Raw genomic sequence first — 271,288 nt, forward strand, 5'->3', positions numbered from 1 at the left:
TTCTGGGAAACCATCCGAAACATTATACAAAAGTTTACCGAACGCACAATATCAAATGATCCTGCCCTCTTTCTGCTCCACGCCACCACCTCAACCAGCAAAGTTTATAAAAAGTCACTGATCCGGCATCTATTGGATGCTGCCAAGGCTTGTATCCCCCTGCTTTGGAAATCTACTCAACCCCCATCAATTGGTGCGTGGATCAGAAAGGTAGAGGACATCAAGAAAATGGAGGATTTGATTCTGACTGCTAGAAACCAAAACGAAGTCTTTACCAAGACTTGGTCCGGATGGAACATATTTATCTTCTCGGCTGAAGGCCAGGCACTTCTAGAAGAGAACTAATCTGTCCAGTGGAAGTCATCCTGACATGCTATTATCTGATATAAAAAACAGGGCGGATCCTTCCTAAACCTATCAGACGACACATGTAGTAGCTGTCTCCTTGTCCCCCCCCCCCTCTCCCCCCCGTGCCCCCATTTCCCCCCTCCTATTCCTCCCACCCCGACCCCTCCTCCCTTATTCTACTTCTTGTTATTTTTCATCTTTTGTTTCTTCTTATCTTTTATTATTTAGACCTCCTCTTTATCCTCCTTTTTAATAAACGGAAAATGGATACGGAGAGGTACGGTTCCACCCACATATTGTTTATTAATCACACATATGAGGTATTATTGGAAACCCACACTGGCTCTCTTACAGGAAAATATCTATGATATTCAGGTATATTTGGAGGCTGCGCCCTCATTGCATTGTTTTATGCATACCTTGTATTACTGTGTGGGACCCTCGTCCTTTCCTGTTCTTCAATAAAGCATAATTTGGAAAAAAAAGGTTAATGAGTTTCTGGACTCCTGACAGACCCTTGCATCTTTCATCCAGTGCTGCACTGACGTTTCTGGATTCTGAGTCATGGGGAAAGCAAAAGAGTTGTTGAAGGATCCGCTGGAAAAGGGAGTTGAACTGTATAAAACAGGAAAGGGATATAAAAAGATATCCAAGGAATTGAGAATGCCAATCAGCAGTGTTCAAACTCTAATCAAGAAGTGGAAAATCAGGGGTTCTGTTGAAACCAAACCATGGTCAGGTAGACTAAAATTTCAGCCACAACTGCCAGGAAAATTGTTTGGGATGCAAAGAAAAACCCACAAATAACTTCAGGTGAAATACAGGACTCTCTGGAAACATGTGGTGTGGCTGTTTCAAGATGCAAAATAAGGAGGCACTTGAAGAAATATGGGCTGCATGGTCGAGTCGCCAGAAGAAAGCCAATACTACGCAAATGTCACAAAGTATCCCGCTTATAATACGCCAAACAGCACAGAGACAAACCTCAAACCTTCTGGCACAAAGTCATTTAGAGTGATGAGACCAAAGTTGAGCTTTTTGGCCACAACCATAAACGCTTCATTTGGAGTCAACAAGGCCTATGATGAAAGGTACACCATTCCTACTGTGAAACACGGAGGTGGATCGCTGATGTTTTGGAGATGTGTGAGCTACAAAGATCCAGGAAATTTGTTCAAAATTGATAGCAAGATGAATGCAGTATGTTATCAAAAAATACTGGAGGAACATTTGCATTCATCGGCCAGGAAGCTGAGCATGGGATGTACTTGGACATTCCAACATGACAATAATCCAAAACATAAGGCCAAGTTTTTGTGTTATCATTCATATTGTCTGAAAAATGGCCAAGAAATCATAATTCTGCCAGTGAATGTAAACGTATGAGCACAACTGTATATATGCATCTATATACACTATATTGCCAAAAGTATTGGGACACCTGCCTTTACACGCACATGAACTTTAATGCCATCCCAGTCTTAGTCCGTAACATTCAATATTGAGTTGGCCCACCCTTTGCAGCTATAACAGCTTCAACTCTTCTGGGAAGGCTGTCCACAAGGTTTAGGAGTGTGTCTATGGGAATGTTTGACCGTTCTTCCAGAAGCTCATTTGTGAGGTCAAGCACTGATGTGGACGAGAAGGCCTGTCTCGCAGTCTCCGCAATTCCCCCTCCCCAACTCAATATTGAACCCTATGAACTAAGACTGGGATGCCATTAAAGTTCATGGGAGTTTAAAGGCAGGTATCACAACACTTTTGGTTATATAGTATATATCACGCCGCCGCTGCACTGCCAGACCCGAAAAAAGAAAAGGAAAAAAAAAGCTCCGCTCCCGCGGTCTGCCTGCGCCTGCAATGTGACACTGCCCCCCTGTGACGTTGGCGGCCCAGCATGCACTGGTCCATGACATCACAGGGGACGTCCCTCCCAATACTTTTGGCAATAAAGTGTACATGTATACGTTATACTGGATAGATAGAGAAAAAGATAGATAGATACTTTATACTGGATAGATAGATAGATAGATAGATAGATAGATAGATAGATAGATAGATAGATAGATAGATAGATAGATAGATAGATAGACATAATATATATATATATATACATACATATATATATATACATATATACATACATATATATATATACATATATATACACATATATATATATATATATATATATATATATATATATATATATATATATACATATAACGTATATATATATATATATATATATATATATATATATAGATTGTTATTGTGCATTTATATTCATCGTTAAAGTTTGCAGCAGAGGCTTTCCAATATTACTTCATTACTTTCACTTGTAGGTCAGTTCTCCCCTCGGACTTCCTAAACAAAGGGTCTGCTCACTCTCAGTCAGTCTTTTGGGGTTGGACTATGGTCAGTATAAGTAAAAAAGATAAAAATAAAATGTCCAGGGTTTTGAGGTCAATGGTAGTAATAAATGTTCTTGGTAGTCTGCAAGGGTAAAAAGTGCTCCTATGAACTCTGAGAGAATAGGGGATTGGTGCTGTTCACTGGTAAAATAATAAACTATTAACAAACTCTCACCACAAGGGAAAAAATGCACTACAAATCTGAGTGAATGAATTAAAAACGGTGAAACACAATATACTTCAGTATGTATGGATAAATATCCACACTAAAACTACCAGCACGTGTGCAAACTGCTCAAAGTAAAGGAATATATAAAAAATAAAAATATCTCAAAACAATAAATAAAGTTGATAATCGATCAAGTGTACAAAAATAACACAAAATCCAAGAATAATAATTAATAAACCGTGTAAGTGAATTGTGCCCTGAAAAAAACACAGTGTTAACCACTCCAAAGTGGTGTTCCACCAATTATGTGAAGCTGGATAGTGATCAAATGGAAGTGAAAACAGACAAAAAAAAAAATCAATATACATTTAGTGTGCTTTAAAAATGTTGTGATCAAGAATTAATAAATAAAAATAATAAATGAAAAATTTTTTGAAAATTTTTTTTAAAAATCTAGCATAATAGTCTATAGTTTCAAAAAAAGTGTCCGTGCATACAACAATTCCAAAAGTGCTGAAAAAATGCTGTATATATTAAAAAATGTCCAGTGTGTATAAAAAGTTCTTGTGCAGAAATCTAGTATATCTTCAAATGGTTCCGGGTAAGTCTGTTCAGATAAATATGTACCGTCCTGTGTGGAGCCCCCTCTAGTGTCCCCACTCACCAGAACGCCCAACCCCTGCAGGGGTAATAGGCATGTAGACGTAAGTTCGATGATCCAAGCGGTCGGTGTCCCCTTCACCACCTTCTCTCCACTTGTGTCACCAGAGTGCTCTCAAATGGCATCCACCAGGACAAAGTAAAACGACTCCTACTTACAAACGGAGGGAAACAGCAGGAAGTGAGACGAAATCTACCCCTAGGAAGGAGGGTTCCTAGGGGTAGATTTCGTCTCACTTCCTGCTGTGAGAGCACTACAATGTTGGCAGTGGTGGGATTTTTTTACTTTAGGCTATGAGATCAAGTGCTAAGCACTACAATGGTGGCAGTGGTGGGATTTTTTACTTTAGGCTATGAGATCAAGTGCTAAGCACTACAATGGTGGCAGTGGTGGGATTTTTTACTTTAGGCTATGAGATCAAGTGCTAAGCACTACAATGGTAGCAGTGGTGGGATTCTTTACTTTAAGCTATGAGATCAAGCACCAATCACTACAATGACAGCAGTGGGGAGATTATTTTAGGTCACAAGATCAAGCACTTAGTACTACAATGGTGACAGGGCTGAGATTCCTTATTTTAGGTCAGGGGATCAAGCACCAAACACTACAATGGTGGCCATGGTGATATAATTTATTTTAGGTTGTTAGATTAACTGTCAAACACTACAATGGTGGAAGTGTTGATATTTGTAGTTTTAGATCATGGGAACAAGAGCTAAGCACTACATTGGTGGCACTGCAACTTAGTGAAAATGTACTTTATATTGTTTTAAAATAAACACATGTTTGTTGTGTTGTATAGGTGACAGGAAAGTGAATGGACCTCTATTTCAGGTGCGATGTGCACAGCAATCAGAGTGTGATATGGCAGGAAGCATGACTACAGCTGGATTCTACATATCCTATAATACCACCTGTTGTAATACAGATAATTGTTTCCCAGAAGGTCCTCTCTGTGAGTATACTGTATATTTAGTTCATATGTATTGACAACTGCCATCTGTATAAAGCCCAACTGAAGACACATCAATATACACTATATTACCAAAAGTATTGGGACACCTGCCTTTACACGCACAAGAACTTTAACGGCATCCCAGTCTTCGTCTGTAGGGTTCAATATTGAGTTGGCCCACCCTTTGCAGCTATAACAGCTTCAACTCTTCTGGGAAGGCTGTCCACAAGGTTTAGGAGTGTGTCTATGGGAATGTTTGACCATTCTTCCAGAAGTGCATTTGTGAGGTCAGGCACTAACGTGGACTAGAACGTCCGGCTCGCAGTCTCCGCTCTACTTTAACCCAAAGGTGTTCTATGGAGTTGAGGTCAGGACTCTGTGCAGGCCAGTCAAGTTCCTCCACCCGAAACTCGCTCATCCATGTCCTTATGGGCCTTGCTTTGTGAACTGGTGTGCAGTCACGTTGGAACAGGAAGGGGCCATCCCCAAACTGTTCCTACAAAGTTGGGAGCATGAAATTGTCCAAAATGTCTTGGTATGCTGATGCCTTACGAGTTCCCTTCTCTGGAACTAGGGGGCCAAGCCCAACCCCTGAAAAACCCCACACCATAATCCCGCCTCCACCAAATGATTTGGAGGGGTGGCCCAATACTTTTGGCAATATAGTGTGGATAGTGTGGATTTTGGGGTGGAGGAACTTGACTGGCCTGCACAGAGTCTTGACCTCAACCCGATAGAACACCTTTGGGATGGATTAGAGCAGAGACTGTGAGCGAGGCCTTCTCATCCAACATCAGTAACTGACCCTACAAATGCGCTTCTGGAAGACTGGTCAAACATCCCCATAGACACACTCCTAAATCTTGTGGACAGCCTTCCCAGAACAGTTGAAGCTGTTATAGCTGCAAAGGGTGGGCCAGCTCAAAATTGAACCCTACAGATGAAGACCGGGATGCCATTAAAGTTCATGTGCGTGTAAAGGCAGGTGTCCCAATACCTTTGGTAATATAGTATAAATGCAGTACACTTTGTACTAGCAACCTCATTTTTCATCCACATTTGTGCAGGGGGTCTAAATATATGGAGTGTGACATTTTCTTACGGCAGCCCATTCTGTTATCGCTAGACATTGGCGCAGTCTGTCCCTTCCTTAGCTGATTGGGCTAGTGAGATGGACAGGTTCGAACACCTGGAATGCATGCTAGCCTGGAAGAATAATAAGACTGATTCTCACAAACTTATATGGACCGTCTGGTCACATTTTTGGTTCTCTTCCAATTTTACGGATTTTGTAGCTGTGCCTTCTGAGGCCTCTCAAGTATAGGTATAGCCCTTCTCTGCCCCATCCTCCCTCCTTTTCCCTATTCCTCTTCTTTTTCTCCCTCCGCCTTTTTTTTGTAACTTCTCCTTCTCTTATTATTCTTCTATTTCTTTCTTTTGTACTTCGTCTTCTACTTCTCTATGGACTGGGCAGTAACACTGATGTATGTATGTGCCATTTTCATAACGATCTCTACCATTATATCACTAGATGGTCTATGGTGCTAACTCTGTATATTGATGCTCTGTTAATCTTAAAGTGGAGTTCCACCCATTTTTACAACTCTTCAGCATCCCTCACTATACTGTGCACTGTAAACGAATTGGATATTTAAAAAAAAATTTTCTCAGCACCTACTGTATATCTGCTGTATTTATTTTTCACTTCCTCCTCCCTGGCCGTGGCCCATCGCATCATTTCCTGTTTGCAATGCCTTCTGGGAAGGGGCGGCAACTTCCTCTGACACTGCCGTTGCTATGGAAACCTGACCTGAAACCTATTACACTGCTTGTGCTGCACTGAGCATGTGCAAGATCTGCAAGGATGAGATCCAGGAAGAAATACAGTCTGGCTTCAGATGCCCACACTGAAAGAGGAGTTCCACCCAGGGAGTCCAGTAAAAAAAAAAAAAAAATTAAAAGTCAGCAGCTACAAATACTGCAGCTGCTGACTTTTAATTAGACACTTGCCTGTCCCTGGGTCCAGCGATGTGGGGGATCGAAGCCCCGCTCGTCTCCCCCTCCGTTCAGCGGCGCCGGCATTGCAACTGTGGGCGCTGGGCTGTGGCTTCACAGCCTGGCAACCCACTGCACATGCGCGAGCGGCGCCGCGCGCCGTGATTGGCCTCTCAGTCACCTGGGACCTGTAATGGGTCCCAGATGATTGAAAGGAGGGAGGGAGCAGAGCTGAGCCCTTCCTGTGCCGAGGGCGAAGTGTTGTCACCAGCCCAGGCACTGGAAGGGGCAGACTACAAGGGACCCCCTAGCAACAGGCATTTAGAGGTAAGTTAAAAAAAAAATATCCAAATGTTTTTTTTTTTTTTTTTTTTTTTTCATGTATTTTTGTTTTTTTGGGTGGAACCCCACTTTAAGAAGGCCACGGCCTGCTGCAAGTTTATAAAATAATAAACTACTGCTATAAACTAACAAAACAGACCTTAGTTTACAGAATAACTCTACTAGAATACATTAAGCTTGTGTATTATAGGGGTATTTTTATTTAAAAAGTATAATTTCGGCAGGAACACCACTTTAATGTGTCTTAATGACCTTTACTTTTATTATATTCATTGTGAGGTCTTGTATTTGACATGTACTTTTATGTTTATGTTCTGTATTGTTTCAATACTGAATTAAAAACAGATTCAACATAAATATATGGAGTGTAAAAGGCACCAGAGTTAGCTTAGGTTCACCACCCAACCCTTTTTCCAAAACGCACTTACAGGGCAACCACATGGAACTGCATGGTGCTGTGGCACCATGTGGTTTCCTGCAAGTTAAAAGGCACTGCGTTTTCCAATGCACGGGGATGCCATAAAGAATGAAGCCTCCTACACCCGATCAGATTGTTGGCCAGCAATACCGTAGACTTTTGTCCGAAGGGCAGTGGCCCAAACTTGTCTTGCATACACACGGCCACACATTTGTTGGCCAACAAATACGAACGTAGTGACGTACTACGTTGTTTTTCAGCTCTTTAGCGCCACCCTTTGGGCTCCTTCTGCTAATTTCGTGTTAGTAGAAGTTTGGTAAGTGTTGATTCGCGCTTTTCTTTTCGCGCTTTTCATTTAGCGCTTTTCAGTTCACGTTTTTCATTTCGTACTTTTCAGTTAGTTTCTGAATGGCCGTTCGTCAACCAGACATGTTGCAGAATTGGAGGAGATAACGTGTTATTTATTATTGGCCTTGGAGTTATTGCTTTGACATTATTTTTTGGTTGTATAATGATTTGATTTTGGATATTTTCTATATTTTTGGAAGCACTTTTTGGTTAAGTTCTATTGGCAGATAGCATGTCTGATTTTATTTGTTTTCTTTTTTAATGTACAATAAAAAAATTGTGGAGAATAATACTTGGCTATGTGTTTTACTTCAAATGACAGTTTGGGAGTAGGCAGTTACATTTTAAAAAATACAATGTAAAATTAACAAGGGACACCAACATAGTTGTATCTTTGATTTTAAAAACGTCGGGATAATGGTGTTGTGGTAACTTGCCCAAATAAAAATTAAAAAAAAGCATAATAATATTATTCTTGATATCACTAGAAAAAAAAGCCTTTGAAGATTTGTTTGCAATAACTCCATCAGTATCACCAGCAAAGCAGCTCCATTATTATCCCATTAAAGAAGAAGAGAATTTTGCGCTGCATTTCGAGATTTCATAATTTGCCACGTCACGAATGTTAATTCTCAATTACGAAGGCTAGTTTACAAGACCGACCGCTTCCGGCTCGTCCTTGCTTCCGAGGATGCGTGTTTGTACTTTGAACTTTTGTCCGACGAACACACTTGGAAAATCCGACAACAGACATTTGCCCATGGAAAATTTATAAACCTGCCTTCCAACATTTGTCCATGGAAAGTTGGCCAACAATTGTCTGATGGAGCATATACACGGTCGGATTTTCCGCCAACTGCCTGTCATCACACAATTCCCGTCGGAAAATCTGATCGTGTGTACGAGGCTTTACACTGTATTTAGCTACAGCAAAGCCAACTCCAGACTTTTTTTTTAAAATAAAATATACAAGACTTTATTTAGGTATATCCAAAATATTTTATTTAGCTTTGGAAAGTGTAAGGAAAGGTTTCAATCAATGCTTTTTTTCTGTGTCCCATTAGGGCAATTTTCCCTTACAGGTACTTCTTTGTCAGACACAACAAGAAGGGAGGGAAAATCTTTAAAATAAGGGTAAATCTATGCTTAGACAGTTGTTATCAGAACAGGTGATCTCTATTTTGATGATAATTGTGTAATCCCCATCACAAGACAATACTTACTAGGACAAATAGAGTAAATCTCCCCAGTAGTAATACAGAGTGCAATACACATCTGGCAGGGGTTGCTTTCCCTTCGTTATTCAAAACTAAGCTTGGCTGAAAAAAAAAAAAATCCAACCTTGGCTAAAAAAAAAAATAAAAATAAAAAAAAATCTAACCTTGGCTGAAACCCAACTAGCCTTTGTTTTATATACCTCACCTGGTGAACCCCTTATTGTGGCAGACCCCTCTGGACAAGGTACATATATCAGATACTTACTATTCTCATAGGTGTTCACGCCTGTAACTTTGCATGATCTGTACACATTAATGACTTTGTCTCATGGACTATTGTAGTACAGGAGAGGTCACTGATAAAAAATGGGGTCACTTGTCCCGCCTGCCATGTGGAAAAGCAAGATCCCTGTGTCCCGGAGAGAGCCATGGCCTGTACAGGTGAAGAAACTCATTGCGTCTTCCAAAATTCAACGATGTATAAAGGTAAATAAACCCAGCTAGCAACATTCCATGTTAGTAAACCTGTCACAAACCAAGACATTTCAAATTAAGAATATGATGAAAAATGCGTTGCTAATCAGCCATAAAGAGAAACATGTTCCTCAAGCCTGGTCTTTTAGAACGTAGAACTTTTGTTCCAAAGTCTTTTTTTTCTTGTATTCAAAGTTTGTTTGTTTTTTGTGTTTTGTTTATTTCAAATTCATTTTTATAGCTAAAGTCTTACTCCAGCCAAACCTTGTTTTCTAGGTAGAGTGGAGAAGGTTTAAAGGCTATGTAAACCCCAAAACCTTGTGGCCTGCTAAATATACCACTGAAAGTGTTTTGTTATATCTGTTCCACAAGTGCAAAAAAACTGTAGATTTGCCCAAAAAAAGTGTGAGCTGATAACATCCTGTACTTTCGGCTTGTTTGATGAGGAGGGGAAGGAGATGAGGGGGTTATGGAAATGGGAAAAGGAGAGAAGATGAGAATGAGTTATGGATGTTTCCCTTGTGTCATGGATTGTAGACTACCTGTGTCAGAGAGGGTGATCAGCAATATTGGGGTTCCACAGGTGACAGTTCCCTCTCCCTTTCTTTTTACTGTCTACACCACTGATTTCAGCTGCCAGACAAAGTCTTGCCATCTTCAGATGTTTCCTGATGACTCTGCAGTAGTGGGATGTATCAGTGATGGGGAAGAAATTGAGTATAGGACTGTGGTGGAGAACTTTGTCACATGGTGTGAGGTTAATTATCTGTATCTCAATGTGACACAGACAAAGGAGCTGGTTGTGGATTTAAGAAAGAGGAAGCAACCAGTGACCCCAATCTTTATCTGAGGAGTGGATGTGGAGGTAGTAGAGAGTTACACGTATCTGGGGGTACACATAGATAATAAGCTGACTGGAGCAAGAACACTGAGGTGCTCTATAGGAAGGTCCAGAGCCACCTCTACTTGTTGAGGAGACTGAGGTCCTTTAACATCTGCCGGACGATGCTGAAGATGTTTTATGAGTCTGTGGTGGCCAGCGCTCTCCTGTATGCAGTGGCATGCTGGGGAAGCAGGCTTAGGGTGTTCAATATCAACAGACTCAACAAACTGATTCGTAAGGCCAGTGATATTGTTGGATTGAGTCTTTTACAACAGTGTTGGAGAGGAGAATGTTGTTCAAGTTATGTTCAACTCCTCCCACCCACTCCAATATAGGCTGGTCTGTGGAGTACCATCAGTGGCAGATTGTTACACCCATGATGCACCATAGAACGACACTGGAAATCATTTTTGCCTGTGGCGATCAAGATATATAACTCTTTTCTGTGATGGCTGGAGGTGAAGATTTAATTCTGGTTTATGATCATGATTTTGTGTTGTTTTTATAATATGTTGGTATTGTGTTGGTTATTATTTGGGATGTTGTTAGAGAAATTGGTGTATTATTTGTTTTTGGCAGTTTGCTTGTTATTTTAATCTGTGTCATTTATTCTATGTTGTATTTTAATTGTATGGATGTTTTATTTGTAGTGTATTTATAATTTTGTTTAGTGCTAATGGCTGTTATTGGTAATTTTGTTGTGTTTTTGCATCTTGTTCAGTTTATTATTGTGATCTTGTGTTGTCTGTGTTAAGTGTGTCTGTGTCGTAATAATTTCTCAATTTCCCTTTGGGATTAATAAAGTATTTTGTATCTGTATTCTGTAAAGTTTTATGGTGATGAGGACAGGGGAGGAGATGAGGAAGAGTGGTTATGGAGATGTCAGGATGGACATGCCAATAGAGAGGATAGCTCCTCTGGGCAGACTTCTGTGCACAGGCTAATACATGTTCCCTCTCATGCTCACAGGAATTGGGCACTGGCTAGTGCATATGCACATACTCACACACACACGTGCCATCTCATGCGCGCCTGCAAGCATCTGTGACAGATGATGGTGCCAAATGGGCTATTTTCAACTCGGCCAGTGCTCAGGATCAGTGCTGCATTGTCTTCAGCCTTCTGTATCCTGAGAACCTGTGATCCTGTATTCTGTTTTCAGTTACTGACCTGGCTTATCTGACTACTCCCTGAACTCTGCCTGTATGGACCTTGCCTTGCCTACTGACCACTGCTTCTGCCTGCTTCATTTCCTACTGTTCCACTGATCGGTTCCTGACCTGGTTTGTACCTTGACCACGCTCCTGCCTTTGACCCTGTACCTGATCTGTCTTACCTGGCTTTGCTATTCCTCCTGCTGTCACCAGGTCCTACCTGTCTACCGGCTGTGCCTGCTTACACACTGTCTGCTACCAGTATACGCCTCGCCTGCCAGCTTTTGCCAGTACCAGCCTGCTTTGATCTGCTGCTCACCAGCTGCCACCATGCCTGCCTGGTTCATTGAAGACCTCTGGCGACTACCCTGACTGGAATGGACACCTGCTCTACTAGCAGGACTTATGGGCACTCATGCTACTCTGCACTCCTGCGCCTTCTGTTCACACTATCAGGGGCCCGAGTCAGAGGTGTAAGAGAGGCTTTTGTCATCATATCAGGCTCTACTACCAGGCATGTGCCAGGTGATTAGGAGGGGTTATGGAGATGGGCAGGGGGGAAGTAGATGAGAAGGTATGGAGATGAGGAGATGTCCACAGTAATGTCTTATAGTGTGGCATTGCAAACCAGGGTTAAGTCTACTCCTCAACAGTGTACTTTCAAGAGTATATGTCCAAACGTGCTCACATAGTTACATAGTAGGTAAGGTTGAATGAAGACATCGGTCCATCCAGTTCAACCTGTGTTGGTGTGTGTGCGCGTGTAGAAAATCATTCCCATATCCCCGTATATTGTTTTTGTTAAGATTATTTTAAAACTATCCATACTTCCTGCCAACACCACCAATTGTGTAAGAGAATTCCACATCCTTACCGCCCTGACAGTGAAAAGCCCCCTACGAAGCTTCTCTTTCAGTCTCATCATGTGGCCCTGTGTCCTCTTACACTCCCTGGGACTGAATAGTTTCATACCTACTCTGGAATCATCATCAAGATATTTGTATATTGCTAACATGTAAGGGGGGGATTTCTGCTATGTTGTAGTCACATTCCCCTGGCCTGAGGCCCGCCTTTATGAATAAGGGAATGTCCAGGGGATTGGTAGACTCTTGAGGTGTTGCCACAAGTTAACCCTTTCCTATAGCAAGCTATTGACGCAGTTGGCCAGCTTGAACACGTACATTTCTCAATTTCTACTGCATGGTACAGGTTGGTAACTATAAAGGGTGGGGATGCCTAACATTGCTATATTACTAGCTACAAGTGCATACTTACTTGGTGATATATATATATATATATATATATATATATATATATATATATATATATATATATATATATATATATATATATATATATATACAGTATATGTATATATCACATACACACACTCAGATTTTTTGCTATTTTTCAGCATATAATATATATTCATATGGTTGTGCAACAAAGAACATTTTCAAGAACAATGGAGAATTTGTGAATTCATTCAGCGTACTTACTAGATTTGTAATAAAAGAAATCAGCAGGGAACATCAGCTGCCAGTGGGTGAGTGTAAACTATTTTATTGTGTTGTCTTACATAATAGGTAAAGCTGCAAATGCTGGCTAAGACAAATTATATATATTGCATATACAGTACTGTGCAAATGTTTTAAGCATTTTTCATTGACTCACCCCATGAGTAAATATAATCTGAGTAAACTTTAACATTTTTGGAAAAGAGAAAAGAAAAATCCAAAAGGTAATACCGTTTATTGACTTTCACTCCAAATTATATTGAGTTAGCCATCAAAAGACAAAATATGACTATAGCTGATGTTTTGTGGGCACCTGGACATTACACTTGCCTATATGTCCCAAAAGTATCTGGATGCACCTCCAAATTATTGAATTCAGGTGTTTCTAGTCTAAGGTACTGGAAATGCTCCAGTGCACAAATACATTTTAGATAATTGTGCTCTTCTATCCTGGTAGCAACAGTTTTGGAAGGTCCTTTTCTGTTCTACCATCACTATGCCCCTGTGCAGTGCCGGAACAAGGTCATCTAGAGCTTAGGGCAAACATGCCAAATTGTACCCCCCCAAGATGTATGAGAATTATGTGTTTAAGCGAAAACCCCCTCGCCCCTAATCTGCATGCTCATCCCCTAAGCACCTAGCTCAAATCCTCTCTCGCCATATGCCCGAGCACAATCCCCCCCCCCCCCCCCCTAATAAAATCTTTCACCTCCAAGCATAAATCCCCCTTTCCAGCACAAATTCCCCTCCACAGATCCCCCATCCTAGCACAAACTCCCCACAAGTTACCCCTCTAGCACAAATACCGCCAATCATCCCTACTAGCATGAATACCCCCCCCCCCAAAGAAAAAAATTTCCCCTCTACCATATTACTTTTATAGCACAAAACCCCAAATCACCCTTCCTAACACAAATCCTCTTCTCCCATCCCCTATCCAACATAAATCCCCCCAAATCTCCACTCCTAGCACATCTCCCCAAATTTTTCCTCCTAGAACAATTCTTATAGTGTGCTGCCCCCCAAATTCCCCTTCTCAACACAAATCCCCTCCCCACCAAACTTTTTGTGGTCCCTCCCAACCCCACATGATACCACAGTGCCCAGGGCAGCTGCACTTCTTGTACACCTGTACATCCCTTGTCCCGGCCCTGCCACTGTGCCAGGGCCAGCTCCATAAAGACATGGTTTGATGAATTTGGTGCAACACCTCCAATAGCCTGCACAGAGGCCTAATCTCAACCCTTTAGGACATCTCTGGGATTATTTGGAATGCCAATTGTGAGCCAGGTCTTCTCAAATAATAACAACACCTGATCTCACAAATGTTCTTTTGGCTGAATGGGCATACATTCTCCTGGACACTCTCCAAGACCTTGTAGAAAGCCCTATGAGAATAGTGGATGATGTTATAGCTTGAAATGGAGGCAGCTCCATATTAATTCCCAAGGTTTTGGAATTGGGGGACTAACAAGCTCTTTGGCCATATAGTGTACCATCAACAAAATTATATTCTTGCTGCTATCTCTGGGTAACACAGTACAACACTTCATTTCTAATCTTTGCACATCTGCACTTCCTTCTGGACAGCATAAATATGGTAAATTACTATTTACTGTCACCTGTTGCCTTGAATTGTTCTTTTTTATTTAAAAAAAAAGTTTATTGGTTTTCAAAAAGACATATAACAGGAGTTATAATCGTGGTCGCAGCCACCTTGGTCATAAAGTACAACAAGGTATAACAGAGCCAGGAGCAATGATAAGTTATGGTACAAAGACAAATTGTTACTTGTGACACATCAAAGAAATAGGCCAATTACAAAACATAAATCAACTTAAGGAGAGAACACAATATCTGTGAGACATATACTGAATTCAACCATAGATTCTTGAGAGTTGATAAACAAAGGGCATCAGAGCGTCATCTGTGGATGTTCGGTACTGCTCCATGTGTAAAGATGGAATATACAGTAACAGAACTATATGTTGAACTCGAACCTAGTAAGTGAGTACTGATCAATCGATGGGTTAGCTATCACTGGCAGTATTGAGACCTAGGCAACAGCAAGGAAGCTTTTTAATTGTTGGGTTTATTATTAATGAGTACCTGGGAGGAGTCCACAAAGTTTATCCAACAAGCTCAAATTTTGTAAAATTTAGATGGGGTCTCTGTGGCCTGATGAACAAGGTCCACCATCTCTGCTATTTTCTGAACACAATGAATCCATTCAGCAATGGTTGGAGCGGTTTTCTTTCCAGTGCATAGGAATGCACATTTTTGCCACGTTGATTAGGTGGAGGAGTAGACACCTCCGGTATTGCGTTGAGGTAGAAAGGTGATATGTAGGAGGTATTGGCAGGGCCAGGACAAGGGGTGGGCAGGAGGGGTGGCTGCCCTGGGCACTGTGTTATCATATGAGGTGGGGGGCACCATGAGGAGATTGGGGAGGGGTGGTAAGAATTGTTCCAGAAGAGAACATTTGGGGAGGTATGCTAGGAGCGGTGATTTGGGGGGATGGCTGAAGGGGGATTTGATCTGGGAGGGATGGGGGGCAAAGATTTGTGCGAGGAGGGGGGAATTCAGAAGGGGGGTGGATTTGTACTGGTGAGGAAGGGGAGATTTATGCTTTTGAGGGGGGGGGATTTTTGCTGACACATAATCCTACATCTTGGGGGGAGGGCGCAATTTTGGCATGTTCCCCCCCGGGCTCTACATGTCCTTTTCCCGTCACTGGGTATTGTGCATGGGTGTAATCTGGTGTGTAGGTTGTGATGTTAGAAATAAGGAGATGTACCTCTATCCAGAAAGGTTGTATACTGTATGTGGACATGCCCCACCATAGGTAAAGGAGTGAGCCAGTTTCTTTATTGCATCGCCAGTGTTCTTTAACCACTTACCATCCCGCGTATAGTAATATGGGGCCCTCAAGGTGGCTCTCTCATCTTGGGCGGCCACCAGATGACGTCCTTGGCTTCCCAGCTGTCTAGGGGGCACGCGTCACTCGGGAGCCGATGCGCATGCCCGGCGGCCGCGATTACTTGTCACAGAGCATGGAAGTAAACACACAGATCCACGTCCTGTCAGGAGAGAGGAGACCGATCATGTGTTCCTTGTATATAGGGACACCGATTGGTCACGTCCCCCAGTCAGTCCCCTCCCCTCACAGTTAGAATCACTCCCTAGTTAACACATTTAACCCCTTGATCGCCCCCTAGTGTTAACTCCTTCCCTGCCAGTGACATTTATACAGTAATTGGTGCATTTTTATAGCACTGATCATTGTGTAAATGTGAATGGTCCCAAAATAGTGTCAAGTGTCCAATATGTCCGCCGCAATGTCAAAGTCACAATAAAAATCACAGATCACTGCCATTACTAGTAAAAAAAAATAATAATAAAAACGCCATAAAACTATCCCCTATTTTGTAGACACTATCACTTTTGCGAAAACCAATCAATATGCGCTTATTGCGATTTTTTTTACCAAAAATATGTAGAACAATACATATCGGCCTAAACTGAGGAAGAAATTTGTTTTTGTTTTTTTTTAATTGGGATATGTATTATAGCAAAAAGTAAAAAATATTGTGTTTTATTCAAAATTGTCGCTCTTTTTTTGTTTATAGCGCAAAAAATAAAGACCGCAGAGGTGATAAAATACCTCCAAAAGAAAGCTCTATTTATGGGGAAAGAATTAATCAAAATTTTATATGGGTACAGTGTTGCATGACCGCTCAATTGTCATTCAAAATGTTACAGCGCTGAAAATTGGTCTGGGCAGGAAGGGGGGGTGAAAATGCCCGGTATTGAAATGGTTAAACAAAGTTATAGAAAGAGAAATCATTCTGCACCAAAGTATTTTTTAAGATGTTGCATAGGAAATATTTTCTTTTTGACATTGCAGGAAACTTCTTGTGGTGCCATGAGTGCCAAGATGCTCAATCTTCTTCTTGTGCCAAGTATCAGGTTTTGTGTGGCCCGGATAATGATGTGTGCCTTTCAGAAATGAGAAGGATTACAGAAGGTAAGCTACTCAAGATTGTGCCTGAAGATGAATGGACATTCCACTTTTTTGTAAATTTTGAGAGCAGAATACCTGATCTCATATGGTTTATATTCTGGTAAAGGATATAACATATTGCTAAGTTGAATTAGATGGACTTGTGTCGTTTTTCAACCTAACTATGTAATTACACCTTGCAAATTTGCCAAGTAAGCCAACAATATATGGACTAAAATTTGTGTGAAGCAAGTTTTGGAATTATGGAATACACAGGAGGGCGGTTAGTAAGAAGTCCAATTTCCCATTTACGCTCATATATATGCATGGTATCAAACATAGTGTGATAAATTCTCTTTATCAGCTTAATGGCTTCCATCCATTGTGTTACTTGGGACCAGGAAGCTGAGGGAGAGCACCAATTGAGGGTTAAAGCCCAATGAATGGCAATAAAAAGAGCATGCGTAAGTCTCAGATCAGGGTTTGACACCTCAGGGATTGTAGTAAAAAAGAGACACATGGGCACCATCAAGGTGTTTTAAGCCTGTAATTTGGGGCACCTTGATGGCTGCTTTTTGGCAGATGGGCCAAAGGGCCTTAAAGCTCCAAAATGTTTGGAAAAAGGTACCTCAATCTATGCAGCCCCTAAAGCATGTGTCACCTACCCCAGGGATAATTTACCATCGTGTATGTAATTTCACCACCATTTCTTTAATATCTATTGATTGAGTGCTTTTGTGCATATTCAATAGCATCTCCAACCAGTCCTCGACAGAGTAGTCTACCCTAGCTCCCAATGAACCATCGAGGAGGATTTATCTATGGAATGTATCCCTTTAATATTTCTTTATTGAAACTTTATAGGGTAGAAATAATACCCCTATCTCTGGAGGAATTCAAGGAGAGGTACAGTCAAAGCTGTACTTCTCCTGTGGATCACAGGAGTGCAGTTCGTTCTGCACTCCTGTGACCCATTTTCAGTAGACAGCTGGCTGAAGTCCGCAGTCTGCTGACGTCACAGAGCCGGTCCAGGCTCGGGAAAGATTGCGACCATATGGTCGGGATCTGCCGACGTGCCTGAATCAACATCCGGCTCAGCCTCCCAGTGAACATGAGAGGCGGGGGCAAAGCAGACAGTCGGCAGCTCTCTGCTCAGGAAGCTGCGGTGGTGATTGATCGCTTGGTTCTCAGTGTTAGAGCCGGCGGGGAACAAATGCAGCATCGGACATAGTTTGTACTGTTGAAATATTAGTGAGGGGACACACTGGACACATTGGCTGTCATGGTGCTATGTGCTAGATGTCCAGTGCGCTCCTGTACCTTAAAGAAGGGTGGGCTCCCTCCAGGCTCACCTACTCTCTGCCTATCCGGTAAAATGCATGTGCTTCCATTGTGGAGGCTCTTAAAATTTTGAGTTAGGACTACAGAATACAGGGGTGCCTTGAAGGGGCTCTGCAGCTTATGCATGTATTTGCAAATGTGTGCAAACTAAACCCCTGTTTTTAACGCATGCTATCAGACAGGATAATTCGGTTGGTTGCAGACTGGTCGGTAACTTGAGCTTTGAATTTCTTAGGCTTTGTTTTGCATGCAATGCCCTTCCATGTGCTCCTTGCTGCAAAGGCCAGTTATAGGTGGGGGCAGTGGTCCTTTGTTTGTATTGTATGGAGGGTCACAAGAAGGGTAATTGTTAGGGCTACAGGGAGGGTTTTTAGCATGAGGGTGACCCTTGGGCAGGGTATTGCTCTCCACGCTCAGAGTTTTGCACCAACCCACCAGAACCAATTTCCCATTGCTGAAAGATAAAGTATCAATTATAGGGGTTTATGTGTGTCTTTGGAGGCTTTTTAAACATGAACCTTCATTTATAGATTCTGGTAAATTGCAGGACCCATGCATGAGGATGGAGGCCATCCTGTCACTGGATTGCTTATCAAAGGTTAGTCTTAAATCTAGGAATTCCATGGTCTTGTTTTTCATTCTTCAGATCCAAGCCGGAAACTAACAATGCAAACGCTCAGAAGATGTGGAAATTCCGATGAATGTAATATAGATGGCACCCTAACTGGTCGAGGCAAAACATTAACCATCAAAACATCTTGCTGCGAAACAGACATGTGTAACCCCCCAGATGCTTTATGTAAGAGATAATTTCTTTACATCATTTTATCATCTATGATTAAAACAGTAGCTTAGTTCCAAAATGTCCTCATTACATAGTCCCTCTTCTGGAGCTAACTCCCTCTGCCCATCTTTCTTCCCCAGATGGCCCTCTTTTAATGTTTTAACAAATACAATCTTTCTCTTTTCTCTTAATGTTTAAAGTCTAATCAAAAAGGTAAATAAATCTATTTCTGACTATAAATAATAAGTGATTATTCCAGCAAGATATTGTAAATCTGGTCTATTACATAAAAAGAATAGAGTCACCCATCAGAATAAACAGAAATACTATGTAGCAAAAGTTTTACTATATAAATAAATAATTGCAACATTGTATAAAGTCTATCCCAGGGGTCGGCAACCCCTTGCATGCGTGCCAGACATAGTACGTGGCTGCATTTATGCTGGCACGCAAAGGCTTGAGACACATCAACACAGCCAGTCGCCCGATGATTGCGGCTGGCTACATAGAAAGGAGCCCCGCTGCCTCTTTCCAGCCTCTGGTCCAGCCTACTTCTGTTCCTGGAGACACATCAACACAGCCAGCTGCCCAATGCTTGCAGCTGGCTACACAGAAAGGCACCCTGCTGCCTCTTTCCGGTCCCACCCACCTCCATTCCCAGAAACACAGCCAGCCCCGCTGCCTCTTTCCCCGCCCACCTCCGGTCCCAGAGACAGCTGACATATCAAAGTCAGCCGCCTGATTCTTGCTGATGGCTACACAAGAAGGAGCCCAGCTGCCTCTCTCCCACCTCCATTCCCAGCCACCTCTGTTCCCCCCCCCCCTCAATGGCTTGTCTTCCTTCTAGTATACTGTAGATGCTGTGTTCAGCCATATAAAAGGCATTCTGCGTGTATCCCGCCCCCCCAATCCTCTTCTCCACTGACCCCATTTTCTGCCCTGCTGACCATAGATGTCTGCCGGCTGACCCCTGTTCACTACCCCACTGACCCCTGTACACTGCCCTGCTGGCTTCAGACCTCTGTCTGGCTGCCCCCTGTACAATGCCCCACTGACCCCATCCTCTGCCTTGCTGACCCCTGTACACTGTCCTGCTGACCTCAGACATCTGCCTGGCTGACCTCTATACACTGTCCCACTAACCCCACCATCTGCCCTGATGACCTCAGATCCCTTCCCTGCTGACCCCTGTACACTGCCCCACTGACCCCTGTACACTGCCCTGCTGACCTCAGACGTCTGCCTGGCTGACCGCTGTACACTGCCCTGCTGATCTCAGATCTCTGCCTGGATGACCCATATACACTGCTACACTAACCCCACACTCTGCCCTGCTGACCTCAAATCTCTGCCCTGCTGACCCCTGTACACTGCCCCACTGACCCCTGTACACTGCCCTGCTGACCTTAGACTTCTGCCTGGCTGAACCTCGTACACTGACCCATTGACCCTATACACTGCCCTGCTGACCCTTGTACACTGTCCTGCTGACCCCAGACCTCTGCCTGGCTGACCCTTTTACACTGACCCATTGACCCCTATACACTGCCCTGCTGACCCCTGTACACTTCCCTGCTGACCCCAGACTTCTGCCTGGCTGAACCTCGTACACTGACCCATTAACCCTATACACTGCCCTGCTGACCCTTGTACACTGTCCCGCTGACCCCAGACCTCTGCCTGGGTGACCCTTGTACACTGACCCATTGACCCCTGTACACTGCCCTTCTGACCCTTGTACACTGCCCCGCTGCCCCCAGACCTCTGCCTGGCTGACCCGCAGTTCTCTGTCTTGCTGACCCCTGCACACTACCCTACTTAGCCCATTCCTCTGCCCTGCTGACTCCATCCTCCGCCCAGCTGAGCACTGTCCTATGTCCTGCTGACCCCTTTCCCCTGCACTGCTGAACCATGTTAGCTAGTAAGAACTACTAATTTACAGGTACAGGAATTGGGGTTCATATGAGGTGTGAAGGTGAGAAATTGGGTTGATCTAGAGTCTGAAGGTGCAGAAATCGGAGTTGATCTGAGGTTTGAAGGTGCAGGAATTGGGGTTGATCTTAGGTGTGAAGGTGTAAAAATTGGGGTGATCAGAGGTGTGAAGGTGCAGGAACTGGAGTGATAGGAGGTGTGAAGGTGCAGGAATTGGGGTACACTGAGGTATGAGATTTACTGTAGGAATTGATTTTAAACGTTAATACCAGATGATTTTGAATGTTAATGCCAGATTTAATATTTTCCATTGTCCAGATAAAGTCACAGAATAAGAAGTGAAGTTGGATAGTTGTTGTACCAACAACTTCCGTTTTCTTAGTCTTACTTACACCTTTCCTGTTATAGCAATTGCATTGTGCGTCTATGTATGAATACATAACAGGCACCAGAGTTTGACCACATTGCTCAGTGCACCCATAATCCAACAGACCTGGTCAGACATACCCCCTGACCTAATGCACTGATTGGATCTGTAAATATGGAAATTGAAGTGCCACACAACTACCAAGAGGTCCAGATACACATTTTGGGGGTCCAAAACTGTCCCCTTCATCAGGACGTGATTGACAACAATCGGAATGAACTAGAAGTGAACTGGACCTTTAACGCTATTGTTTTCCAGGGTGACTGTAAGGACAGCCACAAAAACCAAACAGGTGACCACACTTATACCTCACGCCACTTGTGTAGTGGTGGTTGCTCGCTCACTGCCACTCCTCTAAATAAGAGGCTCTAGCCATAGCCAAAAAAACAGCATACAAAAAAATGAATATTCTGAGGAGAATCACAAGAGGGCATCTCCCTGGAACATAGACAGCTACTATTGGCTAAAGGGGGCAATAAAGGAGAATGAGCAAAAATCAATACAAAATTTATTGAAATATCAAAACTACATAGAAGTAAAATATTTTGCTTCAACAGGGAAGCTGGATATAGCTGGTCCTAATGAACAACCATGGAATAGTACACCAGGTGTAGCTATACACGTGGTGTACCAATGGAACAGATAGACAGACAGTAGACACACAATAACACACAAAAGACACAAGCGGTGCAGACGCCTGTATTAACACATATGCAAAGAAACCCCACAGGCTAATCGCCAATAGGGAGGTAATAAAATAAAAAGTAATAAGGATGGGTACAAGGGAAACTATGCAAGTGTGGCCCCCACGGAGAAATAAACTAGTGAAGGTGATGCCGCCAAGGATATGCTGCCAAACAGAAGGTTAACCATCTGTATAGTCTCCAAATAATGCTGATATATAGTTCTAATTGGATGTGCTGGAGTTGATTCAAATTGTACAATTGCATGCGCATGTAGGAGGCATTTCTTAATGATGTGTCAGTTCCAAGGAAAAGATTGTAACTTGAACAAAGTTCAGATATCTTTGACACAGTACAAGACTGATTGATAGCCAGGTGGTACTCAGGTGACAGTTTTCAAAGGAAAAATGGCCTTAATCAGAGTAGGTTTGAATGATACTACTACAGGTATCCTCTTGACCATCACCAGGGCACAATTAACACTGACAAAATGTCCATCACAGCAGACTATCCCGGGATCGACGTCTATCCCCAGGCCACACAGTTCGTTAATAGCAGACTGTCTAAACTTGAATGCAATCATATATAAGTGAATGTTATAGTTGTAACATTACCGCCTTCCTTCCCAATGCAGGTATGCTGGCCGTGAGCTCAGATGCTTCAAAAGCGGCATAGCAGTCTCGTCGTGTTCCCATCGATCAGGGGAGGATAGACCAGTGGGTGCTGTTGGATGTGCCGTGCTGTGTGTTTGCCAGTTCTCCGCTCGTTTTTCAGCCGCGCTGCGGCGGTAGCTTAAAGCAGATTGCAACTTCACTGATGACAGCTTCAACTGTGTGGGCTAGGTACTTCGCTTAAAATTTCTCTGTTTCCCATTATGTTTGGGGGATCGCTGTAGCGGCATCTGAACACCGCAATTACATTGACGCGTTTCACAACGTCATGTCACGTAGCTTCAACTGGACGTGGAGAGGCTTGTGTCTTTTGTGTGTTATTGTGTGTCTACTGTCTGTCTATCTGTTCCATTGGTACACCAGGTGTATCCCTACACCTGGTGTACTAATCCATGGTTGTTCATTAGGACCAGCTATATCCAGCTTCCCTGTTGAAGCAAAATATTTTACTTCTATGTAGTTTTGATATTTCAATAAATTTTGTATTGATTTTTGCTCATTCTCCTTTATTGCCCCCTTTAGGCAATAGTAGCTGTCTATGCTCCAGGGAGATCCCCTCTTGTGATTCTCCTCGGAAGGCCTTGTCTGCAGTTTTTGTGGAAGTAACCTGGATGAAGGTGGAGTTTTTAGACCCCCAAATCATGTTGGATACTTTTTGGGTTATACTCCAGACTTTTATTGGAATAAAGTTGTATCTGGACCACTTAGCATTGTGTGGGGAGGTGCAGCATGGTGCGGCGGCAGTGATTACAGTGAGTCTTGTTGTATTAATGCAGAATTCAGTAATTCACAACAGACCTGGTACCTGACCGGGAACACTTACGGCGTGTAACAGTAATGTGCAGCAGAGTAGCAGAGCAGGTCTCAGATGTGCCATCAGCGTCTGTCTTGAGGGGCAGAATGCAGCCTGGCCAGTCCAAAAATCTGGAGGTCTTCAGGCAGAATGGCATGTCCCCTATCCTTTCCCTACTCATCAGAAACCTTTCCCTGCCACTAATCACTGCCAGACAGGTGACCTATCCCTACACTACCCATGCATGAAATGGGCACCAAGCCTAGAAGACAGGGCCTTGAATAGGCTCTGTGACCCATGATCTCTGCGTGTGCCACTCAGACTCGGTTAGTGTGGGGTGTAAGTATGAGTTCCTCCGCATCTGCTGCTGTGAGTGCTGGCTGCGGATGGAGCCCATCCTGGTTCCTACAATGGCTTAAGAAAGAAAAGGGGTGATCCCTAATGCCGCACATCCACAAAATCCTGTACAGGTGGACAGAGTGGCAGCCTCAGCCTGGACTCTTACCAGGCCATGCCCCAGTATAGGCTCTACCTGACCCAAGGTGGCTACTAGAGTCACATGGGGTGGCAGCATGCAATCAGATTCCCCAATGGCCCTGGAAACCATAGAGGAAACATGTTCCTCTCAACTTCCTCTCCCCTGCAATACCGCTGCGGTCAAGTTCCACCTGCAGTGGAGAACGTAGACTGTACCTGCGTACAAGTGGTGTGGTGCTTCAATTTCCATTTTTGTTACAGTACAAGCCAAGGAGACTATGGAGATCCTCTGGTGTTTAGATACTGCCTGCCCGGGAACCAAATTATTTACATTCTCATCAACACTATAAGATAGCAATACCACTGGGATAACCTAATGCCGTGTACACGCGACCGGACTTTTCAACAACAAAGGTCCGACGAAACGAATCCACCGGACAATCCAATCGTGTGTGGGCTTCATCAGACCTTTGCTGTAGAAAAATCAGACGGACTTTAGATTTGGAACAATTTCAAATCTTTCGAACGGATTCGAGTCTGGTCAAAAAATCCATTCGTCTGTATGCTAGTCCGACTGACTAAAACCGACGCTGGGGCAGCTATTGGCTACTGGCTATGAACTTCCTTACTTTAGTCCAGTCGTACGTCCGCTGTGTCGGAACTCCGTCGAAAGTCAGTCGAAAGTCCGTCAAAAAGTCTTTCGGAGTTCAGTCCTTTGAAAGTCTGCTCGTGTGTACACGGCATTAGTGTCCAGCATTATTTTTCTAATTTCCTTAAGTGAATAGATAAGAGTCATGTGGTGTAATAATTCTAATGTCCACCAGGGTCTCTGAAGAGGAAAAAAACGAATGGGAAAATGTGTCCTATTTATACCTCCTTACAAAAGGACTATCCAGAGTTGGATGTTGTTCAGTGCACTGGTGATGAAACTCATTGTGTTAACTTTACATCCTTAATAACTGAAGGTAGGTGAGTCTAATTTTAATAAATCTTTGGACAGAGGACATAAGGAAGCCATGACATTTGGATAAGGGCTTAAAGAGTATATCAAGGCAAAATAAAATAGAAAATGTAGTATATTTCTCAATGTTTTATCACTTTAAAGTCCCTGAATGCACAGAAAAATGTCCTCCTAATTCCTGATCTAGGCTTTCAACACGCAGGTCTTCTGTGGTGTCAGCCCTACCCAGTTGTCTTTTGCTTAACTACATAATCACTCTCTATTGGTCAGACTTCTACAACCTAAAGGTTAATCATTCTGTAATCCAATATAATAACTTAGAGGACTAAATAACCTTCAGTCCATATCGCTCCTAACCTCGCATGCAACAAATTTCAGTCCTGAACAAGTATTTGGAAGAATGGGGTGCTGTTTGTTTCTTTTCTTTGGAGGCTTTTTCTATTCTGAAACAAACTGAACCCAATTTTCTCAAATACACACACACAGGACTGAAGATTATTGCATGCAATTATAGAAGCGAAACATGATTTTCTGTATTTGCACAACAAATGGAATTTATATATTCTGGATCTCCATCCGGCTTGGTTAGGTAGATAATAAATACTTTTTGACCTTCCTATTTTTTAGGGGTCAAAATTGTATGGTGAGCTGGTTTTTAAGATGTGATGGCACAAATGTAGATTTTTTTTCATGGATTTGGATCTCTACAGTTTGATATACAGTATAGGAGACTTGCTGTGCATACTTTGCACATGTAATTTTTTTTAGATGTAGTTTAATATAAATTTAAATCCTTTGTTTACCCATAAGAAAAAAAATAAAAATAAATCAGCACAAGGAACTTACCTTCAGTGAAATACACTATATTACCAAAAGTATTGGGATGCCTGCTTTCAGGCTCGGTTCACACCAGAAATGGCTGCGTATCATACAGGAATGCTGTGTGTCCCTGTTCTCCATTTCAGGGACGAATCAGGGCTGGATCTTTGCCTGAATTCGGCCCTGAAACTGAGCCAAAGATGCTCCGCAGCCACCCCGTAGATATGTGAACCGGCTCCATAGAGAGCCAGTCACAATTCCTGCTATGCAAATTGGATGCGGAGAAGCCTGCATCCAATTTGCATAGGTGTGAACCCAGCCTCACATGCACATGAACTTTAATGGCATCCCAGTCTTAGTCCATAGGGTTTAATACTGAGTTGGCCAAACCTTTGCAGCTATAACAGCTTCAACTCTTCTGGGAAAGATGTCCACAAGGTTTAGGAGTGTGTCTATGGGAGTGTTTGACCATTCTTCCAGAAGCACATTTGTGATGTCAGGCACTGATGTGGGTGAGGAGGCCTGGCTCACAGTCTCCACTCTAATTTATTCCAAAGGTGTTCTATTGGGTTGAGGTCAGGACTCTGTGCAGGTCTGTGCAGGTCAGGTGAATTTTCCAGAATGTCTTGGTATGCTGATGCCTTAAGAGTTCTCTTTACTGGAACTAAGTGGCCCAACCCCTGAAAAACAACCCCACGCCATAATCCCCCCCTCCACCAAATGATTTGGACCACTGTACAATGCAAGGTCCATAAAGACATGGATGAGCGAGTTTGGGGTGGAGGAACTTGACTGGCCTTCACAGAGTCCTGTGCCTGACCTCACAAATGCGCTTCTGGAAGAATGGCCAAACATTCCCATAGACACACTCCTAAACCTTGTGGAGAGCCTTCCCAGAAGAGTTGAAGCTGTTATAGCTGCAAAGGGTGGGCCAACTCAATATTGAACCCTACGGACTAAGACTGGGATGCCGTTAAAGTTCATGTGCATGTAAAGGCAGGCGTCCCAATACTTTTGGTAATATAGTGTATGTCTCTGCTGTGTCCCCTGTTCACCGAAATCTTCCTCCTTCACCCCACCCCTGCTGCTGTAAACTTCCAGTGTGGCATGGGCCAATAGAACTAAGTGGCTGTCACAGGGTCTTATCAAGAGTGCCCAAATCTGCACATCCTTTCTATCCAGTTCCTCCATTCATTGAAGCTGTACTGCAGCTTCTATAATAAATATGACCTATGAATGGAGGGGGTGAACCTAGATTTCAGATAAGGAGGACACAGTAGCACAATGGACATATCACACTGAAGGTAAGTAATTCCTCTTGTGCTGATTTATTATTTGTTTTAGGTAAACTTAGGCTCTATTTATAATTTGTTTACCCATTTAGCACTTAAAGAGGAGCATCAGCCAATTTTGTGTTTATTCAGGGTGGGTTCACAGATATGCGGGGCCGATTTCTGTGCAAAATCCAGAGCGGTTTCCATTCAACGATTCAGGTGCGATTCAAGTGCGAATTAGACATTTAAGTCGCACCTGATCCAGACTCAAAAACACACAGGACCCTTTTTTAATTCGCACCACAACCCTGCCGCTCCGTGAGGACGTCATTTGACGAAACATGCATAGAGTGGGGCAGGAAAGCTGACGATATCGCTTGTAGTGGTCATAGCTCGTGTTGTGTGATGCAACCAGGGTGTAAAGACTCATTCGGGCTGATCGTGTAATCCCTAGTTTCCCGGGTAGGCACTTGGAACATCCTCTCCTCTTCTTTCCTCTTACTTGCTCTACATTAAATGACGGGATGAGACTGATTGACGAATATATTGAAGAAGCGCTTGGAGAGGTTGAGCTTACACGCTGGTTTATAATCTTACCTACTGATCCATTCGTGAGTTTGAACTAGTGAGACTGGTGAAGGACTCATGTTGTGGTGGAAGCACTTGGTGATTTTTGTGTAAATTGGCTGGGAAATTCATCTTAAAGAACTTTCTACTTTTTCTTTTAACATTTAAAAAAAAGTTCTCACTCATACTGTATGATTATTGGTGTGTAAAATATGTTTTGAGAGATAGTCTTGTGGTGGCTATGGACTATTGTAGAAACATTTTAGCATTTTATGCACTAGACAATGTATATATATTTTTGTATTTTTTGTATAGAATCTGTTTGCACTAACCTACTTTGCACCTTAATTTGTATACTTGCACAATTAGGTAATCAATAATTAGTAGGAATATTTGTTTCAATTAATTTATAGTATAGCATGGAACACTTTGTATGTTGTAGAGCAGTGGTCATCAACCCTGTCCTAAGGGCCCATTAACAGGCCAGGTTTTATGTATTACCTTGGAGATGCAGACTAGAATACTGCAATCACTGAGCAGCAAATGATATCACCTGTGATGTATTTCAGTTATCTTGCAAACCTGGCCTGTTAGTGAGCCCTGAGGACAGGGTTGATGACCACTGTTGTAGAGCACTTGCGCTAACCTCTTGTTTACCCATCTAATTACTTATGGATATCGTCAATAATTGAGAAAGCTGCAGTCCATTTAGATCAGAGATGTGCAGGATGAAAAAATTTGTTTAGTTTAGTTTCGTTTCGATTCGTTATTTAACTTAATTCGTTTAGTTAAATTCATTGCATTCATTACATTCGTTTTCGGAATTTGTTTCGTTTCGTATTCGAAAAAATTCGACCGCATTCGAAAAAATTCGACCGTATTAGAAAAAAACTGTCAAATTCGAAAAAATTCTACCACATTCGAAAAAAACTATCAAATTCGAAAAAATTCTACCACATTCGAAAAAAACTATCAAATTCGAAAAAATTCTACCACATTCGAAAAAACTGTCAAATTCGAAAAAATTCTACCACATTCGAAAAAAACTATCAAATTCGAAAAAATTCTACCACATTCGAAAAAAACTGTCAAATTCGAAAAAATTCTACCACATTCGAAAAAACTGTCAAATTCGAAAAGATTCTACCACATTCGAAAAAAACTATCAAATTCAAAAAAATTCTACCACATTCGAAAAAACTGTCAAATTCGAAAAGATTCTACCACATTCGAAAAAAACTGTCAAATTCGAAAAATTTCTACCACATTCGAAAAAAACTATAAAATTCGAAAAAAACAATAACTGAATTTGAAAAAGTAAACTATATATAACCATTTTGCGAAATTTGAAATTCGTATAGAATGAAATCGAATTCCAATAGAAAAGATTAGGATAGAATAGAAAGTATAAAAGAATAGCATAGAAAAACAATAGATCAGAATAGAAAAAAATATAATATATTGTATTCTAAGCTTTTCTATTTGAATTCGAATTCATTCTGTACCAAATTCCAATTTTGGAAGATGGTTAAATATATATATTATATTTTTTTTCTATTCTGTTCCATTGTTTTTCTATGCTATTCTTTTCTATTCTATTCTAAACTTTTCTATTCGAATTTGAATTAATTCTATGCGAAATTCGAATTTCGGAAGATGGCTTCTAAAATTAGAATTTCGTATAGAATGAATTCGAATTTGAATAGAAAAGATTAGAATAGAAATAGAATAGACTAGAAAAACAATAGAACAGAAGAGAATAAAATATAATATATATATATTTTTTTTTCTATTCTGTTTCATTGTTTTTCTATGCTATTCTTTTTTATTCTATTCTAAACTTTTCTATTCGAATTTGAATTCATTCTATACGAAATTCGAATTTCGGAAGATGGCTTCTGAAATTCGAATTTCGTATAGAATGAATTTGAATTTGAATAGAAAAGAATAGACTAGAAAAACAATAGAACAGAATAAAATATAATATATATATTATATCTTATTCTATTCTGTTCTATTGTTTTTCTAGTCTATTCTTTCTACTCTATTTTAATCTTTTCTATTCAAATTAATTTTATACGAAATTCGAATTTTGGAAGATGGTTTTATATATATATATATATATATATATATATATATATATATAAAAAATATTTTTTCTATTCTGTTCTATTGTTTTTCTATTATTTTCTATTATATTCTGATTAGAATTCAAATTTATTCTATACAAAATTCGAATTTCAGAAAATAGTTATATAGAAATAGAATGAAATCAAATTCGAAAAGAATAGAATAGAAAAACAATAGAACAGAATAGAAAGAAATATTTTATATATATATATATATATATATATATATATATATATATATATATATATATATATATATATAAATAAATAAAATCATCTTCCGAAATTGGAATTTGGTACAGAATGAATTCGAATAGAAAAGATTAGAATAGAATATTTTATATTTTTTTCTATTCTGTTCTATTGTTTTTCTATGCTATTCTTTTATATTATTTTCTGTTCTATTCTAATCTTTTCTATTTGAATTCATTCTGTACCAAATTCCAATTTCGGAAGATGTGTGTGTGTATATATATATATATATTATTTTTTTTCTATTCTGTTCTATTGTTTTTCTGTTCTAGTCTTTTCTATTAGAATTCGATTTCATTCTATTTCATTCTGTTTCTGTATAACCATTTTCGGAAATTCAAATTTCGTATAGAATGATTTCGCATTCAAATAGAAAAGATTAGAATAAAATAGAAAAGAATAGAAAAGAATAGAAAAACAATAGACCAGCATAGAAAAAAAATAAAAATAAAAAAAATATATATAAATATATATACCGTATTTATCGGCATATAACACGCACTTTTTTCCCCTTAAAATCAGGGGAAAATCATGGGTGCGTGTTATATGCCGATCCCTTGCGATCCTGAGCTGACAGATCTTCAAAATCGCCGACCGCGATTTGAAAATGGCGCCGAAATACACAGAGCCGGTCCTCGGCTCTTCTCGGCCACTTTCGGCTTCACTCGAGCGCCGCCCGAACCTAGCCGAGTGTACTCGGCTAGGTTCGGATAGCTCCGCTCACAGTCACGCCCATCCCGGGCGGGACTACGAGTGGAGCCGAAAGTGAACGAGAGCCGCCGAGAAGAGCCGAGGACCGGCTCTGTGTATTTTGGCGCCGGCGGCACCATTTTCAAATCGCGGTCTGCGATTTTGAAGCTCAGGATCGCAGGGGATCATAGGATTTTCAAACTGCAAGCTGCAAGGCTGCACTGGGATAAGGCTGCAATGGACACTGGGAAGGCTGCACTGACAAGGCTGCACTGACAAGGCTGCACTGACATGGCTGCACTCGGGCAAGGCTGCACTGAGAAGGCTGCAATGATGGGCATTTAAATGTAAGTTTTTTTCCCTTAAAATTCCCTCCTAAACTTGGGGTGCGTGTTATACGCCTGTGCGTGTTATACGCCGATAAATACGGTAATTTTTTTGTATTATTCTCTTCTATTGTTTTTTTATGCTTTTCTTTTCTATTATTTTATATTCTATAATAGTCTTTTCAATTCAAATTCATTCTATACGAAATTCGAATTTCGGAACATGGCTTCTGAAGTTTGAATTTCTTACAGAATGAATTCGAATTTGAATAGAAAAGATTAGAACAGAAAATAATAGAAAAGAATAGACTAGAAAAACAATAGAACAGAATAGAAGAAAATATAATATATATATATATATTATATATTATATTTTCTTCTATTCTGTTCTATTGTTTTTCTAGTCTATTCTTTTCTATTCTATTCTAATCTTTTATATTCAAATTTGATTTCGGTCTATATGAAATTCGAAAATATATATATAAAACCATCTTCCGAAATTTGAATTTCTTATAAAATGAATTCGAATTTGAATAGAAAAGATTAGAACAGAGTAGAAGAGAAAAGACTAGAAAAACAATAGAACAGAATACAAAAAATTATATATATTATATTTTATTCTGTTCTATTGTTTGTCTAGTCTATTATTTTCTATTCTAATCTTTTCTATTCAAATTCGAATTCATTCTATACGAAATTTCACTTTCAGAAGCCATCTTCCGAAATTCGAATTTCGTATAGAATGAATTCAAATTCGAATAGAAAAGTTTAGAATAGAATAGAAAAGAATAGCATAGAAAAACAATGAAACAGAATAGAAAATTTTATATATATATATATATATATATATATATATATATATATATATATATATATATATATATATATAACATCTTCCAAAATTCGAATTTCATATAGACCGAAATCAAATTTGAATGTAAAAGATTAGAATAGAATAGAAAATAATAGAAAAGAATAGACTAGAAAAACAATAGAACAGAATAGAAGAAAATATAATATATAGAATGAATTTGAACTTGAATTGAAAATACTATTATAGAATATAAAATAATAGAAAAGAAAAGCATAAAAAAACAATAGAAGAGAATAATAAAAAAAAAAATATATATATATATATATATATATATATATATATATATATATACATATTCTATTGCTTTATTATTTTATATTCTACCTTATTGTTTTTTTTAGAAAAACGTTTTCTATTTTTTTTTAATTTGATTATGTTTTCGAATTCGATTCGAATATGTTTTCGAATATGTTTTCGAATTCGATTTGAATATGTTTTCGAATTCGATTCGAATATGTTTTCGAATTCGATTCGAATATGTTTTCGAATTCGATTTGAATTCGTTCGTTTTTTTTCGGATTCGTTTAAATTCTTTACTTTTGTCATTCGGAAATTCGGATGCATCCGAATTTCCGAATAATGAAAAATTCGTCCGAATTTCGATTCGGAACGAAACGGAATGCACATGCCTAATTTAGATTAGTGTACACATACCGACCAGTGGCGCTGTTACCTTCTTATATCAATTAGCACCACAACCAGCCAGCATATATAGTATATGAATCGGCTCCATTGAAAGCCGGGCTGGTTCACATGTTATGCAAATCGCATGCAGTTCAAAATAAAAGTCAGCAGCTACAAAAACTTTAGCTGTTGACTTCTACAGACACTCACCTGTCCAAAGATCCAGCGATGTACTCACCTGAGCTGTCCCTTCCCTTTGTCTTCTCTCCCAGGTGCTAGTATCTCAACTGTGGGCACGCAGCTGAAACAGCTTGAGGCTTCACAACCTGGTGCCCACTGCTCAATGCACGAGCCGCGCTGTGCATTGTGAATGGTCCCACAGTCCTCTGGGACCTGTGACGTGCCCCAGATGACTGCAGGGAGGTTGAAGAAGAGGAGAGCTTCCGGTCGGATTGCTTAGGCGATCAGAGTGGAAATGGGAGCTGTTACCTGTCGAAAACAGGTATACGGATACCCCCAAAAAAGAATTAAGGAAAAGGAGGTGGGGAGGAGGCCTTAAAGCTGAACTTCCCCTTTTGGATGGAGATTCCTAGTAAAAAATTTCCTTTTGCAGTTGTAGAGATTTCCCCTGTTCTGTTTCTGGAACTGAAGTGAATGAAAATCTCCTCAATGGGGCTCGAACAGCAAAAAAATTCTGTAACCAAAAATAAAATATATGTAAATATACAGCATCTCACAAAAGTGAGTACACCCCTCACATTTTTGTAAATATTTTATTATACCTTTTCATATGACAACACTGATGAAATTACACTTTTCTACAATGTACAACACTGCAGAAATGACACTTTGCTACAATGTAAAGTAGTGAGTGTACAGTTTGTATAACAGTGTAAATTTGCTGTCCCCTCAAAATAACTCAACACACAGCAAATAATGTCTAAACCACTGGCAACAAAAGTGAGTACACCCCTAAGTGAAAATGACCAAAATGGGCCCAAAGTTTCAATATTTTGTGTGGCCACCATTATTTTCCAGCACTGCCTTAACCCTCTTGGGCATGGAGTTCACCAGAGCTTCACTGGTTGCCACTGGAGTCCTTTTCCACTCCTCCATGACGACGTCATGGAACTAGTGGATGTTACAGAACTTTCGTTCCTCCACCTTCTGTTTGAGGATGCCCCACAGATGCTCAATAGGGTTTAGGTCTGGAGACATGCTTGGCCAGTCCATCACCTTTACCCTCAGCTTCTTTAGCAAGGCAGTGGTCATCTTGGAGGTGTGTTTGGGGTCATTATCATGTTGGAATACTGCCCTGTGGCCCAGTCTCCGAACAGAGGGGATCATGCTCTGCTTAAGTATGTCACAGTATATGTTGGCATTCATGGTTCCCTCAATGAACTGTAGCTTCCCAGTGCCGGCAGCACTTATGCAGCCCCAGACCATGACACTCCCACCACCATGCTTGACTGTAGGCAAGACACACTTGTCTTTGTACTTCTCACCTGGTTGCCGCCACACACGCTTGACACCATCTGAACCAAATAAGTTTATACGTCTATTTCCCAAAGACAACCTCTGGATATGACGCTGAGCATGTGCACTCAACTTCTTTGGTCGACCATGTCGAGGCCTGTTCTGAGTGGAACCTGTCCTGTTAAACCGCTGTATGGTCTTGGCCACTGTGCTGCAGCTCAGTTTCAGGGTCTTGACAACCTTCTTATAGCCTAGGCCATCTTTATGTAGAGCAACAATTCTTTTTTTCAGATCCTCAGAGAGTTCTTTGCCATGAGGTGCCAAGTTGAACTTCCAGTGACCAGTATGAGTAAGAGAGATAACACCAAATTTAACACACCTGCTCCCCATTCACACCTTTGACCTTGTAACACTAATGAGTCACATGACACCAGGGAGGGAAAATGGTTAATTGGGCCCAATTTGGACATTTTCACTAAGGGGTTTACTCACTTTTGTTGCCAGCAGTTTAGACATTAATGGCTGTGTGTTGAATTATTTTGAGGGAACAGTAAATTTACACTGTTATACAAGCTGTACACTGACTACTTTACATTGTAGCAAAGTGTCATTTCTTCAGTGTTGTCACATAAAAAGATATAATAAAATATTTATAAAAATGTGAGGGGCGTACTCACTTTTGTGAGATACTGTATATATTTCTTTTTTTTTTTTACATAAATGTCTAAAATTATATATTTTTAACACTTACTTCATCATTTTCCACCATTTTCTTTGAACAGGATCTCTTTCTAGAGAGGAATTGTTGCATGGATGTGCCATGGAGAGCATTTGTGAAAATAATCTCATCAAAGAATACAGATCTGTCAGTAATCAGATGTTAGTAAGGAATGATATTGTATGTAGTAATGGCATGGCAATTATGGTTTGTCTTCACCACCTGATAATATTTTACATTGCTGCTCTGGCCATGCTAAGAGACTGATCATCCTTCTAGTTAAATAAAAATAAAAGCAAAGGCGATGGTAGGTTTCCTTCTAGCAACCAATTCCAAAACTATCTATGGATTATGAAGAGGTATTAAAGAAATCCAAGGGAACACTTGATACACATTCAATATTTTAAATAATTGATCTACATAAATATAATTTGAAATATAATTTTAAACTTAATTATGTATGTTAAAATGTTAAACGAAATGCAATAAATTGATCAAATATTATGGCAGAGGGTCTCCTACAGAGTAGATGAGTATAATTTGCACATCTACCACTGATCCACTCTTCAACTACTATTTAAAAAATAAAAATATCCCTAATAAAGCTGAAGTTTAATCTGATTATTCCTTGCCTTCCCTGGTCCCCCCACCCTCTTCATCAACATGCTAATGTTTAATGTTTAAATTAAACCCTTAGTTTTTCTCTCAGTGTACTCGGTGACAGGTGCCAACTGTCAGAATACAATAACCTACAGGGGAGCTTCCTCCATCCATGCTGTTTAGCATGGATGGAAGAAACCATAAATCTAAGAGTATGGCCAGCCTTAGAATGCTTTGTATATTCTGAATGAACTTTTCCTCGGCTGGATTAAAATTAGGTTTATGACAATAAATGAAAATATAACCCAGACTTTAGTCTCACTTGGCTTGTCCTGACACAGATAATAACAATTTAGTCAAAACCTACTTTCATACTGTATTGCAAGATGTACTGTCAATAGGCTTTTTGCTGACTTGCCTTCACAACTTGTAAATGCCGATAGGTATACTATATACAGCAGTAGCATTAACATTTTGATGTATTTAGCAGACAAAATTGTAGACCTATTTCAACAGATAAGGATGTACTGCATATGGTCCTGCTGTATAAAGTCACAAAGGCATCCAAATCATGGGTTTAAACCGCTCTAATGCCACGTACACACGAGCTGACTTTCCGGCAGAAAAGGTCAGACGGAACGAATCCGTCGGACATTCCGATCACGTGTGGGCTTCATCGGACCTTTTCTGTTGAAAAATCTGATGGATAAAATTAAAAAAGCTGTGCTGAAGCTCTCAATGAGTATGTCCACAAAATACCATGGAAAAAGAGAATCCAAAATAAACTGTTTAGGGCCTTGATATCACCACAGTGTGCACACACAACAAAAAGAGTGCCCGACCACGGTAGCTGTAGATTCTGCTTAGCAGACGGCAAGCTTAAAAGACAGATGGCTATAACCCAGCCTAGGCCTTTTAGCTTGCTGATGACCACATAAGGACGGTGAATCGGATGGTGCAGATCACTCCCTCTATCCCGCTAAAGTGTCCGTTAATTCAAATGGATGCTCAAGGAAAGAGAAAACTGGGCATAGTGTGATAACGTCGAAAGATCATTTATTAAAGCCAAAGTATTGCACGGACAGTACTCAATTTTCTCTGTCACAATTGCACTAATACGGCTACAATCAAATCAAGTAACTTACATTTAAAAAGGGATATATTCGCTATAAAAGAATGCCGGCCGGCACAAACACACGGAGCCCGTCCTCCTACTCCGATCGCGTGGTGACATCACTACGTGCCTTCCTCCAGACGCGTTTTGTCATCAGCAGACGTTGTCAATGGGGAATGTTGTCAAAAATCTGATGGACCTTAGAAATAGAACATGTTTCAAATCTTTCCGACGGACTCGATTCCTATAAAAAAAAACGTTCGTCTGTATGCTAGTCTGACGGACCGAAAACGACGCAAGGGCAGCTATTGGCTACCAGCTATTGAACTACCTTTTCTAGTCCGGTCGTACGTCATCACGTTAGAAACGATCTGACTTTGGTGGGATCGTGTGTAGGCATGTCCATTTCATCTGAACTCTGTCGGAACTCCATTGAAAAGTCCTTCGGAGTTCAGTCTGATGAGGAGTCCGCTTGTGTGTACGCGGCATTAGACTGTAAGAATGACTTAGAATAACCACACACAGGTTCAAACTCACCAAGGTCCACCAAAGCCTAATTCTTGTCTATCTCAGTAGCATTACTAGGTCCGAACCCAGATAGGTAGGCAAAAAGTATCAAGGTTCATATGGAATTTTAAAGATGAGTTTAGGAGCATACATTAGTCCCATATTGACTCCCTGTGAATAGGTTTGTAAACATGTATCCACAGTCAATATACAACGACTCTCTTGGCCATTATAGCTGATCTATAAAAGGTCAAACTGTGCAGCTTCAGTGGTTACAAGATCCACCATGGCCATGGTTGGTGACACGCCAGGACTGATGGCAAGGTGTTCCAGTTCCTGAATACAAAATTTGAGTCTGTCTTCCTTTCCAAGGGGAACTCTTGGCAAATCCACTGGACTATTCCGTCCAGAAGAATACACAAGAAAGGGCAGGTGGCAGAATTCCAGAAGTCACAACGCAATGAAATTCCATATTGCTATCAATGGTGCATCTCTGGTAGAAATTATGGTCACGAGAAACCAGAAGCCTGAAATGTGAAAGGCTGAAAGGGAAAAAGCAATTACGGCTGCCAAAGAAAGAAGGCTACCAAAAGGCTATCAAAAAAGCTGTTCCTGGTAAGGCTTCAACAAAAGTTACACCTAAGCAGTTTGCCAAGCCAGAAAAAAATGCAGGCTCCTTGTGTTGGAGAAAAGAGCTAAGCAACAGGTTCCTTTTGGATGTGCTAATAAATTGCTATTTTAAATGTAAAAAAATACAATGACCTATCAATAGATAGCTCCATTATGCAGAGTTGTAATGTGATGCGTAGAACTCTAATTAAAAGCCACAATCATCTGGGTGACCAGTGACTTTTGGAATATGTACTATTTAGTTTCCTTTCTTGTCATTTCTTTATTTAAATGCATTTTAATACATACAAAAAAAGGAAAAATGATCAACATTCTACATTGGATCACAGTCAAGATGACAGTGATATACCGTAATATAATGTATTAAAACTAAGATTGAAGCATTCATGAAATAATGAAATATTACAATTATAAACAGAAATATAAATAATAACGATGGGAATAAAGGAATCCATAAAAGAACTAATCTTTGAAATACAGGGTATATGGTCAATTCCTGCTTCGTTTTTTGGATAAATACAGTAGGAAAGGTAAGAATGGCAGAGGAACATTGGCATTCCTACAAGAAAGCTAGACATAGGGACAAAGTGGATGGGAAGAGATCTATAAATATGGATTGAGAAAATGATAAGGGGGGAGAAAATGGAGAAAGAAGGAAAAAATTAAAAAAGGGGGACATGGGAGCGTGAGGGGAAGGAGTCAGTGTGGTGGTAAGATTCAACATTTCTCATGACTTTCATTTATAGTCCTTAAAATTGGTAAAGTCTATCCGAAAAAACACTGTGTGTGTTCTACAAAATGTTTGAAATGCTGAAAAATGTTCTAATTTTGTCTGCACATGTGCTTGCAACTCATTGCTATTTAAATTACTGAAATTACTTTGTTTCCCACCCAGATGAAGCTCAAGGTATGCTCTTCAGGCATTTTGATGGATATATTCATGCCTGCTCTGCATATTGCTTAAAATTAGTAAATTATTTTTTTGTTGGGGGGGGGGGGTCAATATATGTTGTAAAGTGTCCCTTTCAATGTGTTCAAATAGTTTGGGAAGTTACACAGACGTGCACCTTCTGCATAGCATCTGCTGTGTGTCTGTTTTCCAAGATCTGGTCTCCTGTGTTCATTAAACAGGTCTCATGAGATAAAATGTACAACAAATAATCACATTACTGCAATCAACAAGTCAAGTGTTTCTAGTAAGTGAAAAGATTTTTGAAGGGTTATGTGTCAGTTCACTAAACAGCATGAGTTTTTTTCTTTTATTCTTTATTATTTAAAGATTTATAAGAACAAAAACAGTTCAAATTAACAACAAGTAAATACAAGTTTCAGGTACATTACATACTTATTCATGAGATTAAACATACATTTTTATACAAAGAAATATGATGGTATTTAGAGCAGAATCACTATTTCAAAAATAGTAGACAAAGATTGAGTAAGTTGAAAATAAAATAGTTCAATACGTTTCTAGATCTGTAATTTAGGCTAGTCCCATATAATAAGCAGTAACTAGTAACAGAAAGAAAAGGAATGAGAAACAAAAAAAAAAACAAAAACAAAAATATAAAAAGTGGGGAGTAGGGGAAAAAGTAATCTTCCCTCTGAGGTGAGTTTTTATAACGTTTGAATGATAGTTGCGTGTCGTGCAAAAGGTAGGCGGCTGGCGTATTCGGAAGAGACCAGCCGGTCAAATCTTTAATGAAAGGCTTGACACCAGACCAGAAGTCAGCTAACACTGGGCAGTCCCAGAGAATATGTCAGAGAGATCCCTTTAACCGCTCTCTTTATTTTACCTCAGCATAATTTCATTCCTAAAGTGTCCCATTCACACATAAATTTGGTAACCGTGTGTAAGAGTTATTTTTTTCCCTACAAATTTGTTTTTTAACAATTGCAAGACTTTTTCTTAGGAAAAAGTTTTATCCTGAGACATGCACAAATATACTTTGTTTTTTATCAACCAAAATTGGAATCGCCACCACTTAGGGAAGCCCTGAGGTAGATCTGGCCATAATGAAACAAAAATTTACATGGATAATGACCAACGAAAAAATGGTTAGCATCCTAAAGGATACCTCTTTGTGGTTTGAGAGAGTCTAGAATACCTGAATATCATATATCCAAACTTAGGTGGCGGAGGTGGGTGGTGTTGAGCAGGCTGTGATTTTCGTATGGTCTTCCCTTTTCCTTTCTTTTTCTTCCCTTATTTTCACAGTTTTGTACAAATTGGATGTATCAGCTTGTGATTCCAGTCCTGGCCTTAAGGGGTAGGCAATGGCCTGAACCTGAGGAACCTTATAACAACGGTTTCTGTATTGCACTGTTGATACCATTGGGCCAGCATACTTTTATATCCTGTCCCATTGAGATGTACTAGGATGTAACTGATGGATGTTTGCTTTTTCTCTGATATTTGTATTCTTTTCTTTGCACCTTTTACCTGCTTATGTGGCAGGACTCTTGTTTCTCTTTCATGCTACATCATGTTGTATTGTGTCCTTGAAAAATATTGAAATAGAAATAGAAAACTTTTTTCTCATTAGACTGTTTTCATCTTCACATCACATGGCTATGTTTTCTGCACAACAAACACTCAGGTTCCAAAACTAAACCTTAATCAGACAACCTAATTGAACAGGCATGACACCATAGCACTAAGGTGTTGTTAAAGGCCAGAGTTACATCAATAGGGGAACACCCTCGTGACAATTCCTAGCAAGAACACGTATGCTTCATTAATGCTTCCCTCTTCAGGTGGAGGAATCTAACTAGCATACAACAAAACATAAAACAAGAGGGTGCAAAGGCCTAGTGTGTTACCTGATAACATGTATGTCTCTAACATCCTCCAGCTCCGTGATGTCATAATGAAGGAGTGGAAGAGGACTCCAGTGGCAACTTGTGAAGTTCTGGTGAACTCCATGCCCAAGAGGGTTAAGGCAGTGCTGGCAAATAATGGTGGCCACGCAAAATATTGACACTTTGGGCCCAATTTGGAAATATTCACTTAGGGGTGTACTCACTTTTGTTGCCAGCGGTTTAGACATTAATGGCTGTGTGTTGAGTTATTTTGAGGGGACAGCAAATGTACAGTGTTATACAAGCTGTACACTCACTACTTTATATTGTAGCAAAGTGCAATTTCTTCAGTGTTGTCACATGAAAAGATATAATAAAATATTTACAAAAATGTGAGGGGTGTACTAATTTTTGTGAGATACTGTACATACTCACAGGCAAAGGAGCAGTCTGAACCTTTGACCTCTGCTGCCTTTGGTGATGTCTCTCCTTGCTGAGCCACCTGGAATGCTGGACAGCTCCCTGGACAATCCTTTGAATGATCTTTCCATGAACCTTGTTTCTTTTGAACCTTGAACCCTTTGTTCCTCCGATGAACTTCCTATTTTTGGCCACGCCTTTACACTTCCTGCTTGCCAGATTATTGTGCCGTCTCCAGCCAATATCTCGCTCTTGTCATGCCTGCTGTCATCTGTATCTCCATTACCACTCATTACTGACCTTTGGATTGTTCCTCAACTAGGCTTCTGCTTAATTCCAACCTGTGACCACTTGTTACCTAACATTGGCTTGTTTACTGACTATGTTTTTGCTTGATACCTACCTGCCACTGGACCCCGGCTTGCTACCCACCTGGTGGGGCAGTCCTGAGGACTGTAACCTGGTACTAACACACAGCAAAACCCATGTCCACCATCAGGATCTCTGATAAACACCAGTTAGTGCTTAGACTCTGCACCTCGGATGAGCCTGTGTCATCCGCCAGGGTGACCAGATGCTGCGCTTTTCCAGCTTGGTTAGTGGGAGCTTCTCTACTATTATAGCTGCTGGTCTTCAAGCCTGACCCCTGACAATGACAGATATAAATACAACCCAAGTGACAGAAGGGTCAAGATGTGGATGCGTATCACCAAAACCTTGACATCACTCAGACGTGCACGCTGACATGGCGAACATTATAGGGCGTTCGCGAAAAATTCGAGCGCCGTGGAATGCCCCATAATGCACTGCAAGATCGCAGTGTATTGACGTATGATGATTGACCAAAGCATTCACCTGACTTGCATGCTTTGGCCAATCACAGCATGCTCTGCACTGTAATATATATATATATATATATATATACTCTGCATTCAGTGTAGACTATAGATACAGTGCAGGCAGTCTAGTATACAGTGTGTATATATATATATATATATATATATATACAGTATCTCACAAAAGTGAGTACACCCCTCACATTTTTTCTATCTTGTGACAACACTGCAGAAATGACACTTTGCTACAATGTAAAGTAGTGAGTGTACAGCTTGTATAACAGTGTAAATTTGCTGTCCCCTCAAAATAACTCAACACACAGCCATTAATGTCTAAACCGCTGGCAACAAAAGTTTCCCTCCCCGGTGTCATGTGACTCGTTAGTGTTACAAGGTCCCAGGTGTGAATGGGGAGCAGGTGTGTTAAATTTGGTATTATTGCTCTCACTCTCTCATACTGGTTACTGGAAGTTCAACATGGCACCTCATGGCAAAGAACTCTGAGGATCTGAAAAAAAGAATCGTTGCTCTACATAAAAATGGCCTAGGCTATAAAAAGATGGCCAAGACCATACAGCGGTTTAAACAGGCCAGGTTCCACTCAGAACAGGCATCATCATGGTTGACCAAAGAAGTTGAGTGCACGTGCTCAGCGTCATATCCAAAGGTTGTCTTTGGGAAATAGACGTATGAGTGCTGCCAGCATTGCTGCAGAGGTTGGAGGGGTGGGGGGTCAGCCTATCAGTGCTCAGACCATACACTACACACTGCATCAAATTGGTCTGCATGGCTGTCATCCCAGAAGGAAGCCTCTTCTAAAGATGATGTACAAGAAAGCTTGCAAACAGTTTGCTGAAGACAAGTTGACTAAGGACATGGATTACTGGAACCATGTCCTGTGGTCTGATGTGACCAAGATAAACTTATTTGGTTCAGATGGTGTCAAGCGTGTGTGGCGGCAACCAGGTGAAAAATACAAAGACAAGTGTGTTTTGCCTACAGTTAAGCATGGTGGTGGGAGTGTCATGGCCTGGGGCTGTATGAGTGCTGCCGGCACTGGAGAGCTACAGTTCATTGAGGGAACCATGAATGCCAACATGTACTGTGACATACTGAGCAGAGCATGATCCCCTCTCTTCAGAGACTGGGCCGCTGGGCAATATTCCAACATAACGACCCCAAACACACCTCCAAGACAACCACTGCCTTGCTAAAGAAGCTGAGGGTAAAGGTGATGGACTGGCCAAGCATGTCTCCAGACCTAAACCCTATTGAGCATCTATGGGGCATTCTAAAACAGAAGGTGCAGGAGCGCAAGGTCTCTAACATCCACAAGCCCAGTGATGTCGTCATGGAGGAGGGGAAGAGGACTCCAGTGGCCACCCATGAAGCTCTGGTGAACTCCATGCCCAAGAGGGTTAAGGCAGTGCTGGAAAATAATGGTGGCCACACAAAGTATTAACACTTTGGGCCCAATTTGGACATTTTCACTTAGGGGTGTACTCACTTTTGTTGCCAGTGGTTTAGACATTAATGGCTGTGTGTTGAGTTATTTTGAGGGGACCGCAAATTTACACTGTTATACAAGCTGTACACTCACTACTTTACATTGTAGCAAAGTTTCATTATTTCAGTGTTGTCACATGAAAAGATATAACAAAATATTTACAAAAATGTGAGGGTTGTACTCACTTTTGTGAGATACTGTATATATATATATATATATATATATATATATATATATATATATATATATCCTATATTAGTTTAGCATACACTATCTTCCGCTCTTCTGCTACCTCCTGCGCTGTGAAATCACTTCATTGTGTCCTCAGATCATCTTGGATATTCTATAGCAAGTAATTTTTTCTGCTTGCATAAACCATTTATTATGCAAATGTTCACAGCACAGATAATGTTTATAATGATTATAATATGACTGTTACTATAGATTTTAAAGCCTTTCCTTTTACTGACTTTGGACGCGCGGGATTAGGGCACAATGCTGCCTAAAGCCCACAATTTCACGCTTGTCATTAGAGTCAAAACAGCACAAAAGAAACAGAGAGGCAGCAGGAGTAGAGAGGCAGCAGGAGTCTGAAATTGGAGCGTCAACCTATTAAAGGGTAATCGAATATCTTTTCTAAGAAAACGAAAGACTTTAGAAGCTGTAACTAAGGAGAAATTAAGAAAAAGTGGAAGGACAGACAATATTCAAAATAAACTGCATATGTGGCTGCTAAAGCTGAACTCTAGACAGATATAAAAGAGACAATCAAAGCAGATGATTGTCTCTTTTAAGACTTCTTTTAATACTTCATTAATACTTCATTATTTTTTTTATTTTTTTTTTATACAAGCAGTTTAAGTATCTGAATGCGATCTGGTATCAGCCTCTTGGAGTCCCTGTATAGCAGGGCTGGGGTGTGAGAGGGCGAAGCAACACAAGGAGCCAATCAGTTCATGGGATGACAAGAGGTATGCTCATAGGAGTAGAGAGCAGATTGACAGAGATTAGTTCATCACTGTGAAGTTTATCCTTTCAATGTCCATTCAGTATCGTATGTAATGGTGTATAGATTTTCAGTGTGAAAGCAGAGGAAGACTAAAAAGGATTAGACAAAAAGGGGAGTGAGAAAGATGATAGAGTCCTTATAATGTGGTATAAATCATTTATACCGAAATGAGATTGGGTACATGTAGTGTCAAAATGAATGGTGTGACTTACATCTGGTAGGCTGTGAATAACCATAGATGTATGGTAAACACAACCTCGTCAAGGTACCCGTGGGTCAGTATCTCACAAAAGTGAGTACACCCCTCACATTTTTGTAAATATTTTATTCTATCTTTTCATGTGACAACACTGAAGACATGACACTTTGCTACAATGTAAAGTAGTGAGTGTACAGCTTATATAACAGTGTAAATTTGCTGTCCCCTCAAAATAACTCAACACACAGCCATTAATGTCTAAAGAGCTGAGTAGTGAGTACACCCCTAAGTGAAAATGTCCAAATTAGGCCCAATTAGCCACCCCCCGGTGTCATGTGACTTGTTAGTGTTACAAGGTCTCAGGTGTGAATGGGGAGCAGGTGTGGTAAATTTGGTGTTATCGCTCTCACTCTCTCATACTGGTCATACTGGAAGTTCAACATGGCACCTCATGGCAAAGAACTCTCTGAGGATTGGAAAAAAAAGAATTGTTGCTCTACATAAAGATGGCCTAGGCTATAAGAAGATTGCCAAGACCCTGAAACTGAGCTGCAGCACAGTGGCCGAGACCATACAGAGGTTTACCAGGACAGATGCCACTCAGAAAAGACCTCGCCATGGTCAACCAAAGAAGTTGAGTGCACATGCTCAGCATCATATCCAGAGGTTGTCTTTGGGAAATAGACGTATGAGTGCTGCCAGCATTACTGCAGAGGTTGAAGGGGTGGCGGGTGGGGGGGGGGTCAGCCTGTCAGTGCTCAGACCATACACTGCACACTGCATCAAGTTTTCTGCAAGGCTGTCATCCCAGAAGGAAGCCTCTTCTAAAGATGATGCACAAGAAAGCCTGCAAACAGTTTGCTGAAGACAAGCAGACTAAGAACATGGATTATCGGAACAATATCCTGTGGTCTGATGAGACCAAGATAAACTTATTTGGTTCAGATGGTGTCAAGCGTGTGTGGCGGCAACCAGGTGAGGATTACAAAGACAAGTGTGTCTTGCCTACAGTCAAGCATGGTGGTGGGAGTGTCATGTTCTGGGGCTGCATGAGTGCTGCCGACACTGGGGAGCAACAGTTCATTGAGGGAACCATGAATGCCAACATGTACTGTGATATACTGAAGCCGAGCATGATCCCCTCCCTTCAGAGACTGGGCCGCAGGGCAGTATCCCAACATGATAACGACCCCAAACACACCTCCAAGACGACCACTGCCTTGCTAAAGAAGCTGAGGGTAAAGGTGATGGACTGGCCAAGCATGTCTCCAGACATAAACCCTATTGAGTATCTGTGGGGCATCCTCAAACAGAAGATATAATAAAATATTTTCAAAAATGTGAGGGGTGTACTCACTTTTGTGAGATAAAGTATTCCTTAGTTTTGCGTAATAGAGGCATCAATTCGGGGAGGGCAGTGCCAGGACAAGGTCATCCAGTGACCAGGGCAGAGATGCCAAACATGAAGATGTCATTGTATTGCATGATATCTGAACTGAGGTGTACTGACACAATTGCAGTGCTGTCAGCATACCTCCATCAGGGTGCTTGCTAGCAGTAGACTCCAGAAAATAAGTGTCTTCAAGCGCATAGAAGTTCTACTTCCACAATTCAACAGCACAATGCATGGACTGGTATTGCAGCAGGCAGCCCTCTGTGGGACGAAGGTGAGCCCTGCTCAATGTCCAAGCTGACCAGTGGCACTGAATAAAACTGCTAGAGTGCGTGAAGACTTTCCTGGCATCTTTTGCCAGGAGCAGGGGGTGAGGAGCACACTGGCTCACCTGGTGCTGCTGGAAAAACGAAGGAACATAAGGAGGACACAGCTTGCCATAGTGGTACCCCATCCACCGAAAAGCACTGGCACTCTGATACAAACCTGATGTAAAAGGGGACTTTGCTGAGGGCTCCTGATGTAAAGAGGGTCTTCTGATATAAGGGAGCACAGGTTCTAATCTAATGAAAGCCTACTACATACTAGTGTTTCCCAGGTTGTGACACTGTGTGACAGACTGTCAATGACTCACACACAATGTTGTTGACATTATGCCCCCTGTCTTTTTTTTACTGCACCCCCAGATACCCGGTTTCCCCGAAAATAAGACCTAGCGTGATTGTCGGTAATGGCTGCAATATAAGGCCTACCCCCCAAATAAGCCCCAGTTAAAGTCCTTGTAGGTCTTATTTTCAGGGTAGGGCTTATTTTCGGGGAAACAGGGTAGGGCTTATTTGGGGGGTAGGGCTTATATTGCAGCCATCACCAACAATCACGCTAGGTCTTATTTTCGGGGAAACAGGGTAGGATTGGCTAGATCTGACCCTGCTCCATAGGATGCTATAAAAGGCAGGAGCAACCTTGAAAAAGGAAACTTTGGGCAGTGGTAATAACACCAGCTTAAACTGGAACATAGGCAAAAGTTGCATAATCAGTAAGTATCCAGGGTTTAAAATAATTAAGTAATAAAAAAAAAAAAAAAAATTAAGTAATTATCATTATTATTAATAATAATAATAATAATAATAATAATAAAGGCCAACAAAATAGGTTTTCTTACTTTATTACACAGTTGCAGTTCGGATAGCATTAGTAGCCAAACACCGATTTTACTTTTTCGTGTACAGCCTCAAATCTTATGAAAAGGAATATATTTAGTGGCTATATTTTCAGTAATTAACCATTAAGCGCACCAATATACATCACACTCTATTTAAGTTTATAAGACTTTTAAAAAATTCAAAAATAATCATACTGTACCATTGATTGGCTACAGTCTATTTCTCTTTCCTATGGAGTATCACGAATGGATCATTAGCTTTCAGCCATATACTGTTCCTCACCAGTGGGGGGGCTTATATTGTAAAGTTGCAAAGTTTCATTAAATGGACCATACAAGTGGGTCTAGATTCGTGACACTTTGTGTTGCAGAATTAGTTGTCACACCAACTAAATACACCAACATAACAACAAAAGCAATACAATAAAATGAACACAAAAACATTATCCATGGGCATTGGTGCATCTGTAAACTTGATACATGGCTATTATGTAACTACAATATTCTAATTAGACTGTATTGTAGTGCAGCATACTATGAACTGTTACTGAAAATAAAAATTAAAATAATGAAAACCAATTGCATAATGATGCCTCAATACAAGTAAAAACAAGAAAAAAAAAAATACGTTTTCTCAATCTCCGTTGCTGTTCTTTTTTTTTTCTCTTTCTTTACATGCAAAAAGTAAGAAAAATATAAATTAAACAAAACTATTTTAAATATTGCATATTATCACTACATGTATGAAATCTAGACAGTTAATAAAATACAATATTTTTCCATATAACCTATTACAGTGGAGTTCCACCCCCCAAAAAAAAAAAAAATTAGTAATATTCTTAAAAAAAATAAAAAAAAAACATTTGGAGAATTTTTTTTTTTTACTCACCTCTAAATGCCTGTTGCTAGGGGGTCCCTCGTAGTCTGCCTCCTTCATGGCCTGTGCTCCTGACGTCACTTCCCATGGCGCAGGAAGGGAGATTGCCTCTCCACCCTCCCTCTTGTCAATCATCTGGGACACGTGACCAGTCCCAGATGATTGCGGGGCCAGTGACGGCGCGCGGCTCGCGCATGCGCAGTGGGTGCCTGGCTGTGAAGCCACAGCCGGGCGCCCATAGTTGAAATGCCGGTGCTGACGAGCGGAGGGGGGGGGACGAGCGGGGCTTTGATCCCCCGCATCGCTGGACCCTGGGACAGGTAAGTGTCCAATTAAAAGTCAGCAGCTGCAGTATTTGTAGCTGCTGACTTTTAATTTTTTTTTTTTTTTTAATGGGAACCCCGCTTTAAGAGGAGTTCTGTGTGGTCAATCAGCAACTGATTGCTTTCAAACCTATTAAGAGGAGTTCTGTGTGGTCAATCAGCCACTGATTGCTTTCAAACCTACAAAATATTTGTTTGGCAGTTGTTTAATAAAATTTGGAATCTATATGATATTTGTGGAGAAACGCAGAATAGTTCTGACTGAGGGAAAAACATTTTTTTTTCGTTTAGATATATACTTATTCTTCCAAATGTTGACCCCCCTCTAGTAACCCTCTTTATAGAATACTGTATATGGCCACACAACTGTGGACATCTGATTATTGCACCTCAATGAGCTTTTTTCAAAACCATTGGCAGTAATAGTGAGCCCCAACCCCCCACACCCTTGCCTATTGCTATAACAGCCTCTACTTTTCCAGAAAGGCTTTACATAAGATTTTGGAGTGTGTCTGCACGAATATGTGCCCATTTTGCCAAAAGAGCACTTGTGTGATCGGGTAGTGATGTTGGATGACAAGACCCAAACTCTTAGTTGGTGTTCCAATTCATCCCAATTGTCACGGTCAGGGGTCAGTAGCTAAAGCAGTAGAGAGGCTTCTACCGACTAGCTGGATAAGTACACAAGCAGATCACCCTGGCAGATCATCTGTTGGCCCAGTTAGAGAACTGACCAGTTAGAGCAAACTGATATTCACCAAAGCTACTGATGGTGGAGATGGGTTTTGTTGCATGTTAGTACCAGGTCATGGTCCTCAGGTTTGGCCCACCAGGAAGTGAGCAGGCTGAGGTCCAGTAGCAGATGGAGCAGGTAGAGATAAAGCAAAAGCATAGTCAGTAAACAAGCCAAAGATCGGAAACAAGTCGTTGCAGGTTGAGATCAAGCGAAGCGTAGTTGAGGAAAAAGCCAAAAAGTCGGTAATGTTTAGTAGTGAAGATACAGACTACAGCAGGAGAGGCAAGAGCAAGATATTGGCCGGAGAGAGAACAAAAATCTGGCAAACAGGAAGTGCAAAGGCATGGCTTGAATAGGAAGTTCATGGGAGGAGCAAAGACTTCAAGGTTCACCAGAAACAAGGCAGGATTGTTCAAAGAATCTGACTGGTGCTGTCTGGCATCTCAGGTGGCTCAACAAAAAGAGCTACTGTCGGATGCAGCAGAGATCTTGGGTTCAGATCCCGCTCCTCACACCAATGGTGTTCAGTAGGGTTGAGATCAGGGCTCTGTGTAGACCATTTGAGTTCCTCCTCATCAAATCATGTCTTTATGAAGCTGGTTTTACACATAGAGGCACAGTCATACTGGAACAGAAAGGGTCTTCACCAAACTGTTATCACAAAATTGGAAGTGCACTGTGATGGAACCGCTTTGGCAGCCTGCTTGAGTGCTTCGTTCCACCAAACTGTGCCTCTTGCCCTCCAAACTGTTCCAGCAGATTGAGAGCTAATGCCAGCCTTGTTACTCTGAGCATCATACACAGACAGGATGTTGGGGTAAACTGCAAAGGAATGACTGTTTATTGAACAGAAACACAGGTTTTTATACAATTTAAAAGTAGGTCATTCACCACATGAACAATAAAACCAAATATTTACCCCAAACAACACAAAATGGTTTAGATAATGAGGTGGCGCTGACACAGGGCTAATCCCAGCAAGGCTGGTTTGGGCCTAGAGACCCCAAATAAGTATATGGGTCCTCCAGTTCCCAGTGTCTGTGTGTTTTAGGGAAACCTGGACTTGAAAACAAAGCAAGACCACTCCAAGGGTCCCCAAGGCACACACCTCCCAAAGAGTAGTGTTCCCTTAAAAGCAAGGGCCCATAGTCAGTATGCAAGAGGCTTGCCTACAGTCCTCTGCAAAAGCCTCTGTCCTGGTTGGGTCTGTCACATGCACAATTGTCTAAATGTATTTGTATGCTGTAGCATTATCAGTGCCATTCACTGGAAAAACCTAAACTCAATAATTTAGTGACGTACCCACATACTTTTGGTCATAGAGCAGGTAACACTGTAATCAAACGGGAGGTGTCATGATGTACATACCACTGACTGTAGTAGGTATCATAGTCAGATGTCTCCAAAATCTTAACCTTATAGGGTTGATTTACTGAACGAGTAAAATATGTTCACTTTGCAAAGTGAATTTTTACTTAGTACATACGTTGAAACTAAAATTTACTTTCCAAAGAATATACAATCACGTGCAAGGAAAATGAAAAAATGCTGCTGATGTAAGCTATTTAAAAAGTACGTAAACCCTAACAAAGAACTTTGTTGCTTGGTTTTGGTCTGTTACACATAATATTGAAAGTGTCTTATTATATCAGTGCAAAATAAGATAAAAAAATACCCCTTGATCTTTCCAAAAATGTACGGAGCTGCAATGAAACCTCAAGCTGTTTTTCTCTTCCCAGTTCACCTCTGTGAACTACAAAACACACTATGTATTGAAGAATAGGAGATGGGGAGGTGTTCTTTAGTTCCTGTCCTAAGGCGACAACAATTACTCTAGTATGGTGAGTAAGTATTGTCACAATAAAAAAGAGAAAAAAAGAAGGTTAAACTAAAGGGAAAAAAAGTCCTGACAAAAATGAATGCTAAGGGCTGGTAAGCTGCAATGGTAAATTTTTGTCCCTAGATTTAAGCACACTTTACATTTATAGCTCTTATTATTTTTAACCATTGTTTTTACCCATACATGCACCAAGAGAGAGGAATGGGAGAGGAATGCTATAATGTGAACCAGGAGTCTATACATAAAAGGAACACAAACATTTACATTGTTTAATAAAATTATTTAAATGTAACTTTAAGATTTATTTTTATTAAAACATAATCTATTAATTAGTAAACATTAATTAACTTTAAATGATCAATTATCTTTCATTTTAATTCAATTGTCATAAAATAAATACGCTATCATATTTATTTATCAAATAAATATCATTTATCAGTTATACATGTTTAAGCATGTGTTTTATTCACTCACTGGCCACTTTATTAGGTACACATTGCTAGTACCAGGTTGGACCTCTTTTGCCTTCAGAACTGCCTTCATTCTTCCTGGCACAAGGTGTTGAAAGCATTCCTCAGAGATTTTGGTCCATAGTGACATGATAGCATCACGCAGTTGCTCTAGGTTTTCCGGCTACACATCCATGATGCGAATCCCCAGTTCCACCACATCCCAAAGGTGCTCTATTGGATGAGATCTGGTGACTGTGGAGGCCACTGGAGTACAGTGACCTCATTGTCATGTTCAAGAAACCAGTGGTGAGATGATTTGATCTTTGTGACATGGTGCATTATCCTGCTGGAAGGAGCCATCAGAAGATGGGGGCACTGTAGTCATAAAGAGATGGACATGGTCAGCATCAATATTCAGTAAGACTGTGGTGTCTAAACAATGTTCAATTGGTACTAAGGAGCCCAAAGTGTGCCACGAAAATATCCCCCACACCATTACACCACCACCAGTCTGAACCATTGGTACAAGGCAGGATGGATCCATGCTTTCGTGTTGTTTATGTCAAATTCTGACCCTACCATCTGAATGTCGCAGCTGAAATCGAGACTCATCAGACCAGGCAATGTTTTCCAATCTTCTATTGTCCAATTTTGGTGAACCTGTGCGAATTGTAACCTCAGTTTCTGGTTCTTAGCTGACAGGAGTGGCACCTGGTGTGGTCTTCTGCTGCTGGAGCCCATCTCTTCAAGATTCGATGTGTTGTGTGTTCAAAGATGGTATTCTGCATACCTTGGTTGTAACGAGTGGTTATTTGAGTTACTGTTGTCTTTCTATTATCTTGAACCATTCTGCCCATTTTCCTCTGACCTCTGACATCAACAAAGCATTTTTATCCACACAACTGACACTCACTGGATATTTTCTCTTTTATGGACCATTCTCTGTAAACCCGAGAGATGGTTGTGCGTGAAAATCCTAGAAGATCAGTCGTTTTTTAAATACTCAGACCAGCCTATCTGGCACCAACAACCATCCTTCATTCAAAGTCACTTGAATTGCTGTTCTTCCCCATTCTGATGCTTGATTTTAATTTCAGCAAGTGGTCTTCGCCACGTCTAGATGCCTAAATGCATTGAGTTGCTGCCATGTGATTGGCTGATTAGCAATTTGTGTTACCAAGCAATAGAACAGGCGTACCTAATAAAGTGGCCGATGAGTGTATATTTGCTTCATAATAGTAATATAACATTTTTATTTCATAAAATAAAATAAAAAAATACAAATGGTTGTGTTCCTTTTATATATATATACTTTTGGTTCACATTACAGCACAGAGATTGAGCTGAGCTGACCCATAGAGTGCGCTGACAGAGAAGAATGGTGAAGCTCAAGCACTCTGCCATAATGTAAACCAAAGGCCTATAAAAAAACAGTAAAAAAGTAAAAAAATGTAAAAAATTATTTATACTAAGCTGATCATATTTTCATATGGGTCTAAAAATGGCAAAAAATAAATAAATAATAGCTCATCTTTAAAAAAAAATGATAAATTAGACTCCTTATCTTCATCTTTATTATGTAAGAACTTTGAATTGTTTCTGTATTAAAGTTATCCTGTGGACTTGGACCATACTACACTATGCATTGTTATCTCTGCCCATTAAATGCAACACCTACTCCTATTCATCAGTTGTGTCACCACCTCTCTGTTTCTATGACAAGCTGTACCTATAAATGATGGCCATAACCTAGAGACCAGCAGACAGTAGTGGTGTGTGGACATACCAGCATCATGATAATCCCATTCACGGTTCTTTTCTGCCTTTGTGGCTTGCTGGACACAGGTAAGAGAGGAAAAAACAATTGCAATACTCTATTATGCTAACAAAAGTTCAATATTCTTTCATGAATAATGACTCATGAACAGGTAGGAGCCAACCAGATCAGAACCTATATTACAAGCCTCAGCCAAAAAGAAGTCTCCACAAATTATTCACAGGTCTACAATTATGGCAATCCATGACAGTCACTAACAGCTATATAATCTGCTATATACAATCCATTATAGTAGACAGTGATATTTATTTATTTTTATTTTATCCCATTGTGTTATTTTATTTATGCATTTATTTATTTATTATTTTTAATACATAAAAAAAAAGGTCCTCCCAAGTAGGGAATACTTAGCATCAGGCATCAACAGTTATATCAATGTCACAGATTTTGGTTATATTTTAGATTTACTTTTTAGGGTTTAATGGGAAATGAAGATAGTTTGGGGACACATTTTTATTTGTTTTTTTTACGTATTTAACAATTTTGTTTTTAGTTATATATGTTTAGAAGTGTATTTTTTTTTAATATATATAACATTATTATTTCATAAATTAATCTTGCACAGAGACAATGCAGAGTGTATTTTTTATATGTATAACATTATTATTTCATAAATTAATCCTGCACAGAGACAATGCAGAGTGTATTTTTTTTAATATATATAACATTATTATTTCATACATTAATCTTGTACAGAGACAATACAGAGTTTGCCATTGTTGACCTCTAGTTCTAGTTGTCTGGCTGTCATGGCAGACCAATAGCTTTAATACTTTCTGAGACACTGAGAGACCTGGAACTAGTATGCAAATAAAGAGATTCTGACTTAAATTGTATTTCTACTTTTGCAGCCCGATTGGGATAACACCTACTTTGTATTTGTTGCATGCCCCCATTCATATAGCATAGCTTAAAAAATAAAATATTAAAAATATTAAAAAATTGCAGTTATCTTCTTTAGATGCTCTTTTCTGGAACTTCCAGCAAGGAAAATTCCTACCTACTTCTTTTTGTTTATGAGGGTCTGGGGAGCTGTGTTTGTCATAATTGACCCTGTGTATACTATACAAGCATCAACTGTATTAAATTTGAACACTGTCTGTCCTAACAAAGGCTTAAGACCCCTGTCACACTGAGGCTCTTTACAGGCGCTATAGCGCTAAAAATAACGCCTGCAAAGTGCCTGTAAAGCGTCTCTCCTTTCACTCCAATTTGAAAACCCAAATTCTTTCACACTGGAGCGGTGCGCTGGCAGGACACTCAAAAAAGTCCTGCAAGCAGCATCTTTGAGGTGCTGTAGGAGCGGTGTATATACCTCTCCTAAAGCGCCCCTGCCTGTTGAAATCAATGAGCAGCGCCAGCAAAGCACTGATGCAGCGGGCCCTTTTAACCCTTTTTGGGCCGTTAGCAGAGGTTAAAAGCGCCCCGTTAGTTGGTGAAAAGCACCGCTAAAAATAACGGTGCTTTACCGCTGATGCCCGGGCGCTACCAGTGTGAAAGTGCCCTAATAGCTGGGATTGTCCATTGTATGTCCATTGTTTGTTAATGAGAAATAGACTCAGCCAGTTCCCAGCTTTTCTATTTTGGTATGCTTAGACCCAAGATTTGAGATTTACTTTCATTGATTTTATAGTACGAGATCAAACTAAAGGTATGTAGTATCCTTTGAAGTTTCAGGAGCGTGTGGAGTGGGTTTGTGGTTATCAGAATCACGTCGTCCGCGAACAGTCCGATTTTATTCTGTGTGAGGCCTATTTGTATTCCTGTTATATTCGGGGAAGTGCGGATCGTGTGTGCGCTAGGGGTTCCATGATTAATGCAAAAATAAGTGGAGATAATGGGCATCCTTGCCTTAGTTATAATGAATTCTGAGGAAAGGGTTCCGGAAGTCAAGACTTCGGCTGACAGTTGAGAATAGAGTGCTAATACAACTGACAAGATTGGACCTGAGAATCCAAATTTACTCAGGACAGCTTCTAGCAACCCCCAGTGCACACGATCAAATACTTTCTCAGCATCTAATGCTAAGAAGAGTGAAGGGGTTTTGTGTAGTTCGGCGTGTTTAAGGATATTTAAAACTCTCCCTGTGGCATCTGGAGCTTGACGTCCTTTGATGAACCCTACCTGGTCCGGATGAATTAAAGTGACTATTGAATATATTCAATAGTCTGAGGGCCAAAGCTTTTGAATATATTTTTATGTCCAAATTGAGTAATGAGATGGGTCTATAGTTGCTAGGGAGAAAGATATCTTTGTCTGGTTTAGTGGTGATTTCTGCTTTTCTTTAGGGAAATGACCTTTAGGGAAATGACCTTTGATCATTGCTAAGTTGCATATACCCACTTGATGGGGGACTAGCGTGTCTATAAATTTTTGGTAATATTCATTAGAGAATCCATCAATCCCCGGGGCTTTGGATTTTGGCAAGCTGGATATAACTTTCTTGATCTCCGGTATTGTAAATGGTCGCGATAGAGTGGTCAGTTGGTCGTCAGTCAATCTAGGTAAATGGAGTGGTTGAAGAAAGGATTGTATCTGGTCTGCAGTAGGTTGTGGGGTCTGGGTATCTGCTTTAAGTTCATATAGGCTTGCATAGTAGGCTTTAAAGATTCCTGCAATAACATCTGGGGAAGAAACTTTAGCTCCAGAGGTTTTATTCAGCATCAAGGGGATTTTATGTGAAAGGCGTTTGCCTTTAAAGCGTTTTAGCCAGAAAGGCACCTGCCTGATTGTTGAGGGCATAGAAATCAGCTTTGAGTGTTTTGGTGTGTTTTTCATACTGGTGTAGTAGTAGATCTCTAAGTAATATTCTCAGTTTCATGAGGTCTACTGAGATTTGGTGAGTGGGATTGTGTTTGTTCACTTCTTCCAGTGATTGAATATCCTGCATAATTTGTTTGAGGCGTTTTGAGCGCTGTTTTTTAGCCCGCGAACTGAGCTGAATGAATATGCTACTCATGAATGCCTTGTGAGCATTCCATAATACGAAACGGTCGATGGTGTCTATATACTTAGTGGAGAAGAATGGATTGTGTGCCTCGTATATGGCTTTCTGTTTTTCCAGGAGTGAGAACAGGTAGGTATTCAGTCTCCAAATGGAGGCTGGCCTTAAGTTTGGCTGAATCAAAAAAGGTTATTGTATTAGGGGCATGGTCCGACCAGGATATGGTCTCGATCGTGGAAGAAGTAAAATGTGAAAGGGCCCATTGGTCAGTCAAGAAGAGATCTATGCGTGTATATGTGTGGTGGGCCAAAGAGAAGAAGGTATAATCTCTTTCAGTATTGTGGTGACACCTCCAGCTGTCATACAGATTGTGTTTATGGTGAAATTTATTGAGACAGCAATTGTAGGGTCACCTACTGAGTTAAAGTCTTCACCAACTATTAAAAAGCCTTGTCGGCAAGAGGAAATCCTCTTTAGTATTTTCTTTAAGAAGTCAATCTGTCTGACATTTGGGGCATAGATATTTACCAGGGTATAATGTACATCATTGATTTTACATACTAGAATAAGGAAACGGCCTTTGTCATCTTCCTGTAAAGAGATGAATTGAAAGTTCAGAGAAGCAGCAATGGCAATGAGAACTCCAGCTATTTTCTTTTAAGAGTTCACGGTAAAGATGTGCGTAAAGTTCTTCAAATAGAGCTAAGGCTCTGTGTTTTTTGTAAAATGAGTCTCTTGTACAAATAGGATGTCTCCATGGAGGATCTTACATCATTATTCAAAGCTTTTCATTTAAAGGGACTGTTAAGGCCGCGCACATTAAATGAAATGAGTTTAAGAGCCATGGGAGAGCAGTAGCCAGCTAATTGTGTTGTCACTCCTTAAATGAGGCATGAGTAATGTGGTGGTGTCGTCATAAGGGTACCCTCTGATGTAAGTTGAACAAGAAGTCTCTTTGAAGCTGTACCTGTAGAGTCTGCTTCTGGGATAGAGGCATTAGGTTTATATGTGCTGCATCAAAGCAGACGCTAGGGTCATAAGGAACCGGCAAAAGAACAAACAAAGGGGAAGTTAAAAAAAAGTCTGGAAAAAAGCCCAGAAACCATGTACAACTTGACTGTTGCAATGCCTTGGGGGCAGCGTAGTTAGGAGAAATTAAGCAGGAAACGTTGACAATAATGTCAGTAGGCCTGAGAAGGAGACAAGGGTAGTGCATTTCCTTATTTTAATCCGGGAGTGAGCTAGACATAATTCGGGGAGTATTTAGGACCAGTCCATTGCCACTTTGGGTGGCGGAGATTTGTCTGGGATCGTAGCGTCAGGTGGTAGGATCTTCCAATCTTTTAGCAACTTGAGGCCTTTCTCCAGCGAGTGTACTGCATAGATGTTGTGTTGTTTTGTAATCAGCAGCTTAGTGGGTCGACCCTATTGATATGGTATGCTATGATTGCGGAGTGCTTCCTGGTGCTAATAGTGGCTGGCCAGGACATCTCTTGGGATTGTGTCCACCAAAAAAGGTGGTTTGGGGATACGGTGAGCTCTATCAATTATAAGATCCATGTTCCCAGCTTCAGGCAGTAATTCGGAAATAAGTTTCTGTAGGAAGTCATTCAGCAAGGAGTCAGTGACGTTTTCTGGGAGATTCTTCTAAATTTTATATTGTTACGTCTCGATCTGTCCTCGAGATCAGCAAGTTTGGCATTAATTCTGTAGATTTCTGTGTCATGATCATTATAGGAGTCAATTATTTCATTACGTGCATGGCACACATCTCCAATTTTTTCTTCTGCTTGGGACACCCTTAGGGAGAGGTCTTGGATGGTTGTTGTGACTCCAGCAAGCATTCTGGACATGTCAGCATGGAAAGAATTACGCAGGGATAATAGCATGTCCTTTAGATCAGTCTGGGAGGCAGGCTGGGAGGATACTGGGAAATCCTCTAGTAATGGCTTGGAGGGAGGATAAGCTGAGTCTAGGTAGGAAGCATGAGGTGAGAGGGCTTCCTCTTCTCCTTGCTTACTTTTTTTACTTTTAGTAGGGCTGCGTGTGGTGGGGCTGTCTGGAGGTGTTGACTCTGTAGTTGTTGTGATGAGACAGGTCCTATGCCGCCAGGCTGCAGTATTAGCTGCACTGTATCTATGCGAGTAGGAGCCAGTGCACTATAGTGGGAGTCGCCGCCATCTTGACAGCCGTGAGCTGAGGAGTAGGGCGGATAGAAGTCCATCAGCTTCTGCGGCCCCGATCGGGTATTCAACCACTTTGTCATGCTGGCAGCAGTGTCAGGAGTGGATTGCTGTAGCTCCGGTGTGTGTAGCACATCCTGTGTCGCTGTGACTGTTGCTTTAGTGCACCTTGTCCTCGGAGCTCGGCCACGCTCTCCAAAAGAGAACTCTTTAGGCATCAGCATAACAAGACATTTTAGACAATTTTATGCTCCCAACTTTGTGAGAACAGTTTGGGGATGGCCCCTTCCTGTTCCAACATGACTGCGCACCAGTGCACAAGGCAAGGTCCATAAAGACATGGATGAGCGAGTCTGGGGTGGAGGAACTTGACTGGCCTGCACAGAGTCCTGACCTCAACCCAATAGAACACCTTTTGAGATGAATTAGAGTAGAGACTGCGAGCCAGGCCTTCAGGTCCACATCAGTGCCTGACATCACAAATGCGCTTCTGGAAAAATGATCAAATATTCCCATAGACACACCCCTTAACCTTGTGGACAGCCTTCCCAGAAAAGTTGAAGCTGTTGTAGCTGCAAAGGGTGGGCCAACTCAATATTGAACCCTACGGACTAAGACTGGGATGCCTTTAAATTTCATGTGCGTGTAAAGGCAGGCGTCCCAATACTTTTTGGCAATATAGTGTGTATATATATATATATATATATATATATATATATATATATATATTTTTTTTTTTTTTTTTTTTTTTTTTTCATTTTATTTTTTTTGCTATTCTGTGTGAAAAGTAATCCATAATATAGGGGGAGGGGTCTCGAATTTGACTGTAACAAACACACTATAACTGTGATTTTCCAGTTAGTAACAATCTAGAATCCACAAACAGTTAGGTAACTACTATTTTTACAAGAAGGTCAGTAGTAGTAGCCTATACATTTTTTTTCTCAATGTAGGTTTCCTTTAATAACAGGTAAGGTAATAATGCTACTACTACTAATAATAATACTTATGATTATAATAATACTAATATAGTAGTAGTAGTAGTAGTACTAGTAGTAGTAATATGTAGTAGTGGAAGAAGAAGTTGTAGTAGTCTTTGTATTTATCATGAATATAAACCATATACAATATATCATTACAAACAACCCAGCATGCAAAAAAGACATTAGTCATAGGACTGTCCTACTATCTGTCCTGTCTCATTCTGGTTGCAACTAAATTGGCTGTATCTTCTTTTTTTTAATTATTTTTGAGAATTGCTTTCAGAAGAAATTAAGTAGACAAAATATTTATTATATTGATCCATGAAATTTAGGCCAGGTTCACACTTATGCGAATTAGATGTGGGTTTCCCCGCATCCAAATCACATGACAGGAGAGTGTGACCGGCTCTCAATGGAGCTGGTTCACACATTTCCATGGGGGCCACGGAGCTCACAGCAGAAGGGTCCTGTGCATCTTTGGCTCCATTGCAGGTCCGAACTCAGTCAAAAATTCGGACCTGATTCGCCCCTGAAATGGTGAACAGGGACGCACCGGACCCCCTGCTACGAGCAAATAGTGTTAACCCAGCCTTAAAGTGACTTGGACATGGTTAAAATATTGGGTTGCCAAGGCTGTCTTCTCTTGGAGTATATTATTTCCCTGGCTGTTATTTTAATGCTATGAGATCAAAGCTTTCTGAGTCTCTGGCTCATTTGAGTATGTTGGACATCAAACCGCAGTCTGACATTGCTTCTGCTAATTGCAAAGCAGTAGCTTAGCCTTTTCACCCTGCAACGGGAATTGCTGTTAATGGCAGGATCTCCAGGTATGAAACTTTGCAGCACCTTTACAAAATACAGGGAGGCATAATGCCTAATAATAAATTCAAGATTAATCCCTGCGGTAACAATAATAGTTGACATAAATTGTATGGTGACAATAAAAAGCATAAAGGTTAAGTATATGCAGCGCTAGAAGCATCAAATTATAAAAAAAAAGAGTCCATAGTGTTAAAACAGAGTCTTTGTTCAGGGGAAATACTGGAACCACCCACGGTACAGACAGAGATACAAAAAGGCGAACATGAGATTATCCTCAACCGAACATCAACATATCGGGCCTCTTACCAAAGAAAATGGACCACTGAATTACAGGTGGTCAAACAAGCATGATTTATCCACAGCTCCACAGAACTGCTTCAATTGGATCATAGAAGGCTGGATCTTGTAGTCCCACTCAACGGTAATTCATAGGTACATGCAAAGGATACAAGAAAGCAAAGGTGTAGTATTTAAAACCAAGGTAAATGATTTCTTATAAAAAGTCAGGGTACTCACATTTTGAGAAATAAAAACAGGCATATCAAAAATTGTAATTCATCATGGATAGCAGATGTTTCCAACCACAAAGATGGCTGCAGCGGCACGTTACAGTGTTGTGAAGTCAGAGCTCCACCCTATGTGGCGTTTCGTCCAATAGGAACATCGTCAGGAGCGTGGTCAGAGCTCTTTATATAGGAGGGAGGGCGGGATAAGAACGCCCCTTCCTCCTGCATTCCAAGCCTCTCTCTCATCCATGGGAAGCGGAACCTCGTCATAACCAGATGTTTACACCACAGTTTAGACTTACATGGCTAAAACACACCCACGGCGGACATGTTTTGGGAGACTGGATAAGAAATATATAAAATATACTAATCCGGTTTCTGAAGGGAGGGTAGGAGAAAAAGATCCGGTGCCAAGTTGGAAACAAAAGTAATAGATAAAAATGGAAGTAATCAAAACATCCACAAATTGAAAATGAATTGCTAAAATTAGCAAACAGCTTATCAAAGGCTAGCTATGAGATAAAAGCAATGCTGCTATCTAGTGGTTGGAAACAGATAGTACAGAAAATGCAAATGTATAAAAATTACACTGAGAAAACCTAACCAAAAAAATATTATTAAAAATATAAAAAAGGAAGAATAATCTAGGGATTCAGCTATTGATAAAAGCATCAACATCCCATTCTATGTTTAAGCTAAATGGTCTATAAGATTTTAAACAAAAAATCCGGGTGTAAAGGACCTAGTATTCTGTCATTTTTTAGGACACCCCAGTGTTTTCTAAAGATCTTTTTAATTGAAAAATGTTGGTTCGAATAAGTGGTATAAAACAAAAAACGAGAAGAGAGTTGTCCACCATCATCTCTTATTTTAGGTTTTAACAAATCATCTGTATCCCTCCTACCCTCCCTTCAGAAACCCGATTAGTATATTTATATATTTCTTATCTGGTCTCCCAAAACATGTCCGCCGTGGGTGTGTTTTAGACATGTAAGTCTAAACTATGGTGTAAACACCCGCTTATGACGAGGTTCCGCTTCCTGTGGATGAGAGAGAGGCTTGGAGTGCAGGATGAAGGGGCGTTCCTATCCTGCCCTCCCTCCTATATAAAGAGGATATGAAGAGCTCTGATCACGCCCCTGACGATGTTCCTATTGGATAAAACGCCGCGTAGGGTGGAGCTCTGACGTCACAACACTGTAACGCGCTGACTGCGGCCATCTTTGTGGTTGGAAACATCTGCTATCCATGACAAATTGCAACTTTTGTTATGCCTGTTTTTATTTCTCAAAATGTGAGTACCCTGGCTTTTTATAAGAAATTAATTTCCTTTGTTTTAAGTACTACACCATGAGGAGTTGCTTTCTTGTATCCTATGCATATACCTATGAATTACCATTGAGTGGGACTACAAGAATCCATTTTCTTAGGTAAGAGGCCTGGTGTGTTGATGTTCGGTGGAGAATAATCTCATGTTCACCTTATTGTATCTCTGTCTGCACCATGGGTGCTTCCAGTATTTCCCCTGAACAAAGACTCTATTTTAACACTATGGACTCTTATTTTATAATTTGATGCTTCAAGCGCAGCATATACTTAACCTTTACCATAATGCCTAACAAGCTGAAAAATAGGGTTTACACACAGAATACATTAAGTCAAATACTGAGTTTTACGTTATTATCCTGTTGGTAGAATAATTGTTTGCATTATTTAGGGTGCTGTACATAGCCTATAACTCATATTTTTTTTATTTTTCCAGCATTTAGCATATCCTGTGTCATCTGTACCACTAATACATCAACCTCGTGCACAGGAACTGCATATCAATGCTCTCTATCCACCCATGTGTGTTTATCTCAATTAACCAAACAATATACAGGTGAGACCACATAAAACCATATTTTAAGGGATATAAGACCATTCTATAGCTAGATATACAATTAAATAATTCCATGCCTTTGCTGGGAATATTATATGGACCCTTAAAGTTAGTGGTGGGTATGAGCTCCTCAAAGATTTAAGAGACATCAGGTCTTTATCAGGGACCCCAACAAGAAGGCATACGTTGAACAGAAGTGTTTTCCCATGATGAGCTTCTCAGTGGTTTCACCAAGGGGACTGGAGTAAAATACCATGTAGCAAAGAAGTCCTAACAGTCCATTCATATTTACTTGTAAACCCCCCCTAGGAGTCCTGAGGGCCCCAGATCTCCTATATGCAAATTAACGCTTCAGTTCCTGTTATTATTATTTTTTTGGGTCGTTCTAAGACTTTGAAGAAATACCTTCAAGGATGAGAAGCGCTCAAAGATGAAATACTGTATACTATTCCGTACTTAAATAAAAATACTGTTGTAAAAAAATGTATAGCAACAAATAACAAAAAAAAAACATATGCTAACAAGACAAAAAAATAAAAACAAAATATAAATAATTAAAAAATGATAGCAGAAGAATAAGTTACTTGTGCCTAACGAAAATATATAAAAACGCTGCGCTATCAAAATGTAAATGTGTGTGATTTATTACATAAAAGTGCAATCCATGTAATGTTACAAAGAAAGTGATAATGTGCATACACTTAAGAAATATGTATATATATATATATATATATATATATATATATATATATATAGCATCCAAAGAAAAATATTAACAGTCCTAAAAAATGTATAATTAATATGATATATACATCACAGTGAGTATATGTAGCTGGACACACACTTAAAGATAAAGTGCTACACTGTGAGATATTCAAATAACGATCAATAAGTGTTCAAAAATCATCCATGCGATTAAGTGCTGCAGTGTGTTGTGCGATATTCAAACTAAAAGTCCATAGGTGCTCCAAAGATAATCCATGAGATTCAGTGAATGCTAAAGGTAAAGTGTTATATCCACACACAGGTGCTCCCCCCTAGGTGATATCCGCTCACCTTAGGGCGTGTGACCTTGCTGTTAGGCTTGGTCAAAACACGCTGTGGAACCACTAAAGGGTTCAGAGTATAATCAGGATCCTGAGTTGGTTTCACTTATGCCTCTGTACATCCAAGGGGTGCCTCTTTTACCTTGGTGTATTAACAGAGAAAGGACTTCATGGTGCAGTATGTAAAAACATTTATTAAAACCGCAATAAAAAAACCCCACACTGGGTACTCACAATTTCATGGCGCTTTAGGGCGCCACTCTAAATTAGCATAAATGAACGAGATAAGGCGGCCGATAGCGGGGTGGTGTGCCGAGCATTCCCAGCAGGTCCTCTGTCTAGCGTTCCGTCCTGTCCCCTTCCCCAACGCGTGTCGATACAAGGGGTATTGCGTATCTTCATCAGGGGGTAATATGATTGGATGATGAACCTGTCAATTAATATAGATGGTCCGTGGCCATTTTGTTGTGGCCTGAGGACACTCTAGTAAAAGGCTAATGTAATTCAAAGGAAAAACGTCTGTATTCAAATAGATGGATACAAATGGTGAAAGCTAATAGTTATTGAATCACCATTTTTCCAGTGTCATACGGTGGCTTAAATGAGACACTCGGGGCTGGAAACTTTATATAAACATAACCAAGACGGACGTGGGAAGATCAGATCAGCATCCCATACGTTAATCAGCTGACGTATAAAACAAAACCATATATGTACACTTTATATTGGTGCAAAATAGAAATAAAATCCTATTATATATAATTAATTACTATTACAAACAGGGGAATAGATTACTTCTCTGTATGATTGTGTACGTGTGTACGTGTAATAAACACACACACACACAAACATATCTAAGCACTGTATAAGCTAAATTCATGAGGATACATATTAAAATATCAATACATATAAAATATAATAACACCCATTTATGGTGCTCAGACAAACTGTTGGTGGATGTTTACTACTGAATACGACTAATGATTACTTAAAAAACACTTGTCAAATTCGTGTTTTTTAAGTAATCATTAGTTGTATTCAGTGGTAAACATCCACCAACGCCATAAATTAAAAGAAGTATGATGATATACACAGATAGCTATTTGTGTTAGGTTGTATTATATATCAAGCTTATTTGGGAGCTCTGACCACACCATTACTATGTACTAATAGTCGTATTGGTATTTTGAATTTTCCACATATTTAAAATCATGTTTCATGTATACATATTTATAGGTATAATTTATATATTTTTATTTATTATATTTTATATGTATTGATATTTTAATATGTATCTTCATGAATTTAGCTTATACAGTGCTTAGATATGTTTGTGTGTGTGTGTGTGTTTATTACACGTACACACGAACACAATCATACACAGAAGTAATCTATTCCCCTGTTTGTAATAGTAATCAATTATATATAATAGGATTTTTTTTCTATTTTGCACCAATATAAAGTGTATAGATATGGTCCTGATTCCAACTAAGAGTATAGAGTATGATGTACTTTGAATCTCTTTGTTAACAATTGACCAGTAGAAGAAGGAGATGGAAAAGTCAATTTACTACATCAGCAATTCTCACCCAGGGTTCTACAGAACCCTGGGCTTCTACCACAGGTTGTCAGGGGTTCCATGAGCTGTGGCTAATAGACCTCCCATCTGATGGTGCCTGCAGAGTATCAAGGCCAGCACCAATTGGCAGGGGCATTACACCATTGGTCTTTTTAGCTTTATGTAAGGGTAGTAGACCACCACTGTAAGGGTACCCACTGGCCATCAATAGGGGCATTTGATCCCATTGAATTGATTTTAGCAAGGGTTACCTGAGACCTGGAAATTACTTTAAAGGTTCAATGTTAAGAAATGCTGTTCTACATAGTAAATATAACTTGCAAGTTTTCAGGCAAAATTTTAAATTTTTTGGATAAGTCCAGTAGTGATTCTACTAATAATAAAGTATATTCCCCTAGTCAGTGCTACAGTGCTACTGTATAACAAATAAACCAAAAATTACAGGAAAAATAGAGGGGAAACCTCGTCCCAACTGTAGATATATCCAAAAATAAAAAATACACTGATGGACTTTCTTGGTACCCCATAAAAAAGACCACCCACATGCAGTATAAAAAGACAATTTAATTACAACATTACAAACATATCCAAATAGACTAAAACATACATTGTAACCCCTCAAAACATACTGAAGACTAGGGATGAGCCGAACACCCCCCCCCCCCCCAGTTCGGTTCGCACCAGAACCTGCGAATGGACTGAAAATTTGCACAAACGTTAGAACCCCATTGACGTCTATGGAACTCGAACGTTCGAAATCAAAAGTGCTCATTTTAAAGGCTAATTTGCATGGTATTGTCCTAAACAGGTTTTGGGGACCTGGGTCCTGCCCCAGGGGACATGTATCAATGCAAAAAAAAGTTGTAAAAACGGCAGTTTTTTCGGGAGCAGTGATTTAAATGATGCTTAAAGTAAAAAAAAAAAAGTGAAATATTCCTTTAAATATCGTACCTGGGGGGTGTCTATAGTATGCCTGTAAAGTGGCGCGTGTTTCCCGTGCTTAGAACAGTCCCTGCACAAAATGTCTTTTTTAAAGGAAAAAAAGTAATTTAAAACTGCCTGCGGGTTTAATGTAATGTCGGGTCCTGGCAATATGGATGAAAATCAGTGAGACAAACAGCATGGGTACCCCCCAGTCCATTACCAGGCCCTTTGGGTCTTGTATGGATATTAAGGGGAACCCCACACCCAAATTAAAAAAAAGGAAAGATGTGGGGCCACCAGGCCCTATATACTCTGAACAACAGTATACAGGCGGTGCAAACAAGACAGGGACTGTAGGTTTGTTGTTAAGTAGAATCTGTTTGTAATTTAGAACGGGTACATTTTTAACGTGTTTAGCTCCAGCCAAAAAATCTTTTTTAAGCTTTTTAGAAAACATAGGGAAGGGTTATCACCCCTGTGACATTTGTTTTGCTGTCTGTGCTCCTCTTCAGAAGATTGAACTTCACTTTTTGTCCCAATGACAAATGGTTTTTGAAAATTTGGGTTTTTTTGTGAAACAAGGATTGGTGATAAAGCATCAGTGGAAAGGAGAAATGTTTTTCCCATATTAACTCTTACAGGAGAGAATTTCCCTTCCTAGGGGTAGATTTCATCTCACTTCCTGTTGTCTCCTTCCGTTTGCAAGTAGGAGTCGTTTGTAAGTTGGATGTTTGAAAGTAGGGGCCTGCCCTATATACTCAGCAGAAATTTGGGCCTTAGGTGTTGTTGTGGCCACAACACTGTAAGCCCTCACAGGGCCCTGCTGTGAAATATTAGATCAAGAATTGTAATTACATGCCCCTGTTGAACAAGGGCAGAAAAATTGGACCTTTGGTGGTGGTGGTGCTGGTGCCAGAACACTGTAAGTCCTCACTCGCTCTTGGTGGGCACAGAAAGGGGCCCTGCTGTAAAATATTAGATCAAGAATTGTAATTACATGCCCCTGTTTAACAGGGGCTGAAAAATTGGGCCTTTGGTAGTGGTGGTGGTGCTGGTGCCACAACACTGTAAGTCCTCATTCGCTCTTGGTGGGTGCAGAAACGGGCCCTGCTGTGAAATATTAGATCAAGAATTGTAATTACATGCCCCTGGTAAACAGGGGCTGAAAAATTAGGCCTTAGGCACTGGTGCTGGTGCCACAACACTGCAACCCAGGGGCGGATGCAGGGGGGGGGCGACGGGGCAATTGCCCCCCCCCCTGCACCATGTAAAACAGACGCTGGCGATGATTGCTGGAACCGATCATACCTTGGGGCTGCGGACTAAAAAATTGTCTGAACGCATCGGTTAGACGGCCACCTTCTCCACCGCTCCTTCTTTGACTGACCGAAGCCTCAGCAACACGTTGTCCAGAAACAGGAGTTTGTAACCTCCCAGTCTCTGGGAACGCGTTGCACAGACCTTTCTGCAAGGCCTCCTGAAGATGTTTCATCCTCTGCTCCCTCTGCGACGGCAAGATAAGGTCCGCAACCTTACCCTTGTAACGTGGATCAAGGAGGGTTGCCAGCCAGTATTGGTCCTTCTCCTTGATACCACGAATATGAGGATCCTTACGCAGGCTTTGCAGGATCAGGGAGGCCATGCAGCGTAGGTTTGCTGAGGCATTCGGTTCGGAGTCCTCTGGGTCACTAAGGACGACATGGTCCGCAGCCACCTCCTCCCAGCCACGTACAAGTCCATGGGTTTCTTGGGACTGATCCCTTAAAGACTGCTGCTGATGCTGAGTGCCAGGCCCCACCTCCATACTGACACAATCCTCCTCCTCCTCGTCCTCTTCCTGTGTGATCGGCGGGCATGCAGGAACACTGTCTGGATAAAGGGGGTCTTGAGAGCTAAGGAAGTCCTCCTCTTCCTGCCTTTGTTCTGCCTCAAGTGCCCTGTCCATTATTCCACGCAGCGTGTGCTCCAACAGGTGGACAAGGGGGACAGTGTCACTGATGCATGCACTGTCACTGCTCACCATCCTCGTGGCCTCCTCAAATGGTGACAGGACAGTGCATGCATCCCTGATCATGGCCCACTGGCGTGGGGAAAAAAAAACAAGCTCCCCTGACCCTGTCCTGGTGCCATAGTCGCACAGGTACTCATTGATGGCCCTCTGCTGCATGTGCAGCCGCTGCAGCATGACCAACGTTGAGTTCCACCTGGTGGGCATGTCACAGATTAGGCGGTTCTTGGGCAGGTTAAACTCCTTTTGGAGGTCCGCCAGCCGAGCACTGGCATTATATGACCGGCGGAAATGCACACAGACTTTCCTGGCCTGCCTCAGGACATCCTGTAAGCCCGGGTACCTGCCCAAGAACCGCTGCACCACCAAGTTAAGGACGTGAGCCAAACAGGGCACATGGGTCATTTGTCCCTGTTCGAGGGCAGATAGGAGGTTGGTGCCATTGTCGCAAACCACCATTCCTGCCTTAAGTTGGCGTGGCGTCAACCACCTCTGAACCTGCCCCTGCAGAGCTGACAGAACCTCTGCCCCAGTGTGGCTCCTGTCCCCCAAGCACACCAGCTCAAGCACCGCATGGCATCTTTTGGCCTGCGTACTTGCGTAGCCCCTTGAACGCCTATGGAGCTGGTTCCGAGGACAAAGCACAGGAAGAGGCCATGGAGGAAGAAGAAGAGGAAGGGGTGGAAGAGAGAGGTGTGTCACAATCATTAGTAGTGGCATTTTGGAGGCGTGGTGGCGGAACAACCTCCAACACTACTGCACCTTGTCCTGCATCCTTCCCAGCTGCCAGCAGAGTCACCCAATGCGCGGTGAAACTTAGGTAACGTCCCTGTCCATGCCTACTGGACCATGAGTCAGCGGTAATATGCACCTTACCGCTGACCGCCCTGTCCAGCGAGGCATGGACGTTGCTTTCCACATGCCGGTGGAGAGCCGGAATCGCCTTCCGTGAGAAAAAGTGGCGTTTGGGTACCTGCCACTGAGGAACCGCACATTCCACAAACTCACGGAAGGGGGCAGAGTCTACCAACTGAAAAGGCCGCAGTTGAAGTGCTAACAATTTTGCCAAGCTAGCATTCAACCGCTGGGCATGTGGATGGCTGGGAGCGAACTTCTTTGGGCGGTGCAGCAGCTGGGGCAGTGAAATTTGCCTGGTACAATCTGACATCGGTGTACCGAAAGCAGATTGCCCACAAGTACTTGGCTGTGACACACCTAATTCTACACCTTTATTCCTCTCAGTGCAGGTCTCAGAGAGGACTGATGGTATAGTGGGGTTGGAGATCTCAGCTGATAAGGAGCAAGGAGAGGTCCTCTTTGGTGTGGGTCTTTTAGATACGCTTGCCAACGAACTGCATGGCAGGTCAACATATGTCTGGTCAAGCATGTGGTGCCCAAGCGGGAGATGTTTTGGCCACACAAGATACGCTTGAGACATATGTTGCAAATAGCAGCGGCGCGATCTGATGCACTCGTCTCAAAAAAGGCCCACACCAAAGAACTTTTTGAATAACGAGCAGAGACTGCAGCACCCTGCACATGCGGAGCTTTGGGGTGTGATGCAGTCAGTGTGCTGCCCTTAGGCTGGCCCCTGGAGGGCATCCTGCCTCGTTAGTGATGTGCCTCCTCCTCCTCTCCCCTATCAGGCACCCACGTTGAGTCAGTGACCTCATCATCCCCTCCCTCCTCATCACTGGAGCAAACCTGGCAGTATGCTGCAGCAGGGGGAGCATGACTGCCAGATTGCTGTCCTTCTTGGGCATCCCCTCTGTCTGTGCTCACGATACTGCCTTCATCTAGCTCAGTATCATCATCAGAGCCTTCCAAACGCTGGGCATCCTCCTGGAGCATGTACCCAACACTGTGGTCAAACAGTTCGAGGGACTCCTCAGGAGGACATGGTGGGGCTAGGGAAGGAGTCACTGATGACATTGAGCCGAGGGAAGAGGCTGCGTTGGCAGCTGCTTTGCCAGAAAAAGTACCCTGAGCATGGGTGAGAGAGGATGAGGAGGATGAGGACGGCTTGGTCATCTATTCGACCAAGTCTTCCGCATGTTGCGGCTCAACACGGCCAGCTGCCGAAAAAAAGGCTAAGCGTGTCCCACGGCCACGTGCTGATGAGGATGCACCGTTTCTACGACCAGCACTGTTGCCTCTAGACACAGAGCCTGCTTACCCTCTTTTATTGGCTTGTGACTGTCTGCCTCTCCTTGTTGGCCTTCCAGACATACTAATGGCCTGTAGCTGCACTAAGCTGGAATATATATATATATATATATATATATATATATATATATATACATATATATATATATATATATATATATATATATATATATATATACTGATACTGCAGCTAACAAAATCAACTGCCTGCCTGTAGTATGAGAACACCACCAACCTTCTACAAGTAGCTTTAGCTGAACACTGTGCAGAGCTCGCAAAAAAAATAACTTGTAGCTTATTTAGCTGCCTGCGGTAGTGATAGGATCAGGAAAACACCACCAACCTTCTACAGGTAGCTTTAGGTGAACACTGTGCAGAGCTCGCACTACACTAACTTGTAGCTTATTTAGCTGCCTGCGGTAGTGATAGGATCAGGAAAACACCACCAACCTTCTACAGGTAGCTTTAGGTGAACACTGTGCAGAGCTCGCACTACACTAACTTGTAGCTTATTTAGCTGCCTGCGGTAGTGATAGGATCAGGAAAACACCACCAACCTTCTACAGGTAGCTTTAGGTGAACACTGTGCAGAGCTTGCCAAAAAATAACTTGTAGCTTATTTAGCTGCCTGTGGTAGTGATAGGATCAGGAAAACACCACCAACCTTCTACAGGTAGCTTTAGCTGAACACTGTGCAGAGCTCGCACTACACTAACTTTTAGCTTATTTAGCTGCCTGTGTTAGTGATAGGATCAGGAAAACACCACCAACCTTCTACAGGTAGCTTTAGGTGAACACTGTGCAGAGCTCGCACTACACTAACTTGTAGCTTATTTAGCTGCCTGCGGTAGTGATAGGATCAGGAAAACACCACCAACCTTCTACAGGTAGCTTTAGGTGAACACTGTGCAGAGCTCGCAAAAAATAACTTGTAGGTTTAGCTGAACACTGTGAGGAGGACGCACTACACTAACTTGTAGCTTTAGCTGAACACTGTGCAGAGGTCGCACTACACTAACTTGTAGTTTTAGCTGAACACTGTGAGGAGGACGCACTACACTAACTTGTAGCTTTAGCTGAACACTGTGCAGAGGTCGCACTACACTAACTTGTAGTTTTAGCTGAACACTGTGAGGAGGACGCACTACACTAACATGTAGCTTTAGCTGAACACTGTGCAGAGGTCACCCTACACTAACTTGTAGTTTTCGCTGAACACTGTGAGGAGGACACACTACACCAACTTGTAGCTTTAGCTGAACACTGTGAGGAGGACGCACTACCCTAACTTGTAGCTTTAGCTGAACACTGTGCAGAGGTCACACTAAACTAACTTGTAGCTTTAGCTGAACACTGTGAGGAGGACGCACTACACTAACTTGTAGCTTTAGCTGAACACTGTGCAGAGGTCGCACTACACTAACTTGTAGTTTTAGCTGAACACTGTGAGGAGGACGCACTACCCTAACTTGTAGCTTTAGCTGAACACTGTGCAGAGGTCACACTAAACTAACTTGTAGCTTTAGCTGAACACTGTGAGGAGGACGCACTACACTAACTTGTAGCTTTAGCTGAACACTGTGCAGAGGTCGCACTACACTAACTTGTAGTTTTAGCTGAACACTGTTAGGAGGATGCACTACACTAACTTGTAGCTTTAGCTGAACACTGTGCAGAGGTCACACTACACTAACTTGTAGTTTTCACTGAACACTGTGAGGAGGACACACTACACCAACTTGTAGCTTTAGTTGAACACTGTGAGGAGGACGCACTACCCTAACTTGTAGCTTTAGCTGAACAATGTACAGAGGTCACACTAAACTAACTTGTAGCTTTACCTGAATACTGTGAGGAGGATGCACAACACTAACTTGTAGCTTTAGCTAAACACTGTGCAGAGGTCTCACTACACTAACTTGTAGTTTTAGCTCAACACTGTGAGGAGGACGCACTACACTAACTTGTAGCTTTAGCTGAACACTGTGCAGAGGTCGCACTACACTAACTTGTAGTTTTAGCTGAACACTGTGAGGAGGACGCACTACACTAACTTGTAGCTTTAGCTGAACACTGTGCAGAGGTCGCACTACACTAACTTGTAGTTTTAGCTGAGCACTGTGAGGAGGACGCACTACACTAACTTGTAGCTTTAGCTGAACACTGTGCAGGGGTCGCACTACACTAACTTGTAGTTTTCCCTGAATACTGTGCACAGGTCACTCTAAACTAACTTGTAGCTTTAGCTGAACACTGTGAGGAGGACGCACTACACTAACTTTTACCGTTAGCTGAACACTGTGCAGAGGTCTCACTACACTAACTTGTAGTTTTAGCTGAACACTGTGAGGAGGACGCACTACACTAACTTGTAGCTTTAGCTGAACACTGTGCAGAGGTCGCACTACACTAACTTGTAGTTTTAGCTGAACACTGTGAGGAGGACGCACTACACTAACTGTAATTAGTCTAGCTGCCTGACTGTGGTACTAATAGGATCAGAAGAACACCAGCAATTTTCTTCAGCCTGCCTGTCAGTAGGAAGATAACATAAACGGATCTAGCTAAACTGAATACAGTGTATATATATATATATATACAACACCTGGGATGCATATATATATACACAAAACACTGTAAGTGAAGCTAACTCACTGACTATCCTGCCTAATCTATCTAACTCAAATGAAATGACACTGTCTGTCTCTCTCGCTCTCTATCTCTCAGCACGGCGAAACACACTACACAGGGCCGCCGTGCAGGCGGCCTTATATAGTGTGGGGCGTGTTCTAAACCCCCTGAGCCATAATTGGCCAAAGCCACCCTGGCTTTGGCCAATTACAGCTCTCTCTACCGACGGCGCTGCGATTGGCCGAGCATGCGGGTCATAGTGCATGCTTGGCCAATCATCAGCCAGCAATGCACTGCGATGCCGCAGTGAATTATAGGCCGTGATGCACCACACGAATTTGCCGCGAAAGGCCCATATCGTTCGCAATTCGACGAACGATCGAACAGCCGATGTTCGAGTCGAACATGGGTTCGACTCAAACACGAAGCTCATCCCTACTGAAGACTGTTGTTCTATAATCCAAAAATATACACTATCTCAAAACAATGGATAAAAACATAACAATAGTAGAACATGAACAACAAACTCCAAATATGGTGCTTTTCTCTACATGTTTTGCGGTGCAAAGTGCTTCTTCAGGAGATGGAGATGGAGGCGATACAATTCAAATTCTAAGCAAAAAAAAAAAAGACAGCACAATATAAACATCAGGCATTATACATAGTATTAACAAGTATAGTAAACACTACTCAGAGCACCCATACTCACCCACTGTAAACTGCAGAAGGGGTTACACATGAAGCACATCCAAAGCCAAAGGCACTACCAATTGACCAGTAAAAGAAGGAGATAGAAAAGTTCATCATTCTATATCAGCCATTCTCAACCAGGGTTTCATGGAACCCTAAGGTTCCTCCAGAGGTTGTCAAGGGTCCCATGAGCTGTGGTTGATAGAACTCCCACCTGATGGTGCCTGCATAGTTTTGAGGCCAGCAGCACTTGGCAAGGGCAGCAGCATTACACCATTGGTCTTTTTAGCTTTATGTAAGGGTGGCAGACTACCATTGTAAGAGGGAGGTGGGGGGGGGGGGGGCATTCTATCCATTGGTCATCAATGTAAGAGGCATTCTTCCCAATAAATTGATTTTAGCAAGGGTTCCCTGAGTCCTGAAAATTACTTTAAGGGTTCAAGGTTAAGAAAGGCTGCTTTACATAGTAAATATAACTTGTAAGTTTTATGATTACTTTTTAATTTCTTGGATAAGTCCAGGAGTGATTCTACTTAGATTGCGGGAGAGAATGGTATTTGACTCTATACATTTCTCTGTTTGTAGATAGTGGATACCCCCCAATGTATGTGTTCCAAAGAACGTGCTCCCCCAGCGCTTATTGTAACCTTAAGGGCACAATAACAGACTTACAATTTAAAACGGTGACATCAACTACTTGTTGTTCTACGAGCTCATGCACCCCTACAGTACCAGTCTGTAAGTATATGAAAGAAAATCTTTTTCAGTGTTGTCATCACATTTTATATGATTTAACACTTCTATTCTTTAATTTGATCCTTCCATTCCTTTCTTCTCCCTTTCTTCCTTCCTTTCTTCCTTCTATTCATTCTTCCTTCCTTCTATCCTTCCTTCCTTCTATCCATTCTTCCTTTCTTCTATCCATTCTTCCTTCCTTCTATCCTTCCTTCCTTCTATCCATTCTTCCTTCCTTCCTTCCTTCCTTCCTTCCTTCCTTCCTTCCTTCCTTCCTTCCTTCCTTCCTTCCTTCCACTCTTCCTTCTATCCATCCTTCCTTCTATCCATTCTTCTTTCCTTCTATCCATTCTTCCTTCGTTCTATCCTTCCTTCCTTCCTTCTTCTATCCTTCCTTCTATCCATTCTTCTTTCCTTCGATCCATTCTTCCTTCCTTCCATCCTTCCATTCTTCCTTCCTTCTATCCGTTCTTCCTTCCTTTTATACATTCTTCCTTCCTTCCATGAATTTTTCCATCCTTCCTTCCTTATGCAGTGCCTGCAGTCAACACTGTGCCCAGTGGTTACTCCTGCCCTGCTTGCACCAGAACGGACATCATACCGTGCCCCATGGACTATGTCATACAATGTACAGGCAGCCAGACCTGGTGCATGCAGTATGTGGAAAATGAGGTTGTCACAAGTAAGTGTGTAATATATACATAGCCCAGAAAATTATAATACTCAATGCATGTCTACCTCGACTGCCCTTGAAAGAAAACTGTAATATTTTTGGTTCAATTTTATTTATATTTTTTTATATATATATATTTTTTATATATTTTTTTATTTCTATTTTTTCGCTTTTAATTTAATCACATTTTTTTACGTTTTCAGATTATGAAAAAATTATTTCTGTTCTTGTCCGATATGTACACAATCTTTTTTTTAATAGATACACCTTTGATATATAACAAATGATTCTCAGAGAACTATAGACAGCTAAGTGACTGCACAGCAGAAGTAGCTCCTTTTCTGGCACAGCTGTCTCTCATTGGCTGATTGGTCTGATAAGGGGTTATTAACTGCTGTAAGTCTTTGAGTGTGCAAATTCTAGCATGCGAATAGAGAAGCTGAGAGCTCCTCCTGCTTGCTAAAATTTTTTATAATCCTATAATTGGCTAAGATCACAACAATCAAATAAAGCAGCTTTGACTAAGAGTCATTTATCCCCCATTACTATATAAGGCTTTACGACTCCAGATTTGTATGGAGAGCTGTCCATTTGCTGAACCATATTTTACTTATTTACTAAGTCGCCAACAGTAAGGCCAGCAGTAAATAAGATCCTCTGGGTGCGGGGAATGTTTTGAAATAGACAGTATCAGCAAAAATGAGCATCTGGACATCGGCGCCACCCATGGCAGCACTATTACCCTAGGCATGGTCGCCAATAGGGGGCAGAGCCAACCTTTCTGTACTTGGCCCAGACTAGGGGACTTTTTGTTCTCTATGGGTTACAGGTGGAGGATTAGTGCAGGCAGCAGCTGCTTTCAGGAGCAGGAGAAGTAATATTACATATTACTGACTCATGCACTCTGTACATTACATACTTCTAATCCCTGCATTCTGATGGTTACATACTCTTGATTCCTGCACGCTGTACGTTGCATACTCCTGATCCCTGCACTCTTTATGTTACATACTTCTGACTCCTGCACTCTGTAGGTTACATAATTCTAATCCCTTCACTCTGTACATTACATACTCCTGACTACTGCACTCTGTATGTTGCATACTCCTGATCCCTGCACTCTGTATGTTGCATACTCCTGATCCCTGCACTCTGAACGTTGCATACTCCTGATCCCTGCACTCTTTACATTGCATACTCCTGATCCCTGCACTCTGTATGTTACATACTCCTGCACTCTGTACATTGCATACTCTTGATCCCTGCACTCTGTATGTTACATACTCCTGCACTCTGTATGTTGCATACTCCTGATCCCTGCACTCTGAATGTTACATACTCCTAATCCCTGCATTGTGTACGTTACATACTCTTGACTCCTGCATGCTGTATGTTGCATACTCCTGATCCCTGCACTCTGTATGTTACATACTCCTGATCCCTGCAATCTGTACGTTGCATACTCCTGATCCCTGCACTCTGTATGTTGCATACTCCTGATCCCTGCACTTTCTATTTGTATACTCCTGATCCCTGCACTCTGTATGTTGTATACTCCTGATCCCTGCACTCTGTATGTTACATACTCCTGACTTCTGCACACTGTATGTTGCATACTCCTGATCCCTGCACTATGTATGTTACATACTCCTGACTCATGCACTTTGTACGTTGCATACTCCTGATCCCTGCACTCTGAACATTACATACTCTTAATGCCTGCACTCTGTACATTACATACTCTTGACTCCAGCACACTGTACGTTGCATACTTCTGATCCCTGCACTCTGTATGTTACTTACTTCTGACCCCTGCACTCTGCATGTTACATACTCCTGATCCCTGCACTCTGTATGTTACATACTCCTGATCCCTGCACTCTGTACGTTGCATACTCCTGATCCCTGCACTCTGTACGTTGCATACTCCTGATTCCTGCACTCTGTACGTTGCATACTCCTGATCCCTGCACTCTGTATGTTGCATACTCCTGATCCCTGCACTTTCTATAATCTATACTCCTGATCCCTGCACTCTGTATGTTGTACACTCCTGATCCCTGCACTCTACGTTATATACTACTGGTGACTATCTGATATTCTGACCGATGAATGCTACTTGTTGCACTTTGAATTTTAGATTATGCTAATGCAATATAACATTGATAATCCCAACATGATAACCACATTAACCTTCCTATTTATTATAGAATTTTCTAGGATACCAGTCTAAAACCATGTCATATTTTGCTTCTGTTTTAGCCGGGAACGCCCGATATGAAAATATGACCGGCTGTTGTGATACCAATTTCGCATCGACTCTTCTTCCATTATTTTACAGTAGTTCATCTGGGTACAAATCGTACTTCGCTGCTTACCTAGCAACAACCTTAAAACCAAGTAAGTTGTTCATCATCAAAATTTAGATGTGACCATTAACCTTGGGATTAAAGCCAAACTCCAGGCAGACATAAAAGACACAAAATAAGACAGCTCTGTGGTCATTAATACATCATTAAAGCGGACCTTCCATCATTTTTTTATCTTTCCATCTAAATCTTCTGCTCTTGTTATTGATTTAATTTTGGATAGTAAAACATTTTTTTTTTCTGCCAGTAAATACCTTATACAGCCCAATTCCTGTTTCTTGTCTGGTAAAAATCCTAGGCTTATGACATCAGGCAGAGCTCTCTCTCCCACTCTTGTGAGAGTTTGGCAGGAAGGAAAGGGGGATGAGTCATAAGAGGGCCGATGAGAGCTGCAGAGCTGGAGGTGTGCCTCTCTGTGTGTCTGTGTAAATCCAGGAAGTGAACAGGCAGCAGTTTCAGCTGCCCATAGTTAAAATGGCTGCAGCCAGACTTAGTGGAGGGAGATTTCTGTAGCAAATTTGTCAAGTACAGAATCACAGTATATATAAAATAAAATGCAAAGTGGTTGGAGGGAAGCTTCAGAATGGCAAAGAAGTTTTTATTACAAATTATGTGAGCAGACTGCAATTCCTCTTTAACCACTACCTGCCCACTGGCCATCAAATGACGGCAGGGCGCCGCGGCTCTCTTTCTGGGTGGACGTCATGTGACATCCTTCCAGAATGTGTGGTGTGTCAGTCTGACACACCGCTACACCGATCTCGGTAAAGAGCCTCTGACGGAGGCTCTATACCCCGTGATCAGCCGTGTCCAATCATGGCCGATCACGATGTAAACAGGAAGAGCCGTTGATTGGCTTTTCATCACTCGCGTCTGACAGACGCGAGTAGAGGAGAGCCGATCAACTGCTCGCCTGACAATGGGGGTCTGTGCTGATTGTTTATCAGCACAGCCTCCCCTCGGATGCCCACCCAGGACCACCAGGGATGGCCACCACACTGGACCACCAGGTATGCCTACCTAGACCACCAGGGAAATGCCAATCAGTGCCCAGGCAGCTGCCAATCAGTGCCCATCCCCAATGCCTGCTAGTGCCAGTGCCATCAGTGATGCCTATCAATGCCATCTATCAGTGCCGCATATCAGTGCCCATTAGTGCCACGTATCAGTGCCCATCAGTGGCCAGCAGTGCCACCTATCAGTGCCCAGCAGTGCCACCTATCAGTGCCACCCATAAGTACCCATCAGTGCCCATCAGTTTCGTCTATTAGTTGCTATCAGTGCCCACCAGTGCCACCCATGAGTGCCCCGTCAGTGCCACCTATCAATGCCCATCAGTGCTGCATATCAGTGCCACCCATCAGTGCCTCCTACCAGTGCCCATCAGTGCCGCCTATCAGTGCCCATAGTCTGTGCCCATCACTGTCACCTCATTGGTGCCTCCTTATCAGTGCCCATTAGTGCCGCCTTATCAGTGCCCATCAGTGAAGGAGAAAACTTACTTATTTACAGAATTTTATAACAGAAACAAAAGAAACTTTTTTTTTTTCAAACTTTTAGGACTTTTTTTATTTGTTTAGCAAAAAATAAAAAACTGCAGAGGTGATCAAATACCACCAAAAGAACGTTCTATTTGTGGGAACAAAATGATAAAAATTCTGTTTGGGTACAGTGTAGCATGACTGTGCAATTGTCATTTAAGCAACGACAGCGCTGAAAGCTGAAAATTGGCCTGGGCAGGAAGGGGGTGTAAGTGCCCGGTATGGAAGTAGTTAAAGTTGATGTAAACCTCTGAAATGAAAAATGAACAAGATATATACCTCTACAGTGTGTAGTTGCCTCAATCCAAAGCAGCTACTATAATTTGTCAGCTCTTTCTTCCTTCTGCTATCTGCATGAATTACTTCTAACAGTCGATGCTGACACTACAGGAGCCTGGGGGGGGGGGGTGGCCCTGCCCCCCTCTAGCACACGGCAAGTGATTGACAGCCTCAGCTGAACATGTTTCCCTATGAGACTGTGTAGAGTGGGTGTGTCTATTCCCTCCACTCAGGTCTCAGATTACACTCAGCTCCCTGCTGTGCAGTGTGTGATGTTAGATCCCCGCCCCCTGCCTTCTGGAGCTGAACTTTGAACAGTTCTTGTACCTGTTCAGATAAACAGGTACAACTTATGTAGGAGGATTTGTTTCATCTCTGTGTGCCACCTAAAGCTTGGCACTTCACTGGGTATATGTAAGTGTTTATAACCACTTCAAATGTAAAAACAGCCCCCACGTATGTAATACAGATGCGTATTTAGCTGTTTGCCTGGGGTACAGTTTTAAGTACTTGCCGACCACCTCATAGCAGATATCCCGCTACAGGGTGACCGCGCTGTGCAAAATCATATATATATATATATATATATATATGATTTTACACTTCTGGGTAGAGGGTGGCGCATCACTTCTGCTGTGATACAGTACAATGATAAAATTCTAACCTTGTAGCAAAGGTTTGGGGCCCTTTTATGTTTCCCCATGACTGTGCCAATGTGCATAAACCAGCTCCATCAAGACATGGCTTTATGAGTTTGGTGTGGAGGAACTCAAGTGGTTTGCACAAAGTCCTGACCTCAACCCTACTCAATGTCTTTGGGATAAAAAAGAATGCCCATTGTTAGCCAGATCTTCTCCAACATCATAATCTGACCTTGCAAATAATATCTGGAAAATAATAGTAATCTTATAAAGCCTTCCTAGAAGAGTGGAGGCTGTTATAGTCATAAGGAAGGGGGCAAATCCATAAGATATCCAACATTTAGCGTGTAACCGCCGCTCGCCTTGGTCAATCCTAGTATGGATGTGTACATGTGAAAGCCTCAGTCAATGCTGCTCCTCAGGCCATGCCCCCTGACATGTTTTGCTCCACCTTAATTATAGGCGAACGGCGGTTTCAAGCTAAAATGTTTATTGCTCACTGGATGAGTTTTTCTTACACTGGAATCCCTACTATCCTGAGTGCTAATGGGGCTCTACACCTCCTGGAGCAGCACCACTAAATATTTATGACCTTATTATGAAGATGTCCAAGCTGCTATACTGTAGGTATAATGATCAGGTGGCCAGAAAAATGTGGCCTATCTTAGAACTTAGCAGGTCTGGAGTACTTGAAGTTTTCTTGATGTTAGTCTTCTGTACTTAGACCTAGGAGGGGTGGCCAGCACAGTCGACCAATACGACTCTGATTACCCGGTAGCATTCATCTCCGATTGAAAGCCTTCTGACAGGAAGAGAGTGATGACCCCATCTGTGTTCTGCTGCTCGTTATTTGCTCAATCACAGATTGGGGTGGGTCCTAGACGAGACCTACAGCATAATCTATAGTGAAGTCTACAATCTGGCTTTGATGTACAGTATTTACAAAAACTGGTGCACACCAAATCTGATGCAGCTGTGCATAGTAACCATTCAGCTTCCAGAAATTCCTTTTTTTGCTGTTGTAATCACCATGTCGGATGGTTAGGACAAGGATCCGACTTTGATCCGACTCAATGATATTCACTGGGCTGAAGTAGGACCAAAGTAGTGCAGGAACCTTTTTCAAAGTTGGGCTGACATGTGTCGGAGCAGTTAGGACAGCTCTCATAGAGAAGTCAGATCCACAGTCGTGTCATACCAGTGTGAACGCGGCCTAAGGCTGGGCTCACACTGGTATGACACGACTGTGGATCTGACTTTGCCCTGTGACTTGAAGTCTGACATCCAATCGACTTCAATAAACGGGAATCCGATTTTGATCCCGATAATACCCTGCACTTTGTGTCTGGTATGAATCTTTAGGGGAAACTCAACGCCAAATAAAAAAACAAAAAAAAAAACAAAAGGCATGGGTTTCCCCCTCCAAGACCATACCAGTCTGGTATGGATTTTAAGGGGAACCCCCACATCCAAAAATTGGCGTGGGTCACCCCCAAAATCCAGACCCTTATCCGAGCACGCAACCCGGCAGGTCAGGAAAGAGGGTGGGGACGAGCGATCGCCCCCCTCCTGAACTATACCAGGCCGCATGCCCTCAACATGGGGGGGGGGGTGCTTTGGGGCCCTGACCTGCCGGGCTGTCTGGTATGGTCTTGGAGGGGGACTCTATGCCGTTTTTATTCCTAATTATTGCTGTGGGGTTCCCCTTCAAGATCATCAGAGAACAAGTTGCATGCCAAAGTCAGATAAGTTAAGACGGTGATCCGACTTTGATCCGATTTCAGTGATATTCAGTGGGCTGAAGTAGGATCAAAGTCGGACCAAAATAGTGCAGGAACCTTTTTCAAAGTCGGACCGACTTGTGTCAGACCAGTTAAGACGGCTCTCATGGGGAACCATTGATCTGCACACGTAATTGCGACATGAGCTCCCAATTGTGCGTGCGACATGAGCTCGTAATGTCGGAGTGTTTGTCGTAGAAGTGTAAACCCGGGCCTTATTGTTAAGGTTTGATTGAACAAGCTGAGATTAGAAGCTGACTGAATCTGACCAGATTCTGTGTGCACCAGTTTTAGTGTATCCCTCCCCACTGTGTGTGGCTCAGATCTGGTTGCCCCCCCTGGAAGCCATCCTACAACAATTCCTGACAAGCGTATTTGATATTTACCAACTGTTAATAACTTTATTTTTAATATCTTTCCTAGACAATATCCTGTTCTGTAACAAATACATAAATTCCACCAACCTAAAGCTTCTTTACAATCCTTATCTATGCTTACCAACGGAGAACGTTTGTGTGACGGAGCTCTACCAAACCACAGATGGTAACTTCTGATACTATATTACTTTATCATACAGAAAAAAAGTATAGAAATTGTTTAATGGAAAAATTAACAGTTTTAGATCAATGTAATTTTAATTTTATGTTTCTACATTTTAACTGTTTCATATATACGCTACTGCGCAAAAGGTTTAGGCAGCTGTGAAAAAATGCTATAAATGAAGAATGCTTTCAGAAATAGAAATGTTAATAGTTTTTTTTTATCAATTAATATGATGGAAACAGAAAAGAAATCCAAATTAAATCAAAATATGGTGTGACCTTCCTTTGCTTTCAAACCAGCATCTGTTCTTCTAGGTACACTTGTACAAAGCTTTTGAAGGAACTCGGCAGGTAGGTTGTTCCAAATATCTTCAAAAACGTACCACAGATCTTCTGTGGTTATCGGCTACAGCAAATCCTTCTGCCTCATCATGTAACCTCAGACAGACTTTATGATGTTGAGATGTGGGCTCTGTGGGGGGCCAAACCATCACTTCCAGGACTCCTTGTTCTTCTTTGCGCCCGAAGATATTTCTTAACTGCTTGCAGACCACCCACCCGCAATGTACTGTGGACCAGGGCCCAGACAGGCAAAGCAGCGTACCCGTACATCGCTGCCTGCTTCTGGGCTTAGGGCGCATGCATGCGGGATCCCTCCCCACTGACACATGCTGTGATTGTACACAGTGGGAGTCTATTAGCTAGTCCTCGCCAATGCATCATGGCTGGGACCTGCTGATCGGCTGTGTCCAAAAATAGCCTAAACATCTGTGGTAACAATCAACACAAGCATCTGTACAGAGGGAGCAATCTCTCTGTTTCTTATCTCTGCAATGCAGGGATAAGAGACAAAGAGATCTGTAGTAAAAAGCAGCACATGCTACACATTGTTAGGCACACGTTTAACCCCTTGATCACTTAATATGGTAACCCCTTCCCAGCCAGTGTCATTAGTATAGTGACAGTGTATAATATTAACACTGATCACTGTATTAGTGTCACTGGTTATGTCAGTGGCATTTAGTTATTTCCTTTCCAGGGTTAGTCAGTCCCATTATAATTCGCTGTTCAACACAATTACTAGTATAAAAAATAAATGAATAAAAATCCCAGTATACAGTATCTCAGAAAAGTGAGTACTCCCCTCACATTTTTGTAAATATTTTATTATATCTTTTAATGTGACAACATTGAAGAAATGACACTTTGCTACAATGTAAAGTAGTGAGTGTACAGCTTGTATAACAGTGTACATTTGCTGTCCCCTCAAAATAATTCAACACACAGCCATTAATGTCTAAACCACTGGCAACAAAAGTGAGTACACCCCTAAGTGAAAATGTCCAAATTGGGCCCAAAGTGTCAATATTTTGTGTGGCCACCATTATTTTCCAGCACTGCCTTAACCCACTTGGGCATGGAGTTCACCAGAGCTTCACAGGTTGCCACTGGAGTCCTCTTCCACTCCTCCATGACAACAACACACAGCCATTAAAGTCTAAACCGCTGGCAACAAAAGTGACTACACCCCTAAGTGAAAATGCCCTAATTTGAGCCCAATTAGCCATTTTCTCTCCCCGGTGTCATGTGACTCGTTAATGTTACAAGGTCTCAGGTGTGAATGGGGAGCAGGTGTGTTAAATTTGGTGTTATCGCTCTCACTCTCTCATACTAGTCACTGGAAGTTCAACATGGCACCTCATGGCAAAGAACTCTCTGAGGATATAAAAAAAAAGAATTGTTGCTCTACATAAAGATGGCCTAGGCTATAAGAAGATTGCCAAGACCCTGAAACTGAGCTGCAGCATGGTGGCCAAGACCATACAGCAGTTTAACAAGACAGGTTCCACTCAGAACAGGCCTCGCCATGGTCGACCAAAGAAGTTGAGTGCACATGCTCAGCATCATATCCAGAGGTTGTCTTTGGGAAATAGACATATAAGTGCTGCCAGCATTGCTGCAGAGGTTGAAGGGGTGGGGGGTCAGCCTGTCAGTGCTCAGACCATACGCCGCACACTGCATCAAATTGGTCTGCATGGCTGTCATCCCAGAAGGAAGCCTCTTCTAAAGATGATGAACAAGAAAGCCCGCAAACAGTTTGCTGAAGACAAGCAGACTAAGGACATGGTGTAACGAGCCCCTTGCTAGCTCAGTTCCACTCTCCCGACACTCCTCTGCTGCTATAGAATCAGATTGCAGATCGCACCATCTGATTGTTCGGTCATCCAATGCTCCGGGATTAGAATTACAGCTATGTGCCGTTCTAACTCAGTTGTGATAGCTCAGAACAAACACCAGGCAGGCTGTATGTAAGTTCAACCAGGAATCTCTCTTTATTGACAGGAATACAGTCTTATTTATACAATAAAGGTGCAGACCTCCTGCTCATATTACTCTAACAATACAGCTGTAACCTAATTAACATGAGCTAATTAACTAATCCCTTTAGACAGCCTAGATGACTCAGACATGACCTTTAGGCCAGGCTGGCCATCTTGTAGTTCAGAAAATCCAATCAACATTATCACAATAGCAGAGTTAATTAGCACAAACAACAATGGGGATTTAATGACTCTTAGATCCCATACTAGAGACTTATTTACAATACACATTTTAGCAGACAACAGACAGACAGGTGCTGGAATTTACATCAGCATCTCCTAACAGTGTTTGTCCCAGCATTATGAATCAGCCACTATTCCAAGCTTCATGACAATACTCCCCCCTGGGAAACAGTCCAGCAACCACAGTGGGACCCCGAACGGGTCAACTCGAGGATGTTGGAAAAGTAGTTTTAAGGTTCAAGGTCCCTCTGCCGGGATAACCCATCCGCATTCTCGTTTTGAGGCCCTGGCCGATATTGTATGGTGAAATTGTATGGTTGCAAAGCCAGGCTCCACCTTAGTAATCGGCCGTTCTCTCCCACCACCCGGTTAAGCCATATCAAAGGATTGTGGTCCGTCATGATGGTAAAAGAGCGTCCATACACATAGGGCTGCAATTCCTTTAAAGCCCAGACTAAGGCCAAACACTCTTTTCTCATCACTCATCAAGATATGCGCATGCAAAGTCTTGCAGACCATCGAGGAGTTCATCTATCATCCGCTGGAAGGTAGCTGGAGCATTCTTCATCCCGAATGGCATTACCCGAAACTGGTAAAGGCCGAACGGGGTGATGAAGGCCGACTTTGGAATTGCTTCCGCTTCCAAGGGAATCTGCCAGTAGCCCTTACATAAGTCAATAGTCGTCAGATAATGTCCCTGAGCTATTTTGTCCAGCAATTCGTCCACTCGGGGCATAGGGTAGGCATCTGTCACAGTACAGTCATTCAGTCGCCTATAGTCCACACAAAATCGGGTCGTGCCATCCCGTTTTGGGACTAATACTACAGGGGAAGCCCAGGGGCTCGCCGATGGTTCCATCACCCCTAACTCGAGCATCTCCCTAATCTCCGCTCTCATCCCTTCTTGCACTGCTCCGGGAATCCTATAGGCTGGTTGTCTCAGGGGCTTCTGCCCGGGGTTCTCTACCTTGTGCACAGCTATGTGAGTGTACCCAGGGAGTGCCGAGAACATCTCCTGCCGGTCCCGGAGTAATTCTCTGGCCTGTTCTCGTTCTTGGGATCCTAATCTATCTCCTAGCCGTATATCTTCCACACCCCTGGAACAGTTATTGATTTCGGGAAGCTCCAGCATCGGTAGATATTCAGAGTCCCCGGTGGCAGGAGCGCATATGGCGGCTACGGCCTCAGTCCTCTCATGATAGGCCTTCATCATATTAATGTGGAACGTCCTCTTAATGTTTGTGGCTGCACAGCTGGCAGGTAGGTGGTATGGCACAGCTGTTTTACCACCTGATAGGGGCCCTGCCAGGAGGCCTGTAATTTATTTTGCTTCAGGGGTTTTAGTATCAGGACTTTCTGTCCGATATGAAAGGTGCGATTCCTCGCAGACCGATCATACCAAACCTTCTGCTGACTCTGGGCCGATTGCATGTTCTCATGGACTAGATCGGTAAGTTCCCGCAGGCGCTCCCTGTCTTCCAAGACATACCTAAGGATGGGGAGGAGTTCTGGATCCTCTACCCCCTCCCACTGGGCCCTCACTAAGTCTAAGGGCCCCCTAACCCTTCGCCCATACAACAGCTCAAATGGGGAAAACCCTGTGGACTCTTGGGGTACCTCTCTATAGGCGAACAGTAGATGGGAAAGATATTTCTCCCAAACCTTCCTACTCTCCACGAAGGCCCAAAGCAGCTGCTTCAGGGTCCCAATAAATCTCTCACATAGCCGTTAGTCTGAGGGTGGTAGGGGGCGCTCTGGAGGGGTTTAATCCCACAGAGACGCCAGAGCTGCTGTGTCAACTCGGCTGTGAACTGGGTACCCTGATCGGACAATATCTCCTGGGGAAACCCTACCCTAGTGAATACCCGCAGTAAGGCATCTGCTACTGTATCAGCCTGGATATTGGATAAGGGAATGGCCTCTGGGTAGCGGTGGTGTAATCCACCACCGTAAGAATATACTTCTTCCCAGTGGCACTGGGGCGGGCCAGTGGGCCTATAATATCAACCGCTATGCGGCTAAAGGGTTCTCTAATGATCGGCAGGGGTTGCAGCGAGGCTTTTGGGTGATCCCCTGTCATCCCTACTTTCTGACAAGTCTCACAGGTCCGGCAGTATTCTCGCACCTCAGCATGTAACCTGGGCCAGAAGAATGCATGAGACAACCGACTCTGGGTCTTAACTATCCCTAAATGTCGGGCCAAGGGGATGTCGTGAGCCAGCCGCAATAGCTCCCGTCTGTATTTCTGGGGTACAACTAGCTGTTTGTGGGGACCCTGTCGCTTACCGGTACCCATTCCCTCGGTGTAACGATATAGAAACCCCACCTCCCACTCTATTCTGTCTTCCCCCAACCCCCCTGGATCCTTGCCCGCCCTGTCCCGATAACCAGCTAATGTTGGGTCATTCTGAGTCTCTTGCCTAATGTCGGAGGGAGAATCCCAGGACACAGGGTTGTCAAGTCGGGGTAATGTAGGAGGATTTGGTCTTACCTGGGTCCCCATAGGAGTGGAGTTGCCTTGAAGTTGGCTCTGACGTCAGGTGGTCACGGCCATGGCGGCCTCTGGGGCACATGAGGAAGTCAAATGCCCCAAATCGTTCCCCAAAAGTACTTCCGTGGGTAACTCACGTAGTAATCCCACTCGCACTTGTCGCTCCCCTGAGCCCCAATCCAAGAGGACTTGGGCAGTGGATAAACGTAGCACCTTGCCCCCTGCTACCCTGACTGCAACAGTCTGCCCAGTCCGGGCCGACTGGAGAATCATGTGAGGCTGGATGAGGGTAATCGTAGCCCCGGAATCATGGAGTCCCTGGGCCGGCTGCCCATTAACCCATACTGCCTGACGATGGTGCTGCCGATTATCTCCGGCAGCAGCTTGGACGGGATCAGCCTCAAAAGGTTCGCCAACCTCTTCCTGAACATCTCGATGGTTGGGCCCGTTCTGGAAGCAAAGAGTCACTGGTCTGGATGGATGAGCAGTCTCTCGGTACCTCGTGGATCGGGTAGGACAATATCGCTGCAGATGACCGGTTTGGTTACAGGTATAGCACTTAGGTCCGTTAGGAGGGTTGGGTCGGGTTGGGGGTCTAGAGGCAGACCACTGAGGTACTGAAGTTGGGTTAGAGGCTGGTAAACTGGGCCGAGATAGTGGATAGCGCTCGCTTTCGCTTGCGAGAGTCCAGATATTCATCAGCCAAAGTAGCCGCTTGCTGTACAGTCTGTGGTCGCTTATCTCGCACCCAATCCCGTACTACCGGAGGGGTGTGGTTAAAGAACTGTTCTAAGAGTACTAGCTGGGTGATGTCCTCTATGGTATTAGCGTGGCTTCCCTGGAACCAGCCCTTAAGGTTCCGCTGCAGACGATGTGCCCACTCCACGTATGTTATGTTGGCTTGTTTCCGGGATTCTCTAAACTTACTCCGACTGGCTTCGGGTGTAATGGCAAATCGGGCTAGCAGAGCTTCTTTTAACCGGTCATAATCTTTAGCATCCTTGTCCTCCAGGGCCTGATACGCTTCAGCTGCTCTGCCAGTCAAATTACTCACCAGTAAGGCAACCCAATCTTGGGACAGTACATTATGTATCTGGCATAGTCTCTCAAAGTCCTGCAGGAATGCTTCAATTTTCTCCTCTCCTTCCTTAAATAGTTTGAACGCCCGAAAGGGCAACTTACGGAAAGGCGCTGTATCTTTAGGTGTTGTCTTCGATTGCCGTATTTCCGCCATTCTCCGCTCATGTTGCCGCTCTAGTTCTCTCTCTTGTCGCTCATCCTGCAGCTGGATGTCTCTAATGGCATTCTGTATGGCGGTCTCTGATGGGTTAGCAACATATAATGCCAACCGCTCTCGAACTCGTTGCTGAAACAAGTCTTCAACTGACCGGGGTCCCGCATCACCATCCCTCTGATCCATCTTGGCTAGCCCACTGATCAGGGTGGCCTTGTTCTTTGTCCCACTGGTCCCTCAACGGCTCTCAAGTAAGTCTTTCAGCATGGCTCTCCTGCAGGCTGCATAGCTGGTCATTCACTGTGGTGGTTTGGAGTGTCCCAGTAACTGGAGAGCAAATCCCACCGCTGCCAACCAATGTAACGAGCCCCTTGCTCGCTCAGTTCCACTCTCCCAACACTCCTCTGCTGCTATAGAATCAGATTGCAGATCGCACCATCTGATTGCTCGGTCATCCAATGCTCCGGGATTAGAATTACAGCTATGTGCCGTTCTAACCCAGTTGTGATAGCTCAGAACAAACACCAGGCCGGCTGTATGTAAGTTCAACCAGGAATCTCTATTTATTGACAAGAATACAGTCTTATTTATACAATAAAGGTGCAGACCTCCTGCTCATATTACTCTAACAATACAGCTGTAACCTAATTAACCTAATTAACCTAATTAACATGAGCTAATTAACTAATCCCTTTAGACAGCCTAGATGACTCAGACATGACCTTTAGGCCAGACTGGCCATCTTGTAGTTCAGAAAATCCAATCAACATTATCACAATAGCAGAGTTAATTAACACAAACAACAATGGGGATCTAATGACTCTTAGATCCCATACTAGAGACTTATTTACAATACACATTTTAGCAGACAACAGACAGACAGGTGCTGAAATTTACATCAGCATCTCCTAACAGTATCTGTCCCAGCATTATGAATCAGCCACTATTCCAAGCTTCATGACACATGGATTACTGGAAACAATGTCCTGTGGTCTGATGAGATCAAGATAAACTTATTTGGTTCAGATGGTGTCAAGCGTGTGTGGTGGCAACCAGGTAAGGAGTACAAAGACAAGTGTGTCTTGCCTACAGTCAAGCATGGTGGTGGGAGTGTCATGGTCTGGGGCTGCATGAGTGCTGCTGGCACTGGGGAGCTACGGTTCATTGAGGAAACCATGAATGCCAACATGTACTGTGACATACTGAAGCAGAGCATTATCTCCTCTCTTTGGAGACTTGGCCGCAGGGCAGTATTCAAACATGATAATGACCCCAAACACACCTCCAAGACGACCACTGCCTTGCTAAAGAAACTGAGGGTAATAGTGATGGACTGGCCAAGCATGTCTCCAGACCTAAACCCTATTGAGCATCTGTGGGTCATCCTGAAACGGAAGGTGCAGGAGCGCAAGGTCTCTAACATCCACCAGCTGTGTGATGTCCTCATGGAGGAGTGGAAGAGGACTCCAGTGGCAACCTGTGAAGCTCTGGTGACCTCCATGCCCAAGAGGGTTAAGGCAGTGCTGGAAAATAATGGTGGCTACACAAAATATTGACACTTTGCGCCCAATTTGGACATTTTCACTTAGGGGTGTACTCACTTTTGTTGCCAGCAGTTTTGACATTAATGGCTGTGTGTTGAGTTATTTTGATTTACTTACACTGTTATACAAGCTGTACACTCACTACTTTACATTGTAGCAAAGTGTCATTTCTTCAGTGTTGTCATATTAAAGGTATAATAAAATATTTACAAAAATTGGAGGGGGTGTACTCACTTTTGTGAGATACTGTATATACCATAGTTTGTAGATACTACAACTTTTACACAAACCAATCAATAAACGCTTATTGGGATTTTTTTTTTTTTTTTCATCAAGGACATATAGCAGAATACATTTTGGCCAAAATTTATGAAGAAGTTTTATTTGTTGTTTTTTTTTTTTATTGGATATGTTTTATAGCAGAAAGTAAAAAAGAATCAAAATGTTTCAAAATATTGGGTCTTTTTTCATTTATATCACATCACAAAAAAAAAATAAAATAAAAATAAGCCAGTGGTGATCAAATGCCACCAAAAGAAAGCTCTATTTGTGTGAAAGGAATGATACAAATTTTGTGTGGGTACAGTGTTGCATGACTGCGCAATTACCAGTTAAAGTAGAACAGTGCTAATTAGCAAAAAAAAAGGGCTAGGTCATGAGGGGGTAAAACCTTCCGGGGCTCAAGTTGCTAATGACATTGGCTGTATGTTTGAGGTTGTTGTCCTGCTGCAGAATAAATTGGGGGGGCCAATCACACGCCTCCCTGATGGTATGGCATGATGGGTAAGTATCTACCTGTATTTCTCAGCATTGAGGACACTATTGATCCTGACCAAATCTCCAACTCCATTAGCAGAAATGCAGCCCCCAACTTGCAAGGACCACCATGCTTCACTGTTGCCTGCAGACACTCATAATTGTACCGCACTCCAGCATGTCACCAACAAACTGCCTCCTAATACAGCCAAATATTTCACATTTTGACTCATCAGTCCAGAGCACCTGCTTCCATTTTTCTGCACCCCTGTTCCATAGCTCCCAACTGTCCCTGATTTCAAGGGACTGTCCCTGATTTTGACCAATGCCCTCTGTCCCTCATTCCTCCTCATTTGTTCCTCATTTTGGTCTGATCGATATAGTTGTATATAAAATGCACTTTTCATCTTTCAAAAAGTGTTTCCCAGTGCTAAACCTTTCATCCAATTTCTAAATTGCTGCATTTGTAAATTTCAAAAGCCAGTATAAAGGAATAGTAGTGATAAAAAAAGCACTCATGGGTTTAACAAATCTTTTTTTTAGTTGTATAATTCTCCTTTAAAAGTTGTGACAGGGGGTATGTCCTATGCCTACATATATTTACTGATGGGTGTCCCTCGTTCCCATCTCAAAAGGTTGGGAGGTATGCTGTTCCTATGTTTTCATGCATGGTTGAGGTACTTAACCTTGTTTCCATGTCCGAGGGGTGGCTTTTTGGCTGCAGCTCTTCCATGAAGACCACTTCTGGCCAGACTCTTCCAGACAGTAGATGGATGTACCTGGATCCTACTGGTTTCTGACAGTTCTGGGCTGATGGCACTTCTGGACATCTTCCAATGTCGAAGGGAAGTAAACATGGTGTGTCTTTCATCTGCTGCATTAGGTTTCCTTGTCTGACAACGGCATCTACAGTCAATGAAATTGACAGTTTCTTTGTGCTTCTTAAAAGAGCTTGAACAGCACATCTTGAAACCCTGGCCTGCTTAGAAATCTTTGCATGGGAAGGACCTAACTGATGCAGAGTTTGGCTGCTCCTCACCCAGTTCTAAGCCTCCTACACAGCTGTTTCGGTTTCAGTTAATGACTGTGTTTCAGCCTACATATGGAATTGATGATTGTTAGCACTTGCTTGGTATAATTGGTTAATCATACACTTGACTCTAATCCTACAAAATCCATGTGCAAGTGTACAAAGTGTGCAACTGTAATGCCCCATACACACGATCAGATTTTCCGACAAAAAATGTTGGATGTGAGCTTGTTGGAGGAAAGTCCGACTGTATGTATGCTCCATCGGACATTTGTTGTTGGACTTTCCGTCAACAAATGTTGGCTAGCAGATTCTCAAATTTTCCGCCAACAAATTTTTGTTGTCAGACTTTCCGATTGTGTGTACACAAGTCCGTTGCACAAAAGTCCACGCATGCTCAGAAGCAGAAGCGGCCGGTCTTGTAAACTAGCGTTCGTAATGGAGAATTAACATTCATGACGTAGCAAATTTAGGAAGTCCCCAAATGCAGCGCACACTTCTCTTCTTCTTTAATGGGATAATAATGAAGCTGCTTTGTTGGTGAAACTGATGGAGTTATTGCAAACGCATTTCTAAAGGCTTTTTTTTTCAAGTGATATCAAGAATAATAATAATAATAATAGCGCTAAATGAAAAACGCAAAAAGAAAAGCGCGAATCAACACTCACCAAACTTCTACTAACACGAAATTAGCAGAAGGAGCCCAAAGGATGGCGCTAAAGAGCTGAAAAACCATGTAGTAAGTCTAGTATGTCACTACGTTCGTAATTGTTGGACAACATTTGTGTGACCGTGTGTATGCAAGACAAGATGGAGCCAACAACCTTCAAACAAAATTCCACGGTTTTGTTGATGCTGGTTTGAAGCCAAAGGGTAGTCACACCAAATATTGATTTGATTTCGATTTTGTAAATTTTGCATTTTGTAAATTGATAAAAGTTACATTAAAATTAATATTTATAATAATTTATAAATCATTATGAATGAATTAAATTATATACTAATTAATAATATTATATCAAAATAAATATTGTTGAAAGCATTCTTACTTTACAGTATCTCTCTCTCTCTCTCTTTCTCTATAAATTTATATATATATATATATATATATATATATATATATATATTATATATATATATATATATATATATATATACTGTATATGTATATACACAGTATATTGTAACCATGTATGTGTTTTAGCTTTAGGTAATGTACTTTCCATGGACCAAGTAGGGAGATGTGGGAACTCCAGTGAGTGCGGCCGGACCATTATGATCAGTTATCCAACAAGAAACCTTGTTATCAGCACCACCTGCTGTAATACAAGTGGATGTGTCCCACCTACCACCACCGGTATGCACATATCACATGTTACGGTATTCATACATATAGCTATAGTATATGATGTCAAATTACACTGTTCTTTATCCAATAACACATAATTAAAGTAGGACTAACGGTAAAACTTGTTTGTTCCATGTTGGATAGAGTAGGGATGGGTTATAACCCTTGCCAGGTTTTTTTTCCATCTGTGTCCTATTGGGGAGATTTCCCTTCACTTCCTGTCCCATAGCCAAACAGGAAGTAAGAGGAAATCCTACCAAAGTGAGGGAATCCCTAGTTGTCACCAGAATAAATGCCCCCCATTGGAAGATTTTCCCTCTATTTCTGTTCTGGTCGAAAAAAAAAAAAAACTGCATGTACATTTTTTTGTGTAAATTGGGGTAAGACAATATGCCATTAGGCTATTTTCTCTCCAGGTTGAATGTCTTTCATTCATACAGAAGACAACTAATCAGGAAAATATTGCATTATGGCCACTAGATGGAGCTGATAGCCATAGGAAATAAAGTAGACCATTGGTTATGCAGTTTTCTTTCCTTCTACCACAGGTGGAAGGAAATAAAATTGCTTGATTTTATTGATCAGTTATCTTGCGGTGGGCTATGCTGGAATAGAAACCCAACGCAGTCCTACCGCACCGTATGTGAATGTATGCTTAGGGCCTATTTCACACAAGGAATCGCACTCGTGTTCCTGTGCGATTTCAGTGCAGTGAATGCACTGAAATCGCACTGCACCACACCTAAAGCTAGTTTTGCAAAAATGCACCACATGGGGCTTCCCAACCCACACAGAAACACTGTGCTGTTTAGCAGATTAATTCTTTATGGCACCTCCGCGCATCAACAACTGCCGTAGCACCATGCAGTTTGGTGCGGCTCAATCTTACAAAAGGGTTAGGGACTTTTTTCACCGTGTTTCTCACAGATAGTGCAGCACAGTTAAATGAATAGGCTGCCTTGAAAATGCATGTGTGCACGAGCGCACATAGATGTAGACTTTTTTGCCTCAGTGGCCAATAGAAAAAATCATATAGATTTGCATTCATCATTCCTTTTTTCAAAACTACAACCACTTAAGGACCAAGCCTCTTTCTGAGATTTGTTGTTTACAAGTTAAAAACAGTTTTTTTTGCTAGAAAATTACTTAGAACCCCCAAACATTATACATTTTTTTTCTAACACCCTAGAGAATAAAATGGCGGTTGTTGCAATATTTTCGGTCACACCGTATTTGCGCAGTGGTCTTACAAGCGCACTTTTTTTGGAAAAAATACACTTTTTTGAATTAAAAAATAAGACAACAGTAAAGTTAGCCCACTTTTTCTTTACATTGTGAAAGATAATGTTACGCCGAGTAAATTGATACCCAAAATGTCACGCTTCAAAATTGCGTCCGCTCGTGGAATGGCAACAAACTTTTACCCTCAAACATCTCCATAGGCGACGTTTAAAAAATTCTACAGGTTGCATGTTTTGAGTTACAGAGAAGGTCTAGGGCTATAATTATTGCTCTCACTCTGCCTATCACGGCGCTACCCCACGTGTGTGGTTTGAACAACGTTTTCATATGCGGGCGCTACTTACGTATGCTGTCGCTTCTGCACGCGAGCTCGTTGGGACGGGGTGCATTTTAATTTTTTTTGTTCCTTATTTATTTTACCTTTTAATTTTTTATTTTTACACTGTTTTTTTAAAAAACATCCCTTGTAATAGAAAAAAAACATGACAGGACCTCTTAAATATGAGATATGGGGGCAAAAAGACCTCAGATCTCATATTTACACTAAAATGCAAAAAAAAATAAATAAATTTGTCATTTAAAAAAATGTCCCTTTAAGAGCTATAAGCGGAAGTGACGTTTTGACATCGCTTCCGCCCTGCAATGGTATGGAGACGGGTGGGGGCCATCTTCCCCTTACTCGTCTCAATGCCCAGCAAGGGAAAACATCCGATCACCTCCGCCGCTGCTGACGGCTCCAGTAAGTGGCGGAGGGCACCAGAGCGCGCCAGGAGGGGGGCCCTCTCCCGCCGCCAATAAAAGTGATCTTGCAGCAAATCCGCCGCAGAGACCACTCTTATCGGAAAGCGGACTGCCGGCTGAAGAAGGGGATACCAGGGTTATGGCAGCTAGCTGCTGCCATAACAACGATATTTGTTTTCAAACTTTGTTTGTATATCGGCGTGCGGCAGTCCGTAAGTGGTTAAAGCTGAACTCCAGGCACAGAGCTACTTAAACAGATCATGGGTTCTCCATCCCACCCCCTAGGCTGTGACTGGACAGTGAAAGGAGAAGCAGCATAGTAATGATTTCAACTGCCACAATCATCCTATCAGCATGCCCAATTAGCTCCTGTGCTGTTTCCCCCTCTCCCCAATTTAAGCTGTGCTGTACAGGGACCAATACCAAATGTAGCACCCTCCCAGTTTAGGTGCTAGTATGTAAATAGTTAAACTAGTGTATTTGCTCTTCCGCCTAACGGTGGGGCTAGAGGCAAACCTATCTTCAGCAGGTCTGCTTAACAGAATGCTGCAATTCATTAGTTAGGGCTGCTCCTGTGATGTTGGAGTTTGCTTGGACTCCTCCTGCTCTCTAGAAACTAGTAGAGCTTTCTGGAACATGGGTGAGAGTTAGTCAAATAGGCAGCATGCGTATGTAGCAGTCTCTGCCAACTACAGGGGAGGTGCCCCTGAGCATGCTAGGATTGGCCTATATATTCAGAGAACATGTGAGCTCTGGGTCCTTCCCAGATGGTGGAGTGGACCAGCCGGAGGTGAGGCAGGTTTGTCACCCCTGGCTACTAAAGTAGAGGAGTGACCCTGGTGCTTCAGAAGAGCTGACTGAAAGGGAGCCATGCCTGAGGATCTGTTTGCAACTCCAGTGAGTACAGACCAATGATCTGGGGGTCTGTTCTTTTTTTTTTTTTTTTTGGCTATCCCACTGTTATAATACGGTCATCCAAGGGTCCAGCTAAAGGGATCACTGGCTAGTGATCTGAAGAGCTTGTCCAGCTGTTGCTACTGCATGGGACTTTGCTCAGTTCTACTACCGTACTTCTGGACTGCCGTGCCGAGCAGTCTGCTGTAACTGGCTTGTTTCTTAAGAGCTCTGTGACACAGGGAAGATTTGTATGCCGCCCAGGCTCGTATGGTGACCAGTCTACGACCAGTCTAGGTCCCCCGTCCCACCGGGAGACCCGAGCCACCAGCCAGCATGTCCACCAGCTGGCCGGAGTTCCGAACAAAGCCGGATTCAGCTTTGATTGGGTCTCCGATGTAACTCGAAAGTGACATCACAACGTCACTTCCGGTTTACTCGGAAGCCAACGGCGCCATTTAAAAAAAAATTCACAGTATTGAAAAACGCTGATCTTGGCATTTTGAATACTTTTAAGTGCAGAGGAGGGGTTTGGGCTCTTTAAGACCCCAGATCCCTCCATAAAGACTACCTGTCACTGCCGATTACTGTTTACATTCCTTCTGACAGCAATAAAAGTGATCAGAATTTTTTTTTAAAGGGACAGTATGAAAAGAAAAAATAACTAAAATAAAATTAATGATTAAAAAAAAAGCTTCCCATCCCTCCGTACTCGCGCGTCAAAGCAAACACATACGAAAGTCAATCCCGCAAATGTAAACGATGAGGTATCGCCGCAATCGTTAGAGCGAGAGCAATAATTCTAGTACTAGACCTCCACTGCACCTCTAAACTGGTAACCGTTAAAATGTTTTAAAGTGTCAGCTATGGAGATTTTTAAGTACAGTAGTTTGTCGCCATTCCACAGGTGTGCGCAATTTTAAAGCGTGACATGTTAGCTATCTAGGGAAAAAGGGGTTATACAGATGTGGCTTTAGGAGTGTTAATTCAATTTTTGCATGTTAGGTATTTTTTCCAAAACACCTGTTTTGAAAGACTGCTGTGCAAATACAATGTGACATAAAATATCGCAGCGGCCGCCATTTTACTCTCTAGGGTCTCTGCTAAAAATTTATATATATATATATATATATATATATATATATATATATATATATATATATATATGGCTTTTTTTCAACAGGAAAGCGGGGGAACGCAGTTCCTGCACCTCCAGCACTGAATGTATGTAATAGCATGGGGTGTGGGGTGTGCTGGAGGGTCTATTGATATTGGCAGCTGGGTGATCTATTGTCACTGATGGGGGTTTGATTTTGTGTGAGGGTCTATTGTTGCTGATGGGGAATCTATTGTTGCTGGGGGGGAGGTCTTATGTTGCTGGAAGGGATCTACTGTTGAGGGAGAGGTCTATTTTTACTGGCTGCTGGAGGATCTATTGATGCTGGCTGCTGGGAGATCTGTTGTTGCTGCTGGGGGGGGCATCTAATGTTGCTTGGGTGGATATTTTGTTACTGGGTGTGATATTTTGTTGTGGGTGGTTCACTGTTGCTGCAGGGAATCTATTGTTGTTGGGGTGGAGTCCATTGTTCCTGGAGGAGTCGTTTGTTGTGTGGGGATCTATTGCTGGGATTCTATTGTTGCTGGCTGCAGGGGATCTATTTTACTGCTTTTCTTTTTATCATTAACATGTTCCATACAAATGATTTAGCACCAAAAAATGATACTTGGTTCTCCAAAAGGGGCAGTACTGGTAGGTGGGTAGGGGATGGAATCAAGGGACGGTGGACAGAGGTGGGTAGGGGCAGAGACGAGGGGTGACTCAGACGGGGGGAGTTCCTACACCTATTCTCCGAGAAAAAAAGCTATATATATATATATATATATATATATATATATATATATATATATATATATAATGTTTGGGGGTTCTGAGTAATTTTCTAGCAAAAATACTGATTTTAACTTAACAAAAAAAAAAAAAAAATAGGCTTGGTCTTGAAGTGTTAATATCTGTAAGTCATTTTTGTTATCTAACACGGTATCTCCTTGTGATTTTCCAGTTCCTGCAGTGAGTCAAAATAATGGAAACCTGTTCTGCAGATCGTGCTACTCAAACAGCTCCAGCACGTGTATGGTGGACAGCACCGTGCAGTGTCTGGGCAATCAGAATCGCTGCGCCATGTATAGCGCGATAAAAAATGGTAAGTGCCCGCCGTATGATCAACACGGGGAAAACATTGAGTTGGGTTGATTCTGCATTCAGTATCTGTGTTATAATCATGACTTTGCTCAGATGGGCATTAGGAGGAAGCACCGATGAGGGAAAGCTCGGCATTAAACATAGATAGCACAGTCTGCTTTAAAGCTGAACTCCAGCCTTCTCTTCAGTTATGCACAGTGGTACCGGCTCCTCTCCGCAAATGGCTTACTCTGATTTCACAGCACTCTGTGAGCTTCTCACAATGTGCAGCAAAGCAGATAGAGGCCGTCTCATTTCCTGGCTGGAGGACATCCATCCATCATTGTCTAGCTCATTCCTCCCCAGCCTGACTGTCCCTGGCCCACCCCTTTCATTCATTGGATTTCAGATCTTTCATTTATGGAGGCTCAGCATCACACGTGGGCATGACTTATGCCCCGTACACACGGTCGGATTTTCCGACGGAAAATGTGTGATAGGACCTTGTTGTCGGAAATTCCGACCGTGTGTAGGCTCCATCACACATTTTCCGACACACAAAGTTTGAGAGCAGGCTATAAAATTTTCCAACAACAAAATCCGTTGTCGGAAATTCTGATTGTGTGTACACAAATCCAACGGACAAAGTGCCACGCATGCTCAGAATAAATAAAGAGATGAAAGCTATTGGCCTCTGCCTCGTTTATAGTCCCGACGTACGTGTTTTACATCACCGCGTTCAGAATGATTGGATTTTCCGACAACTTTGTGTGACCGTGTGTATGCAAGACAAGTTTGAGCCAACATCCGTCGGAAAAAATCCTAGGATTTTGTTGTCGGAATGTCCGAACAAAGTCCGACCGTGTGTTCGGGGCATTAGGGTGATCTGCATGCAAATTCAGCTTATCTAGGAACGTCCACTCCTCCAGAATGACATTCACTCATCAGGGCATTTTAATACTTGCATACAGCTAGCCATAAATTATACCATTTTCCTATTCAATTTCCTGTAGATTTACCTTTAACTATGTAGTGCAAGGGCTTGCCTGATTGCATACAAATTGAAAGTGTTTACGTTTAACCCCATATTATATGGTTTTGGTAAATCTAAAGAAAAACTGTATAATGTATGGCCAGCCTAACTTCTTCTAGGAACCAGGCCACTAGGTCCATCAGCCATAGAGACCCAGTGTTGACCAAAATTAGGTATGCAATGAAAATGGAAAGGTTTTATTTAACATTTTATTAACATTTTTGGGGTTTTTTTGGGGTTTTTTTGAGGAGGGAGGAACCAGGTAAGGCAAAAAATAAATAAAAACTGGAGGCCATCTGGCGTTTCACTTGACACAGAACAGAAAAAGGAAGGGAGGAGGTTCCAGAAGAGGTATCAAGAAGCGGATTCAGTGCCGTGTTAAAATCACCCTCCAGAATCAAGAGACCCCGACTAGGGTTGCCACCTCATCCCTTTAAACCCAAACACATATGAATTACACAGGTTCTGAGGCTAATTTAATGCAGATAAGGACCCAAGTGAGTATAATTACCACCTTAATCAGCCACAGAACCTGTGTAATTAATGTGTGTTCGGGTTTAAAGGGATGAGGTGGCAACCCTAGACCCGACTGAAAAGTCCCAAGCTGTAGGAGGACCTCCTGTAAAAAGGATACCTGTTTAGCGTTAGGACAATACACATTTGCCAGCGTCACTGGTCTATTTCCTTTTAGGGAAAAATAAATCTACCTTCCGGGTCCAGCAGTTGGTCAGTAAAGTGGACTTGATCAAAATCGAGACTCCCTCGGTCTTGGAGTCAGCACATTCTGCATGATACACCGTAGGGAAGCGACTATTAGAAAAATTAGGAATTTATACCAATTTAAAATGTGTCTCTTGTAAGAAAACTATTTGGACTCTATGATGGCGTGCTTCTGCAAGAACGCTGCTACATTTTTCAGGAACATTAATGGTCTTTAATGTTTAGGGGAACACCTTGAGAGAGAGAGGAGCTGAGCAATTCAAAGTAGAAGGCATGGTCGGAGGATATGCCTGTGCTTTACTATATGGAGGAGAACAGAGAGAGAAAAAAAAGGGGGGGGTACTCTTTCACTAAACCCTTAAAGACAAGAGAAGGAACATGATCTCTTACTAGACGGGACCCAAAGTATGAGGCTCGTGCCAAAGTATTACCAGAAGTGTATTTAGAACTGCTAGTCAACTTTATATGAGAAATTAGTCGAATAGAGAAAATGGGAGGAAAAGCGATTTTCAATAGAGAGCCAGCCTCTCTGAGGTGGGGAAGGAGTATAACACCAAAGTATTTATATATATTCGACTATCCAGGAGCTTCATAAAGTGAATATACTTAACATGGGAAGAGCTTCGGCTGTAAGAGATAGGGAAATACACAGAGGTGGGGGACTCGAGTCACATGACTTGACTCGAGTCAGACTCGAGTCACCTGTTTGAGGATTTGTGACTTGCTTGACAAAATTAAATAAATGACTCGACTTGACTTTGACTTGTCACTAATGACTTGCGACTTGACTTTGACTTGGGCTATTTGACTTGCAATGACTTGGCACCACCAGTGCTGTGTCTTGGCCTAGGCAAAAGCCGCCCCCCCCCCCACAAAAGAAAGCTCCCCCCGAGTCCCGGCTTTGGGGTAGATCAGTATTTTGACTTAATTTGTGACTTGACCAAAATAAATGACTTGACTTAACTTGCTTGACTTCTAGCAGGGACTCGACTTGACTTGCTTGCTCTTCGCCACAGTAACTTGGGACTTGCTTGTGACTTGAAGGTTAAAACTTGAGACTTGCTTGTGACTTGCACATGTGTGACTTACTCCCATCACTGGAAATACAGATCAGGGTCATCTCTAAGTTTGCAAAGCTCCCATCTTATATCCCCCATCTCGTAGGTCCAAAGATACCAGAGAAGGCACAAATAATCGACATTTGTTCTGCTGAGGAAGAGGGGCAGTAACAACATTCGTCTGATCCCCTGCGGAATGGGGATATCTATCTCCAGGCCCATGTTAATAAGGTGCAGGCCTAACAACCAGATGTCCCATCCCGCAGCTGGACCCCTTACCCTAAACCTCCAGTCAACATGATAAAAAAAATATATGTAGAAGCCTTGTATAGACTAACATATTTATTCACATTTCCTAAAGTCTGCATGAGACTATAAAGGTCAACTTCAAACCTGAATTTGCCCAGATTGTTTGCTATAGCTTGATAGTAACAAACACTAATCAAACATTAAACCAGGGGGCCAACAACATGGATCCAGAGATAGTGTCAGCGACCCCAGGAGCAATCGCCCCCCAAGACCTCAGCTTCCATGAAAACCTCAAGGATAAAAATCTCTGGATTTTTGATATTTGATGGTCGCCTAAGGTATAATTAAAGTCCCATCACACTTAGCCTTTGGACTATGCTACTGTTGGGATGATACCTGGCTAGACCATGGGTTTTTACAATACTCCACCAGAACCTTTAGGCTGGGTTCCCTGCATTCCAATTCGCAATAGAGGATTTTGATTTTGGTTCACGTATCTCCGCAGCAGGTCCGGTGCAGAAAAATGCTGTGCGTCTTTTGATCTGTTTCAGGTCCGAATTCAGCCCAAAATTCGGGCTGAAATCGGAACTGAAACGGTGAACCAGGACGCACCAGACCTGGCGATGGTGTGAACCCAGCCTTATTGTTATAATAGTATACAGTAATTGATTTGTCATTCTCTTTGAGCCTGTTATAATTGAACCTTTAATAACGACATACACTGATCAACCGTACCAATATGACCACTGACAGGTAAAGTGACTACCATTGAATATCTTGTTACAATGACACTTGAAAGTGGGTGTTGATGTGTTATAAGCAAAAAAAATGGGTAAGGATCTGAGCGACTTTGACAAGGGCTACTTTGTAATTGGCTAGATGACTGGGTCAGAGCATCTCCAATACTGCAGCTCTTGTGGGATGTTCCCGGTCTGCCGACCAAAGGTGGTCCAAGGACTGAAAACTGGTGAACCAGCAACAGGGTTATGGGTGGCGAGGCTCATCGATGGAGATGGGGAGTGAAGGCTGGCTGGGTAGTCCAATCCAAGAGAAGAGCTACTGGAGCTCAAATTACTGAAAAAAGTTAATGCTGGATCTGATAGAAAAGTGTCAGAACACACAGAGCATGGCAGTTTGTTGTGTATTGGGTTGTGGAGCCGCAGACTGGTCAGGATGCCCATGCTGGCCAGTGTCCACAGCCAAAAGTGCCTACAATGGACATGTGAGCATCAGAACTGGACCATGGAGCAATGGAAGAAGGTTGCCTGTTCTGATGCACTCAAGGATGGTTTAAGGAACACAACGATGAGTTTGAGGTGTTGACTCGGCTTCCAAATTCTCCATATCCCAATCCAATCGAGCATCTGTGAGATGTGCTGGAAAAACAAGTCTAATCCTTGGAGGCCCCACCTCACAACTTAAGCTGCGTACACAAAAGCAGAATGTCCGACAGAAAAAGTCAGACGGAAGCTTTTCATGGTCTATTCCGATCGTGTGTAGGCCTCATCAGACTTTTTTTTCGAAAATTCTGACGGACCTAGAAATAGAACATGTTCTAAATATTTCCGACGGAACCAATTCCTATTGGGAAAACCGATCGTCTGTATACTGTTCCGACGGACCAAAAACGACGCATGCTCTGAAGCAAGTACAAGACGGAAGCTATTGGCTACTGGCTATTGCACTTCCTTTTTCTAGTCCCGTCGTAAGTGTTGTACGTCACAGTGTTCTGGACGGTCAGACTTTGGGCGGACTTTGGGTTGACCGTGTGTAGGCAAAACCGCTTGAATGGAATTCCGTCGGAGTTATGTCTGAGACACCTTCGGAGTTTATTCCGACGGCAAAACCGGTTGTGTGTGCGCAGCAAAACAGGACTTAAAGGATCTACTAGTGATGGCTTGGTGCCAGATACAACAGCATACCTTCAAAGTTCTAGTGGACTGGAGACCATGCCTTGATGGGTTATGATGGGTGGTCATAATGTTTTGCTTGATCGGTGTATGGTTGGATTGAATAGTAGTCATCCATATTTGCTTGGAGTTCCAATTTATAGGAAAAAATATATATATTTTATGTTCTGATTTGATTGCAGGAAGTACCTTGGTGACAGAGTCCGTGCAAGGCTGCGGAACAGACAGCGCATGCAACTACGGAGTGACTGGAATAAGTCTAAATGGACAGCAGCCTATCCAATTCAAAATATTTTGTAATGATAGTAACATTTTTATTCCCAGCACTACTACATCCATTCCCACTACAACTACAACCAGCCCTCCCAGCACTACTACATCCATTCCCACTACAACCAGCCCTCCCAGCACTACTACATCTATTGCCACTACTACAACCAGCCCTCCCAGCACTACTACATCCATTCCCACTACTACTACAACCAGCCCTCCCAGCACTACTACATCCATTCCCACTACAACTACAACCAGCCCTCCCAGCACTACTACATCCATTCCCACTACTACTACAACCAGCCCTCCCAGCACTACTACATCCATTCCCACTACTACTACAACCAGCCCTCCCAGCACTACTACATCCATTCCCACTACTACTACAACCAGCCCTCCCAGCACTACTACATCCATTCCCACTACTACTACAACCAGCCCTCCCAGCACTACTACATCCATTCCCACTACAACTACAACCAGCCCTCCCAGCACTACTACATCCATTCCCACTACAACCAACCCTCCCAGCACTACTACATCTATTGCCACTACTACAACCAGCCCTCCCAGCACTACTACATCCATTCCCACTACTACTACAACCAGCCCTCCCAGCACTACTACATCTATTCCCACTACTACAACCAGCCCTCCCAGCACTACTACATCCTCCCCCAGTACTACTACAACCAGCCCTCCCAGCACTACTACATCCATTCCCACTACTACTACAACTAGCCCTCCCAGCACTACTACATCTATTCCCACTACTACAACCAGCCCTCCCAGCACTACTACATCCATTCCCACTACTACTACAACCAGTCCTCCCAGCACTACAACATCCATTCCCACTACTACTACAACCAGCCCTCCCAGCACTACTACATCTATTCCCACTACTACAACCAGCCCTCCCAGCACTACTACATCCTCCCCCAGTACTACTACAACCAGCCCTCCCAGCACTACTACATCCATTCCCACTACTACTACAACCAGCCTTCCCAGCACTACTACATCTATTGCCACTACTACAACCAGCCCTCCCAGCACTACCACATCCATTCCCAGTACTACTACAACCATCCCTCCCAGCACTACTACATCCATTCCCACTACTACTACAACCAGCCCTCCCAGCACTACTACATCTATTCCCACTACTACAACCAGCCCTCCCAGTAGTACCACATCCATTCCCAGTACTACTAAAACCAACCCTCCCAGCACTACTACATCCATACCCACTACTACTACAACCAGCCCCCCCAGCACTACTACATCTATTCCCACTACTACAACCAGCCCTCCCAGCACTACTACATCCATACCCACTACTACTACAACCAGCCCCCCCAGCACTACTACATCTATTCCCACTACTACAACCAGCCCCCCCAGCACTACTACATCTATTCCCACTACTACAACCAGCCCTCCCAGCACTACAACATCTGCCCCAAGTACCACTACAACCAGCCCTCCCAGCACTACCACATCCATTCCCACTACTACTACAACCAGCCCGCCCAGCACTACTACATCTATTCCCACTACTACAACCAGCCCTCCCAGCACTACTACATCCTCCCCCAGTACTACTACAACCAGCCCTCCCAGCACTACTACATCCATTCCCACTACTACTACAACCAGCCCTCCCAGCACTACTACATCTATTCCCACTACTACAACCAGCTCTCCCAGCACTACTACATCTGCCCCAAGTACCACTACAACCAGCCCTCCCAGCACTACTACATTCTCCCCCAGTACTACTACAACCAGGCCTCCCAGCACTACCACATCCTCCCCCAGTACTACTACAACCAGTTCTCCCAGCACTACTACATCTATTCCCACTACTACAGCCAGCCTTCTCGGCACTACTACGTCTGCCCCAAGTACTACTATAATCAGCCCTCCCAGCACTACTACATCTATTCCCACTTCTACAACCAGCCCTCCCAGGAGTACTACATCCTCCCCAAATACTACTGCAACCAGCCCTACCAGCACTACTTCATCCATTCTCACTACTACTACTACAACCAGACCTCCCAGCACTACTACATTCAACACTCTTAGCACTACTACATCCAGTCCAAGTACTACAACAGTCAGGTCTACTACATCTGCTCCCAATACTACTACAACCAGACCTCCCAGCACTAATACATCCTCTCCCAGTACTACTACAACCAACACTCCCAGCACTACTACATCCTCCTCCAGCACTATTAAAACTAGTACTACTACATCCTCTGCCAATACAACTAAAACCAGCAGTCCCACCACTATTAGACCTTCTACCAGTACTATTACAACCAGTACCACCAGAACAATTACAACTTCCCCCAGTACTACTAAGCCCAGAACTTCCAGCAGTATTAGTAGCACCAAGGTTCCACAAACAACCACTAAAACTACCACCACTACCCCACATTTCGGAGACCTCCTTAGAAGTAAAAGCAACCGAAAAATCTACAATCTACTCTTTATTATGCTTTGTCCTCTGACTGCGTACATTGCTTGCCTTTATTCAATGACTTCATCATTGCATACTGTATATACCTAGGATATAGCCCAACTTTTGTTGTTAGCTTTGAGTAGAGTAAGCAAGGGTTAGAACTTTGTCAGGTTTTTATATCTGTCTGTGACTTCCTTGGGGAGCTTCCCCTCGCCATTTGTCTCAGTGACACCCCTATTATAGCAGTACAAAAAATAAAGGGAAAGGGGGTCACCAGAACAGGAATGCACAGGCAGAAATAAAAACCTTACTAAGGTTCCGATCTTTTCCCACTGTAGTGACTAAAGTAGTTGTGAATAGACACTTTATATTATAGTTATACCTTTGCTTTGTTTACAAAATGCACTTTCTTACCTTTTTTTTTTACAAGTTTCAAAGGCTCTGTCATGTGACCATGCATATTTTTTTTCCACGTAATGGAGGTGGGGTTACAGGATACTGTGCAGGCACATTGTGTGCCTATATTCCATAGTCTGATCGCCCTAAGCAAGATACAGGTGGTGCTTGAGCAGGGGGCGTGTTCAAGAGGAAGGCTGTGATTTGGAGGAGGTGTGTGCCAGAGGCAGGCTGTGATTGGTCAGGGGACATGGTGACTGAACAGATCACCCAGTACAGGCATGCTGTTTGTCTGCACAGTGTCCTGTATCTCTGAATGGTCAGCCAAAGGATAAAAACTGACCACACAAGCATAGATCAGCTTCTGTGCTTTGTGTGGTCAGTTTGGAACAAGGAAGATAGGTGACTGGCAGGATCAACCAGGTACTTCAGATGGAAGAAGAACAGGAAAATTACAGTAAAATACATGTATGTGAACACACATATACACAAAAATAAGTATTTTGAGTAACATACACTTGAACTTCAGATCCTCTACATAAAGTCTCTTGAAAGCCTGGTCCTCTTCCTCTACATATACTCTCTTAAAAGCCTGGTCCTCTTCCTCTACATAAACTCTCTTGAAAGCATGGTCTCCGTCCTGTACATAAACTCTCTTGAAAGCCTGGTCCTCTTCCTCTACATAAACGCTCTTAAAAACCTGGTCCTCTTCCTCTACATAACACTCTTGAAAGCCTGGTCTTCTTCCTCTACATAAACTCTCTTGAAAGATTGGTCTTCTTCCTCTACATAAACTATTGTAAGCCTGGTCCTCTTCCTGTACATAAACTCTATTGTAAGCCTGGTCCTCTTCCTCTACATAACACTCTTGAAAGCCTGGTCTTCTTCCTCTACATAAACTCTCTTGAAAGATTGGTCTTCTTCCTCTACATAAACTATTGTAAGCCTGGTCCTCTTCCTGTACATAAACTCTATTGTAAGCCTGGTCCTCTTCCTCTACATAACACTCTTGAAAGCCTGGTCCTCTTCCTCTACATAACACTCTTGAAAGCCTGGTCTTCTTCCTCTACATAAACCCTCACACAAAAACAGATCCCCACCAGTGACAATAGATCTCCAGCATACCCCATACCCCTTGCTATTACATACATTGAGCACTGAAGGTGCCGGAACTGAGTTCCACCATGTTCCTGCTGAAAAAAAGCCCTGCCTTTAACCCTTTTACTGCCACCAACGTATCTAGTACGTTGGTGGCTTTGGGAGGGGTTTTACACAAACTCCTATCGGCTGTGGTGTGTATATCTGTCAAGACGAGCGTCGGTTGTCAGATAAAAGTGATCCAGCAGCTACCACACACCTACCAGTAAGCCCCCCCCCCCAGGGAAGCCCCTGCCAGATTCATTTTGCAGGCTACGCTCCCCATTGACCGGGACCAGCATGGCGGGTGCTGAGGGTGGAGGAGAGGGAGATCAGCTAATGTCCATTCACTGATCTTGCCTTCCGGTAATGACCCAGGAGCGACATATGTCTATATATATATATATATATATATATATATATATATATATATATATATATATATATACATACATACATACACAGCTGTATACACGGTAGGTATACTGTATATGGCCTTATGGGTAGATTATCAGATGTCCACAAATTTGGACCATATGATGTTTTTTTTTATACTGTAACATTAAAGAATATGTAAACCTAACATTTCATAAGCCTGATATATGCCTGCTGTATCATGTACTTGTGTGAAAAAGTATTCTGGTATCTTTGTATTGCTTCCTTTGTGTGAAATCCCTGGTGATCCTGCTAGTCCCTCTGCTTTCCTACTAAAAACTGACCACACTAGGCACAGGTCCGCACAGCCATTCACTGGGAAGACCAGTGCCCTGCTGTTTCTCCTCTCCAGATCTCTGAGCTCCTTATGCAGCTGAAAAAAAAGATTATGTGATCACTTATTAAAAAAAAAAAAAAGGAGAAATAAAGGTATTTATAATGTTTATATATCTATACTCAAATGTTTTGGATTTTGTTTCTATTTTAAATTGAATGGATTGTTTTACAAGGTGATGGTTTACATATACCTTACAAAATAAAATATCTGACGCATATTGTTTTTCTTTACTAAGCACTTTGAAGGGATGAAGCAACTGGGTGAGATACTGTAGATTTTCCTCTTTGAATGTTATTGTTTCCCCCAAGATAAGTGTTTTTATGTTCTGTAGGCACCTATTCTTTATATTGTATCAGGGTCAGTACAGGTGAACATTCAAACTATCATCTGTATTTTTATTTTATAATAACACACTGTTTTCTATAATAACTTACTCTGTGATTAACATTTTAATTACATCATTTGTTGACTTGCTGATCAATTAATAAAAGTTTGTTGCTGTTTTAAATGTGTGTGTGTGTCTGTTTCTTCGTCTTCTTCTTACAATGTGTTATGCCCTGTACACACGGTCGGATTTTCCGACGGAAAATGTGTGATAGGACCTAGTTGTCGGAAATTCCGACCGTCTGTAGGCTCCATCACACATTTTCCATCGGATTTTCCGACACACAAAGTTTGAGAGCAGGATATAAAATTTTCCGACAACAAAATCCGTTGTCGGAAATTCCGATCGTGTGTACACAAATCCGACGCACAAAGTGCCACGCATGCTCAGAATAAATAAAGAGATGAAAGCTATTGGCTACTGCCCCGTTTATAGTCCCGACGTACTTGTTTTACGTCCCCGTGTTTAGAACGATCGGATTTTCCGACAACTTTGTGTGACCGTGTGTATGCAAGACAAGTTTGAGCCAACATCCGTCGGAAAAAATCCTAGGATTTTGTTGTCGGAATGTCCAAACAAAGTCCGACCGTGTGTACAGGGCATAATAGTGGTGCAAAACTGGGACCTCATTTAAAGTGGTTGTAAATCTTAGACATGAAATATGAACAAAGCATATCCCTCTGATAGGTTTTCCTGACACCAAGAGAATAAAGGTGACGGGGGAGGAAGCTCCAGCACACAACCTGTAAAAGAAAGCCTCAGCTCTGTTCCTGTGTTCTGTGTGAAGGTGGGGGGGGGGGTCCGTTCTCTCTAATCAGCTCTCAGAGTTCCCCTCATTGGGCTCTGCAGAGTGTAACTTCAGCTCCCCCCCCCTTTTTTTTTCTGACAGCTCATACAAGCTTTATAAATTTTGGCCTGATCCCCCAAGGCAATCAGATATTTCCTGGATCAAAAATACCTATAGATCTTAATATCCAGTTACATTTTGTGCATTTAGGAATACATCCAGCTCTTTTTTAAAACAATCTACTGTGCTGGCCAGAACTAGTGCGTGAGGGAATCTATTCACAGCTCTTACTGTGAAGAAGCCTTTCCGTATGTGAAGGTTATTTTTTTTTTTCCAGATGTAAAGAGTGCCCCCTTTGTCCTCTGTGATGACCTTAAAGTGAATAACTCAACATCAAGTTCACTATATGGACCACTTATGTATTTATTCATGTAGATCGTATCCCCCTTAATTCTTCTCATTAGAGAATAAATTCAGTTCAGCTAAGGTCCTCCATGCCTCTTATTAGTTCGGTTGCCATTTTCTTAACTGTCTTCAGTTCCCAAATACACTGCTCAAAAAAATTAAAGGAACACTGTGACGGACCCCGTACTCAAGAGGAATATATAAGCTTCCCGTGCCCAGTACCCAGTACCGGCATGATCCAAGATCTCTTAGCCCACCCAGTCACTAGCCGTAACTCAGTGTAGGGTGGTAAGAAACATAAGAATGTTTATTGAAAGACAGGTACAAAGAGATATACACTCAGGGGACAATCCCCCAGGTATATTCAGACTTTTCAACAAATAATTCAATCAGTAACTGAGCACCCAGACAGCCTTTAGAAAGGGCTGCTGGAGAAATTCCCCCTCCCCTCTAGCAACTAATAGCTGACAGTGATTTAATTAAGGTAATCCACACCAACATATACAGTGGGGACAGAAAGTATTCAGACCCCCTTAAATTTTTCACTATTTGTTATATTTCAGCCATTTGCTAAAATCATTTAAGTTATTTTTTTTCCTCATTAATGTACACACAGCACCCCATATTGACAGAAAAACACAGGATTGTTGACATTTTTGCAGATTTATTAACAAAGAAAAACTGAAATATCACATCGTCCTAAGTAATCAGACCCTTTGCTGTGACATTCATATATTTAACTCAGGTGCTGTCAATTTCTTCTGATCATCCTTGAGATGGTTCTACACCTTCATTTGAGTCCAGCTGTGTTTGATTATACTGATTGGACTTGATTAGGAAAGCCACACACCTGTCCAATGCTGCATCTGTCCCCCACGGACTGTAAGTGCCGGTTCACACTACCGCGACTTGGGATCCGACTTGTCAGACCTCAAGTCGCCCCAAGTCGCTTGACATCTGAAAGTCCATGTAAGTGAATGAGAGCCGTCTATATGTACGCTACTGAAGTCGCTCCGACTTCAGAAAAGGTCCCTGTACTACTTCAAGGCGACTTGTAGGCGACTTGTACCCATTGATTTCAATGGAAGTCGCCTACAAGTCGGATCGTGGTCTATAGTGAAGCGACTTCACAGGAAGAGAAGATGTTTTTTTCAAGCAAACCCCTCCCTCCCCCAGAGCGGATTGTAGTTTGATTGGCCACTGGAAAGTCGCCTGTCTTGGAGGCGACTTGAAGTCGCCTTGTAAGTCGCCCCAAGTCGCGCTGAAGTCGCGCTGAAGTCGCGCTGAAGTCGCCTTGCTAAGTCGCGCTGTAAGTCGTGTTGCCCCTGTGTGAACCAGCGCTAAAGCTAAGAACTGAGTGATCAGATACAGCCCGTCACTTGGTTCTCACAGTTCTCTGAGCAAAGAGCTGGTGACTGTCAGACACCGGCTCTCTGCACCCCCCCCCCCCGCACTCACTGAAGCACCGGGCTGAGTAGGGGGCAGGAGCGGCTGGCTCAGGCTCTCAGCGGCTTGCTGAAAGGTTGTGGATCCTGCCATGATGGTCCTTGAGCGTGTACTTCCTGTAGGAGGGTGACAACATTCTGTCCCTATCTCCAAGTAGGGCTCCTGTGTTGTTGCCAGGTCACATGGGCTCTCCTTGCTGCACAGTGCATTCTTCGCCCTGATTGGGAAAAGCTTTGCCCAATTAGGGTGCAGTGTAAGCTGGTTGTTAAGGAACAGGGCCAGGCCACGGCGTCCTAAACAACTAATGAGTCGCCAGCTGTCAATGGGTTTCCCCGCTGACAGCTGAACAATAAAAAAAAAAAGTGCTGGTAAAAAAAATAAAGGAAAAAAAGCGGTCTGGGGTCCTCCCCCCAGTCCATACCACACCCTTATCCGGGCATGCAGCCTGGCAGGTCAGGAAAGGGGGGGGCAATGAGCCAAGCCACATGCCCTTAACATTGGGGGGTTGCTTTGGGGCAGAATGCACCAGTCCGTCATGTCAGAAGAGGGCGGTGCCACCGCGTGACGTAGCCAGGTAGCCCCACCCCCTGTCTATATAAGAAATGTGCAGAGAAGGCATACAGCGGGAGTCCTCCCAGGAGGCGGAGCGTTTTTTACATTTTTTTTATTTTTCAGGTCCGGCGGGCAGCGTGATTGACAATGGATTTACATCGAGGGACACAATTTGTTTATTTTTTAATTAAGGATTTGTCAAAAACTGTCTCTTGTAGTTATTACTTTTGACACCATTTTGGTGAATGGATAGGGATACTATTTACCCGACACCCATTCACTTGTTAAAGGGGGCTTTCAGATTTCGATAAACCCCCCACCTGCAGACCCTGACAACCACAGTCCAGGGTTGTTGTGAAGAGACCCTTGTCCCCATCAACATGGGCACAAGGTGATTTATGGAGGGGGGGAGGCCCAAAACACCCGACCCCGCATGTTGAGGGCATGTGGCCTGGTATGGTTCAGGAGGGGGAGGGCTCGCTGGTCCCCCCTTTCCTGACCTGCCGGGCTGCATGCTCGAATAAGGGTCTGGTATGGATTTTTTGGGGGGCAGGCTGTTTTTTTTTTTAAGTTTTGATGTGGGGTTCCCCTCCAAATCCATACCAGTCCCAAAGGGTCTGCTTTAGACTAGGGGGGGCGCCACACGGTTTTCTTTTTTTCATTTGTTTTTTCAATAGCTGGGTGTCAGCAAATGTAACCCGGAGTCATTTTAAATGGGATTTGACTTTTTCTTTGAAAATTTATTTTTGCTGCAGCATGATCCATGCATGCTACAGATGCGCCACTTTACAGGCACATTAAGGGGACCCCCAGGCACTATATTTAAAGTCATTTTTCATTTTTATTGCTGCACTTTAAGCATAATTAAAATCATTGCTCCTGAAAACCCAATCATTTTTATTCTATTTATTTTTTTTTATTTCTGAAACATGTCCGAAACATGTGGCAGTACCCAGACCCCCATACCCCTTTTATGGCCAATTACTTGCATATAAGCCTTCAAAATGGGCACTTTTAATTTTACCTGTTCGGCTTCCATAGGTTTCATTGGGGTTCGCCATTCAGGTTAAAAATGTCCCCTGTTGGGAAGTTCTGCTGTGAACCAAACAGGAGGGTGTTCGGCCCATCCCTAGTCACCATCAGGAAACCCATCCTAAGAATTTCCATGCAGTCATCACAGAAGTGCATGTAGACAGTAGGCTGCATATTATGATACAGACTTATTTAGCAAACTAAATATCATTCAGTTAGGGGCACCATCTACTTTAATGACAAGAACTCTTTATTAAAGAAGCCAAAAGTTCAAATTTATTATACAATATTGTTAATAATTAGAGGATCAGAAATATTTTACCTTTACCAATCCAAAAAAGCAAGGTGAGAGAACATCATACTAAAGGTCACTTGAATTTATCAGTTTCGGTGTTGCGTCATGAGCCTTCTATGAGTAATAATGTAATTACCTCTGCTTGTCTAAAGCACCCTGCGATTAGGAGATCACACGTATTTCTCAGCTGGAGTTGCCTAATGTTTTGGAAGAAGTATTGTTTGTTCCGGTTTCCTGTCAATTACATCACCTGATATTTACTAATCTCTACCATACTCTTATGACTGAAGACTATCTGGCCGGGAGAGGATTACTTCTGTGTCCATTTATTTGTTGTGGTTCTTCACTTATTCATGGCTTTGCTACAAAATGCCTAAACTGTCTTTCAGCCACCGCCAAACTGGACATGCAACCCCAAACCAATAAATTTCAATAGTTCACCCAGGATCAATTATTGCTGATAATCTCAATGCAACGCCAAACCAATGGATTTCAAAAGAACAGTTGGTCACCCTGAACTGATTATTGCTAATCAGTATCAGGATCAATTATTGCTGATAATATCTATGCAATGCCAAACCAATGGATTTTATAAGAACAGTTGGTCACCACCCTAGACTGATTATTGCTGTGGATCTCTATGCAATGCCAAAGTAATGGATTTCATAGGAACAGTACACCATCCAGGACCAATTATTGATGCTAATCTCTATGCAACCCGAAACCAATGGATTTCATAAGAACAATTGATCACCAAGAACCAAGCATTGTCGATAATCTCTATGCACTCCCAAAACAATAGATTTCATATGAACAATTGATCACCCTGGATCAATTATTGCTAATAATCTCTATGCAACCCCAAACCAATGGATTTGATAGAAACAATTGATTACCCAGGATCGGTTATTGCTGCTTTTGCCTATGCAACCCCAAACCATTGGCTTTTTTATAAGAACAATCGATCCCCCCCAGATCAATTATTGCTGCTAATCTTTATGCAACCCCAAACCAATGATTTCATAGGAGTAATAGATCACCCACGAGCAATTTTTGCAGCTAATCTTTATGTAATCCCAAACCAATTAATTGCATGGGAACAACTGATCATCTGCCACCGGTTATTGCTGATAATCTCTATGCAACCCCAAACCAATAATTTTTATAGGAACAGTTGGTCACCCTGGATGATTATTACTGCTGCTAATCTTTATGCAAGTCTAAACCTCCGGATTTCATAGGAACAGTTGATCACTTTCCATCACAGCAGTTAGATGTTGACTACCCGTTGTTGTAGGTTTAGAACTTTGCCTAATTGTTTGTTGAAGCGACAGAATTGGATTTTTATTTGGAAGAGTGTATTCCCTTTCAGACCCTGGTCCTATGGATAGTTTTAGACCCATGTCAATAGCTAATACATTTGTAAATTCTCTGCACCCTTTGCATCCAGGAAGAGGCACCTTCAAAGGGCACATATTACAGAGTATATGATACTTCTTTTAAGGGTTAATAGATGAAACCATGTAAGGGTTGATAAATGGAACCATGCAAGGGTTGATGAATGGAACCAAGTAAAGGTTGATGGATGGAACCATGTAAGGTGGATAAAGGGAGCCATATAAGGATTGATGGATGGAACCATGTAAGGGTTGATGAATGGAACCATGTAAGGTTGATAAAGGGAGGCATGTAAGGGTTTAAGAATGGAACTATGAAAGGGTTGATGAATGGAACCATGAAAAGGTTGATGAATGAAACCATGAAAGGGTTGGTGGATGAAACCATAAAACGGTTGGTGGATGGAACCATAAAAGGGTTGTTGAATGGAACCATGTAAGGGTTGATGGATGTAACCATGAAAGGGTTGATTGATAAAACCATGTAAGCGTTGGTGGATGGAACCATGGAAGGCCAAAGGACAGGGAAGGAAATGCCACTTGTAACATTATTTAATGGACCCCTTGCCACCTGGCCCAGGTTTCACCTTAAGTGGATCTATAGACCTGGGGGTGGGACAAACTTTCTGATCACAGGACCACCGGGATAGGCTGTCACAGTGGTTACATGTGTGGGAACTATTAAATGGTTGTTGAATGGACCTGTGTAAGGATTGATGGATGTAACCATGAAAGGGTTGATTGATAGAACCATGTAAGCATTGATGGATGGAACCATAGAATGGCAAAGGGCAGGGAAGGAAATTCTATGTTATTTCCACGTTATTTAATGAACCCCTTGCCACCTAGCCTATGTGTCACCTTAAGTGGGTTTATACACCTGGGGGTGGAACGGACTTCCTTATCACAGGACCACCAGGATTGGCTGTCACAGTGGTTACATGAGTGGGAACCATGCAGTGCCAAAGGGCAGGGAAGGAAATTCCACTTGTAACGTTATTCAATGGACCCCTTCCCACCTAACCCAGGTGTCACCTTAAGTGGGTCTATACACCTGGGGGTAGGACAGACTTCCCGATCACAGGACCACCCGGATTGGCTGTCACAGTGGTCATATGAGTGGGAACCCATCCTGCCTTAAAGACCAAGAGCTGTCTTTGAAAGTTCAGCCACTGTGATGGGAGTGCGCAGTGAGCGCGCTCTCAGCACAGAAACCTTGGCAATTCTTGAATGCAGAGGTGCTGTGTGTGGGGGTTAAAGCCCACCCTCTTTGTTGCTGCACATATGTGTCACTTAGGTGGTAAGAGGTTAATAACTTCTGCCTTATGCTTGGTGATTTAACAAAGCATAAGCTATCTTACCTGGCATACAGCATAGCCAGGTCACTGACCACACTTTTTTCCACTGCTGTTAAACCAGTGTTTCTCAACCATGGTGCCTAGGCACCCTGCAGTGATGTCTCAGCTCAATAGAGGTGCCAGACTGCTTCTAGTATTTTAGCACAGCATTTCCATGGTGTAGGTCAGCTGGCATTTAGAAGGGGACTGAGGACTCTAATGTGAAGTGGTAAGGGATGAGGACTGTGATGGGAAAGGGGAGGAACAATGAACTGGGGACTAGAATGTGAAAGGGAGGGGGGTGAACTGAGGACCCTGATGTGAAGTGGGGGGACTAAATGTTCTGACTTGACATTTAGAGGTGGTAAACTGAGGACTCTGATGTGAAAGGGGGTGGGGGGCCTGAGGACATGAAAAGAGGAAACCTGGGTACACTGATGTGAAGTGGGGGGAAGGAACAAAGGACATTGATTGATTGACATTGATTGGTCTGAGGACATGAAAAGAGGACAACTGAGGACTCTGATATTAAAAGGGGGGTCCTGAAGGGGGTGGTGGACTGAGGACCCTGACGTGAAAGGGGGGATGAAAACTCTGACATGAAAAGGAGGGAAACTGGGGACAATGATGTGAAAAGGGAGGAACAGAGGGTTCTAATGCGAATGTGAAAGAAGGGATGATGGCTGAGGACTAGCAGAAGGCTAAAACCCCCATCCCTCTGTTACTCTGCTCTTTCCTCCTATCAACATGTTTCATGTTAGAGCAGGGGCACTACAGGTCAACCGACTGGCTTCTTCTGCTGCTTTTCCCTTAAACTCCGACCTCTACTGTAAGAGACTACTAAGAGGCGTATACCAGATCAAATTCCAGTACTTACACTCCTTGCATTTAATAAAATACATTTAATGATTCAATAATTATAACAGAGCTGCACTGATTTGTTTCTTTTATAGCTGCCTGGACTTGGTATTTAAATGCATATATAACAAGCTTATATGGAGATATTTGATATCTTATGGAATTTAATGACTACATGTCAACTTTGAAGACAATTAGGGCTGTTACAACAAGCATTAGGGAAGTGTAACTCTCACTGCGAGGTGTGATCACACTATTACAGAAGATTTCAGTCTTGACAGTCTTGTAATAATTTCCATTTGGAAGCACCAGGTTGGATCCGGCCTCGCAGATCTCATCCGTGGTACAGCCATGCAAGCTTTCCGTCACAGTGTACATATCTGTAAGAGAGAACAAAGCAGGTAAAGGGATAAATACGTCAGGTCTTGCACTCTCAATTACCCCTTTCGTTGCCAGAGGCTATTTTGTTGTTGTTGTTGTTCTTTGCACCCATGTTTAAAAAAAAAATTTAGGCCTGAAGATTAGTTAAAACTCACAAAATATTCATTATTTTCTGAAGGCAGACACCATGGAACATAAAATAGTTGTATTTCCTGTTTTTCTAGGACACCATATTAATGCAATGGTTTATCAAGAGCAAATTTTCAGTAAAAATGCACTAAAGTTTATTTTCAGGTACACCAGCTCAATATATTACCCAATTTTTGGGTAAAAAATAAAAGATGAGGTTGCACCAAGTAATTAGATATCAAACATGCCATGATTTAAAATTGGGTGCGCCCGTAAAATGATGGCGAACTTTGGTACCCTAAATTTGCAATAGGTGATGCTTTAAAAGCCCCTACAGCTCATTAGTTTAGAGTTACCTGTGAATATTGGCCCTACAATTATGGCTCTTACTCTGGAATGGAAGGCGGTATGTAACATGTGTAGCGCAAGCAATGTTTTTTGTACGTAGGCGCCCAAACAGGTGTGGTAACATTTGTATGTGTGTGTTTGTGAGGACGGGGTAAGCTCAAATGTTTTTTTGGGACGAGGTGTAACTTTTTTTGACACATTGATTTTTTTTCACTACATTTTTATATTACATAGGGGACAAAAAGTCCCCTATATGATTCAATCCCTATACAACAGGTCCTCGTTTATGAGAAATCATGGCTCTAATTAGACCCCTGATGTCTCACCTGGCCTCCATTGAAGCTAATGGAGCACAGATCACATGCCATTAGCTTCTTCCTTAGCCACAGGGGCCAGGGAATGTGACACTAGAAACTGGAAGGGACATTATACACATAGCTCCTAGGTTCTTGGCAGCTAGGACCGGTCAGCAAACAAAGAGTTACAGGTCTCTCTCCCCTCCACGTGGCAACATCCACCATGCGAGTCCCAGGCCTGCAGGTGGGACAGTGGAGCCCGGGAAGCATGGTGTTAGTTGTTGCACAGGGAAGGGGGGGTCACACTTCTAAGGGTCAGAGCTGCCAGATTGCTTACATCAGAAAGCCAACAGTCGCCCTGTGTGCACCTGTGGAAATTCTCCCTTCCTTCTTGTCCCCATAACATTTTAGAGTACAGCCTACAGCCAGCACCAGGCCATGATTATCCTGCATTGTATAAAGAAACACAGTGACCAAATGCTGACCTCACTGAGTATAAAATAAACTATGTAATGAAAATGGAAAGGTTGTAATTAAAAAAAAAATGAGAAGGCAAAATCCAAGCAAATAATACTTCAACTTCAAGCAAGGAAGTCATTCCCATCTTATACAGATGATCAGTAGAGGTAACAGTTATATATCAGTAAAAGGACTTCAATAATCAAAACATGTAACAGCCAGCATGTACGAAATTGATAATCGCCTACTTGATTTAGCACTCTTCTAGGTAGGTTGCTGAATAGGCTAGGTAGATTTCGTTTTTTTTTTTTGGCTACCCTATAATCAGTGGAGCAGTTTGCGATTGCTTCGAGCTGTTGAGGGTTTTATAAGCTGCAGGTTTGATTGCTTCCCCCTGTCTTCTGGAGGGTACTAGAATATAGTGGGTTGGGAGGAGATAAATCAGCAGCTGGAATGTTGTCCCAGCCGATTCCTGGGGGAGGATGTCCAGTAGATGGCTGGAGAGTGCATAGATAGGCTGGAGTCTGGGGCAGGAGGAGAAGTTTCCAGCCTGAAGGGCTTCTGAAAGCCTTCTAGGCAGCCCAGCTGGAATTCTACCTATGCTCATTAAGGTCAAATGCTAAAGCTGGGGGGTCTGTTTGCTGAAAGTCTCTGGAAGTATTCAAGGGATTTCACTGAGGATCTGGTCTGGAGAGTTCACTGACGAAAATGTCTGACTGATATTGGAAGGAGGTGTCCAAGTATCCAGGGTCATTATCAGTACAGACCTGAGTGTAGGATTCCGGAGACTGTTGCTATCCCTTGTGCATCAGTACTACCGCTTGCCTGGCCTTGGATATTTTTGATGGTGTCTAAAGGGGCTTTTCTAAAGAGTAATGATAAAGTGAAGAGTATCCTCTCATTACTGTGCAGTGTTAATGGAGTATCCCACAGCTCCCTGAGCCCTATCTATGTTTATTCAGCAATACATTTAAAGAAGGCAATCCCTAGACTATTCATTGAGCCAGAAAGAGTGACTGTTGCTGTGTGCCTGGCTGCAGTTGCACTAATCTTGGAAAGGAACCTGTGGCAAATCAGTGAGCCCTTTTGAGGGTAAGCAGTACATTAAAAATGTTACACTAATCTCACATAAAATATGCAGTTACTGAAAAAATACTGTATATAGATTTATAGATTATACACAACGATCATCATCATTTCTTCACATACCTTTCTTTTCGGTCCTCATGTAGTGCAAGCAGCGTTTCTCATTCCCAGTGCATTTTAAATCAGTGCGGCCAAGACATCGATCAGAGTTGGGGACAAAGCAGGCTGGACAGATCACCCCATTGGTATCATCGTCAATGGAAGGCACTAAAGACAAGAGAAGGGACAGTCAATATGATGAAAAAATGCATGGAAACAAGGACCATCTCCAACCTGAATTAATGCCTGACTCCAGGAAATCTGCACTTGCACTGCAAGTGTTAACTGCTTGTTTAGTTTAGTAGAGAGGAGGAGAGGACCTTACGTGGTCCTCTACTACTTCAGCAGATGGCTCTCCCCCAGATTCTGGTGGTGGAACCTTCTTTGACGTCATCACGTCCAGTGGAACCTGCATTGATGACATCACTCATCTTGATCATATTGATGACATCACTCCTCTACTACCTCAGCACATGGCTCTCCCCCACATTCCGACAGTGGAACCTCCCTTAACCACATCAAGTGCAGTGGACCCTGCTTTGATGACATCAGGACCTTAGAAAACAGGGAACATGGGGAAGAAGAAGCTGTCACATACCTTGCGGCTGAGCCTGACGTGCAGAGGGAAGGCCTCTCATACCGCCCAAGCTCAGAGACCACTGATGTTGTGACAGTGGCCGTGAGAGCGTGGCGAGGTATGAGTGCTTGTGTAGTCACCAGAGTGGACCGGATAGCTGGAACAGCAGATGTCAACATGAACAGCAGACCCTGGGTTGGTGGACAGCAGGCAGCAGTAGACAATGGCTGATAGCAGGTGCAGGAAGACCAGTGGACCACAGCAGAAGAAGCTCCAGCAGGAGCTAGGTAGATGCATGAAGGGCAGATGAACAACTGGATGCATAGTTAAACAAGTCAGGTCAGCAACAGATGGTCAGATACAGACATAGACTGCAGGCAAGGAATAGCCAGGATACAGGAAGAGGTTGGCAACATGAGATCAGGTAGATGAGCAGAAGGCAGAGCAAATTCCAGAGACAAGCAAAGGTCGGGGCAGGTAGCATTCAAGCAAAGTCAGGAGCAAGCTGGGTCAAACATAGAGGTCAACAGAATCAGATACAGGAACACAGGTAAAGCTGCAGATCTGACCACAATGGACTAGTGCAGCTGCTGCACTTATATAGGCCACTTGGCGCCAGTGTCACTTTCTAATGCGCATGTAAATAGGTAAGCGTTTGCCTGCATGCGCCTGTGCCCAGCAAGAAGGACCGCGCCTGTGCATTAGCATTCACTAGGAAACTCTAGCTGCGCTATGGCCAGCATGTCCCTGACGGAAGCTTTGGCGAGTGGTCTAGCAGTGTAGAGAAGTAGGTAAGTAGATATCTAACAAATCCTTTGGATCTAAATGAGCAATTAATCCTTGCACTGCACGTGCAGTCGGACAATAAACCCAACGCAAACAACTAAAAACACAGATGAAATACATATGTCAGCTGTTCCAACATGATGCCATTCTGTGCAGGACCCAGCCACTGCCAGAGAAAGAAAAGGTGATGAGGGCCTCTGATGTCAAATGACCAGAATGGAGACCCATGAAAAAAAGGTATGTACTGTATACGTAAATTTGTTTTAAAAAATTGGTGGAGGGTACTTCAAGAGGGGTTGGAGCAGGAAACAGTGGGGACAACGTGGAATTGGGCATAAGGTCACTCGTATTTGAGGCAGGACTATTAATATTGTTTATATGTTTTTCGATGCAGTAATTATCTTGTATATGGATATCATGCCTACATATCAGGAATTCTTATCACTCATCAAGATGAGAAGTGCCCCGTTTCTACTTTATCATTACTAATCATGGAAAATTGACACCTGTGGCAAAAGTGGTGAAGAATAGTCAACATAGAGGTTTGCTACACTTAACAAGTTACTTACAAGTTTAATATTTTATCACCTAGGTGTTGTAGGGAAGACCTAAAATGTAAATTGTACCTAAGCAGTATCCTGAAAAAGGTACCTTTTATCTGGAATTCCTCCTGAAAAATATCAGTGCACTTCCTGGTGTGTGAGTGTGCCAAGGCACTTCTTTTTGTGTCCTTATAGATGTAAATCTGAAGTGTGAGATCTTAGACACTGCTGCCTTTCACAGTTAGTCTCAGGAAATTTGGAGTGAGATTTGGTGATATCAATACTGTACTGCTCACTGATCTTCTTGTTGGAGGCCATTACATGAGAAAGCAATGTCCTGCCTTTACCAATATGGCGGCCTCCACACAGAGACACAGTGCAGGACAAGTCATGGAAAGTCAATAATGTTGAAAGATCAGCTGTGTCAGAAACCATAAACCAGACCGAGACAGAAGTACAGTAAAATTACACTTGTTTATTAATAAAAATAAAAAGGTAAATAGAGTAAGCGTAGTCAAAGCATAGCCAGTAACCGGATCGGGTAGTCAGCCAAGCCAGAATTCAGTAACCAGATCGGGTAATCAGCCAAGCCAGAAGTCAGGGATCCAAGTAGAGGAACAGCAAGCAGGATAAGGAGCCAGAAGGGGTGTCAGCAAAGCCAGTCTTTAAACAGGAACACAGGAGATGGTTTCTTGTGATGTGACCAAGGCGAAGGCAGGAATGAAGTGAGCTGGACGTCTTTAAGTAGGCGGGACTGACGAGCAGATCCACAACAGCTGGTTAACTGTGGAGAGAGAAGAGAGCTGGCAATTAGCCGACAGCTGAGCAGCCAGCTCAGAGAAGGAAGGGCTGAGCCAGCCCTGACAAGCTGCTAGAAGACCACAAGCAATACAGGTCACTAGTCCTTTGTCCTCTGCCTTCTTTCTTTTGGAGCACAGTTTCCAGAATTTTGTCCTCCTTTTAAGTTAGGTCACAGAATGTTTTACCATACTTACTTTGTGATTACAGTGGTGGAAAATCTAATCTTTTGTACATCCAGAAAGGTCTTCGGTAGTCTTGGGGGGGGGGGGGGGGGGGGGTTAGGGCAGGATGCATTTTTGTATCTGAGATGTCTGCAGGCCAAATGAACCTTGGAGCCTCTTTTTGGTGGATCTTCATGATCCACCATTAATTTTATGAATTACAGAGCAAACAAAAGCATACAAATATAAAGTCCATTGTGTTTATGCGTCAACCATGAACTAAACAGAGGTAGGTCAGGATGTATAATGGATACATACAGATTGGCTCAGGTGGCATGCATACACTCTCGTCACAGCAGGTGGTGTTTATCAGGATGATCTTGGTTGAACTGCGGATGCTTCCGGCACGGTTGCATTCATGGGATTTGCCACATCGCTTGGTTATCTCAAATTCCTCCATCCCATCTGAAATAGAAGACCTCTCTTGAATAATATCTGTACTTCCTTCCTGGATAGCCCTCATAGCTGTTTATTTGTCCCAAGAAAAGCCAGTGAATTGTAAGCTTTCAATTTGTTATGGGCTATGGCACCTTAGACACATTTATAAAATAAAATATTTACAGAGCTATTTGTCCTGTCAAACTGCATGTACATTTGTTTTATGTGAATGGGGGCAAAATAAATGTTATAAAGCTATTTTCTATCCAGTTCATGTTTTTTTTTCATTTATACAGAATAGAGTGAATCAGGAAAATGCTGCATTACGACCACTAGATGGAGCTGATGATAATAGAAAACAAATACTCCATATAGTGGTCATAAAGCATGTTTCCCTAATGTCTTGAATATGAAAAACATTCAACCTGGAGAGAATATAGCCAAAGAAAAATTGTTATTGCCCCCATTTACACAGAACGAATGTACATGCAGTTTTGGAGGATAACTAAGATAGGATGCGATTTTTTTTTATAAATATACCCTTGAATCATACTTCAAGGGAAATAAAAGGTTTAGGGCTAAGCTCATCTTAATTGCTTATACATTTTTATATTGATGTTTAACAATTACTCATTTATATCTGTTTTTATAGAGGGGGAAGTTTTCTGTAGTCTATTAAATGGGTGGAAGGACTGGACAGGGCTGACTACACTGCTTGGGGCTTCAGTGCAGCAGAAAAACTGCATTGTCAGCAGCAAATAATTTCGCTCAAAAATTTCCACTCCACTTTAATCTCCCAGTCTGTATTAGGTGCTTGCATTGGAGTGTGTCCCTGCTCAACAACAATGCATCCAAATGGAAGGAAAGAGGTGCACATTGATGCCACTACAGTACTTACAAACTTTATTCAGGTAACGCAGATCCACAACATGATATTCTGCCTCTCATCCACCTGTTCCAACGCGTTTCGCCAAAATGGACTTATTCATGGAGAGCCTTTTGTGTGAAATGTGTAGGGACAGATTGATGACAGACAGGATGCCAACAGAGAAGAAGGAGCAACATTAATTCCTCCCCTAACTCTAATAAAGTCAGAAGCAACAATAATTTTGTCCTTTACAGTTATGGTTGTTTGTTTACAGGTCATACCAGCCAAGCAAGCATCTGATCAATCTGATGCCAGTTTGATCAGACGCTTTGGAGGGCAGAGGAGGAATCAGAGGTCTTTAAGACTCCTGATCTCTCAATAAAAAGTACTTGTCACTACCCCAGCTATCACAAGGGATGATGTTCATCCCTTGTGATAGCAATAAAGTTGAATTCTTAAAAAAAAAAAGAAAGAAAAAAACAGTGAATTTTTTTTTAATTAAATAAATAATAGAATTTAAAAAATAAATAAAGCGGCCCTGTCCCTCCATGCTTAAATGCAAATGCGAACATGCATGTAAGTCCCACACACATATATAAACAACGATTGCACCACACTTGTGAGGTATTGCCTCGAACGTCGGGGTAGGAGAAATAATTCTAGCACCACACTTAACTGGTAACCTGTAAAGGTTTTTAAAAGGGTCACCTATTTTTTTTTTTTTCATGGGTGTGTAAAATTTTAAATCTTGACATATTTGGTGTCTATGTATTTAGCGAAGCGTTATCATTTATATGTTACCAAAATATTGAGTGTCTTTGTGCAGTAAAATGTATTTAGTATATTTTTTCCTGAAAATTTGCATTTGCTCAACGGCTGCACAAATATTGTGTGACAAACAAAAATTGCAACAGCCACTATTTTACTCTCCAGGGTCTCTGCTTTAAAAAAATATATAACGTTCAAAAGTTTTAAGTAGTTTTCAAGTAAGTAATAGCAAAAGAAATGCTGATTTTAACATGCGTATCAAAAATGTCAGAACTGGCTTTGGCAGCAAGCGGTTAAAGAAGAGTGGAAGCTTTGTAGCAAAAGGGCAAAAAAAACAATTAAGTCACATTACTTAAAAACTTTATTTAGGTAGTGCAGACCCACTACATCGCATCCTGTTATCCACCTGGGCCAACGCGTTACGTCCAAATGGGCTTACTCATGGTGAGTCTGGATGAGTAAGCCCTTTGGAGGGAAATGCATCTGAGAGGCTGGATGACAGATGGGATGTCACGTTGTTGATCTGTGTTACCTGAATAAAATGTTTAAATAAGAGTTCCGCCCGCCCCTTTAAAAATTAAAAGTCAGCAGCTACACATACATTAGGACACTTACCTGTACTGGAGTCCAGCGATGTCGGCACCAGAGCCGATGTTTCCATCAGCTGTCGGGTGCTGGCACTGCCATTGCTGGTAAGGGAACCTGGCAGTGTAGCTTTTCGGCTTCTCGGCTGGGTCCCTACTGCGCATGCGCGAAGTGCGCTGCGCTCTCTCACTAGCCCGGCAGAAGGGGAGGGAGGAGGAGGGGGGCCGAGCTGCTGACATATTTCGCCGCAACCCAGTCTCCCGGAGGTAGGGACAGGGTACCTGTAAAAAACAGGTACCTGCTCCCCCCCTCCTCCCCCAAAAGGTGCCAAATGTGAGGTCATCAGTGTGGCTGTTTCCTTCACTATGTTTTCAGCCAAAACACAAAGTTACAAGCTCACTGGATTTCTGGTGGATCAATGGGTATCTTTCTGTGTTTAATTATTAATTACAAGCACTTGTCCCTGCAACTCTTTCAACATATTACGTGCATACATAATACAAATTTACCATATATACTCCTTGTTCTTTCGAACACACAGACATCCTCATGGGGGGAACATAAGTGTTGAGAGCCCCTGCAGTCATTGACATTGTAGTCGTGACATACTTCACACCACGTGAAATGACCTGGAAGAGAAACAGTTACAAGTCAATTTCTACAAATTGTAGGTAAAAGGAAGTTCCAAATTAAAAATCCTTAGGAGTCCAAAGTCTTTATTGTTCAACTGGTTACAACAAGTAGGGCAAAAGACACGCAACACTTTTCGGGGGCCACATAATCCCTCTTCTTCAGGGCTGGGTGAAATGGCAGAATGTTACAGGGACTTATGCCGTGTACACACGAGCGGAATGTCCAACAAAAAAAGTCAGACGGGAGCTTTTCATCGTATATTCCGATCGTGTGTATGCCCCATCGGACTTTTTACGTCGAAAATACTGATAGACCTAGAAGGAGAACATGTTCTAAATTTTTCCGATAGAACCAATTCCTATCGGAAAAAACGCTCGTCTCTATGCTGTTCCGATGTACCAAAAACGACGCATGCTCTGAAGCAAGTACGAGACAGAAGCTATTGGCTACTGGCTATTAAACTTCCGTTTCCTAGTCCCGTCGTACGTGTTGTACGTCACCGCGTTCTGGACGGTCGAAATTTGGTGTGACCGTGTGCATGCAAGACAGCTTGAGCGGAATTCCGTCGGAAAAATCTTCAGAGTTCATTCCGATGGGAATACCGGTCATGTACAAGGCATTAGAAGTACTCCTAAGCAGACTGCTGGTGGAGGATGTTATAAATAATAGTCAATGCCGGTGCTCATAGTAGAAGTGTCAAAGGCACTTGCCAGCAGATCAGTCTGCTTAAAGTGTTACTAAACCAAGGACCCCGCAGGCATTATATCTGGTCTCCCACAATACACAGAACATGGAAATGCAATAATTTTAGTAAATATAAACTGCTAAATACCGTTTCGCATCAGCAGTATACAGCAGTCTTGTGACTTCTATCAGTGTTTGGTTAAAGCTTGTAGGAGGAGTTTTCATTCTCCCATTTGTCCTATGAGGCTGCAGGACCCCTGACCCTCTGTCTGGCCCTGTACTGATCACATGCCCTTTTGAAGAAAAAAATACTCTTTAGCAATACACACCAAACTGAGCATGTGCAGCTTGCCCCCAAGGCTCTGTTCTATCAGCAGGTAGATTGGGGAAGGGGAAGGGGGAAGATCTGTGCGTACAGGATCAAACAGCCTTTTTACACAATGCAGAGGATTAACCCCTTGGGTTCCACAGTGAGTATAACAAGCACGCTTTACTGCATATACAGACTGATTTTACTGGTGTGGGTTTAGTAACACTTTATGAGTACGTTTGAGTCCATTGGATAGGTATAGAGGCATGTGCAGTATTAAAGTTTGTCATACTTGGGGTTATATTTAAAGTGGTATTAACGCTTCAACTTTTAAAAAAAGAGTAACAAACATGTTAGACTTACCTGCTCTGTGTAATGGTTTTGCGCAGAGCAGCCCTGATGCTTCTTTTCTCTGGTCCCCTGCAGGCGCTCCTGGCTCCTCCTCCATGACCTGTGCCCCCCCCGTAGCTAGCCGATTGCTATAGAGGGCACCGGTATGTGCTTGCTCTTGAGCCCTGCTCTATGCATCCATAAGAGAAATAAAGCAGTGGCTTGGCCCCTCCCCCTAAGCCCGCCCCGCCTCCTCCTCGTCCTTGATAGGTGGAACACTGATACAGTTTCCCAGCATCGTGCTGAGGTTTATATGTGTCTGTAAGACTCTTGTTTGTGGCCCAGCAACCAAAGCAAATTTCATAGGTACAAAGAAGCCTAGGTTTTGTTTAACCACTTCAGCTCCGGATGGTTTTACCCCCTTAATGACTAGGCCATTTTTTGCGATACGGCACTGCGTTACTTTATCTGACAATTGCGTTGTCATATGACGCTGTACCCAAATAAAATTTCCCTTTTCCCCACAAATAGAGCTTTCTTTTGGAGGTATTTGATCACCTCTGTGGTTTTTATTTTTCGTGCTATAAGCAAGCAAAGAGCGACAATTTTGAAAAAAAAAAAAAAACTATATTTTTTACTTTCTGCTATAAACCATATCCAATAAAAAATGTAAAAAAAATCACATCTCTTCATCAATTTAGGCCAATATTATTATATTATTATTATACAGTATTTATATAGCGCCAACAGTTTACGTAGCGCTTAAATATGTATTCTGCTACATATTTTTGGTAAAAAAAAAAATCCCAGTAAGCGTAAATTGATTGGTTTTCGCAAAAGTGATATTTTTATGGTATTTTTTATTTATTATATTTTTTTACTAGTAATGTCGGCGATCAGCAATTTTTAGTGGGACTGCGACATTGCAGCAGACAAATCGGACACCTAACTGACACTTTTGACACTTTTTTGAGAACCAGTGACACCTAACATCAGGAGCGATCAAAGGGTTATATGTGTTCATAGGGAGTACTTGCTATGTGTGGGATGCTCTGACTGGGCGAAGACAGAGATCGGTGCTCCTGATTAGCAGGAACACAAGATCTCTATCTTCACCCCTGTCAGAACGGCGATCTGCTATTTTGGCAGATCGCCGTTCTGCCTCTATGGGGAATGATCACGGGTGGCCGATGGACATTGGGCCTGCTGATTGGCCCCCCCCCCATCCAATCAGCAGCGGGCGCCTGCCCCCAGTGTCTACTGCACGGAATGACATACAGGTATGTTGTCTTGCACAATAGAGCCGGCCTGCCACAGTACATCTGCGGTAGAGGGTCGGGGAGTAGTTAACCATGCCCCTTAAGCCCCTCCCTCTGTTAACAGTTTGGCCACACCCACAATTTACCCACACACACTCTTTACCATAGCACGCTATGGACGGCACAGGTCACTATCCCTGAAATATTCTCAAGTTCTAAAGTTTGGATGTATACATGTGTGTATTTAGGGTGTCTACAGAATATATATATATATATACTCTATATAAAAAATAAAAAAAAAAGTGGTTAATACCACCAAGCTCTCTCTCGGTGTAAAAAAAAATTATACAAAATGTATTTGGGTACAGCGTGACATAATGGAGTAATTGTTGGTCAAATTATCACAGCACTGAAAACTGAAAAAAATGGCCCGGTAATGAAGGGATTTCACAGGCTGGTACTAAAAGTTATTACGTTAAAACAAACTAAAAGTCAATAGGTTCTCCTTTAATGCAAATTCCACTTCCTTTTTAAAAATAGATTGTGGACTTTACTCACCTGTTGTTTGATCGGGGTTGCTGTCTGTTGTTTTACAGTAATGGCTTTCTAAATTCTTTGGTCTGTTTAAAAATTCCATATCGTTATCTTTTTTGCAGAAATTCTTTGTGGAGCAACCACTGACATAAATTTGATTCAATTCTGTGATAAGAAATTGAAATAGACAAATAGTTAGTCTACTGATTTTTCCAGAACATTGGCTACTGTCTAAATTGGCACTGTTATATATACTGTACATATGCATGCGAGGAAGGGAGCTTAGATAATTGGTTCTCAATTGCCGAAATGCAGCCTCCCCTTTTCCAGGGCTCCATCCAGTTGCAGGGCCCTTAACCTCCCACAGTGCCTTCCAGCTCTCATAGTGCACCCCCAACATCATAAAGTGACCCATAGTGCCAGCCAGGACACCTGACATCCTGCAGCCTCAGTGCCCCCAAACCTCCTACAGTACTGCCCAGTATCCCACAATGCCTCTTAGCCTGCTGCAGAGCCTTTAGCCCCCCATAGTATACCCCCAACCTCCAACAGTGCCCCACAACCTCCCACAGTGCTCCCCAACCCTTTCCAGATTTCTCATCCTCTACAGCAGTCGTCTCCAAACTGCGTCTGGGGGACCAGATGATGCCTTTTGCTTGCATTTATCTGAACTTTGGGGCACTGTTTTATCCACTGATACCAATAATGGGGCATAATTCCCCCAACTGACACCAATGAAGGGAAACAATTCCTCCCAATGACACCAACAACGGGGCACAATGACCCCAATGGTAGGGCACAATTCCCCTCACTGACACCAGAGAAGGCACACGATTCCTCCCAATGACACAAACAATGGGGCAATATTCCTTCACAGTGACACCAATGATAGTCCTCCCAATGACACCAACAATGGGGCCCAATAATCCAAATGATAGGGCACAATTCCTCACACTGACACCAATGATGGGGTATAATTACTCCTACTAAAACAGACGATGAGGCATTATTTTTTCCTTACTGACGTTGGGACCTTTTCTACTCAAAATGGCCACAGTCCGGCCCCCTAAAGTCTGAAGGACAGTAAACTGGCCCTTTGTTTAGAAAGTTTGGGGACACCTGCTCTACAGGGTCACCAAGTCATCAAGTCAGCTGCAGAGTCCCCTAACCCACTTCACCACTCCATCCCCACTACAGTGACACCCTGCCCCATTCAGAACCTTCCAGCATTTCAATACATGTTTTGCATTGCCATACTTTTACTGTGTGAGTATAAACTTTACACTTTACAGTTGGAGGATTAAAAGTTTTGGAAGAATTTACAGGGTTCTGGTCTCAAAAAGAGAAACCATGCCTATATTTATGACACTGTGCATTATTTAATCTGACTAACCATAACCCTTTTTTATTTCCTGTACAACATTCACTGTTAAAGATATCTGTATATATATTTGTACCATCATTGTAATTGTTTTATACCTTGACCTTTTACATAATAAAAATCATTTGTAAACAAAAACAAAAAAAAAAAAAAAGTTCCTTGGGGGTGGGGACTGATGTGAATATTTAGTATTAAAAAGCACTACGCAAATTGTTCAATGGGAGAAGCCTTACAGAGTTGGGGCATGGGAGCCAACACCCCACAGCCATGCAGATGTAGTCAGTTACTGCCAAGGGCCATTCACAGGGCTGAAGCCAGGCCCCTAATCTACATGCAGGGAGCCGAGTGCATGGATTCCAATGGGGATTTTTTTTTTTTAGAAGCACATGATTAGAGCCAGAGCCTCTAATAGGCTTAAAAAAGGGTGGGCTCAGGGCGAAGAGCACTGCACCCGAGCCCACCCAATTGTGTGACAATAGAGAATTAATATTTGCTATTGTCTTCCTGATTCTCCTCCTAGCCAATCAGGAAGCGGGTCCTGAGATCTGTCACCTGATTGGCCTAGAGGAGAAGCAATCTTATTGGCAGCCGAGTTGGAGGAGGGAGGAGACGCAGGGGAAGCCGCCATGAAGCGCCCAGGAGGAGGAGACGCAGGGTGAAGCCGCTGCCCAAAGGAAGTGCTGCCCATGACCTAGATTGGGTAAGTGCTGGGCTGGCGACCGACCAACCAGGGTAGCGAGCCTGGCTGGGCAGAGTTATAGTATGGGAATGAGAAACAGACTGGTATACTACAGAAAAACACCATGTTAGTCACGTTTGAGAGAAGCAAAATGCTGTGGATTCTAGTATACAGGGTGATGAGTCCCAGCACTGAGACCCGTGGTATTATTCTGTGTGCCACTCAGGCTCGCCGATCTGGGTTGTGGATGTGGATTCCTCCGCTGCTGGGAGTGCTGGCAAGGGACAGAGCACATCCTGGCTCTTAGCTGTAGCTCAAGGGAGAAGAAAGTGGTAATCCCTGATCCCGCATATCCATGTAGTCCTATGGTGGTGTTGAGTGTGACAACCTCAGCCTGGACTCCAACCAGGTCATGCCCCAACTCGTTTCGCTCCACCCCCAGAGCCTCATCAAGGGGATCCCAACGCTGTGGTGATCCCAAGGAGAGAGGAGTAGAGTGGAGGGAAGATGGCTTCATATTTATATGCTGCCAAACAGACTTATATTGCTGAGGTGACCGGACAGTGCGGTACGATTGGTTAAAGTCCCGGAGCAGCGTCTGATTTCGCAGCATCACTGCTGTGCGGGGCCCTGTTTGAATGAACCTGGGAGAGAGAGAGCACCCTGAGAGCCGATCCTACACCCCAAATACCCATCATGCCCCTGTATACAGGCCCTGCATCCAACTAACCATCATACATACCTGATGTGCAACCACCCCTTTATGGAGATCAACTTTTTGTAAAGTTCCGGGACGCCCTGAGTTCCAACTGCAGAGGATCCCCAAGATTCCATCCTGGTTGCCGGTCTATGATATAAGTCTGTTTGACTCATAGAACATACGTTCTTTCGAGTTCAAACTATCTGATAAGCCTACATCTGCCTTGGGGGGGGCTTCACTGCACTGGTGTTTTCAGTTTTTATTCATTCTATTTTTACGCCAATGTGGTGAATAGGAGCTTCACTTTCTTCACTACACACTGTGGACTTTACAGAATTTTTCAGGGACTTTTTCTATATATGACTTCTTCGCATTTTTCAATTCACAAGGCACATGATATATGTGGTATTTTTGTGATTTTTTGTTTTTTTCAATAGTTATTATGGGTTGTAGACTTTATTTGACTCACTGTTATTTTGCAATTCACTTTCCATAGTTATTAGTTGGTATTAACCAACCCAAATATCTAAGCGCTACACTTATACACTTCTGGCACCAACATATAGCTAATATATATACATATATAGCTAATCATAGCCCCCCTTACATTTACATCATTTGATAGCGTGGGAGAGGATTGGTCGCCCCTACAGACCTCTGTAAAGGTACAGTGAATTATGAGAATAGGGATTATAAAATAAGAGAGCGCCAAAAAATATATACCATTTTTTAAAATTTAATATTGTTGCATAACCATCCTTGGCCAGCCCTGGATGTCCAGGCTGCTCTCTCTTGGGAATATTTTGACATTGTTGTGCTGTGATTGCGCTCACAGTCATGTGTTTGGAAAGCCAGCTGAGGGTTAGCAAGTCTTCTCAGACTCCTAGTTGTTCCCCTTCAGCTGAGGGTTAATGAGTCTTCGCAGACTCCTATCTACTCCCTTCCACTGAGTAGAGAAGAGTCTGGCCCCATGCCCCCTTAGCTGGATTGATCCTCAGTGTGAGAGGCACTTTAATTAAATCTCATCAGACTGTGCCTCTGTGCTTGTGATAGCTTTTGCTTCCTGGCTTCATATTTGGTTCCTTGCCTGACCACTGCTGTTAGCTTGGATACTGTTGTTGTCAACCTTTGCATTGTACCTTGATTGCTCTTTGGATTTCTACCAGAACTTGAGCTCAAATTGTTAACTGGACTATTCTTGCTAATTACCAACTCTGACCACGGAACTGTTTTTGGATTACACTTGCTCACTTCTTGCCTTGACCTTAGACTGTCCCAGGATACCACTACCAACCACAGTCTACTGCCTGACTACAGATACCCTTCTTTGTCTTAGCCTCTCAGTTCTGGTGCCATCTGGACAGAAACTATAGCATCATGTTCTATGTTCCAAGTAAGCCTGCTTGCCTTAAGAGATCTTCTATAGGTAGAAGAAACAACAGCCAGCTATAGTTCCTGACCTAGGCATCGGGGTGTGTGTTACATCAACCAGGTGATTCGGTGTTTATGCATATTGTAATTATACTGTATATGTGTCATTGATATAACTCTATAATCATGTTAGAGACAGCTTCAGTTGTGTTTCTGAAGAAGCGGAATGTATCCATGAAATGCATTGAGAAAGCTCCCCACATTAGGAAGACAAACGTTAAAAATGTATAGTATGCATGATCGTTTGACTGAGGAATTCAATGTATGAACCTATCAATAGCTAATGAGTACTGGAGGGAGATACCTTTAAAACAGAGATAAAAATTGATGTATCTGATAGCAACATTTTTTTAAATGTTTTAATGCAATAACAATACAATGATACTGTCTTATACATTATGTCAATCGGTCTCTCCTTCAGTACTTGAAAAGTCCTTCAACTTTCAATATTTTTTTATTTTTTTGGCAATGCCACACACTGGATATCTACGAGTCATCTTTCACCTAACTTACAGTAATAGAGTATGCAGTTAAATTCTGACCGAATTGACTGTACTTACTAAATGTGGTTGTTCTTCTAAAATCCAGGCAATATTTTTCTTCCCCAGTACAATGCATTGCATACTGGGCTTTACACTCTTGATCCTCAGAGTAGCAGGCTGGGCATGAGACTCCATTCTTGGTTTTGTTAGCTGCTTTTACTTGAAGTAGTTACAGAAGAGAACAGAATGGTTTTTGAGAGGGTTAGAAATATACCATGTATAAAGTAGGCAAGATTGTCATTACTGCATTATCGCTCAAGGTGGTCAGCAATCATTTAAGCAAATGTGGGCATGACTAAAGGATTTGTCAACCATTAAATTAAATAACAGGGACTGCATGATGTGGGTTTAAATGCCCACATCACTGACATCAGCCATTTTATTCACATAATAAAATATCATAACATTAACATAAACAACAATTAATAGATTATTTTGACAATGCAACCAGGAAGGGATTTTAGGTGTCCTTGAAGGCACAATATATAACTAATCACCCATGTCCTTAGCTGCGCCTCAATGGGCTTGAAGACATTAGAAACTCACATGCTCTTACGTTTTCCCCAGGGGACCTAGCTCCTGGGAGAACCACCATTAAGTAAACAAGTGGAAGCACTTCCTCTTTAACTGAACTTTGCATACCCAGAAGCCCTCACAGGAAGATCCCTTGCATCTCCACCTTTCCCAACCGACCTTCAGCAGAACCTACACCCCTTCCACATTGTCCTCACATTTCTTAACCTTTTCTGACCTGTTCTTCCTCTTAGTCATGCAGACCCTCCATCCATTTGTTCTTTTCCAGGTCTCACTAGAATTGTCAACTACGTCTTCATTCAGGCCTCTCCTTAGGTACTTTGGTACTAATCACTGCACCAGATTAAAAAGTATACACCAAGCTGCTATTAGAAGGGGTGTGGAAATGCACTTTAACACCAGAACTAAAATGCCAACCGTTGCAATGCTGGACTTTGGTAGGATTTCAAATCAGACCTTTCAGTAACCTTAGACCTGTAGACCCCTTACTGTTCTTTGTTTTTTTTCCTTTCTTGTGTGTTTATTTTTATATTGTTGCCCTATTTTTTCCATATTTTCCTTTTTGTCTATCCATTTTCTTTCTCTGTGAAAAAAAAAGTTTAAAAATTAGGCTACTGAGGGATTTTTTTTTTGACACAAGAATCGGTCCAACATAGTTGAAACTATGACTTTTATGGAAACCTCAAGAGCAAGGTTGAGCTTGGGTTCAGCTTGGGTTTGGAAGGAAGAAAGCTGTCAGTGCTGGGCCAGTCAGGTGCAGCCAAAGCATTCGCCACCCAGCAGCTGCACATGTACAAAGAAGCAGGGATGCTCATGAGGTCATTGACCTAATATGGCCATGTGGTCATATTAGGCCACTAATGGCACAGCTGTGGGGTGGGTAAAGTCTCATCTGATCCTAATTCGACAAGCACTGACAGATTCCTTCTGGGTTTAGCCAACCATAGGTTTTGGACCGCACCTAAGGTCATCCTCAGGGCTTTTTTTCAGCGGGAACGCGGGGGAACGCAGTTCCGGCACCTCCAGCACTGAATGTATTCTATGGCAAGGTGTGCTGGAGGGTCTATTGATGCTGACTGCCGAGGGATCTATTGTGACTGGGGATCTATTTTTTTGTGGTGATCTATTGTTGCTGGGGTGGTATTTTGTTGGCGGGGGGGTCCATTGTTGCTGGGGGGTAGGTCTTTCGTTGTGTGTGGGGGGATGTATTGTTGCTGTGGTGAGGTCTGTTGCTGCTTGGGTGGGGTCTATCAAATTCTATACAATTTAGTAGCACAAAATGATACTTGGTTCTGTACTCTCTAAAAGGAGCGGTATTTGGAGGTGGGTGAGGGGTGGAGCCAAGAGACAGTGCTCGGAGGTGGGTACGGGGGCAGAGACGAAGGGTGACTCATGAGGGGGGAGTTCCTGCACCTATTCTCTGAGAAAAAAAAAACCTGGTCATCCTTACTTAACACTCATTTAAAGTCTGTTGCACCACAGAAAAAACAACCTACACATTGCCTTTCCTGTTGACTCTAATGCATTTATCAAACTTCTCCCAATTTTCCCTGAAATCTTAGGAAAAAGAAAACTAATCAAGTCCAGTCAGTATAATCAAACACAGCTGGACTCAAATGAAAGTGTAGAGCCATCTCAAGGATGATCAGAAGAAATGGACAGCACCTGAGTTAATTATATGAGTGTCACAGCAAAGGGTCTGAATACTTAGGACCATGTGATATTTTAGTTTTTCTTTTTTTAATAAATCTGCAAATATGTCAACAATTCTGTGTTTTTTTGTCAATATGGGGTGCTGTGTGTACATTAATGAGGAAAAAAATGAACTTAAATGATTTTAGCAAATGGTTGCAATATAACAAAGAGTGAAAAATTTAAGGGGGTCTGAATACTTTCCGTCCCCACTGTAATACCTAAAAAAGTTTAAAGTTTCAAACTAAACCCTTACACACTGGCTGAACAGGTGTACAGCCGTCCGTATTACAGCAGCTTGTACTGTATGTACTCTTTCCCCAAGGCGATGAAATACTCTCGCTCACATTGCAGTCCTGAATCTTCAAACAATCTCTTCTAAAATAGGATTCGTTGGCATTATTATCTGAAAAAAAAAATAGAAATCTTTTTCAGAAAAAAACAGTATATATATTCCAATGGGCAGGGTGTTTTGGGAGCGCTAAATATAGCCCAAAAATGCTGCTTGCAGGACTTCTCGGAACGTCCCGCAAGCGCACCGCCTCAGTGTGAAAAATTACACTTGAATGAATGGGAGGCAGTTTTCAGGCGCTTGGCAGAGGCCATTTCCAGAGCTAAAGCGTCTGAAAACCACCCCAGTGTGAAAGGGGTCTTAAAGGTAAGCCAAAAGTTGTTTAGTAATCTAGATGCCTGAAGCTTTAGAAATTATTTTTTCTCTCCTGGGATATGATACTGGTGTGCAGCCTGCAGATGCTTCTCATGTGTTTGTTGGCTGCATACTGAATCAAATTGTAATCAACAATGCAAGCTGGAGCTTGTTTTTTGGAGTCAGGATTCTGTGTTGGCAAACAAGTTAGTTTGATTAGCCATATGTAGATGGTAGAAACATTGTAGGGGCAATTCCAAGCAACAGATATACAACCATAGGCGTGTGCAGGGGGTGTTCTGGGTGTGCCTGGGCACACCCTAATCACCCCGTGTGGCACAGATTCCCCCTGCTGATATTTCACCAAAGCCCCCCAATGGGGCTCCTAAAAAAAAAAAAATATTGTAAAAAATACAAAAATAGAATAATAAAAATAACATACTACTGACATTGTCCACTCCCCTACTGACACCAACCTCTGCCCTACTGACACCATCCAGTGCCCTACTGTTTTTTACATTTATTTATCTATCAGAGTGTGTGTATATACTGTATATATATTTATGTATTTGTTGCATATACATACATACAGTGGGGACGGAAAGTATTCAGACCTCCTTAAATTTTTCACTCTTTGTTATATTGCAGCCATTTGCTAAAATCATTTAAGTTCATTTTTTTCCTCAATAATGTACACACAGCACCCCATATTGACAGAAAAACACAGAATTATTGACAATTTTGCAGATTTATTAAAAAAGAAAAACTGAAATATCACACGGTCCTAAGTATTCAGACCCTTTGCTCAGTATTTAGTAGAAGCTCCCTTTTGATCTAATACAGCCATGAGTCTTTTTGGGAAAGATGCAACAAGTTTTTCACACCTGGATTTGGGGATCCTCTGCCATTCCTCCTTGCAGATCCTCTCCAGTTCTGTCAGGTTGGATGGTAAATGTTGGTGGACGGCCATTTATAGGTCTCTCCAGAGATGCTCAATTGGGTTTAAGTCAACGCTCTGGCTGGGCCATTCAAGAACAGTCACGGAGTTGTTGTGAAGCCACTCCTTCATTATTTTAGCTGTGTGCTTTGGGTCATTGTCTTGTTGGAAGGTAAACCTTCGGCCCAGTCTGAGGTCCTGAGCTCTCTGGAGAAGGTTTTCGTCCAGGATATCCCTGTACTTGGCCGCATTCATCTTTCCCTCCATTGCAACCAGTCGTCCTGTCCCTGCAGCTGAAACCCCCCCCCCCCCCCCACAGCATGATGCTGCCACCATCATGCTTCACTGTTGGGACTGTATTGGACAGGTGATGAGTAGTGCCTGGTTTTCTCCACACATACCACTTAGAATTAAGGCCAAAAAGTTCTATATTGGTCTCATCAAACCAGAGAATCTTATTTCTCACCATCTTGGAGTCCTTCAGGTGTTTTTTAGCAAACTCCATGTGGGCTTTCATGTGTCTTGCACTGAGGAGTTGGGCCACTCTGCAATAAAGCCCAGAATGGTGGAGGGCTGCAGTGATGGTTGACTTTCTACAACTTTCTCCCATCTCCCGACTGCATCTCTGGAGCTCAGCCACAGTGATCTTTGGGTTCTTCTTTACCTCTCTCACCAAGGCTCTTCTCCTCCGATAGCTCAGTTTGGCCGGACGACCAGCTCTAGGAAGGGTTCTGGTCGTCCCAAACGTCTTCCATTTAAGGATTATGGAGGCCACTCTGCTCTTAGGAACCTTAAGTGCAGCAAACATTTTTTTGTAACCTTGGCCAGATCTGTGCCTTGCCACAATTCTGTGTCTGAGCTCTTCAGGCAGTTCCTTTGACCTCATGATTCTCATTTGCTCTGACATGCACTGTGAGCTGTAAGGTCTTATATAGACAGGTGTGTGGCTTTCCTAATCAAGTCCAATCAGTATAATCAAACACAGCTGGACTCAAATGAAGGTGTAGAACCATCTCAAGGATGATCAGAAGAAATGGACAGCACCTGAGTTAAATATATGAGTGTCACAGCAAAGGGCCTGAATACTTAGGACCATGTGATATTTCAGTTTTTCTTTTTTAATAAATCTGCAAAAATGTCAACAATTCTGTGTTTTTCTGTCAATATGGGGTGCTGTGTGTACATTAATGAGGAAAAAAATGAACTTAAATGATTTTAGCAAATGGCTGCAATATAACAAAGAGTGAAAAATTTAAGGGGGTCTGAATACTTTCCGTCCCCACTGTATATATACACACACACACACATGCATGCGTGTTTGAGATTTGAGATGCACACCCTGATGCAATAGGCTGCGCACACTTATGTTTATAACGTAGACAGCCGTTAAGTTAGGCAAGCAAGTTATACATATAAGGAAGGCCTTATATGAGGGTTTAGAGAGATACGAAAGAGGGATAGAGAAAGAGAAGACAGGGAAAAGAAAGAGTGAGTAGAGAGAGAAAGAAAATGAGAGAGTGAGTGAAAAGAGAGAGAGAAGAGAGTAAGACAAGAGCGAGAAGAGAAAGGGAGAGAAAGAAGAATGAGAGAGAGAAGGGAGAAAGAGAGAAAATACATTTAATTATTTGAGGTATATGTTGAAAGGTTCAGTGTAGTATAGCTTATATCATGTTTTAGAGTGATACAAGAGAGAGAGAGAAAGAGAGAGAGAAGAACGAGAGAGAGAGAGAGAAGACAAACTTAAAGCGGAATTCCACCCATTTGGAAATTCAGCTTATCTGTCTACCAGGGCTTTTTTTTCTCAGAAAATAGGTGCAGGAACTCAACCATGAACCCCAAAACCCCCACACTCATAGCTTCCAACTATCCCTGATTTCAAGGGACTGTCCCTGATTTGGAGCAATGTCCCTCTGTCCCTCATTCCTCCTCATTTGTCCCTCATTTTGGTCTGATCTATATAGTTGTATATAAAATGCACTTTTTATCTATCAAAAAGTGTTTTCCAGCGCTAAACCTTTCATCTGATTTCTAAATTGCTGCATTTGTAAATTCCAGAAGCCAATATAAAGGAATAGTAGTGGTTAAAAAAAAGCCCTTGTGGGTTAAACCAATCTTGTTTTTTTGTACAAATCTCCATTAAGGGGGTGTGGCAAGGGGTGTGTCCTATGCCTGCATACTTTTGCTGATAGGTGTCCCTCATTTTCATCTCAAAAAGTTGGGAGGTGTGCACACACACCCTCCAAACAGTATCAAATACTGGGTGTGGTCATATTTCACTAACAGTGGGAGGGTCTTAAAGGGGCATTAAATACCAGGAGTGCATTATGTGCAGAGTTCAGGGATGCGCTACACACAGAGTGCAGAGTTACTCTTCTTCCATAGCTGTTTACTTCTGCATCTCCATCCACATCTCACTTTCACCCCTCTGCCCAGCTGGCTTTTTGACCTCCCTGCACACTGTTAATGGCTCCGCCTCTCTCACTTGCAGAGAGATCATCCAGTGGGGGTGTCGGCATCTACACTGCACTCCAGGCACCCATACCCCCCTTGTCCCCATCCTGCACTCAGTGGGAGCCATTCAGGAGACGAGATTTGTGGGGAATGCTGAGAGAGAAGCTGTCAGTTGTAAACACAGAAATCGGACTTCTGTGTTTACAAGTGATAGTGCTGAGCAGGGAGCACAGGGCCTGAGCCAGAGGTGGTGCAACTGAGTTCCACCAAGTTCCAGCTGAAAAAAAGCCCTGTTGTCTCCTCCCATCTGGTGCCACATTTAGCACCTTTCAGGGGGAAATGGTACCTGTTTTTGACAGATACCATGTCCCTACTTCCGTCGGACCCCGCCGCGGTGATATACGTCAGAAATCTGGCCCCTTCCTCCTCCCTTCTGCTGTAGGACCAGTAGGGCATGTGAAGTAGGGATCCGGCCGCGAAGCAGTAAGGCTTCACTGCCGGGATCCCTTACTGGCAATGGCGGTGGCAGCACCCGACAGCCGACTTCGCTGGACTCCAGGACAGGTAAGTGTCCTTTTATTAAAAGTCAGAAGCTACAGTATGTGTATGAAAGGTTTAGTGTAGTATGGTTTATATGAGGGTTTAGAGAGATCTGAAAGAGAGACAGAGAGGGAGAGAGAGAGAAGAGAAGAGAAGAGAAGAGAAGAGAAGAGAAGAGAAGAGAAGAGAAGAGAAGAGAAGAGAAGAGAAGAGAAGAGAAGAGAAGAGAAGAGAGAAAGAAGAATGAGAAATTGAGAGAGAAGAGAGATAAGAGAGACAAGAAAGGGATAGGGAAGAGTGAGATAGAAGAATGAGAGAGTGAAGAGAAGAGAGAGGAGGATAAAGAGAGAGAAATATGAATGAAAGTGTAATAAAGAGAGAAGAGAAGGGAGAGAGAGAAAAAGAGAGAGAGAGAAAGAAAGAGAAAGAGAGAGAGAGAAAGGAGAAAGAGATGGAGAATGAGAGCGAGAGAAGGGATACCAAGAGAAATGTAGTAATTTAAGATATGTGTTGAAAGGTTTAGTGTAGTATGGCTTATATGATGTTTTAGAGAGATAAAAGAGTGAGATAGAAGAATGAGAGAGTGAAAGAGAAGTGAGAGAAGAGAAATAGAGAGAAAAAAGAACGAGAGCAGAGAGAGAAAGAGAGAGAAGGGTGAAAGAGAGAGAAGGGTAAAAGAGAGAATATGGAGAGAGAGAGGGAGAGTGGAGAGAGATTAAACTGAATAATCTGGAGTATGTGTTGAAAGGCTTAGGGGTTGTTTTACTAAAGGCAAATCCACTTTGCACTACAAGTGCACTGAAAGAGAAGACAGGGAGAAGAAGTGTGTAGAGAGAGAAAGAAGGATGAGAGTGAGGGAGAAGAGAGAGAGAAGAAGTGAGTAAAGAGAGAAAGAAGGATGAGAGTGAGGGAGAAGAGAGAGAGAAGAAGTGGGTGAAGAGAGAAAGAAGGATGAGAGTGAGGGAGAAGAGAGAGAGAGAGTAGAGAGACAACAGCTAGAGAGAGAGAGAGAGAGAGAGAGAGGGAGAAGAAGTGAGTAGAGAGAGAAAGGATGAGAGTGAGGGAGAAGAGAGAATAGAGAGAAGAAATGGAGAGAGAGAGAGATAGGGGGGGGGGACGAGATATAGAGAAGGGCGAAAGAGAGAAAATACATTCAATAATTTGAGATATGTGTTTGGTTTGGTGTAGTATGGCTTATATGATGTTTTAGAGAGAAGGTAGGAAGAAAGAGAGAAAAAAAAAATGGAATAATTTGGATTATGTGTTGAAAGGTTTAGAGAAATTTGAAAGAGAGAGCGAGAGGGAAGACAGGGAGAAGAAAGAGAGAGTAGAGAGGGAAAGAGGAATGAGAGAGTGAGAGGGAAGAAACAGGGAGAGAAAGAGAATGAGGAGAGTGAAAACGAGAGCAAGAGAAGGGAAAAAGAGAGAAAATTCCTTTAATAATTAGAAATATGTGTTGAATGGGAGAGAAAAGATAGAATGAGGGAGAAGGGAGAGGAGAAAGGGAGAGCAAAAGGAAAGAGAGAAAGTGAGAATATAGAGAGAGTGACAGAGAAGAAAAGGGAGAGAGAGAGGAAAAAGAAGAAAAAGAATGAGAGAGAAGATAGAGAGAAAAAAGAGAGATAGCAATAGTAGGAAGAGATTGAAGAAAGAGAGAGAGAGAGAGAAAATAAATTCAAGTTGAAAGGTTTAGTGTCTTATGGTCTATATGAGAGGTTAGAGACGGGTTTAGAACAACCCTACGTAGTTAATGATCACATGGCGCAGTTAATAAAAAAAGAGAATGGCATATGAATGATACAAATATCTTTGTAGGTAGAACTCACATTTTGTGAAGGAAATATATATAGATGCACAGGCGGCGTCTTCTGAAGAACAGTTGTATGCATTACCATCACAATACGGCTCTGTACTCATCAAAGCGTTTGGATTGTAAACGTGGTCTTTGTCGAGGTTAATTAACACCCCGCAGTATATACACTTGAGGGCGGAGACTGAAATAAGAGGAATAAATAATACAGAGAAGTCTGGTAATGAATGCTAGATGGCTGCTCAGATCCATCAGCAAAAATAAACTAGAAGGAAACAGAAGATACGTGATACACCAGGAGCTGCAATCACTTGACATTGTGCAGGATACATGACCATGGACTGACTTTTAGAAATTAGGGGATATTTCTTGGTAACCAGCATTAGAAACATTTTTTTAAATGAATTATATTAAAGCTGAATTCTAAGCAGATATAACAGACCCTAAAGCCTCGTACACACGGTGCGAAAATCAGAAGGGGATTGTCTGTGGACAGGCAGTTGTCCGAAATTCTTACCATTAGTACGCTCCTTTAGACAATTGTTTTCCAATTTTCGGGACAACAAATGTTGGATGACAGGCTAGTAAATTTTTGGCGAACGACGGCTCCACGTCTGATTTTCGGATGGTCAGTACACAAATCCGTCACACAAAAGTGGAAAGTACAAACACGCATGCGTGGAATCAAGGAACGCAGTGGCGGTGCGTCCATAAAGGGCGCAGGAGCGCCGCCCCCTCTCTACTGCGACCCCCTCTATCACCATAGATAGATTCATGCATTGCATGAATCTATCTATGGTGACGCCCCCTATTCAGATGTCCGGCCTCTTTTCAGGTGCCAGGCACCTGAATTACAGCGGCGGGGGTGTTTTTTGGAAGCACCTGATTAGAGCCGTAGGCTCTAATAGGCACCTAGAAAGGTGAACAGCGGGCGCAATGCTGTGCATTAGTAGTTCACTCAGTTGTGTGTTAGCAAAACTCTCAGCTGTGATCAGAGCTCCACCCCTCCAGTCGACTGCACTCCAGCTCCTCCTAGTCTCCGCCCCTCCAGCCCTCTGCACTGCAGCTCCTCACGCTCTTGCTCAGAAATGTAGACGCTCTTCTGCCGCCCCTGCCCCTTCCCCATGGGGAAACTGTCTGTTATCATATGACCTCCCCATGCCTGTTCCAGGCTGCTAATTGCAGCTCCTGAATATATATCCTCAGGTCTTGGTAGTTACAATGATCATTTCACAGGGGGAGGGGGTGCCGAACAGCAGGTTCACCGGTCAGCACTTTGTGAGGTCTGTTTACAGCATGTCTTCCTGCAAGCTTCGGGGGGGGGGGGGTCACTGAGGGCAGTACCAAGTAAGGGGGGCTGGTTGGTGGGTTAGCTCCACTGCCGTGGTCAGTTCATATGATTCCTTGCCCGTGTTCCTGTCATAGCGTGTTCCTGTCATAGCGTGTTTCTACCATAGCGTGTTCGGTCATAGCATGTTCTGTCATCGCAGTTCTGTCAGCAGGTCTGCCATAGCAGGTTGTCATAGCGGTTAGCAGTTTTGTCACAACGGTTCTGCCTTAGCAGGTTCTGTCACAGTGTTTTCAGTCATAGCGGTTCTGTCATAGCGTTTTCAGTCATAGTGGTTCTGTCATAGCATTTTCAGTCATAGCGGTTCAGTCATAGTGTTTTCAGTCATAGCGGTTCTCATAGCGTTTTTAGTCATAGCGGTTCTGTCATAGCATTTTCAGTCATAGCATTTTAGTCACAGTGTTTTCAATCATAGCGGTTCTGTCATAGCGTTTTTAGTCTTAGCGTTTTCAGTCATAGCGGTTCTGTCACAGTGTTTTCAGTCACAGCGTTTTCAGTCACAGCGGTTTAGTCATAGTGGTTTAGTCATAGCGGTTTAGTCATAGCGTTTTAGTCATAGTGTTTTAGTCATAGCGTTTCAGTCATAGCGTTTTTCAGTCATAGCATCTTTCAGTAATAGCGGTTCAGTCGTAGCGTTTTCAGTCATAGCATTTTCAGTCGTAGAGTTTTCAGTCGTAGCGGGTGCTGTCAATGCTTTCAGTCATAGCTTCCTGTCAATGCGTGTTCTGTCATAGCGTGTTCTGTCGTAGCGGGGCTGTCATAGCGTGTTCCAGTCATAGTGGGTGCTGTCACAATGTGTTCAGTCATAGTGTTCCAGTCATAGCTTGTTCAGTCATAGCGGGTGCTGTCCTAGCGTGGTCATTCTCAGTGTGTTCAGCCTCAGCGTGTTGATCACAACGTGTTCAGTCATAGTGTTCCTGTCATAGGATGTTCCTGTCATAGCGTGTTTCTACCATAGCGTTTTCGGTCATAGCATGTTCTGTCATCGCGGTTCTGTCAGCAGGTCTGCCATAGCAGGTTGTCATAGCGGTTAGCAGTTCTGTCACAGCGGTTCTGCCTTAGCAGGTTCTGTCACAGCGTTTTCAGTCATAGCGGTTCTGTCATAGCGTTTCAGTCATAGCGGTTCAGTCATAGTGTTTTCAGTCATAGCGGTTCTCATAGCGTTTTTAGTCATAGCGGTTCTGTCATAGCATTTTCAGTCATAGCATTTTAGTCACAACGTTTTCAGTCATAGCAGTTCTGTCACAGCGTTTTCAATCACAGCGTTTCCAGTCACAGCGGTTTAGTCATAGTGGTTTAGTCATAGCGTTTTAGTCATAGTGTTTTAGTCATAGCGTTTCAGTCATAGCGTTTCAGTCATAGCGTTTTTCAGTCATAGCATTTTTCAGTCATAGCGGTTCAGTCGTAGCGTTTTCAGTCGTAGCATTTTCAGTCGTAGCGGGTGCTGTCAATGCATTCAGTCATAGCTTCCTGTCAAAGCGTGTTCTGTCATAGTGGGGCTGTCATAACGTGTTCCAGTCATAGTGGGTGCTGTCACAACGTGTTTAGTCATAGCGTTCCAGTCATAGCGTGTTCAGTCATAGTGGGTGCTGTCCTAGCGTGGTCGGTCTTACGTGTTCAGCCTCAGCGTGTTGGTCACAACGTGTTCAGTCATAGTGTTCCTGTCCAGCGTGTTCTGTCAGAGGGGGGCTGTCATAGCGTGTCACAGTCATAGCGGGTTCTGTCATAGCAGGTGCTGTTATAAGGTGTTCAGTCATAGTATTCTAGTCAAAGTGTGTTCAGTCTTAGCTGGTGCTGTCACAGCGGGGTCCAGTTGCAGCGGGGTCCAGTCACAGTGGTTCTGTCATAGCATGTTTCTGTCATAGCAGATCGGTCACAGCGGTTCTTGTCAGCGTGGTCTGCGGACCTGTCACAGCGGTCCTGTCATAGCGTTTCTGTCATAGCAGTTATGTTCAGCATGTTCTGTTGTAGCTTGTCGGTGCCATACAGCTATGGCATACACCAATAGCCATTTCATCTTCGTTGGTTTCCATGTCTTATCGTACCTTTTCGTTCAGTGCTCTTTGTACACCTGGGTTTAGTTAGCAGTGCTCACATCTCAGGATCTGTCACGTCTACAGATCCATATGGGCTGAGCTTTGGTTTTTTAAATGAGTGTTGACCACAATCTTCTCGCCCATATACCACAGGTCATACGATGCATGTTTCATTTCATTACACCTGTACGACTACCCACCACAATCTGTGGGTACACTAGCCCTGAGTGTTTCAGTTTTACTACCCGTCTCTGCGCTGCAGGTTACTCGGGCTCACTTACTACATACACTAGGGAGGGCCGTCATCAGGTTCATTCACGTGCTGTGGTCTTGTCCTTTCTGGTCACGTCCTCATACTCAGGTAGGCACAGAGGGGCGGTGTTATCATGTCTGGTTGTCTGTTGTCACTTCCATAGTTTCTGTCTCCTTGGGTTGGGCATGCCGCACGTTTTGGAAGTAACTATTCATGTTCATCCCTTCAACCTCACATGGGGGTTCGGAGCATGGCAGCACTCCTTAATTAAGGAGTTGGTCCATACTTAAGCACACAGTGGAGCTTTGTCACAGGGGTTTATTCTTTCCCGGCCACAGCCGGGAAGGCGGTATGCTTCAGATTGTTTCCAGTTCCGTCCCAGCTACTCCCATCCACCGGCATGGAACAGGTTCTTGGCATTATTCTTTAACGCAGATTCGTGTGGGCTAATATGCTCTCCACGGTCTGTTACGGTTCCAACACAGGATGGAGATGATCAAAGCTCGCTCGGTCAGAGACGGGGCATCAGCACACCCCCAGCCCCTGCTCTTCCCTCATCCCCTCAGTTCACCGGTCTTCTGGTTTAAGATGCCTGAGCCAATTATGTTCCTTGTCAGGGGCGATGTTGGAATCTCCCATTCCGGGTCTTCAGACAGCCCTGCTGGAAGCATTTTTCAGGCCTGCACGCGGGCCTCATTACTATCTCATCAGATTCTTTTGCTTATAGTATCTTGGCGTCAGCAGACAGTCATTGCCAATCAAGTTATGGAGGTGGTAATTTCCTAGGGGTACTTGGTCTGCTTTTTTACCTTCGTTCTGAAGGTAGGGGGCCGGGCCACTAGGGTACCCAGTGGCAAGTTTCCAATATTGTTTGTTACATTTTGGCTGCTCTCTTTCCTGCGGAAACATTTTTTATCATGGTGCTCGTCCGTGGATTTGACAATTCAGCACTTGCTACAGTTGGGGAGGGGGGGTGTAGTGGCATCCAAACTGATATCATCATGCTTGAACTTACTTCTAGCAGACCTGCCCGTTGGTAGGGCAAGACAATGGTGCAGATGTCGGTTCACCACTGGGCTTACTCTTGGGTCGAAAGCAGTCCTTGCTTCGAAACCTTGCCAAGCACTCCTTTGGGTCTTGGGTACCTGCACGGGGGGTTAGGGGTTAATTCATTCAGTTCATGTCCTGTTACATGGAGACCCTGGTTAGCGCCCAGGGATCTATACTCTCTCTCAGGGTGTGTGCTGGGCCAATGTCCCCTTGACGGCCCACAAAGTGGTAGGTTCGGGCCAAACGTTATCGTTATACTGGGTTCCATTCTCAGCGCAATCTCTAGATTACAATGTTGCCTGGAGAACTGCTCAGGTTCATCAGACCAGTCATCTTTTGTCCGATCCCCAGCCTGTTTCAAAAAGGGGAGCTCACAGTCACAGTCACTTTGGGTATGCTGAATCATGCTATGAGACTTATTCCCCAGGATAGAGTCCGGCCCTCCTTCCTCTATTCAGGACTCAACTTGGTGGTTAGGTCACAAGCAGAAGCTTGACCCGATTTATATAGTGTGGGACCAAGTTCTGGGTGGTGTCTGGTAGGGTTTCTCCATGTTTAAAAAGTGCTTATTGCCACAGCGTATTGGCCTTATCAACACTATCAAACACATCCATCCGGTATCCAGCACTTCAGACCACTGCAAACTCATGTCAGGTCATCCATTTTTGTGGCTTTTCTTCTCAAACTTCCCCATACCAAGCATAGACAGGCCCTACTTCGTGTACTATTGCACTCCAATGGCTCTGAAGTAGGATCTTTTTTGAGGATTTTTCTTTTCCTGCTTTTCATTTTTTGTTGGATGTGATATGTCCCTACCTGGTTGCACGTCCCCAACCTGAGGTTTTAGTCCTAAGACTATGGGTGTTATGGGTCTTAAATGCACCTCATTGTTCCAAGGAGCATGGTGTGGGGGGAGGGGAGGGTTGGCAGTTGCCCACCATGGTGGTTATCACCTACTGTTTTTTATGTTTTTAAGGTTATGTTGGTCTTTTAATGATTATACGTGCCATATGTGGCCATTGTCTTGGTATGGTATTATACCTCAGGGTGTCAGCCCATTGGATCCCATTGACCCTGGGGGACCGAGATGGCCTTCCCCCTGGCTCGCTGGATCCGCATGGGGCCAATGTTCCACCTCCTTCACTATATTGACATGCTTACCCCATGGCTAAGTGCTTGATAGTGTCCTGGAACGTGCAGGGGCTTAATTCGGCCATTAAGCGCTCTTTAGTACTGAATTATCTGAGGAAACTTCACCCGCAAGTGTGTATCCTGCAGGAGATGCATCTAGTGGGCTCCCGAGTCATGAGCCTGAAGAGGGCTTGGGTCAGTGCTCACTATCACGCACCCTACTCTAATTATGCTAGAGGAGTCAGTGTCCTAGTCCATAGATCCTTGCCCTTTCAGCTCATCGATGTTAAGCTTGACCCCGGTGGTAGATATATCATTTTACATGCATTGATCTCAGAAATCCCTTATGTACTAGTGGGCATATATCTGCCCCCACCTGAAATTGCCCTGAGTGGATATCCCCATCCTTCTTTAGGGACTTAGATGGCTGCATTGGCTCTTTTTTGTGGCGAGGGGCCTCCCCCCGGTTGGCCAGACCGACCCTTCAGCTTCCTGTGAGTTGTGGGGGCCTTGCCCTGCCTAATCTGCTGGTGGGGTATTGGGCAGCTATGATTGTCATGGTGAGATGGTGGTTTGTACATTCAAGGGCCAATGCGGCAGTCTGCCTGAAGGTGGCCATAGTGGGATCTCTTGCTGAACTGGATAATCTGGTGTACAGGGGCCCCTCGGCATACCCTTCCCTCCTGACCCCGACTAGAGTGACCCTGCGAGTGTGGTTAACTGCCAGGCGACGATTCTTGCGTCCTAATAGGTGGTCACCCTATTGTCCCCTGTGGGCTAATCCCTCTCTCCCCCACTTCAGGACAATTCCAGACCCACAACGTTGGGCCCGCTATGGCATCAAGGTGTTGCGTGATGTAATACAAACAGGCTCCCTTATTTCGTTCTGGGCCCTGGTGGACAGGTGTGGTCTCCCTGCATGGATGGCGTTCAGATATCACCAACTGCGCCATGCATTCAAGGCACAGTTTCCATCGCCCCCCACTCTTAAGGCAGACCCTATTGAGGAGTTGCTTGCACAGGAGTCCCTCAGTAAACCCCTCTCTGCTCTATACTTGGCTATCCTTCAGACAGACTCGCCTAAAATGGATGCTCTGTGAGATAAATGGAAGGCGGATTTGCCTGACTTGGATAGAGAGACCTGGGAGGAATGTTTTGAGAATAGCTCTAAACTAGTGATATCCTCTAGGGACAAATTAATACAAACTAAATTCTTACATAGGGTGTACTATACGCCTCAGAGACTGCACAGAATCTACCCGTTACGTTCTCCGAATTGCCTGCGCTGTCACTCACCTAGAGCACTTATTTCCACATGTTTTGGACCTGCCCCAGGCTGGCACAGTTCTGGGCCACGGTGGGAGAATATATTAATGTTCGCCTACAGATAGATTCTCCCTTAACGGCTGAACTAGCTCTGCTAGATGTACATGATGACGAATAAAGGCCTAGATATACTAAAACGCTGATCTCGCTTCTACTCTTCTATGCCAAAAAAGAGATCCTGTTGAAATGGACATCCCGGTTGCCCCCAACTATAAGGGCGTGGGAAAACTCGGTTAATGCGGAACTTCCATTATATAAGCTGACATACATGAGTAGAGGATGTCCCATGAAGTATGAGAGGATTTGGCGGCCATGGACCGATCCCACTTAGTCAATCTGTCGATAGACACTTACTCCCTACAGACATGTCAAATTTTTTGTTGTATTTATTCTTTTCTCAGGAGCCTTCCTCCCCTCCCCCTCCCCTTCCCAAGGCACTCATGTTTAATGTAAGTTTATTCTGAAGGAGTAAGACACCTGTTAACGCAGGAAGTTATGTCTATTTTCTAGGTTTCTCACATGTATGTTATTGCACTTTTTTTGGTGTAACTGCTATATCTCTTGTCAAGAAGTATCTGTATCATACCATGTTCTCCTTTTTCAATAAAGACCAACCTTGTTGTTAAAAATAAAAAGCATAGACAGGCCAGGGGTTCGTGGGAATTTCACGGAGTTACTTAACTTGTGTCCATTTGAAGCGTTCGATCTTCTCTGCCATTATTTCGCAAGGAATCCTCGGGTCAGCCCTTGCTCCTTTTCCCCTCACATATCCTCACGCTACAAGCAGTTTGTTCCCATGTCTGGGCTTTCTCAGAAATCGGGCTTAATCCAAATCATTTACAGGATATTTATTTGGGTTCTGAGCAGTTTCAGGTTCCAAGCAGGGGGTCCCTCCTTATTATCAATTCATGGGATGTTGGTGTTTTTCCTGTTATAGCCTGTACACCGGATCCGTATACTGAAGCCATCCGGGCGCGCGCTACCCTGTTAGACGGTTTGTTACCTACCTTTCATCTAGCTTTTCATCACACCTACGTTCGTGTCTTTTTGCCCTCTTTTTCAGGCGTACTGACCAGCTAGGCCAAGGCACACCTCGGGCCTTGGTAGTTAGGGTATCACATTTCCAAGTGAAGACTCTGACTAAAAGTAAGAAGGCTGGCCAAAGGCTAGCCTGCATTTGTGGGAGGAGTCTGAGGGGTACATATCCCTCCTCCGCCTGATCCTGCGTCGGCTCATATTCAGGGTTCCCACCCACCCGTTTCCGCCAATTTTCACATATACTCATACAACTCATACAAAAAAATGTCTTCATATTCACACAGTCAGGGTATGCCCTCTTTTTCTGGCGTACTGACCGGCTAGACCAAGGCACACCTCGGGCCTTGGTAGTTAGGGTATCGCATTTCCAAGTGAAGACTCTGACTACAAATTATATATATATATATATATATATATATATACATACATACACACAGACGTTTCCAGTATGCAGTGGTCAGGACCTACAAAAAGTGGCCCAAGGAAGATAGAACAGTGAAACAGCTTCAGGGTCATGGACAGCCAAGGCTCATTGATTCACGTGGGGAGTGAAGGTTTTCCCATGTAGTTTGATCCAATAAAAGAGCTACTGTAGCTCAAATTGGTGAAAAGGTTAATTCTCATAGATAGAAAAGTGTCAGAACACACAGATCATTGCAGTTTGTTGTGTATGGGGCTGCGTAGCCGCAGACCGGTCAGGGTGCCCATGTCCATAGCCAAAAGCACCTACAATGGGCATGTGAGCATCAGAACTGGACCATGGGGCAATGGAAGAAGGTGGCCTGGTCTGATGAACTCAAGAATGGTTTGAGGAAAACAACAAGTTTGAGGTGGCCTCCAAATTTTCCATATGTCAATCCAATCAAGCATCTGTGGGATGTGCTGCAAAAAAAAGGCCGATCCATGGAGGCCTCACCTTGCAAATTTACAGGATCTGCTAGTGATAGCTTGGTGCCAGATACCATAGCATACCTTCAGAGGTCTAGTGGAGTCCATGCCTTGACGGGTTATGGTAGGTGTTAATGTTATGACTGATCGGTGTATTTACTATATACACTATATTTATAAAAGTATTGGGACGCCTGCCTTTGCATGTACATGAACTTTAATGGCATCCCAGTCTTAGTCCGTAGGGTTCAATATTGAGTTGGCCCACCCTTTGCAGCTATAACAGCTTCAACTCTTCTGGGAAGGCTGTCCACAAGGTTTGGGAGTGTGTCTATGGGAATGTTTGACCATTCTTCCAGAAGTGCATTTGTGAGGTCAGGCACTGATGTTGGACAAGAAGGCTTGGCTCGCAGTCTCTGCTCTAATTCATTCCAAAAGTGTTCTATCGGGATGAGGTCAGGACTCCGTGCAGGCCAGTCAAGTTCCTCCACCTCAGACTCGCTCATCCATGTCTTTATGGACCTTGCTTTGTGCACTGGTGCGCAGTCATGTTGGAACAGGAAGGAGCCATCCCCAAACTGTTCCCACAAAGTTTGGAGCATGAAATTGTCCAAAATGTCTTGGTATGCTGACGCCTTAAGAGTTCACTGGAACTAAGGGAACTTTGTTTTCGTTTCATTTGTATTTTTGCTTTTTTCGGAAATTCTGAAAATCGAAAATTCGGAAATCCGAAAATTTGAAAATCTGAAAATCTGAAAAAAAGAAAGAAAATCAGTAAAATTCTAAATAATAACTAACTAATAATAATAACTATTAGATTATAGGTATTGGAAATTCCTTTCAAATTTGGCTGTTTGTGAACGTAATGAATACAAATTTATCTGAAGTTAAGAGTTATCCGAAATAACGAATGCCTCATCTAAACAAATGGAATGGAACAAATTAATAATAAATAATAATAATAAAAAGGTTTTATTATTATTATTTTTAGTTATTATTATTAGATCGTTACATTCCATTCTGTTAGATACGGCATACGTTATTTCAGATAATTCGTAACTTCAGATAAATTTGTATTTGTTACATTCACTAACAGCCAAATTTGAAAGGAAATTCCAATACCTATAATCTAATAGTTATTATTAGTTAGTTATTATTTCAGGTTTTCTGTTTTTCAGATTTTCATTCTTTTGAATTTTCATATTTCATTCTTATTTTCGGATTCAAATTTCCAAATTTTAGAATTTTCACATTTCCGAAATTCCGAATTTCTGAACTTCCGAATTTTCCAATTTCCGAATTTCCGAAATTTTGAATTTTCCAATTTCCAAAATTTCGAATTTCCGAAATTCCGAATGTCTGGAAATTCGAAAAAATTAGGAAATTGAAAATTTCGGGAAATTGAAAATTCGGAAATTTCGGAACTAAATGAATTGCACGTTTCTACCACACACTCTATTCCCAAATGCTTACTTTTTATCTAGTGTATTTTTTTAAATCTTTTTGTATCTATAGATTGCGTAAAAGAAAAAAAAATATCACCAAAAGAAATCCTTGTTTGGCGAACCAACGACAGGGTCATGGGTGGCCAAGGTTCATTGATGCACATGGGGAGCGAAGGCTGGTCCATGTCAATTCCACAGATCCCCACCCGCACACTCTTTAGTCCCAAAGCAAGTACTCATTCAAAACCTTAGAAATGTCATCAGGAATGTAGCAAATAACTCTATCAATATGATACACTTATCAGTCTGTTATAAGCAGGTATAAGTCTTCTGCACTTACCTGTAGATAAAAATGCAGGGATGGTGCACAGAGCAAAGAAGGTCGCTTTCATTGTGCTGATATACCCGTGAGAAGGAGATCAGCTTTCCACACCCTACAGAGCACTGACAGTGACTGAGAGCATGTGGCTCAGACATTCTTGGATAAGAAAATATGACAGCTCCTAAGAGACCCAGGCTAATGATAAGTAACCATGAACAGGCTAGAGAGGAAGAACACCTATAATTTACACCTACATATGAAGATCTGTGCTCGAAATGTTGTTTCTCAGTCAACTGCTCTAACAGATTTGGCATGATGGTACAAATGAAATACCATAAGGCCCAACTAAATCAAAATCATTTTTTATTGCCCCAGCAAATCCCTTAATAGATTTCAATATGGGCAATATACAGTAAAAGGACAATAATGAGCAAAATAAAAGGTTACAACATACAAATACATTTTTTACATTTTTAGTTGAGTCGACATTAAGTTAAACGCGGAATCAATAAAAAAATAAAATAAATTATAATTATAAAATAGTTCAATATCAGTTAAATACATGTAAGCCCAATCTCAAAAATCTTAATATATATATATATATACATTTGCTGTCCCCTCAAAATAACACAACACACAGCCATTAATGTCTAAACCGCTGGCAACAAAAGTGAGTACACCCCTAAGTGAAAATGTCCAAATTGGGCCCAATTAGCCATTTTCCCTCCCTGGTGTCATGTGACTTGTTAGTGTTACAAGGTCTCAGGTGTGAATGGGGAGCAGTTATGTTAAATTTGGTGTTATCACTCTCACTCTCCATACTGGTCACTGGAAGTTCAACATGGCACCTCATGGCAAAGAACTCTCTGAAGATCTGAAAAAAAGAATTGTTTCTCTACATAAAGATGGCCTAGGCTATAAGAAGATTGCCAAGACCCTGAAGCTGAGCTACAGCACGGTGGCCAAGACCATACAGCGATTTAACATGACAGGTTCCACGCAGAACAGGCCTCGCCATGGTCGGACAAAGAAGTTGAGTGCACGTGCTCAGCGTCATATCCAGAGGTTGTCTTTGGGAAATAGACGTATGAGTGCGGCCAGCATTGCTGCAGAGGTTGAAGGGGTGGGGGGGTCAGCCTGTCAGTGCTCAGACCATACGCCGCACACTGCATCAAATTGGTCTGCATGGCCGTCGTCCCAGAAGGAAGCCTCTTCTAAAGATGATGTACAAGAAAGCCTGCAAACAGTTTGCTGAAGACAAGCAGACTAAGGACATGGATTACTGGAACATTGTCTTGTTGTCTGATGAGACCAAGATAAACTTATTTGGTTCAGATGGTGTCAAGCGTATGTGGCGGAAACTGCCTTGCTAAAGAAGCTGGGGGTAAAGGTGATGGACTGGCCAAGCATGTCTCCAGACCTAAACCCTATTGAGCATTTGTGGGGCATCCTCAAATGGAAGGTGGAGGAGCGCAAGGTCTCCATCATCCACCAGCTCCGTGATGTCGTCATGGAGGAGTGGAAGAGGACTCCAAAGGCAACCTGTGAAGCTCTGGTGAACTCCATGCCCAAGAGGGTTAAGGCAGTGCTGGAAAATAATGGTGGCCACACAAAATATTGACACTTTGGGCCCAATTTGGACATTTTCACTTAGGGGTGTACTCACTTTTGTTGAATGAATGAATGAATGAATGAATGAGTGACTTGTATAGCGCTACCTATGCGAAATGTAAAATATTTACAAAAATGTAAGGGGTGTACTCACTTTTGTGAGATGCAATATATATATATATATATTTTTTTTTTTTTTTTTTTTTGATATTCAGATTGGAGACCACTGGTAATGACACATAAACCAATCTACACCTGGAAGAGGGGGTTAGTTGAACACTGGCTAATATAATGGGATTTCTAAAGCTGAACTCCTAGAATGTTTTTTTTTTTTTTTTTGTATAGTCATCCTGGTCAAGCTTGGTTTAATGTAAGTATGTGAATGTCATTCCTTTGGGACTGCTGTGGAAGTGGAGAATCTCTGTAGTAGTCACAGCTAATACAATGATCACTGCTGTCTTGTGTTGAGCAGTTGCTCTGCTTCGTAGTATCCACAAGAGGCCGCTCACTTGGCATGGGTACATAGGTGTGCGCAGCCTGTTGTAGGGTGTGCACCACAAAGCTCAAAAACATGCCTTTCTCTGCAGTCTCAGCTGTACTGGACAGTGAATGAATGGGAAGTGCTCTGTGCTGAGCAGCTTCCTGTTTATTCACAAACTGAAACATAGTAAACACAATTTACTATGCTTCAGTTGTGAATGAACACAGTGAGTGTGTTTACTGTGTTCATTTAGAAAAGAAACGGTCCGGTAAATGACATATTTACTAGCCTCATTCCCGTTCGCTACCCTGAAACATCCCCCGCAGCAGCCAGGAAGAGAGGAGAAATGCCAGCAACACTGCGGCGGCGAGTCGGGGGGGCAAACCGGGGTGGAGCTCAAGCAGTTGGGGGAATCTGCACTGCATGTAGTGATTAGGGTGTGCCCAGGCACACCTCCTGAACACTCCTATGCATGGGCACCATTCACAGATCACCTTGCATTTTTCTCAATTAATACAAGGCATTCCTTGATTGAACAAGGTGAAGATTGTGACGTCACAGTCTAATCAGAGAATGTCTTGTATTCATTGAGAGAAATGCAAGGTGATCTGTGAATGGTAGCCGTGCCTTCCTCCATGGTTACTATGCAGCAGGGTGAGGAGATGGGGAGATGTCTGGTAGTAGCAGCTACTACTACAGTGATTCTCCACTTCCATAGCAGTCCCACAGTTATGGCATGGGCATACTTACAGTGCCTTGCAAAAGTATTCACCCCCCCCCTGGCATTTTTCGTGTTTTGTTGCCTCACAACCTGGAATTAACATGGATTGTTTGAGGATTTGCATCATTTAATTTACAGAACATGCCCACAACTTTGAAGATGTTTTTTTTTTATTGTGAAGCAAACAACAAATAGGACAAAATATCACAGCTCCAAGTCGCTTTGGATAAGTCTCTATGAGCTTGCCACATCTTACCACTGGGATTTTTGCTCATTCCTCCTTGCAAAACTGCTCCAGCTCCTTCAAGTTGGATGGTTTGCGCTTGTGAACAGCAATCTTTAAGTCTGACCACAGATTTTCTATTGGATTGAGGTCTGCGCTTTGTCTAGGCCATTCCAACACATTTACATGTTTCCACTTAAACCACTCAAGTGTTGCTTTAGCAGTGTGTTTGGGGTCATTGTCCTGCTGGAAGGTGAACCTCCGTCCTAGCCTCAAATCACATACCGAGTGGTACAGATTTTGCTCAAGAATATCACTGTATTTAGCACCACCCATCTTTCCCTCAACTCTGACCAGTTTCCCAGTCCTGACTGCAGAAAAACATCCCCACAGCATGATGCTGCCACCACCATGTTTCACAGTGGGGATGGTGTTCTTTGGGTGATGTGATGTGTTGGATTTGCACCAGACACAGTGTTTTCTTTGACGACCAAAAAGTTCAATTTTTGTCTCATCAGACCAGAGCACCTTCCTCCATACATTTTGGGAGTCTCCCACATGCCTTTTTCACAAACTCAAAACGTGCCATTTTGTTTTTTACTGAAAGTAATGGCTTTCTTCTGGCCACTCTGCTATAAAGCCCAATACTATGGAACATACGGCTTATTGTTGTCCTATGTACAGATACTCCAGTCTCTGCTGTGGAACTCTGCAGCTCCTCCAGGGTTACCTTAGGTCTCTGTGCTGCCTCTCTGATTAATGCCCTCCTTGCCCAGTCTGTGAGGTTTGGTGTGCGGCCGTCTCTTGTCAGGTTTGCTGTTGTGCCATGTTCTTTCCATTTGGTTATGATAGATTTGATGGTTCTCCTAGGGATCATCAAAGATTTGGATATTTTTTATAACCTAACCCTGACTTGTACTTCTCAACAACATTGTCCCTTACTTGTTTGGAGAGTTCCTTGGTCTTCATGGCAGTGTTGCAGCCTCTGGGGCCTTTCAAAAAGGTGTGTATATGTAATGACAGATCATGTGACGCTAATGCCATGTACACACGGGCGGACTTTTTGACCGGACTGGTCCGACGGAACGAATCCGTTGGACAATCCGACCATGTGTGGGCTTCATCGGACTTTCAGTGGACTTTTTCTGTCGAAAATCAGACGGACTGTAGATTTGGAACATGTTTCAAATCTTTCCGACGGACTCGAGTCCGGTCGAAAAATCCGTTCGTATGTATGCTAGTCCGACGGACAAAGAAGGACGCAAGGGCAGCTATTGGCTACTGGCTATGAACTTCCTTATTCTAGTCCCTTCGTACGTCATCACATTCATACCAACGGACTTTAGTCCGTGTTAGAGAAATTATACTTTAAATGTCAGTTATGAAAGACGCCATTTTGATTATCATGGCCTAGAAATAAGTTATAGTGATAATATGGAGTCAGCAATATATATATATATACTCAGCAATATATATGCTTAGATGTGCAGTTTTGAATTTTTGTGTTGACTTGGGGAGTTTTCAAGTCAGTATCCTGTAAGCATTGTTATATGTAAGATAACAGTCTGTAACAGACACTTCCACCTTTCCTGTTCTGTCCAGAATAAAGTTGAAAATACATGAGACTGGGCATGTTTTAAGACAGGAAAGGGGGGTGTCTAGGGCTTATAAAAAACATGTACCAAAGTATTTTCTTTAGAAATGATGAAGGATGCATGAACGTGTAATTCATTTCTCTTGCATATGCAATAAATATTACCTTGACGCCCGAGGACGGTCTGAGATGGTGAAATTATTTCCCTAACAATTTGGTCTTTCGAGCCGGGAGTCCAATTCCCCGAGACGCACTGGCCAACAGTGACCGATGACCGTACGGCAAAACTGTAAGTCCTCCATCTCAAATTAGATGTTAAAAAGAGGCCGGTCTGCTGAACTAGTGCCTCCCGGGCAGCGACTTACCGGATCAGCACAAGAGACCGCTCTCGGGACAAGGTAAGATTTTTATTTTTATTTTATTATCAACCTTTTGTGTTAGACTTGATTAGGAATTTGATGAATAAGGGATTTGAATATATATACATACAATATAGAGATTGATTGAATGTTTATCTGTTTCTGTCCTATCTGCTTTACTCTTGTTGAGGGGAAATAAGTGGTCACGTATTCCCCGTATAGATCCGTCTGTGGCCATCCTGGATGGGCAGACCTAGTGACTAGCCCGCGTTTTGGGAAGACGCGCTCAGGGCGACCTGGCGGCAGTCGAACATTGCGGGTGTTCTCTCTTGTGTGTTTTGATCGAAGGTTTATCTGTTTCTGTCCTCCTATCTGCTTACTCTTGTTGAGGGGAAATAAGTGGTCACGTATTCCCCGTATAGATCCGTCTGTGGCCATCTTGGATGGGCAGACCTAGTGACTAGCCCGCGTTTTGGGAAGACGCGCTCAGGGCGACCTGGCGGCAGTCGAGCATTGCGGGTGTTCTCTCTTGTGTGTTCTTGTTTGATTCTTCTGGTTAATTGTCATTTGATATAGGGGTATGGTCCCATACTAATATCCGGGTGCAGATAAAGGAAATTTGTCGATTGGATCTTAGATCCAGACAGCCTTGTAAACTGCAGAAAATCCCTTGGGGACACATAAATACTCCTAGATCAAAACCTAAAGAACCCCCTGTTGATACAAGGGTGTGGCCTGATAGATTTCTAGGCATATAAATACCCTTGGATCAAAAATACTTCCAGATAAAGAACCCCCCCCTCCGTTGATACAAGGGTGTGGCCTGATAGATTTCCAGGTAACAGAGGACATTTGGCGGACCGCAGTGTTCATGCCAGCCTCATATGTTGTATTAATCCTGAGCAGGCACATAAATACCCTTGGATCAATGACTGAAATATTAAATGTTTTGATAGGATGAAAGAACAGTCGGGAGAATTCAGTTTCCTCGTAATTCTGTAAATGCTCTCTACAAGTTAGTGAAGTATCAAGTAATGATAAAAGAACAGTCGGGAGAATACAGTCTCCCCGTAATTCTGTAATTCTCTAAGACACCAGTGTTTTAGCAATACACAAGATCAGTAATCTAGAAGTGATATATCATGACTAGAAAGTCTGTGAGTGATTGCAAGTGATAAGATACTGTGTGCGTGTGTTGTGTCATTGTGAGAAGACATTAACAAAAAAAGAGCTCCGTGTGCACGATAAACAAAGTAGGTATGATCCATGGAAAATCTGTTGGTGTGAATGAAGATGTTAAGTATATGTGTAGTCTAGACAAAGAGAATGTGACATTTCTTTAAATGTGGAAAACAAAGTATGATTTTGATGCGTTTTTAAATAAGGATTATTGTGTAATACTGTGTAGAAAGCTTAAAAATGATGCTGGCATGAAAATAAGAAAACAGAAGAAATTAGGCCTTCCCCAGGCAAAGAAATGGCTTGAGGAGGCTAACCATAGGTTAAATTCAGAAAACCATAAAAAGACTATGTTCTTGAACAAAGAGGAGGACAATAATATGACCGTCCTCTGAAGTTTAGTTCAGCAAGTATTGACTGAACAAAACGTAACAAACCAAATGCAACCTGACTCTCCACTGTTTGTTGTTCCCCCGTGGTCACCTGGGTCACCCGCAGATGCAACCGATTCTCCTATGGCTGCAGCTAAAACCCCTCTCAAAATGACTCTTGCTGTCCAGAGGAGTCCACAAGGGACCCCCTTTACAGCAACTGTTACAAAATTTTTCGGGGACCTGGTGAACCAATTGATATCCCCCTCAGCTGGGGAACAAACAGAATGTGGAGAGGAAAAATTTCCACTAATTGAAGTTCCCAAACCTAGGGCAGGACAAAATGTAGGAGGTATAGTAGTCCCCAACACTATGATGGTCTATCGCCCCTGGACCCCTGAGGATGTTAAAAAAACTACTGAAGGGGTACCACATCCCAAGGTTAACATAGCTTAAATCAGGGATGGTATCATGGGAATGATTGCTAACTATCATCTTATTGGGAGGGAAATAGAGCAGGTCACCAGACAGATCCTGGGTCCCGACTGGCATCATGTAGTGGGAGATTGGAGTGGATTAAACAATCAGGGAGTTGTGTTGCCTCATGATGATGCAGCACTAGAAAACAGGAGGAATGCTCTTATAGCAAGGATAGAGAATAGATGGATACATCGAGCCGACTGGTCCATTATAAATCAGTGTGTGCAGGGAGAAGAGGAAACAGTGGACAATTTCATTGTTAGGATGAGGGAGATTTTCAATAATCACTCAGGAATAGAAGTCCCAGTAAATCAAGTAAACGATAGCCCATATGAGCAACAGCTAAAGGATGCAATCTTGAAGGGGCTGTTTGCCCCTATATCAAGTTTGTTATCAAACACATGATCAACCATAGGATCTGCAGACTACAGGGGCTGATAGAGTATGCAAGGCATGCTAAGCGGCACTTCCAATCAAAAAAGAGAGTAAAGAAAGGGAAAGTGTTTATGAAGATGAAGGTAATGATGTGTATGTCATTGAGAAGGAGAACAGAAGGATAGGAAACACCTGAACAAGGCCCCGCATTTAGGACTATGAAAAAAAAAAAAGAGAGAGAGGGGAGTGTTTCCTGTGAGGTAAAAGAGGTCACTTGGCAAAAGAATGTAGGTCAAGCAGAGAGGAAGATGCATGAAGATGTTGGTATGTCTGCAGAGAGAGAGATACAGAAGAAAATGATGAGAAAGAATCTGAAATTTTGGATGTGTGCACTGTTGAAACTTGTTTGCATGTTAAAGTCAAGTCAGAAATAATCTTGGTTGTGAAGGGTAGATGGCTAACATTTCTCTGTGATACTGGGGCTTGTAGGACCCTAATACACCCGCTGGATATGAAAAGAAAAAGGTGTAGTATATGTAAAATCTGCAAAATGGGTTGATGCACCAGGAGGTCATGTCTGAAGGCCTTACTGTGGAAGATCCACAGACGGGTAAATAGGCTCAGTGTAAAATTGTCATTATGACTAAATGTCCTGTTAATTTGTTGTGTAGAGACATGTTGCACGCTCTTGATATTTCTGTCATACCAGTGGAGGGAGGTCTCAGAGCCCATCGGCTGTGTGAAAAACAAATCACAGCCGTGGATAATGAGCCCTGATACTGGTATAGCCTGGAATTTGCAAACTGAGGGATTAAATATACCCAAAACCCTGGCAGAAATAATTGACAAAGAGTCTGTGAGGAAAAGGTATAAGGTCCAGACAAACCTCTATTGCACCATGTACTACAGAAAGACTTCTGGGCCTGATAAGTCCTATGAGAAACAGTTAATGAGTCTCACTAACACTGAAGTTCTATTAAAATGTCTGTACTGTGATAAGGAAGGAAATAGCGTGGCTACTTGTCTTCTACCATAGCCTATTCTGCAAATATACAGGCAGGATACTGTACCTCATGTTTCGGTTACCCAGAACCCCAAGGTATCATGGCATGAGCTAGGAGAATTTATCACGAACTGGGTCCAACTGGCAGATGAGAAACTAAAATCCAGAGGGATTCAGAGGTATAGGAGGCATAAGGGAGAGAAAGATGGGTGGAGACTCGTGCAGGATTTACAGGCAGTCAATGGGGCCGTATTACCGAGGGCCCCGGTGGTCCCAGACATGCATGTCCTCCTGAACGAGCTCTACCCAGAGAACGAGGTATTTTCTGTTATTGATAACAGTAATCCTTCTTTTCCATTCCCTTACACAAAGACAGTCAGTTCTGGGTTGCATTTATGTACACGAAAAAAAAAAAAAAGAGGTACACATACACTAGGTTATCCCAGGGATATTTTGTGAAAGTCCAACTATATTCTCACAAAGAATGTCCAATAATTTGTCTCGGTTTGTACCTCCCAGTGTGAGTTAAATTCTCTTGTATGTGGATGACATTCTGGTAGTAATGTATGTAAAATTACCATGGTTCTGATGCATTTCCTCGCAGACCAAGGTTAAAAGGTCAGCAAAGACTAATTACAACTGTGGAAAGAAAAGGTGAAATGCCTGGGTTACATTTTGTCTCAAGAAGGTAGACTTTTGCATGAGATCCGAAAAGAGGCCATCCTTCAAGTCCCCAAATCACATACCAAAAAAATAAATGATGTCATTTCTTGGCATGGCAAATGTCTGTAGAGCATGGATAGCAAATTATGCTATGGAGGTGGAGCCTCTTTCTGATCTCATCTATGGTTCACTAATGTCTGCAAAAGATTCCATTCAGTGGAATGTGCAAGCAGAGGATGCATTTACGAAGGTAAAGCACCTCATTGTGGGTTATGCTTAGCCTTCCTAATTAAAGTAAAACCTTTTATCAAACTGTAGATTGTAAGGAAGGATCTCACGGATGTTCCCTTTCTAGATGCTGACATTTCCTTTTGTGTTGATGGGTCTTGTAAAAAGGACGATAAAGGGGTACATCAAACGGCATACGCTATAGTAATACATGACCAGGTCATTGAAGCCAGACCCCTTCCCAGTTCCTACTCTACACAACAAGCTGAAATTATTGCCCTATCTAGGGCCTGTAGTCTAGGGGAAGGGAAGAAAATAAATATTTATGCAGACAGCCAATACGCTTTTTCTACTATACACATATTTGCCCAGCAATGGAAAAATAGGGGTATGATTACGTCCACAGGTAAACTAATCTCACATAGAGATCTTATTCTGGCCCTTCTAGAAAATGTACAGAAACCAACATAAGTGGCTATTTGTAAATGTACAGCACACAGAAAGGGAACAGATCCAATTGCTCTAGGGAATGCACTAACAGACAAGACCGCAAGGGAAGCTACTACAGGACCGCAAAAAACACACATATACTATACAGGTCCCCAAGAGAATGGTGAGGTACGGAAAGCTATTGATAAAACATGGTTATCAGAAATGCAGAAAACATCACCGGCAGGTGAAAAACAAAAGTGGTTATCTAAAGGGGCAACGCTGGTCAATGGTATATACACAAGTACAGAAGGTAAACCCATCTTACCAACATCACTATTTAGATATGCTGCGTTATTGAGCCATGGGCAAGCCCATATCTCAAAATGAGGGATGGTGCAGGTGATCAATAAGGTGTTCAAAACATATGGGTTTACGAATGACTCTAGAGATTTATGCCTCACATGTCCGCTTTGTAACAGATACCATGCTCAAGGTGCCCTAAGACCCTTAAGAGGTCATTTCCCACAACCCTCTTATCCCTTTCACACGATATGCATGGATTTTATGATTATTGTTGTTTATAAAGTGGGCGGAAGCTTTTCCTATGGCACACCCAAATGGGCAGTCAGTAGCCAAAGTACTTATTAAAGAGGTGATTCCACTTCATGGGATTCCCTCTGTGATTTACAGTGACAATGGCTCCCATTTTGTAAACCAAACAATACAACAAATTGGTAAATGGTACAATATTGACCTAAAAAAACCACTGTGTCTACCACCCACAATCTGTGGGCACAGTGGAGAGACACAATGGTACCTTAAAGAGTAAACTAAGAAAATTGTTGAAGGAAACGGGGAAAAATAAATGGGTTTAGTGTTTGCCAATGGCATTGTTGAGTATAAGAATTACCCCTACTGCTAAAGGACTAACACCGTATGAAATGTTGTATGGTAAACCTTATTATATTCAATAACTAGCCACCGTTCCTCTCCCTAAAGAGGAAATAGACTTGACTTGTATAATAAGAATGTTTTCATAAAATATAACTGGGTCAGAATGTGTAGATGAGAAAAGAGCTATCCTAAGACTATGATGCAAAGTATAGACCCATCAGTACAAGCATTACCAGGAAATTTTACTTGTTTTTCTAAAAATGACAGTAATGCTACAAATGTTGGCACCCTGTCCCCTGAATACTGTGCAATTACAACCCTTACTACAGACATTAAGTATGAACTAAAATGGTTTCAGGAACAGAAACAGCAATTGGCTGATGTTTGGTGTTTGTGTGGAGATAAGAGACAAAGGCCTAGACTGCCACCTAGATGGGAGGGTAGTTGTGCCCTTACCCGATTGCTGCTTCCCTTTTATATAGTTCCTATGAGTGATGAATCAATGAAACTACCAGGTAAATACTTTTTTAAACGTATTAAGCGAGAAACACCACAAGGATCATTTGACAATCGAGTGTATATAGGTGTTCCACGAGGAGTTCCAGATGAAATTAAAGCGCAGAATCAAATAACAGCTGGACTCACCTCACTCTTCATATGGGTCCAGCCCAACAAGAACGTCGACTGGATAAACTACATCTACTACAACCAGCAAAGGTTTGTGAATTACACCAGAGATGCTATCAAAGGTATAGCAGCACAATTGGACGCCACCTCTTTGACAGCGTGGCAGAACCGTATAGCGTTGGATATGTTGCTGGCAGAAAGGGGCGGGGTATGCAAAATGTTCAGGACCTTCTGCTGCACTTTTATTCCAAACAATACGGCACCTGATGGAAGTATCACCAAAGCCTTACAAGGCCTACAAATGCTATCCGAAGAATTAGCTGAGAACTCTGGTGTAGAGAACCCCCTGACAGGACTTTTCGGAAAATGGTTTGGTAAATGGGGTGATCTTGCAAAAAGTTTGCTTATCTCTATTGTCATGGCAGCCGCAGTTCTTACATTGTGTGGATGTTGCTGCATTCCCTGTATTAGGGGAATTCTTCAAAGACTGATTGACACATCTTTAACAAAAACTATGCTCCTCCAGAGCGACACGGAACTATACTCGGAACTTGATGATGAATTTACAACTCTCGCTAAGGACTTATCTGTCTAAATGATAATACCTGGTAAAATGAAAAACCTGGAAATTTGAATTATTGACATTATTAGTATAAAAGGGGGGAGATGTTAGAGAAATTATACTTTAAATGTCAGTTATGAAAGACGCCATTTTGATTATCATGGCCTAGAAATAAGTTATAGTGATAATATGGAGTCAGCAATATATATATATATACTCAGCAATATATATGCTTAGATGTGCAGTTTTGAATTTTTGTGTTGACTTGGGGAGTTTTCAAGTCAGTATCCTGTAAGCATTGTTATATGTAAGATAACAGTCTGTAACAGACACTTCCACCTTTCCTGTTCTGTCCAGAATAAAGTTGAAAATACATGAGACTGGGCATGTTTTAAGACAGGAAAGGGGGGTGTCTAGGGCTTATAAAAAACATGTACCAAAGTATTTTCTTTAGAAATGATGAAGGATGCATGAACGTGTAATTCATTTCTCTTGCATATGCAATAAATATTACCTTGATGCCCGAGGACGGTCTGAGATGGTGAAATTATTTCCCTAACAGTCCGTTCGTGTGTGGGCAAGTCCGGTCGTCCAAAAGTCCGTCGTAACTCCGTTGAAAGTCCAGTGGAAAGACTGTCAGACGTTTGATGCTGAAAAGTCCGCCCGTGTGTACACGGCTTTAGATTGCACACAGGTGGACATCATTTCACTAATTATGTGACTTCTGAAGGTAATTGGTTGCACCAGAGCTTTTTATGGGCTTCATAACAAAGGGGGTGAATACATACGCACATGCCAATTATCAGTTTATTCTTTCTGAAAAATAGTTTTATGTATATATTTTTCTAATTTTACTTCACCAACTTAGACTATTGTGTACTGATCCATCACATATAATTCAGATTAAAAAAACATTGAACTAAAGGCTGTAATGTAACAAAATAGGTAAAAAAGCCAAGGGGGGGGTGAATACTTTTGCAAGGCACTGTACATTGGTCCAAGCTTCACCAATTTACCTATGCAATAAAATTCATACCTGGAATTCAGCTTTAAGTTGAAAAAAAAAACCCCACTGCTTTGGTGAATAAAACAGACTGGGTCACTGCAACAAAAAAAAACTGTTGAATGTTGTTTAGCAGTTTACATGCCTGAAGCTATAAAACTGATCTTCTCTCTCTCGGGATCGGATATTGGTACAGAGTACAGGCTACACCTGCTTCTTATGTGTTTGTTGGCTGAGCTGTGATATGTGGATGTTTGCAAGATTTTAAAGCTGAACTGCAGGCATGTATAATATACAATTATCACCACTTGCTTACAGGGCACTTAAACCCCCCTCCTATACAGAACAATTTTCAGCTTTCAGCGCTGACGCACTTTGAATGACAATTGCGCGGTCATACAACACTGTACTCTGCGGTTTTTATTTTTTGTTTAAAAAAAAAGGAAAAAGACTAAATTTAAATTGTGTTTATTTTTTTTTTTTATATTTTGTTATAAAAAATTTAAAACAGGTAATTTTTCTCCATAATTGATGTAGTGCGCGTGCACAGGGGAGGCCTTCGTATGACGGCCTCCCGGAAATTCAGGTCTGTGCTGTGGCTATAGCATGGATGTCAAGTGGTTAATGCAGTTCTGCATTCATTATTATGTCATTAACCACTTCAGCCCCGCAAGAATTTACCCCCTTCCTGACCAGAGCACTTTTTGCGATTCGGCACTGCGTCGTTTTAACTGACAATTGCGCGGCCGTGCTACGTTGCACTCAAACAAAATTGACGTCCTTTTCTTCCCACAAATAGAGCTTTCTTTTGGTGGTATTTGATCACCTCTGCGGTTTTTATTGTTTGCGCTATAAACAAAAAAAGAGCGACAATTTTGGAAAAAAAGCAACATTTTTTACTTTTTGCTATAATAAATATCCCCAAAAAATATATAAAAAAAATATTTTTTTCCTCAGTTTAGGCTGATATATATTCTTCTACATGTTTTTGCTTAAAAAAATTTGCAATAAGCGTATATTGATTGGTTTGCGCAAAAGTTATAGCGTCTACAAACTAGGAGATAGATTTATGCCATTTTTATTATTATTTTTTTTTTATTAGTAATGGCTGGGATCTGCAATTTTTATTGTGACTGCAACATTATGGCGGACACATCGGACACTTTTGACACTATTATTGTCATTTATACAGCGATCAGTGCTATAAAAATGCACTGATTACTGTATAGATGACACTGGCAGGGAAGGGCTTAAACACTAGGGGGCGATCAAGGGGTTAAGTGTGTCCTAGGGAGTGATTCTAACTGTGGGGGGGATGGGGTACCTAGGAAATGACAGCGATCACTGCTCCCGATGACCTCTGTCTTGTCACTAGGCAGAATGGGTAAATGCCTTGTTTACCTTTCTGCTGCTTCGTGACACGATCGTGGGACACTGGTGGACATCGAGTCTGCGGGTCCCGCGGGCACAGTCACGGAGCATGCGGCGGGTGTGCGCACCCACAGTGCCGCTTCTTAAAGGGGATGTACCTGTACGCCCATTTGCACAGCCGTGCCATTGTGCCGACGTATATCGTCATGCGCAGGTCGGCAAGCGGTTAATATATTTTTTAATGCAAGGAGTAAGTACCTGAAAATGACCTAGTATGTCTCCATCTAGACACAGAGGGTACAGTCCAGTTGGTATGGGTGACCCCAGTCAATACTCTCCTGGGGGCGAGTACTCACCTACTACCCCTATAGTTTAGGGGTCCACATCATTGGAGTCTTCCTCAGCTCTGCTCAGTGTGGCTGAATCTCCAAAGTGTTGTTCATATGACAATTAAAAAAAAATCAAAAAACAGGCAGGGGATTTAAGCATTTTCCTCCAAAATGTAATAAAACATTTTGGTTCTAGATATACTTTAAGGTGCATCTATTAGCTCTAGCAATTGAACACTATATTACCAAAAGTATTGGAACGCCTGCCTTTACATGCACATGAACTTTAATGGTATCCCAGTCTTAGTCCATAGGGTTCAATATTGAGTTGGCCCACCCTTTGCAGCTATAACAGCTTCAACTCTTCTGGGAAGGCCGTCCACAAGGTTAAGGAGTGTGTCTATGGGAATGTTTGACTATTCTTCTAGAAGTGCATTTGTGAGGTCAGGCACTGATGTGGACAAGAAGGCCTGGCTCACAGTCTCTGCTCTAATTCATCCCAAAGGTGTTCTATCAGGTTGAGGTCAGGACTCTGTGCAGGCCAGTCAAGTTTCTCCACACCAAACTCACTCATCCATGTCTTTATGGACCTTGCTTTGTGCACTGGTGCGCAGTCATGTTGGAACAGGAAGGGGCCATCCCCAAACTGTTCCCACAAAGTTGGGAGCATGAAATTGTCCAAAATGTCCTGGTATGCTGATGCCTTAAGAGTTCCCTGGAACTAAGGGGCAAGCCCAACCCCTGAAAAACAACCCCATACCATATCCCCCCTCCACCAAATGATTTGGACCAGTGCACAAAGCAAGGTCCATTAAGACACTGATGAGCAAGTTTAGGGGCAGGAATTTGACTGGCCTGCACAGAGTCCTGACCTCAACCCGATAGAATACCTTTGGAATTAATTAGAGCGGAGACTGCGAGCCAGGCCTTCTCATCCAACATCAGTGCCTGACCTCACAAATATGCTTCTGGAAGAATGGTCAAACATTCCTATAGACACACTCCTAAACCTTGTGGACAGCCTTCCACAAAGAGTTAAAGTGGATGTAAACCCAATGTCATCCTTTCTAAACTACTGCCATAGGGGTTATCTATAAGGATATACATGCCTCCTTCATGTATCCTTACCTTTCAAATGTCTCCCCTCTGTCTGTTATGAGACACGAAAAACTGCAGATTCTGTGGGCGGGTCTGTTGTCTGGAGCTCGGTGGGTGGAGTCGTGATGTCAGTAGACTCCCCGCCCACCTCTACACTCCCCTTGTCAATATGCATTTTCTCCTGTGTATTTCTAACACTGAACTTCTGCTATGATCTCTAACATCCAGTGAAAAGACAGAAAAGTAACCACATGACTTCAGCATGCCAAATCATACTGAGGTGTGGAACAGCCAATCCTTGCAGAGCTGCTGAAGAAAGGAGTGGGGGAGGGAATTAGAAAATAATGCATGTGTCTTAGGCTAGTGCACAAGATATGTAAATCACCCGTCACTCACAGCAAGGGGGAGGATTTGACAAAGTTTATCCCTGTTTGTCAAGTTTTATCTCACTGAACAATAAAAGAGGATTGCTCAGAGCTGGATAACTTTGTGTGACAAGACTGGGCTCAAATGATAGGAAATCTTATACTCTACACTATGACATAAAAAAAAAAAAAATTCGGGTTTACATCCACTTTAAAGCTGTTATAGCTGCAAAGGGTTGGCTAACTCAAATTTGAACCCTACGGACTAAGACTGGGATGCCTTTAAAGTTCATGTGCGTGTAAAGGCAGGTGTCTCAATATTTTTGGTAATATAGGGTATATTATAAAAATATAAATACTGAGAATGTACCTGCCTAGAAGTGACCCCAAACTGCGCTGTGGTCCATATTCATAAACCAAAGTGAGCCGGCTTTGTCAGGACTGAGAAGTTGGGCATTAATTGATGACCTGCATCGGCCTTATTCCTTGACAAGAAATAAATCCAAAGCTATGTATCACGGCACAATACGCCTTTGGGTCTGGCTCTGTTTTGTGTCCCTGTTCTGGGTCCCTGATCTAGAACAAGCATGATTGCTGAAAAAGAGAGAGAATTCCTCGATTATGTTTAATCGAGGTCAGCTTTGATAGTCATCATTTTTTTTATCATACTGTTAATTAATTGGGTTGTTGGAAACATGATAAATGGCATTTCATTCATTCATCTGCTGAGGCAATTCTGTTCAAAATTCTGAAACATATCATCTCTTTAAATGAATAATGCCACAACATTAAAGCGGGGGTCCACCTATCTATCGTTTTTTTTTTTTTTTTTTAGTTCATTCACAAACTTTTCTTCTCAGCATTACATACTCACATATTGTGTGTAATATGTCCGCCTGTGTCAGATTTCGTTGGAAAGAATAACTTATATTATTCACTGCAGGTGGTTTCCATCTTCATTGTGGGCATTTGAAGCCAACAAGCATTTATTTCCTGGATGTGGTGAATGCTGTGCTCCCAGCATTCACTGCTCGTTCCCGCACATGCTCAGTGGCATCCTGGGAAGCCTGAGACTAGCTCCCAGGAGTCTGGGAGAGGCTAGAAACACGCCTACTCCCACGGGAGGAGAACCAGGAAGTGCAAAGAAGAATAGAAAAATAAAAGGTAATTACGGCGATTTAAATTTTTTTAAACGGCATGTCAGCAGTTAGGCAAGGAAGAGAATACATACAGATATTGTTCAAAATTTGGGTGGAACCCCGTTTTAAGGTTAAGTTCCCATTGGAGCTTGAACTTTTTCAAATATTTTTTGGAACTTTTTCAAATATTTTTGGAACTTTTTTTGAGCGTCTTCATACTGGAGCTTTTCTGTTTTAGCCAATGGAAAGCCAATTACTAGGAGAAGGATAGGCAAGAAATTGTGCGAAAAACTAATAAACCCAAAGCCTATATAAAATATGCTGGATACAAATCTGAAGCCTTTAATATCGAAAGAGGTACCCGACAGGGTTGCCCATTATCTCCCTTATTATTTGCCCTTATACTCGAACCCATGGCCCAATACATCAGAACAAACCAAACTATAACTGGCATTGAAGTAGGAGGTATTACACACAAATTATGTATATTTGCAGACGATATATTACTTTTTCTATCATCACCACAGGTCTCTGGTCCTAACTTAATACCAGCTCTTGATGGATTTGCAGCCCTATCCGGCCTTATGATTAATCCTAAGAAATGCCTAGTGCTTAATATTTCACTCACAAACATGGAATTGATCCCGGCTAGGGCTGCACTCCCATTCACATGGGCAGAAAAATCAATCCCATATCTTGGAATTTATTTAACAGCATCTCATTCTGACTTATTCTCAACCAATTATTATCCTATATTAAGACAGATCACAAATCTAATAAAACAATGGTCGCAACTTCCTTTATCCTGGATGGGGAAGATTAATGCAATCAAAATGACTATTCTACCCAAATTGCTTTATCTATTCAGAGTCCTCCCTATTCCAATTCCTTCCTATTTTTTGAGAATAGTACAAAAAAGAGCAACTTTGTTTATATGGGGCTCTTCTAAACCACGTATACCTATACACACACTACATCTTCCCAAAAATAAAGGAGGCCTGGGGTACCCTAATTTTACTAACTACTACAGAGCAGCACATTTGGCCAGTCTGTCCAAATACCATGCAAAACAGGAAATCCCATTATGGGTATTTATAGAGGCTTCAGAAAATGACCCTCTATTAATATCAAATTTATTATGGCTTGATCCTAAAGACCGCTTTAAAATTCATAATCCCATAACTAAACACTTCTTATCTCTCTGGGATAAACTAAAAACCAAATATCAGTTACAATCTCCACACAATCCTCTCCTTTCTTTTATCAGAAATCCGGCCTTTTATCCGGCATGGATCTACCCAAATTCTTTTAAAGCTTGGACAACATCAGGCATTCAGACACTAAATGACTTCATAGCATCTAAATCATTCCTTTCATTCCCATCGCTTAGAGAAAAATATGATCTACCAAACTCTGAGATATTTAGATATCTCCAAATCAAAAATTTCTATACACCATTCCTAAAGGGGGATACACCATTATCCCAATTATCCATTTTTGAATCAATCTGTACAAAAGATCCATTTGCTAAAGGTACAATTTCATCACTTTATAATCAATTATATGGAGTAGCAAATCTTAATAGACCCTCTTACGTTCAGAAGTGGGAGGAGGACCTGGGACGAACTTTAGAAGACACGGACTGGTCTAACATATGGCTCACATCTAAGTCATCTTCACCCAACATCTTAGCACTGGAGACAAATTATAAAGTCCTAACTCGCTGGTACCTTGTACCCGCTAGAGTGGCAAAATATTCACCTAATACCTCAGCTCTTTGTTTTCGAGGATGCCCAGAAATAGGCACATATTTACACATATGGTGGACGTGCCCAGTAATCCAAACCTTCTGGAAGGAAGTCTTCGTGATTGCATCTAAAATATTTAAAAAAATAATACAACCAGATCCATATTTAACTTTACTTAATCTAAAACCGGAATGGTTAACACTCTCTCAATTCAAACTAATGATCCAACTAATAACGGCTGCAAAACAAACAGTGGCCAAGGCATGGAAATCTCCTACATTGGTACTAGCAGAAACAATTCACAGAATGAATAATACAATGTCCCATGCTAAGATGGTAGCCATCGATCAAAATCAAATTCCAAAATTTGAAAAACTTTGGCATCCTTGGATAAAACAACAGTTCCTGTCAAACTTCAATGACTCTGTCCTGTTGCCATGGTAACAGATTAAATGACTTACAGAGACACCCATTCTAAGGCTTCAAAGAGAACTAAAAAGAATAATAAACTGACGAGCGGGACAACCTTGTGGACCATACCTCTACCTTTCAACCCTTTTTCTTCTTTCTCTTTCCTTTTCTCCACCTTACGATTAAAGCTCATTATCAGAATTTATTTGACCTATATACACTCTACTTGTAAACAATATGTATAATAGGTATAAATCATTTAAATACCTACAAAAGTAACTAAGGAAATTATATATATCTTTAATTTAGGTTTACGTGAACCCAATGTTTAATATTTGAAATTTCATGATATTTACCTATATAAACCCTACTGTAAAACAATGAGCTTACTTTATAGATCCTTGTAAACTTACTTTATGTATCTTTATAACATTGTATACTCAATAAACTTCTTTTGACAAGGAAATTGTGCGAAAAACACTTGTTTTCAGGTGTTCTTTTTTGGGCACTTCCATTGAAGCATATAGGAACCAAAAGTGCTAGACTCTTCCCTAAAGAAGCTCCTGTACTTTTTCCAGAAACTGGCAACATGCTACAAGGGACACACCACTGCAGTGTGAGCAGGGACTATTGACACAAGTGGAATTCTACCTGCTGAGCATTGTTGTGCTTCGGCATAAGCACGACAAAAAGGTTGGGTATGAACAGTGCCTAAGGTGACTCAAGAAGGCCGATAAACATTCAGGGCAACTTTAACTGTACGTGTTCTTTAACAACCTGCTTATGTTCGCTAACAATTACCTATGCTCCCTGATGACCTGCTATGTGTTCTCAGCTAAATTAAGGTTAAGGCTGATGTTCTCAGTCATTGTCGGTGCTGTGTACGGAACGGAAAGCTGACATCCTTGTCACACTCACATTAGCACAATGAAAAGGATCTTCCTTGCCCTGTTCATCACCTCTGCCCTCTTCTCAACAGGTGAGCGAAACCTATATTAATTATTAACAAGAATTGATAAAAGGCTTAATATTTTACCTACAGGTTACATATTAAAAATTCTTGATATTTTTCACTGAATGAATTAAATGGTTGATTGGTGTTATTCTAAAGGAAAACTATTTGAAATAAAAAAACCCTAGATCAGGGCTTCTCAACCAGTGTTAAATGGAACCCTAGGGTTCCTTCAGAGGTTGCTAGGGGTTACATTGTTAAATAGCTAGTCAGGTTGAAAAAAGAAACAAGTCCATCTAGTTCAACCATAAAAATAAATACATAAAATTAGTATCAAACAATCCCATATACCCAATCCTATACCCACAGTTGATCCAGAGGAAGGCGAAAAACCCCAGCAAAGCATGATTCAATTTGCTACAGCAGGGGAAAAAATTCATCCCTGATCCCCCAAGAGGCAATCGGATTTTCTCTTGATCAACTTTACCTATAAATGTCAGTATCCAGTTATATTGTGTGCATTTAGGAAAGAATCCACCTCTGGAGGGAGTCTATTCCATATTTTCACAGCTCTTACTGTGAAGAAACCGTTCCTTATTTGGAGATTAAATCTCTTTTCCTCTAGGCGTAAAGAGTGCCCCCTAGTCCTCTGTGTTGACCATAAAGTGAATAACTCAACACCAAGTTCACTATATGGACCCCTTATATATTTGTAGATCATATCCCCACTTAAAGTGGCTGTAAACCCTTTTGAACAATTAAAAAAAAAACCTGCAAGATAAAGGCATAATGAGCTAGTATGCAAAGCATACTAGCATATTATGAATTACTTACCTGAGATTGAAGCCCCTGCAGTGGTCCTCGTTCACCACTCAGGCGGCCGACATCTCCCCGGGGGGTTACTTCCGGATATCGCAGCTCCGGCACTGTGATTGGCCGGAGCCGCGATGATGTCACTCCTGCACATGCGCGTGGGAGCCGCCGGGAACGGCACAGTACAACTGAAGCAACGGCACGTACATGCCATTGCTTCAGTTTACTTAAGTGCGCATGTGCCGATGACGTTGGTGCATGCATATACAGGGATATCTCCTAAACCGTGCAGGTTTAGGAGATATCCAGTGTAGCTACAGGTAAGCCTAATTATAGGCTTGCCTGTAGTTTAAAGTGGTTGTAAAGGGTTTACAACCCCTTTAATCTCCTCTTCTCAAGAGTGAATACATTCAGTTCCTCTAATCTTTCCTCATAACTGAGTTCCTCCATGCCTCTTATCCGTTTGGTTGTCCTTCTCTGCACTTTCTCCAGTTCCCCGATATCCTTTTTGAGAACTGGTGCCCAAAACTGGACTGCATATTCCAGTGTTTTGGACCGAACAGAACCGCTCGGTACCCTTGTTTCTGTCCCCCTGGCCAAATTAACCTTCGATGTGAAAATGTGCACATTCAACCACAAATCACGGACACGTTCAGTAAGTTTGGTACTTCTGTCGTTTACTTCCTGGGCTCAAAATGATATATTGAGAGCCGGATATTTCGTTATCAAATCAAATAAAACAAGTATGTACAAACCACAAATTATACATATTCATTATTGTGACGAAATGTAAGCTTTGCTGGGTTATATCTGTATAAGGAGATAGCAGACTATCATAGCTAATTACGGTGTCTTATTTTCAGTTCCTGTTTGTCTTGAGTGTAGCCTCATAGGCCTGAAAATAGGTGCAATCTTCTTAACTTTGTTCTTTGTACTTTAACTCTTGCAGTTCTGTTTCACATGAAAGGAGAAGCTGGCAGACATCTAATTTGAGCATGATTAAGGCTAATAGCTGAGTATAAGAAAATAAGCACTTATACTTATGCGATTATATTAGAAATAGGTATTTCACAATAACACTCATAATCACATTCCATTACAGTCCCCCCTTGAAATGCGTACTTCCTTAAAACTGTCCCTCACACTGGAGAACAACCTGTCATTTTCACCCGGCTCATTTCACCGACTGCAACTCTTTTAAGCTGTATGTAGAGAAAGGGCTGTGACTAGCTCACCACCCCCCTCAATACAGCTGGTGAAATGCCGCCAGGTGCTATCTGTCCCTATAGCCCTACGGTGTTGCATCCCGGGGAAGGTTGACTGTAACGGAGTGTAATGTGTAACTTTCATCATGGGTTTCTTCAAGCCCTACATAGACATCGTCGTCATCTGGGATCTCTTGGTTCAAAAATGTGGGGATATTTTGGTTAACAGCTTTTTCTACACACTTCTTAATACAGGGGAAGACACAGCAGATTATGGCAGCTATTGTCAGGACGGCTATCCCTATCTGGGTCAGTAGTCCTTGCCATCCTCCTTTTATCCAGGTAAAATACTGGTCCCATGGGTTGGTGAGCCCTGAATTCTGTTTCAGTTCTTTGGATAAGTCCTCAAGTTTCTGTATGGCTAAGGTCACCTTACCATTTGGGCCGGTGTTGGCTGGGATGTAAGTGCAGCATGTACTTGTCTCAGGGATCATCTTGCATACACCCCCCTTCTCAGCTAGGAGCATGTCTAAGACCATACGGTTTTGGAAAGTCATGTGTGATGCTGCCTCTAACTGTTCGGCCAGACCTTGGAGTGCGTCCCTGGTGTAATTGACAAATCTTTGCTGGTTGTAGTAGATGTAATTTATCCAGTCTACATTCTTATTTACAGTGATAATGGGAATCAGTGACTCGAAACCTGCTACTACTTGGTCTCTTGCTTTGAATTCATCTGGGACCCCCCTTGAGACCCCTATGGCGTCTATGTATACATGGGGGTCAAAGCTTCTTGCTGGGGCACTCCTACGTTTCCTGTTGGGTTTGGGTACATCGCTTGCTTCTGGCTCTGGGTTCTCTGAGAAAATATGCAGGGGCATTATGGTTTTAGCCATTGCACATTCTCCTGTTCACTGTCCTGTCATTCTACTTCTAACTTTCATGTCCCCACAAATCCAGTACACATCTCCTAGGGACTGGACTTGATTCTGCACTAGGTCTGCAGACACCTCACTATAAGACTCGCAATAACCCTCAGTGAAGTTCCCAAGGGGTTTTCCCACCCCATGGTACTTCCCATAACATGTATAATTGCCAGGATATATGGTAATACCTTCTGCTGGTTTAGGGGCTTTTGTGACTATGGGGTACTCCTTTTTCCAATGCTCACATAGGGAGTGGTTTGTAGCTGTGTTGGTAAACAAACTAAGGACACAGGTCTCATGTTCTGGGGGTATGTTAAGGGGGACTGTTCCTAGATGTGGTTTAGCCCCCCCACACACGAAGCAATTAGTCTTGTTATGTTTCCCTGCATTGTACCTCATCCATTCGAGCCATAAGTTGACATCTGAAAAACCGGTCTCAGCAGCCATGGTATCCTCAAAGGTAGGGTCTGCCATGGCTACCATGTCTCCTGTTTGCATGTGAGGCTTTAGGGGGTTCGAATTGGATGTAGATTGGGGAACTGTCCACTCTGGACTGTCTTTCAGTTGAAAATGTTTCCTAAAGCTGGGATACCCATTTGCCCACCATAGACCCAATACATAGGTCCCACTGTTCCCTGGGCTGGGATTCTCAATGGTTAGTCTAAACTCTTTTGTGAAGTATTGATCTGTGTGCTTGTTGATTGTCATTCTGTCTAGGAGTGATTTCCCATTCTTGTCTTTCTTATTTTGGGCGATTTCAGGCTTATACCCCCAGTTTGTGTCCCCAGTGTTCCAACCCACTGCTCCCCAGTAATCAAAGTTGTCGCCCCAGTAGTCGTCGGTAATACATACATACACAGTCATGGGACCTATTGCTCCTTCATAGGATCGGATTCTGTAATCTGTACCTGGAAGTATCTTACTATAAGGGGATATAAACGTGGCAACATGTGTGTTGGATGAGTTGTACCAGAATTGAGTTATACCATTTTTCTGTTTGATGGCCACCTCTTGGACCTGAGCAAAGATTATAACACAAAGGATAAGCAGGATCATGGCTTGGTCTTCTCAGCCTCTTCCTTGGGCACAGGACTTGCGGTGAGAGGCGTGTATCCACGAGTTCCTTCTGGCCACTTTTACTGATGTGGTGGTTGTCAGAAGGACTTGGAAAGGACCATCATATCTGGGTTCAAGGGTGTGTTTCCTCAAAAACTTCTTTATCAGGACCCAATCACCAGGGACAAACTTGTGCGATCCTGTGTCTAACTCAGGATCTGGAATGGAAGAAAACACTTGCGCATGGACACGGGTTAATTCTCGAGATAAGGCAGTCACATAATCAGTTAATACATCAGATTGCAGTTGCAACTGTTGTGAAAAATAACAACCCAGTCTGGGGGCTGAACCAAACAATATCTCATAGGGTGACAAACCATGATTTCCCCTTGGGGTGTACCTGAACTGAACAAGGCAATGGGTAGGCTGTCTGGCCAACTCATTCCTGTTTCCTGAGACATTTTTAGCATTCTAGACTTTATTGTGCCATTTAGTCTTTCCACCTTCCCACTACTCTGAGGATGGTATGGAGTGTGGAAAGCTAGTGTGACCCCTAAGGCTGTCCATATCTCCTTGGTTACTGAGGCCATGAAAGCCGGCCCCTGATCACTCTCTATAACCTCTGGGACACCATATCTGCAAGCAATTTCTGTTAAAAGCCTTTTAGCTGTGGTCTTCGCCGTCATGTTGGTAATGGGATAGGCTTCCGGCCTACGTGGCAGACGCAGTCTCTTGTTTAATTCAGTGATTCCTTCAACTTCTGTGGCTCCTTTTTTGATCCACACTTCTTTTTCTTCTTTGTCAGCTGTCTCTTCAGGGGTGTCTATTGGGTCATCCAGGATAGGTGCATTCACTCTGCTGACCACTTCTCGCGTTCCATCTGCAGCTTGCTTTGCGGCAGTATCTGCCAAATAATTGCCTCGTGCTTCTTGGGAAACCAGTTTGCCGTGTGCTTTTACTTTAAGTATGGCCACCTGCGTTGGGAGCAGTAAGGCATCCATCAGGTTCTTGATAGCTCTGCTGTGTTTTACAGGAGTTCCTGCTGCTGTCAGGAATCCTCTAGTTTTCCAGATGATCCCAAAATCGCAGGCATCTTGTGCAGACATGGGGGGGGGGTAACGCTGAGGCTTGGAGGACCGTCTTCAGTGGTAACTGCATATCCTGTATGGTACCGCCCAGCATCATCTGCATATCTGGAACCATCCACAAAGATTGTCAGGTCAGGATTTTCAAGGGCAGTTTCACTGACTGTCGGCAGGTGTGATGTCTCCATCTTCATCACTTCAAAACAGTCATGGGCGGTATAGTGGTAATCATCTTCCACAGAGGTTCCCCCCTCGAGAAGGGGATGTAGAGTGGATGGGTTGAGGGTTTCACATCGGGGAATGGTGATGTTGTCAGGGAGAAGTAAGGCACACTGGAGTCTGAGGTGTCTTGCTGAGGACAGGTGTTTGGGCTGGATCTGGTTCAGTATGGCAGTGATGTCATGAGGAGCAAGAAGGATTAAGGGGTAACTCAAGACGAGGTCCGCAGTCTTGTCCAAGAGAACTTGGGCTGCAAAGACGGCTCTGAGGCAGGAGGGTCCCCCCTTGGCCACTGAGTCCAGTTGGCAGGAGTGATACCCTGAGTCTGTTATCATGGGCCTGAGCCCAAAACTCCTGTGGCATGTCCTTGCCTCTCTGAGACAAACAGTTTGAAAGTCTTGAAAGTCTTTTAGTCCAGAAGCAGAGGCTGCTGAGAGGATCTCCTTCAGGGTTTCAAAATTGTCCACAGCTTCTGGAGAAAGCAGGAAAGGGTCAGATCTCAGGGCATCATAAAGGGATTGCTTGACCTTGAGGCAAAGGGATTGCTTTGATTGCAGCAACTCTTTCTTCAGTGAGATGTCAGGTGCCTTGGGAGATGCAGAGGCCTGGGAAAATCACCTTCTTTCTGGACTTTTTGCTTTTTAAGGCCTTGCAACCTTGCTCAACCAGGTAGTGGAGGAGACTTTCTGAGAATATGGAGGCGTCACCGAAGGAATCTGCACACAGCAGGAAGACATCTACATATTGGAGAAGTACAACATCTGGGTGTAGTCTCATCCATGTGTCCAGGATGAGAGCCATTGCTTTGGCAAATTCAGTATGGGAGTTCTGGGCACCTTGTGGCATAACAGTCCAGGTGTAGCTCTGCTAGCAACGTGTGGGGATTGGGGACGGTGGGGGTCTCCAGGATGGTAGCTTCATTCACTGCTCTGAGGTCTTGTACCATCCTGTACTTTTCTGGTTCCCCTTTTGCGGTTTGCTTCTTCACTGGGAACAGTGGTGTGTTGCAAGGAGATGTACAGGGTACCAAGGCTCCATTTGACAGAAGAGCCTCAACTTGTCTTGAGATGGATGCCGATTGTGCAGGCTTCAAGGGGTATTGTGGTTTTCTGGGTAGGGGAGCCCTAGGCTTCAGTTGTACCATGACTGGCGGCACTTTTAGATGTCCTATGTCCTCCGGCCCTGTGGACCATAGGCATGTGGGGACCCGATCCAAAACTTCTTCGGGGACTTTAGGTTCGTCTTTTGGGTTCAGGGATAACAGGAGTGGGATGGAGCAGAGTGTCGATGCGTCATCGATGGCCAGTGGTGAGGTGATCAGAACACCACCATCAGGTTGGAAGGAGATCGAGGCTTGGAGCCTGGACAGAACATCAGTTCCTAGTAGGTTCAGGGCGCATGTGGATGAGACCACAAATCTCGCTAATAAGTCAGGAAAGTTGCCGACTTGAAGGGGGCGGGTCAACGGGCTCTTTCTGGGCGTTCCATCAACCCCTACACATGCTATGTTGATGTCCGATAGGAATGAGGTATTGGGTAATTCTTCTGCCCTGATTACGGGCCGGGCTGCACCTGTGTCATGACAGGGGCAGGTGACACAGGCTTGCTGGAATCCTAGCAGGGAAGGTCCATGTGTTCCGGAGTGGGGTGTGGCGGTTGGTGAGGTGGGTCCTGAGATTCTTGGCGATGAGTGTGACTGGTTCTGTACTGCCCAGTTTGACTGTGGTTGGAGTTTGGGGGACTATGAGTGAATTTCCATGGGCTTCGGTATTCCCTTCTGGAGTGGCTGGGTCTTTCGCAGTTGTAGCAAGCAGACACATGGAGTTGGTACTGGTGGGCGCAGATAGGGTGTGTCAGAGGTCATCATGAGAGGAGCTACTCTCTACTGTTCTGTGAGGATTCTGGACCTAATAACTACTAAAAACAACGTCTCAAGCTCAAAGGTTGTGGGTTCTCTATACTCAGACCCTTTCGGATTGACTCTTTAAGACCTGAAATAAATGCGGCAGCTAACATGTGTCTATGTGCTCTGTTCAGCACGCTAAAACCCAAATCAGTAAACTTCTTGTACACATATTGACTTCAGGCGTTTTAGAGTAGAGATGTGAACCATCTCCATACAGAATAATTTTTTATAGGGAGCCTCAGTCCAGCCGATCTCCACATCATAGATATTTATCTTTCTTTCTAAACATTCTAATTAGATACTGACTCTTTTTTTTTTTTTTTTTTTTAGAATACAAAACGCTCAGCACATAGATTTAAGCAAAGAAAGCACTTCCTCTTTTGCTCTTCTGGCATAATGCCTAGAATACATAAACTTCCTCTTTTGCTAATACAACTTAAACACAATTAAAACCAAATATTCAGACTCTGACTGAAATATTCAATACATCCTATACATAAATTATTTATTCAATTAAAATGCTACATTGGTTGCTACTATGCACCATCACTGGAAACATGTGGGTGGGTTTCGGTGTTGGGCGGTTGCATAGGGCGGTGGCTTAGGGCGTGTTGCCACAGGGGGAGGTGTCACTTAGAACAGAGGGGCAGTAGACGAAGGGCAGTGTCTACTTGGGGACCAGATGCCATTATAGGGCGGTGGCTGACTACTTAGCTTCCTCTTTTCTAGTTTTCTTGTACACGATGCAACTATTTTGGTTCCATCCACCCTCTTCTTCATAAATAGCGTTTGCAACTTTAAACCAAGCATCTGCTGCCCGTAGCAACCTATAATCTGACAACAGACCTTATTTACATTTCAAAAAACAGTACACCATTCATCTACTTGTAATCTCCCACCCAAATGCATATCAATTCCATAAACTTTTGCTAATTTCTTTCCCTTTTTTACAGCATCCTCTCCCTCCCGCTCTAGTACCAAATCACAAGCCAAACTGCCCTCAGTGGGCCTAATTAACTTATTAACTATTTCACACAACTCTTGAATTGAATAGGAGGAGAGGAAAGCAAGAAAGGTTGAGGTAAAACAGAAAAGAAGTGAAGATATGCAGTGACAGGGTGATGTGGAAGATGAGGAAGTGAAGAGATCTCTGTTAAATCTGCAAAAGGGGAGACATGAAACAGACCAGACAAAACACAGAATGTAAGTCAACAGCTGGTATTCAGTAAACCATTTTAAACGTCTTCTACACGTCCCAACTCAAAACCCAAACTCCTCACCCTGGCTTTCTTTGCCCCCTCGTAATCTTCTGGCTGCTGAGGTTACAGGGGACAACTTTTTACTTCCCTGTCCTCTTATCCTAGCCTCAGCCTCAATAACTTCCAATTTCTTACCAACTGAAAATTTCACTGGATAATGTACATTCAATCTGAATACCATTACTTGGGGGACTTCTGGCACTAGAGGTTTGTAACTGAGACTAGATCTCTTATAACCTGGCTCTACCTTTGTGACCAAGCCCCAGGCCTCCTCATTAATGCCAAATAACAGTCCACAGACACATCTAGGACATGACATTACCAACAACAATTGATGTGACGACTGGAGTGAATTCTGGACTTAATCAGATCCTCACGGGATCCCCACGCCACCGCTGGGCGTAATTTGACGCCTCCTTTCCTGGTAACCCGTGCTTTACCGCACCCGTGATTTACCGCACAATTATTTGCCCCAGGAGGAGTTTACCGCGTCCCGACGCCCTCTCTTGATATCAATCCTCAAGAGAAGTTTAACCACGTCAATTCCATCCGTGAACATATAATCAATCCCTCATTCACAATAGCCGTCACACAACACGATCGATCGACAAAACAAACCACAATATACTCCAAATACAAATACAGGCGGATCAGAAACAATTGCAGGTTCGTACTAAATAAATAGGCTCAAGACAAGATATATACCTGTCTTTGTGGACCTCGGGAAGTCGATGCGGAGACAGAAATTAACCAAATACGATGCAGATCAAACAGCAGACAAATTATTAAAAAGTGTCTTACCGTTTTCTCCAGAGTTGATCAGGCTCTGCTCCACCCGTATTTGATTCTGTTTCAGCGTCCTCTAAGTACGGCTTCCTTTTGGGCCAAAATCTCGAGCCCCACTTCTGGGCGCCAAAATGTTTTGGACCGAACAGAACCGCTCGGTACCCTTGTTTCTGTCCCCCTGGCCAAATTAACCTTCAATGTGAAAATGTGCACATTCAACCACAAATCACTGACACGGACACGTTCAGTAAGTTTGGTGCTTCTGTCGTTTACTTCCTGGGCTCAAAATGATATATTGAGAGCCGGATATTTCGTTATCAAATCAAATAAAACAAGCATGTACAAACCACAAATTATACATATTCATTACTGTGACGAAATGTAAGCTTTGCTGGGTTATATCTGTATAAGGAGATAGCAGACTATCATAGCTAATTACGGTGTCTTATTTTCAGTTCCTGTTTGTCTTGAGTGTAGCCTCATAGGCCTGAAAATAGGTGCAATCTTCTTAACTTTGTTCTTTGTACTTTAACTCTTGCAGTTCTGTTTCACATGAAAGGAGAAGCTGGCAGACATCTAATTTGAGCATGATTAAGGCTAATAGCTGAGTATAAGAAAATAAGCACTTATACTTATGCGATTATATTAGAAATAGGCATTTCACAATAACACTCATAATCACATTCCATTACACCAGATGAGGTCTTACTAATGATTTGTACAGGGGGGCAAAATGATATTTCTCTCTCTGGAGTCTATACCTCTCTTAATACAAGAAAGGACTTTGCTCGCTTTGGAAACCACAGCTTGGCATTGCATGTTATTATTGAGCTTATGATCTACCAAAACCCCAGATCCTTCTCCACCATTGATTTCCCCAGTTGTACTCCCCCTAGTATGTATGATGCAGGCATATTCTTAGCCCCCAAGTGCATAACTTTACATTTATCAACATTAAACCTCATCTGCCACATAGTCGCCCAATTAGACAGTGCATTGAGGTCACCTTTGACCATTGTAAAATCCTGTAGGGACGTTATTCCACTGCATAGTTTAGTGTCATCTGTAAAGACTGAAATGGTGCTTTTAATCCCAGAGCCTATATCATTGCTCCTTGAGCAATGAGCAATTTCTGCCTCTCAGGTAAGTTCCCAATGACACCACTGAGCTTTGTAACTATCTGTAATGCCTCGTACACACGATCGGAAATTCTGCCAGCAAAAGTCGGATGTGAGGTTTTGGTTGGAAATTCCGACCGTGTGTATGCTCCATCGTACTTTTGCTGGCAGAATTCCCACCAGCAAAAGGTTGAGAGCAGGTTCTCTATTTTCCCGTCGGAAAAAGTTCCTATCGGGAATTCCGTTCGTCTGTATGCAATTTCGACAAGCAAAAAACTACGCATGCTCGTAAACAATTTGACGCATGCTCGGAAGCATTGAACTTAATTTTCTCGGCTCATCGTAGTGTTGTACGTCACCGCATTCTTGAAGGTCGAAAGTTCAGAGAACTTTTGTGTGACCGTGTGTATGCAAGCTAAGCTTGAGCGGAATTCCGTCGGAAAAACCATACAAGATTTTTCCGACGGAAATTCCGCTCGTGTGTACGGGGCATAACCCATAGATATAGTTGTAGATATAGTCATTTTTAGCAGGGCTCCCCTGAGACCAGAAAATTATTTCAAGGGTTCCTCCTTGTTGAAAAAGTTGAGAAAGGCTGCCCCAGAGGGTATGATTTTTTGGTAGAGAAGACTTTATAAGTGTTTTTTGTCAAAAAGCGGCTTTCCATAATTTTTAGCATGCACATGCCCAAGGAAGGGTCCCTCGCCAGTCCTGAAACACTAAACATAGAAACATGATCATATAGGCATAGAGTTTCAGACTTGAAAACAAGCTTGTTGGTGTACCGGTGGCATTTACACATTGACCAGTTGGGAGTTGTTGCAGCATACTTTTAACCACAAGGTCAATTCCAGCATAGAAAAAGGAAAATACTCCAGTATAGCACCTTTGGTGCATGTGCTGTGATTTGTACACTCTACTGAATCCTGGATAATGTAAGTTCAGCAAACATGCGCCGGGGTTACACTTTTAGGCTTCATGTACGCTGCTGCTGGTAAACAGACGTTTAGGAGCAGTTGGGCATTGTTTTCAGCTGCTCCTGAACTTTCCTCTATGTTATCTTATCAGTACATGTACACAGGGTCGTTTACAGTAGTTTCTAAGTATTGTTGAGTTTAGAAGCATTTTTTGGAAAGCAAAAAATTGCGTTCAGGACAGATGTTCAGAGGCACTTGAAATGGCAAATGCCTGTAACAGCTTGTAAACACATGTAAACGTGGAAACTCCCGGTTTCATTTACAGTCATATTTACAGGCATTACAGGCTTTTTTAATGGAGATACATTTTTGATTATTTGCAAAAAAAAAAAAAGCTTCTAAATGCAAACACGACTAAACGTGGCATGTAAACACGGCAAAACGAACATTTTTAAACGTCAGTTACTATCTGTCAAGTTAAATCATTCAGGAGAGGTTTTAAAAGGTTCTGTGTACATTAAAGTGATTGTAAAGGATCGTTTTTTTATTTTTTAAAAATAACAAACATATACTTACCTCCACTGTGCAGCTCGTTTTGCACAAGTGGCCCCGAACATCCTCTTCTGGGGTCCCCCGGCGGCTCTCGCAGCTCCTCCCCGCATCAGATAACCCCCTAGGAGAAGCACTCTCCCAGGGGGGTGTTACCTTGCGTGCGCTCCCGAGTCCAGCATTTGCGTCCACAGACACGAATGCCGGACCCAGCCCCACCCCCGGCGCCCGCGTCATTGGATTTAATTGACAGCAGCGGGAGCCAGTGGCTGCGCTGCTATCATTCTATCCAGTCAAGAGCCGGGACCCCATGGAGAGAGGGACAGCACGTCCCCACCGAGGAGATGAAGGGGCTCAGGTAAGTAAAACGGGGGGGGCTGGGGGGCCACTGACTGCCAGGTGTTTTTTCACCTTAACATGAGGGTTTACAACACCTTTAACCCTCGGAGGCTGCCCAATGACCAAAGAAAGGAGATGCCAGTCCAGAATAAAAGGACAAGATGGAAGCAGAACAGCATCAGAGAGCGTGGAGCTGTGATTAGTGGAGGAGGGGAAAATGAGTAGTAAGTTGGCCATAAGGTATGCTGTGAATACTTTTACATTATATGACAAGTGCCATGCCATGTCCCTAAAGGCGACAGTGTATGGTGGGATAAGACTACTCACTTCAATGTTCCCATCTTATCTACCTGTTGATTTTAAAAATAATAACACTACCTTCTAGGTCCCTTGATAAATAAGGATAACCATTCCAAGTATTGCGGCACATGGCTTCATGCTGTTACTCACTATATGCTCCCTCCATTCTTTAAGATTTTTAAGTAACCCTGAGTTTCACAGCAGAAGCCCGTACTGATCGTGGTGTTACAACTAATGAGCACTGATCTTTTTGTAGTGTTGGAGCATTGAACCTTATAGTGATATTTTATCACATGATGGGGGGGTGTGGTCCTAGATCGTCTCTGCCGCTACCGACGGTTCCGGTAAGCGGCAGAGACAACCGGAACACGGCAGGAGAGGGGTGGGCCGTTAGATTGCCGATAAAAGTGATATAATGGTGAAGACCACTTTTATTTGCAAGTGGACTGCCCGCAGTTTCTAAAAATACTGGGGTTGTGGCAGCTATCTGCTGCCATAGCAACTGTATTCAACATCAAAGTACCGACTTATAATGACGGCGGGCAGTCAGGAATATGTTAAACACACTCAGGTCATCCAGTTAGAGTTAACCATGAATAATTTCCTTATAATTATTACTCTCACTCTCACTCCAATATGTGTGGTGAGTGATATGTAACATGTGTAGTAAATGATGTTTTTGTGCATAGGTGCCCCTGATATTTGCATTTACATGTGGATGTATGTGGGGGGCGGCAGGCTCCACATTTTTTAGCTTTTTTTTTAAGTGCTTTACATTTTTTTTACACTTTTTTATTGACTAAAACTTTGTATCACAAAGGGACAACACTGTCTGAGGTTCATGAAAGAAATAGGGTGGCTGTAAAGCCTCCTGATCGCTTTCATATGTTTGGCTGCTGTATCCTCTGGCAGTGAAAAGAGTTAAATGTCATTACTCTGCAGAAGCACTTATCAAACATATACCAGTTTCTCAGCACTCGTGAGATATTTCTACTTGTATTTATTTATATGTAGTTTTTAATACATTTTAAGAAATATTGGCATTTTCTCTATTGTCTAGTTTTTAGCTGATGAAGGGGGAGTGTTGATTACACAAAACGCACTGGATGTTCCAAAATAAAATCTTTCAAAGGACAGCACAAGCTAGTGTGGTGCTCCTATCCCTTCAACACTTTAGTAAACTCTTCCAAGGGTCCAGCAGGGGCAACAAGGAACCAATGTAGCTGAGCCTTCTTGAATGGCCCAGCAAACAGGGTGAGTCCAGCCGTGAACCGCATATGGCATTCGTTCCAGCCGCCCAACTTTCCCATCTCGCACCGTGGGACAAAACATCAAGAGGAAGACGAGGGGGCAGGAAGAAGAAAAAGACCCAGAAATTACTAGGTCAAGGGATTTTTAACCTCAGTCACACACAGTTTACACAAGAAGAACTAGAAGTATTAGAATTGGGGCTTAAATATGCTCCTGATAAGTCTTTGGATAAGTTTGAGGCCTATATTGACCTTCAAAAGTTCTTAAGGAAACTAAACATAAAAAAACATTTTGCCATGAACCCAGGAGAAATAACAAGAGAACATTCAGAGTATACACACACCGAACTTAAAAATAACTCCATATTTAATCCTAAAACCCCAGGAAACCAATGCATTAATGCGTTTAGGAAAATGGTAGAGGAAGACATCAAGGCAATGAAAAATAGTAAGAAGAGATCAAGGAACATTTGGAAAACCATCAAAGACATAGGAAACAAACATGATGTAGTGATCAGGCCAGCAGATAAGGGGGGAGGCCTGGTCATCCTAAACAAAAAAGATTACCAGGAGGAGATGAATAATCTTCTGAATATAGAAAACACCTAAAAAAACTAACAGGGAACCGAAGAGGAAATATGAGAAGAAGCTAAGAGCATATGTGGAAAAAAAAAAAAAGGAGCAGAGAGAGCTGTGTGGAAGTTCCTGGAGGATCTAGCAGTACGGAGGTGGATAGTAGTGGAGGTACCTGGACCTGGATCAGCAGAAGGGGACCCTCCCCACCAGTGTAATAGAAGGAACTCACGGAGCAGTAAAGCCTAAGAGGGACATTCATCACAGGCAGTCATCTTGAGACACCCACTCCTCTGCCTAATACCCCCTAGGGGTTGACGGATTCTGGTGAGTGGGGGAGCATGGGGGGGGGGAGCACTTGGAGTCACCAGCTTCTACATGCACGGAAGTCACCTTTTACCACTCCTTGGGCATTTGTAAATGCATGTCAACCGATCCTGACGTTTTCAATATCCTTCTCTCTAAAAATAAGACATTCTAACCCTGTTTGGGTCCATCACAGGGACTTTTTTCACAGATGTGTATTTATATTCGTTACTTTTTATTTTGAGTGTCAATGGTTTGGATTTCTATTTTTATGAATTTTTTATATATGAATTTATTATATATGAATTTTGGGATTGTATCATAGAGGTCTAATGCACTTTGGTTTCACTTTATGCATAGTGCACTTTAGTCACCATATATATTAGGGATATGTGGTAACCTCACACGGATACTGTTAGCCCCCAAATAGTGTGGTTTGTCACGGACCCCAACAATATTATAGGGGGCTACTTAATATTAATTTTTCAAAAGTTTTGGTTAGTTTGATATGATTTGATATGTTGTAAATGTGTAGTTTTGCAATGGAGGTGGGGCAAATTTAAACCAAACCCATATATTGTAATATTCATTTACGCAATACAGAGGAATTGCACGCTCACTTTAAAGAATCACACCTTTTCACTAATTTTATTTATTCTGGCACAAGCGTAGGGGTACATTCACCTAAGGGATACACATTTAGCTCCTTTCGTTTTATACATTTATTTATATGTTTCTGTGATTTTTAATTAACATCTAATGGTAATTTGGCAGCGCCAATTCCCCAGATCTCTTCTTTGACGGGACCCGCGGTGCCTGCATCTAGCTGATGCAATGATGCCAGCATGCTGTGCATGGACCCAGGGCACCGGAGGCACGTACGTGACCCCGATGTTAGGAACCGCACAAATTCTTCAGGACCAGAAGGTCCTAATCCAAAGATGAATGCACAATGGACTGGAACATCCAAGATGGAAGAAGGAGCAGACACCCAGGAAATGGAGATAGCCCCACGCTCCAGATGAACTGTGCGGGGGGCCGCGCGTGCTGGAAATGACTCCCTGGACTGGACACTAAGGAACTCATGCATGTCTGCATTGTGAAAACAGATTGCAAGAATATATAATTACAAAAAGTACCAAAAATAGTACATGTTGCGTACCCGTATATACTCGAGTATAAGCCGACCCGAATATAAGCCGAGGCACCTAATTTTACCACAAAAAACTGGGAAAACTTATTGACTTGAGTATAAGCCTAGGGTGAGAAATGTGCAGCTACTGTAAGTGGAAAAAAAGGTCAACAATGCCCATTTGCAGCCTCACTGTGCCCATTTGCATGCCTCACTGTGCCCATTTGCAGCCATAGGTCCCCCGAACTTCAAACTCGGTAGTTAAGGGTTCCCAGATGCCCCCTAGCTGCAGCCAAAAGGGTCCTGAAATGACATTGCTGCAGATGGACACATTTGACCGACTTTGGGGCCCCCTCTCTCGGGGCCACTTGGCGCTAGGAACCCCCAATTTGGTGTGCAAACGAAGTGGAAATAGAACATATCCAAAGCTGGGGTTCCTAGCACCAAGTGGCCTCAAGATACGGGGCCCCAAATTTGGTTCGGAAAATGTCAAGGACTTTTCTGCAGCAGAAAATGACATTTTCCAAACCAACTTTGGGGCCCCGTATCTCGGGGCCACTTGTTGCTAGGAACCCCGCTTTGGATATGTTGTAGTGCTAGTTCCACTGGGTTTGCACGCCAAATTTGGGGTTCCTAGCACCAAGTGGCCCCCGAGATAGGAGGCCCCAAAGTCGGTTCTGAAAATGTCATTCTCTGCTTGACTCGAGTATAAGCCGAGGGGGGCATTTTCAGCACAAAAAAATGTGCTGAAAAACTCGGCTTATACTCTAGTATATACGGTAATTACAATGTAACCACAAAACAAAACAAAAACAAAAAAAGGGAGAAAAGGGCCAAAACACGAAAACGACAATACCCACGTACCACATAGATATCATATACTGTGATGTATTCACATTAAATGTTCAGTGTTGCCCGAAGTGAAAATCTCAAGAAAGGGTCGATAGCTCAGAATCTCATTTAACACACAGAACAGGGCTCGGGAGTGAGCACGCATGAGTGCCCCCATGGGGGCATTCAGTGTAAAGAGAGGAGCCGGGAGCGCTGGTGGGGGACTCGAAAAGAGGAGGAATGGGGCTGCTCTGTGCAAAAACATTTCACAAAGCAGGTAAGTATAACATGTTTGTTATTTTAACAAAAAAAAAAAAGGAGACTTTACAATCACTTTTAAGTGTTGGTCATGGAAAATGTAGGGAACTGAAGTTTGTCGCCATTTCACGGGTGCATGGAATTTTAAGGCTTGACATTTTGGGTATATATATTAAATTTTACCAAAAAATTAGGTAATATGTTGCGTTTTGTGTGCCCTATAATTAACTTAATTTCTTACTGAAAATTTGCACTTGATAAATTGCGCTAATATTGCATGCAATTAAAAAAATTGGAACTACAACTATTTTATTCTACAGTTTATCTAATATTTGGGGGTTTTAACTAATCATCAGACTGAAAATTATTTTTTTAAACGTGTGCATTGATATATAACAAAGAGGTTATTCCTTATCTCTTTTTAAACTATTGTTCTTTTTCAGTTTCTTCCCTCAATTGCACTTTCTGCAATGAGTTAAGTTTTGCTAACATAGAAACAGCAGAAGTTTTTTTGAACAGAAGTCATTGCAAAGGGAAAGTATTACCTTGTCCATCAGAGGAGGATGTCTGTGGATCTATCTTTATGTTCTCCAAAACATGTGAGTTTACATAGAAGCATAGAAGAGCGATGGCAGAAAAATGTCAGAAAAAAAGATCACATGGTCCATCAAGTCTGCCCCTTTTTCCTTTATTTTTTTAAACTTTTTGTCTGAGTAAAGGTCTACAATGCCTTAAAAAAAGTATTCATACCCCTTGAAATTTTCCACATTTTGTCATGTTACAATCAAAAACTTAACTATATTTTATTGGGATTATATGCGATAGACCAACACAAAGTGGCAAATATATGAGAAGTGGAAGAAAAATGATAAATGGTTTTCAAAATGTTTTACAAATAAATATCTGAAAATAGGCGTGCATTTGTATTCAGCCCCCTTTACTCTGATACCCCTAACTAAAATCTAGTGGAACCAATTGACTTCAGAAAACACCTAATTAATAAATTAGTCCACCTGTGTGTAATTTAATCTCAATATAAATACAGCTCTTCTGTGAAGCCCTCAGAGGTTTGTTAGAGAACATTAATGAACAAACAGCATTATGAAGGCCAAGGAACACACCAGACAGGTCAGCGATAAAGTTGTGGAGAAGTTTAAAGCAGGGTTAGGTTATAAAAAAATATCCCAAGCTTTGAACATCTCACGGAGCACTATTCAATCCATCATCTGAAAATGGAAAGAGTATGGCACAACTGCAAACCTACCAAGACATGGCCGTCCACCTAAACTGACAGGCCAGGCAAGGAGAGCATTAATCAGAGAAGCAGCCAAGAGGCCCATGGTAACTCTGGAGGAGCTGCAGAGATCTACAGCACAGTGAGAGAATCTGTCCACAGGACAACTATTAGCCATGCACTCCACAAATCTGGCCTTTATGGAAGAGTGGCAAGTAAAAAACCATTGTTGAAAGAAAGCCATAAGAAGTCAGTTTGCGAGTAGCCATGTTGGGGACACAGCAAACGTGTGGAAGAATATTATGGGTATATGTGCAGCGCTAAATTGAAACGGTCATATAAGATGAGACCATATAATTGACAAGAGATAAAAAATTAAGAGTGAAAAAAGAAATATATGAACATAAACATTATACACTCTTAGTAGCATACACTCAAATACATATATGTATACACTTGAAAGAGTCCACAACATGATAGCAAGTGACTAAATAAAGTCCACAGATGGCAGCTGGAATATGCTGTGGATCCTGATAAGTGGATGACCACCTTAGGACATCAGTGGGAGGACAGTTGTGAAGAGTGGATGATAGGAGCAAAACCACCACCAACATATGGAAGGCTTACCAGAGCTATTGGATTTAACAAGGCATACGCCTACTGAGTCATCAGGGCTTGTGGTGAAACCACACCAATACAACGAACATCCACGCCTGCAACTAATGGCACCAACTGATGATGTCTCCTTAGACGAAACGCTTCGGGACGATCCTTGCTGATGTCATTGCGTGAATTACAGACTGTTTTACAAGCGCTTTTTATCTATTCAAAATGTGAGTGTTCCTCTATTTCAATAAATATCCTTTGTTATGCTGATTTACACTATTTGGAATTTCTGTTTCATTTTTGGTCGCATCTTGTGAGCACATGGGAAAGATTTGGTCAACCTCCCTCTGAGATTTCCTTCTTTGTTGAGAGCCATTTGAATGACAGTGTGACGTCTGGTGCCATCAGTTGCAGATGTGGATGTTCGTTGTATTGGTGTGGTTTCACCACGAGCCCTGATGAATCAGTAGGCGTATGCCTTGTTGAGTTCAATAGCTCTGGTAAGCCTTCCATATGTTGGTGTTGGTGGTTTTTCTCCTATCATCCACTGATGACAACTGTCCTCCCATTGATGTCCTAAGGTGGTCATCCACTTATCAGGATCCACAGGATATTCCAGCTGCCAACCGTGGACTTTATTTAGTCACTTGTTATCATGTTGTGGACTCTTTCAAGTGTATATATATATGTATTTGCATGTTTGCTACTAAAAGTGTACAATGTTTATGTTCACGTATTTATTTTTTCACTCATAATTTTTTAACTCTTGTCAATTATACGGTCTCATCTTATATGACCGTTTCTATTTAGCGCTGCACATATACCCATTATTTTTACTTGCAATTGTCTCTTGCTGTGCTGTCTGCTGTTCTATTTTTCAGGTGACAGCGCAGTATCTTTTCACTTTTTACAATGTGGAAGAAGGTGCTCTGGTCCGATGAGACCAAAATTGAACTTTTTGGCCAAATAGCAAAACGCTATGTGTGACAGAAAAGTAACACTGCACATCACCCTGAACACACCATACTCACCGTGAAACATGGTGGTGGCAACATCATGTTGTGGGGATGCTTTTCTTCAGCAGGGACAGGGAAGCTGATCAGAGTTGATGGGAAAAAGGATGGAGGCAAATACAGGGCAATCTTAGAAGAAAACCTGTTAGAGTCTGCAAAAGACTTGAGACTGGGGAGGGGGTTTACATTCCAGCAGGACAATGACCCTAAACATACAGCCAGAGCTGTATGGTTTAGATCAAAGCTGTAAATCCAATTGAGAATCTGTGGCAAGAGTTGAAAATTGCTGTTCACAGACGCTCTCTATCCAATCTGACAGAGCTTGAGCTATTCTGCAAAGAAGAATTGGCAAGAAGATCCCTCTCTAGATGTGCAAAGCTGGTAGAGACATACCCAAAAAAGACTTGCAGCTGTAATTGCATTGAAAGGTGGTTCTACAAAGTATTGACTCAGGGGGGCTGAATACAAATGCACGCCACACTTTTCACATATTTATTTGTAAAAAAAATTTGAAAATCATTTTTCATTTTCCTTCCACTTCACAATTATGTGTGGGTCTATCACATAAAATCCCAATAAAATACTTTTATATTTTTGGTTGTAACATGACAAAATGTGGAGAATTTCAAGGGGTATGAAAACCTTTTCAAGGCACTGTATGTTTGTACACAGCATGTTTAAGTTCACTTACTATAAAAATAAATTATACTTCCAAAGGTTAGTTTTGAACTTTCTTCTTACTAATTTGAGGTCATGTCCCAGTGTTCTTCATCATAGTTTAATATTGAAAAGAATTCACATGATTCATACAACATTGACATTCTTTCAGAAGATTTTTTTTTTCCGAATACCTGGATACATTAGTAGGGATAAGCTAATGTATCAGGGTTCGGTTTGCAGGGTGTTTGTCAAACCTATTGTAAGGTCCAAAAATGTTGAACTTTAAATCCTACCTCATTGAAGTCAGAGGAAATATCTCTAATGAAGCTAGAGATAGCACTAACAACTTGATAAGGTCTCTAACCCTTCCTCACCATATCCAAAGCTAAAAAGAAAAAAAACTTTTTGGTTGGAGATACAGTTTTGCTCACAAGTTTGCATACCCTGGCAGAAATGGTGACATTTTGGCATTGAGATTGAAAATATGACTGATCATGCCAAAAAACTGTTTTTTATTTAAGGATAGTGATCATATGAAGCCGTTTACTATCTCATAGCTGTTTGGTTCCTTTTTTATATCATAATGATAACAGAAATCACCCAAATGGCCCTGATCAAAAGTTTACATACCCTGGAATGTTTGGCCTTGGTACAGAGACACACACAGGTCAAAGTAGCAATTAAAGGTTAATTTCCCACTTAGACTTTTTAAATTGCAATCAGTGTCTGTGTATAAATAGTCAGAGTTTGTTAGCTCTCATGTGGATGCACTAAGCAGTCTAGATACTGAGACATGGGGAGCAGAAAAAGAACTGTCAAAAGATCTGTGTAATAAGGTAATTGAATTTTATAAAGATGGAAAAGGATATAAAAAGATATCCAAAGCCTTGAATATGCCAGTCAGTATTGTTTAATCAGTTATAAAGAAGTGGACATTTTGGGGATCTCTAGATACCAAGCCAAGGTCAGGTAGACCAAGGAAGTTTGTAGCCACAACTGCCAGAAGAATTGTTTGGGATACAAAGAAAAACCCACAGGTAACCTCAGGAGAAATACAGGCTGCTCTGGAAAAAGATGCTGTGGTTGTTTCATGGAGCACAATACGACGAACAAAAATTAGCTGCATGGTCCAGTTGCCAGAAAGAAGCCTTTACTGTGCCAATGTGACAAAAAAGACCAGTTACAATATGCCCGACAACACCTTGACATGCTTCACAGCTTCTGGCACACTCTAATCTAGAGTGATGAGACCAAAATAGAGCTTTATGGTCACAATCATAAGCACTATGTCTGCAGAGGGGGCAAACAAGATATATAGCGACAAGAATGCCATCCCCACTGTGAGGCATAGTGGTGGCTCACTGATGTTTTGGAGTGTGTGAATTCTAAAGGTACAGGGAATCTTGTGAAAATTGATGGCAAAATGAATGCAGCATGTTATCAGAAAATACTGGAAGAAAATTTGCATTCTTCTGCACGAAAGCTGCTCATGGGACGCTCTTGGACTTTCCAGCACGACAATGACCCTAAGCACAAGGCCATGCTGACCCTCTAGTGGTTACAGCAAAAAAAGGTGAAGGTTCTGGAGTGGCCATCACAGTCTCCTGACTAGGGATGAGCTTGATGTTCGGGTCAAATGTAAGTTTGACTCGAACATCAGGTGTTCGCCTGTTTGCAGAACAGCGAAAATTATGGGGCGTTCATGGCAAATTCGAGTGCTGAAGAACGCCCCATAATGCACTGCGAGATAGCAGTGCATTGCTGTATTATGATTGGCCAAAGCATACATCTGACCTGCATGCTTTGGCCAATCACAGCGCCTTCTGCTAAGAGAGCCATAATTGGCCAAAGGCAGGGTGCCTTTGGCCAATCATGGCAAAGGGGGACCAAGTCCATGCCCCACACTATATAAGGCAGCTTACACGGCGGCCCTGTGTAGTGTTGTTAGCTGTGGATGGAGAGATAGCTTAAGTTAGATTAAGCAGGCAGGTTATTTAGTTAGTGGCAGTGTATTTGACAATAGGATAGCGGGACAAACATCTGTACAGCGGGATAGTGGGACAAACATCTGAATGCGGGAAAGTCCCGCCCAATACCTCCTATATATTGTGGAGATGCGACTCCTTGTCACAGGTGAATATGAGCAGTGTATGCCTGATTTTGTCAGGAATACTAACTGCACACCTGTGGGCTGGGTTCATAAACATCCCAGAAATAGAGGTCAGTGCTCATCCTTAGCGACAGCTCCACTTGGCAGACAGGAATTCTGGCCTAGGAGTCAGGAGGGAGCCAGTGCAGCACGAAACTGCAAGCACAGAGGTGCTGAACGTCAGGTCTGGGGCAGACAGACCAAGGTCTAAGGTGTAAGGCCTGAGCAGGAGTGCGGTGTTTTTAGCCAGGAAGGCTGAATGCTGGTTGTTCTGAAGCAGGGCTGCAATGCTGAATACCCCTGTGAGGGAATCTAATGTTTATGTTTTGAACTTTGTTTCTTTTGAATAAAAATGGGCTGCCATGCCCTTGCAAATGCAGTCCGGACTGACACGATTTCTTCAACTCGGATGCATCACTAGAGCTTAATCACCCCGGATCGTTACAATATATACAGTTATATATATATATATATATATATATATATATATATATATATATACACACACACACACTCTGCATCCAGTGTAGCCTATATCTACAGTGCATTCTATGGTGTACTATTTCTAATACACTTCAGGCGGTGTATTAATATACAATGTACACAGTATCTAATACAGTGTGTAAAGTGTCTACTACACTTCTGGTGGTGTACATAGTATAAAAAACAGTGCAGCCGTAGTACAGTTGCTAATACAGTTCAGGCGATGTACACAGTATTCAATACAGTGTGTACAGTTTCTACTACACTTCTGGTGGTGTACACAGTACACAATACAGTGCAGCCATAGTACAGTTTTCACTACTTTTCTGGTGGTGTACACAGTATCTAATACAGTGTGTACAGTTTCTACTACACTTCTGGTGGTATACACAGTATAAAATACAGTGCAGACGTAGTACAGTTGCTAATACAGTGCAGGTAGTGTACACAGTATCTAATAAAGTGTGTACAGTTTCTACTACACTTCTGGTGGTGTACATAGTACACAATACAGTGCAGCCATAGTACAGTTTTCACTACTTTTCTGGTGGTGTACACAGTATCTAATACAGTGTGTACAGTTTCTACTACACTTCTGGTGGTGAATACAGTGCAGCCGTAGTACAGTTGCTAATACAGTGCAGGCGGTGTACACAGTATCTAATACAGTGTGTACAATTTCTACTACACTTCTGGTGGTGTACACAGTACACAATACAGTGCAGCTGTAGTACAGTTTCTACTACTTTTCTGGTGGTGTACACAGTATCTAATACAGTGTGTACAACTTCTACTACACTTCTGGTGGTGTACACAGTACACAATACAGTGAAGCCATAGTACAGTTGCTAATACAGTGCAGGCAGTATACACAGTATCTAATACAGTGTGTACAGTTTTTACTACACTTCTGGTGTTGTACACAGTACACAATACAGCGCAGCCGTAGTAGAGTTTTCACTACTTTTCAGGTGGTGTAGAGTAGTTTGCCTTCCAACGCAGCCACCAAAGTGGCCTATTCCACCAGCTCCTTGTCCACAGTCACTCCTTAGATAGCCCCACCATCATGCACGGAGGAGTCCCCAGAATTATTCGATCACGGTGTCTGGTTTGCTGGAGGATGCGCAGCAATTTGAATGTTCCGATGTTGGTTCCCAGGTTGAGGAAGGCAGTAACGTAAGCCTAGAGAGAGGGGGTGCCCAAGAAGGACAAGAAACTGGCAGTCATGTTCCCCCAGCTGCAGCATACTGCCAAGTTTGCTCCAGTGACGAGGAGGGAGAGGATGATGAGGTCACTGACTGTACTTGGGTGCCTGAGAGAAGAGAGGAGGAGGAGGAGGCACAACTCCAATGAGGCAGGATGTCCTCTAGGGGGCAGCTTAAGGGCAGCCACCCTATTGCATCACAACGCAGAGCTCCGCAGGCGCAGGGCACTGCTCACCCCCCGCTGACTTGGTGTGGGCCTTTTTTGACACGTGTGCAGCAGATTGCACCTATGTCTGAAGCGGATCAAGCGTGGCCAGAACAGAAGCCGCTTGGGCACCACATGCTTGACCAGACATATGACGACCTGCCATGCAGTCCGTTGGCAACAGCACTTGAAAGACCCACATCAAACAAAAAGGAGGACTTCTCCTTGCTCCTCATCTGGGATCTCCAACCCCACTATACCTCTAGTCATCTCAAAAACCTGCATTGAGAGGAATAAAGGTATAGCAAGAGGTGTCCCAAGTACTTGCAGCCAATCTGCTAGCAGTACACCACCATCTGATTTTAGCAGGCAAATTTCCCTACCCCAGTTGTTGAACCGTAAAAAGAAATTTGGTCCCAGCCATCCACATGCTCAGCGTCTAAATGCTAGCTTGGCCAAATTGCTAGCACTGCAACTGCTGGCTTTTCAGCTGGTAGACCCTGCCCCCTTTCATGAATTTGTGGAATGTGCTGTACCTCAGTGGAAGGTTCCAAAACGCCATTTCTTTTCACTGAAGGCCATTCCGGCTCTCTACCGGCATGTGGAAGCCAATCTTTTGGCCTTGTTGGACAGGGAGGTCAGCAGTAAGGTGCATATTACCACTGACTCATGGTCCAGCAGGCATGGGCAGGGATATTACCTTTCCTTCACAGCGCACTGGGTAACTCTGCTGGCAGCTGGGAAGGATGCAGGACTGGGTTCAGTATTGTTGGAGCTTGTTCCACCACCACGCCTCCAAAATGCTAGTGGTGATTCTGCCACAGCTCTCTCCTCCACCCCCTTCTCTTCTTCTTCCTCTACGGCCTCTTCTGCAGATTTGTCCTCTGAACCAGCGGTGCTCCGTAAGCGTTCAAGGGGCTACGCAAGCAGTCAGACAAAAAGATGACATGCGGTGCTTGAGTTGATCTGCTTAGAGGACAGGAGCCACACTGGGGCAGAGATTCTGTCAGCTCTGTAGGGGCAGGCTCAGAGGTGGTTGACGCCATGCCAGCTTAAGCCAGGAATGGTTGTATGCGACAATGGCACCAACTTTCTCTCCGCCCTGCGACAGGGACACTTGACCCATGTTCTATGTTTGGCACACGTCCTGAATTTGGTGGTGCAGCGGTTCTTGAGCAGGTACCCAGGCTTACAGGATCTCCTGAGGCAGGCCAAAAAAGTCTGCGGTCATTTCCGCCGGTCATAGAATGCCAGTGCTCAGCAGGCTGACATTCAAAGGGAATGCAACCTGCCCACCAACCGCCTCATTTGTGACATGCCCACCAGGTGGAACTCAATGTTGGCAATGCTGCAGCGGCTGCACATGCAGCAGAGAACCATCAATGAGTACCTGTGTGAGTATGGCACCAGGACAGGGTCAGGGGACCTTGGCTTCTTTTCGCCATGCCAGTGGCTACTGATCAAGGATGCATACACTGTCCTATCACCATTTGAGGAAGCCACAAGAATGGTGAGCAGCGACAATATCAGTGACACTGTCCCTCTAGTCTTCCTGTTGGAGCATACGCTTCATGAAATAATGGACAGAGCACTTGAGGCAGAAGGGCTGGAGGAAGAGGAGGACTTCCTTACCTCTCAAGGCCCCCTTTATCCAGATAGCATTCCTGCGGGCCTGCCAAGGACACAGGAAGAAGAGGAGGAGGAGGATTGTGTCAGCATGGATGTAGAGGATAACACTCAGCAGCAGTCTTCAAGGGATGGTTTTCAGTCCCCAGAAACCCAAGGAGTTGTACGTGGCTGGGAGGAGGTAGTTACGGATCATGTGATCCTTAGTGACCCAGAGGACTCAGAATTGAATGCCTCTGCAAACTTGCGCTGCATGGCCTCCCTGATTCTGCAAAGCCTGCGAAAGGAGCCTAGGATTCGTGGTATCAAGGAGAGGGATCATTGCTGGCTGGCATCCCTTCTTGATCCACGTTACAAGGGTAAGGTTGCAGAACTCATCCTGCCTTCGCAGAGGGAGCAGAGGATGAAACATCTTCAAGATGCCTTGAAGAAAGGTTTGTGCAATTTCCAGACCCTGGGAGGTTACAATTTCCTGGTGCTGGACAGCGTGTTGCTGAGGAAGAGTGGTGGAGAATGTGGCCGGCCGCCTTTAAACAATTTTTCAGTCCTCAGCGCCAAGGTCTGATCAGTTCAAGCAACCATCTCCAGCGTCTGCATTACATGGTGCAGGAATATCTAGGAGAGAGAGCAGACTCGGAAACCTTTCCAACAGAGCATCCACTGGGTTACTGGGTCTTGAGGATGGACCACTGGTCAGAACTTGCTCAATATGCAATTGAGCTACTGGTCTGTCCTGCATCCAGCGTTCTTTCTGAACGCACATTCAGTGTTGCTGGCGGGTTTGTAATGGATCATAGAGTGCGCCTGTCCACAGACTCCGTTGATAGGCTCACATTCATAAAAATGAATCAGTCTTGGATCAGCAGCTATCAAGCATCTGATGCTGATGTAACTGATTGAATTTTCTATGGATGTGGGATCCCTTGAAGACTGCCTATGCTGACTATCCTATTTCTTCCCAATGCTAGCTTCCAACAATATTTTTGGTTTAGGGCGCCACCACCACCACCCAAGGCCCAATTTTTCTGCCCCTGTTTAACAGGGGCATGTAATTACAAATTTTGATATAATATTTCAACGCAGGGCCCGTTTCTGCGCCCAGCAAGAAAATCTTTGAGGGCTTACAGTGTTGTGGCACCACCACCACCCAAGGCCCAATTTTTCTGCCCCTGTTTAACAGGGGCATGTAATTATAATTCTTGATATAATATTTTACAGCAGGGCCGGTTCCTGCACTCAACAAGATTAACTGTGAGGGCTTACAGTGTTCTGGTACCACCACCACCAAAGGCCCCAATTTTTTTGCCCCTGTTTAACAGGGGCATGTCATTACAATTCTTGATATAATATTTCACAGCAGGGCCGGTTCCTGCGCCCAACAAGATTAACTGTGAGGGCTTACACTGTTCTGGTACCACCAACACCAAAGGCCCAATTTTTCTGCCCCTGTGGGGGGTGTAATTACAATTTTTGATATAGTATTTCACAGCAGGGCCCGTTCCTGCACTCACCAAGAGTAACTGTGAGGGCTTACAATGTTCTGGTACCACCAACACCTAAGGCCCAATTTTCTGCAGAGTATATAGGGTAGGCCGTATAGTATATATATTGCTGTTCAGAGTATATAGTGCCTGGGGGCCTGGGGGACCCCCACGCCCTTTTTATTTTATTTGGGTGCGGGGTTCCCCTTAATATCCATACCTGACCCAAAGGGCCTGGTAATGGACTGGGGGGGACCCATGCTGTTTTTTTAAAATGATTTTAATCTATATTGCAGGGACTTGACAATACATTACAGCTGTGAGTAGTTTTAAACTACATTTTTTCCTTTAGAAATGTCATTTTGCTGTGGTATTGTTCTAAATACGGGCACAATGCGCTACTTTACAAGCATACTAAGGACACCCCACAGGCACGATATTTAAAGGAATATTTCATTTTTATTGTTTCACTTGAAGCATTATTAAAATCACTGCTCCTGAAAAAACTTCAGTTTTTAAAACTTTTTTTGCATTGATACATGTCCTCTGGGGCAGGACCCGTTCCCCAAACACTTTTTATTGTAATAACTTGCATATAAGCATTTAAAATTAACACTTTTGATTTTTCACATTCGTGTCCCATAGACTTTAATGGTGTTCACATGGTCAAACACATTTTTTGCCTGTTCTGCTGCGAACCGAACTGGAGGGTGATTGGCTCATCCCTACTCCTGACCTTAATATCATCCAGCCACTCTGGGGAGACAAACAAAAACTTTACATGACCCGGAAACGTTTTGCCAAGACGAATGGGCAGCTATATCATCTGTAAGAATTCGGGGCTTTATAGACAGACAAATGTTACAAAAGACTTCACACTGTCACTGATGCTGAAAGGGGCAATACACAGTATTAAGATTATTCTTCCCCAAAACGACAATAGCTCAAAGAGAAGGATAAATCATAGTGCTCACTGTTGACATATAAAAATATTTCTAAATAAGATTATTCCACTCCCAAAAATACTGTGCTTCACGCCACAAACAAATGCAATAATGCAAAGTGTTCATCAAAGTGCTCTTCACACCGTGCAGTAATCCAGTTTGCTCACTCTACACCCAAGTGCACAAATCTGCTCCCCTTTAGCAAATAACCCATTAAATTACAGGAGGTCCAACAAAGCTTCTGAAGTGTAAAATGAGGTATAACTTTCAATGGGATGAATGCTTCCTGCAACAGGTAGCTCAAGGGTTAATCTCTTCATACTCAAAGAGATTGGAAACGAGGGCCCATAGTGTATAATGATAGACTTTACTGGACAAATTCACACTTTAAAAACACCCACAAACTTATCAGAAGCATCAGCTTGTATCATACAGAGAACTCGCTACACAACAAGTTTTACAATCTATGTCATCTGCACAAAAACAGCAGTGGTACGATTACCTGCATGCATGATGACGTCACTCCGAGGAGCCACGGAGGGGTTTAAACTAATTTCCAAGGGTTTAAAAAGCAGCTCAGGCTGCAATATTCACCTCAACTTCAAATTTCTCACCCGCAGTACCTCTTTTTGGCTGTATGATGTCCTAAGGATTAGTGTTACAGGCTAAATGATGCCCAGCAAAGAAAATAGTGTGGGGTGTCATAGCCCCATCCCCTGAGCACAGAATCCTGTATATTGATTCAGATAGAGGCTGATGTCATCACTCAGGACCTGCCAACCTATCAAAGTATAAATATATATGTAATACCACTGGGTAAATCCTCAAAGTGGGGGGGGGGGGGGTTGCTTCTTTGGACATGGATAGCATAAAGCTCAGATTGTGAGCTAGAACCATATCAAAATAAATACAATGGTCTCTTGCTCCAGTAGACAGATTTTCTTTCAAATTATGTTTGTTCTTCTTTTGAAGATGAAGCTTCTTTCCGAGGAATTTTCTGGAGGACTTGTTGGAAACCCCAGGCTTGCAACAGAAGTGAAAGCTCTTCTACTCCTGGAGTTCACATTTCATACAATGTAACATGCTGTACGACAGATGGCTGCACTCCGCTTCGACCAGAGTGTAAGGGTTTCATTTCAAACTTTGACCTTTCAGTCCTCACATCTACATGCTCTGCTGGTACCTGGACTGTTCAGGTTGAGAACAAGTGTTGTTTGACATACTGTTGTTTCACTTTATGTTTTGTTTTGTAATGCTGTAACATCTATTCCTGTGATAGAATGAGGACATGATACCCCCCCAACTAGTGAATTCCAAATACGGGCCCAAAAAAAGGTATCAAAAATGATCTCTTCTTGGGAAGGGGGTGGGGTGTCCCTGGCAGTTTGGAATGTGGTCATCCTAGGCGGGGGATCTTTTTCAAAGTGATTTCTCAACAACATAAAGCATGGAGAAATGGGGGAGTTTTCTGTGAATATTAAACAAAATAAAATTTTGTTTTGTGGTGCTCAGATACTGTTTAGGTAAATATTAGGCTGGAATATGTTACATTGTTACATTTTTATTTTTGTGTTTAGCTATGCTTTAATGCAGGAGATGAAAATGTTTTCATTAGTATGTCATGCAGAGTATGCAAAAAGCAGTTTTTACTTTTAAAGTAGAGATAAAAAAGACTAAAGGAACTTAAGCATTTTGGAGATGTATTGCTAGTTATTGTGATGGTGCACGTTGTGCAGTAATGGAAGTCTTGCTTACATTTTTCTTTCCATTTTCTTCCATGTTGTTACTTGAAGTGAAGACAGAAAATGCCACCAAGAATGGTGTTCTGTGCCCGGCTTGTTTTTCCAATCATGAACCCTGCACAGCCAACTATTCAATTACATGTACCGGAGAAGAAAGGTATTGCTTGACTCTTCAAGGAAAATTTATAGGATGTAAGTAATGTCAGATTTACCTGAATTTAACGTTTGCTTGTCGCACAATTGTGGTGGAAGCCATCTTGTGGACTTCGACATACACTTCAATCAAAGCTGAAAATCATGTCTTAAAATGTGTACAGGAAGTTTAACCTCTTTGCACCTAAGGGTAAAACAAATCTTAATGCCTAAACCCAATTTTGTAACTTTGACACGTTAGTAAAACCGTACATCATTGCAATTATTTTGTGCATCCAGGTGGATTATACCATGTTTTTTTTCAGGACAAATTGGGCTTTCATTTAGTGGTAAATAGTTATGGATATCTCCTGATTTTTTTTTTTTATTAGCTAAGGAAAACTGGCCCAAAATAGTGAAAAACCTTTTTTATTTTTTAAATTTAACTGCATATTTCTTGCTACTACCATAACCTACCACCAAAGAACAACCCAAAATAAATTTTCCTGCTCCTGTCGATTGCAGGGATACCACATATGTGTACAGTATGATCGTTTTTGTTTGTACCTATAGTACAGCCTAGAAACAATAGTGCACATTTTGCTTTTTTTTTTAATCCTACCTAAAACACACTGACACTGATACTAATAAAAAAAAAAATCCTGTTCAAAAAAATACTGATCCTGACCTTGACTTTATCCTTTGACTCTGACCTTGACCCAAACACTAACCCCGAGGCTGACCTAGGTCAATCCTTGTTCTAGGTATTTATTTTTATTAAATTTTTTAAATTATTATTGTTTTTTTTTTCTACACCCATGTTTTTTTCTTCTATCTCAGCAAAAACAGAGAAAGATAAAATGTATCTTCCATTCACATAGACCTGGAGTCTCCAAACTTTCTAAACAAAGGGCCAGTTTACTATCCTTTGGACTTAAAGGGGGCCAGACTGTAGCCAATGGGAGAAGAAAATGTTCCAGTGTCAGTGGGAGTAAACAATGTGTCATTATTGGTTTAAGTGGTGGTAATGTGGCCCCATTGTTGATATCAGTGGGAGGAATAGTACCCCATCATTGGTGTCAGTGGGAGGCATGGTGCCCCATCATTGGTGTCAGTTGTGGATGAAATAGTGCCCCAAGGGCCAGATAGAGGCCAGCAAAGGGCCACATCCGGCCCCAGGGCCGCAGTTTGGAGACCACTGACAGACTATCTCATTTGGGAAAAACTGCACTTATAAACCTTGAAAGCTAGAATATAGAAAGCAAAGACGTCAAATAAAACTCACTGATGTGTAGGGATGAGCTTTGTGTTCAAGTCGAACGCATGTTCGACTCGAACATCGCGTGTTCGGTCGTTCGCTGAATTACGAACGATATGGGCCGTTCGCGCCAAATTCGAGTGGCGCGTCACGGCCCATAATTCACTGCGGCATCGCAGTGTATTGCTGGCTGATGATTGGCCAAGCATGCACTATGACCTGCATGCTTGGCCAATCACAGCGCTGTGTGTACAGAGAGCCGTAATTGGCCAAAGCCAAGGAGGCTTTGGCCAATTATGGCTCAGGGGGTTTAGTACACGCCCCACACTATATAAGGCCGCCTGCACGTCGGCCCTGTGTAGTGTGTTCTGGCGTTGAGACAGAGATAGAGAGAGAGACAGTGTCATTTGATTTAAGTTAGATAGAGTAGGCAGGTCGAGTCAGTTAGCTGCAGTTACAGTGTATTATGTATATATATGCATCCCAGGTGTTGTGTATATATATATATATATATATATATATATATATATATATATATATATATACACACTGTATTCAGTTTAGCTAGATCCTGTTCTTCTCTTCCTAATATACTGACAGGTAGGCAGGTGTTTTTACAGTATTTCCAGTTACTGTACTGTGTACCCTGCACAGTCTCACCTACAGCATAGCTACCTGCAGCCAGGTGCTTGTGTAGGCTCTTTGAAGTATTTCCAGTTACTGTACTTTGTACCCCGCACAGTCTCACCTACAGTATAGCTACCTGCAGCCAGGTGCTTGTGTAGGCTCTTTGAAGTATTTCCAGTTACTGTACTGTGTACCCTGCACAGTCTCACCTACAGTATAGCTACCTGCAGCCAGGTGCTTGTGTAGGTTCTTTGAAGTATTTCCAGTTACTGCGCTGTGTACCCTGCACAGTCTCACCTACAGTATAGCTACCTGCAGCCAGGTGCTTGTGTAGGCTCTTTGAAGTGTTTCCAGTTACTGTACTTTGTACCCCGCACAGTCTCACCTACAGTATAGTTACCTGCAGCCAGGTGCTTGTGTAGGCTCTTGAAGTATTTCCAGTTACTGTACTGTGTACCCTGCACAGTTGCACCTACAGTATAGCTACCTGAAGACAAGTGCAGGTGTTCTCATACTAATAATACTACAGGCAGGCAGTTGATTCTGCTAGCTGCAGTATAATCGGTATATATATATATATATATATATATATATATATATATACATCCCAGTTTTGTGCAGCTCACTACAGGCCAATAGTATGTCTGGAAGGCCAACAAGGAGAGGCAGACAGTCACAAGCCAATAAAAGAGGGCAAGCATGCTCTGTGTCTAGAGGCAACAGTGCTGAACGTGGACATGGTGCATCCTCATCAGCACATGGCTGTGGGACACGCTTGGCCTTTTTTTTCGGCAGCTGGTCGTCTTGAGCCGCAACATGCGGAAGACTTGGTCGAGTGGATGACCAAGCCGTCCTCATCCTCCTCATGCTCTCTCACCCAGGCTCAGGGTACTTTGTCTGGCAAAGCAGCTGCCAACGTGGCCTCTTCCCTCGGCTCAATGGCATCAGTGACTCCTTCCCTAGCCCCACCATGTCCTCCTGAGGAGTCCCTCGAACTGTTTGACCACAGTGTTGGGTACATGCTCCAGGAGGATGCCCAGCGTTTTGAAGGCTCTGATGATGGTACTCAGCTAGATGAAGGCAGTAATGTGAGCCCGGACAGAGGGGGTGCCCAAGAAGGACAGCAATCTGGCAGTCATGTTCCCCCTGCTGCAGTATACTGCCAGGTTTGCTCCAGTGATGAGGCTGTAGGGGATGATGAGGTCACTGACTCCACGTGGGTGCCTGATAGGAGAGAGGGGGAGGAGGAGGAGGAGGCACATCGCCAACGAGGCAGGATGCCCTCCAGGGGCCAGCCTAAGGGCAGCAAACTGACTGCATCACCCCGCAGAGCTCAGCATGTGCAGGGCGCTGCTGTCTCTGCGCGTTATTCCAAAAGTTCTTTGGTGTGGGCCTTTTTTGAGACGAGTGCATCAGATCGCACTGCTGCCATTTGCAACATATGTCTCAAGCGTATCTCAAGTGGCCAAAACATCTCCCGCTTGGGCACCACATGCTTTACCAGACTTATGTTGACCTGCCATGCAGTTTGTTGGCAAGCGTACCTAAAAGACCCACACCAAAGAACAAAGAGGACCTCTCCTTGCTCCTCATCAGCTGGGATCACCAACCCCACTATACCTTCAGTCCTCTCTGAGACCTGCACTGAGAGGAATGAAGGTGTAGAATTAGGTGTGTCACAGCCAAGTACTTGCGGGCAATCTGCTATCATTACACCGACTTCAGATTCTACCAGGCAAATTTCCCTGCCCCAGCTGCTGCACCGCAGAAAGAAGTTTGCTCCCAGCCATCCACATGCCCAGCGGTTGAATAGTAGCTTGGCAAAATTGCTAGCACTTCAACTGCTACCTTTTCAGTTGGTAGACTCTGCCCCCTTCTTTGAGTTTGTGGAATGTGCGGTTCCTCAGTGACAGGTTCCCAAACGCCACTTTTTCTCACGGAAGGCGATTCCGGCTCTCTACCGGCATGTGGAAGGCAATGTCTTGGCCTCGCTGGACAGGGCAGTCAGCGGTAAGGTGCATATTACCACTGACTCATGATCCAGTAGGCATGGACAGTGACGTTACCTAACTTTCACGGCGCACTGGGTGACTCTGCTGGCAGCTGGGAAGGATGCAGGACAAGGTGCAGTAGTGTTGGAGGTTGTTCCACCACCATGCCTCCAAAATGCCAGTACTGGTGATTCTGACACACCTCTCTCCTCCACCCCCTCCTCTTCTTCTTCCTCCATGGCCTCTTCCTGTGCTTTGTCCTCGGAACCAGTGGTGCTCCGTAGACGTTCAAGGGGCTACGCAAGTACGCAGGCCAAAAGATGCCATGCGGTGCTTGAGTTGGTGTTCTTGGGGGACAGGAGCCACACTGGGGCAGAGATTCTGTCAGCTCTGCAGGGGCAGGTTGATGCCACGCCAACTTAAGGCAGGAATGGTGGTTTGCGACAATAGCACCAACCTCCTCTCCGCCCTCCGACAGGGACAACTGACCCATGTGCCCTGTTTGGCTCACGTCCTTAACTTGGTGGTGCAGCAGTTCTTGGGCAGGTACCCGGGCTTACAGGATGTCCTGAGGCAGGCCAGGAAAGTCTGTGTGCATTTCTGCCGGTCATATAATGCCAGTGCTCGGCTGGCAGACCTCCAAAAGGAATTTAACCTGCCCAAGAGCCGCCTAATCTGTGACATGCCAACCAGGTGGAACTCAACGTGGGCCATGCTGCAGCGGCTGCACACGCAGGAGAGGGCCATCAATGAGTACCTGTGTGACTATGGCACCAGGACAGGGTCAGGGGAGCTTATTTTTTTTCCCCACGCCAGTGGGCCATGATCAGGGATGCATGCACTGTCCTGTCACCATTTGAGGAGGCCACGAGGATGGTGAGCAGTGACAGTGCATGCATCAGTGACACTGTCCCCCTTGTCCACCTGTTGGAGCACACGCTCTGTGAAATAATGGACAGGGCACTTGAGGCAGAACAGAATCAGGAAGAGGAGGACTTCCTTACCTCTCAAGGCCCCCTTTATCCAGACAGTGTTCCTGCGTGCCCGCCGATCACACAGGAAGAGGAGGAGGGGGAGGATTGTGTCAGCATGGAGGTGGAGCCTGGCACTCAGCATCAGCAGCAGTCTTTAAGGGTTAATTTACAGTCCCAAGAAACCCATGGACTTGTACGTGGCTGGGAGGAGGTGGCTGCGGATCATGTCATCCTTAGTGACCTAGAGGACTCCGGACCGAATGCCTCAGCAAACCTAAGCTGCATGGCCTCCCTGATCCTCCAAAGCCTGCGGAAAGATCCTCATATTCGTGGTATCAAGGAGAGAGATTAATACTGGCTGGCAACCCTCCTTGATCCACGTTACAAAGATAAGGTTGTGGAGCTTATCTTGCCGTCGCAGAGGGAGCAGAAGATAAAACATCTTCGGGAGGCCATGCAGAAAGCTCTGTGTAATGCGTTCCCAGAGACTAAGAGGTTACAAACTCCTGTTTCTGGACAACGTGTTGCTGAGGCTTTGGTCAGTCAAAGAAGGAGCGGTGGAGAAGGCGGCCGTCTGACCGTTGTGTTCAGACAATTTTTTAGTCCGCAGCCCCAAGGTATGATCGGTTCCAGCAACTATCGCCAGCGTCTGTTTTACATGGCGCAGGAATACCTAGGGGCAAGATCTGACTTGGACACCTTTCCCACCGAAAATCCTCTGGGTTACTGGGTCTTGAGGATGGAACACTGGCCAGAGCGTGCACAGTATGCAATTGAGCTACTGGCCTGTCCTGTATCCAGCGTTCTTTCGGAACGCACATTCGGTGCTGCTGGAGGCTTTGTAACCGATCACAGGGTGCGTTTGTCCACCGACTCGGTCGATCGACTGACCTTCATAAAAATGAATCAGTCTTGGATCACCACCAGCTACCAAGCACCTGATGCTGATGTAACCGAATAATTTTTTTTGAAATGTCAGATCCCTTCAAGACTGCCTATGCTGATGCTGAGTGACTATCCTGTTATGCTGAGTGATTATCCTCTTCCTCCTCAATGATCATGCTGATAGCTTGTAAGAACATTTTTGGTTCTGGGCGCCGCCACCAGTGGCTAAGGCCCAATTTTTCAGCCCCTGTTTAACAGGGGCGTGTAATTACAATTTTTGATGCAATACTTTGCAGCAGGGCTCGTTCCTGCGCTCCATCTAGAGTATCTGTGAGGGGTTGCAGTGTTGTGGCACCAGCACCAGTGCCTAAGGCCCAATTTTTCAGCCCCTGTTTAACAGGGGGGTGTAATTACAATTTTTTATGCAATATTTTGCAGCAGGGCTTGTTCCTGCGCTCCATCTAGAGTATCTGTGAGGGGTTGCAGTGTTGTGGCACCAGCACCAGTGCCTAAGGCCCAATTTTTCAGCCCCTGTTTAACAGGGGCATGTAATTACAATTTTTGATGCAATACTTTGCAGCAGGGCTCGTTCCTGTGCTCCAACAAGAGTATCTGTGAGGGGTTGCAGTGTTGTGGCACCAGCACCAGTGCCTAAGGCCCAATTTTTCAGCCCCTGTTTAACAGGGGCTTGCAATTACAATTTTTGATGCAATACTTTGCAGCAGGGCTCGTTCCTGCGCTCCAACTAGAGTATCTGTGAGGGGTTGCAGTGTTGTGGCACCAGCACCAGTGCCTAAGGCCCAATTTTTCTGCCCCTGTTCAACAGGGACATGTAATTACAATTCTTGATCTAATATTTCACAGCAGGGCCCGTTGCAGTGCCCACCAAGAGTAACTGTGAGGACTTACAGTGTTGTGGCACCAGCACCACCACCATCACCAAAGGCCCAATTTTTCTGCCCCTGTTAAACAGGGGCATGTAATTACAATTCTTGATCTAATATTTCACAGCAGGGCCCTGTGAGGGCTTACAGTGTTGTGGCAACACCAACACCTAAGGCCCAAATTTCTGCAGAGTATATAGGGCAGGACCCTACTTTCAAAATCCAACTTACAAACGACTCCTACTTGCAAACGGAAGGAGACAACAGGAAGTGAGATGAAATCTACCCCTAGGAAGGGAAATTCTCTCCTGTAAGAGTTAATATGGGAAAAACGTTTCTCCTTTCCACTGATGCTTTATCACCAATCCTTGTTTCACAAAAAACCCCAAATTTTCTAAAAACATTTGTCCTTGGGACAGAAAGTGAGGTGAAATCTTCTGAAGAGGAGCACAGACAGCAAAACAAATGTCACAGGGGTGATAACCCTTCCCTATGTTTTCCAAAAAGCTTAAAATAGATTTTTTGGCTGGAGCTAAACACGTTAAAAATGTTCCAGTTCAAAATTACAAACAGATTCTACTTAACAACAAACCTATAGTCCCTGTCTTGTTTGCACCGCCTGTATACTGCTGTTCAGAGTATATAGGGCCTGGTGGCCCCACGCCTTTCCTTTTTTTAATTTGGGTGCAGGGTTCCCCTTAATATCCATACAAGACCCAAAGGGCCTGGTAATGGACTGGGGGGTATCCATGCTGTTTGTCTCACTGATTTTCATCCATATTGCCAGGACCCGACATTACATTAAATCCGCAAGCAGTTTTAAATGACTTTTATTCCTTTAAAAATGTAATTTTGTGCAGGGACTGTTCTAAGCACAGGAAACACGCGCCACTTTACAGGCATACTATAGACACCCCCCCAGGTACGATATTTAAAGGAATATTTCACCTTTTTTTTTTTTTTTACTTTAAGCATCATTAAAATCACTGCTCCCGAAAAAACGGCAGTTTTTAAAACTTTTTTTTGCATTAATACATGTCCCTGGGGCAGGACCCGGGTCCCCAAACCCTTTTTAGGACAACACCATGCAAATTAGGCTTTAAAATTAGCACTTTTGATTTCGAATGTTCGAGTCCCATAGACGTCAATGGGGTTCTAACGTTCGTGTGAATTTTTGGTCCGTTTGCAGGTTCTGGTGCGAACCGAACCGGGGGGGTGTTCGGCTCATCCCTACTGATGTGTATGCGTGCTGCAACTGTACTGCGTGATATAGGCGCATGTACACATAATTATGGAGAAAGAGTTTTTCGTAGTAAAATCCCAGTAAGTGTATATTAGCGTTATAGCGTCTACAAACTATGGTAAATATTTATGGAAATTTTTTTTTATACTAGTAATGCGGGGATCAGTGACTTATAGCAGGGCAGACAATCAGACACTAACTGACACTTTTGATACTTTGCAGTAACCAGTGACACTAATGCAGTGATTAGTGTTAAAAATATGCACTGTCACTGTATTATTGACATTTGTTGGGAAGGGGTTAAACATCTAGGGTGATCAAAGGGTTAACTGTGTGCCTAGCCAGTGTTTATGTGTACCGTGTGAGGTGCTTTTACTAAAGGAAGAAATAGATTTTGTTCCCTGCTTTGCAGGAACACAAAATCCGTCCCTCCCCCTCCATCAGAGTGGAGATCTGCCTTGTTTATATTGGCAGATTCCTGTTCTGTGTGTTTTACCAGCAATCAATGTGTGCCGGCGGACATTCAGTGTCAGGCAACCGCAGATCGGCTTCTGCTGTGAATAATCAGGCGGAAGTGCAGAATCACGTATATATACATAATTCTGCTCAGGAGAGCAGCCCTGTAGCAGAAAAACTGCTATAGGGCGGTCTTTAGATTGTTAATATTCAAAGCAAGCTCCTCAATCCATCTATGCCTAGTTGCTTTATTTTGCTGAGAAATCATTTTGAAAAACACCCCCCTGGCATTTCTGGCAGTTACTATCTTGAGTAAGGGCAGATGTTTCACGTAGAATTTACTTCCTAGAATTCCTCTGCCCTTAGCTTAGGCATGGGCTGAGCTGAGAACCCTCCCTCTCCTCCTGAAGACTCCTGGGATGTATGACATCATTTGCCTAGGCATTAAAACCAGGAAGTAGCTGAATAAATAAAATAAAATAATATATAAAACAATTAAATATGATATACTTTACTATCTATTTACTAATTCTAGCAGCATAAGGATTAGAAATAGTCCATGTTGATTGAGAGAGTGACGTTCCACTTTAATACTGTACACATACATATTATTTTTTTTATTTTTTTACATGCTTTTTTTTTTTTACTTTTCTGAACATGCAGAACAAGCTGTCAAGAAAAATAAAATTACATAATATAATAATATAATATTTGCGTAATTAAAAAGGAACTCAATGCCAAAGGAACTACCTTTGTCTAAAAGACAAATCGCCAGTATATACAGTAAATATTAGATATTTGTCTACTTGATGGCTTGCTTGGTTTTGGTTGGGGTTCCTTACAGTAATAGTGTGTATAAACCCTAACAATCGACCTCTCGTATTTGCTCCATTCCGGTCTTTTAACTACTTCAATACTGGGCACTCCCCCCCTTCCTGCCCAGGCCAATTTTCAGCTTTCAGCGCTGTCTCTGTTTAAATGACAATTACGCAGTCATGCTACGCTGTACCGAAACAACATTTTTATCTTTTTTCTTCCCACAAATAGAGCTTTCTTTTGGTGGTATTTGATCACTTCTGCGGTTTTTATTTTTTGCTAAACAAATAAAAAAAGACCAAAAATTTTGAAAAAAAAAGTTTTTCTTCGTTTCTGTTATAAAATTTTGTAAATAAGTATGTTTTCTCCTTCACTGATAGGCACTGATGAGGCGGCACTGATAAGGTGGCACTGATGAGCATGGATGAGGTGGCACCAATGAGGTGGCACTGATGGGCACTGATATGCGACACTGATGAGCACTGATAGGAGGCACTAATGGGCACTGATATGCAGCACTGATGGGCACTCATAGGCGGCACAGATGGGCGCTCATAGGTGGCACAGATGGGCACTAAAAGGCGGCACTGATGGGCACTGATAGCCGGCACTGATAGGTGGGCACTGATGGGCATGGATGGGCACTGATAGGTGGCACTGATGGACACTGATGAGTGGCACTAATTGACACTGATAGATGGCACTGACTGGCATCACTGATTAGGAGTCACTGGCAGGTATTGCTGGTGGGCACTGATTGGGATCATGTGTGGGCACACATTGGCATCATGTGTGGGTACACATTGCCACCCATGGCCACCAGAGATGCCATACCTGGTGGTCATCAGTGGTGGCCATCCCTGGTAGTCCTGGTGGCATCCCTGGTGGTCATGGGTGGGCATCCGGGGGGCTGCGCTGATAAACAATCAGCGCAGACCCCCCCTGTCAGAGGAGCAGCCGATCGGCTCTCCTCTACTCGCGTCTGTCAGACGCAAGGGAGGAAAAGCCGATAAACAGCTCTTCCTGTTTACATCGTGATCAGCCGTGATTGGACACCTAGATTGGAGTTGCGGTGTGTCAGACTGACGCGCTGCAACAACGATCACCGCGGCTTGTTATCCTGACCACGTCATATGACGTCCGGTCAGGATATTGCAACCACTTTGCGGACATCACTTTGCTATATGGCAGGCAGCAAGTGGTTAAATTACCATTGAAATTATTTTGTTATATCTGTTTGATACATCCAAAAAAAAAAAAAAGCAAACATACCTGTTGAAATTCAAAGTTCTCTTGTGTCCTCTGTATGCTTTCTGTGTTCCTTACTACTTTCTGCAACAGACCAGCAGACTGACCAATTCATATGTCCTTTTTCCTTTTTTTTATAGACAATTTGCCAATTTACTCTAGCGGCTGCAGCACTTTTGCAGAGAGCTTGTGCGGAGAGAACCAACCTTTGGATTTTCTAACATATCCAGGTGAAACAGTTCCGATGTGCTGCACTAAGGTGACCAGCAAAACCAATTTAGCAACACGTGAGTTCAGTTCATTTTTTTAATTTCAATTAAAAGGTGAACCCTTTAAGCATGGTTATGTATTTTTAATAATAAAAACTTTTAGCTTTTCAAAATCATTTCAAATGAACCCTTAAAAAACTACCTGGGATGAAACGCGTTGGGATGAGCTGGTTACGTGCATTAACCACTTCAGCCCCGGAAGGTTTTACCCCCTTCCTGACCAGAGCACTTTTTACAATTCGGCACTGCGTCGCTTTAACTGCTAATTGCGCGGTCATGCAATGCTGTACCCAAACGAAATTTGCGTCCTTTTCTTCCCACAAATAGAGCTTTCTTTTGATAGTATTTGATCACCTCTGCCGTTTTTATTTTTTGCGCTATACACGGAAAAAGACCGAAAATTTTGAAAAAAAATGATATTTTCTACTTTTTGTTCTAAAAAAAATCCAATAAACTCAATTTTAGTCATACATTTAGGCCAAAATGTATTCGGCCACATGTCTTTGGTAAAAAAAATGTCAATAAGTGTATATTTATTGGTTTGCGCAAAAGTTATAGCGTCTACAAACTAGGGTACATTTTCTGGAATTTACACAGCCTTTAATTTATGACTGCCTATGTCGTTTCTTGAGGTGCTAAAATGGCAGGGCAGTACAAAACCCCCACAAATGACCCCATTTTGGAAAGTAGACACCCCAAGGAATTTGCTGAGAGGCATGTTGAGCCCATTGAATATTCATTTTTTTTGTCCCAAGTGATTGAACAATGACAAAAAAAAAAAAAAATTACAAAAAGTTGTCACTAAATGATATATTGCTCACACAGGCCATGGGCATATGTGGAATTGCACCCCAAAATACATTTAGCTGCTTCTCCTGAGTATGGGGATACCACATGTGTGGGACTTTTTGGGAGCCTAGCCGCGTACGGGGCCCCGAAAACCAATCACTGCCTTCAGGATTTCTAAGGGCGTACATTTTTGATTTTACTCCTCACTACCTATCACAGTTTTGAAGGCCATAAAATGCCCAGATGACATAAAACCCCCCCCAAATGACCCCATTTTGGAAAGTAGACACCCCAAGCTATTTGCTTTGAGGCATGTTGAGTCCATGGAATGTTTTATATTTTGACACAAGTTGCGGGAAAGTGACAAATTTTTTTTTTTTTTTTTTTTTTTTGCACAAAGTTGTCACTAAATGATATATTGCTCACACAGGCCATGGGCATATGTGGAATTGCACCCCAAAATACATTTAGCTGCTTCTCCTGAGTATGGGGATACCACATGTGTGGGACTTTTTGGGAGCCTAGCCGCGTACGGGGCCCCGAAAACCAATCACTGCCTTCAGGATTTCTAAGGGCGTACATTTTTGATTTTACTCCTCACTGCCTATCACAGTTTCGGAGGCCATGGAATGCCCAGGTGGCACAAACCCCCCCCAAATGACCCCATTTTGGAAAGTAGACACCCCAAGCTATTTGCTGAGAGGCATGGTGAGTATTTTGCAGCTCTCATTTGTTTTTGAAAATAAAGAAAGACGAGAAAAAAAATTTTTTTTTTTTCTTTTTTCAATTTTCAAAACTTTGTGACAAAAAGTGAGGTCTGCAAAATACTCACTATACCTCTCATCAAATAGCTTGGGGTGTCTACTTTCCAAAATGGGGTCATTTGGGGTTTTTTTTTGCCACCTGGGCATTCCATGGCCTCCGAAACTGTGATAGGCAGTGAAGAGTGAAATCAAAAATTTACGGCCTTAGAAAGCCTGAAGGCGGTGCTTGGTTTTCGGGGTCCCGTACGCGGCTAGGCTCCCAAAAAGTCTCACACATGTGGTATCCCCGTACTCAGGAGAAGCAGCAGAATGTATTTTGGGGTGTAATTTCACATATTCCCATGGCATGTTTGAGCAATATATCATTTAGTGACAACTTTGCGCAAAAAAAAATAAAAAATTGTCTCTTTCCCGCAACTTGTGTCACAATATAAATTATTCCATGGACTCAACATGACTCTCAGCAAATAGCTTGGGGTGTCTACTTTCCAAAATGGGGTCATTTGGGGGGGTTTTGAACTGTCCTGGCATTTTATGCACAACATCTAGAAGCTTATGTCACACATCACCCACACTTCTAACCACTTGAAGACAAAGCCCTTTCTGACACTTATTGTTTACATAAAAAAATAATTTTTTTTTGCAAGAAAATTACTTTGAACCCCCAAACATTATATATTTTTTTTAAAGCAAATGCCCTACAGATTAAAATGGTGGGTGTTTCATTTTTTTTTTTCACACAGTATTTGCGCAGCGATTTTTCAAACGCATTTTTTGGGGAAAAAACACACTTTTTTACATTTTAATGCACTAAAACACACTATATTGCCCAAATGTTTGATGAAATAAAAAAGATGATCTTAGGCCGAGTACATGGATACCAAACATGACATGCTTTAAAATTGCGCACAAACGTGCAGTGGCGACAAACTAAATACATTTTTAAAAGCCTTTAAAAGCCTTTACAGGTTACCACTTTAGATTTACAGAGGAGGTCTACTGCTAAACTTACTGCCCTCGATCTGACCTTCGCGGCGATACCTCACATGCATGGTGCAATTGCTGTTTACATTTGACGCCAGACCGACGCTTGCGTTCGCCTTAGCGCGAGAGCAGGGGGGACAGGGGTGCTTTTTTTTTTTTTTTTTTTTTTTCTTTATTATTATTATTTTTTTATCTTATTTTTAAACTGTTCCTTTCATTTTTTTTTTTTTAATCATTTTTATTGTTATCTCAGGGAATGTAAATATCCCCTATCATAGCAATAGGTAGTGACAGGTACTCTTTTTTGCAAAAATTGGGGTCTATTAGACCCTAGATTTCTCCTCTGCCCTCAAAGCATCTGACCACACCAAGATCGGTGTGATAAAATGCTTTCCCAATTTCCCAATGGCGCTGTTTACATCCGGCGAAATCTAAGTCATAAAATGCTCGTAGCTTCCGGTTTCTTAGGCCATAGAGATGTTTGGAGCCACTCTGGTCTCTGATCAGCTCTATGGTCAGCTGGCTGAATCACTGGCTGCATTTTCAGGTTCCCTGTTGAGACAGGAGAGCCAGAGAAAAACACGGAAGACGTTGGGGGGGAGGGGCATTCCCTCCCACTGCTTGTAAAAGCAGTCTAGAGGCTAATTAGCCGCTAGGATTGCTTTTACATGAAAGCCGACCGCTGGCTGAAAAGAATGATACCAAGATGATACCTAAACCTGCAGGCATCATTCTGGTATAACCACTCAAAGTCGTGAATGGCGTACCTGAAGACAAAAAAATGGTTAACAATAAAGCACAGTAAACGGTAAGGTATAAAAAATTGCATACCTGAAGAGCAAACATGATAAAACATAACAACAATAAAACATTGCAGAATAGAATACAGTAAAAAAGAGCAGAACAATAGAGAGAGAATAGAGAGAGAGAGAACAATAAAACGACAACTATTTTTTTTTATTTTATATTTTTGTATGTGTTTTTTTTTTTTTTTTTTTTTTACACTTTTTTTTGTAACTAACTTTTATAACTGTAACCGGTTCCAGGTTCGGGTCTCTCAAAATGCGATGGCATCTTGGGAGACCCTGTGAAAGTGTGCCTAGTCTGTGCAATGCTGTACCCTACGCTAATACTCAACTAGTGAATGGTAGCGTTCAAAACATTCACCAATGCAAAGACCAGGATTGTCAGGACAGGAGGGACAATAACAGAGGGTGTCACGCCTATATCCGCGCTTGCTGCAGACACGACATCTTTTTTGGGGGTTCGTTGGGTAGGGGTACTCGGGAGGACATAAAGAAAATGCCTCTCATGCAGCCGACTGCATTTGGTTGGGGATGTGAATGGGGGAAGTACGGGCGCTGCAGAAGCGGTGGGTTCCCAATTAGGATTGGCGAATGCAGCAGGAAGGGCACTATGGGCACGACGGGCCTGTGTTTGTCTTCTTGGTGGCAGCGGGACACTACTTGTGCTTGCCACCTCACCAGCTTGAACTGCACTTATGGGACTCGCCACGTCACCAAGTGTTACTGCAGTGCTGGTTTGACTACGACCGGGGTGTACTAGGCCGCTGGTGCTTGCCAGTTCACCAAAACGCTACCAAAAAAACTGTTAGCGATCGCAAGGATCAGGCCTGACTCTGCAAACGCTGCAGTTATGCGTTTAGTGTTTTGTAAGTGTCAGTGATCGATCGATACTGCACTTGGGTGGGCTGGGCCGGGCGGAGGGGCAAAACGCAGGTGCTAGCAGGTATCTGGGCTGATCCCGCTAACACTGCGTTTGTGGGAACCCTAAACTGCTGGGGACGCTAGTATAGATCTGATCGGATCAGATATTGATCCGATCAGATACTATACCACTAAGGGAGGCGTATGCTGCGTGCGTGGGTGTTAGCGGTACTGGCGCTAACCTGACACTGCTTGGGGCTGGTGCTTGCCAGTTCACCAAAACGCTACCAAAAAAACTGTTAGCGATTGCAGGGATCAGGCCTGACTCTGCGAACGCTGCAGTTATGCGTTTAGTGTTTTGTAAGTGACAGTGATCGATCGATACTGCACTTGGGTGGGCCGGGCAGAGGGGCAAAACGCAGGTGCTAGCGGGTATCTGGGCTGATCCCGCTAACACTGCGTTTTTGGGAACCCTAAACTGCTGGGGACGCTAGTATAGATCTGATCGGATCAGATATTGATCCGTACAGATACTATACCACTAAGGGAGGCGTATGCTGCGTGCGTGGGTGTTAGCGGTACTGGCGCTAATCTGACGCTGCCTGGGGCGACGCATATCACCGCCGGGCGATCAGGGGGCTAAACTTTTATTCGGTAATAAACGGCGGGTGCCCTGACACTATAAAAAATAAACGAACTAACCAGCGTCACCCGTAACAGTTATACGGTGATCAGTGGTGAAAGGGTTAACTAGGGGGCAATCAAGGGGTTAAAACATTTATTAGGTAGTATATGGGGGTCCCTGTCGCTATAAAACGCTGACGGCAAACCTAAATATTTACCTCACTAACTAGCGTCACCAGCGACACTAATACAGCGATCAGAAAAATGATCGCTTAGTGACACTGGTGACAGGGGGTGATCAAGGGGTTAAAACTTTATTAGGGGGGGTTAGGGGGGTATCCTAGACCTAAAGGGGGCCTAACACTCACTGCCCTAACACTGTAACTGTCACAAACTGACACTATGCAGTAATCAGAAAAAAAAAAAAAAAAAATACTGCTAATGTCAGTTTGTGACAGGGGGGGGGGGGTGATTGGGGGGGGATCGGGGGGCGATCGGGGGGGGATCGGGGGTGTAAGGTATGCCTGGCATGTTCTACTGTGTGTGTTTGTGTTTTGTGCACTTACATGTCTTCTCTCCTCGGCGCTGGACGGAAACTGCCAGACCGAGGAGAGATGACATCACATCCTCTGCCTGTGTGAAACTACACACAGGCAGAGGAGGATTCCCATTGGCTGGGAGCGATCGCGAGGGGGGGCCACGATCGGATGGTCTCCCCCTCGCCTCCCGACGCTCCCAGTCAGATGCCGACCGCCGCTGGCACCGGGGGGGGGTCCGATCGGACCCCCCGCACGCGGGAGGCAGATCACGTATATATACGTGATTCTGCCTGCCCGTGCCACTCTGCCGACGTATATCTACGTTAGGCGGTCGGCAAGTGGTTAATATGCATCAGATCTCAGAAGTATACCAAAATGGATTGATGTGAACTCCAAAGTACTGCCAAATTCAGCTGTAATACAAGGGGTGCTGATAAGTATTATGCCTTACCTTGAAAAAATTGAGCTAGGAAGCTGTAACTGCCACACTATTCCACATATTCCCCCAGGAAGTCAATGCACTTGCAACATCTGTCCTGCAGCTTCTTAAAGCGGAGTTCCACCCAAAAGTGGAACTTCCGCTCCTTTGTCTCCTCTCCCCTGCGCTGACCTTTGCACACAGAACTTCTTTGGCCTGGGGGAACCACTGTGCCTCCATTCCTTAGTAGATTCATTTCTCATCACCAGTTACCTGTGAATACTTTCTTGCAAAATGTTCCAAAACAGCCACCAATGTCTCCACACGTTTCCTCTTTTGTTCGGCTTTCAAAAGTTTTGGGATCCACTTTGCTGCATGCTTTCTCATTTCCAAGTCGTTGTGGATAATGGCACCGACTCTCTCACATGATATTCTCAGATATGTAGCATTACTTTTGGCTGATGTTTGGCGGTCCTCCGTGATCATGTCATGGATTACTTTCACATTTGCAGGCACAGAGACAGAAACAGGCCTTCCACTGGGTTTCTCACTTTCAACACCAAAATAGCCAGTTTTAAAATTGACAACCCAAGGTTTAACTGTTGCATATCAAGGGCCACTGTCATCCAAAGTTTGTGACATTTCATCATGGATCTGCTTCGCACCTTTCCCTTGGAGAAACAGGAACTTGATTATGGTCCTATGCTCTTCCACATTGATTTTTTTATTGGAGGTGCTGCCATGTTCACTTTGGACCTGAAAAAGAAAGATAAGTTAAAATCATAGGCAGTTGATTTTTGCACCATTGAATATAGACAAATTGGCCAGTACACCCTGCAATTTACAGCTTCCTAGCTCAATTGTTTCTGGGTAAGGCTCAATACTTATCAGCACTCCCTCGTAATTAGTGTCTACAGCACTAAGAATGCATCCAACATTATTACTAAGCATGATTTAATTTTTTTTTGTGAGAAAGCTCTGCTAGACCCAAATACACCTGAAGGCCAATAAAGTTTCCCAGCAGCCAATTTGGCAATTTGTTTAGCTGTAAAAGGGAAAGCACAGGAAGTGTGGCTGATAAAGTGCATAGGGGCAGATTAGTGTAGGGCTTGTAGGCACTGACTGACCACTTAGCCACTTGCCTACTGGGGCAATTTTTTGTCTTTTTTTTTTTTAAATATGTTGAAATTTGCAGTTTTTGCAAATAACTTAGAACTTCCAAACATATACTTTCTGAAAACAGAGGCCATGAAGAATAAAGTTAAGTGTTAATCGTGAATTATGGTCCTAGAAGTTTAAGTATGTGTGGGAAGACGGGGTGCTTGTACATTTATAATTTTTATTTATTTTATTTTATTTACATGTTTTTACTTTTTTATTTTTCATTTATAGTATCTCATAAAAGTGAGTACACCCCTCACATTTTTGTAAATATTTTATTATATCTTTTCATTTGACAACACTGAAGAAATGACACTTTGCTACAATGTAAAGTAGTGAGTGTACAGCTTGTATAACAGTGTAAATTTGCTGTCCCCTCAAAATAACTCAACACACAGCCATTAATGTCTAAACCGCTGGCAACAAAAGTGAGTACACCCCTAAGTGAAAATGTCCAAATTGGGCCCAATTAGCCATTTTCCCTCCCCGGTATAATGTGACTCGTTAGTGTTACAAAGTCTCATGTCTGAATGGGGAGCAGGTGTGTTAAATTTGGTGTTATCGCTCTCACTCCCTCATACTGGTCACTGGAAGTTCAACATGGCACCTCATGGCAAAGAACTCTCTAAGGATCTGAAAAAAAGAATTGTTGCTCTACATAAAGATGGCCTAGGCTATAAGATGATTGCCAAGACCCTGAAACTGAGCTTCAGCACAGTGGACAAGACCATACTGCAGTTTAACAGGACAGGCTCCACTGAGAACAGGCCTCGCCATGGTTGACCAAAGAGGTTGAGTGCACGTGCTCAGCGTCATATCCAGAGGTTGTCTTCGGGTAATAGACGTATAAGTGCTGCCAGCATTGCTGCAGAGGTTGAAGGGGTGGGGGGTCAGCCTGTCAGTGCTCAGATCATACGCAGCACACTGCATCAAATTGGTCTGCATGGCTGTTCTCCCAGAAGGAAGCCTCTTCTAAAGATGATGCAGAAGAAAGCCCGCAAACAGTTTGCTGAAGACAAGCAGACTTTGGGCATGCATTACTGGAACCATGTCCTGTGGTCTGATGAGACCAAGATAAACTTATTTGGTTCAAATGGTGTCAAGCGTGTGTGGAGGCAACCAAGTGAGGAGTACAAAGACAAGTGTGTCTTGCCTACAGTCAAGCATGGTGGTGGGAGTGTCATGGTCTGGGGCTGCATGAGTGCTGCCAGCACTGGGGAGCTACAGTTCATTGATGGAACCATGAATGCCAACATGTACTGTGACATAATGAAGCAGAGCATGATCCCCTCCCTTCAGAGACTGGGCCGCAGGGCAGTATTCCAACATGATAACAACCCCAAACACACCTCCAACACGACCACTGCCTTGCTAAAGAAGCTGAGGGTAAAGGTGGTGGACTGGCAAAGCATGTCTCCAGACCTAAACCCCATTGAGCATCTGTGGGTCAACCTCAAATGGAGGGTGGAGGAGCGCAAGGTCTCCAATATCCACCAGCTCCGTGATGTCATTATGGAGGAGTGGAAGAGGACTGCAGTGGCAACCTGTGAAGCTCTGGTGAATTCCATGTCCAAGAGGGTAAAGGCAGTGCTGGGAAAATAATGGTGGCCACACAAAATATTGACACTTTGTGCCCAATTTGGACATTTTCACTTAGGGGTGTACTCACTTTTGTTGCCAGCGGTTTAGACATTAATGGTTGTGTGTTGAGTTATTTTGAAGGGACAGCAAATTTACACTGTTATACAAGCTGTACACTCACTACTTTTCATTGTAGCAAAGTGTCATTTCTTCAGTGTTGTCACATGAAAAGATATAATAAAATATTTACAAAAATTTGAGGGGTGTACTCACTTTTTTGACTGTAACTTTATTGCTATCACAAGTGGGCAAACAAGCCCCCTTGTGATAGCGTTGGGCATGTGACGGGTGCTATAGAGACATCAGGGGTCTATCAATTCTCTGATGTCTCCCCTGCCCTCCAAAGCAATTAATCAAGTACTGCCTAGTTAGACGCTTCCCGAGCTGTAACAGCAATGATGGCTCTGAAACTGAAAGAGACAAAGGGGTCAATTCACTAAGAGTTAAATAACGGCAAATAAAATATGGTGAAATAAGGCATGTGATAAATCAGTTGTGAAAATTCAATTCACTAAGAAATTAGCGTTAAATAACGAATGCAGTATTTTTCTGATTGTTCGGTAACTACCACATTTTCTCATGCGGTGATTTATGGCACGTGTCAGTGGTTAAGGGTTGTTTAAGGTAATTTCCTTATAATATTTAACTTTTTAACATGTTTGTTATTTTTCTCTTGCAAAAAAATATTTTTTAATCTAACATTTTTTACAGTAATCTGTATTTGAAGGCATAACTGCCTTCTCAAATTCTTGTTCCTATCCAAGTTTAACTTGTTGTAAAGGTGTACATAACAAAAAGTACAGTGACCCCTTCAAGAGGTCACTTCTAGCTGGAGTAATTGTCATGGTTGACATACTCTATTGCTGCACTTTTGTAAACGTTTACCTTAAAAAAATATGTATTTTTTAATGTTCTTGATGTAAATATCAGCCGATGTTAGAATTTAATTTGCACTGCGCTTCATGCCTTTTTGATTTAATAAAAAAAAAAATAAAAAGAAATTGTGTACTCGTGATGAATAATGCCACATTTTTGTGTGTCCACTGGTGATGGAATAGTGTCAACTTTCTGTGGGTGAATAATGAAGAAAGGGCTGTTAGGCATAAAGCCTAGGGACTTTTGAGGTGTCGGCATTTACAATAGGTATTTAGACCACGTTAAGGTAAAAAGGAAATTTTTATTACAAATAGATTAAAAAGAGCCTAATCAAGGCCACATATAGTACAATGTTTTTCAAAAATATATAAATATAAAATGTAACAACAATTTTATATTCCAGATACCACTATTTTTCTCTCTACATGTTTCGCTCTGTGGAGCTTCCTCAGGAGATTAGGTGGTACCGTTAGAACTGTAATTTACATAAAAAAGAAATGAATCAGTACAATACAAGATCATAAAATTCAAGAATTGATGGTAATGAAGAAAATTGACAGATCAAATTGAAAATCTAATTGAGAATATTGCACAATATTGCAAAACGCATATGTAGGTCTATATTGATACAGTGCAGATACTGCAGTACAAAAATGTATATACATATAACACAACAAAAAATTCTACTCCTTACCTAAAGTAAAAGCTCTGTGACCAAAATTTTTATCAATTATTACATAACAAATATTTGTAATTTTTACATTGTGCCTTTTTGCAAAATGGTTAAAATCGAAAAAATGTAAATATACAAATTTCTCTAAAATATGACGGTTTTAATTTTTCCCTTATAGCATTCAGGAATTGTGAAAGAGCCCCCCAAACCATAATTTTTCTGAAAATTGATTTTTAAGGCCCCACGATATTTGCACAAATGTTTATCAAACAATATTTTCGCTAAAAATACACTAAAATTATTAATAGTGGATTCATATGTGGCCAAATGTACAAAATTCCTGCTAAATTCCTAAACATAAAATGTAAAACTGTATTGAGTTAATAAATAACAAATATTTGTACATTTTAAATTGCACCTTTTTGTGAAATGGTGAAATTTGAAGGTATACAAAACTGTAAATAACAATTTACTCAAAAAATCCAGAGGTTACCACTTTTCACTTAAAGCTTTCAGAATTTGAAGACAACCCTCAAACTAGACATTTTCTAAAAGCACATGACCTGTAGAATAAAAAAAAGTGCTACTGATTTTTTGGGCCCGCAATAATTGCGCAAATGTTCATCATATCGTTATTTTCACTAAAAATACATTAAAATCATTAATATTGCACATAAACACAACGTAACTTACAAAATTCCTTCTAAATTAGTACTAAAGCAACGTTCACATATGGCATACTAAAGTGTATGCCCATGGAGGGCCATGTTCACCCACACAAGGATGCACAGGGGTTCCGTGCATTCCCATACAGGAAGTCCCATTTATGTCAATTGGGAGCAACGGCTGCACAGGCATAGCTGCTGTTCCCAATCTGACATTCGTGTGGGTGTTGGGTACATGACCCCGAACGCAGACAGTGTGAGCTCAGGGACATGCATGCGGACCTATATTGATGTAAAATTAGGGGCAACGGCTCTGTTCGTGACATCAATTGGACTGCCCGCACAGAGATGCATGGAACACCTGTGCATCCCTGTAAAGGTACGCTGTGTACACCCTGTGTGAACAAGGCCTCAGGCCCCTTTCACGCAAGCAGACCGATCGGGTCTGCCTGTTCGTTTTTCAGGCGAGCCCAATCTGACCACCCATTGTTCTCTATGGAGAGGCTGATGTAAATGGACATGTGTCCGTTTACACCCGCCTACATCTGATCCAGTCCAGTCTGCTAAAAACAGACGGATGGGGATTCCATTCCCCGTCCATCTAGCAGATCCGATTAGATGGTATCGGATGGAAATGGACAGGTGGTTCGTTTCCATCCGACCGCCCCATAGAGAACAGCGGACCTGTCATCCACCTGCTCAGCGGGGATCAGCAGACAGATCCCCCGCTGAGCAGGCAGATCTGCTTAACAGAGTCCTCTCCATGTAAAAGGGGTTTTAACAGGAGCGGTCGGTCCATTAGGGGCGCCCCCGCAGGGCGCCGGACTCATACGTTTGTATGAGTTTTTTTTTTTCAAGCCACATGATTAGATCCTGATGTTCTAATTGGCTTGAAAAGGTTGGGTCACCCACTTGTGACAATAGCGAATTAATATTCTTCCAGCTTCTCCCGAGGAAGCGGTGGACCAGTGAGTGCTGGGGGGGAGACCATCACCGTGGAGAGGCTGGGTGCGGGCGGACCTGGGGGGGGTTGCCGTCCCCCTAAAAAGTCACTAGGTCTTACTAGGTTTTTTTTTTTTTTTTTTACAGTTATATTTTTTATAATTTTAAATGATTATTATTCTTATTTTTTTTTTTTGTGTGTGTGGGGGGGGGCTTTGGTGAGATAAAGGTTTAAACAACCTCATATCTCTTTTTTTGAGACAGAGGAAGGGACTGAAAATAGTCCTTTTCCTGTATGACTTTACTTGAATGAATAAGGAATCTGTATAGAGATTCCTCACATTAATAAATTGACAGTCTGATAAATAGTAACAATCACGGTTATTATTATCAGATGTCAATGGACATTTAGGAGCGATCATAGTGATCGCTGCCTGCGCCCAGGGTGCTACATGGAGGGGGGTGGTAAACACATGTTTATCAAGCCCCCCAAGCCCAAACTTCACCCGCACTGCTCACCCCTCCCCCGCCACGATCCCCAGCCTGTCAGATGGCTGTAAAAGAAGCTGCAGGCTGCGGGATGGGAGGGAGAGATGCTGCTCCTAGCATGGATGGATCGGAGGTGAGGGGGCCGGTATGGGGGGTGATCACATCTGGACCCCCCAAGCCCTATGCAGCACCTGAAGCCGGCGCGAGTGGCAGAGGAGGGATGCCGCCTTCTGATGGTAGCTACAGGGGGATCAAATTTGCGGGGGGGTTGGATCGGGTGGAGGGGGGTACTCAGTGCTGGGGGTGAAGAAGGGGGGTGAAGGGAATAGTAAAGGAGAGTGGGGAAGCACTTTTACGTGGAATTGAGCAGCAGGGGTGGAGAGGCTGGGGACAGGGAAGCGGCGGCATGGGTGGAGGGGAGGGGGGGCGGTCACATTTAGGTAATTCGCTGATTAGATTTATAGAATTGTTCAGCAGAGTCTGCTGAACAATTCTGCTATAAGTTTATGGTCATTGAAGTGACCATAAGCTTATAGGAGAGGGAGAAAAGAGGTCCGTACGCCATACGGACCTGGCAGCGAAAGGGTTAAAGCGTGACATGTTAGTTATATATTTACTCGGTGTAATATCATCTTTCACATTATACAAAAAATTGGGCTAACTTTACTTTAGTTTCGTTTTTTTATAATTCATTGAAATTGCATTTGAAAGACCTAGGGTCTCTGCTAAAAAAAAATATATAATGTTTGGGAATTCTAAGAAGTTTTCTAGCAAAAAATACTTATTTAAACAAAAAGTTCCAGAAAAGACCCGGTCAGCAATGGGGTTGATTTAGTAAAACTGGAGAGTGCAAAATCTGGTGCAGCTCTGCATAGTAACCAATCAGCTTTTAACTTCAGCTTGTTCAATTAAGCTTTGACAAAAAAAACTGGAAGCTGATTGGTTTCTCTGCACGGCTGCAGCAGATTTTGCACTCCACTGTGTTCCTAAGGGGTAAGAAGAGAAAGGCTTTGTCTGCCCCTTCACTACTTTCTGTGTGATGAGCCACTGGCTGGGAGATAAAAAACAACTCACTGGAGGCTCTTCTGGCTGCCTCAATCATTTGTTTGAGCATTTTCTAAAGATTTAGGGAACTCAAGACAAAATGAATTCCAAAATATTAAGGTGGAGGACAGGACTGAGCTTGTTGATAGAGGTAGGGCAGGATAAGGTTAAGGTGTAAGGAGAAGGACATGGAGTTGGAGAAGAAGCTGGAGAAGAAGAAGGACAATGTAGAAGAAAGGAAGACATAAGGAGGAAGAAGGCACATCAACAATGCTCACCACCTACTACCTCCACTTTCTAGTTATCTGCACCTTCCAATTATCATTTTATGTCTGCCTTTCTTTTTTTTTTTTGTTGAGAGACAGCAGCAGAAACCCATTGCACTGTCCAGTTCTTGTACAATATTTGTGGCTATTGTCTCTAACATAACAGACTCTACCTTTTATTTTATGATAAAACCAGCCAACCTGCCTCCTCTATATCACTTATACTGCGATCTAACCAAGCTGCTTATATACTGTCCAACCACTGAACAATATTTGTGGCTATTGTTTCTTAGATAATACATTTTAATTGTTTTTGCCTTGTCTCCTTCTAATTGCTGGCTATTCAAGTACACACATACTAGCCAATTTAAATCAAACACATAGTTGAAGGCTATATTTTGAATACTTTGAGAATAATTGGGAATATGGGGATGGGAGGGCATTTGGGAAATGTGGTGTGGTGGTTTTTAAGGTATTTTGCATGCTCTGTTTTGACGTTTGATTAAACTTTTAAGACAATGCTGTTTGATACTGCAAAAACTACAAACTATACTACTATTAAAACTGTTGTACCGCTGGCCAATTTGTACAAGTTGAGGGCTTTACCTTTTTTCAATTTTAAGAGTAAACTTCCTTATCGCTTTAGATGTGTTGTGGCTGCTATTTCCACTGTTCAATTCAGGCTTTTTGCTACTGGAATAAAAAAAAATCAAGTGTTGCAGCCAAAACTACTTAAAAAAACTCCACCTTTTTTCAAGTTGTAATGAATCAGATCAGGTTGCTGCTGTTTTATTTAAGCTAAAGAAAATCTAAAAATTTAAAAATCATGTACACTTCCAAAAATACGTGATGCTCAAATACAATGTCATTGACGCTATCTCTGAAAATTGTTTTGTTCCATGTATTCGAAAGGATTGGTGTTTTTCGCATGTCAACCTTGAGGTCGCATTAAAAGGAGAACCCTCTCTCTCTGCCATACAGTATTTAACATTTTTTTCTTTTTCTATGTTAAGTATTCCCTATGCCAGTGTCCAACTTCCCCTGCCCTTTTTTTCACAATACCTTGAAAACCATTAGCCATGAAAATGGTCAAAATGTGGTATCAAAATTCATTCTTCATGGACTTCAAAGAGGTTCAATTCCAAGTTTGTGTTTGCCAGACTTCATAATTTGATGAGCCCCAAATGAATCAAACCCAGGCAGATTTGCTCATCCCTATTGGCTGGTAATACCATGATTTTACACATTATATCACCATCCAATGTGGCCAAAGACAAAAATAACCCTTCATTTTCAATGTACTATTGACGCCAATGCATTTCCCCTAAAGGAAAAATTTAAGCAATACAGTATATCTCATTTAGTACCAATATTTCGGGTGAAATGAAACTTTCAGTTATCCCCACTGTACAATTGTATGTTCCCCTGGGGAGTCTTTGCCCGTGAAACCTCCACCATCCAGTCTGACCTAACATCACCTTCACCTATTGATGTGTACCCTTAACTTCTGTAGTGAAATTCAGAGATTGTTTACAATGAAGATGATATGGGGAGGGGATTTTCAGCACACAGCTGACTTCCTGTACAGTGAAAAACCTATGACCCATTTCCTGTCCTCTTCACTGACTTGTATCTGTTTTCTCCAGGACATTTTATCTGGTGTAGCATTTGTCAGAATTGTCTCACTGATTACAACGATGAAAATCCTAAAGCGATCTTGTGTTCACACGATGAAGATGTCTGTCTATATGAAAGAACAAGGATTATATATGGTATATCTGCTTATTGTATACAGTACATGTAATATGGTAAATGGATTGCAGGTAAAATGTTCAAAGGTTGAAAAATGCCTCTCGTTTTCCCTGCCATGAGGATATTAACCTCCCTGGCGGTATGATTATTTCAGATTTTTGATGCTGAAAGCGGTACAATTATTTTGCATGGAAATTTGGCGTTTTATATTGTAGGGCTGTAATTCTTAGGAATAACTCACTTAAATCTGTCCAAACAAGAGTCTAGTAGACATCCCGGGTATGATAAAGTTTGAAAAACGAAATCATAAATTATAATAAATAACAATAAATTATAACAAATAATAATATAATAATAATAATACAAATCATCCAATAATGTAATCAAATCAAAAACACTGAAATTTGCTCAGTTGCAGAATTGTCGCTGTCATTACTTTCAGTGTTTGATGACAGATTTCCCCACAAATCACTACCGCTCAATTCTGCAAGTGATTCTAATTTATTATCGCTGTTTTCTAGCTGGTCTAAAACCACTTTTGATGTAAAGGGACGGTTTTGGTTGTTATGGACAATCTCCAGTTTCCAGGCAGAAAGAACAGTATTTATAATATAAAACTGCATGCAGGGCACTGGACAGACCACTAGGGACAAAAGGGATGTGAAATAAATTGATACAGTAATGTAATCTGTAAGATTACAGTGTACTGTATGTATTGTGTGTTTTACTTTTTGAATTTGGCGCCGTTCTCCGTCCCCGTTCGTCGCAACGCTTGCAGGAAACGGAGCTCGGCTCCATGATAGATCGAGCGGAGGACGGCTCGCGCACAGTGCGGGGAGACATCGCAGGATCCTGGGGACAAAGTAAGTAACCTCTTCCTGGATCCTGCCATGCAATCCAGAGTATGGATCAGGGTTACCGCTTTTGGTACTGAAAATCCACCCAGAGCCACACTCGGGAATACCGTCAGGGGGGTTAAAGTGGAAGTCCTAACTATATTTAAACCTGCTCCTACCCACATTCTAAGCCTATTATAACTACCCTGTGAAAGGAAAGATGTCTATACTTACCTATTTCGAGGTCACTCCGGTCTGGTCACATGATCCCAGCACTGGCCTCAGTGTAGAGGAGGGACAGCCCGACAACGGATGCCCCAGAGTAAGCCTATGGGTGACATCACTGCATAGTTTCTGCAGCCGTTGTCAGCGATCTCTTCTCTTCCCTGAAGCCAGTCCTGGTAGTCAATCATAAGACTGAACCGGTGCACCCTCCGAATAGATAAGTATAGACATCTCCACAGGCCGCCATTCCAGTGAGCACTGGAGGGGGCAGAGCAGAGAGTGGTGATTGAGAATGACCAGCTCTCTGCTCACTGAAGACCGAGAACTGAGCAATGAGTGGTCTTTGATGGCTTATTTCTTGGTGTAGAGGCAGCAGGGGACAGATGCAGAATCTAACCAATTCTGAATCCAGGTGAGTATGTCCGTTTGTTATTTTGAAATCCCATACTTTTCTTTTAAGATTTGGGTGTTGGCATAAGAGTAAGAGTTAATTTTAGGGGTTGTATAAGGGATGCAGTGTCTGTGTTAGAGGACATTTAAAGTGATAATTTGAGAGGGTAGGCTAAGTGTTAAGGTAAGATGAACAGAAAGAGTAAAGCAGAACTTCACCCCCGCATCAATCTCCCCTCCCCGTTCATCTCCCATGCTGCTATATATATAAAAAAAAAAAGCAGTAACTGGGACCTGGTAGAGACCAGTGGCACATCTGCACATGCACAGGGAATTTTTTGGACATGTGCAATTCATTTTGTAACAAATCGAAATTTGGGCGAATGTCCGAAGAAAATAAAGAATTTCAACTAATATGAAAGAAATTATAGCGAAAATAACGAATGAATGTGACATGATTTGTTTCTTTCATTAGAGGTCCAATGAAACAAAAGGTCAACTCAGTAAATCTTATGCCCTGTACACACGACTGGTTTTCCCTTTGGAATAAACTCTGAAGGTTTTTCTGACGGAGTTCCGTTGGATTTCTGCTCAAGCTGTCTTGCATACACACGGTCACACCAAATTCCGACCGTCCAGAAAGCGGGGACGTACAACACGTACGACGGGACTAGGAAACGGAAGTTTAATAGCCAGTAGCCAATAGCTTCCGTCTCGTACTTGCTTCAGAGCATGCGTCATTTTTGGTACGTTGGAACAGCATACAGACGATTGGTTTTCCCGATAGGAATTGGTCCCGTCGGAAAAATTTAGAACATGTTCTCTTTCTAGGTCCATCAGAATTTGATGTAAAAAGTCCGATGGGGCATACACACGATCGGAATATACAATGAAAAGCTCCCGTCTGACTTTTTCTGTCGGACATTCCGCTCGTGTGTACACGGCATTAGTGCCGGTTCACACAGGGGCGACCTGTCGGGCAACTTAGCCGCCTGACAAGTTGCGCTCCATGCATGCGATGGAACCGTTCTAACAGGAGTGACTCAAGTCGCTCCGACTTAGATAAAAGTCTCCCATACTACTTTGGGGCGACTGCGGAGCGGCTTGCATTGACTTCTATACAGAAGTTGTTTTGCAAGCCGCGCTGAAGTCATACTGTATGGGGCGGCTTCAGAGTCAGACGACTCATCTTTCGTATACACCGCTCCTCCACCACTTTTGCCCATTGAAATGAATGGGCACTGCTGCCAAAGTGCCTGCAAAGCGCCTCACGGGCGCATTTAACCCTTTATTCGGCCGCTAGTGGGGGGTTAAAAGCACTCAGCTAGAGGCCAAATAGCGCTGCCAAAATGATGGTAAAGCGCAGCTAAAATTAGCAGCGTTTTACCGTCAACGCCCCGCCCACCCCAGTGTGAAAGCAGTCTTAGATATTATTTCTATTTCAGCTGGGAGCGATACAGTGATGGCAACTCAACGATGTGGCAAATCCAGTGAATGCAACCGAGCTGGGAGCATCCGCAGCTCCACCAAGACCATTCTGATCAACACCACCTGCTGTAACCAGAATATGTGTCAAAGGCCATTCCCAACTGGTATGTATCTCTTGTAATGCCTTCTATTCTGTTCTACTTATTGATTGATATCATATGGCAGCACAGGATCCTAGGAATGGTACAGATTGTTGTTACCAACAGTTACATAGTAAGTCAGGTTGAAAGAAGACACTAATCCATCTAGGTAAAGCAATAAAATAATACATAAACAGAAAACCCCCATATGCCAATCCTATACCCACATTTGATCCAGAGGAAGGCAAAATAACTCAAAAAGGGTTCATCCAATTTGCTCCAGTGGGGAAAAATAAATTCCTTCCTGATCCCCCAGGAGCCAATCAGATATTCCCTGGATCAACAATCCCTGGTGATTACCTATAAATGTTAGTACACAGTTATATTTTTTTCATTAGGGAATGCATCCTTTTTTTTTTTTACTAAGCTGGCCAGAACCAGCTCTTGCGGGAGTCTATTCCACATTTTCATGTGAAAAAGACTCTGTATGTGGAGGTAAAACTGATTTTTCCCCAGACCTTAAGAATGCCCCCCTTGTCTTCTGTAGTGACCTGACTTCTGGAAGCAGCACTACTTCTAAGCTAGAGATGCTACATACGTGTTCTTCCCTAGAACTGTTTTCAGGTGACAGACTACAGCACTACACGTACCAGCTACCCTGATAGTATCCCAGTAATTCTGAGATTAAGTCAGTATTTATCACAGTTGTCTTATTCTATCATAGAACTATCATATACCTTTGTCTGTAGTGCCATCCATCAGCAATGACGTCAATGGATTGGTCTGCCCAGCTTGCTACTATCCCAACTCTGATCGATGCCTAAAATATAACAATTTACAATGTACTGGGGATGAAAAACGCTGCGTGCACTATACAAGAACAGAAAATCAAGGTATAGCCATATGTCAGATGTGGAGAAAATGGAATATTACATATGTGGTGTTTTGATGTGACATTTACATTTTTTCAGGGGGTGGGTGAGAGGCTCTGAATCACTAATTTTCGACTGGAGGTACAGTATTAATTGCTTAGAAAGACTACAATGTCTCCAGCTAGGCAGCTCCCATGCATGTAAGGAGCCTCATTTAGAATAAGAGAAGCATTACATCAAATGTGTAGAGTCTATGTGGGGTAGCGCACCCTGCACAGCCAGGCACACCAAATCTTCACAGCTTCCCAGAGTCAAGAAACAGTCCAGTGCTTGTTTTTTGTATTTTATTGAGGGGATAAAACTTGGATAGGGAATAGGGATATTATGGGATACCCACTTAATTTTGACCTCTTCAGGGACAACTCTCCTATATACAGTCTATATACACTTCTCTCTATCTTCCTCCAGCACACTTGCTAGTGTAGGTGTACATAGTTAGTGTTTAGTGTGGGTAAATTTTAGCTTGGCTGAGAGCCAAGCTGGGTTGAATCTGGGTCAGGGTAAGTGACTCAGGAAGGCTGGATGACTCATCAGGCAGCACCTCTGGTACCTCCCCCTACTTGCTGGAACCTTGGAGAAGCTTCCAGAAGAATGGGTGGGAGGTTAGGAGGAGTATTGAGGAGGGCCTCAGCCAATCCCCAGCAAGTGGGCCGGCAGGGGGCCAGCAGAAGGCAGTCCAGGGAAAGCTGGGGATGGAGTGCTGAGGAGGATGTTGTGGCCCTTAAGTGTGCCCCCTAGTCTGGGGGGTGACCTCGGGCCTGGGGTTCGGGTGCTAGAGGGATCCTCTAACGACACATGGAGGAGTCCTTTCCTGGATGCACAGGAGCAAGTGTGAGGACAGCGGGAGAGAGTCAGCACATCCAGGAGATCTCCAGGGAGAAGTCAGCCAGGTGGCTGGTGAGTGTCGGTTTAGGAGGACTGTGGAAAAGTAGCCAGGTGGGCTAGTGAAAGGGGCAGCTGCAGCCAGGCAGGCTGGTAGTGCCTGAAGAGGTGGTGCTGGGATCAGCAGCCACAGGGATGTAAGCTGGGCACTGTATTTGCTACACAACCCAAGGGGCCTGGGGTCCCTGCCTGTAAAGGGCTTTTTCTACAAGATCTGACTGTTGCCTTTTCTGCCAGATCAATTATCAGTGCGCCAGCTAGGATTTCAACAAGCAAGTGTGCTGGAGGAAGAGGGAAAGAAGTGTATATAGACTGTATATAGGAAAGTTGTCCCTGAAGAGTTCTAGATCAGGTAAGCACCCCTTAATATCCCTATTCCCTATCCAAGTTTTATTTCTCAATAAAATATGAAAAACAAGCACTGGACTGGTGCTCCCCCAGCCCCCCCCCCCCCCCCGCGCAGCCCCGCTCGCAAGCTTGCTCACCTGCAAGCCCGCTTGGCACTTACCCCATCTAGGTCCCAGGCGGCTTCTCCTCCCAGGCCAATCCGGTCTCAGGACCTGCTTCCTGTCCTGATTGGCTGGGAGGAGAAGCAGGAAGTCAATGTTGATTGGGTGAGCTCAGGGCACCCTGAGCCCACCCTTTTTTAAACCAATTAGAGCCTCAGGCTCTAATCACGTGCGTCACAACCCCACCCCCCGTAGAACTCAATGCATCCGGAACCCTGCATGGAGATTAGGGGCTGGGTGCATAGAGATTAGTGGGGTGGCACCTCTGCACTCCTCATGGACGGACCGCCGCTGCTGGACTGTTTCTTGACTCTGGGAAGCTGTGAAGATTCAGTGTGCCTGGCTGTGCAAGGTGGGGGATCCCTATTCACCAGCAGCTCCTACATGGGGTGCGCTACACACTAACAAATAATTTTAAAAGGCTTAATAAAGACCATAGACCAACTAGGCCGTTGAAGTATAACATTAATTAATAATGTTTGTGAACTTTGATTTTACTGGACTTTCCAGAACAAACACTGAAAAAAAAAATCACATTTCAATGAAATGATGTATCATTTTGATGGTCCAATTTTTAGCACAGCACTTTATATTTTCATTTTGTCCATGTGTCCAATATCTGGGTTAGAGTGCTTAGCTGCTGTTTTTGTTTGTTTTTTCTACTAAGCGTGGATATTATTTTATATTTATTCAATGGAATGATGGCTGAATGTACTGTATAATATTTTAAAACAACTTTTTTCTTACAGGAAGGTACATTGTGATGGAAACCTTACACGGCTGCACCACCGACGAGATCTGTGAAGCCGGATCCATCCTGATACAAGCAGATGAACATAATACTTTCAGTACCATAAAAACTGATATTCGTTGCACAGTGAGCGGTGCAATCACATGGAGTAGTGCCATTTACAAATTCTTAATGATCACATATACAGCCCTATGTGTCCTAGACATTTGAAAAAACCATTGTCTTGTCCCAGCCCTGGTGTAACCTTTGCTTATCATGGCCTCTAGAATAAAAACACATGAGATCTTGCTTAAAGTAAATCTGTCATGAACGTTGATTACCTGGCTGTTATGGTAATACTCCGGCTTCACTACTTTCAGTATCACTTACCCAGAAAAAGATGCAGATCAGCAAAGTAAGAGGCAGATACTGTTATCTGCAGATTTCTCCATGTTGGTGTCTCAAAGTATTTAAAGACTAATTTTGACCCCCTGCCTTCATTTTTTTTTTAATCCCCTTTCATCTAATGCTGAATGGTCCTAAACTCACATACCTACCATAAAAATAGAGAGTATTCACTACGCTTGGGTTCTAAGGAGCAGCTAGCATAGAATTGTTGGTAACAATAATAACACAGAAAAATGGGTATATGCAGCACTGAAAATATGTACATCTATAAATGTCCACAAATACTGGCACCAAAGTCCATGTTTCTTTTTTGGAGTCACCCAAGGTGTAAATCAGACAGACCAGAGTGAATAATGATATCCTCCACCAAATATCAACAAACCGGGCCTCTTACCCCAAATAGTGGACCACTAGGTTATAGGTGGTCAAACAGGCATATCCCTGAGTGACTCACTTTTTGCCTTCCAATTTTGATGCTTCCCTACTACTAAGACCTTGGTAATCTCGATTTATACTTCCATTCTCTGCATTCATGGTATGCGTTTATTACCTTTGTACAGTATTACCCCGGGGACCCCTACTACCTCTCTTTTCTTTCTTCCCTATCAATTTTTTCTCCTACCTAAGATTACTTTCTCTTTTATCTTCTTTCTCTCTTCTACTTTTTCTGCCTATTCTCTCTCTCCTCTTTTAATTGACTCTTTATATTGTTCTGGTACCAGAACTTTAATTCCCTTGGTTATCATTATACCTAATGTACATAGTTCCAATATGTAGTAGAAGATTTTAGATTCTATAATAAATTATATATTTTTTTTATTATTATTTAAAAACTATACTCTTGATAATAATTAAGACTTTTTTTATTTTATCTGAGGTTATCTTATATTAAACACTTCAACACTGGGCACTTTCCCCCCTTCCTGCCCAGGCACAGGTTTTCAGCTTTCAGCGCTGTCACACTTTAAATGACAATTGCGCGGTCATGCAACTCTGTACCCAAAACAGAGCTTTCTTTTGGTGGTATTTGATCACCACTGGGATTTTTATTTTTAGCTAAGCAAATAGAAAAAAGACTGAAAATTTTGAAAAAAAAAATGTTTTTCTTTGTTTCTGTTATAAAATTGTGTAACTGTCGGGCACTGATAAGGCGGCACTGATGGGCACTGATGAGATGGCACTAATATGCAGCACTGATAGGCAGCACTGATAGGCAGCACTGATCGGCATTGTTAGGCAGCACAGATGGGCTCTCATAGGTACCACAAATGGGCACTTATAGGTGGCACTGATGGGCACTGGTAGGCGGCACTGATGGGCACTTATAGATGTCTCTGATAGGCAGCACTGATGAGGAGGCACTGGCAGGCATTACTGATGGGCACTGATTGGCACCTCCAATGGGCACTGATTGGAAACCCTGGTGGTCCTGGGTGGGCATACCTGTTGGTCCTGGGTGGGCATCCTAGGGGGGGCTGCACTAATCAGCGCAGACCCACCCTGTCAGAAAAAGCAGCCGATTGACTCTCCTCTACTCACGTCAGTGCGAGTGGAGGAAAAGCCAATAAACAAGGCTCTTTGCCGAGATCGGTAATGCTGTGTGTCAGACTGACACACCAACGATGGGCACGTGATCATGGCTTATCCTGCTGGATGTCATATGACGTCCAGTCAGAATAACTTAAGCACTTTCTGGCCGTCATTCTGCTATATGGCAGGCGGGAAGTGGTTAACCTGGTCTAAGTTGGTTTTATCCTCTCTTATACAATGTATGACGCAATCTTTTCAGTAGTTAGAGCCATGCTAAAATTGTTTTATAGTTAAACTACTTTTAGTTTATGTTGGAACTACAACTCAATATTATTACCATATATGTGATCTTTTCTTTTGTTGCCACCATTTGTACTTATGTATACTAATTGTTAAAATTCAATAAACAAATTTGACAAGCAAACAGGCATAGCTTATATTTAAAAGCTGGTCACGTCTCCGCTAAGACAACAAGCAACTGGATCTTGTACAGTATAGCCCTCACAGGTAGTGAATCCACAGGTTCATGCATTGAAATAAGAGAAAATGACTCCTCATGGTGCAGTATATCAAGTCAGTGTATAATTTATTCCAAAAAGAATTCCAGAGTACTCACATTTAAAACCATAAAAAGGAGTACGTCATAAGGTAAAAAAAGAGCAGATATTTACAACCCACAAGATGGCCGTGGTCAGAGCGTGTAGCATCATGACATCAGATCCCAGGCTCCACCCTACGTGTTTTGTCCAATGAGGAACGTCGTCAGGGGCATGACATACACATACCTACCAGCCCAGTGAATCCACCGTTGTCCTGCTGTGATCTGATTGTCTGCCTCTTCCAGATTGAAGCAGCAGGTCCCTGATGACGTGCCCACCCTTGTCCCCTGTCCACTGCATGGAATCAAATTCCTCCTGGGATATGTGATGTGCACAAACGAATGTAACGTGTACAGGGAGGCACCAGGAGTGGAGCATGTCATTCTTGCATAGGGGAGATTGGAAAATGGGGAACAGGCCTTATATGCAAGTTATTGTCATAAAAAGTGTTTGGGGACCCGGGTCCTGTATCAATGCAAAAAAAGTTTTAAAAACGCCCATTTTTTCAGGAGCATTGATTTTAAAAATGCTTAAAGTGAAACAAAAAAATGAAATATTCCTCTAAATATTGTGCCTGGGGGGTGTCTATAGTATGCCTGTAAAGTGGCACAGTTTTCCCGTGTTTAGAATAATACCACAGCAAAATTACATTTCAAAAGGAAAAAAATAATTTAAAACTGCTTGCAGCTGTAATGTATTGTCGGGTCCCGGCAATATAGATGAAAATCATTGAAAAAAAAACGGCATGGGTCCCCCCCCCCGTCCATTACCAGGCCCTTTGGATCTGGTATGGATATTAAGGGGAACCCCGCACCCAATTTTTAAAAAAAAAATGGCGTGGGAGTCCCCGAGGCCCCCAGGCACTATATACTCTGAACAGCAGTATATATACTATACGGAATGCTCTATATACTCTGCAGAAAATTGGGCCTTAGGTGTTGGTGGTACCAGAACACTGTAAGCTCTCACAGTTATGCCTCGTACACACGATCTGACTTTCTGACAACAAAACCGTTGAATTTTGTCCACAGGGTGTTGGCTCTTGCATACACACGGTCACACAAATGTTGGCCAACACTTACGAACGTAGTGACGTACTAGACGTACTACGTGGTTTTTCAGCTCTTTAGCATCACCCTTTGGGCTCCTTCTGTTAATTTCGTGTGAGTAGAAGTTTGGTGACTGTTGATTCGCGCTTTTCTTTTCGCGTTTTTCATTTACCGCTTTTCAGTTTGTTTCTGAATGGCCGTTCATCAACTAGACATGTTGCGGAATCGGAGGAGATAACATGTTATTTATTATTGGCCTTGGAGTTATTGCTTTGACATTATTTTTTTGGTTGAATAATGATTTGATTTGGTATATTTTCTATATTTTTGGATGCATAGAATGCACTTTTTGGTTCAGTTCTATTGGCAGACAGCATGTCTAATTTTATTTGTTTTCTTTTTTAATGCACAATAAAAAAATTGTGGAGAATAATACTTGGCTTAGTGTTTTACTTCAAATGACAGTATCTGTATCTTTGATCCTAAAAACTACAGTATAATGGTGTTGTGGTAACCTGCCCAAATAATAATAAAAAAAAAAACATAATAATATTATTCTTGATATTAAGAATAAATTGAATGAAAAAAAAATTGTTTGCAATAACTCCATCAGTATCACCAGCAAAGCAGCTTCATTATTATCCCATTCTTTAATTCTTTAAGAAGAGATTTCATAATCTGCCATGTCACGAATATTAATTCTTCATTACAAATGCTAGTTTACAAGACCGACCGCTTCTGCTTCCGAGCATGCGTGTTTGTACTTTGGACTTTTGTCCGACAGACTTGTGTACACACACGATCAGAAAGTCCAACAACACATTTGTTGGGGGAAAATTTGAGAACATGCTAGCCAACATTTGTTGGCGGAAAGTCCGACAACACTTGTCCGATGGAGCATACACACGGTCGGATTTACCGCCAACAACCTCACATCCAACTTTTCCCGTCGGAAAGTTTGATAGTGTGTACGGGGCTTTACTCTTGGTGAGCGCAGGAAAGGGCCCTGCTGTGAAATACTATATCAAAAATTTTAAATACATGCCCCTGTTAAACAGGGGAAGAAAAATTGGGCCTTTGGTGGTGGTACCAGAACACTGTAAGCCCTCACAGGGGCATGTCATTTCTGCTACCACGAATCCTAAGGTCCTTTCGCAGGCTTTACAGAATCAGGGAGGCCATGCAGCGTAAGTTTGCAGAGGCATTAGATTCTGAGTCCTCTGGGTCACTAAGGATCACATGACCCGTAACAACCTCCTCTCAGCCACTTACAACTCCTTGGGTTTCTGGGGACTGAAAACCATCCCTTGAAAACGGAACACTATAAATAAGCTGCTGGGTGATGCCGTAGCCCCGCCCCACTGAGGAAGTTCTAACGAATGTAACGTGTACAGGGAGGAGCCATGCACAGATGATGTCACCCGCTGCCATCCTTTGAAGCTAACAACACACGGTTGTGCTACATGCCTGTATTGTTTTAATCAATGTGAGTAGTCTCCTTTTGGACACAAATACATTTTAATGTTTGCACAGTGGTCATTTAGCTCTCCCTTTTTTCCATATACACAGGGTTTGATGCCCCCACTTTTTTTGTGTGGGACCTGCTTGCATGACTACCTGTTAGCTCAGGAGTCCATGCCTAGAGGTGAGCATAGAACTTAGATCGAAGGTGGAGGGTCTGTCACCATTATTGAAATTTCTGATCTTCACCGGTGGTCATCTTTCCAGGACTTGTAGTTCAGCAGCATCTTGGACTGTATTTTACTGCTATATTGCACTGCACTTCCTTTATTTTTATTATTTGTTATTGATTTTTGTGAAAATCTTTCAGTGTTCACTTTGCATTTTGGGGGTGGTTAATATATATATATATATATATATATATATATATATATATATACATTTTTGCACTGATTGCACCTATTTACAGATCCTCGATCTGACAGGGGAGTTAGAGAGAGATCTGCTGTTCCTAGTGATTAGGAACAGAGATCTCTCTCCTCCTCCTGTCAGCCCAGCCCTCATACATTTAGAAACACTCCCAGGAAACACACTCAACCCCTTGATAAGTCTCTTGAGCTCCTTCTGCTTGTCAGCTCCCCTTGGTGGATGAAGGTAAGGTAGTGTTAAACCATTCAGCAGGCAGTATATATATATATATATATATATATATATATATATATATACAGTGCAGTCAGTATACAGTATATGATGCAGTGCAGTCAGTATACATTATATAATACAGTGCAGACAGTGTACAGTATATAATACAGTGCAGTCAATCGGAGTACAGTATATAATACAGTGCAGTCGGTGTACAGTATATAATAGACTTCAGGCGGTGTACAGCATATAATGCAGTGCAGTCATTGTACAGTATATAATACAGTGCAGTTGTGTACAGTATATAATACAGTGCGGGTGGTGTACAGTATATAATACATTCAGTGCTGCTGGAGGGTTTGTGACGGATCAAAGAGTTCATCGGTCCACAGACTCCATTGATAGGCTGACATTTATCAAAATAAATCAGTCCTGGATCAGCAGCTATCAAGCCCCTGATGCTGATGTAACTGATTGAATTTCCTAGGGATCTTGTATCCCTTAAAGGCTGACTATGCTGCCTATCCTATTCCTGAATCTTGATTATGCTAGCTTCCAACTATATTTTTGGTTTAGGGCACCACCACCTAAGGCTCAATATTTCTGCACCTGTTTAACGCGTGCATGTAATTTCAATTTTTTTTACAAATTTTTAACAGCAGGGATCATTCCTGCACCCAACAAGAGTAATTGTGAGGGGTTACAGTGGTCAGGCACCACCAACACCCAAGGCCCAATTTTTCTGCACCTGTTTAAAAGGTGCATGTAATTACAATTCTTTTACAAATTTTTAACAGCAGGGACCATTCCTGCGCCCAACAAGAGTAACTATGAGGGGTTGCAGTGTTCAGGCACCACTTGGGATGGGCGAATGGTTTAGGCGGAGCATATGTTTGGCCTGAATATTGCCAATTCAGGTACTCGCCTAACACCCAAACTTTCTGGGCACTTAGTGGGATGTTCACCCCACCGAGCGCACAGTCAATAGGTTGTTAAGGCTTCCCCGCTGAGAGCTAAATTAAAAAAAAAAATTGTACAAAACATAATGTAAATTGAAAGAAATTGGGGAAAAAATGGCTTGGGGGGACCCTTTGGGTCTGGTATGGATTTTAACCACTTCCCCACCGGCGCATTGTAAAATGACGCCAGAAGGAACACTCCCTCCCTCCTGCAGCCCATCAGAGTAGCTGAGTACCTATCTGCAGCCCATGCCAGAGTATGCGTTGGGGTGTTTTTTTCCAAAATTGGGTCATTTTGTGGGTAATTTCACTGTCCTGGTGCTCCAGGACCTTCAAAATTGTGACCAGTAGGAATGAAATTAGATGTGTAATTTATGCTCCTAGAACACCTGATGGTGCTCCCTGCATGTTGGGCCTCTCTATGTGGCCAGACTGTGTAAAAGTCTCATACATGTGGTATCGCCATACTCAGGAGGAGTAGCAGAATATTTTGGGGTGCGATTGAAAGTATGCATATGCCATGTGTGAGAAATAACCTGTTATTCTGACAATTTTGTGTAAAAGGTGCAGGGACAAGGTCACCTAGAGCCCAGGGCGAACATGCCAATTTGCGCCCCCCCCCCCCCCCCAAGATGTAGGAGCATTATGTGTCAGCAAAAATCCCCCCCCCACCACAAAAAAAAAAAGAAAATTAAGCACTAATCTGCCTGCTTATCCCCTAAGCATAAATTCCCCCTCCTCCCAATAAAAATCTGCCACTCTGCTGAAATCCCCTGCCCAGCATGAATCTTTGCCCCCCCCCCATCTCACATAATCTCATTCCTCATATGCTACCAGCATAAATCCACCCCACTCCCCAAAATAAATTTCCCCCCTCCTAGTACAAATCCTATATCCCTCAAATTTCCCCTCTGAGCACAAAACCTCTCCCCCCACTCCAAATCCCATACCCAGCACAATTCTCCCCAATCCTCCATTCTTTTTTTTTTAACAATCAAAGTTGCTTTATTGTTGTCATATCAGGTAAACGCAGCATACAGATTGACATGAAACAAAACAGAGTGCATTGGTCATAATGTACTGTAACTAAAAGTAAACAGAGGACATAGGAATGGAAAGGAAAACTGCAGACACAATAACATTGCAAACATTCTGTATGGGGTTTAGGTAGAGATCCATGGGGCCCATACCGTGTCATATTTCCACTGACACCCTCTATTTATATATGTAATCCTGTACATGGGCAGAGGCGGCGTCAATTAGTACTTCTCAGGAGGAGATGGATGGGGAGATGGTGAGATCCATTTTAGGAGGATCTCCCTTTTGGCATAGAATAAAAGGTAGCTTTTGGTGGTGAGACCGCTGTGCGTCATCATGAACCCCCAGCAGCGCCAATGCTGGCACCATCGGTAGGGACAGCTGTAACCTAAGATTAATTTCACCGAACACTGCTAAACAATAGGATGATATAACCGGGCAGTCCCAGAACATATGGATGAAAGTCCCCACCTGTGTTTTACATCTAGGGCAGTTGGGGTCCCGATCCGGGAATATGCAATGTAATCTCTGAGGTGTGTAGTAGATCCTGTGGAGGAATTTTACCTGAATGAGCTTATCTCTGGAAGAGATGACTAATCTAGGGCCCTGATCCAGACAGTCCTCCTAATCCTCCTTGTCTAGTGATGGTATGTCTCCATTCCACACCTCCCATAACTTGTCCATCTTAGGGGAGTCAAAGTTGAGAGAGGTTTGTCTAGTCCACCGGGAGATAGCAGTTCTCCAATAGGATCTACCTGGAGGAGAGGCACCCGGGGAAATTGTGCCCTAGTGGCATGGCGTAACTGCAGGTATCTAAACCAGATCCACTAGGGTAACTTAAATTTGAGAAAGAGGTCAGAAATAATAGAGTACCCTGAGGCATAATATCACCCAAAGTGGCAATGCCATGTCTGGCCCATACTTGGGGACCTGGCAGGGTACGAAACTGTGGCAAACTGGGATTTCCCCACAGTGGGTGGGCCGGAGACCATTGATTAGGGAGTAGAAACCTCCGCCTAGCAGCCACCCACACCCTCCACGTAGCCCGGGTTGGACCAGGAACTCCCCGGTAGGCCCTCGGGCCTCTGTAGACAAAGTTATGCAGATCAGCCAGGGAACCCAACTAACTCGCCTCCAGACAGGTAGCAGCATTTAATTTGGAACCCATAAACCACCATTGGACTGTCACCAGCATTGCAGCCTAGTAGTAGATCTGAAAATTGGGTAAGGCTAATCCCCCGAGATGGGCCAGAAGCCACAGAGTGGAGCATGCCAATTGAGGAGCCATGCAATAGGAAGGACCCTACACATTTCTCAATATCTTTAAATGGGGAAGCAGGGACCCATGTCGAACAATTTCTGAAAAAGCAATTAAACTTAGGCAACATCACCATTTTAAGGAGAATTATCCAACCCAATAAATTAAGAGGGAGGCTAGTCCAGGAGGAACATTTCGTCTTTGGGGTGGCCACCAGGGGAAGAAGATTCTTCTCCAAGTAGTTAGTTGGGTTTTTGGTCACTATAACTCCAAGGTAGCGGAATTTATCTACCCAGTGTAGAGGGGAAGGGGTGGCAGTTTTGGCATCATCTACCTACCCAAATTTCCCCTCCTAGAACAATTCAAATCCCCTGCCGTCCCAACCCCCCAGATTCCCCCTCCCACCAACCTCCTTGTGGTGCCCCCCCACCTCACATGATACCACAGTGCCCAGGGCAGCCGTTCCTCCTGCCCACCCCTTGTCTCAACCCTGCCTGAAAGAGTAAGACACAAAGTATAACCAGCATTTCTCTCCCGGCGGTCAGCCTGGTTATACTTTGTGTTTTAGACTCTCAGGTCGCTTAGATGTGAACCTTTTGTGGTAGATGGGTATTAGCTTACTTTCCCATGGGAAGACCCAAACTACAGAATACTAAGCTCTGAAGGGTCTTCTGACTTATTACCGATTTATCATGGTAAGCTTCACTGGACCACCTTGTATCAAATCTACCATCTCCCAGATGGCAATTTGCTACCTATGATCTCAAGGAGAGCATATGTATATGCTCTCCACCCATTTATCTAGACATTTCTACTGCAATTCTGCCTGCCCTTACTGTTGTATGACACTACCTACTATACCAGAGAAATTGTATATATAACCTCCTGAAGAAGCGGTCCCCATAAAACATGTAGAGCTTGTTCCCTTGTTACTGATCACATCTTTTGCTGCGTCTTATATATCAGTATTGTCTCGGCCCGGTATTTTTGACACCAACGGCTACTACGGGAGATATCAAGTTATTCACCGTAGAGTACTACAGTATTGTTTTTATATGTGATATTAAATCTCATGTATAATTTGTTATAAATTTGTTTTTTATCAGTGGTGCCTAGAAAGTCAAGTTTTCCACTCTCAACCTACACTTTGTATGATTAGGACATGGCACTGTATTATTATTTGCACCCACAGTACCATCCTGTGACAGTGTCTGTAATTCTTTGATTCATCTCTTGTATCATGTCCGCAATCTCTGACCATCTCTTGTCTTTTATCATGTCTGCAGTCTTTGAGGGAGAGTCTGGAGAGGAGTGAAGAGTGGGATTGCCGCCAGGATGGGGGTCACGGGAGCAGTTAGATGTGTGTTGACTGTGGAGAGGAGACTATAGGATAAAACCAGAGCCACCCCACCCAGAAACGCACCCTACTGCGATTTTTTTTTGTCGGCCGCTAGACAGCTTATCCCCTTATTCTGGAAAACTACCACCACCCCCCATTGACCTTATGGGTCTCAGCGGTTAATGATATCATGCGCATGGAAGAGATGCTGGCCCTCGATAATGACACCTTTGACAAATTCAAAACCCTCTGGCTTATTTGGTTAGAATATTCTACCTCAGACTCCCTTAAAACGTTATTGATACCCCTGAATCCACCCAGCCGGTTACCATGACTGCATAAGGCAGGTTTGGTGTACCAAGGTCTGCTCGGTCCCCCTCGGTCCCCCTTTACCCCTATCTTCTATTTCCCTCTCTATTCCACCCCTACCCTCTTACTCTTTTATCACCCTCTCTCTCCATATCGGTCTTTTCCCTTTCTACTTATATCACAGTCAGATGTAGCGCTACACAATGGTATGGACTCTCACGACTCCAGGTATAGTGTGTCACTGTCTCTTCTTGAAGACGGCGGTGTAATGGTGCATATAATGGACATGTTTCCAATGATAACAGAAAAGTGAGATCTGTATTGTTTTACCCCATGATATAGGCATCTGAAAGATATTTGTATTGTTTTATCATATTCTGTTAAAAACAATAAAAACATATTTGACTCTAAAACCAGAGCCACCAAGCTGGAGCCGACTGACTGAGCCTTGCATGGTGCACCTGAGAGGAGGTCGGTGACAGAGCCACCAGGCCAGTTTGAGAAGGGGTCACTGATGTAAAGGGGGAGTGAATACAATAATGTAAGGGGGCACTGATATAAAGGTCCCCTCTATATTTACCCTCCCTTACCTTAGTATATTCACTCTGCGGAAGGTGGTCACTGGTCACCAGAGTGCCTCCCACATCAGAGTTACTGGCGTTCCCCTTTACATCAGAATTTGCAGGATTCCCCCTTATAGTGCAAGGGCAATGATGAAAGTGGGAACTTTTATGTAAAGGGGAAAGCAGAGTTCCCCTTTAGATCATGATCTGCAGCATTTCCCTTTACATAAGTGTTCCCTTGCACTGTAAGGGGGAATCCTGCAGAAAAATGAGGCTCTGTCAGTAAATGTCATGATTTTTGCCGGTAAAAAATTGGCACAGTTTGTAAATTTTGGCATCCTGCCAGTAAATTTCACTTCGGGGGGGTTAGCAACACTGTTATGTAGGTAAAATAACAATGACTTACAATTAACATATATGTAGCATGAAGGCTCAGGTTCTATTTAACCATCTCCCTTAAAGCCACTGTTTGGCACAATTTGCTCACACCCACTATTTGCTGCACAAACTTCAAAATTCCTCCTCTCAATGTGTCCCAATGTATTCCAGGTCTTTCACAATCCTAGCAATGCCCCTGATGTTGTGGTAACAATAGATATGACATGATGATACCACTTATCACTTTTCACACAGAATTCCCTAACAGATTAATAATATGTCAAACAAATGTAATCTATCATTGTTTGTTAATCCCAACACCTCAATTAACAAATAATAATAATATATGTAATAATAAAAAGTATTAAATATACTAATAAAAGCTTAACTATTTTATTAAAAATGCGCCTCCATCCCTGTCACTATGAGCAAAAAAGAAAAAAAAGGGGGTTTTGTTGGGACTTTGAATGAAGCGCGGGGTTAAAAGAGAGTACAATGGTGGCTGTTTAAAAGATTTCATTTATCTGTAAAAACAGGGTTACAAACATTTAATCCATATGCATAGAAATACATACTATTTGCAGTGTCAATTTCTACAACAGTGGTAACTGATAATTATATGGTTGTGAATACATACCACAGTTAGATACAGAAACCACCAATGATAAGACATGCTGGTAGGTTAACTGGATCCTGTCTAAATCGGCCCTAGTATAGGTATGAATGTGAGTTAGTGACCTTAGATTGTAAGCTCCTTGAGGGTATAGGGACTGATGTGAATGTATAATATATATATGTAAAGCGCTGCGTAAATTGACGGCGCTATATAAGTACCTGAAATAAATAAATAAATAAATAAATAAATAATGAGGTAAACAATGAATACAATATAGCAACTGCATGACCTATGACCTTCCATATCCTCATCACAAGTAAAGGATATAAATATAAAAGAATCTATTCGGTGGGTATGTAATATTGAAGCTGAAGTGCTAGGGTACATGGCATCTGGTAGCTCGACGCTTTTCGCGGCTTGGTGCCGCTCATCAGGAGCAAGCACATGATTGGTCTGAAAGTAAGTATCTGATTAAACTTTATAGCAAATGAGAAAGGGGGATTGGAGAATCCACCTGTCAATCACTTACATATGGGTATGCAGTCATGGGCGTGGTATCAGGGATCACTGGCCACCCCAAACACCGGGATGGTATGCATTCACAACCATATAATTATCAGTTACCACTGTTGTTGAAATTGACACTGCAAATAGTATGTATTTCTATGTATATGGATTAAACGTTTGTAACCATTTTTTTACAGATAAATTAAATATTTTAAACAGCCACCATTGTACTCTATTTTAACCCCGCACTTCATTTAAAGTCCCGACAAACCCCCTTTTTTTTCTTTTGTGCTCATAGTGACAGGGATGGAGGCGCATGGCCTTACCAGGCCATGGCCTCATTTAAAGTCCCAATATTCCCCATTCCCCTCTCCCAACCAATCAAGTATTGATATAAAGGATGGAAGACGGGTATTATATGTATTAGATTAATCTATCCAATCAACTCTGTGCCTTGTTGACCTAATGTTTACCTCCTTGATCATATTGGTTTATTCCCTTCACCAGTTATCATTATTATAGAACAGAGAAGTGGAGAGTGTGGGACGTTAAGGGTACATCATATGAAAGAAAACACAATTATATAAAAATATACAAATATTATTAGAAAAAACACTTTAAAAAGTAGGGAATACACTTTACAGTCATAGTCATAGGTATACACACATTACCTATCACTGACAAATTAAAGTACTGTAGTCACATACAACTAAATATATATTTTTTTCATTCTTCTCCTACACCTACACCTATTTCACTTGCAGTCTCTCTGGTCCCTCCCCAATAGATCCCCGTATGGACAACCAATTGCTAGCAGTAGAGCTAGCAATTTGCCCTTATGGGTAGTGCTGCCCCGCTACATGCCCGCCTTGAGGTACCCTGTTTCCCAATGGCGCTCCGGTCATGGGGCAATCAGTCTACCACATACCACCTTCCTAGACCACAATTCCACTCTGTTGGTCTGATACTGTCTCCATTGCAGGCTACAGCGGTGTTTGACTGTCCACTGGAGGTCTTAGTTACTTTCAACTTCCGGTTTCCGGTCTTCAATCGATAGCACATGGACCTCCCTTTTGTGTCCGCTTGGCGTTAGTGCGGCGTGACGTCACACGCTGCATTTTGGCGCCATGGGGGGGGAGGGGGGTATTTAAATCCCATATGTTTCAAATCTGCTTAGGTAACTTGGGAGCTCATGGTGAATACGGACGGCGGCATTAGGTAATCCCTTAGCTGTAAGTAAGACAGTCGGTGTCCCTGCTTTGCATTTAGCTCTAATTTAAGTATCGTTTTTACTGTTGTTTCTTTGCACAGATCGTTATTGGCCATCCTTGTGCTCCTCTGTGGAGCTCTGGCTGTCCACCTTTCTGGCATCCTCCCACTTCTATGTTCTCTCCTAGCTGTGGTGATTGGGGCAGAGTGTAGCCCTCCACACAGTGGTGAGACATTTTGAGGTGAGCAAACTTTCTTGAAGCTACAAGGATATAGTTGACATTTTCCTAATGTATAGCATTTACATATATTTATATATACACATTTTCAGAATTTGTTTGACGGGTGTGTCGGTTTCGTGTATTTGATTGATATGTACCAATGTCCCTCTTTGTGCCTCTCCGTCCGCACGAGCTCTCAATATAGATAATTTTACTTAATTGGATTATGGTGAGTACAGTCAATTTACAAGTTTGTGTTATGGGCCTATGCTCTCTTTATCCTCAACATACTCATTGTCCTTACAATCTATGATATATATTGCAGATATGGTCATACCTCTATATGACTGATTTATTAACATAAAATACACATCCCTCCCTACGGGAGATCTGGCATTTTTCTGGACCGGAGAATATGAAAACACTGCGCTCTAATAGCAAAAATAAAATATATGTGAGCCAGCAGCTGCATACATTGTGACAAACAATAACTGGTAACTGGGAAAACATTTTTCTGGACCGGTCTGGAAGCAGACCCTAGGGGGCCCCCTTGGACACTCTCCCAGTTGCGCTCTTTCCAGAACTCATTTATGAGGTATGGAGTTCACGTGGTTGGGGTGTCTGCGGGGGTTGGGGCGTGTGGGGGGGTTGGGGTGAGGGGATATGTGGGGTGTTTTTTTTTTGTTTTTTTTTCTCAGGGGAGGTTGTTGCTCTGTGAGTATGGTGGAGCCATGTTTGTGCAAGTTATATATCTGTGTTAACCCTTTGTGAAGTGTGACATATTAATTTTCTGTTTTTCTTTTTCTACACTTCTAAGGTTGAACATATCATGTGTTTTTATATTTACTAATCAAATATCCTCGTCCTTTTCCTGATGAAGCCGTCTCGGCGAAACATGTCGAAATTTTTGGACGTGGTTATATTTAGTTGTATGTGACTACAGTACTTTCATTTGTCAGTGATAGGTAATGTGTGTATACCTATGACTATGACTGTAAAGTGTATTCCCTACTTTTTAAAGTGTTTTTTCTAATAAATATTTATATATTTTTATATAATTGTGTTTTCGATGTACCCTTAAAGTCCCACACTCTCCACTTCTCTGTTCTACCATTTTTTAGGGATGCTGGTACAGTTATTCTTTGTGTTTATTTTTTTGGACTGACCTCTACTCTACTTTTTTGACACAGTTATCATTATTACTTTCATATCCTCTGGTAGAACAATCATTTATTTACCAGATAACCTTTCAAGTATATATACATATATTTATATATGTAGAGACCTTGACCAATCTATAATCTGCATCTACAGATACCCTTTGGGATAACCCTGAGTATCTGTTTTTTTTTTCATTTTAAAATGTCAACTGTATGTTTTTTTACTTGCAATAAACCCTTTTTTTCATAACAATGTATATTGTTTTTTTTATCAGTACCGAGATAGTCCATTAACTAACTGGGTGGGTACACTATAGGATCAGCTTCAGCAACTACTCCCTTGCCCCCCCCCCCCCCCCGCTTCTTTATACTAACCTGGATGATGGTACATTTTCATGATTTACTATGTTTTCCTTATCTGAGGCTATACTCTAAATTTTTACATATTTATGAAGCGTACAAACGATCGGGATTTAGGTCGCATGGTCACACAAAAGTTCGCTGAAATTTCGACCGTCAATAACGCGGTGACATACAACTCTATGACGAGCCGAGAAAATTAAGTTCAATGCTTCGGAGCATGTGTCGAATTGTTTCCGAGCATGCATAGGAATTTTGCACGTCGGAATTGCTACAGACGATCGCATTTTTGGATAGGAACTTTTTCCGACCGAAAAATTGAGAACATGCTCCCAATCTTTTGCTGGCTGGAATTCGGCCAGCAAAAGTCCGATGGAGCATGCACACAGTCGCATTTTCCGATCAAAAGCTCTCATCGGTCCTTTGCTGGCCGAATTTCCGATCGTGTGTATGTGGCATAAGTCAGGTTGAAAAAAGACACAAGTCCATCTAGTTCAACTAATAAAAGAGAACAAAAATATAATACAATCCCATATACATAATTTTATACCCACAGTTGATCCAGAGGAAGGCAAAAAACCCCAGCAAATCATGATCCAATTTGCTAAGACAGGGGTAAAAATTCCTTTCCGGATCCCCCCCGAGAGGCAATCAAATGTTCCCTGGATCAACTTTACTTATAAATGTTAGTATCCAGTTATATTATGTACATTTAGGAAAGAATCCAGGGATTTTTTAAAGCAATCTACTGAGCTGGCCAGGACCACCTCTGGAGGGAGTCTATTCCACATTTTCACAGCACTTACTGTGAAGAAACCTTTCCGTATTTGGAGATGAAATCTCTTTTCCTCTAGACGTAGAGTGCCCCCTTGTCCTCTGTGATGACCTTAAAGTGAATAACTCAGCATCAAGTTCACTATATGGATCCATTATGTATTCCCCCTTAATCTACTCTTCTCAAGAGGTAATAGATTCAGATCCTCTAATCTTTACTCATAGCTGAGCTCCTCCATGCCTCTTTTCAGTTTGGTTGCCCTTCTCTGCACTTTCTCCAGTTCCCTGATGTCCTTTTTATGAACTGGTGCCCAAAACTGAACTGCATATTCCAGATGAGGTCTTACTAATGATTTCTACAGGGACAAAATGATCTCTTTCTCTGTCCATACCTCTCTTAATACAAGAAAGGATTTTGCTCGCTTTGGAAACCGCTGCTTGGCATTGCATGCTATTATTAATATAATTACATGATATTATTATTAGCTACCAAAACCCCCAGATTCTTCTTCATCATTGCTTTCCCCAGTTTTACTCTCCCTAGTTTGTATGATGAGTGTATATTCTTAGCCCCCAAGTACAAAACTTTACATTTATCAACATTAAACCTTATTTGCCACTTAGTTGCCCAACTAGACAGTGCATTGAGGTCGGCTTGTAAGTTGGAGACATCCTGTAAGGAAGTTATTCCACTGCATAGCTTGGTGTCATCTGCAAGACTGAAATGGTACTTTTAATCCCAGACGCTATATCATTTATAAAAATATTAAAAAGTAAGGGTCCCAACACTGAACCTTGGGGTACACCACTGGTAAACTTAGATCATTACGAGTAAGAATCATTAACATTGCATTTACGGGCACAGTGAGGCTGCAATGTTGAGCACAGTGAGGCTGCATTCACAGGCATGGTGAGGCTGCATTCATGGACACAGTGAGGCTGCATTCATGGGCACAGTGAGGGTGCAATGGTGGGCACAGTGAGGCTGCATTCACAGGCACAGTGAGGCTGCATTCATGGGTACAGTGAGGCTGCATTGATGGGCACAGTGAGGCAGCATTGATGGGCACAGTGAGGCTGCATTCACAGGCACAGCGAGGCTGCATTAATGGGCACAGTAAACCTGCGTTTGATGGACAGTGAGGCTGGATTGATGGGCACAGTGAAGCTGCATTGATGGGCACAGTGAGGCTGCATTCATAGGCACAATGAGGCTGCATTCATGGGCACAGTGAAGCTGCATTCACGGGCACAGTAAAGCTGCATTTGATGAACAGTGAGGCTGCATTGATGGGCACAGTGAAGCTGCATTGATGGGCACAGTGTGACTGCAATCATGGGCACAGTGAGGCTGCATTCATGGGCACAGTGAGGCTTCAATGGTGGGCACAGTGAGGCTGCATTCATGGGCACAGTGAGGCTGCATTCACATGCAAAGTAAGACTGCATTCATGGGCTCAGTGAGGCTGCATTCATGGGCACAGTGAGGCTGCATTTATGGGCACAGTGAGGCTGCAATGTTGAGCACAGTGAGGCTGCATTCACGGGCACAGTGAGGCTGCATTCACAGGCACAGTGATGCTGCATTGATGGGCACAGTGAGGCTGCATTCATGGGCACAGTGATGCTGCAATGGTGGGCACAGTGAGGCTGCATTCATGGGCACAGTGATGCTGCATTCATGGGCATAGTGAGGCTGCATTGATGGGCACAGTGAGACTGCATTGATGGGCACAGTGAGGCTGCATTAACGGGCACAGTAAAGCTGCATTGATGGGCACAGTGTGGCTGCATTGATGGGCACAGTGAGGCTGCATTCATGGGTAAAGTGAGGCTGCAATGATGGGCACAGTGAGGCTGCATTCATGGGAACAGTGAGGCTGCATTAGTGGGCACAGTGAGGCTGCATTCACATGCACAGTAAGGCTGCATTCATGGGCATAGTGAGGCTGCATTTACAGGCACAGTGAGGCTGCATTTACGGGCACAGTGAGGCTGCAATGTTGGGCACAGTGAGGCTGCATTCACAGGCACAGTGAGGCTGCATTCACAGGCACAGTAATGCTGCATTGATGGGGATAGTGAGGCTGCATTCGTGGGCACAGTGAGGCTACATTCAAGGGCACAGTGAGGCTGCATTCATGGACCCAGTGAGGTTGCATTGATGGGCACAGTGAGGCTGAATTCACGGGCACAATGAAGCTGCATTGATGGGCACAGTGAGAATGCATTGATGGGCACAGTGAGACTGCAATCCCAGACATGGTGAGGCTGCATTCACGGGCGCAGTAAAGCTGCCTTTGATGGACAGTGAGGCTGCATTGATGGGCACAGTGAAGCTGCATTAATGGGCACAGTGAGGCTGCATTCATGGGCAGAGTGAGACTGCAATGGTGGGCACAGTGAGGCTGCATTCATGGGCACGGTGAGGCTGCATTCATGGGCACAGTGAGGCTGCATTCATGGGCACAGTGAGGCTGCATTCATGGGCACAGTGAGGCTGCATTGATGGGCACAGTGAGGCAGCATTCATGGGCACAGTGAGGCTAAATTCACAGGCACAGTGAAGCTGCATTTATTAGCACAGTGAGACTGCATTGATGGGCACAGTGAGGCTGCATTCACAGGCACAGGGAGGCTGCATTAATGGGCACAGTAAAGCTGCGTTTGATGGACAGTGAGGCTGGATTGATGGGCACAGTGAAGCTGCATCGATGGGCACATGAGGCTGCATTGATGGGCACAGTCTGGCTGCATTCATGGGCACAGTGAGTCTGCAATGGTGGGCACAGTGAGGCTGCATTCATGGGAACAGTGAGACTGCATTCATGGGCACAGTGAAACTGCATTTACATGCACAGTAAGGCTGCATTCATGGGCACAGTGAGGCTGCATTCGCAGGCACAGTGAGGCTGCATTTACGAGCACAGTGAGGCCGCAATGTTGGGCATAGTGAGGCTGCATTCATGGGCACAGTGAGGCTGCATTTACGAGCACAGTGAGGCCGCAATGTTGGGCACAGTGAGGCTGCATTCATGGGCACAGTGAGGCTGCATTCACAGGCACAGTGATGCTGCATTGATGGGCACAGTGAGGCTGCATTCATGGGCACAGTGAGGCTGCAATGGTGGACACAGTGAGGCTGCATTTAAGAGCACAGTGAGGCTGCATTCATGGGCACAGTGAGGTTGCATTCATGGGCACAGTGAGGCAGCATTCATGGGCACAGTGAGGCTGAATTCACAGGCACAATGAAGCTGCATTGATGGGCACAGTGAGACTGCATTGATGGGCACAGTGAGAATGCATTGATGGGCACAGTGAGGTTGCATTCCCAGGCACAGTGAGGCTGAATTCATGGGCACAGTGAAGCTGCATTCATGGGCACAGTAAAGCTGCATTTGATGGACAGTGAGGCTGCATTGATGGGCACAGTGAAGCTGCATTGATGGGCACAGTGTGACTGCAATCAAGGGCACAGAGAGGCTGCAATTCATGGGCACAGTGAGGCTGCATTCATGGGCACAGTGAGGCTGCATTCACATGCAAAGTAAGACTGCATTCATGGGCTCAGTGAGGCTGCATTCATGGGCACAGTGAGGCTGCATTTATGGGCACAGTGAGGCTGCAATGTTGAGCACAGTGAGGCTGCATTCACAGGCACAGTGATGCTGCATTGATGGGCACAGTGAGGCTGCATTCATGGGCACAGTGATGCTGCAATGGTGGGCACAGTGAGGCTGCATTCATGGGCACAGTGAGGCTGCATTGATGGGCACAGTGAGACTGCGTTGATGGGCACAGTGAGGCTGCATTCACATGCACAGTGAGGCTGCATTAACGGGCACAGTAAAGCTGCGTTTGATGGACAGTGAGGATGAATTGATGGGCACAGTGAAGCTGCATTGATGGGCACAGTGTGGCTGCATTGATGGGCACAGTGAGGCTGCATTCATGGGCACAGTGAGGCTGCATTTATGGGCACAGTGAGGCTGCAATGTTGAGCACAGTGAGGCTGCATTCACAGGCACAGTGATGCTGCATTGATGGGCACAGTGAGGCTGCATTCATGGGCACAGTGATGCTGCAATGGTGGGCACAGTGAGGCTGCATTGATGGGCACAGTGAGGCTGCATTGATGGGCACAGTGAGACTGCGTTGATGGGCACAGTGAGGCTGCATTCACAGGCACAGTGAGGCTGCATTAAGGGGCACAGTAAAGCTGCGTTTGATGGACAGTGAGGATGAATTGATGGGCACAGTGAAGCTGCATTGATGGGCACAGTGTGGCTGCATTGATGGGCACAGTGAGGCTGCATTCATGGGCACAGTGAGGCTGCAATTGTGGGCACAGTGAGGCTGCAATGTTGAGCACAGTGAGGCTGCATTCATGGGCACTGTGATGCTGCATTGATGGGCACAGTGAGGCTGCATTCATGGGCACAGTGATGCTGCAATGGTGGGCACAATGAGGCTGCATTCTTGGGTACAGTGAGGCTGCATTGATAGGCACAGTGAGACTGCATTGATGGGCACAGTGAGGCTGCATTCACAGGAACAGTGAGGCTGCATTAACGGGCACAGTAAAGCTACGTTTGATGGACAGTGAGGATGAATTAATGGGCACAGTGTGGCTTCATTGATGGGCACAGTGTGGCTGCATTGGTGGGCACAGTGAGGCTGCATTCATGGGCACAGTGAGGCTGCAATGGTGGGCACAGTGAGGCTGCATTCATGAGAACAGTGAGGCTGCATTAGTGGGCACAGTGAGGCTGCATTCACATGCACAGTAAGGCTGCATTCATGGGCACAGTGAGGCTGCATTCACAGGCACAGTAAGGCTGCATTCACGGGCACAGTGAGGCTGCATTCACAGGCACAGTGATGCTGCATTGATGGGCTCAGTGATGCTGCTTTCGTGGGCACAGTTTGGCTGCATTCAAGGGCACAGTGAGGCTGCATTCATGGGCATAGTGAGGTTGCATTGATGGGCACAGTAAGGCAGCATTCATGGGCACAGAGAGGCTGAATTCATGGGCACAATGAAGCTGCATTAATGGGCATAGTGAGACTGCATTGATGGGCAAAGTGAGAACACATCGATGGGCACAGTGAGACTGCAATCACAGACACAGTGAGGCTGCATTCACGGGTGCAGTAAAGCTGCATTTGATGGACAGTGAGGCTGCATTGATGGGCACAGTGAAGCTGCATTGATGGGCACATTGTGGCTGCATTCATAGGCACAGTGAGGCTGCATTCATGGGCACAGTGAGGCTGCAATGGTGGGCACAGTGAGGCTGCATTCATGGGCACAGTGAGGCTGCAATGGTGGGCACAGTGAGGCTGCATTCATGGACACGGTGAGACTGCATTCATGGGCACAGTGAGGCTGCATTCATGGGCACAGTTAGGCTGCATTCACAGGCACAGTGAGGCTGCATTCACATGCAGAGTAAGGCTGCATTCATGGGCACAGTGAGGCTTAATTTATGGGCACAGTGAGGCTGCAATGTTGGGCATAGTGAGGCTGCATTCACGGACACAGTGAGGCTGCATTCACAGGCACAGTGATTCTGCATTGATGGGCACAGAGAGGCTGCATTCATTGGCACAGTGAGGCTGCAATGGTGGGCACAGTGAGGCTGCATTCACGGGCACAGTGAGGCTGCATTCATGGGCACAGTGAGGGTGCATTAACAGGCACAGTGAAGCAGCATTCATGGGCACAGTGAGGCTGCATTCATGGGCACAGTGAAGCTGCATTCATGGGCACAGTGAGGCTGCATTCACGGGCACAGTGAGGCTGCATTCACGGGCACAGTGAGACTGCATTCACATGCACAGTAAGGCTGCATTAATGGGCACAGAGAAGCTGCATTCACATGCACAGTAAGGCTGTATTAATGGGCACAGTGAGGCTGCATTCACAGGCACAGTGATGCTGCATTGATGGGCACAGTGAGGCTGCATTCATGGGCACAGTGAGGCTGCAATGGTGGGCACAGTAAGGCTGCATTGATGGGCAAAGTTACACGTCATTTGGGTTGAACGTAGAGATAGACTTAAATGCGTTTATTGACAATGCTTAATAATGTTGTTTATTATACTACATGCATTTCTTGAGCTTTTTTGTTGAAGCTACCCTATATGCCTTGGTTTTACATCTCAGAGTCAGTGTTTAGGGATGCCGTTTTATATTACAGGCATTATTTGAATTTGCATGTCGATACTACCCTGTATTCTTTTGTGAACTTGTTGTGACATCTCGGAGACATATTCAGCATGAGGGCGTGTATATGTTTATGCATAGCAATTTCCTATACACGCAATTTTCTTAATTTATATATCCCTTTTTTATGGTTTATGACAGTATGCATATACATCATTCACACATATTGTGGGTGGTATGCATTTCCTTGTTATTATTCACTGTCGCTATATATGTTAGCTATTTATTTATTTCTACCAATATTGTTACATTATCGCCGTTGGGTGGTAGCCCCTTACATACAATGGCGTGAGGTTGTCTTCCATATACTTTACACCCAGGTGTGTGCCATTGGAATTTGCTGTCTATATATTGAATATGGATATGACCATTTTTTTAGGTCTATTCATTTCTATTTTATTATATGTATTTTTATTAATATTTTTTATTGTAATTCAATATTTTTGGAGGTTATCTCCTTTGGATGGTATTTTTCTTTTTCTCCACAAGATGGCGCTCTGCTGCACTTTAACACACTTTGGAGGAATTTTCCCCATTAGATCGAGTGAAGTTTTTTCAATACTATTAGATTGATATGGGCTTATACCATTGTGTGTTTTCACTTATCGATTAAGCATCCGTGTGGTCCATTCGACCTATTTTACTCTTTAGGGTTTAATAGCATAAACTTTCTAATGTTAGGTATTTGCTTACGTACGTCGGGAGGTTGACGCTCTGACGTCATCGCACCTTGCTACGAACGGGCGCTCGCTTGTCGGCTGGCGATCTGCTCATTTTATATTACCATTTTGTAAGTGTTCTACCTCGTTTTAAATAAATAGTCCTATCGGATTTATGCTATGGCTACCTCTTTCTTACCCTTATGTCCTTAAATATCGGGCTGTTGTGTGGTGGAGTTACGGTGTGCGGAGGGTTATCGCTGGTAGGATACCGGGACCCAGTTTATATGCACCTGAGATGCTCACCATCCATTGTGTCATCCGGAGGAGGGTTTCTTTGTCAAGCTGTTGAACCTGGATGTAGTCCTGGGATGTGTATGTTGTGCTTTCCATCTGGTAAGCGCATATATTTGAAGGTGGAGGATCACTGTGTAGGGTGTGTTTGTTTTCACTTTCTCACTTGATCTTCAAGGAGAATTATCAGGGGACATCTTCTACCTCTTCACCAGACTCCTGATTTCTCCATTATCTATGGACTCTGCTACTATCTGTACACTAATGATTTGATGTCATTTGATGTGGAATTTATGTTTATTGCATATATTTATGTTCACTGCATATATTGATTTGTTGTGCACTTTTTTTCACTGTATAGCACAGTTTTTTTCTTTGTTTTTTATTGGTTGTGAATATTTCACTGTTGAACTGTTGCTTCCTTGGGGGGGGGTTTGATAGCGCTGGGATTTCTTTCTGTTTTTCTCTGTTTACTAAGTGTGCACCATCACTGCTGCATATCATCAGCCAGAGGGGGATCCAGAGTGCTGAGTTTGGGGGTACCGACAGCCAGACTCACCTGAGTGCAGAGCAGAGAGTGGACAAATCGCTATGTGTGACCAGATGGTGAACTGCATTATCACTGGGACTGGTGACCTGCTGCTTTGGGGTTTTACTAGCTGCTGCTAGTGAGATTGAGCCCTTTAGGAACTGAGCATGTAGCAATATAGTAGCCTTACAGCTGCCTGCAGGCTTGACTGGGACTATTTTCATGTGTACCAGTGGAACAACTGGGCCCCAACGCTACCCAGCTGAGGAGTTAGGACAACAGACTTGTCCCTTTACAGCTGCAACACAGAGACCTTCACCTTGCTTTTGCTAAGAGGACATTGCACTATAACCTAGCTATTCTCCCAGAGTACACTCTAGACTATTTGCAGTGCCTTGAAAAACCTGAATGATATTTTAGTGCAAATGTATGTATGTACAACATGTAACATATACAGTGTCTTTAAAATTTTCCACATTTTGTCATGTTACAAACAAAAATGTAAATGTATTTTATTTGTATTTTATGTAATAGACTAACACAAAGTGGCACATAATTGTGAGGTGGAAGGAAAATGATAAATAGTTCTCCAATATTTTTACAAATAAATGTGTGAAAAGTGTGTCATGCATTTGTATTCAGCCCCCTTTACTCTGATACCCCTAACTAAAATTTAGTGGAACTAATTGCCTTCAGAAGCCACCTAATTACTAAATAGAGTCCACCTGTGTGTAATATAATCTCAGTATAAACACAGTTGTTCTGTGAAGCCTTCAGAGGCTTGTTAGAGAACCTTAGTGAACAAACAGCATCATGAAGGTGAAGGAACACACAAGACAGGTCAGGGATAAAGTTGTGGAGAAGTTTGAAGAAGGGTTAGGTTATAAAAAAATATCCCAAGCTTTCAACATCTCACTGAGCACTGTTCAATCCACCATCCAAAAATGGAAAGAGTATGGCACAACTGCAAACCTACCAAGACATGGCCATCCACCTAAACTGACAGGCAAGAAGAGCATTAATCAGAAAAGCAGCCAAGAGGTCCATGGTAACTCTGGAGGCGCTGAAGCAGTGGCGTAGCGTGGGTTGTCAGCACCCGGGGCAAGGCAAGTAATTTGCGCCCCCCCCCTAACCTGCGGACTTTTATTACTCCCCGAGTCCCTTCAAATACAATAGTACTGACCTACCTGATTCCTATACTGACCATTACACACTACACTGACCACTATAATATACTGTCCACTACACTAAGAACTACACTGACCACTACACTACACTGACCACTATACTGTCCACTTTACTATGCTGTCCACTACACTAAGAACTACACTGACCACTATACTGTCCACTACACTGACCACTACACTATGCTGTCCACTACACTGACCACTATACTGTCCACTATACTGACCACTACACTGAGAACTACACTGTCCACTACACTATACTACACTAACCACTATACTGTCCACTATACTATACTGACCACTACACTGAGAACTACACTACACTGACCACTATACTGTCCACTACACTACACTGACCACTATACTACACTGTCTACTACACTACACTGACCACTACACTATACAGACCACAATACTACACTGACCACTACATTATACTAACCACTACACTATACTGACCACAATACTACACTGTCCACTACACTATACTGACCACAATACTACACTGACCACTACACTACACTGTCCACTACACTGTACTGACCACTACACTACACTGTCCACTACACTATACTGACCACTACACTACACTGTCCACTACACTATACTGACCACTATACTACACTGTCCACTACAGTGTACTGACCACTATACTACACTGTCCACTACACTGACCACTACACTATACTGACCACTACACTACACTGTCCACTACACTATACTGACCACTACACTACACTGACCACTACACTGACCACTACACTACACTGTCCACTACACTGTACTGACCACAATACTACACTGACCACAATACTACACTGTCCACTACACTGTACTGACCACTACACTACACTGTCCACTACACTACACTGTCCACTACACTGTCCACTACACTGTACTGACCACTATACTACACTGTCCACTACACTACACTGTCCACTACACTGACCACTACACTATACTGACCACTACACTACACTGACCACTACACTACACTGTCCACTACACTGTACTGACCACTACACTACACTGTCCACTACACTACACTGTCCACTACACTACACTGACCACTATACTACACTGACCACTACACTAACCACTACACTATACTGACCACTACACTACACTGTCCACTACACTACACTGTCCACTACACTGTCTGACCACTATACTACACTGTCCACTACACTGTACTGACCACTATACTACACTGTCCACTATACTACACTGACCACAATACTACACTGTCCACTACACTACACTGTACTGACCACTATACTACACTGTCCACTACACTATACTGACCACTACACTACACTGTCCACTACACTACACTGTCCACTACACTATACTGACCACTACACTACACTGACCACTACACTGTACTGACCACTACACTACACTGTCCACTACACTGTCCACTACACTACACTGACCACAATACTACACTGTCCACTACACTAACCACTACACTATACTGACCACTACACTACACTGTCCACTACACTGTACTGACCACTATACTACACTGTCCACTACACTGTACTGACCACTATACTACACTGTCCACTATACTACACTGACCACAATACTACACTGTCCACTACACTACACTGTACTGACCACTATACTACACTGTCCACTACACTATACTGACCACTACACTATACTGACCACTACACTACACTGTCCACTACACTACACTGTCCACTACACTGACCACTACACTATACTGACCACTACACTACACTGACCACTACACTACACTGTCCACTACACTACACTGTCCACTACACTGTCCACTACACTGACCACTATACTACACTGACCACAATACTACACTGTCCACTACACTAACCACTACACTATACTGACCACTACACTACACTGTCCACTACACTGTACTGACCACTATACTACACTGTCCACTATACTACACTGTCCACTACACTATACTGACCACTACACTACACTGTCCACTACACTGTACACTATACTGTCCTGCCTAGTCTTCCTATACTGACACTACATATACGGTGCCTGTCTCTTCTCTCCCCCCCTACCCGTGTTTATCTATTTCTCACCTTATTGTGTTGCCTCGGTCTGGAGGATGAGAAGACAGCTGCCCCGGCGCTCACACTCTCCAGTGCTCTTCTCCCCTGCGCTCCGGCCGCCATATTCATTTTTCCCGGCGCACTGTGATTGGGCGAATGGGGGTCATGTGCGGAGGCGGGACTTCAGGAGCGACTGTGATCGCGGATAGGCCAGCCCCACGCCGCACATGACCCCCATATGCCCAATCACAGGGCGCCAAATGCTAGACATGGCGGCGGAGCGCGGGGGGACACATGAAAAGAAATTAGGAGGAGGCAGCCAGTAGTGACACTACTGGCACGAAATTGCGCCCCCCTAAATTTCGCGCCCTGGGCCACGGCACCCCCCGCACCCCCCACGCTACGCCACTGCGCTGCAGAGATCCACAGCTTGGGCAGGAGAATCTGTCCACAGGACAACTATTAGTCGTGCACTCCACAAATCTGGCCTTTATGAAAGAATGGCATGAAGAAAGCCATTATTGAAAGCAAGCCATACAAAGTCTTGTTTGTAGTTTGCGAGAAGCCATGTGGGGGACACAGCAAACATGTGGAAGAAAGTGCTCTGGTCAGATAATAAATTAACTTTTTGGCCTAAAAGCAAAACACTATGTGTGGTTGAAAACTAACACTGCACATCACCCTGAACACACCACCCTCACCGTGAAACAGGGGCGTAACTAGAAATAGCAGGGCCCCATAGCAAAATGTTGTATGGGGCCCCCCTGCAAACAGACCCCCCCCACAGCTGCCCTAGTGCCACGTACAGCGTGACCTGTGCCACATACAGCATGACCTGTGCCCAATTCAGCGTCACCTGTGCCCAATACAGCGTGACCTGTGCCCAATACAGCGTGACCAGTGCCCCATACAGCGTGACCTGTGCCCAGTACAGCCTGGTCTGCCTGTACCCCATACAGCCCCACCTATGCAGAGGAAGAGGCAAGCCACCTGGATCAGCAGAGAGCGGGATTGCCCGCTGTAATAGCTTTCATTTGAATTTCCTGTCTTCCCGGGGCTCATCGTCACATAGCCCCACCTCTTGGCCCGACGCCTTTGATGATGTCACATGTCCTGCATTGGATCGGCGTTCTGTCTATCAAAGGCACCGGGCCAAAAGGTGGAGCTATGTGACGTGAGCCCCGGGAACACTGGAAGTTCTAATGAAAGCTCTTACATCTGGCAATTCAGCTCTCTGCTGATACGGACAGCTCGCCTCTTCCTTTCCTCTCTCTTCCCCTGGCTGGGAGACTGTGCCGGCGGTGCTCTCATCCTCACTGGGCCCCATTCGGCTGCGGGCCCCATAGCGCCCGCATGGGTCGCTATGGTGGTAGTCCCTGCCGTGAAACATGGTATTGGCAGCATCATGTTGTAGGGATGCTTTTCTTCAGCAGGGACAGGGGAGCTGGTCAGAGTTGATGGGAAGATGGATGGAGCCAAATACAGGGCAATCTTAGAAGAAAACCTGTTAGAGTCTGCAAAAGACTTGAGACTGGGGCGGAGGTTCACCTTCCAGCAGGACAACGACCCTAAACATACAGCCAGAGCTACAATGGTTTAGATAAAAGCATATTCATGTGTTAGAATGGCCCAGTCAAAGTCCAGACCTAAATCCAGTTGAGAATCTGTGGCAAGACTTGAAAATTGCTGTTCACAGACATTATCCATCCAATCTGACAGAGCTTAAGTTATTTTGCAAAGAAGAATGGGAAAAAATGTCACTCTCTAGATGTGCAAAGCTGGTAGAGACATCCCCAAAAAGATTTGCAGCTGGAATTGCAGTGAAATGTGGTTCTACAAAGTATTGACTCAGGGGGGCTGAATATAAATCCACGCCACACTTTTCACTTATTTATTTTGAAAACCATTTATCATTTTCCTTCCACTTCACAATTATGTGCCACTTTGTGTTGGTCTATCACATACAACCCCAATAAAATGCATTTACGTTTTTGCTTGTAACATGGCAAAATGTGGAAAATTTCAATGGGGTATGAATACTTTTTCAAGGCACTGTATATTATTATCCATGTGCACTACAGAAACATTTGTTTAGTTTAGTTTTTGTTTCATTTGTTTTTTTTTTTTTTTCGTTTATCGGAACATTCGTGATCAGCATTGTTTTTTTCGGATCATTCGTAACTTCGGATGCATTCGTATTCGTATCCGTTCCGTTCCATTCATTTAGATGTGGCATTCATTACTTTGGATAATTTGTAACTTCAGATGCATTCAATATGCTCACTAACAGTTACTTTAGCCGAATTTGAAAGGAAATTCCAAAAAAATGTAAATCTCATCTATCAGAAATTAACTGCTATGGAGCAGAGTCCTGAACAGAAGAATAACTGACTTCAGCTATTTTACCTATAATTGAATAGTTTATTATAATAATAATAAAAACGATAATAACTAATAATTTATTTATAATAGAAAATACGAAGAACAAAATTATCCGAATATAATCAATTCGTTAAACTCATAGGTAGAATCAATTTTCGTTCTTTTGGATTTTCGGATTTTCATTCTTTCGGATTTCCGTTTTTTTCAGGTTTCCATTCTTTCAGATTTTCGTTCTTTAAGATTTTCGTTCTGACAATTCGTTTTCGTATGCATTTGTAGCACCCTCTACCTAGGTAGGTGCTAGAGGTGAGTGTAGGTAAATTTAGGCAGGTCTAGCTGTGAGCTAGGCCTGTTTGTTTTGGATTGAGAGGGGTGGGAGTGGCCCAGAGCAGCAGCTGGTGACTCACAGACAGCATCACCTCCCTGTCACCTCCTTTTTGCTTCTAGAGGATTCTAGAAGAGAAAAGGGGTAGTGGAGAGGAGCTGTCTGGGGTGTCTCAGGGAGCCTTGACCAATCCCCCACTAGGATTGGCTGGGGGCAGGCCTCCTTGAAAAATACCCAGGGTCAGCCCAGCTGGGGAAGAGTTGTTGGGTGGAAGAACTGAAGATGGAGCACTAGGTTGTCAAGGGCCTATTAGGGAACTCCCCAGTCTGGGGGAGGGTGACCTTGGGCCTGGGGTTCAGGTGCAGGATGGAGCCCTTCTAACAAAGACAAGAAGGATCTGGACAGGAGGCACAGAGAGGAACCAGAAAGGACAACAGGAGCTAGTGCTGCTGGGCAAGTCTTCAAGAGGTAACCACCGGTCACAGCCAGGAGGGCTGGTGAGTGACAGGCACTGTCAAGAGGACTGGGGAGGCACACCTGAAGGGACTGGGCTTGTGCAGTCTGGGATGGGTGCAGAGCCAGCAGAGAGGACTGTGATGTCATGGGCAGTGGAGTTAGGCAGCTGCAGCCAGAAGGGTTGGCAGGGCCTGAAGAGGACTAGCTGGGAGCAGTAATCCACCAGTGGGTGGATTACAGCTAGCACAAAAGATTTCAAATTGTTTGCTACAATATAGGGGCCCGCGGCCCCTGCCTGCTAAGGGCGTTTGCTAAGGCCTGGCTGAGCCAGTGTCAGGCCTGACCATGTGCTAGCTGACCCTGTGAAGTGTAAGAGAGAGGAACTGTAGCAGTCTGCAAGCAAGTGTTATGCTGGAGGAGACTGAAGGAGAAGTATGTACAAGGATTGTACATAGTTGTCCCATCCAAGTGAATCTTTCTGGGCATCTCATAAATCCCTTTACCCTGTCCAAGTTAATGCCCTCAATAAAACCAAAAAAAAACAAAGCTATGGACTGTTCATTGTCTTGGAGTGTTTGGGAAGTGAATGCCAGGCTGGGCAGGGTGACAGGTGGGCCACTACACTCAGCAGCCCCTACGGGGGTACCGCTAGACATTCATCAAAAGAGTCTTACGTTCATTTGGATGCTTCTGAATTTGCCGAATTTCGTCTGAAAACGAATTCGTAACAAAACGAATTTCACATGTCTAGGGCTGAGGTTGTTCATTAAAGTCTAGACGCAGAACAGAGAACACAAATTACCAAGCAACTCCTTCAGGGGTAGAGCTACACTTGTCTGTGTGTCTACACAAGACCTTAGGCTAGCGTGAAAGCAGGCTACTGTCTCTATCAGCCAATAGGATCATTTGATTTCCAAGACAACGATATGACTTGCTGACAGCAGTGTAAAGCTGGCCATACACCAATAGACATGTGTTTGACTTTTTTTTGTTTTTGGAACATTTGTTTGATTTTCTAATAGTTATTGGGGTTAAATTGATGACTGTAGCAATGAGAAAATTTGAAGGAGCAGGTTGGAAAATTTGTCACAAAGAAATAAAATTCTAACTGTCAATGTTGTTTTAGTTTGGGAAAAATTGTACAATATGCAATGCACATGTTCCAGGCACAAAAGAGACCTTTAGGAGGCGCGGCTTATGTATTATGTGGCCATTTGGTTCTCACAATGGTCATGTGATTGGAAGCCTCTCTTGTTGGTAACTGATCCGAAGCCTTAACCGAGAGTTGTCAGCGAAGGCTTGGCCAGTGTCCTGGGAGTGTGCAGTGGTCACACAACCTCCTGCCACCATAAACGCACATGTACTACAGCTGGGCTTTAATGCTTCTCTTTCTTGCTGCTGCAAAGTTAACACATCTGGGATTCCTATCAAGTAGCAGGTCTGGATGAAACTTTAAAGGGTAAGCTCACTTTTTAACAAAAATGAACTAACTCCAGATATCATGGGTATCCCTTTGGACCCCTCTGCACATAGTGGTCATGGTGCCCCATGCTGCCAGTGTAACAGTCCATACAACCCCGGAGTGAGTATCCATCATAGTGCTTGCAATGGCAAGTGCCCGTTGATCAGTGCAATCATGTGACCACGCTGATCAAAGAAAAGCATCATTTTCTTCTGGGACACCTTACCAAAAGAAGTACACTATATTACCAAAAGTATTGGGGTGCCTGCCTTTACATGCACATGAACTTTAATGGCATCCCAGTCTTAGTCTATAGTGTTCAATAGGTTGGTCCACCCTTTGCAGTTATAGCAGCTTCAACTCTTCTGGAAAGGCTGTCCACAAGTTTTAGGAGTGTGTCTATTTGACCATTCTTTGTGAAGTCAGGCACTGATGTTGGACAAGAAGGCCTGGCTCACAGTCTCCGCTCTAATTCATCCCAAAGGTGTTCTATCTAGGCTTGCCACCTCATCCCTTTAAAACTGAACACATATTAACTACACATGTTCTGTGGCTGATTAAGGTGGTAATTAAACTCACTTGGTGCCTTAACTGCATTAAATTTGCCTCAGAACCTGTGTAATTCATATGTGTTTGGGTTTAAAGGGATGAGGTGGCAACCCTAGCCCTATCAGGTTGAGGCCAGTCAAGTTCCTCCACCCCAAACTTGCTCATCCATGTCTTTATGGACCTTGGTTTGTGCACCATTGTGCAGTCATGTTGGAACAGGAAGGGGCCATCCCCAAACTGTTCCCACAAAGTTGGGAGCATGAATTTGTCCAAAATGTCCTTGTATGCTAACGCCTTAAGAGTTCCCTTCACTGGAGCTAAGGGGCAAAGCCCAACCTCTGAAAAACAACTCCGCACCATAATCCCCCCTCCACCAAATGATTTGGACCAGTGCACAAAGCAAGGTCCATAAAGACATGGATGAGCAAGTTTGGGGTGGAGTAACTTAACTGGCCTTCACAGAGTCCTGACCTCAACCCGTGAGATTTCCTTTTGGGTGAATTAGAGCGGAGCGTGCGAGCCAGGCCTTCTCATCAGACATCAGTGCCTGACCTCACAAATGCGCTTCTGGAGAATGGTCAAACATTCCCATAGACACACTTCTAAACCTTGTGGACAGCCTTCCCAGAAGAGTTGAAGCTGTTATAGCTGCAAAAGGTGGGCCAACTCAATATTAAACCCTACGGACTAAGACTGGGATGCCATTAAAGTTCATGTGCGTGTAAAGGCAGGCATCTCAGTATATTGGTTAATATAGCGTAGCTTCAAGTGAGCGTCTCATTTAGTCAGCATGGTCTTGTGGCTGTGTTGGCCAATCAGCACTTGCCATTGTGAGCACTATGATTGATACTCACTCCAGGGCTGTGTGACACTGTATGAAACGCTACATCAGCAGCATGGGACATTATGGTCACTATGTTCAGTGAGATTCACAATGGTGGCCAAGATATTTGGCTTTTGTTTCTTTTTTTTCCATTTTTCATGAAAAGGTGAGCATACCCTTTAAGGGCTTTCCAACAAAATTAGTTGCCTCTATAGTGGCACGGCCGAATGCTTTGAATAACAATTTTTTTGTAATTTCAAACAAATGTTCTACTGGTGTATGGCCAGCTTAACCATTACTTTGGGTCAAGGCATTGCTTGAATCTGGCACTTTGTGTGTTAATCTGATCACAGATTGCTTTGTTAATAAGCCTCCTAGCCGCAGTCCAGTCCCAAGGGCCAGTACACAGTTTCTGTTATTCCCTTGAGAGGAGTGTTGATTGTCCTCACTACCTCAACCTGTGCTCCACCATGATAATTAGAGGGCTGCACTCTTCCTGCTCTATTCAAAGTCATTTTGATGAGCTACGCTGGGTAAGTGTGTATAGTGTGCTCAGTATTAAAGGCTGTAGTGTAGAGCGGGTATTTCTATCAGCTTTAATGGCAAGCTGACTAAAAAAAATAAGAAATAAAAGACCCATTTTGTGGCGCTTATAGGTGTTTTTGGAAGCGCTGCTCATTCATTTCAATGGGCAGGGGTGTTTTGGGAGCGCTATTTATCTCGCTCCAAAGATGCTGCTTGCAGGACTTTTCTTAACGTCCCGCAAGTGCACCACCCCAGTGTGAAAGAACACATTGAATAGAATAGGAGGCAGTCTTTAGGTGCTATTTCTAGCACTAAAACGCCTGAAAACTGCCTCGGTGTGAAAGGGGTCTTACACCAGTTGGAGGGTGGTTCAAAATACAACTTTCCCTTTATACTACAAAGGCAGCAGATGGGGTTGTACATGTGATGTGTGTACAATGCTTTGCAGCCACGATAAGAATGATTCACCCCCATCCCTGTCGCATTTAGTGGGCAGTACTACCACCAAATGCCACCCGTTCTAGATAATGGAACTCTGCTGCAACTGCATGTAATGAATGTGATGGTGCTGTAGCATTTATGGCTTGAAAACTGGCAGTGAGAAGGTGACGTATCAATCGAGGGTCACTTTTTGGAGGTGCGACAGTAACCACCGTATGTGTAAACCCAGCCAAATAGACTAGGAAAGAAAAATCAGGAAATATAGCAGTGAGATCCATTCACACCATAATGCTTTGCACTACAATGGGAGTTTTTTTTTTTTTTTTTTTTTTTATCCCACCACCACTACCCCCCAATGGAGCTCAATGCATGAAAAAATAGGTTCTGTTAACATGTTTTAATGCAATGCACCAAGCATAGTCATCTGTGCATTGTGTGTTCTATAAGGCTTGTTTCCACTAGTGCGGATTCTCCTGCATTTGCCATTGCACTGCTATGCACAACAATGGAAATGACCTTATTCTATATGGTACATGTTTACATCAGCACAACATGGTGCAGTACTATTTTTGAAAATGTGCAGGTGCCTCTTTTGGTGCAGCATAGTGTGTTTTTTGACCCCTTTAGACGTCAATGGAAATGCATTCAAAAAAGACCACAAATGTAAGGCTGGCCATAGATGGATATTATACATATAATTTTTTTTTTTTTTTTTTTATGCCGGTGTCTTGTCAAATACAGTCCCCTATCATATAGTGTCCTCCCTGTACTGCGCAGACGCAGTACGGAGGACAAACGAGACGCCGAAAGTCTCCGAAGTTTAACAGCTGATGATCAGCTGTACACGGCGCCTGCGCTTTTATTCTCACCCTATGTCCAGGATCATTCCCTACTATCCAAGTGGACATAGAGTGAGAATAAATAGTTGCCGAGCGCAGCGAGGCCGTGCCCGAAGCGTGGCGAGCGAAGCAAGCCCGCGAGGGGCCCTCTTACACAGCCATCGCTAAGAAGTGCCGAAGCGCCGTGTACAGCTGATGGTCAGCTGATCAACTTCGGACACTTTCGGCATCTCCTTCTGCTCCGTACTGCGCAAGCGCTGCGCCTGCGCAGTACGGAGCGGACACTATCCGATAGGAGGACAGTATATGTCAGAACACCGGGAACAGATTCCTCCATCCACACAAGTGGGCTTGATGAGAAATATCCTCCCTAGCCTTCCCGCTGCTGTCAAAATACTGTATGTTGACTGCAGCCGCGGATCAACACATTTTCTGTAGAATTGGACTGAAGTTGATCAAATGATTGACTTCTGTTGCACAGGAATGGCCAAGCTCTGATTTTAAATTTGGCCTATTCCTACACAACCGTCCAAATTTCTATCAGTCTGTGGCAGGGGTGTCAAATGTAATTTCATCGCAGTCTGCATCAGCATTATGGTTGCCCTCAAAGGGCTGGTTGTATCTGTAAGACCAAATGTCCAAAGCACCCCCATCATTTCTTCCATCACAGTTCACCCCCTTACTTTGTGCTGCTGCCAGGAAGATGCTGAGAAGCAGAAAGTGCTGGGTCTGGAAGAGGGCTGGAGTTAGGGTTGCCATCTCATCTCTCTAAACCAAAATGCAGATTAATTACACTGGTTCTGTGGCTGATTAACCACTTCAATACCGGGCACTTTCCCTCCTTCCTGCCCAGGCCAGTTTTCAGTGCTGTCACAATTTAAATGACAATTGCGCGGTCATGCTACACTGTACCCAAACAAAATGTTTATC

The 271,288-nt window shown here is 42.9% G+C and overlaps 3 protein-coding genes across 3 annotated transcripts; 2 read left to right on the forward strand and 1 right to left on the reverse strand.

Annotated features, from left to right (window-relative positions):
* Positions 1–15,965: 15,965 nt before the first annotated feature.
* On the forward strand, positions 15,966–35,007 carry LOC141110011 (phospholipase A2 inhibitor and Ly6/PLAUR domain-containing protein-like). Its single transcript, XM_073601260.1, has 4 exons — positions 15,966–16,922; positions 18,886–19,038; positions 24,831–24,971; positions 34,781–35,007. Exons 1-4 carry the CDS (start codon positions 16,766–16,768, stop codon positions 34,981–34,983), a joined length of 654 nt encoding a protein of 217 aa, XP_073457361.1. The 5' UTR covers positions 15,966–16,765; the 3' UTR covers positions 34,984–35,007.
* Positions 35,008–116,722: 81,715 nt separating this feature from the next.
* Positions 116,723–235,529, forward strand: LOC141110554 (phospholipase A2 inhibitor and Ly6/PLAUR domain-containing protein-like). The gene is made up of 8 exons (XM_073601951.1): positions 116,723–116,827; positions 202,303–202,452; positions 203,124–203,264; positions 213,727–213,873; positions 229,044–229,169; positions 232,046–232,192; positions 232,918–233,061; positions 235,241–235,529. Exons 4-8 carry the CDS (start codon positions 213,831–213,833, stop codon positions 235,450–235,452), a joined length of 672 nt encoding a protein of 223 aa, XP_073458052.1. The 5' UTR covers positions 116,723–116,827; positions 202,303–202,452; positions 203,124–203,264; positions 213,727–213,830; the 3' UTR covers positions 235,453–235,529.
* LOC141111441 (uncharacterized) lies at positions 121,319–142,115 on the reverse strand. Its single transcript, XM_073603738.1, has 7 exons — positions 141,860–142,115; positions 135,716–135,865; positions 133,252–133,392; positions 128,525–128,665; positions 125,260–125,379; positions 122,410–122,556; positions 121,319–121,548 (listed from the first exon to the last, which is right to left on the reverse strand). The coding sequence occupies exons 1-7, from the start codon at positions 141,948–141,950 to the stop codon at positions 121,319–121,321; spliced, it is 1,020 nt and encodes a 339-aa protein (XP_073459839.1). The 5' UTR covers positions 141,951–142,115.
* Positions 235,530–271,288: the final 35,759 nt, after the last annotated feature.

The sequence above is a fragment of the Aquarana catesbeiana genome, linkage group LG10, assembly GCF_042186555.1.
Source record: "Aquarana catesbeiana isolate 2022-GZ linkage group LG10, ASM4218655v1, whole genome shotgun sequence".
In the NCBI taxonomy this organism is placed as follows: domain Eukaryota; kingdom Metazoa; phylum Chordata; class Amphibia; order Anura; family Ranidae; genus Aquarana; species Aquarana catesbeiana.

Bases quoted from the DNA above. Each gene is read 5' to 3' on its own strand.
- LOC141110011 (XM_073601260.1), top strand. From the start codon at position 16,766: ATGTTGCATAGGAAATATTTTCTTTTTGACATTGCAGGAAACTTCTTG. The intron at 16,923-18,885 runs GTAAGCTACTCA...TTCATTCTTCAG, and splicing joins AATGAGAAGGATTACAGAAG to ATCCAAGCCGGAAACTAACA. The intron at 24,972-34,780 runs GTAGGTGAGTCT...TTCTTTGAACAG, and splicing joins TACATCCTTAATAACTGAAG to GATCTCTTTCTAGAGAGGAA.
- LOC141111441 (XM_073603738.1), bottom strand. From the start codon at position 141,950: ATGAGTACAGAGCCGTATTGTGATGGTAATGCATACAACTGTTCTTCA. The intron at 125,380-128,524 runs GTGAGTAAAGTC...TTTCTCTTCCAG, and splicing joins CAACCCCGATCAAACAACAG to GTCATTTCACGTGGTGTGAA. The intron at 122,557-125,259 runs GTAAATTTGTAT...CTTCTATTTCAG, and splicing joins AAGAACAAGGAGTATATATG to ATGGGATGGAGGAATTTGAG.
- LOC141110554 (XM_073601951.1), top strand. From the start codon at position 213,831: ATGTGCTGCACTAAGGTGACCAGCAAAACCAATTTAGCAACAC. The intron at 213,874-229,043 runs GTGAGTTCAGTT...TGTTTTCTCCAG, and splicing joins CAAAACCAATTTAGCAACAC to GACATTTTATCTGGTGTAGC. The intron at 229,170-232,045 runs GTATATCTGCTT...TTTCTATTTCAG, and splicing joins AAGAACAAGGATTATATATG to CTGGGAGCGATACAGTGATG.